Genomic DNA, 257,518 nt, shown 5'->3' with positions numbered 1-257,518 from the left:
ATCAGAACTGGTGTCACTGTCCCCGCCTTCGGACAAACTGAACATGAAGAGGAAGTCCGGGATCCACTGCAGTCCTGACTTCATCTTTATGTTTCGCTTGTATGAAGGTGTGACAGTGACGTCAGCGCTGAATGGGTGCCGGGCGTCACGTGTCACAACACCACATCACAGCCCCGGGAAGATCAAGTGCCGACACCTCGGGATTGGCACTAGCATGGGAGGTGAGTATAGACTTTATTATTTTTAGCAGGGCCGAACGTTTAGTTTAAGAAGAGGTTGTCATAGTAATGGATAACCCCTTTAATATTAAAATAATTTTCTATTTTTATTATCAGAATCATCTGAGGATAAAGGGCTTGTCTCATTTTGAAAAGTAAACTCTATGTTATTGCAGACTTGTGAATCCTTACATCGAACGCAGTACACGCTGTGAGGATTTTCCGGTGCCGGTGGCAAAACCGAGCAATCATGTGACTGCAAATATGCCAAATGCATACTTCTCGCAACATTCCGACTAGACGTGCTTGGCCTTGCTCAATACAAGTGAATTGAGTGAGATTAGGCAAATCTAGTCGTAATGTGGCAGGAAGTATACACATCATGTAGAGTGACTGTAGACATTTGTGAAAAGCCTTTAAACACTTCCAGCAGAATGCCTAAACAAAACCATAGTGCCAGCAGAGAGTCCCGCATAAACCGTGCCCACATGGAGGTCCCTGCATGGAACTGTACAATCACATAAAATAATAGCTGCCTACAACTACCATTAGGGGAACTTCCTGCATGCAGATGTATATGGTTCCTATTAATAGCAAATACATTGAAATATATAATTTCATGTAATAAATAAATTGCAAATAGATATTTCCTCTTATGACAAACTCTAGGATAGCTCTGGGACAACAGACACACAATTATCTTCTCATGTTGAAGATTCCAGGTTTAGAAACTGTAAATACAGTGGATCACATGACCTGAGGGTTTCACCTTTACCTTTCATTCAATACAAAAGTCTGATGAAATGGATGTAGTTCCTGTAACAACAGATCAACAATCCAGTGTATCTTGCTGTATGTCACGTCCTGAAAAGCGAAACCTCTTACATGCTCAAGGCAACTGCATGAATGGCAAGTCCATCATATACTGCTTATATATATATATATATACTGTACTCATTTTGAAGAAACTTATGAATTTGAGGTCCAATAAAGACTCCTACCTTTGTCTTTGCTTCATTCAACCTTGAAAATGTATCAATGAGATACTTGATTGCTTTTGTATTATATCCATTGCTTTTACAAAGTTCTTCATTAGGCCCAACTTGATGTGCAATGGTGATAATAAAATCTTCTGTGGGTCAACAAGTGCTGGATGCCGGAGAGTTTAACTCCATGGCTGAAGTGAATGTCGGAGAGACCAGTCTCTTTTATTGTAGTGATATTCTTTTGCACGACTACCCCACTCACACAGAAGGCAGCAGTGCTTTGTGTCTCCACCTGGAGACCAAGTAAGAAGACAACCACCAGTAAGTCACCACAGAGGGGCCACGAATGTTGGTCATAGTTCAGACACCTCAACAGCTGTTTCATGTTGTCATAGGTTTCTTTTATGTGAACTGCATAACCAACTGGAATTGAAGGTAGCACATTGCCATTATGGAGCAAGACGGCTTGTAGTCTTGCTTCGGACGGATCGATGAAGAGCTTCCATTAGTCTGGATTATGACTTATCTTCAGAGCTTCCATTAAACTGTTGATGTTGCATGCCACAAGATCGCCTTCCATGAAGAAGTATTGGACAAGATCTTTTTCACGGTTGGGGGACCAAAGATCCGAACATCGCCGGCAAGGAGATTCCACTGCTGTAGTCTGAAGCCAAAGAGCTCAGCCTTAGGGTACCATTACACCTAGCGATGCACCAGCGATCCCGACCAGCGATATGACGCGGTCAGGATCGCTGGTGCATCGCTAGGTGGTCGCTAGTGAGCTGCCACACAGGCAGATCTCACTAGCGACATAGCGGTGGTCGGGGATCGCTACTTAGGCCTCTTTCACACTTCAGTTTTTTACAATCAGTCACAAACCGCCAGGTTTTGAAAAAAAACGGATCCTCAATTTTCTTTTGAGGATCCGTTTTTTTCCCCATTGACTTTCATTAGTGGCGGATTGTGACGGATTGCTGTCCGTTGTATCCGGTTTTTTTGAGGATCCGCCAAAAGTTTCTGTCCGTCACCATCCTCAAAGATTTCAAAACGGAGCTTGCAACGTTTTTTTCTCTGGCGGATCCTCCAGACACTCATTTAACCCGAAATTCTTTCTGGGTGCTGGACAAAATAAAACTCTCTCTCTCTCTCTCTCCCAGCGTTTCCTTTAAATTTCCTCATTTTCAGGATCCGTCTGAAAACGGATCCTGTGGCATCCGTTCACATCAGTTGAGAACGGATCCGCTTGTCTGACTTTTTGGCGGATTTGAACTGATGCAAAAAACTGAAGTGTAAAAGAGGCCTTACCTGTCAGACGGGGCGATCCTGACGTCCTCCCGCCCGGCTCCACGTGTCACTCGTCGGCGCCACAGGAAGCCCAGCAGGAAGCGCCCAACGAGAAATGGTCCAGGACGTTCTCGCGCGATCAGCGATAACCAGCGGGGGAGCCGGTCGGAGGTAAGTATCACATGCAGCGATATCGCTAGCAATATCGCTGCAACGTCACAAAATCGGTGACTTTACAGCGATATTGCTAGCGATATTGCAGTGTGTAACGGGGGCTATACTCTTGGGCAGATCCAAATCTCTAACAAGATCATTAAGATCACCCTATGTTACAAGGTGTGGTTGGTTCAGTTGAGGTTACTAACAGAATGTCTGGGTCATGAGAGGAAGATGCTTCATGACGCCAAGTGCCCTCTTCTTCCTCACTTGACTTGACTGAAAATGTTTCTGGTGCTTGTGGAGCCGGCAGTTCTTCTGTATTTGGTACTGGACATATTGCAGATGGAATGTTGGGACACTGTAAAGTCCTCTTCTTCCATAAAACTCCAGTCTTAATGGGGGGAACCATGCAGAAGTAGCAATTGGTAGTGTGATCGGTTGGCTCTCTTCAGATCATTGACCATATATTGCCTCTTCCCATGCAACCACTGGGTAAGATGTGATGCACATCTATTGCAACATATGTGTGGAGCCCAACTCTTGTCCTAATCTCCTATTCTGCAGCCAAAATACAGGTTGTAGGCTTTCTTTATCACTGTAGGTTTGGGAGTTGGCGTTTTTTGATTGATCGCCCTAAGATGATAGAACGCTGAAGGCTCAATAGACTAGATATTGTAATAGATGAGCTACTAACCATGCAGGATGAAATAATAAAGACGCAATTTTTCTATAAGCCTGCATGAAAGGTGTTATAAGTAACTACAACCTCCTCTGGATCTTGAAAATTAGAGCCAAGCAGCAAATGTAAGCTTCATATTCGTTTTCAGCACCACAACATTAGTTAAGGTCAACTGTTTCCGTCTCTGAACCAATTTAGCAGTAGAACAATTTTATCAACCAGATCATTACAATTATGGGACATGACACTAGGACTGTGGATTATAATTTCACTGTTTTCTTCCTCTGCACAATCCAGTTTTCTGATCACTGGCGTGTCTGTGTGTATGAGCCAATGCACACACCTTCCTCCAGCATTAGTCACCTCCTCTATTCATTGCCCTTTGGATTTCTCAGACTGTAGCTCCTCCTGACACTAATATATAAAGTCCCTCTACATAAAACACAGAGAAAAATCCAGACATGGCTTCTTCCACGCTGCCAGGACTCTCCTCCCTGAGCCTCGCCGAGCTCCTGCACTGGGCAGCCTACCTGTGTGTCCTGTACCTGGTCTACAAGGTCTCCAGTCTCTTCCTCAGACAGAAGAAGCTGGAGAGAGCATTCAGTGCTTTCCCGGGTCCTAAACGTCACTGGCTGTATGGTAATGCCCATGTGGTAAGTGCCGTTACTTTAGTATTCCATTGTTTTGTTGTTGTTTTTTTAGATAGATAGATAGATAGATAGATAGATAGATAGAATATGCCATAGGGTTTAAGAGGTATTAGCAATTTTATTTAGTGTACTCAAGACTGCAAGGAGTGTGATCCACCAACCTCTTAAGAAAACTTGGCCACTTTATATCAATTACCTCCTTTCCCACAATGAAGACACCAATATGCATTTATATAGCGCCATTTATTCCATGGCACTTTACATATGAAAAGGGGAAATTTGTGTATGGATCCATCAATCATCCTTATCAGGGAATCTGTCACCCCATTTTTCGAGTATCAGCTGCCAGCACTGCCATCAGGGGCTTATCTACAGCATTCTGTAATGCTGTAGATAAGCCCCCCGATGTAACCTGAAAGATAAGAAAAATGAGTTAGATTATACTCACCAGGGGGCGGTCTGGTCTTTGTCCGATGGGTGTTGCGGACCGGCACCTCCCATCTTCTAACGGTGACGTCCTCTTCTTTGCTGCCTGTCATGGCTACTGCGCAGGCGCACTGCTCTGCAATGTTGAGGGCAGAGCAGAATACTGTAGTGCGCAGGCGCCGGACCTCTCTGAAGGAAAACAGAAAACTGTCGCTTTTTTGTATTGAGTACAAATAGGGTGTGGCCCCCTTTTCACTGAGCTGGGCAGTTCATATATAGTCCCTCCAAAGCTGGGAGTCCGGTTGGGACTCAGTGACTCTCTGCCACTATTCACACTAAGTAGGTTTTAACATTAGAGAGTGTAGTTACTGTCCCAATGGGGTACACCTTGCCGCGGTGGGACAGATTTATGCTTTTTTTTTTATAAAAAAGCAGTGTTTACTAAGTACCATATGTTAATTATTTAATGCACTTGCTTTTACTTACGGTATTTATTTTCATTAGGGTATATGCACACATTGTCTTTTCTTTGGTTTAGTTATATGATATTGCAGTGTCTGTTATATCTGTTGTACATGTTGTGACATTCAGTTGTTCCAGTTGTGCTGTGATCACTATAAATAATAATATTCATTTTTATACAGTATAGCACTAACATATTCCACAGCGCTTTACAGTTTGCACACATTATCATCACTGTCCCGAGTGGGGCTCACAATCTAAATTCCCTATCTGTATGTCTTTGGAATGTGGGAGGAAACCCACGCAAACATGGGGAGAACATACAAACTCCTTGCAGATGTTGTCCTTGGTGGGATTCGAACCCAGGACTCCAAGGCTGCAGTGCTATCCACTGAGCCACCGTGCTGCCCAATAAATGCGATGTTCTCGAGGTGAAAGAAAGCAGCACTTGCTGACACAGACACAGGTTGGCAGGCCCTGCAGTATGGAGCTTTTTATGTAACAAAAAGGCAATTGCTAAAGAGTTCAAGGTTCTTAGGATGAGAGATGGAGTGGAGTGGCGCTCTTAGGCCGGAGTCACACTGGCGAGGAATACGGGAGAGTGAGAGGCGCAAAAAGCACGCATTAGACACGGACCAATGATTTTCTATGGGGTCACTCGCACCAGGCGTATATTTCTCCTCAGTATCCTCCGCTCCGTGCCACTCGCAGCATGCTGCGATTGTCAGCGTACTACGCCCTTAGTACGCCAATGCAAGTCTATGGGTGCGCAAAAAATACGGATTACACACGGACCACACATGTGACTTGCGAGAAATACGCACCCGGTGTCTTTTAGAAACCCTGTCATAGGGCTCCATTATATGTCCATTTTGCAAGCCTGCGAGAAAATCTCTGCATACGGATGCCATACGGATTGCATACGGATGCTGACATGCGCAAAATACGCGACCACACCTTGATTACGGATGACATACGGATCACTATTTAGGGGTCTGTCATCCGTATTACGCATCTAAAATACTGACCGTATTTTGCGCAGGTTAGTGTGACTCCAGCCTTAGGGTGAGTGCACACAGTGTGGATTCATCTGCAGATTTTTCCGTTCGGATTTGCAGGTAAAATCGCAGGTAAAGTGACCTGCGGTTTACCTGCGGATTTGCCTGCGGTTTTCCTCTGCGGTTTGACACCTGGACAATGGAACAGATGTCAAACCGCTGCGGAATCCGCAGAAAGAATTGACATGCTGCGGAATTAAAACCACAGCAAATCCGAGCAGAAAAATCCACAGCATGTGCACTGTGGTTATGAAAACCCATTGAATTGCTTTGTACTGTACAATGCCTGCAGATCTGCAGCAGATCCGCAGAGGCAAATCCACTGCGGATCCGCAGCAAAATCCGCATCGTGTGCACATAGCCTTAGGCTAGAGTGCGTGTGCGTCAAGAAGGAGAACAGGGGTAGTAAGTAACTAAAGTTTAAAAGTAGCAGTTTGGATCACAGATTTGGCAGGAACTTTGATGCCCAAAGAAGTGGAGCAGAGAGGAAAGAGAGCACAACTTCAGTGATGTAAAGAGTTAGGAGTCCAAGGCGGCACATTGGCGGGTTTGTGGGAACTGGGGGCCCTAAAATGGCAAGGGAGAAGATAGTGACGGTGGCAAAGTGTAAGCTGGTCATGGAAAGGCTTGGCTTTCCAGGTCAGGGCACAGATACTGTGCTGAAAATGTGTGAACATAGAAGGAAAGATAACTTGAAATAGACAGTAAAGACACCAAACCGCATAGGTACTGTACAGCCACAGGTAGCCGCAATGCCTCAACCTCTATTAATGGCATAAGCTAAGTCAGGTAAATGCTCTCTTCAGTATATATTGTTCATCAGTTTCTCCTGTAAACTAAAGTTTATTTTTATACACTGGAGTCATTCCTTCATTGACCAAGATGTTGGTCCCTGAAGTGTAAGTGCACTAATAACATGGGGCCACCAAAGGGAAATGTCTGAAAATGATAGTAACACACACTCTGAGGAACTAACTTCACTGATGTTTGAGTCACTAGAACAGACCTTAGCCCATGTGACCCTAACATTGTGATGGTTCTCATTCCCTAACAGGCTGCTATACTAAGGTAGACTTGCAAAGTTTCCCAGAAAAAAAGGAAGACTCCTGAACTCTTGAAAAAAGTCAGTGCATTTTTCTGGCATTTTTCCAAAACATTCCCAAATCACTGGTTGTAGAAGCAGTCTTGTGCCAAGGAGTCTTGCGGGGAAGAGGATCCATGCATAGAGGAACACATTGGTGATTTTCTTGAAAACTGGACATTGCTACAGCCACGAAGCTATCTGTGACTACGTATTGCAAAATCCAGGAATGTCCCTTGAGTTTTTTCTTTGAAGCCCGGATTATAAAGGTGGAATTTTAGGGTTGGCCAGTGTAAGATGGCTGTCTCCATACCACATTTGTCAGCTATGTAGACATATCTGGTAGGACCATGCAATGACCCACGTTCTGGGTGTGTACAGAAACAGGAGGTCAGGTCACACAACTGGAGAAATTCACCTCTTATCATTTATGCCATAAATGAGCTGCTTATTATGTATAATTTAGAAAGTCAAGAAAGAGAGAAGCACAGTGATCAAACTCCAAAGTTATTTCTGCCCTATGTGTCAGTATTACTTCAGGTTTGTCTGAGGTCAAGCTTGCAGAGGTCTTATCCTGCTGATAATGTAGCTAGTATATGAAGAGAACATGAGCACAGAACCATGTGCTGTCTGCTCATCACAACCCATTGTATAAGTCTGCAGCTGTTGCTATTGCTCCAACAGAATTCCCAACCTGTATAACTTTAACTATTAAAATTGACCTTCAAAGTGTCTCATTTATAGTCACAAAGATCAAAACTATAATTCTTTACTGCAAAAAAACTGGACCCCTGTGTGGCTGCACAGGTTGCACCTGATGGACTGTCTTCTCTTCATAATGATAGGATCATCAAAGGTTATAGCTGAAATATTTCTTCTTCTTAACAGTTCAAAAGAGATGGGACTGACTTACACATTGTGAATGGCTATGCAAAACAATTTGATTGTGCTTTTCCCATGTGGCTTGGAAATTTTTTTGCCTCCCTCATTGTCTTTCATCCAGACTACGTGAAAGCTATTTTATCCAGGCAAGGTGAGGCAGAAATGCTCATTTTTTTGAATATTTGCATTTTACTCATTATTTTATCATATTACTTTGTGTATGTTATTTGCATTGGTTTATTATACTTTCTATGATGTTTTCTTTTTTTTTCATAAATCAACACTACAAGTGAAGATAAAAAAAAACTTTGCAATATACAGTTGTGCTCAAAAGTTTACATACCCCAGCAGAATTTTTGCTTTCTTGGCCTTTTTTCAGAGAATATGAATTATAACACAAAACCTTATTCTCCACTCATGGTTAGTGGTTGGTTGAAGCCATTTATTGTCAGACTACTGTGTTTTCTCTTTTTAAATCATAACGATAACTCACAACATCCAAATGTCCCTGATCAAAAGTTCACATACCCCATTTCTTAATACTATGTATTGCCCCCTCTAACATCAATGACAGCTTGAAGTCTTTTGTGGTAGTTGTGGATGAGGTTCTTTATTTTCTCAGATGATAAAGCTGCCCACTCTTCTTGGCAAAAAGCCAACAGTTCCTGTGAATTCCTAGGCTGTCTAGCATGAACTGTGCTTGAGATCTCCCCAGAGTGGCTCAATGATATTGAGGTCAGGAGACTGAGATGGCCACTTCAGAACATTCACTTTGTTCTGTTGTAGCCAATGACAGGTCGACTTGGCCTTGTGTTTTGGATCATTGTCATGTTGGAATGTCCAAGTACGTCCCATACGCAACTTCCAGGCTGATGAGTGCAAATTTGCCTCTAGTATTTGCTGATAACATGCTGCATTCATCTTTCCTTCAACTTTGACCAAGTTTCCTGTGCCTTTGTAGCTTACACATCACCAAAACATCAACAATCCACCTCCATGCTTTACAGTAGGAATGGTGTCCCTTTAATCATAGGCCTTGATGACCTCTCTTCAAATGTAACGTTTATGGTTGTGGCCAAAAAATTAAATTTTGGTCTCATCACTCTAAATGACCTTTTTCCAGAAGTTTTGAGGCTGGTCTCTGTGCTGTTTTGCATATTGTAGGCCTGATACTTTGTCGTATTTTGAGCAGTAATGGCTTTCTTCTGGCGACTCGACCATGCAGCCCATTTTTCTTCAAGTGCCTCCTTATTATGCATCTTGAAACAGCCACACCGCTAGTTTTCAGATAGTCCTGTATTTCAGCTGATGTTATTTGTGGGTTTTTCTTTGCATCCAGAACAATTTTCCTGGCAGTTGTGCACGGCATTTTTGTTGGTCTACTTGACCATGGTTTTGTTTTTACAGAGCCCCTGATTTTCCACTTGTTAATCACAGTTTGAATGCTGGTGACTGACATTATCAATTCCTTGGATATCTTTGTGTGTCTCTTTCCTGTTTTATACAGTTCAACTACCTTTTCCCAAAGATTCATTGACAATTCTTTTGCTTTCCCCATGACTCACAATCCAGAAATGTCAGTGGCTGGATGAAAGATGCAAGAGTCTGTCTGGATCCCAGAAAGTCACTCAGCTTTTATGCACACACACACTGATTATAAGCAAACAGGTCACAGGTGAGGATGTTACCTTTAGTAGCCATTCAAACAAATTTGTGTCAACTTCTGTGCATGTTATCAGGCCAAAATCACCAGAGTATGTGAACTTTTGATCAGGGTTATTTTTATGTTTTGGGTTGTCATGATTTAAAAAGAGAAAACACAGTAGTTTGACAATAAATGGCTTCACCCAACTACTAACCATGAGTGGAGATAAAGTTTTGGTGTTATCATTCATATTCTCTGAAAAAAGGCCAAGAAAGCAAAAAATTCTGCCGGGGTATGTAAACTTTTGAGCACAACTTTATCTTTCTATAAAAATACATGTCCTAATGTATCAGTCGCTGATCACTGACTTTTGAAAACTGCTCAAGTCTGTCTTTAATGAATGATAAAATAACACCTGCCACTTAAAGTCTATAGAGAGAAAAGAGAAGGGAGACAAGCACAAAAGTGTTATTCTTAGTGTACTCTCACATGACAGCTTTTTCTGAAAGTGCAAATAAACTTTTTTGTGACTTTTTCTCACTAGCGTGCGCTGTGTATTTCAAGGTACACCATAGTGCCATTAGAGTCGTAAGCCTTGTCATGTTTAGTGATTATATGTACTAAATACATATATAATTTCTTCATAGATCCAAAGGACAACTTTGCATATTACTTCATAACCCCATGGATCGGTACGTAACAAGAAATTTCAAACTGTATAATATTGAAGCAGAAATCCAAAATTCCAAAATACCACAATGTGGGGGAAAAAATGACTGTGCAGAGATGATCAGGTCGCTGTTTTCTGTGTATGGGGGTCCTTTCCCATCTCTCGGTTGAACTTTTCAACCGTATTAACTATGTAACTATAGTCTCATAAGAAAAGTCTGCAGTTTTTCTATGTGACTATAGACTGCAAAATGGTGATGCACACGCTGTCATGATTTACTGGTATTCCCTGTGAGAGCGGGAGGCCATCTGACCACATATATTGGATTAGCTCGTGACCACTAGACTCAGTCGGCTTCTTTCAATTTTCTTCTATTGAGAAAGGCATAGAAGTCTAGTTGGTAAATGACTGTAACTATGCAAATCACATACATACAATCAGATGACTGCCCACATGACATGAATCCTCCTCTCAGTGTGGTGAGTGGCAGCTGAGTTGTCCAATTCTGTGGCAGGGGCTTGCTGAGCTGTCAGTATTATGACTGACAGCTCAGTCATCCAATCTGAGACTTGGGCATCCTGAGCTGTCAGTGTGGTGAGTGATAGTCCAGTTGCCCAATTAGGGCCAGGGCCCCTTTGTCTTGATCTGCTACATTATGGGAATTCTGACCTTGCACTGTGACCTGACTACTCATTTGCCTCACCCCTCTGTTTATTGTACTCTCCTGGCTTATGACCTCAGACTCCTTGACTTCTCCACCTCACAGCTGTCCTTAAGAACTGACTAGTGTCACACCACTTGCATGGGGAGTACTTGGAAATTGTGACAGCATGAGTATTGCACACTGTTACGATTCTGCAGTCTGTCTATGGTATATTTGGATATTTTTAAATAGAATTTGTCACTTGCCATAAGTACGTAATTTTTTTCCTGGTGTAAGTGCCTCTGCTCTCCTGAACAGTTTTTCTCTTGTTTTTGAGATATAGCCCTCTCTTCTGGGCATGGTCTTCAAGAAGACTCCAAAACTGAGAAGAGTTGATGATCACAACCCACCTTGCTAAAACAAAGCTAGATTTAAATATAGAGAAAAGGTGGCCATATTTCAAGAGTGGAGAGGATCAGGAACCAAAGAAAAAATGCCAGGTTCTGGAGAACTATGGCAAGTGACAGATCCTCTTTTAACTATACACTTCAGATCTACTTAGGTCTTTGCAATCATACTTCATGTTTTTTGCTCCAGTAACAGTAAGACCTTCTGTAGTCAATATATACCGTAGGTCCCTACTTTTACCTGCCTTTTGCCTTCCTATAATTCAGGGAAAGGTTTGCTGGTGCTGTCGGGGCAGAAATGGTTCCAGCACCGTAAACTGTTAACACCGGGATTCCATTATGATGTCCTGAAGCCGTATGTCAAAGTGACTTCCAACAGTGTTAATGTCATGCTGGTAAGGAGAAGTTTCCAGGTTTAGAAACCTTCTCAGCCATTCAAAAATCCCTCTGGTGTAAAACAGCTGACCTATTTTCTGATTGCAATGACTTGAGTTAATAGTGAACTTTTCTTAGGACAAATGGGAGAAACTGGCCCCAAATAATAAACCAGTGGAGCTTTTCCATTATGTCAGTCTCATGACCTTGGACACCATCATGAAATGCGCCTTCAGTTACGAGAGCAACTGCCAGAATAACAGGTTGGTCGTTTCCAACAATTTATCTCTAAAACTACTCATATTATCAAACATGGAGAGGCATAGCATGTAGCTGCAATGGGGTCATTGGTGAGATGGTTACCAGTCCTAGTTGGTTCTTGTCCATATGCAAGTTGTTGTCAAAAACCGGCACAGGACTACCTTCTTTAGAGGACTGCACTCCAATGCAGAAGCCATGTCAGGTACTGCACTCTGTACAACATGGTTGATTACTTTCTTTTTTTAATTGCAGTGAAAATGACTATATCAACGCTGTGTATGAGCTCTCCTACCTGACAGAGCGCAGAGCCCGCATCTTTCCATATCATAATGACTTTATTTTCTACATAAGCCCACATGGATTCCGCTTCCGGAGAGCAGTGAAAACAACACATGAACACACAGGTCAGAAGAGATCATGAAATTATGCACAAGTTTTTTTTTTGTATACCTTTTTAATGGTTGTACATTTTATATTCCAATGTTAGATTTTTTTATACACCAGTCATAATCCAATAGACGAGATGATCATTGAGGTCTTTTACATATACAGAATGATAAACCAGTCGGCATACAGTGGCGTGCCAATTTTTGATACCAAGTTACGGTTAGGAGTTCACAACCGTTGACTAAAGCCATGCCCTTTCTAAATCCACATCCCTCCATGCCCAATCACCACCTCTCCACATTCTCCATTCTCTGCCTCCATGATTAAAAAATACCTCCCAGAATAGCTGTTTTTTGGGGGATTTGAGGCAAGTTTGATAAAGCGCAGGAGACTCGTTCTAGAGTCCAACGGGTCTCCCCTTATTTCAGGATTCTGCAAGATGTTTCATGAGAGTTGGCAAATATTCCATAGAGGCGGACTGTGTCCATTATGACAGCAATAATTTGATTTCTCTGGTTATTACAGAAAGAGTAATCAAATTGAGGAAAGAATCACTAAAACAGGAGAGAGAGCTTGAGAAGATCAAGCAGAAGAGACATTTGGATTTTCTGGACATTCTTTTATGTGCCAAGGTACTTATATGCTCAATATAGAAGTTACCATATATCCTCAGGGCGAGGCTATCATTCCTGTAAAAGAGATGTGTGTCTGTATTTATCAGGATGAAAATGGTCAGGGTCTATCTGATGAAGATTTGAGGGCAGAGGTTGACACATTTATGTTTGAAGGACACGATACAACGGCCAGTGGCGTCTCCTGGACATTATACTGTTTGGCTAAATACCCAGAGCACCAGGAGAAATGCCGGGAGGAGATCAGAGAGGTCCTGGGAGATCGGACTACAGTGGAGTGGTAAGATCCTAATATATAATGCCATGTATTGTTTTTTAGATTTTAATTCAACCCCATGGCAGTGCTGTGGAAGATTGCTGAGCTACTGTGCCACTATACATATGTCAAGGGGTATGTTTAGAAAATATATTCAATATAGGAAAATTTGACCCAAAACGATAACCAAACAAATATTTTAAACAATTGCAGAGATTGTAGTTCCTACAACTACTATGGCTGATTTTAGACCCCATTATAACTCCACAAGGTAATAATGTCCAGCATTGCACCTCCTCTAATGATGTGGCTTTGATAGTAATAATTTCTACCTTAACCCAGTAATAATGAAAACTTTATGCTCCCTACAGCATAAAAATTATCCAAAAATTATTATTATTATTTTGTGTGCCTTGCAAACTAATAAAGCCCCTAAAAAGTAATAAAGGTGGGCATTTTTAATATGTGGGACACAAATGGGTAATAACCCTCTTTGTGCTGTTTAGGGCAGTATAAGTGTATCATAATATTAAATATTCCATTAGTACCCCCAAAAGATAACAATTAACAATGCACAATAAAAATGCCTGCTCAGTTCCATGTGACAATAAAATTGTGCCCACTGATATTCAATAGTGACTCCTGCATCAATGACCCCTTTATAGGTTTTAGAAGCAGGGTGAGTGACACCGCTTCTATCACTGACCTCAAACAAATTGTCATCAAGGAGCGGTGATGGAAGCAATGTGAGTGACACCAGTGGTGATGTCTTGTTCTAGGCTGGGTGATAGAAGCTGTGGCTAAGTGACTACAGTGATATCTCCTGTGATGTTCCATTTGAGACTCCCCTCAAGCGAAACTTCAAACGAAGTAGAGTAAAAAAAAACAACAACACATAGAGGTATTAACCGTATATGGAAAATGGTAGGGAATTACAAAAGTCATTAGGGGTTAAAGATAGATATTTATAAGGGGCCTTATAAGTATTGGACCACCTCCTTAAAAAGCAGTTGTAGAAAGATTTCATGCTCCTCATGGGCGTCGCCTTTTTTTTACATAATTTTTAGACTGGACGTTTAACCAATATTAATTTTTTTATTACTGTTTTGTGTTTCCAGGGAAGACTTGAGTAAGCTGCCATACACCACAATGTGTATAAAGGAAAGTATGCGTCTCTACCCTCCAGTACCAGGAGTAGCTCGTGAGCTGAAAGAACCAATCACATTCTTCGATGGGCGGAGTGTACCAAAAGGTCAAACACAAAAAAAATCAAACTGATATAAACATAATAAAAATACAAAACAAAACTGAATCTGTGCCCTTCAATATGGAAGCTACAGCAGCAAGCATCCAATTTTGCCAGATCTTATGATAATATGTACATATAGGAACTATAACATATACACTGTATATGAACAATTTGTTTAGCATTTACATAATTTGATCATTTAAAAAAATAGCAAGTTTGTCGTTAAAATTGAAGAAATGGCTTTTATCTTTAGGATGTTTTATTGTAATATCTGCGAGAAATGTATTTTGAATTCTTCCTTTATCTTTTGATGTGACAGGCACCGTTGTATTTCTGAGTATGTTTTGCATGAACAGATCTCCTAGTATGTGGGAAAACCCTGAGGTAAGTGGTGGCTACAGATAGATAGTATAACTTTTGTATTATTATTATTATTATTATTATTAGAGTTGAGCGAAACGGGTCGAAAAAATTCAAAAGTCGCCGACTTTTGGCAAAGTCGGGTTTCATGAAACGAAACCCGACCCTAGGATGACGTCGGCCACGAGGTCGGCGACTTACGCGCCAAAGTCGCGTTTCAAAAGTTTGTTTTGCGCTCTTTTTCAGCCAATCAGAATCCACGGACACTGTGGGCAACGTGATGACATAGGCACGGGTCACCACCATCTTTCAGAAGGGCATGCAAGTGATTGGCTTGCTTTGGTGGGCGTCACAGGGGGTATAAAAGGGCGTGCACGCCGACCGCCATCTTACTTCTGCCGATCTTAGTATAGGGAGAGGTTGCTGCTGATTCTGTAGGGAGAGCGTTAGGCAGGGAAGAAGACAAAAAAACTGCTTCTGCTGCTAGCGATTTGGCCTGCACAACACACAAGTCACTGTGTGTGCAGTGCAAGGGGAGGCTATATTGTGGTGTATCAGTGGTGTTGGTTGTTGGGCTGCCTTTTAAGGCTTCCTGACACGCTGGCATTGCTGTTTACCCACTGCTCCACAAACTGCTTTTTTAAAAGCAATCCAATCTCCCTTATCCTCTCGTCACTTTGGTCACAGGCAGCTGTGCCATCGAGCGTGTCACATAGCGCTCAGATATCAGTGGGCCTCACACCATCCACAAGTGTCCAGTGTCCAAAAGTGTACGCAGAGATTCAAAATCTCCATTATCCTCTCGTCACTTTGGTCACAGGCAGCTGTGCCATCGAGCGTGTCACATAGCGCTCAGATATCAGTGGGCCTCACACAATCCACAAGTGTCCAGTGTCCAAAAGTGTACGCAGAGATTCAAAATCTCCATTATCCTCTCGTCACTTTGGTCACAGGCAGCTGTGCCATCGAGCGTGTCACATAGCGCTCAGATATCAGTGGGCCTCACACCATCCACAAGTGTCCAGTGTCCAAAAGTGTATGCAGAGATTCAAAATCTCCATTATCCTCTCGTCACTTTGGTCACAGGCAGCTGTGCCATCGAGCGTGTCACATAGCGCTCAGATATCAGTGGGCCTCACACCATCCACAAGTGTCCAGTGTCCAAAAGTGTACGCAGAGATTCAAAATCTCCATTATCCTCTCGTCACTTTGGTCACAGGCAGCTGTGCCATCGAGCGTGTCACATAGCGCTCAGATATCAGTGGGCCTCACACCATCCACAAGTGTCCAGTGTCCAAAAGTGTACGCAGAGATTCAAAATCTCCATTATCCTCTCGTCACTTTGGTCACAGGCAGCTGTGCCATCGAGCGTGTCACATAGCGCTCAGATATCAGTGGGCCTCACACCATCCACAAGTGTCCAGTGTCCAAAAGTGTACGCAGAGATTCAAAATCTCCATTATCCTCTCGTCACTTTGGTCACAGGCAGCTGTGCCATCGAGCGTGTCACATAGCGCTCAGATATCAGTGGGCCTCACACTATCCACAAGTGTCCAGTGTCCAAAAGTGTACGCAGAGATTCAAAATCTCCATTATCCTCTCGTCACTTTGGTCACAGGCAGCTGTGCCATCGAGCGTGTCACATAGCGCTCAGATATCAGTGGGTCTCACACCATCCACAAGTGTCCAGTGTCCAAAAGTGTATGCAGAGATTCAAAATCTCCATTATCCTCTCGTCACTTTGGTCACAGGCAGCTGTGCCATCGAGCGTGTCACATAGCGCTCAGATATCAGTGGGCCTCACACCATCCACAAGTGTCCAGTGTCCAAAAGTGTACGCAGAGATTCAAAATCTCCATTATCCTCTCGTCACTTTGGTCACAGGCAGCTGTGCCATCGAGCGTGTCACATAGCGCTCAGATATCAGTGGGCCTCACACCATCCACAAGTGTCCAGTGTCCAAAAGTGTATGCAGAGATTCAAAATCTCCATTATCCTCTCGTCACTTTGGTCACAGGCAGCTGTGCCATCGAGCGTGTCACATAGCGCTCAGATATCAGTGGGCCTCACACAATCCACAAGTGTCCAGTGTCCAAAAGTGTACGCAGAGATTCAAAATCTCCATTATCCTCTCGTCACTTTGGTCACAGGCAGCTGTGCCATCGAGCGTGTCACATAGCGCTCAGATATCAGTGGGCCTCACACAATCCACAAGTGTCCAGTGTCCAAAAGTGTACGCAGAGATTCAAAATCTCCATTATCCTCTCGTCACTTTGGTCACAGGCAGCTGTGCCATCGAGCGTGTCACATAGCGCTCAGATATCAGTGGGCCTCACACAATCCACAAGTGTCCACTGTCCACAAGTGTGTGCAGAAATTCTAAAACTCCCCTGTCCTATAGACACCTTGTACCTTGTTTTACATTACTATATAGTTTGTTGGATTTTGTCTACATTTCTACCAAAAATGAGGAAGGCTGGTGGAAGAGGCCGTGGAATTGGGCGGGGGTTGGCAGCTGGTAATGATGGTGTTGGTGGTGGATCTGATGGTAGTGGCAAGAGCAAAATAGGACTGAATGCAGGAGGTGCTGACCCTGCGTCATCGTCTGGCTACATAAGGCCTCGAACGCTTAGTTTTCTAGGAGTTGGCAAACCGCTTTTAAAGGCAGAGCATCAGGAAAAAGTTTTGTCTTACATTGCTGACTCAGCCTCCAGCTCTATCGCCTCCTCTTCTTCAGTTGTAAAAAGTAAAAGCACTGAGTCGTCATTGGAGGCTCATGTTCATGAACCACACCTTTCCTTGTGTCCTTCACCCCAACCAAGATTGAAGGATGACGCAAGCCATACTACTGATTACTCCATGGAGCTGTTTTCACATACCATGCCTGGATTATCAAGTGAAATGGTGAATTACCCAGGCCAAGATGAATCTGACATGGAGTGCACTGATGCACAGCCGCTGATGGATGATTCTGCTGGTACATTCATTCAGAGCACTACATTGTCCTCACAGTGTACAGAGCCAGATTCTGACCCTGATGAGACTCAGGTGCCCCTTCCCGCACACTATACCACCATACACGGTGACACAGAGGAAGGTGCACATGACATAGAAGAGGAGGTGATGGATGACCCAGTTGTTGACCCAGATTGGCATCCATTGGGGGAAGAGGGTGCTGCTTCCAATAGCTCAGATGAGGAGCATCCACAGCAGACATCGACATCGCAACAGCTGTTATCTGGCAGGCCCGGAGCACTCCAAAGACAGGTTCCAAACATCAAAAGAGTTGCTGGACAGCTTGTCCAGAGGGTCAAAAGATCACAGCGTGCTAGGCCGCAAAATGTCTGCCAAAGTAGGAAGAGTGCAGTGTGGCACTTTTTTGAACAAAATCCTCATGATCAGGCCAAGGTTATCTGTAAGAAGTGCGCAAAGACCTTTAGCCGAGGGAAAAATCTGAAAAATTTGAATACCAGTTGCATGCTTAGACATTTAACCAGCATGCACTTGCAAGCGTGGACACAACACCAAACCTCAAGTGCCACATGTGCAACTGATCACAACGAAGGTAGTCAGCAACGCTACATTGTTTCCCCCACTGTAAGCCCACCGGATAGCACAGCAGCAAATGTTGAGGTGTCGTTGCAAGGCCACAGCAGTCAGGGAATCCCACTGTTATATCAACGAAAGACTGATTCTAGGCCATCAGAAAGAACACCAACTCCATCACCATCATCAACCCTCTCTCAGTCCGCCCTGTCCACCGCTACTTCCACCATATGCAGCTCTCAAGTCCAGCTCACCCTCCCAGACACTATGAGTAGGTCAAGAAAGTACTCAGTCTCTCATCCGCGTACACTGGGTTTGAACGCCCACATTGCCAAACTAATCTCGTTTGAGATGATGCCCTTTCGGTTGGTGGAAAGCACAGCTTTCCGCGAACTCATGGCCTATGCAGTACCACGCTATGACCTACCCAGTCGCCACTTCTTCTCTCGCAAAGCCATCCCAGCCCTCCACCATCATGTGAAAGACCGCATTGTCCATGCACTCAAGCAGTCAGTGAGCGGAAAGGTGCACCTCACAACTGATGCATGGTCCAGTCGGCATGGCCAGGGCCGTTACGTGTCCATCACTGCGCACTGGGTTAATGTGGTGGATGCAGGGTCCACAGGGGACATCGGTGGTGGGACAGTGCTGCCTAGCCCACGGTATAGGAAACAGTTGGCTGTAGGCGTTCGACCCTCCTCCTCCTCCTCCAGAAGCGAAAGCTCGTCCACAGAGCGCAGTCGTACGAGCACTCCATCTGCAGCTGCCACTGTTGCACACGATGTGTCCCCCTATCGAGCAGCTAGTGGAAAGCGTCAGCAGGCTGTGTTGCAGATGATGTGTTTGGGCGACAGACACACCGCCGAGGTGCTGGCCGAGTACTTGAAGCGACAAACTGAGTCATGGCTGGGCAGTGTACATCTTGAGGCAGGCAAGGTAGTTAGTGATAACGGCCGTAATTTTGTGGCAGCCATAGCCCTTTCAAAACTCAGCCACATACCTTGCTTGGCTCACACCTTGAACCTGGTGGTGCAGTGCTTCCTCAAAAATTACCCGGAGTTAACAGCCCTGCTCCAGAAGGTGCGAAGACTGCGCACGCACATCCGCCAGTCGCCTGTACACTCCGTTCGTATGCAGAAGCTGCAGCGATTGCTCCACCTTCCCAACCACCGCCTCATTATCGACATTGCAACAAGGTGGAACTCCACCCTGCACATGGTGGAGCGGCTGTGCGAGCAGAGGCAGGCCATAATGCATTTGTGGGAGGATACACGGCCAGGCACTTTGAGAGCAGACATGGAGTTGACAGGTGTGCAGTGGTCGAAGCTGAAAGACCTCTGTAAAGTCCTTCAGTGTTTTGAGGAATGCACACGGCTGGTAAGCGCAGACGACGCCATCCTAAGCATGAGCATCCCACTTATGCGTCTGCTCATGCAAACTTTGACGCACCTTAAGGAGCAGGCGTCTGCAGCCAATGTTGATGAGGAGGAAGAGGAGGAGGGAATCCTTGATGACATTCAGCCATTGTCTGCTCAGGGACCTCTCCTGGACGAGGTGGAGGAAGAAGAGGAGGAGGAGGAGGAGGATGATGGGGATGATTACTTAGGGGAGGAGGATGCATCTCGTGGGGCAAGTGAAAATGTTGGCGTGACAAGGTCTGGTACAGGGTTTGTGCGTGACTGGAGGGATGTGGATTTGCCAGAAAGTGCTCCTCCACCCAGCACTCGCAGTGCATCATTGACACCGGGAACATTGGCCCACATGTCAGATTATGCCTTGCGGATCCTAAAAAGGGACCCCCGCATTGCCAAAATGATGAACGATGACGACTACTGGTTGGCCAGCATCCTGGATCCACGCTATAAAGGCAAATTACAAAACATCATGCCACAGGAGAACCTTGACCTAATATTGGCTAATAAACAAGCAACTCTGGTAAATCGGTTGCTTGAGGCATTCCCAGCACACAGCAGCGGTGATGGTTCTCACAAGAGCCGTACGGGCCGGGGGCAGCTTGGCAGAGGTGTTCGTGGTGCACACAGCAGAAGTGGCGTTGGAGACAGGGGTTTCATGACAATGTTGTGGACTGATTTTTCAAATACCGCTCACACAACTGGTAATACTGCATCGATGGAAAGTGACAGGAGACAGCAGTTGTCAACTATGGTTACAAACTACTTTTCCTCCCATATCGATGTTCTCCCACACAGGTCATTCCCCTTTGACTATTGGGCCGCTAAACTGGACACCTGGCCTGAATTGGCACAATATGCCTTACAGGAGCTCGCTTGCCCAGCTGCAAGTGTGCTATCGGAAAGAGTCTTCAGTGCAGCTGGATCAATCCTGATAGAAAAAAGGACCCGTCTGTCAACCCAAAATGTGGATGATCTAACCTTCATTAAAATGAACCACGCATGGGTTTCCAAGGATTTTGTCCCACCTTCCCCTGATGACACATAGGGTGACAGAAAAATGGCTTGCTTTGGTCCACCTCTTCCTGGTACTTCACCTATTTCGCCTTTTGCATCAGCTGAATGTCCAACATCAACATATGCCACTTTCTAAAACTCCATAACTGTGCTGCCTCCCCCCCCATGGCCGGGGTCACCACCTACCGCACGACACCGTGCGAGTGCCGTTGCCCTGGACAGGTGGGTAGGCCGACTCTTGGGCGCGGGCACTGGCACAGGGTCCCTCATAGTGCAATCAAGTGTCTCTGACGGTGGTGGTGCACACCCACCGTCAGACACACCGCTGTACTATGAGGGGCCCAGTGCCAGTACCGACGCCCACGACTGGGCCCCCCTTGCTTGGCCAGGGCCCCAGCATTTGCAATCTTTACCTCTCCCTGCTCCTCCGCTGTGTAATCTGGGCCGTCAAATCCATACTGTGCCTGACACCGTCTGAGCCTGCCTCCTGAGACATATATTTTGAATGTGTACGCTATCCATACATGTTATCCAGGGATACGGTACCCTTTCTAACCTTTGTGCAATGACGTGCAATCCATACTGGGCCTAACACCGTCTGAGCCTGCCTCATGCTGTATAGACATATATTTTGAATGTGTACGCTATCCATACATGTTATCCGGGGATACGGTACCCCTTCTAACCTTTGTGCAATGACGTGCAATCCATACTGGGCCTAACACCGTCTGAGCCTGCCTCATGCTGTATAGACATATATTTTGAATGTGTACGCTATTCATACATGTTATCCGGGGATACGGTACCCTTTCTAACCTTTGTGCAATGACGTGCAATCCATACTGGGCCTAACACCGTCTGAGCCTGCCTCATGCTGTATAGACATATATTTTGAATGTGTACGCTATCCATACATGTTATCCGGGGATACGGTACCCCTTCTAACCTTTGTGCAATGACGTGCAATCCATACTGGGCCTAACACCGTCTGAGCCTGCCTCATGCTGTATAGACATATATTTTGAATGTGTACGCTATCCATACATGTTATCCGGGGATACGGTACCCTTTCTAACCTTTGTGCAATGACGTGCAATCCATACTGGGCCTAACACCGTCTGAGCCTGCCTCATGCTGTATAGACATATATTTTGAATGTGTACGCTATCCATACATGTTATCCGGGGATACGGTACCCTTTCTAACCTTTGTGCAATGACGTGCAATCCATACTGGGCCTAACACCGTCTTAGCCTGCCTCATGCTGTATAGACATATATTTTGAATGTGTACGCTATCCATACATGTTATCCGGGGATACGGTACCCTTTCTAACCTTTGTGCAATGACGTGCAATCCATACTGGGCCTAACACCGTCTGAGCCTGCCTCATGCTGTATAGACATATATTTTGAATGTGTACGCTATCCATACATGTTATCCGGGGATACGGTACCCTTTCTAACCTTTGTGCAATGACGTGCAATCCATACTGGGCCTAACACCGTCTGAGCCTGCCTCATGCTGTATAGACATATATTTTGAATGTGTACGCTATCCATACATGTTATCCAGGGATACGGTACCCTTTCTAACCTTTGTGCAATCACGTGCAATCCATACTGGGCGTGAGAACGGCTGGCGAGCTGTTAAGCAAGCTACAGCACCTGTCCAGACAAGTACAGGGATTCCCTAGCGAGGAGACTTATTTGATTGTTTTCAATGTTGGGACAGCAATTTTTGGGGAGCACTATACTCTGGAGAATGATAGATGGGGCCCACCATACACTGGAACATTCCAAAGGTGGACATCAGACACTGGAGCAGCATTTACAGGGCCCATTATACACTAGAGCATTAGAAATGGGGCCCATTATGTTTGGAGCATTATTTGGGCCCATAAGACAGTGGAGCTTCATCCATGGGGACCAACATATACTGTAGCATTATGTGGAGCTCATCATATACTGTTTCAAACATTATATGGGACCAATGATTTTGTATGGAGAAATAGATGGGCCTCGTCATGAGATGTAAAAAGTGAGGTATTTTTCATTGTACTATACCGCTATTTCTCTGCCGTATCGGAGCATGATGAGTTGTGGTATGTGTTAAAGGGGCGCTCTTTCGCCCAGGGCACATGAAAACCTGCAGCCAGCCCTCCCCCCCCACAAATTTAGCCAAATAACCCCCATTTTTCAGTGCGTAACTTGTATTATGAAGTTAATTAAGGTTGACAAGCTTAAGTAAGAAGAATTGATGCTTTTGGCATTCAAATGGGCACTGTAGGTGTGTTTCCTCACTGCCGACTTTTATTCCCCATTGACTTACATTGGGTTTCGTGTTTCGGGACGACCCCGACTTTTCCCTATAATCGGACGATCTTGCTCGACCCGACTTTTGGAAAAGTCGGGTTTCACGAAACGAAACGCGACCCTAAAAAACCAAAAGTCGCTCAACTCTAATTATTATTACTTTCGGTATAAAGCAATTGTTTTTAGAACCTGGTTCATGAGACATCTATTTTATGATTTAGGTTTTTGATCCACTGAGGTTTTCACCTGAGAATTCATCAAATAGACATTCACATGCGTATGTTCCATTCTCAGCTGGAGCAAGGTAAGACATCTCAAAGATGTATAAATGACCCTATACCTTGACATGGAGCAATGGCTCACTTTTTGGACAATTATTAAGGCATTTACTCAATATGAGGCACAGAGCATAGCAATTACTTGATGGAGTTGAGTCACAGAGCTTGGCAGTTAAACATCAAGGTTGATGCACAAAGCTTGGCAATTAAACGCCATAGTTGAGGCACAGAGCTTAGTGGTTAAATGTCTGAGTTGAGGCACAGAGCTTAGCGGTTGCACATTAAAGTGGAGGCACAAAGCTCGGCGGTTACACATCAGAGTTGAGGCAAAGAGCTCGGTAGTTACACATCAGAGCTGAGGCACAAAGCACGGCGGTTACACATCAGAGTTGAGGCACAGAGCTTGGTTGTTACACATCAAAGTTGAGGCACAGAGTTTGATGGTTATAAATCTAAGTTGAGACACAGTGCTTGGTGGTTACATGCCAAAGTTGAGGCACAGAGCTTAGTGGTTACACATCATGGTTGAGGCTTAGAGTTTGTCAGTTACATGTCAGAGTTGAGGTACAGAGCTTGGCGATTACACTTCAGAGTTGAGGCACAGAGCTTGGCAGTTACAATCAGAGGTTACCAGCGGTAGCAGCAACTGCTTCTTAACACTGTTAATAATGTAACACACATCATACAGCTGCAGGACTTGGAACGCCGTCTTAATCAATCTCTACTGAAAACCACTTAAACCAGGGCAGTTCAGTTTGTACAGTCACAATACAAACTAAAAGCTGAAAGTGGTCTGCCATTACTTGAAATTACCAGGGCCACTTCTTTTTATGGTAAAAATAACTCAGCTCTCTTTTTCAAATTGCATAACAAATGTGAGCATCAGATTGCATGAGCTATCAGGAATACAAAAGAGAAGAGCAATGAGCAGTAGTATGACCGCTCTGGTCAGAGTCGCTATGATGAATAATTTGTATTATGGTTTAAGAGGTAGAACCCTTCGTGAGCATTGTGCATTGGGATTGGAGTTCCATGTTTCCTTTTCTACTTCTACACATGGAGCATCCACTCCAGTAAGACCAGCACTCCAGAGTAGTCTCAGCTGGCCCATCTCCAATCATGGATTCCCATAACTTTCTCTCCGATGCACCTTGGTTTGACACTGACTCATTCAGTCTCAGAAAGAGAGGAGGGGAGAGGCTCCTGCTGCAGCAGCCAGTTGTATTAAAACCAAACTCAGGACCTTAAAATGGAGGAGTCAGAGATCATGGTTGAGTTCTTGATAAATTTTAATTTTGTTATGAGACAAAGTAAGAACAAATGGCAGGGGGATACCAAAAGCGCGTGCATGATTGGTCTGAATTATTTTAATATTGCTGCTTTTTTAAAGCTGGAGGGTAGTTACCTCTTTTCCTTTAAAAGAGGCATTTTAGCAGTGGGACTTTTTCTCTTTTGCTGAAACCAAAGTTCTTATTTCCATTATTTTTACACATAACTTATTAAATAAGACGAAAAACCTTCATATTCTCTCCCCCTAGAAATTGTATCGGACAGAACTTCGCTATGAATGAAATGAAAGTTGCCGTCGCGCTGACGTTACCAAGATTCAAACTGAGTATAGACCCCAAGAATGAGCCAAAGATGATCCCTCGGCTCGTTTTACGCTCTGTGAACGGCATTCACTTGAACCTGAAGAAGATAGAAAAAGCTTCATAAAATCTGAAGACTGCAACCTCTGTGAATCTGTCATGTCTTTGCTATTTATATCGTATTGCTCCATACTACAATATTCAAACTGATAAAATCCTGTAACATCCACTGACCAGATTTCCCAATGCAACAACATGAATAACAATTACATATTTTACTGCTCTTAAATGAAAACTCCATAATATGGACTGTAAATGTTCTGCCACTACTCATCAGACCCATCAGATGATTGGAACACGACGGCACAGGGTGGCAGTATCACTCACAATTTAAGGTGGCAGTCCATCTTAAATAACCTATATTCTCTTGAGATTCAACTCCCAGACATATGTCCTGACCTTTTCCTTTAGAATTTTCTATTAAAATTCAGAATTCATTGTCCCAATTGTCTTGACCCAGTTGCGGCAAAACAGGCCGAAATCAACATGCTAAGACCACAGTGTTTCATAGATGGTATAACGTTTTTATGCTGTAGTGCAATGATATTCTTTCTCCAAACATAATGTTCCTCATTTAAGCGAAAAAGCTCAGTTTTGCCTTATTCGGTCACAAAAATTTGCTCCAGTAACTGTCTAGCTTGTGCGTGGGATTGTTAGCAAACTGCAGGCTGGCAGCAATGTTCTTTTTGGAAATCAGTGGTTTTCTTCTTGCAATCCTACAATGCACAATATTGTTGTTCAGTGTCCTCCTTATGGAGGAGTCATGATGAACATTAACATTAACTAATGTGACAGAGGCCTTTGGTTGCTTAAAGGTTACCTTGGGTTCCTTTATATCCTTACAGACTCTTTTATGTATTGTTCTTCCAGTGATCTTGGTTGGTTATTTATTCCTGAGAAAGGTAATAAAAGCCTTGAATTTCTCCCATTTGTCAACAATCTGTCTGACTGTGGATTGGTGAAGTTAAAACTTTTTAAAGATGGTTTTGTAACATTTTCCAGCTTGATGAACTGATCAACAGCTTTTCTTCTAAGGTCCTGAAAAATCTTCTTTGTCCATGCCATGATACATACCTACAAATAAGTTGTGAAGATCAGACTTCGATAGATCTCTGTTTTTTAAATAAATCATGTTACCCACTCACACCTGATTGTTATCCCATTGATTGAAAACACCAAACTCGTATTTCACCTTCAAATTATCTACTACTCTAAAGTTTCACATACTTTTTCCACTCACAGACATGTAATATTGGATCATTTTCTTAATTTTCAAAATGTCAAAGTGTAATATTTTTGAAAAGCTGATGTAATTTTAGGTCAAATTTATGCAGAAATATGGAACATTTTGAAGGATTCACTAACTAAAGCACCACTGTACATCTTTTGATATATTGTACTTCTTTTGCTATCTGTTTTCATATTCTCTTGCATATAGTTTTCAATATAATTTCTGTGTATTATTTAATTTAGCCATTGTGTGAGAATTCATTTATCTTTAACTCTTGAATCCATTACAAAACAGCTTAATTCTTTGAATTTTCTTGCGTTTTGAGTCAGTATAGGTGTACTTATAGAACAGTTTTGGTGGGATTTAAAGAAGGTGGTTGCAGAACACAAACTCAAGAATATTGGTGACCTGGAGGCTAGTTCGTGAACATTGCCAATCCATGCCAAAATAAAATGCTTCACATGAATTGTTTTGTGTTGAATTTTGGAGAAAATTACATTAGTAATGTTGAATTATTTAAAGGGGTTTTCCAGCCACAGATTATTAAAACATTGCAAAGCCTATGAGAAATAAAGAAAATTCCACTGCTATGGTCCTTTCAAAGCACAGAGTAGAGAGATTTCCTGTCTGTGCTTTGAACAGAAAGTAACCTGTTAATCAAGCCCAGCCCTTCATCCAGGAGGTGGGATTCAGCCAGCAGCTGTCAAGAAGAGTGCTCTGGATGACGATATAATTGGGATGTGCCCTGCGATCCTCCGCCAGTTACTTACTGAGGATGTGTAACGGAAAGGAGGGATAGCAGAAGCCACTAAAGCAGTGCAGACTCCACAGAGAAGAACAGCAAGCTTATGAACTAGTGGCCAAAGGGAATTGTGCTGGGTGTTCCAAACTGCTAGATTATATTACAATAAATCCATTTTATGGACCCTTATTCCCTTACAGTGCACTTAGCCCGCATGTTGCCAGAAACAGCACCTGTAACATTATTGACTGCAGGAAAGTGTCAGGATAGCATATATTCGTGGTGAAGACAAAGAAATGTTAGGACGGAGAAACTGTGTGTGCAGTCATTTATCCATCTTGAGACTATATACAATGACAGTAAGAATGCAGTGACAAGAATCTGCATAACTAATCATAGGCCAAATAGTTACAAGTCAAACTTATGTATGAGATAGCCAAGATATTTGTCTATAAAATGATGGTGGTCTCATGCTGTAGTGGATGGTGAGATATGAAGCCTGAAAGTCAAAAGTTCAAAATATTATTACCATTTTGCTGTTCACTGCAGGTGTCTCAAGATGGTGCTTTGTTGATGGAGTGGGCAGGCATTGAGGGTGGGAGTGAGTGAATTGAGGGACAGGTATAGCTTTGGCTGGTGGAAAAACCACAGTTATTGCCTCCTAGGACATATAGTCTAGGCACCGAGGGATAGTTGGCAAGAAATTCAAGTCATAAATAAAAACAGACCATCAGGATTTTATGTGATATACCAACACAAAGTAGCAAGTATTTGTGGCGTGTAAAGGAAATGGTTTTCTAATTATTTTAAAAATATCACGCTGAAAACATCATGCCCACCATCAAACATGATAGTGGCAGCATCATGCTGTTGGGTTAGAGTTCATGAGAGCTGGATGGAGCTAAATACAGTGCAGTTCTAGAGGAAAAATTGCTAAAGACTGCAAAAGACTTGAGACTGTGGTGTAGGTTCACCTTTCAGGGGGACAACAACACTAATCATACTGCCAGAGGTATAATGGATGGTTTACATCAAAGCATATTCATGTGTGTGAATGGCTCAGTCACAGTCCAGATTTAAATCCCACTGAGTATCTGTGGCAGGACTTGTAAATAGAGTTGAGCGAGTTTGTTCGGATTCGGTTCTGAATACGATAGGCATCGAATATTGTTTTTGCAATATTCATCGAGCACAGCCGACTGTCATTAGAGTCAATGGGAGTACAATTTACCGAACATGTTCAGAAGCGATCATCAAACATACATTCAGCACGAATAGGGTTCGAATATGGTACGAATATGTCATATTCAGATTCGGCGACCAAATCTGAACAAATTTGCACAACTCTACTTGGAAATTGCTGTTCACAGACGCCTCCATCCAATTTCACAGAGCCAGATCGATGTGTAAAACTGGTAGAGAGAGACCCCAAGAGACTGCAGCACTAATTGCAGTGAAAGGACATCCTACAAAGTATTGACTCAAGGGGGCTGAATACAATTGCATTTCACAATTTTCAGATTTTAATTTTTAAAATAATTAGAAAACCTTATATCATTTCCTTTACACTTTATACATATATATATTGGAAAGTCTCTTCATATTGTTCTTGTTTGATTTGTTTATTGCAAATGGCAGAAAGTTTATACGTCTTGCTAATTTGCAATTTATGATTATATGATGAAATCGAATTTATTATCAGTTGGCCCTACATAACTCTGAGCACGTGTCACTACGATATGCATTTTACTTTTACTCGTTTCTTCCTCTGCATAATCTGGTTACCAGTATACATTGGGCTTATAAGTTTACATGCCGGTGTACACACCTTCCTCATTGCATCAGTCATTGCCCTTTGCACATGTTAGACCGTAGCTCCTCCCGTCAATAATATATTTATCTCGTTGCATAGCACAGTGCCAAATCCAAAAATGACAGGTCTCCAGTCTCCTCCTGACACAGAAGAAGCTGGAGAGAGCGTTCAGTGCTTTCCCAGGTCCGAAATATCACTGGCTGTATGGCAATGCCCACAAGGTAAATGCCGTTATATTGTTTTTGCAGAAAAGTTTATTAATTTATTAAACTTTCTCATAATTAGCCATTTCATTTTTCAATGTTTTCATAATCGTTGCTGCTTATTAGTGCAAATATCTATTATTAGCAAGAAACATTTCGCATCACGTTCACTTGTCCCAGGTGCAGTTTTCGTTACCTTGTAGATTTTTGATTTCTAGATTTTAAGCAAATCTGAATACGCTGCACAATTTAAGTGAGCGTGCCGTTATTAATGCATGCACTCTCCTTGCACTTTTTAGCAATTACTGATGGCTGCAGGCTTTGTGTTGTGACTGTAATCAGATGACACAAAATAGGGTTAATAATATCGGTAGCTTGAGTAGCCTCCACTCAATGAGTCAGCCCAAGTGCCACAGAACACGAAAAAACGGTTGAACGCTTTAAAATGTAACCTTTACTCAATTCTGCATTAAAATCAGTGAATCCACAATTAGACACCTAAACTCGTATCCATATTGAGTAATTCATATACTTCAATAAATAATCAATCACAAAAATCACAACTACAGTGGCATGTAAATGTTTGGGCACCCCTGGTCAAAATTACTGTTATTGTGAACAGTTAAAGTGAACCTGTCAGCAGGATTGTGCTCAGTAAACTACAGACACTGTCAGGTTGGCGCCATTATACTGATTACAATGATACCGGTGTTGGTGAAATCTGTCTTGTAGTTGTTGTTTAATCTTTATTTTCAGTTATGAGTTAAAGATATGCTTGTGCCCTGGGGCGGGCCTGTGGGCGGGGCTTTATGTGGTGCTATGCTTACATATTCCTCCTTATGGGCTTATGACAGGTCACTTATCCTTCACTGTGAAAAATGAGGATGAATGAACTCATGGAGATCAACATCCAACACTGCAGAGACACCATCACATGTTTCTCAACGCAGTGATTCTAGAGCAATGCCCCCATCCCTTATGGGAAATATGCAAAAACATGCAAAACACAAGCCGCGGAGACACCATCACATATTTCTCAACACAAGCAATGACTAGCCAGGTCTTTCCCCGGGAAGGAACAACCACGGGAAGGGCAGTCTCCAATGAAGGAAACCACCTATGCCAAAACATGGTATCCATCCACAGACAGCTGTTTCGGGGTATTGCCCCTCATCAGTGTGGAGTAGGAAACTCACTAGTAGGAGCAATGCCTAGTAAAAGACTGTGAAAAATGAGGATGAATGAACTCATGGAGATCAACATCCAACACTGCGGAGACACCATCACATGTTTCTCAACGCAGTGATTCTAGAGCAATGCCCCCATCCCTTATGGGAAATATGCAAAAACATGCAAAACACAAGCCGCGGAGACACCATCACATGTTTCTCAACACAAGCAATGACTACCAGGTCTTTTCCCCGGGAAGGAACAACCACGGGAAGGGCAGCCTCCAATGAAGGAAACCACCTATGCCAAAACATGGTATCCATCCACAGACAGCTGTTTTGGGGTATTGCCCCTCATCAGTGTGGAGTAGGAAACTGGCTAGTAGGAGCAATGCCTAGTAGAAGACTGTGAAAAATGAGGATGAATGAACTCATGGAGATCAACATCCAACACTGCGGAGACACCATCACATGTTTCTCAACGCAGTGATTCTAGAGCAATGCCCCCATCCCTTATGGGAAATATGCAAAAACATAAGCCACGGAGACACCATCACATGTTTCTCAACGCAAGCAATGTCTAGCCAGGTCTTTCCCCGGGAAGGAACAACCACGAGAAGGGCAGTCTCCAATGAAGGAAACCACCTATGCCAAAACATGGTATCCATCCACAGACAGCTGTTTTGGGGTATTGCCCCTCATCAGTGTGGAGTAGGAAACTGGCTAGTAGGAGCAATGCCTTCACTGGCCTGCCCCCTATTTTACATACTGAATATACTATTGTCTAAAAAAAAAAACATTTATCATGCAGGCGTCGCCGGCGCTGTAGCATGATGTGATGTATAATGTACATATATTCATTTTATTACGCCATTTTGTTTTGTTGAAAAAAATGGTGGCGCCTGCACCGTAGCATCCATCGCGTTCTGGTAGATGCTACTGTTCAGATGCCGGCACCATTGTGCTAAAGAAAAAATTAGGTTCCATCGAAATGGTGCTGCCTGCACAGTAGCATCTATCAGCGATCCGACAGATGGCACTGTGCAGGTGCCATCTTAATGTAGCCATCCAATTTTTGCAGCTATCAGAATGTGATAGATGCTACTGCGAAAGCGCGGCCACTGGCACCATTTTGATTAAGATCATTTTTTTTCCACCAAAACAAAATGACTTAATAAAATCAATATATGCGTCGGCGCCCGCATGATGAATGTTTTTTGTTTTTTTTTTGCAAACAATAGTATATTTAATATGTAAAATAGGGGGCAGGACACTGAAGGATTAGTGACCTGTCATAAGCCCATAAATGTGCATACAGTATGTAAGCAGAGCACCACATAAAGCCTCGCCCACAGGCCGCCTTGAAGTGCAAGAATCGCATTAACTGAAAACTGTAAATAAAGATTAAACAACAACCACAAGACGGATTTCATCAACCAAGATATCAGTATAACGACGCCAACCTGACAGTGTCTGTGGTTTACTGAGCAAAATCCTGCTGACAGGTTCATTTGAAGCAAGTTGAAGTTGAAATGATCTATAAAAGGCCTAAAGTTAAAGATGATGCATTCTCTTTGTATTTTAGCGAAAATATATATTTTTATCTTTTAAATTTTAAAAATTACATAAAGGAAACTTGGCCAATGCAAAAGTTAGGGCAAACTGCATGGTTAGTATCTAGTAGCACCCACTGGTGCACGTATCACAGCTTGTAAATGCTTTTTGTAGGGAGAATTTTTTGATTCTTGTTTGAGGGATTTTCATCCATTCTTTCTTAGAAAATTCTTCCAGTTCTGTGAGATTCCTGGGTCGTCTTGCATCCTGTGCTATTTTGAGGTCTAGTCACAGATTTTCAATGATGTTCAGATCAAGGGACTGTGAGAGCCATTGTAAAATCTTCAGCTTGCAACTTTTGAGGTCGTTTAATGTGGATTTTGTCACTTTTTTAGGATCATTATCTATTTGTAGAATCCATCCTCTTTTCAACTTCAACTTTTTTACAGATGGTGTTATGTTTGCATCAAGAATTTGTTGAAATGTCATTGAATCCATTCTTCCATTGTTACCCTTGCCATTAGCTGCAGTACAACCCCAAATATGATTGATCCAGCTCCCATGCTTTATGGTTGGGGAAATGTTCTTTTCTTTAAATTCTGTGCCTTTTTTTCTCCACACATACCTTTGATCATTGTGGCCAAAGAGTACTATTTAACCTCATCGGTCCACAGAACTTTCTAAAATGCATCAGGCTTGTTTAGATGTTCTTTTGCATACTGCTGATGCAGAATTTTATGCTGAGGACGCAGGAGAGGTTTTCTTCGAATGCCTCTTCCATAAAGGCCATATTTTTGCAGGTGTCTCTGAACAGTAGAACAATGTACCACAACTGCAGAGGCTGCTAAATTTTTCTGAAGTTCTTTTGCCATCAAGCCTGGGTTCTGATTTGCCTCTTTTGCTTTGTGTTCAAACTTTTGCATGCCACTGTAAGTGGCATAGAGGTAAATTGGATCTTACTGCTCCTGTTGCATTGTCATCAGGTAAGGTTCCAGGGGCTTGTCATGAGTGGTCCTCCAGATGCAGGAATCGGCTCCTACCCTAACAGGAGAAAACTGTAAATCCCTATAACCTATACCTGTTTACCACCTCCTTATGAAAGGGCCTCCGAACTGGAACCTGGTTTTTATCAAAGATCCCTATGATGCCCTTATCACACAGTATGCCGTCCCAAAATGGCATATTTCTGTCCACGTGATGGTCTCATCAGGGGACACAAGATCAAACAATGAGCATAGGGTCATAAGAAAATCCGAATATGTATCTTAGGATATGTACATTCTGTATTGTGGGTATCGATATTTGTGTGTACTTGTGTCTTTATTGTTTTTAATGCAGATTTGAGTAAATGTTTAGTTTTAGAGTTACAATGGTAAAAAAACTGAAAAGAAAAGAGCGCAATAGGGTCTTACCCAAGTAGAGATTGATATAAAATCAATTCATTATACTCACCTTATACAGGAGAGATTCAGACACATAGAAGTAGGTAGTCAGCCTTTTGAGCGCACTTTTAATCCATAAACCTTTTTCTCTATAATCTAGTTTTAGAGTTTTCAGACAATGAAAGGCTACGATATTACAGCATACTTGCCAAATTTTCAGGTAAAAAGGGGAGACCTCCTAGACTCACAGAAAAGAAGGACAATTTCTCATCCTCTGAAACCTCCTGAAAACATCAAAACCAGAAAGCTTCTTGTGCTCGTGAGTCTGGGAAAGATGGGATCTCAGGTCTGGAGAAGACAGAAAAGGAACGGAGGGATGATTGTTGGGAAAACAGGTTTGGCTACAACCACAGAGCTGCTCCCGGATGCCAACCGTCTACTTAAAATAGGTGCAAAATCTGCATATCTAGAAGCAAAAATAATTTAATAATTTTGACACCAGGAGCACAAGATAACCCAGTACACCGGGCAAGCATCAGATCCTCCTTGCTGTCACATGGTGGGTGGTTGGTGACTGAACTCTCAACTAGACTCTAAGTATAACTATAGTTGCTGAAGTTTCTTGTAGCTAAAGATACCACCCATCAAGCTACTTTAATAGCAACTGGCTCAGTGAGGAATTAACTATTACCTGAGAATGATGCAATAAGTGTTGACTCACAGTAACACCGATAATAATAATAATACAAATCACTACAGCAAATAGCGCAAGTATTCCATATGACAACTGACATAAAACAACATTACAGAAATATCCAGCTCTGGCGTATTACATATTTAAAACAAAAAAAATGTTAAATGGGTGTGTGGTCTTCATAGGAAGAAGGTGAAAATTAGGTACACTAATATCATCCTAAGCCCCTTTGTGACATCATTTAATCTCAATTATCCAGAGGTCTTTTTTTCAGTAAGCCAGGAGGCATAAACTGTTATCTACATATTGACTTTTGAATTTATGTGTTTGTTCTTTGCTTGGTCAAGAAAACAAATTTTTTGTTGGTATAAGTCTGTAATATTGACTTTTAAGGTGACATCTATTGTAACATATTGTGCTTTTATCCTGGACGACAGAGATGCAGGGTAATTGAACAATGATGTTTGCTGATATGTTGATTACACTTTGTCCTGGTCAGCTAGCTTGTTGACTTGCAAACACTGACTTGCAACACTTTACAAGACAGCAGCCAAGATATCATGGCTTCATCAAGAGGGACACAGATTTGACAGTCTACAAGATGTCATCTTAGGGGCCCACAGCCCCAGCTGAAAAAATACAGATCTGCTTCACTGACTATCACTGAACCTATGGATATATTTAGGGTAGTCAGGATTTGGACTCACTGGTCACCTGAGCCCCATGGATATGTAGAGATGTTTGAAGAAGCCAGGTTGTGACCCTCCAGTCTCTGCATGGGAACTCTGCAGCTCCTTCAGGGTTACCTTTGGTCTCTATGCTACCTCTCTGATTAATGTACTCCTTGCCTGGACAGAGAGTTTTGGGTGGTGGCCCTCTCTTGTCAGGTTTCTTGTGGTACCATGTTCTTTCCATTTGATGATAATGGATTTGATGGTGCTACAGGGGTCATCAGAGATGGCGATATTTTTTAGAACCCAACCCTGACTTGTACTTCTCAACAACTTTTCCCCTGACTTGTTTGGAGATCTCCTTGGTCTTCATGATGGTGTTTCGCTAGTGGAGACTCTTGTTAATGGTGTTGCTGCCTCTGTGGCTTTTCAAAAAAGGTAAAGTATATCTACTGACAGACATGTGACAGATTGCACACAGCAGGACTTCATTCACTAAGCATGGGACTTATGAAGGTAATTGCTTGAAGCAGAAATTTTTAGGCGCTCCATAGCAAAAGGGGTGAATACATATGCCAATTTTTAGTTATTTGATCCCATAAATTTAATTTAAGCCTATATTTTTCTCATTTCACTTCACCATTTTAGTGTTGATGCATCACACACAAATCGAATTATAAAAGTGTTTAAACACAGGTTGTAATGTAACAAAATAGGTAAAAAGCCAAGGGGGTGAATACTTTTGCAAGCCACCGTAAAATGACTAATGTTGCTGAATGTTTGGATGAACAGGGGGTCAAATCACTGGAGAGATTCACCTTTACTCCAGTCTCCATACCATACACAAGCTGATTAATATGTATAGAATAGAGAAAAAAAGCAGACAGTGACCAAACTCCACAGATATCGATGCCCTTTGTTCTAGTTTTCTTCAGTTTCATTTAAGGTCATAGCCCTCAAGGTCTCATCCTGCTGATAATGTAGTCATTATATGAAGTGAATTTGAACACAGAGCTATCTGACATCTTCTCACCACACTCCTCCAACATAAGTCTGCAGATGTTGCTATTACTCCACCAGAAACTTCAACTTTTAAAAAATGAATTATATTTTTCTGATTCCAAAGATAAGTTCAATTATTGCCTTCATTGGGTCTTTAAAATAAATGACTCATCACTAACGAGAATTCAAGATCTGCGAAATTGGATGGGGGCAAAACATCAGATGGGAACGTCAATTCTGCTGCAGATTTCAGCTTTCAGCAGAATCATTCAGCGCTTATTTTTTGAGAATTAATGAATTTTCTTGTTACATACAACAAACATGGATCATATACCAGGAATAATAGTGGGACCAGCAAAGGTTTTAATTGAGATCTTTCTTCTTCTTGACAGTTAAAACAAGATGGGACTGATTTGAACATTGTGAATGGTTATGCAAAACAATTCGACTGCGCTTTCCCTATGTGGTTTGGAAGTTTTTTTGCTTCCATCGTCGCCTATCATCCAGAATATGTGAAAGCCACTCTCTCCAGGCAAGGTGAGGCACAACGCTAATTTGTTTTAAGTTTGCATTATTGAACGTTTCATACTCATTTTTGTCTGTTTTGTAATAGTTTATTAAACTTTATGTAATGTATTTTTTCCCACCAGAATCTATCATCTAATGAGTTTCTTGCCATTGTTTTTTTTTTTTTTTCAGTAACACCACCATTTTCAATCAGGGTCAGCTTGTATTTCAGGTCAGACCTGATAAAGACTGGACAGCAATATCAGACATGACACTTTTTTGAGAAAAAAAAAGCAGCTTTAACAGTACAAGTGAAAATAAACTGTGTTATATATCTTATGAAAATACGCCAATTTATCAGTCACTTTTGCTCAAATCTGTCTACAGATCTGTCTTCAGTAAAGTATGAAATTACACCTGCCTGCTAAAAGAGGCTATAGGGAAGGGAGAAAAGCTGGAAAGAGACACAAGCAGAAGTAGTGATACTCCTAATGTATACTCACATGAGAGCTGATTCTGAAAAGTCACCTGAAAGCGAAGTAAGGCTATGTTCACACAGTGCATTTAGGCAAATTTTAAGCTTTGTTTTACAGTACCAACAAAAGCTACGAGATTTCAGAAATCTCATGCACATACTTTGTTTTTTTCTTTCCTGACTGATTTGGTAAACTGCTGCATTTTTGCAAATTGCAGCATGTCATTTCTTTCAGCATTTTTTTTCAGAGTTTTTTAACCCATAGAAAGCAATGGTTAAGTGCAAAAACACAGCAAATAAGCAGCAAAAAATTCAGGTATCAAGTTTTACTGCATTGTTGGTGCAAAAACCTGAGGAAGTTGAATTTTTTTATGCATTAAACTTTATCAGCATGCACAAGAGACAAATGTACCTGACAAAATTGTAGCAAAAAAGTGCAGCAAACATGCAGCAAGACCTCAGTAAAACCTGTTTTGTGTAACCTTCTTTACTTTTAAAAAATGCAGCAAAAACGCAATTTGTGAACATAGTCTTAAAATTTCAATTTTTTTGCGACTTTTGCTCACTTTTGCTTACTAGCGTAATTCATAGAGACCCTATTTAATGCTAATCAGAGCTATAAGCCTTGCTACATCTAATTATTGCATATCCTAAATACATACACCATTTCTTTATAGATCCAAAGGACAACTTTATCTATTACTTCTTAACCTCGTGGATCGGTACGTAACACAAATTTGCAAACTGTATAATCACTAAGCAAGCTATTTCACTTCCAGACCACTGTGATTGTATTTCCAAAACTACCACAAGATTGCAGTTCTTATTTAGCCAACAGGGTGAGATCTTGATGAAGACGCCCACAGAGCAAAATTCAAGACCACACCCAATTGGCTAAAATACTCCATTTAACTATGACGAAACAATCACTGACCTTAGGGAGACCAGTCAAAGAAAACACTGCGACAGCCGACAAAGGCGCTCAATCAGTGAAATCCTAGGTGCAATGCTCCATGGGAAATACAAATATGCAAATAAAGTCCGTGGAGCCTCACTTAAGAGTCTCAAACACGGGACTAGCCAGATCTTCCTCCAGGGGAGGACCCAGCCAAGGGGTGGCTCCTTTCAGATAACACCATTACCACCATATTAAGTGGCACTTTAAGTCAATATCCAGCTCTTTACGAGTTTACAGATGTGACAAGGGAAATAAATATGGTAACGAAGAGGAAATATCTCAGGAATGCGAGAGCACAGAAGAAAAAGAAAAGCAACACTAAATTCCGGAGAAGAGCGGCATTAACAACAGTTGAAAAAAATTACATATTTATGGCAAGTGACAGGTCTTCTGCACTTTGGGTAAACTTCGGTCTTGGTACTTATTCTGCATGGCCTTTCCTCCAGTAACAGTAAGTCCAGGTCTAGTCGATATATAGGTCCTTACTTTGATCTGTCTTTTGCCTTGCTATAATACAGGAAAAGGTTTGCTGGTGCTGACAGGGTAGAAATGGTTCCTGCACCGGAAACTGTTGACACCAGGATTCCATTATGATGTCCTGAAGCCGTATGTCAAAGTGATGTCCGACAGTGTTAATGTCATGCTGGTAAGGGTTTGGAAACCTTCTTAGTCACTCAAAAATTCTTCCTTCCTATACTCTTCTTGCAATAACTTGGATTAATGCTGAATCTTAGGACAAATGGGAGAAACTGGCCCCAAATAAGAAACCAGTGGAGCTTTTCCATCATGTCAGTCTCATGACCCTGGACGCCATCATGAAATGCGCCTTCAGTTACGAGAGCAACTGCCAGAATAACAGGTTGATTCCTTCCAGCATTTTATGTCTAAAATGACACCATTTATGAAAGATGTGTATACAGGCGAAGCAAATCAAGTAGCTGCTACAGGGTCCTTAGTGAGATGGGACCCTCCCTTGGTTGGATTTATTTCATATGCAACTTGGTGTCAAAAAACCTGTGCAGGACACTCTTCTTCAGAGAACCAGCACTCCACTGCCGAAGCCAACAAGGTTGACCATGTTCTTTTTTTTGCAGTGAAAATGACTACATCAATGCTGTTTTTGAGATTTCCCACTTGGTGGAATACAGATTGTTTCTTTCCATATCATAATGACTTTATTTTCCACTTGAGCCCCCATGGATTCCGCTTCCGGAGAGCAATCGCACATGAACACACAGGTCAGAAGAGATCACAAATTATTTATAAGTATGAAAAAAATATTAGTAAAGCTTTTTAAAAATGTTTCACATTCTATATTCTCTTCTAAAAAATGTTTATGCAAGTCCAATAAGTGAGATCATTAAATTCTTTTACATATGCACAATGATAGACGAGTTAATCGTAGAACATATTTGCCAACATTTGGTGCAAGTTTTCACACCCATTACACACCTCTTCTTTCCCTGTTTTTGCCTCCCTAAATGAAGATACCACCCCACTGGAATAGTTGGTTTCTTGGAGATTTCAGACAGATATGGCAAGGTCCAGGAGACATGCTGACTCTCCTGGGTGTCTACCCTACTTCCTGGAGCCTCCAAGATTTCACAAGAATTCACAAATATGCCATAGAGATGGAAGATTCTATTAGTCTGATGTCCATGATGACAGCACTAATTTTGCTTTTCTCTCATTTCGTATAGAGAATGTAATCAAACTGAGGAAAGAATCACTAAAACTGGAGACCGAGGTAGAGAAGATCAACAGAAGAGACATTTGGATTTTCTGGACATTCTTCTATGTGCCAAGGTACTGAAATGATCCATGTATAATTTAACATAAATCCAGGGAAAAGGCTAGATGAGGTGCAGTGGGGGAAAATGCATCCATGCTCTGGAGCTTGAAGACCCTCAAAGGCTTCTCTACTACATAAGAAGATATCAGTATTACACGTAAATCGTACATAAGGAGTTTTAAGTTACGGAGCTAACCCCTAACATTGTCTGATGGACCTATAGACTGCTCTATGCATACAGGTGGATGATGGCGCAATTCTGCTCCTTTCAATTGAATGTCGCTGAGCTAACACCAGACAAAACCCATGAACACCCATGAACAAGAGCTGAGCTCTTTCCCAAAAAAAAATGCAAGACCACTTAATATTATCCAAATTCTTTCAGTAGCAGAGATGTGCCTGACTTTTTTTAAGATGAAAATGGTCAGGGTCTATCTGATGAAGATCTGCGGGCAAAGGTGGACACGTTCATGTTTGGAGGGCATGACACAACAGCCAGTGGCATCTCCTGGACATTACACTGTATGGCTAAATACCCCGAGCACCAGGAGAAATGCCGGTAGGACATCAGAGAGGTCCTGGGAGATCGCACCACAGTCGAGTGGTAGGAGTTTAATATATAATATATATATATTTTTTCTTATAATCAACAGGTCTAAACCAATGACAGTGCTGCACAAAAGCACTGAACCACGGTACCACTTTAAGTATTCCAAGGCTACATCAAGAAGATAATGTCTATGACTGTCCATGTAGGAAATTGTAAATTAATTTATAAATTTTCAAGATGTGGAGCAAAAGTGGAGTTATCACTGTTTGATACAGAAACAGTGGGTATTATTTTAAAAGAAACCTCTCTATCTCCCTCAAAAGAAGTAAAAACAATCTGTGCATAATAACAAATTCCTATTATTGTGCCAACAGTGTCTCCTGATGGCCATAAAATAAATGTTACTCACCTAATCACGACCGGCCTTAGCTAGTGTAAGTGCCATCACATAGGACTGCAGAGTGGGGTGACGCGGCATTGTCAGACTAAAGAACATTGGGCCCACCAGAGGATTTGATTCTGAGGGCCCAGCTTTCTCCCCCACTCAAGGATTGCACTATGAACTCTCCTGAAGAAGAAGCCAGGGCCCACCGGAGGATTCTCCGGTTCTCTGGTGGGCCAGTCCAACTCTGGGTGACGGCAATCATAAACGTTCCCTCCGGCCCAGCCTTTCAGTCCAGTGCTCTTCAAGTTTACCAAGACAGTTCTGGAAAATTCAACACATTTGGCAGAAATGCTCTATGGTGGCAATCCTCACTCTCTCTGTAATGCTGACTCTCCCACCCAGGAAGACTAATCTGACCATTCAGAGTTATTTCTGGCACAGATTATCTGGTTCCCTGTCCTATCTTGGTTACATTCCTTGTGTGATAATGTGTCATACAAATTGTGAATATGGCAGCTAATCATTGTTTGGAGTGGTCATAGTGCTGAGGATGTAGACAAATAAAGGTGTGAAAGCCAGGTTATAGTAATGTACAAAATTTTGCTTTACAAAATTTTAACTGTAAGGCTGGTTTCACATTTGCGTTTTTTAGCGCTGGAAAAAAACGCATATGTGCGCATGCGTTTTTTCCCCTATATTTAACATGGGTGCGCATACCTGCGCGCTTGTAAGCGCATGTATGCGATTTTCATGCGCTGCGTTTTTTTGGGGTGTGCGTTTGTATTTTCCAGACGCAGCATGTTGCATTTTTTGGCCCTGCAAAAAAGCGCATGCGCACATATGCGCACGTTTTGCGCTAAAAATGGCCATTATAGCCTATGGATGCGCATATGTGCGCACTGGCATGCTCATGTATGCGTTTTTTTGCATATGCGTTTTTTTTTTTTAACCATGGAATTTAGGGGTTTGGGTTAGAGTTAGGGTTAGTTAAGGGGGTTTAGGGTTAGGGTTAGGGTCAGGGTTAGGGTTGGGGTTTGGGTCAGGATTAGGGTTAAGTATGGTTTTGTTAAGGGTTAGGGTCAGGGTTAGGGTCAGGATTAGGGTTAAGTATGGTTTGGTTAATGGTTAGGGTCAGGGTTAGGGTTAGGGTTAGGGTCAGGGTTAGGGTTAGGGTTAGGGTCAGGGTTAGGGTTAGGGTCAGGGTTAGGGTTAAGTATGGTTTTGTTAAGGGTTAGGGTCAGGGTTAGGGTCAGGATTAGGGTTAAGTATGGTTTGGTTAAGGGTTAGGGTCAGGGTTAGGGTTAGGGTTAGGGTCAGGGTTAGGGTTAGGGTTAGGGTCAGGGTTAGGGTTAGGGTCAGGGTTAGGGTTAAGTATGGTTTTGTTAAGGGTTAGGGTCAGGGTTAGGGTCAGGATTAGGGTTAAGTATGGTTTGATTAAGGGTTAGGGTCAGGGTTAGGGTTAGGGTTAGGGTCAGGGTTAGGGTTAGGGTTATGGTCAGGGTTAGGGTTAGGGTCAGGGTTAGGGTTAAGTATGGTTTTGTTAAGGGTTAGGGTCAGGGTTAGGGTTAGGGTCAGGGTTAGGGTTAGGGTTAGGGTTAGGGTCAGGGTTAGGGTTAAGTATGGTTTTGTTAAGGGTTAGGGTCAGGGTTAGGGTCAGGATTAGGGTTAAGTATGGTTTGGTTAAGGGTTAGGGTCAGGGTTAGGGTTAGGGTTAGGGTTAGGGTTAGGGTCAGGGTTAGGGTTAGGGTTATGGTCAGGGTTAGGGTCAGGGTTAGGGTTAAGTATGGTTTTGTTAAGGGTTAGGGTCAGGGTTAGGGTTAGGGTTAGGGTCAGGGTTAGGGTTAGGGTTAGGGTTAGGGTCAGGGTTAGGGTTAGGGTTAGGGTTAGGGTCAGGGTTAGGGTTAGGGTTAGGGTCAGGGTTAGGGTTAGGGTTAGGGTTAGTTAGGGTTTAGGGTTTGGGTTAGGGTTAAGTATGATTTGGTTAAGGGTTAGGGTCAGGGTTAGGGTTAGGGTCAGGGTTAGGGTAAGGTTTAGGGTCAGGGTTAGGGTTAGTAAAGTCATGGTTTGGGTTAGTGTGAGGGGCCACCTAATGTTGGAAAAAAACGCAAACGCGGTAAAAACGCACTAAAAACGCATACAAACGCATAAAAACGCTGCGTTTTTTTCATGCATGCTCATAAAAATGCTTGAAAAAAACGCAGCAGTTGTATGCTTTTGTATGCGTTTTTTCAATGCGTTTTTTTGCGGGAAAAACGCGCTGCAAAAAAAAGCAAGTGTGAAACTAGCCTTAGTATATGAAACCTGGTAGGAGGGCTGGGTTTAAGAATTCATTGCAATTGTTTGCATTTTTTTCTGCCATAGGTTTTCCTACTAAAGTAATTGAGAAGCTCCTCATGGGCGTCACCCTTTTTTTTTACATAATTGACAGAGTAGGCATTGTATTATTATTAATTTTACTATTACCATACTTTTTAGGGAAGACTTGAGTAAACTGCCATACATCACTATGTGTATAAAGGAAAGTATGCGTCTCTACCCTCCAGTACCAGGAGTAGCTCGTGAACTGAAACAACCAATCACATTTTTTGATGGTCGGAGCTTGCCCAAAGGTGAGTAATAATGTTTTATTACATTGCAATTTTATAAACATATTAAAAAATATAATTACAAAATTAAACCAAATCCTGCACCTTACATTGAAAGGATTGTCTCACTACAGAGACAACCCCTTCAAGAGCTAGCACAGCGTAAAGGTAATTGTCATTGGTCCTACACAGCAGAAAACAACCATATTATGTATATTTTGTAACCTTTTGTTTAGAATCGACATATTATTTTTTGCATGTTTTATTCTACTATCTTATAGCATTTTTTCCTTTATCTTTTGATGTGACAGGTACACTGGTATTTCTGAGTATGTTTTGCATGAACAGATCTCCCAGTATGTGGGATAATCCTGAAGTAAGTGGAGGCTACATAGGTATTTAGCTCCATGGAATCAAATTTAATTGTTTCTGAATGTCGTTGAGCGTTAGATGTTGAATAGATAGATCGATAGATTTTCATGATAAGTTTCTGAATATGTTTTTGCATTTCTGAATATTTTTTTGTATTATGAATCAATTGTTTTTACAATACAGTTTATGTGTTGTTTCTCTTCTGATTTTAGCTTTTTGATCCACTGAGGTTTTCACTAGAGAATTCAACAAGGAAACATTCGCATATGTATGTTCAATTCTCAGCTGAAGCAAAGTAAGACATCTTGAAGATCTAAACTCTGCGCCAACTTGGTATTGCACTTGAGGATGATGCTGTGACATATGTGAGGATCAACTAGGACGGAGAGATGTTTACTCAATAAAAGGCACAAAGCTTATCAGTTACAGGTCAGAATTGAGGACTGAACTTCATAGTCACACATCACCGTTAAGGCTCAGAGCTTGGCTGTAACCCATCAGTTGAGGAGCAGAGCTTGGGAGTTATACCTCAAAGTTGAGACACAGAGCTTGATAGTTACATGTCAAAGTTAAAAACATGACTTGTCGGTTACATGTAACTGTTGGGGCACAGAACTTATTGGTTACACATCAGACTTGAGCACAGAACTTAGTGGTTACACATCAGACTTGAGCACAGAACTTAGTGGTTACACATCAGACTTGAGCACAGAACTTAGTGGTTACACATCAGACTTGAACACACAGAACTTGGTAGTTACACATCAGAGTTTAGCACGAAACCTGTCAGTTACATATCACAGTTGAGGCACAGAACTTGGTGGTTACCAGCAGTACAGAAACTGTATCTTAGCACAGTTGATAATGTAATTCACAACACATGTTTGTCAGGCTCTCTGTCACTGATAACTTATTTATACCACGGCAACTCAGCTTGTACTCACCTATGATTCAAACAATAGGCTGGAAGTGGTCTGCAAATTTCTTGCAATTTCCAAAGCCACTACTCTTCATGGAGTGTCCAGTCCACTCTAGCAGGTCAGTCAGTTCGGAGCAGTCTCAGCAGTGCTTTAACAGTCTCCAATAGAACAGCTCCCTTACAGGAAAGGCTTAGTGAGAGTCCCACAACAAAGGTTCTTCCTTAAATTATGTTTTATATCTGACTAGTACAAATATATAATAAAATGGTAAATATTGTCAATTGACAACAAAACCTTCATATTCTCTCCCCCAGGAACTGTATTGGACAGAACTTTGCTATGAATGAGATGAAAGTTGCCATCGCACTGACATTACCAAGATTCGAATTAAGTACAGACCCTGACAATGAGCCAAAGATGATCCCTCAGCTCGTCTTACGTTCTGTGAACGGCATTCACGTGAACCTAAAGAAAATAGAAAAACCTTCATAAAACCCGAAGACTTAAATACTCGTGGCCCTGTGGTGTCTGTACACTGCTACTGTTGTGTCCTTACTATAAATGTTACACTACTGTTATGAGCCACCTTAATACAGACTAAAAAATAAAACAAATAATTATGGATTGATCAGTTCTTGAAGGATGATGTGTGATTCCCCCTAAAGGAATGTAAAGGGAATTGCAAAATTAAAACAGGAATGAATTCTTATTGTGCAGCAGCTTTTGTAGGTTTGAACTTCAGTGGTCATTTAGAGGCAGAGGCGTAACACATAAGAGGTGCAATGGTTGCATGGATGTAGCATAACTGGAGAGTTCTCTGTAAGAATTTTCACATGGAAAATCCACCTTGAATTGCAGCAAATGTCACCACCTTGCTGCACATTTTCGGCAATTAAATTCACCAGAGTGTGGACTTTTAAATCTTCAGCGTGCCTGTTGCTGCTTTGGTTTTTCACAGCAAATATTTTATATGTTTCACCATAGAGGAGTGAAATCCATGTACATGGTTCCTGTCACTGCAAAACTTTATGTTCTTGGCCGAACATCTTACAGGGAAGGCGCGGGGAAATGTGGAAGCCATGTCATTGTATGGTGACAAGTGTTCAAACTCACAAGTTTGAACGGAGGGGGCGATATGTGAGGTAGTGAGGGGGATCATATACGAGAAGCGATATGTGTCCCCCAGGATGTGGATGGAGTCATATGGGTTTGTAACTAATAAGTCATGTCAGACTAACTTAATTTCCTTCTATGACGGTATCACTGATTGGGTGGATCAAGGAAATGCTGTAGATATAGTGTATCTTGACTTCAGCAAAGCATTTGACAAAGTCTCTCATACAATCCTTATTGAAAAAATGACTAAGTATGGAATGGACAAGGCAACTGTTAGGTGGATTCATAACTGGCTTAGTGATCGGACCCAAAGAGTGGTCGTAAATGGCTGCACATCCAGTTGGAAGAATGTCTCAAGTGGGGTACCACAGGGCTCTGTCCTGGGCCCTGTATTGTTCAACATCTTTATCAACGATTTAGATGAAGGAATTGAGGGTAAACTGATTAAATTTGCTGATGACACAAAGCTAGGAGGGATAGCTAATACTAGAGAAGAGAGAGAGAGGATTCAAAAAGATATAAATAAACTGGAGAAGTGGGCAGCAACTAACAGAATGGTTTTTAACAGGGAGAAATGCAAAGTACTACATCTGGGCAATAAAAATGAAAAAAGCATATATAGAATGGGAGGAATAGGGCTAAGTGACAGCACATGTGAAAAAGACTTGGGTATACTAATAGATCACAGACTGAATATGAGTCAACAGTGTGATGCAGCAGCAAAAAAGGCAAATGCAATTCTAGGATGTATTAACAGAAGCATACAGTCTAGATCACGTGAAGTCATTATTTCCCTCTACTCCTCTTTGGTCAGACCTCATCTGGAATATTGTGTCCAGTTTTGGGGACCACATTTTAAAAAAGACATCAACAAACTGGAGCAAGTTCAGAAAAGAGCGACCAGAATGGTGACCGGTCTGCAAACCCTGTCTTATGAGGAAAGGTTGCAGGATTTGGGAATGTTTAGTTTGCAAAAGAGAAGACTGAGAGGAGACTTAATAGCTGTCTACAAATATCTAAAGGGTTGTCACATTGTAGAAGGATCAACTTTATTCTCATTTGCACAAGGAAAGACTAGAAGCAATGAGATGAAACTGAATGGGAGGAGACACAGATTAGATATAAAAAAAAACTTTTTGACAGTTAGAGTGATCAATGAGTGGAACAGGCTGCCACAAGAAGTGGTGAGTTCTCCTTCAATGGAAGTCTTCAAACAGAGGCTGGACAGACATCTGACTGGGATGATTTAGCGAATCCTGCTTTGAGCAGGGGGTTGGACCAGATGGCCCAGGAGGTCCCTTCCAACTCTACAATTCTATGATTCTATGATTCTATGATATAAAACCTGCTGGAGCGCCTTGTGTTTACAGCAGAATGCCTATGATTCACAAGGCAAAATAAAAGGAAGTGTGGATTGGGTCCAAGTAGTTGACCCAGTCAGATTGTTAGGAAAACCTGACAAGGGCTTTTATTTTTAGAGGGATTTGCAGGTTTAGTAGTGGGGCGTATCCCTTTCTCCACTCCGGGTTTTGGAAGTGGCTCTATGGCCAGGATCCATTTAATCTCTCAGATTGGCCTTGGGGGTGTCAGTTTGGAGTCTGGTAAGCTGCAGAGCAGGAGGCTCTGTGCAACCCAGGTCTGTGGGAGCTAACACAGAGCCAGGGACTTCCCAGAGGCTGACGCACGCAGGCGTTACAGCTGTGCCATTGCCCAAGACAACGGGTTGGAACAAGGACTATTTGTGGAAGTGCACACTGATGATACATGATGAGGCTCTATAGTGCACAGTGAAGAGCACACTGATGATACATGATGAGGCTATATAGTGCACAGTGAAGTGCACACTGATGATACATGATGAGGCTCTATAGTGCACAGTGTGCACACTGATGATACTGTATATGATGAGGCTCTATAGTGCACAGTGAAGAGCACACTGATGATACATGATGAGGCTCTATAGTGCACAGTGAAGAGCACACTGATGATACATGATAAGGCTCTATAGTGCACAGTGAAGAGCACACTGATGATACATGATAAGGGTCTATAGTGCACAGTGAAGAGCACACTGATAATACATGATGAGGCTCTACAGTGCACAGTGAAGTGCACACTGATGATACATGATGAGGCTGTACAGTGCACAATGAAGTGCACACTGATGATACATGATGAGGCTCTACATTGCACAGTGAAGTGCACACTGATGATACATGATGAGGCTCTATAGTGCACAGTGAAGAGCACACTGATGATATATGATGAGGCTCTATAGTGCAGAGTGACGAGCACACTGATGATACATGATGAGGCTCTATAGTGCAGAGTGACGAGCACACTGATGATACATGATGAGGCTCTATAGTGCACAGTGAAGAGCACACTGATGATACATGATGAGGCTCTATAGTGCACAGTGAAGAGCACACTGATGATACATGATGAGGCTCTATAGTGCACAGTGAAGTGTACACTGATGATACATGATGAGGCTCTATAGTGCACAGTGAAGTGCACACTGATGATACATGATGAGGCTGTATAGTGCACAGTGAGTGCACTCTGATGATACATAATGAGGCTCTATAGTGCACAGTGACATGCACACTGATGATACATGATGAGCCTCTACAGTGCACAATGAAGAGCACACTGATGATACATGGTGAGGCTCTATAGTGCACAATGAAGTGCACACTGATGCTACATCATGAGGCTCTATAGTGCACAGTGTAGTGCACACTGATGATACATGATGAGGCTCTATAGTGCACAGTGAAGAGCACACTGATGATACACGATGAGGCTCTATAGTGTACAGCGAAGAGCACACTGATGATACATGATGAGGCTTTATAGTGCACAGTGAAGTGCACATTGATGATACATGAAGAGGCTCTATAGTGCATTTGATTTGAATAGGGGGAAAATGTGCAGTAGCTGACCATGGCAACTAAATAGTAGACAGAGGAGCTCTGTAAGGCAGCACTTCCAGCTGGCACCAAGAACAGCTGACTGGCAGGGGTACTAGGTGTCACACCCCTACTGACCAAACATTGCTGACCTATTCTAAGGTTAGCCAGTGTTAGTAATTTATCTGCATCTGGATTTTTTCTGCAATCGGATGCAAACGCAGGGAACTGCATCCTGATCAGGATTTGGTTGGAAATGTGAAATTCTGACTTCTGGGGAAGAGGAGAGGAGAGGGGAGAGAGACTGGTGACAGTGAAAAGAAAAAAGAAATGGGGCTCCGAGCATGCGCAGTATGAAATCTGCATGCAGATTGGATGCGGGCATCCTGATTCGGGTGCGTCTGCATTGACAATCATATGTTGTTTATTGCAACAAAACTATAGTGTGCAAAATGAATAGGGAAAATGTGAATTTGGGTGGAAAATATTTTAGCATGGGGGAGGCCCATTTGAAAGTTTCCACCGGGGCCCATAACTTTGTAGTTGCGCCACTGTTCACAAGGTACAACAATATACCCCATGTGCAGCTACCCTACTGCATCAAGTTGTAGGCTTCTTCTAGCCTTGAGCCCTTTGTCACTGCCCTAATGGACTGCAAACTATTTTGTAGTCCTTTGGACCTTCTTGTGTCAAAATCTGTCTTTTGTTTATATGCAAAAGGCAATGAAGCACATATTGTTGAAAATGTTTTACTCCTCTCAATATTGCTCTACCTTAGTTTTTTAGGCAAATTTTTACAGACCGGTTCACTTTATGTGACTGCAGACCTGTGAATCCTCAGAGTGCACCGTGCACCATTTTTGGTGACAGGAAAATGTTAACAACACCATTTATAAATATGTCACATGGTTTATTAGAACATTGCAAAATGTTCTTATTATACAATGAATAAGCATTATTTGTACAAGATGGGGCAAGTCCTATAGAAAGAGAATATATAGTTAAAATCAAAATTATTACTTGCAAAATTTACAAACTTTCTGCTATAAAACCAACTGAATTAATCAAGTCCTTCATGAAAAACATCTTTAATTAAGCCCCTATGGCTGTTATGACCTGCTGCAAACATGATGCATAGCTAGACCCCAGCTTTTGGTAGCATTCATGAGATATCATTCTTTCTAGGCAACTGCCTTCAGTTTACTAATATTAATGGATTTTTGTGCTGCCACAATCTTCTACAAAACTCACAAAAGCTTTTGTTACTTACCTGTTGTGGCTCCAGGGCTGGAATTTTCTTCCTTCCCTTATGACTGATTCACACCGAGATAGTCAGCGACCAGTTACTAACGTACCCTGGAAAATGCATTTGATATAATCAACTTAGGGCTTTCCAGGCCAGCTCAGGTAGCTGTGTGCCACCAGAGTATTCAGCATAGCATCTGGCTAGTTTTACAGGAGTTTGCCTCACCTTCCACTGGACTCTGCTCCAGGCATCTGTCTAATTATCTTCTCAACTACTTATGACTGTAATCCAGTAACCAGCTACTTCTTCTAAACTCAGTCCAACTGACCGTGATGCTATTGCATTCTCAGCTCTGCTGTGTCAAGTTACATATTTATAAACCCATATTTGCCATCAAGATACCTGATAATTTATTTAATTCAGCTATCCTGGTACTATTACACTCTAACAACTCTAATGTTCCTATGTATAACCTTACGCCTGTTGAGAAATACCAGATTGAAAATATATCGCTGCTAACCTTGTATGTAACTGTACTTCTGCTAGCAAGATACCAGTTGCTTATGCATCTCTACTGTTCCTAACTCAGCTTCATCTAGGGCTTCCAGCTTCTCTTACCCACCTACCATCTCACATACCTTGCTACCCTGTTACTTGCTCATCCACAAGACGTCCGGCAAACCCAGCTGACACGATCAGGGGGTTGACCTTTGGCCAGCACACGGCTATCACATGTGCAGGGGGGCTTATCTTAGTTATCCCACCGCTGCCAACAATGTGATGAAAACAGTAAGCTAGCCTTTCCCTAACAATTTACCGCAGGGGTTTATTTTAGTTATCCCCCTGCTGCCACAATGTGTTACAAACTGCCGGGATTTATGTATATCCCACTTTTGGTTCCACTTTGGAACTTGCAGCTCTCCGGCGCCCCCTTTGCCCTCAGGTCAGTCAGGGAACTGCACCTAGGATAATTATTCGTCGGACAGGCCACTTGTGCGCTGGCTATTAGGCACACTGCAGAGAGGGAATTATAAAGGCTCTGGCCGCAGCCAATCAGCTTATAAAGCCCTTCTGTCACTGCCAGCTAGCCCACCTAGCCCAGAGCACACTTCGCTGCCTCCAGCTTCCGATTTCTCTATCTATATTTAAATTAATAAAGGGGTACAAAACCTACCCAAATTAGTAGCGCAATTAACTTTCAGGCATGTGAAATCGTCATAGAGCAAGGAGATACGAGACTAATAATTTTATAGTTTACTCCCAAAAGATAGGCAGTGTTTACAGAAGATATAAAAAGATTTTACAATATGAGACAATTAAATTATGTACACAGCAATTACAAATAAAAAAGAGGATTAACAGAAGAAACGAGGCGCTCACCTGTTACTTAGATTATTTCAGGCAAAACCATGCTGGTGGGAGGAGACAGACATCACAATACATTGAGGGGTCTGGATGCAGCAATTTCCCAGGCTAGAATGAGGGCTGTCCTGAGTGCAGGTGACTTATACCCCTAGGCTTGTGACATCACTAAAGGGGCTGGCTTGTGACAGTCCTACCCCTGCTTTCCGAGTTACAATCTGGCTGACTAAACTATAATAATCATATCTCGCAGAGGGTACCTCGCATAGAAACGCACATAGTATCATCTTATTCAGCTTGTCGCTGGTGTTCTTTCAAAACCAAACACGAAGCATTGGGCTGCCCTGGCTGTGCAGGAATCCGCTTCTCGGATTCCGCTGAAGCTAGAATTTGGAAAAACACATGCTAAATAGTCCCGTTGAAGAATGTCCCGGATATGTAGTTTTTATGTTTCTATCGCAACCTCACATCACTTTATGACCAAATGATTAGATTCTCATTATTGTCTATGAGAAGTCCTCACATGGTGGAAAAACAAAGGGGCTCCCTGCTGAGAGGAGGGAAATCACTCACTAGTATCTCAGGTTACACTAATGTGTGTGCAGGCTGAGGGGGGGAGCAAAGGGGGGTGGACAGTGTCACAGGCTGTGAGTGAGCAGAAATTTGCAGGCATGACAGGCAAAGGGAAAAGAACAGGGGGGTGAAACCCTCACCACTGGCATAGCAGAGTTCAGTATGTGAATAGCAGATTCTGGAATGGTCTGGAAGGTGTGATAATAGGGAAAATACATTATATTTTACATTATCGTTACACCAGCTACACTGTATCATAACACTCAGTCTGTGTTATTTGTCATAATGTACATATGTTAGAGAATTCAACTCTTTAGGTGTGTCCATTACAGATTTTTTCAGGGGTTCAAGTCAGTCAACTGTGATGGCCATTCTAGAATTTTCCAGTATTTCTTCTGAAAACAAGAGTGTGTTAGAAGAGTGTGAGGTATGCTTGCTCTTATTATCTTGTTAGAAGGTTCAAAGATATCCAAGGTTCTGCTTCTTCACAGAAGGCATGATGTTTTCTCCTAGGTTTTCATGATACTTCATTGAATCTAACTTGTCCTCCACATGCTACAGGTCTCCAATGTGAAAGGAAACAATGCAGCTTCACACCATCACAATGCCACTGCTTCACTGTAAGCATCACTGAGCCACTACCATACTTCACTGTAGGCATCACTCAGTCACCACAATGCTTCACTGTAGGTATCACTGAGTCACCACCATGTTTCACTGTAGGCATCACTGAGTCACCATCATGCTTCACTGTAGGCCTCACCAAGTCATCACCAATCTTTATTCTTGGCATCACTAACCTACTGCTATGCTTCACTGTAGACATCACCTATCCACCACCATGCGTCACTGTAGGCAGGGTGTTTTTAGTATATGCTTTTTCCTCCAGACATACTGCTGGTACATAAGCGCAAAAATTACCAGTTTTGCTTTACAGGTCCACAAAACAGAATCTAAAAATTTTATGTGACTTATTTATACGGTTTTGAGCATTTTGGAACCAACTTTTCCTGTGCTTTTGGGTCAGCAGAGGACACATCTTGCAGTTTGGGCATGGAGACTTTCTATGTTTACTATGTGACTTATTGTACAAGCTGAAACCTCTGAAACCTCATCATCTGCTGCCATTAAAAATGCTATCAAATCTAGTGTTCCATTGAATTTATGAACTCCACATCTACTTGTATGTCTAGGAACATTCAATTTTCAGCAGAAATCCTGTAATATACTGGAGATGCAATCACAGTTGCACTGCATTAATCCAATAGAAATATTTGCTGAGATGTGAAGAAGGCGGTTGCTGTACGCAAACCCAAAACTATTAGTCAATAGGGATGGGCGAACCCGAACAGTAAAGTTCGGGACCCGTACTGAACATATTGTGTTCGGTCACAAGGTCCTGAACACGGGTTTCCATGGGAAACCCGTGTTACAGTTCGGGTCCAGGGCTGGCTGTTAAAAAAAGCAGAAAATTAATAATAAACATTATAATTATACTTACCTGTCCAGTGACGCGTCCTCCTGTCCCGCTGTCTCCCGGCCACATCTGCTTCTGGGGCCGCTCATTAACTTCCGACGGTATTCACTGCACTCGGCAGTCTTCGGCTTTTTCCGGCAGTGTTCGTGCGGTGACGTTTATTATTAATTTTCTGCTTTTTTCTTTTACAGCCCCCACCCCGCCCCAACCCATATCTGTAGAGTCCAAGTTCGGGGTTTGAACGCAAGTTCGCGTCATCTCCGGCCCCGAACTCGAACTTTACAAAAAAGCCGGGTGAACCCGCCGATCTTGATCATCGGGGGGTTCACCCATCACTATTAGTGAAATAATATGAACTTATCTTATGAACTTAGCCTATGAAACATGGGATAAGATTCCTCAGTGATGCTGCCAGAATATGCATCATGTGTGCAGCTAGTAATAAAAGTCATAAGTGATCTACTAGCTAAACAGCGTCTTCAGATAGGAGGAGAACTAGAACTCTAGTGCTACCTATTGGAAATAGTAATACTGAAAGTCAACATTGGCACTTTAATGAGCCTCATGACTTAGGACAACAAGCCCAACCAGACACTCCATTTTGAAGATACGTGTTTTGGGGTGTTTGTGCCTCATCAGTGTAAAGGAGGAGGTCTGATTTTCCTAGGTGAGAGACAGCGATTTGGGACTGCAATAGTCAGTAAAATTGGTGTTTTCGGTGAATTTAGAGAAACTACTTGTTATATTAGTTCTTTGAGCTATTTAAATAATTTCTGATTCTTTTGTTTATTGCAAACATCAGAAAGTTTGTACATTTTGCTAATAAACCAATATTGGTTGAATAATTTTGATTGCAATTGCAAAATAAAATCATATTTGTGAGTATGGGTTATATTTTCTTTTCTTTTTTCCTCTGCATAATCCGGTTTCCTGGATGCAGTGCTCTCAGTGTCTGTGTTTCTGTGCCGGTGTACACTCATGCGTAAGCCTCCTCCTCTATTCAGTGCCCTTTGGATATGTGAGACTGTAACTCCTCCTGGTACTATTATATATGTTCTTGAATGCATAGCAGGAAAATCCAGACATGACATCTTCCACGCTGCCAGGACTCTCCTCCCTGAGCGTCGCTGAGCTCCTGCACTGGGCAGCCTACCTGTGTGTCCTGTACCTGGTCTACAAGGTCTCCAGTCTCTTCCTGAGAAAGAAGAATCTGGAGAGCGCATTCAGTGCTTTCCCCGGTCCTAAACGTCACTGGCTGTATGGCAATGCCCATGTGGTAAGTGTTATATTTTTATTTCCAGAAAATTTCACTGCTCCCACAGATTTCACTGCTTTCACCATCTGTACTGCTGAGTAGTTGGTGAATATATTCATAATAAATGAAAACCATTAGTAGGTTTTTGGTTTCAGGATTTTAAGAAAACCACTTGAATATGCTGCCCAATTTAAGTGAGTGTGCCGTACCCCACACTTCTTACTAGCAAATCCAAAAAAGAATGGTCCGGCTCAACAAATGTATATATCTTCAAAGCTTTATTCCAAAATGTTTACAACAGTTACAGCAAATCCATAAAAAAATCAATAAACCAACGCGTTTCTGGCATCAACTGCCCTTGCTCATGGACTTGATGCCAGAAACGCGTTATTGGTATAGGTTGTTTTATGGAGTTGTTGTACTTGCTTTAAATATTTTGGATTGAAAAAACATTATTATACATTCGTTGAGAGCCAGAGAATTCTTTTAATTAACAAGACATTCCAGGACAATGTCAAGGTTTTCAGCACCGAAAACCTCTCTAGGTGAGCTGGCTATTTTCACCTTTACGAACTTCTCACAAGTGACCGATGGCTATCAACCTCAGACCCTAAAATGCGACAATATTAAAGCACACTTGACAAATTTCCTGGAAAAATAGTGGACCTCTTGGATTTTCAGAAAATCTCCTGGACCTCTCTATGATACCTTCCAAAAAATCATCAATTATAGAAGTTTTTTTGTGCCTTGGAGGCGGGAAACCAGGTTTGGATGGAACCTTTCTTTAAAAATGGAAAATGTCTATGACCAGATGCCATGGATGTCAACTTAAAATTTGGCAATCATGTATTAAAACTACTTACAGTGGGGGCAAAATCTGCATCCTTAGAGACAGCGATGAGTAAAGGGGATATCTTCTAGTCAAGTGTAAACCTCAGAATAGTTTTAAGGGGTGCGTTGTGCTTTGGAAAGAAGGGAAAGTCAAGGACAGCATCCCAAATATAAACCTCCATTTCAGTTACGACTTTTTCCTGCAACCTGGAGCAACCCTCAAGTTTTATCCCCCCGAGTGCTAAACCATAACAATATAATTTTTGGGGTGGCAATGTAAGGCGGCTAATATCCTAAATAGTCAGTTTTCGGTGTGTAATGACTGTGCAATGATCCACTTTTTGGGTGGCCCCAGTATCGGAGAGATTCACCTTTCCCTTTCATGCCATAAATAAGCTGTTACATAAAAAAAACAGAAAAAATGGGAGCGAGAGCAGACAGTGACCAAATTCCACTGACACTTATGCCCTTTGTGCCAGTGTTACTTCAGTTTTATCTGAGGTCGCGGTTCCAGAGATCTCATCCTGCTGATAACGCCGCTGTTACAGTATATGGAGTGAACGTGTTATTTCTTTATGATTCCCAAACTTATGTGGGACTTCGTTCTTAATTCTTTGGGGGGAGAAGATCTGGTCATATACGTTAATTGAGTATAATCAATCTGTCCATCAACATGTCAGACTAGCCTGTCAAGTTAGGGAGAAAGCTTGAGTAAATAAAAATGACCTTGTTGCACATGTACAAAGTGCAAATGATCTGCTTAATTTATCATGTTACGCCACACGCTTATAATTCTAGCCAAAAGCAGTTGTAATAAATGAAGCCGGATGAATCACATTTTTAACAAGCGATATTCTGTATATGTTGCATTAAGGAAACTGTGCCGAAAATTGCTCCTATGGGGTATAGTTGGCCCACTCCTACACAGGGGTCCACCCAGGTATTTACCTCTTCTCCTATGGACCAAATTTCTAATTTTGCAATTAAGCTCTTTTTTATTAGTGCATTCAATATCCATTTAGTATGAAATGTATTTCTGAAGTCATCCATTCACATGTATTATTAAATCAATATAACTGCCATACAATATTCCAGTATATACTATATATATATGTATGTATATAATCAGTTGTATATAGCAGCAGTACAGAAAAATCCAGTGACTCACACGTGACTTCTTCTGTGACTGCACATACTTTTCTCATCTATTCTGTTCTGTCTGGCTCAGACCGCCATGACACCTTCTACCAGTCATGATTGACTGCACAATTCGTAACATATACATCTTTGACTCCTTACTTCCAGCACATCCCATTTTACACTCTCTACACAAACTTCTCATCCATAGTGCCCCACATGGTAAAAAAGCCTCCTCCCCTGGTGCCCCATACAGTAATAGTACCCCTCTTTTGTGCTACACTTACTAATGGTGCTCCCAAACAGAAATAGTGCTCTCCTAAGTGCTTCACACTAGTGCCCTGGATATACCCAGTGGCGGATTAAGTGGACTATGGGCCCGGGGCTGTTCATAAAACCTGGGCCCCTGTACCCCCCTTCCCACCTGAGCGCTGCGGTACCCGTGCGGGAATTGACAGCCGTACGGACCGCAGCACTTGGTTTGCTGCGGGTCCATACGGAAAACCCGCCACCATTCCACCACGTGTGGACATGGACTAAAAAGACGTTGCACATAAGCTGTAGGCCTACGGCCAATACGCACAAAATCGCCCAACGTGATCCTGGCCATAGTGGATCCACTTTAATGTCCCCACTTTAATTTGAAGTCCCCTTACTTCATCCATTGCAGTCCCCTATCACCCACTCACTTCATCTGCAGTGCCGCTTCATCATTTGCAGCCCCTTATCCCCCCTTCCATTTTATCATGTGCAGTCCCCTTCCCCCCCAACTTCATGTGCAGCCCCACTCCCCCATCATCATGTGCAGTTAATTTTACCCCCACATCATGTGCAGTCCCCCTTACCCCCACTTCATGTGCAGTGCCCCTTACCCCCAATTCATCATGTGCAGTCCCCCTTACCCCCAATTCATCATGTGCAGTCCCACTTACCCCTTAATTCATCATGTGCAGTTCCCCTTACCCCCAATTCATCATGTGCAGTCCCTCTTACCCCCAATTCATCATGTTCAGTCCCACTTACCCCTTAATTCATCATGTGCAGTTCCCCTTACCCCCAATTCATCATGTGCAGTCCCACTTACCCCTTAATTCATCATGTGCAGTCCCACTTACCCCTTAATTCATCATGTGCAGTCCCACTTACCCCTTAATTCGTCATGTGCAGTCCCACTTACCCCTTAATTCATCATGTGCAGTCCCACTTACCCCTTAATTCATCATGTGCAGTCCCCCTTATCCCCCACTTCATCATGTGCAGCCCCACTTATCCCCCACTTCATCATGTGCAGCCCCACTCACCCCCCCTTCATCATATGCAGCCCCACTCACCCCCCCTTCATCATGTGCAGCCCCACTCACCCCCCTTCATCATGTGAAGCCCCCACTCATCCCCCTTCATCCTGTGAAGCCCCCACTCACCCCCTTCATCCTGTACAACCCCAGTCACCCCCCTTCATCATATACAGCCCCAGTCACCCCCCCGTCATCATATGCAGCCCCCAGTCACCCCCTTCATCATATACAGGCCCCAGTCACCCCCTTCATCATATACAGCCCCCAGTCACCCCCCCTTCATCATATACAGCCCCCAGTCACCCCCTTCATCATATACAGCCCCCAGTCACCCCCCCTTCATCATATACAGGCCCCAGACACCCCCCCTTCATCATATACAGGCCCCAGACACCCCCCCTTCTTCATATACAGGCCCCAGTCACCCCCCCTTCATCATATACAGGCCCCAGTCACCCCCCCTTCATTGTGTACAGCCCCCACTCACCCCCTCCCCCATTTAATTCATTTTATAAATAAAAAAAAATAAAAAAAGTTCCCCATACTTACCTCACAGCTGGCTCGCTCCCCAGCAGTGCCTCTGCTTTCAGCATCCTCCGGGACATGTCGGCGCGTGCACAATGACGTCATCGCGCCCGACATCTGACCCGGAAGTACAGCCGGAGGGAGCCGGAGCTGAGCAGCCGTCACGGTGACGGCTGTGCACAGCTCCCGGCCCCTCATAGAATGTGACGCGGGCGGCTGTCTGCTGCCGGCGGCGTCACAGCACAGGGCACGGCCGGCCCTGTACAGGTGCTGGGGGAGCAGTCCGGGGGACATTTGCCTCTCTGCCACCCGGCCCAGCCCGCCCCTGCCCCTGGGCCCCCAAAAAACCTTGGGCCCGGGGCGACCGCCCCATCCGCCCCTATTAAGATCCGCCATTGGATATACCCCATGTCTGAAACCGAGCTATGAAGCTCCAGCAGAAGTCATCCACAACTGGAAGTGACTGGAGGTCACAAGATTACGGTCTTCTTCTGTGAATGCTGGTTGGACCATCAAAGGTTTTAGCTGGTGTCTTTCTTCTTAACAGTTCAAGCGAGATGGGAAGGATATGGACATAGTGAAGGGTTATTCAAAACAATTTGACTATGCCTTCCCAATGTGGCTTGGAAATTTCTTTGCCTCCGTCATTGTCTATCATCCAGACTATGTGAAGGCCATTCTGTCCAGGCAAGGTGAGGGACAATAGTTTCTTATAAATTTTTTTTTCTTCTTGCATTAATTTTTGTATCTTTTATGTTCATTTTCATACGTTTTTTCTTCTATATGTATACAATTTATCATATAAAATAATATTTAATATATAAAATAATATTTTTCCCAGCAGATCTGCAGCTCAGGCAAAAATTAAGAGACCACTTTCAAATGTTCAGTTTGTCTGATTTTTCTCTTTATAGGTATATTTTTGAGTAAAATGTAAATTGCTCTTTTATTCTATAAACTTCTGACTACATGTCTCCAAATTTCCAAGTAATAAATTTTGTATTTTTTTTCTGACAAAGAAAAATGTTCAATGTTAAAAAACAACAAGAGTGTTTTCAGACCTCAAATAATGCAAAGAAAACAAGTTCATAATCATTTGGAAATAACAATAATAATGTTTTAACTCAGGAAGAGTCCTGAAATCAATATTTTGTGGGATTACCATAATTTTTAAAAACAGCTTTCATGCGTTTTAGCATGCTTTCCACCAGTCTTTCACACTGCTTCTGGCGCAAAAAATTAAGCAGTTCTTCTTTGTTTGATGGCTTGTGACTATCCATCATCCCCTTGATTACATTCCAGAGGTTTTCAATGAGGTTCAGGTCTGGAGATTGGGTTGCCCATGACAGGGTTTTGATGTGGTGGCCTCTTAATTTCTTCCAGAGCTGTATCAATGTCTTGCCATTGTTTGTGGAACCTTTTTTCACAAACAGTGCTTTTGTTAGTTAAGGGCTGTGTCTCGAATTGCAGCTCAGCCTTGATAAGGACTAAACTACAATCTTAGACATATTGCTTTTTTTCTATAACAAACCTACCTTACACTTTTTTGTAATTTTTTGCTCATTTACGTGCTCTGCGTACTTCAAGTTAAACCATGCAGTCCCTTTCAATATGCTAATCAGAATTATAAGCCCTGTTATGTTTAACTTCTATATATCCTTAATACTCATAACTTTTCTTTATAGATTCAAAGGACAACTTCGCCTACTACTTCCTAACCCCATGGATCGGTATGTAACATACAGTAACCTTCTCCGTGTGTAGAGAAGGGATATACGGCACTCCTGGTTGAGCGACTCTGGTGTCTAAGTAGGGTTCCATAGTTCCATAATCCGATAGTAACAATAAACCTGACAATCGGCATAGTTAGAATGTATAACAGATTTGTTTGGCAATCCACAATTAACCTTTCGGTCTATTTAGGCCTTCATCAGAGCTGATTGCCGTGTGGGATCTGTCAGAGAACAGCGCTGTCAAGCACATTGTAATAGTGTAGATTTCAGAAACTCCATAATTACTCACGTACAGTATGTGTGAATGATAATATTAAGCTTTACATTTTATGTCTATTTTATGCAATAATTCTGCATGCTCCTCACTCCAGTAACAGTAAGACTTGCTCTAATCAATATACAGGTCCCCTACTTTGACCTGTCTTTGGCCTTCATATCATTCAGGGAAAGGTTTGCTGGTGCTGTCGGGTAAGAAATGGTTCCAACACCGAAAACTGTTGACACCGGGATTCCATTATGATGTCCTGAAGCCATATGTCAAAGTGACGTCCGATAGTGTTAACGTCATGTTGGTAAGGGTTCGGAAACCTTTCCAATTTCCAAAACATGGTTCTAGTGTAAAGCAACCAACCTACTTTCTATGCAGACGACACGCAGATCTACCTATCTGGACCTGACCTCACCTCCTTACTGACCAAAATCCCACAATGTCTGTCCGCTATTTCAGCTTTCTTCTCTGCTCGCTTTCTAAAACTGAACATGGACAAAACAGAATACATAATCTTTCCCCCATCTCACTCCACCTCTCCACCAGACATATCCATCAATGTCAATGACTGCTCACTCTCACCAGTCCCGCATGTTCGGTGCTTCAGGGTGATCCTCGACACTGCCCTCTCTTTCAAGCCACATATCCAAACCCTAGCCACCTCCTGCCGTCTCAAACTCAAAAACATTTCCCGGATCCATGCATTCCTTGACCATAACACCACAAAAACAATAGTGCATGCCCTTATCATCTCCCGCCTCGACTACTGCAACCTCCTACTCTCTGGCCTCCCCTCTAGCACTCTGGCACCACTCCAATCCATCCTACATTCTGCTGCCTGACTAATCCACCTGTCTCCCCCTTATTCCCCAGCCTCTCCCCTATGCCAAGCCCTTCATTGGCTTCCTATCATCCAGAGGCTCCAGTTCAAAACCCTAACTATGATATACAGCCATCTACAACCTGTCTCCTCCCTACATCTGTGACATGGTCTCCCGCTACTTACCCACACGCAACCTTCGATCCTCCCAAGATCTCCTTCTCTACTCTCCTCTTATCTCTTCGTCCCACAACCGCATACAAGACTTCTCCCGTGCTTCCCCCATACTCTGGAATTCTCTACCTCAACACATCAGACTCTCGCCTACCATGGAAACCTTCAAAAACAACCTGAAGACCCACCTCTTCCGACAAACCTATAACCTGCAGTGATCCTCAGCCTACTGAACCGCCGCATGACCAGCTCTACTCTCTCCTAGTGTATCCTCATCCATCCCCTGTAGACTGTGAGCCCTTGCGGGCAGGAACATCTCTCCTCCTGTACTTATGTGTGTCTTGTATTGCTCATGTTTATTGTACTTGTCCATATTTGCCCCTTTTCACATGTAAAGCTCCATGGAATAAATGGCACTATAAAAATGTATAATAATAATAATAATTGCCATAACTCAGAGTAATGCTGAATCTTGTTTAGGAAAAATGGGAGAAACTGGTCCCAAATAAGAAACCAGTGGAGCTTTTCCATCACGTCAGTCTCATGACCTTGGACACCATCATGAAATGCGCCTTCAGTTACGAGAGCAACTGCCAGAACAACAGGTTGGTGGTTGCCAACAATTTATATCATGTAGCTGCTATGGGGGTCTATGGATAGAAGCAGCCCAGCTCCAGTTGGCTCAATCCCATTTGAAAGTTAGTGGCAACAGGTCTTCCCCTTCCAGAGGACTTGCAGATCCCTGCAGAAGCCACATCATAAACTGCACTATGTAAAACATGGTTAAGCAACTTTTTAAATATTTTCTTTTTTACAGTGAAAATGACTACATTAAAGCCGTGTATGAGCTCTCCTACCTGGTGGATTACAGATTTCGCTGCTTTCCATATCATAATGACTTTATTTTCTACCTGAGCCCCCATGGATTCCGCTTCCGGAAAGCTCTGAGAACAGCACATGGACACACAGGTCAGAAGAGATGATAAATTATTCACAAATATTTAAAATTTAAAAATTAAAAAAGTATAGTTTTAAAAAAAAATATATCATACATTTTATATTTATTTTTTGAAATAATGGATTTTTTTGTATACGTGTCACAATCCAATGAATCTTTTACACATACACAATGGTAGACCAGCCTGGATACTGCGGTGCACCTACCATGGAGATGCTTACTACTGTAACTTTCAATGGCAGACATCTGGAAGATGTGTACATGTGTCACATGTGAAGCAAATTTTGTCTGCAGCCATGGTTAGATATGAGCAAATCGATTTGTTGTAAATCAAAATCGAGTTAAATTTCCACAAATACGCTGATCGCAGTAAATTTGATTTGTGCGAATTGGCAAAAAACATCTGCCACAATTTTACACATTACAGAAGATTGCACGAGTCACAGACTCCACAGGTTGCCCCAATGTGCCTTCCAGCTAAGACATTACATGGTATAGCACCACCCACCAAGAGAGATTGCCATATCCTATGTCTCTGATGGTGGAAATCCACAGTTGGGATCACTTGCACATGCACCTTAAAATTCCTCTCTCTACCTCTTTCTACCTGTCTCACTCCCTCTTTTTCCCCATGTACCTCCCTCTTCCTTTCTCTTTTCCTCCCTCTCTACCTTCTTATCCCTTTTTCTTTGTTTCTCTCTCTCCCCCTCTCTCGCTCTCTCATCCTTTAACACTCTCTCTCTCCATCCTTCGCCCTCTCCTCTGCATCTCTCTCCCTCTTATGCTGTCTCTCCATCCCTCTCCTTCTCTCTATATCACTCACCCTCCCTTTCTCTTTTTCCGTCTCTCTCACTCTCCCTCCCTCACACTGGCTCTCTTTCCCTCCGTTCTCTCTCTCACTCCCTCACACTGGCTCTCTTTCCCTCTGCTCTCTCTCTCACTCCCTCACACTGGCTCTCTTTCCCTCTGTTTCTTCATCTCTCTTTCCCTCCTTCTCTCTCTCTCTCCCTCCTCTTTTTTGTCTTTTTCTTCCTTTCTCTCTCTCCTTCTCTCTCTACCTGTCTCCCTCATTTTTCCTCTCTCCTTTTCTTTCTCTTTTGCTCCCTCTCTCTATTCCCTTCTCTCTCTACCTCTCTCACTCTCTTTCTCTCTGTTTTCTCTCTCTCTAATTTCACACTATCTCAAATACTCCTAGGAGACCACAGAGGGTTATGCCTGAACCATTTTTGGAAGCAGGAACTTACAAAAAATAAAAAATAAATTATTTTGCCCGTGGACATATGTTTGTTCATACTATATAGACAGCAGTCAGACTGACGAAGGCCAAGTGTAGGCCGAAACGTCTTTTTGTAGGACAGCACATAAATAAAAAATTCACTCAAAAAGGACAATTCAGTTGAGCGCCAAGTTACTTTATTATTAGTCACTCAGAAGGTTAGACACACATTTTGAAGACAATTTTTTTTCCCAAGCCCAGTGAAATAAAATGTCAAAGGGTTCAATCATCTCTAGTACCCAATGCCGTCTCCGACGCGACACATCTCTATGCTCTTTATCCACCTCTTCATTTCCCATTTCCCACCTTTCTGAATTAAGATACCTTCTGGAATAGATGTTTTCTAGGAGGTTAGCGACAGGTTTCACAAGACCTGGGAGACTTGCTCAGATGGTTTTTTTTCCCTTTTTCCTGGAGCCTTCTAGACATTCCAAAAGAGTTGGCAGATAAACCATAGAGGACAACCATGCAACTAGTTTGGTGTTTATGGTGACAGCACTAATTTGCTTTCTCTGTTTTCATATAGAGAAAGTAATCAAAATGAGGAAAGAATCAATAAAACAGGAAACGGAGGTGGAGAAAATCAAGCAGAAGAGACATTTGGATTTTCTGGACATTCTTTTGTGTGCTAAGGTACTGAAATTATCCATTTATAGTTTACTATTTATGGAGGGAAAAAAGTAAATGGGATGCAGAGGTTGCAACCACATCCAGGCTCTGTTGTCTTAGGGGGTCCAAATGCCTTTCCGCCGCATAAGAATTTATTAGCATTATAAACAGCACATAGTAGAAATGAGGCCCTATTTTCTTAGGTCCTTGATCTCTCTTGTCAGAAACTTACTTGACAGAACCTGTCAGAAACTATTACCTCCCTTTAAAAGGTAAGCCAATTGATCCTTTTATGACCTTAAATCTCTACTCCAGCAACGAGGAAATCAAGTTTTCAAGTTGTGTCTAAAAGTGCATTGATGATGCACTTACAGCTTCTCAGCCTCATGATGTGTTCCCTGCCTAGAATCGCTGTCCTCTGGTTGATTGACAGGGTGCTTGGTCTGTTACAAGGCCACAGATCTGTCAATCATCCATGGAAGGGTGCTACTAGGTAATAAATAAAGCACGAGGATGAGAAGCTGTAAGTGCATCTTCACACCCCATCGGTTTGACTGATTCTCAGCTCTTTTATATACAGGACAGTGGATTATAGATTGCACTGGGTGGGCGGGAGGTCCTGCTGCAGATGTTGCATTGGCGATTAGAGTTTTAATTTCCGGAGATAACCAATAACATTTTTTCATTGACAAATAGACTTACATACCAGACACAACCCATGATTTAGAGTTCCTGGAGACAAAAAATGTATTCAAGGGCAACCCCATATTATCAAAATGTTTCCAGTAGCAGAGATTTTTGTCTGTGTTTAACAGGATGAAAATGGTCAGGGTCTCTCTGATGAAGATCTGCGAGCAGAAGTGGACACATTCATGTTCGAAGGACATGATACAACAGCCAGTGGGGTCTCCTGGACATTATACTGCATGGCTAAATACCCCGAGCACCAGAATAAGTGCAGGGAGGAGATCAGAGAGGTCCTGGGAGATCGGACAACAGTCGAGTGGTAAAAACCTAATATATATTACCAACCTATATATTGTTTTTTGTTATAATTAAGCCCATGGCAGTGTTCATAGAATCATAGAATAAAAAGTTGGAATGGACCTCCAGGATCATCATGTCCAATCCCCTGCTCAATGCAGGTTTCACTAAACCATGTCATACAGATCTCTGTCCAGCCTCTGTTTGAAGGCTTCCATTGATGGAGAGCTCACCACCTTTTGAGGCAGCCTGTTCCACTCGTTGATCATCCTCACTGTCAAAAAGTTTTTTCTAATAACTCCCACAATGCACTTCGACAATTTTTAATGGCAGGAATACATGAGAATTTTGCTTTAAGAGTTCTCTAATTAAGACAATAAAGTCATGATGAGAAAAAAATATTTATAAAAATATTTTTCATTTTATGAAGGTTTATACTAGAACACTGTTGAAAAGTGCACTTCCCCTTTAAATGATGTTTTGAGTCATATCTGTACCCAAGCCTTAAAGGAATTGTCCACTTGGAACTTTTTTCTTAAACTTACAATAAGTTAAAAAAAAGCAATACTTAAGTTGGTCTATCCTCCCTCGACCATCATAACTTCTGTTCTATTTCTGCCTCATCCCCAATGGTTTCTACTACCTTCTTCAGCAATGATAACCCAACATGTCACATGTGACACGTGACAAACTGCAGCCACTGCCAGTCATTGGCTGAGGTGGATCATTGCTGTGGTCAGTGATTGGCTGAGCTGTTGTGTGAATCAGTAGACAGTAAAGACCAATGGAGAACTATGAAAGCACTGGAAACATAGTGGCTAGGTATTATTGTTTCATTTTTTTTGCACTTATCGGGAGTCATTTTTGTGAGTCATAACCACTTTATAAAGTTTTTCCACAAATATCCCCAAACAGGCTCCAAACAGATCTAGACTACAAATATTGAAATGCTGAAGTCCATCAGCCAGATCTGTAGTCTCTTACTACTGGATAAGAGGTTTATCAATCTCTTACCTTCTGGGATGTCCGGCGCAGCTTCAGATTAGCCAGGCTCGCATGACGTAATCTATCAGTTACACCGTAATGATGATGTAGCACCAGCCTTGCTAATCAAAAGCCACAGCAGGAATCTGAGAAGGTAAGAGAACATCTATCCAGTCACCAAAGATTACTGACCTGGCCGATAGGACAGAGTCTTGCAAATTGATAATCCCATCTCTATTTACAAGGATTTCTTCCATAATAAGTTAACTCCCACTAAACTCAGTGAGAAGCTCCTCGTGGGCGTCACCATTATTTCACATAATTGACAGAGTATCTCTCATGCTCCTGAATTTGACCCTTTGAGCTTGTGTTCTGCAGTTGGCTTCTCTTTTCCCCAAAGCCAAAGGAGACACACCTTTTTTCTGGGTGTATTGGTTCTGCTGTTCAGGCTGTAGTCTGTCTAGCTTAACACAGGTGTTTGCCATTTCCAATCTAGCCTGTCCTATCACACTGCAGGTGCTTCTATTTAAACCCCCCTTCTACTTGTGTGCTCTGCTGGTGATAGATTCTTTTCGATGTTCTGACATTCTGTTGATGTGTAGAGCCAGTCTGTGAAGTTCCAGCTAAGGGTATTTAACTTTGCTGTTTCTTTACTACATTTTTCACCTACAGTAGCTTCTGTTTTTTCTTTGGGAAATAAGCTGTATATTTGTTAACAGTACTTGCTTTATTCTTTGGTATCTTGTTATTTTCTTTACTCACTCTGGAATCTTTCCTCTGTTCAGCCCTCTTCCCACTTGTAGGTAATTTACACTCTGCTCTGCCCTCCGGTTATTTAGGAGGAAAATGAAGCAACTCGATGGCATATTAGGCAGCTGAGGTCCGAGTTGCTATCTCCTAGTCTGAGGTTAGGGCTATCTCTGCATACGCAGGCACCACTAAGGCTGTGTAATCAGAATATCTAGTCTGTACAGGAACTGACAGACTCAGTGTCAATTTTAAGCGTATAACCTATTTTCCTGAGTGAGTTGCTACGCAGGCATAACAACAACGTCATATTAATTTTATTACTACTGGTTTATGTTTCCAGGGAAGACTTGAATAAGCTGCCATACACCACAATGTGTATAAAGGAGAGTATGCGTCTCTACCCTCCTGTACCGGGAGTAGCTCGTGAGCTGAAAGAACCAATCACATTCTTTGATGGGCGGAGTCTACCTAAAGGTCAGCGACATTTTTTTCAATAATATAATAAAAATACAAAGTAAAACTGAATCCTGCCTTTCATATTTAGGAAGATTGTCTCACAATGGGCGACTGCTTCAATATATGAGTTAATGCAGCTAAGTGCCATAGGTCTTACACCTGCAGTAAACTACCAATTATCCCTTATTGCAACATACATGAACATTTTATTAAGAATCTACATAATTCAATCACTTTTAAACATAGTAAGTTTGTCGTTGATATTGAAGAAATAACAGTTTTCATTTTTAGCATGATTTATTGTAATATCTTATAGAAATGCATTATGAATTCTTCCTTTATCTTTTGATGTGACAGGCACCATTGTATTTCTGAGTATGTTTTGCATGAACAGATCTCCCAGTATGTGGGAAAACCCAGAGGTAAGTGGTGACCACATAGACATAGGTATATACATAGGTATTTCAAGGTGAAAAAAGAAGAAATATGCAGCACTCACCAATAAAGCTGAAAAACTGTGCGTCTTTATTTCACATGAATTCCATCAACAGATATGTGGACATGCAGGACGTTAGAGGAATGCTAGGGGAGGGAGATGCCGGACAACAGCCGTTTCGATGCCGGACAACAGCCGTTTCGCGATTACTCACTTCTACGGGTCACCTGGACCCGTAGAAGCGAGTAATCGCGAAATGGCCGTTGTCCGGCACCTCACTCCCCTAGCATTCCTCTAACGTCCTGCATGTCCACATATCTGTTGATGAAATTCATGTGAAATAAAGACGCACAGTTTTTCAGCTTTATTGGTGAGTGCTGCATATTTCTTCTTTTTTCATTTCACATTGAAATATTCATGCTTTTTCATGCAAGCACCTCCGTCTTTTTTACTGAAATATATACCGCAATACTTCAGATAAATACCTCCGTCTGTTAATGTGGTGATTTGTGTGCCCTAGTTTGCCTTTTATCTGTTTGCTCTTTGCTGGGATATACATAGGTATTTAGCTGTATAGAATCATTATAATTGTATCTGTGTCTGTGTAAATGGATTATTCAAATACCTTGTCACAACTAATATAATAAGTGGTTTCTCCAAATTCAGCACCAAATGCCTCTTGTACTGACTAAATTCATCCAGTTCATGACAGGCATCTTTAGTACCGCACTTAGTAGAGCCCCTCTGGCTGTTACAACCTGCAGCTAAAAGGATGCATTAGCCAGAGACCAGTTTCTGGCAACTTTCTTAGGAAATCTTAGCCTATTCCTATTGAGCAATGGCCCCTAAACAAAGAAAAGGCTACAAAAATGTTGGAAAAGGCATTGAAGGGCAAAGGCTACAGTTTGCAGCAGGTTATAATAGCTAAAAGAGTTTAGGTGGGGGGTAGGTAATGAAGGCGTTGATTAATTCTGAGATTGCAGTTGTCAGTAAAAGTGCTGAATTTGGAAAGCTGACTTGTTATATTAGAGGTGTTCAGCTATTTATATTGTTATTGATTGATTGGCAGAACATTTGTAAATTTTTCTGTTAAACCTCATTTGCAATGAGGGGTAAATAATTTGGATTACAGCTGTATAAATTGTGAATGAATCTATTTTTTGTATTATGAAGAAATTGTTTGTGTCTATTTCATGATCTTAGGATTTTGATCCACTGAGGTTTTCACCTGACAATTCATCAAACAGACATTCACATGCGTATGTTCCATTCTCAGCTGGATCAAGGTAAGACATCTTGAAGATCTAATTAATTACTGCTACTTCGGTATCCCACTCTAGAATGGTGCATAAGTTTTAACTAGGATAGGCTCAATATGAGGCAGAGAGCTTAGCAGTTATACTTCAGAGATAAGAACAGAATTTGATAGTTACACATCAGATTTAAGACACAGAGCTTGGTGATCACACATCAAAGTTGAGTCACAGAGCTTAGTGGTTACACATCATAGTTGAGGCAAAGAGCTTGGTAGTTACGCATCAGAATTGAGGCACAGCGTTTGGTGGTTACATATCAGTGTTGAGGCACAGAGCTTGGTGGTTACCCATCATAGTTGAGGCACAGAGCGTGGTAGTTACGCATCAGAATTGAGGCACAGGGTTTGGTGGTTACATATCAGTGTTGAGGCACAGAGCTTGGTGGTTTACCCATCATAGTTGAGGCACAGATCTTGGTAGTTACACATGAATGTTGAGGCACAGAGTTTGGCGGTCACACATCAGAGTTGAGGCACAGAGCTTGATGGTTATACATCAAAGTTGACGCATGGAGCTTGGTGGTTACACATCAGAGCTGAGTCACACAGCTTGGTGGTTACATATCAGTGTTGAGGCACAGAGCTTAGCAGTTACACATCAAAGCTTAGCCACAGAGTTTAGCAGTTACACATCAGATTTGATGCAAATAAATTGGAATTACATATAAAAGATGTGGCACAGACCTGGGTGATTGCCAGCAATAGCATTAATTGTCTCTTGGCACAATTCATATTGCTATGCACAATAGGTGGTTGCAGGACTTGGCAAGCTGCTTCATGTAATCCATATGAAACAAGAAGGTTTGCCATAAACCCACCCAGAGTTCAAAGTATACAGTTCACTGGTAGTAATCTGTTATCACTTGCAATTCCCAGGGTCACATCTATGAATGGAGTGTCCACCTCAGCAGCACTTTCCATCAGAGCAGTGCCCTAATAGACAGGGCTTAGTGATGGTCCAGTGTGGGTACCCACCCTATCAATCTAGTGGATAGGCCATAAATGTATATTATTCCCTTTAATATACTAAATGGCACTTCTGTCCACATGTTGCCTGGTTCGCACTAGAGTTTGTATTTTTTCGGTGTTCATATGTGAAAACTGTAAATTTCCCATGAACCGCAGTTACTTGCCTCAACCAAAATTCTTATTTCCATTATTTTTATATATAACCAGTACAAAATATGACATAAAATAGTAAAGGTTATCACTTAAGACCAAACCCCTTATATTCTCTTCCCCCAGGAACTGCATTGGACAGAACTTCGCTATGAATGAGATGAAAGTTGCCATCGCTCTGACTTTACCGCGATTCGAACTGAGCCTAGACCCTGACAACGAGCCAAAAAAGATCCCTCAGCTCGTCTTACGTTCTGTGAACGGCATTCACTTGAACCTGAAGAAAATAGAAAATGCTTCGTAAATCCTGAAGACTTGAACCTCCGTGCCTCTGTCGTGTCTTTACTGTTCGTGTTGTACTGCTGCTATGAGCCACAAATATATTGTAAAATAAAAAATAATAATTATGGATTGGTCAGCTTGTTAAAGATGTTGTGTGATGCCCCCTAGAGGAATATAAGTGGAATAGAAGAATTAAACAGGAATGCATTCTTGTTATGTTAATTTGCACATGGAAAATCCATGGTGTATTTTAGCAGTAGTCATGTAGATGATATTTTATCAAATGTCATCTGCTTGCTCCACATTTTCAACAAGTACCGTAAATAATCCATTTGTTGCAGACTTTGAAATCTTCAGCGTGCCAATTTCTACTGTGGATTTTCACAGCAGATTTTTTTCACTTTCCATGTAAAGAGGTGAAATTCACAGAAATATAATATAAGTTATTTATGCAGAATTAGCTATAGTTTTTGCGTCAGAAAAATTCACCCTGTTGGCAGCAACTCCACCGTATCTGATTGAAGTTGTAGGCTCCTTTTGATCTTGAGTCTTTGGGCATTGCTAAAATAATAGCAAAAAGGCAGCGATGTTTACCTGCCCAGGCCTCCAAACAAATACCCTATCAGGATGCAGTAGACCCATGTAGTTAAGATGGCGGCAACACAGGTGCAAAAAATATCGATGAGACAATCACTCACAGCCTACCAATCCTATAGGGGGTGGTTGCTTGGTATGTTATTGCACAATGGAGACTTGTATGCGGCGCTGTTCACACAATGGTAATGCACAGCATCCAGGTTAACAGCCTATTAGTGAAGCCGTTCTATTAGATCAGGTGGGCTGCACAGCGCTATCCCATGTGAACAGACACTACGGTTTATAAGACCAAATGGGCCCAACTTCACCCTGAATAATAAAGTGCAAAAAAACACATAGAAAATATATGAGGTATTAGTTAATATTTTGGCCAAAATACGCAAGCTCGTAACCCACATCAAGGGTCCCCATGCTTATGAGTCCTAACACTAAACAAATAGAGCACAAAAAGAGGATTTAGAGATCCTCCAAAAATTCAAAAATAATAACAAAAAGGCAGAGATGCATACCTGCCCAGGTCTCCAAACAAATACACTATCAGGATGCAGTGGACCCATGTAGTTAAGATGGCAGCAACACAGATGCAAAAATACCGATGAGACAACTGCTCACAGCCTACCAATCCTATAGGGGGTGGTTGCTTGATGCGGGCCAATTCATGTGTACCTGTTAGCCACGGTAAGGCAATTCCCGTTACTAGGACCTAACTAATGCCAATCCTCTCTTAGACAATTTACAACTCTGTAAATCTAATGTGAATTCTCTCCTAGACTAAAGTCTAATATCTCTGTGAAGGGGTAGTGATCCTGCTGTGATTAAAAACACCTGAGGCTAAGGCAGTGCAGTTTCTAGGGAATTTTGCCAACAGGGCGAACATCGAAAAAGCGCCCCCCCCGAACATTAACATGCTGAATACTTTAGATAAACTTAGATAAATGTGTCTTAGCTTTGCATCAATCCAATCCTTGAAGGCATCAAAGTTCAAAGGCTCACTTTCCTTGACTTTGCTGCTGCAAAAAGGTCTATTGCAGCAGAATAGTCTGCTTCCTCTGCCAACTCGCTCTCGATCGATAAAATAGCCAGGGCCGATAATCTTTCTTCCGTCATTGGAGAACGCAAGTATGTTTTTATTAGCTTTAACTTGCTAAAGCTCCTTTCACAACTTGCAACAGTAATTGGAATAGTCAATAAAATTCTCATTGCAATCCATAAGTTTGGGAACAGCTCATGGGAGTGGGTATCTTGTATGTGTTGCAGAACTTCAAGGGGTGTAACACAATCTTGGCTTAGAGTAGGTTGGATATATCTTAGCTCTTCAAATAACTGCATGCCGTTTACATCACATTGCAGAGTAGCATCTTCAACAGTGAGGCTTAATATTTGCTCCAAGTTCTTACATAGACCCATAAGCTCGTCTTTTACTGGCAAATCCAGGATATTATATAGGAAACCCCAATGCTTGTTATGTAGTGACAACTGGGAAAAACAGCTCTCCAAAGATGCAGTCATGCTGTCTATCAGTGGGTAAAAGACACAGATCATATAATGCTGTTCTGGATCTGTAACAGGTTCATCTTGACTTTTGGGTCGCCCTCTCACACCCAGGGCTGTGGTGTACTCGGTACCGGGCCGGTGTCAGGGGGATGCGTGTCACAGCAGCGGTGACCCGGTCCATGGCCCTGGGTGCCCAATATCAAAGCGGTGATGTTAATGGTATAATAGTTTATTTGGATAGTTCGTGACGCCCCCCGTGGTGTTTGGCAAGTAAGATGTTGAGCCAACGCTGCATGCAGATCCACTGGGACTGATGGTGTGGTGCAGCAAAAATGGTGTAGCTCCCCACAGGTGGAGCTGTAGTCCCAGGGCAGTGTAGGTGCAATGGATGAGGAGAGGCGCAGAATGGTATAGATGTTGTTACCCAGATGTAGCGGTGCTGGAATAACTGGAGGACACCAGAGTATGCGGTTCCAAAGCTTTACTCACTGTTTGCAGTTCACACAACTGCCTGCCTCCGTACTGTGTTCTCCAGGTCAGGGCTCCAGCCAACCTCCAGGCAGGATAGGATTCTCCCTTCCACACTCCGCCAACATGTACCTTTCTGAACGACTCCTCCAATGCGCCTTTAGGTGCGAAGCACTCCAGTACTTAGTTACCCTGGAATGCCTCTCTCTAGGTGTTCCTAGTCTTTACTTGTATGACAGACAGCTGTAGCCTGCTTCAGGGACTCCTCACTGCGTCCCGGCTCTCTATTCAGTTGCTGTTGTGTCCCAAGTCTATGATGGGAGCACGGCGTTAGTGGCTCACTACTCCTCCGGTGTCTGTTGCCGGACATAAAGATCCAATCAACCTCGGGGACCGGGCCCCGGTTTTTGTGTTCTCTGGACTGGAAGGGTTCTCTATCTTTCTTCAACCCGCTTCCCACCGTCCTTCTATTCTCCTTCGTTCCGATCTGTTCTATCTTTCTTATGGAAGGTTAGGTTATCAATCTTATCAGTCTCTTTCTCTGGTCTTTCTCGTGCCAGCAGCCCAGATCACTGGGACCTGCTGCAGCACGTCCTTCAGACACCCATCTTCTCTCTTCTCTCTCCCTCAAACTACCAACCAACCTACTACCAACGCTCACTCTTCCCACTCTTTTATATCATCTCACTCCACCCGCCTCCCAGCACATCTTGTGTTACGAAGCAGGGTTCCACGAGGGGTGCTCTGCTAACCCCCAGCCTAAAGCTGTTAGGTGGCCCCACTGAACTATCCTGTGTGTGGAATGCAGGTGTGGAGTGTGGTCAGGAGTTCCCACCTTACCTGGATGGTGGGGCACTACACCTTAGGAGAAGGTGCAGTACTTCTGTGGCGACTGAAGCCTCAGGGGCGCCACACTTTCATAATCAAAAAATCTTTTCTTTTTACTTTGCCTTTTGTTGACACTAAATTGTGCTTCAATACCCAAGTCGAGAGCAATTTCTGATGCAGTTATGTTTGCAGATGTATAGCCTGAGGACCGATAGTTTTTTACAGAAGCAGTACATTTTTTCAGTATTTTGTTGCAACGAGTTAGTTCCATACCTCTAGCCTGCATTAACTTACTGACTAAATTAACCTGAAATAAAACATCATACCTAATGACTAGGGTCAAAAGGAAACTGAAGTCTTCCAACAGATGGCAAAGAGATGCAGCTTCTGATGTAAGTTTTGGATCATCAATGTTTTCTTCTACATCCATAAGAGCTTCATGAATCTCTGTATACTGGTAACGGACAGCTTTCAGACTTTCAACTCTGCATTCCCATCGTGTTGCACACACTTTCTTCAATGTAAGATGTTTCACATGGTCACTAATAATGCACCATCTTTTTGAAGAGGAAGCAAATAGTGTGTACAGTCTTTGAAGAGTGCCAAAAAGGTTCACAGACTTTACTGATGATTTGGCCGCATCTGCCACTACAAGGTTCAAGCTGTGGCAACCACATGGATTGAAAAATGCTCAAGGGTGTTGCTGTAAAACTCTTGTTTGAACGCCTTTATTAATGCCAATCATATTGGCCCCATTATCATACCCTTGACCTCTACAGTTGTCCATATCCAGACCACATTTTGATATTTCATCAAAGAGAAGATTGCTAAGTCCCTCACCCGATGTATCATTTGTAGGTCGGTATCCAATGAAATGCTCAGCAATTGATAATTTTTCTTTCGAAATATCTACAATTCTTAGAGTATATGATAGCTGCTCAATATGGCTAATATCTTGGGTGCAATCCAAAATAATTGAGAAGTATTTTGCATTCTTTACCTTTTCTAATATTGTGTTTTTCACTTGAGTGGCCATTAAATTGATAATCTCATTTTGAATAAGATTACCACAGTAATGGGTGAAGGTTTGTTGCGACTTAACTCTTGATAAGTGATCTTTCATTACTGGTTCAAATTTTGCAAGCAGTTGAATCAGACCAAGAAAGTTGCCATTATTTGATGTATTTAGTTTATTGGACGATCCACGAAAAGGTAAATTATTGCTTGCCAAAAAATTAGTTACTGCCATAATTCTTTCTAAAACATCTCTCCAGCGTTTAGTTTCTAGATTTATCTGTTTTTGCAAATGTTTGTCAATGCCTTGCTCCTTTTTTAGGTTTTCTTCTGCATGAATCCACTTCTGCCGGTTATGAATGTGGGCAGTAGAACATTCATACATTGCTAAGTACTCTCCAATATGCTGCCATATAGTAAGGCCTTCAGTTCCAAATCTGGATTTTGGGCTGGGATCAAACAACTTGCAACAAAAGCAGTAAACTTTGTCAGCAGACAAAGAATACTGTACCCATCGCCTAGCCACTTGTTCCTTAAGCACCACAGAAACTGCCACCAAACAACCCCCCAATATTACACACAAAGACAGCAGGCTAAGCACCCCAGATATTGCCACAAGTTCAACCCCCCCCATAGTACAAAAAAAAAAAAAAAAAACAGCAGGCTATGCACCACAGATATTACCACAAAATCCCCTCCCCCCCAATATAACAAACACAAACAGCAGGGGAAGCACCCCAGATATTGCCCCCAAACTCCCCCACTAATATTACACACAAAGACAGCAGGCTGAGTACCCCAGATATTGCCAGTGCCAGCCCACAACCCTCCCCCATATTGCACAAAAAAACAGCAGGCTAAGCTAAGCACCACAGATACTGCCAACAAACAACCCCCCGATATTACAAGCAAAAACATTAGGCTAAGCACCCAAGATAATGCCACAAAATACCGCAATAATTATACCTCAATCCGGGCCAGGCACGGATATAGCAGCAAAGACCCTGGATCCAAACAGCAGCGATCAGGCAGCGTCCGTCTCTCACTATCCTTCCTGTGTGAGAGCGTGGGGGCGTTCCTCGGCCAGTCGCAGAAGCAGAGGAGCTCAGGAGCAGGCAAGTGAGTTATAGGAGTGAGTGTGACATCACTTACTTACACTATCTCCGTGCACGGTGCCCTGCTGGCTGAGCATGTCACTATGAATGATTATTTTCTGCCGGCTGTTTCACTTCAGAGAGGGGGGTTATCGCGCGCCTGCCTGGACTTGTAGGGAGACAGACACAGACAGCTAGGCACTAGGCAGGCGCCCCCTGGCTTGGGTGGCGCCCCGGGCGATCGCACCCCCCCGTCCCCCCTAAAAACGGCCCTAAGGGGCGGAGTGCTCAGTCAGGCTAATGGATACAAATCTAAAAACTGCATTGTTTGTTTGATTATATATGAGTTGGCGACTCTGGGTAAGCACCTCTTCACACCTAATTCATGTTTGGATGCGGCGGTCAGTGTTTTAATTTGTATGCATTGGCCTTCTGACTGAGCATTCCGCCTCTTAGCCTCAGGCGTTTTTAATCACAGCAGGATCACTACCCCTCCACAGAGATATTAGACTTTGGTCTAGGAGAGAATTCATATTAGGTTTGCATATAGACCGTCTAAGAGAGGATTGGCATTAGTTAGGTCCTGGTAACGAGAATCACCTTATCGTGGCTACCAGGTACACATGAATTGGCCAATTTATGTGCTAAGCATTCTCAATTTTTCATATTTCTAGTGCAGTAATGCAATTCAATTTTCATATTTCATGTTTTCATGCTATAGCGCCGCAGAGTGCTGCCTTGTTTGTTTGATTGTGTATGAGTTGGTGACTCTACTTTAGGTAAGCACCTGTTCACACCCAATTCATGTTTGGATGTGACAGTCAGTTTTTTGATTTGCATCTTTGGTCTCAGGCTGCCTTCTCAGTGCTCATTTCTGCCCTTAGGTCGTCTCCCCATTGTTCATCTTAGGTCTCAGTTTGCCTCATTAGTGCTCTTCTCTGCCATCAAGCTGCCTCATCAGTGCTCCTTTCTGCTCTAAGGCCATCTCCTCAGTCTGCCTCTCTGGACTCAGGCTGCCTCCTCTGTGCCCTTCTTGGCCCTCAGACTGTCTCCCTAGTAGTCCTGTTTGGTATCAGGCTACCTCCTTAGTGCTTCTCTCTGCCCCAGGTTGTCTCCCAAGTGGTCTTGTTTGGCATCAGGCTGCCTCCTTAGTGCTCATCCTTGCCCTTAGGTCATCTCCCCAGTGGTCCTCTTTGGTCTCAGGCCACCTTCTCAGTGCTCCTTTCTGCCCTCAGTGCTCCTCTCTGCCCACAGGCCATCTCCCTAGTGGTCCTGTTTGGTCTCAGGCCACCTCCTCAGTGCTCATCTCTACCCTCAGGCCCTTTCCCCATGGTTTCAGCGACCTCGTTAACGATCTCGCTATGGGTGAAGTACCCCTTAGGCTGCCTCCTCAGTGCTCCTCTCTGTCCTCAGGCCGCCTTACAGTGCTCCTCTATGCTCTCAGGCTGTCTCCCCCAGTGGTCTTGTTTGGTCTCAGGCTACCTCCTCAGTGCTCATCTTGCCTTCAGGCTGTGTTCCCAGTGTTCCCCTTTGGACTCAGGCTTCCTCCTCAGTGCTCCGCTCTCCTCGTGCCGCCTCCTCAGTGCTCCTCTCTGCCTTCAGGCCATCTCCTCAGTGCTTCTCTTCACCCTCAGGCCACCACCTCAGTGCTCCTCTCTCCTCAGGCTCACTGTGCTGCCCGTGAGTGATATGCAGACTGCTGGTACTGAGAATACAGACTTGAGGTTGGGACATATCCTGACCTCCCAGAACAGCAGGACATCTTCCCTAATTTAGGACTGTTTTGTTGTAACTGGGAGGGTTGGGAGGTAAGCACACACCCAAAACAGAAAAATTGGCAATCCAGCAGTATCATCTACAGGCAGAGTTGGACTGCTGTGCCAAGAGCCCACCAATGATATTGATTCTGTGGGCCCATTATTCAGCTAAATACAATATTACCTGATCCTTGTTCACAAATTTGCCTTTGCTTCTGTGTCATAATAAACTAGGTAGTTTGTTGAATAAGATGCTGCCCATATTTGTAAATGTTCAATTAAGTGCACTGCTCATTTAGGGATTGTGGGAGGACCACTCATGCACAGAGGGGCCCACCGGGAGATTCACCTTTTCACCTGTATGCCAGTCAGCTCCTATCCTCAGGCAATAAATCTTATTACTAGGAAAGCCAGGACAATTTTCAAATATTTCAATTACTGTCTACAATTCACAGAATTTCCCTAAATTATTCATTAAGAAATTGAAAGCAAACATTTCTCTGTAAAGTTGATGTTCACGCTTCAACATGATTTTCTGCATTTTTTAAATAGGCTTTAAATACACGGTGGTTCAGTGGTTAGCTGGGGTCCTGGGTTCGAATCCCACCAAGGACGACATCTGCAAGGAGTTTGTATGTTCTCCCCGTGTTTGCGTGGGTTTCCTCCGGGTACTCCGGTTTCCTCCCACACTCCAAAGACATACTGATAGGGAATTTAGATTGTGAGCCCCATCAGGGACAGTGATGATAATGTGTGCAAACTGTAAAGCGCTGCGGAATATGTTAGCGCTATATAAAAAATAAAGATTATTATTATTATAAATTCCATGCTGAATAATTTTTTCATATATCTTTATAGTTGAGCTTTTCTTTCTGATACAAAACGCCAAAGCCCCTGGATAGAAATATAAAGCATATTTCTTTCTTCCTCTGCACAAGCTAGTTTCCTGGGTGTAATGATCACTGGGGTGTTTGTGTATATCAGCTGGTGCACACCTTCCTCAGGTGTAAGTCCTCCTCTAATTCATTGGCCTTTGGATTTGTGAGGCTTTAGCTCCTCCTGTCACCAATATATGTCCCTGGTTGTATAACACAGATCGAAATCCAGACATGGCTTCTTCCACGCTGCCAGGTCTCTCCTCCCTGAGCCTCGCTGAGCTCCTGCACTGGGCAGCCTACCTGTGTGTCCTGTACCTGGTCTACAAGGTCTCCAGTCTCTTCCTGAGACAGAAGAAGCTGCAGAGGGTATTTAGTTCTTTCCCGGGTCCTAAACGTCACTGGTTGTATGGCAATACCCACGAGGTAAATGCTGCTATAAATTTTTTTTTTTAGTTAATTTATACAACTTTCTCATGGAATTTGCATTTTAATTTTCCACTGTTAGTGATGTTATTTTTTATTTCTGAAAGTTGGTTAATCCTAAGGATACAGGATACTTTATAAAACTTTCTCATATAATTTGCATTTTACTTTTCATGGATTTCAAAGACTCTGCATGGAAAGTGAATGGATGGAAACTTTTATATTAAATGAAGAAAAACATTTCTAATCACCGGTGCAGATTTTGTTTCCTCGTTGACTTTTTTTGGTTTCTTGATTTTAAGCCAATGTCTGACTATACTAACCTATTTACGTCAATGTGCCGTATAGCACTCACCCCCACTCCTTATTTGTGAGTGATGGCTGTCAACCTTTCTATGAAGGCATGCTTGCCAAATTTCCTTTAAAAAAAGAGACTTCCTGCTCCTGGCCATCCCTGAAAAGTCGTCAAATTGCTTCTCAGAAGCCTCACAAAATCATTGATTTTTAGAAGGTTTCCTGTGTCATGGAGTCCCGAGAAGATGGGAAACCAAGTTTGGAGTATGTGGTGAAGGAATAAAGAGGGGGCGTTTTCGAAAAGTGTGGAGTGGCTCCGACCACAAAATTATTCGTTTCCAGTCGTATAAATTTGGCAAGTGCATATTTAGGGTACCGTAATTAAAATAAATGAAAAATCTGCAGATCTAGAAAGAATTAAAATGGATCTCTACTAATAGTTTCTAACCTTAAGGATATTAGCTTCATTGGGCTGTTCCCAGGAAGAGAAGAATATCAGGGCCAGGAGCGTCACTGTAAATCCTTTTTAAGTTATTACTTATTACTTATTGCAGAATCCATGGGTATTCCTCCCAAATCCCACAACATAACGATAGCATTTTATAGTGTTTCCCAATGCACCAGGTGTCAACTACATATACATATCTGGTGGAACCGTGCAATGACTATGGAATGTCCGCTTGTTGGACTTGTGTATAAACAGGAGGCACATGTCTGGTGAGGTTCAACATTACCTTTCATGTCATAAACAAGCCACTCACTAAGTAGAGTACAGAAAAATGGGGCAAAGAGAAGCAGACAGCGACCAAACTCCACTGATATTTACAGTTGTGGCTAAAAGTATTGACACCCCTGCAATTCTGTCAGATAATACTCAGTTTCTTCCTGAAAATGATTGCAAACACAAATTCTTTGGTATTATTATCTTTAATTAATTTGTCTTAGAAAAAACACAAAAAGAATTGTCCTAAAGCCAAATTGGATATAATTCCACACCAAACATAAAAAAGAGGGTGGACAAAAGTATTGGCACTGTTCGAAAAATCATGTGATGCTTCTCTAATTTGTGTAATTAACAGCACCTGTAACTTACCTGTGGCACCTAACAGGTGTTGGCAATAACTAAATCACACTTGCAGCCAGTTGACATGGATTAAAATTGACTCAACCTCTGTCCTGTGTCCTTGTGTGTACCACATTGAGCATGGGGAAAGTAAGAAGACCAAAGAACTGTCTGAGGACTTGAGAAACCAAATTGTGAGGAAGCATGAGCAATCTCAAGGCTACAAGTCCATCTCCAAAGACCTGAATGTTCCTGTGTCTACCGTGCGCAGTGTCATCAATAAGTTTAAAGCCCATGGCACTGTGGCTAACCTCCCTAGATGTGGATGGAAAAGAAAAATTGACAAGAGATTTCAACACAAGATTGTGCGGATGTTGGATAAAGAACCTCGACTAACATCCAAACAAGTTCAAGCTGCCCTGCAGTCCGAGGGCACAACAGTGTCAACCCGTACTATCCGTCGGCATCTGAATGAAACGGGACTGTATGGTAGGAGACCCAGGAAGACCCCACTCCTTACCTCGAGACATAAAAAAGCCAGGCTGGAGTTTGCCAAAACTTACCTGAAAAAGCTTAAAACGTTTTGGAAGAATGTTCTCTGGTCAGATGAGACAAAAGTAGAGCTTTTTGGGCAAAGGCATCAACATAGAGTTTACAGGAGAAAAAAAGAGGCATTCAAAGAAAAGAACACGGTCCCTACAGTCAAACATGGCGGAGGTTCCCTGATGTTTTAGGGTTGCTTTGCTGCCTCTGGCACTGGACTGCTTGACCGTGTGCATGGCATTATGAAGTAAGAAGACTACCAACAAATTTTGCAGCATAATGTAGGGCCCAGTATGAGAAAGCTGGGTCTCCCTCAGAGGTCATGGGTCTTCCAGCAGGACAATGACCCAAAACACACTTCAAAAAGCACTAGAAAATGGTTTGAGAGAAAGCACTGGAGACTTCTAAGGTGGCCAGCAATGAGTCCAGACCTGAATCCCATAGAACACCTGTGGAGAGATCTAAAAATGGCAGTTTGGAGAAGGCACACTTCTAATATCAGGGACCTGGAGCACTTTGCCAAAGAAGAATGGTCTAAAATTCCAGCAGAGCATTGAAAGAAACTCATTGATGGTTACCGGAAGCGGTTGGTCGCAGTTATTTTGGCTAAAGGTTGTGCAACCAAGTATTAGGTTGAGGGTGCCAATACTTTTGTCTGGCCCGTTTTTGGAGTTTTGTGTGAAATGATCAATGTTTTGCTTTTTGCTTCATTCTCTTTTGTGTTTTTTCATTTAAGACAAATTAAATGAAGATAATACCAAAGAATTTGTGTTTGCAATCATTTTCAGGAAGAAACTGAGTATTATCTGACAGAATTGCAAGGGTGTCAATACTTTTGGCCACAACTGTATGCCCTTTGTGCTAGTTTTGCTTCAGTTTTATCTGGTTCCATAGTTCTCATCCTGCTGATAGTGATTCTTTGGAGTGTACGTGCTATTTCTTTATCATTCCAAAAGTTATGTTTAATAATTATTTATTTTGTACTTCAAAATAAATATCTCATTACTAAGACGGAATCAAGATCTGCAGCAGCTGCGGTGTTAAACATTACGTGGGGGCTTCTTTTTTAACTTTTTCTGACAGATGGGATCAAAGTTGGCTATACTTTGGGCGTGGGCAATCTACGTGTCCATGGATAAATTCACTGTCCATCAACAACTCAGTGAGAAATGAACTGCTGAAATCATCCAATGATGCCACACAGTTTTTCTAAATAGATCTTGTCAGCCATTGTGAATGATCGTTTCATATATATACATACAGTTTTGGACAGGGATGGCAATTTAGAAGACCACTGTGCAGATACATGAAAAAAAAAACCCTGACCTTTGTCCGCAAATCTATTTATTCTTTAATATGACACTAAGCTGGGAAGTTTGTTTAATGAATGATTGGATGACACTTTTCTCTATAAATGTTGAATCAAGTGTGGTAGCACTGCTCATCAGCATGCCAGCAGAGCAGCAGAGGGGCCCACCGGAGGATTCCCCTCCTCCCCCATCAGCCAGTCTGAGCATGAGTACATATATGTACAGGTGCTTCTCACAAAATTAGAATATCATCAAAAATTTAATGTATTTCAGTTCTTCAATACAAAAGTGAAACTCATACATTATATGGAGTCATTACAGAGTGATCTATTTCACGTGTTTATTTCTGTTAATGTTGATGATTATGGCTTACAGCCAATGAAAACCCAAAAGTCATTGTCTCAGTAAATTAGAATACTTTATAACATCATCTTGGAAAATAATTTTAAAATCTGAAATGTTGGCCTACTGAAATGTATGATCAGTAAGTGCACCCAATACTTGGTCAGGGCTCCTTTTGCATCAATTACTGCATCAATTTGACGAGGTTTTCATTGGCTGTAAGCCGTAATCATCAACATTAACAGAAATAAACACTTGAAATAGATCACTCTGTTTGTAAAGATTCTATATACTGTATATACTTGTGTATAAGCGGAGATTTTCAGCACATTTTTTTTGTGTGCTGAACATGCCCCCCCCCCCCCCGGCTTATACACGAGTCAGACATCAATACTCACCCTCCGTTGCTGGATCTCCATCCCTGAATTTCCGTTGTCCGGGTGCCAGCAGCTTCTTCCTGTGCAGAGTGGTCACATGGTACTGCTCATTAAGGTAGTGAATATGCACGCGTCTCCACTCCCATAGGCGTGGAGCACATATTCATTACCTTAATGAGCAGTACCATGTGACCACTCTGCACAGGAAGAAAATGCCGGCCCGGGACAATGGAGAAGTAGGGAAGTGCAGAGACTACACCAGGAGGGGGGTGAGTATGACGGGGGAGCCAAGCAGAGCCGGGGGGAGCCATGCATACACGGGGGAGAATGGGGGATCCATGCATACACGGGATAGTACGGGGGGAGCCATGCATACAAGGAGGAGTACAGGGGAGCCATGCATACACGGGGGGGAGGACGTGAGCCATGCATAGAAGGGGGAGTACGGGGGAGCCATGCATACACGAGGGAGGACGGGGGAGGACGCCGAGCCACACATAGCAGGACAGGGATGAGGGGACAATGCATACCCGGCTTATACTCGAGTCAATAAGCTTACCCAGTTTTCCATGGCAAAATTAGGTGCCTCGGCTTATACTCGGGTCGGCTTACACTCAAGTATATAAGGTAATATATGAGTTTCACAGTTTGTATTGAAGAACTGAAATAAATCAACTTTTTTGCTTATATTCTAATTTTGTGAGAAGCACCTGTATGTATATATATATATATATATATATATATATATATCACCAGTCAATTGTGGCTAAAATAATACAGATACAGATTGGACAATAAGATAGCATTCTGTTTGATAATTTAACATTATCTAAAATACAATCACCAATAATTATTCTTGAGGATATTATCCAATTGCTTTTACAGAATAAAACCTAGTATTAGTAAATCAAGAATAAAATTACCAATAGTACAACCATTCAAGGGGAAATAATATCCCCACACCATGATGACTACACCATGATTTCATAATATTACCTACTGATTGAATATAAATAACCAATATTACCACCATGTATATATTATGTCATAGTCTGAATTTAAAATGTTGCAATTAGGGTAATTCACATTAGTACAATCAATAGATATTAAGTATTTAATGCATTTCTGGTTTTATCCCATCATGGGCAACTCCTGACCCGCCAACAAATGGTGCGAACTACACAATGACCATATAGTAATTTATGCCAAATCTACACAAGAGCTCTGTAGACCACATAAGTGGATACAGTACAGATACTACAGATACATGCAATGATTCACATGTCACTTCTATGATTGTAAACAATTTTCTCATCTGCTCTTTTTTAGCCCAGACCATCATGACACCTTCTTCCAGTCATGATTGGTCATTGTACAATTGGTTTAATTCCCATTCCCAGTACCCCAGATGGTAATAATGCCCTTTCGTTCTCCAAAACAGTAATAGTGTTCTGATGAGTGCTTCACATGCACATCTAACAGTCCTATTTGTGCCCCTACATAGTACTAATGCCCATTTTGTGCTCCACACACAGTATCCAACCTCTTAAGTCCTTGCACAGTAAATGTGTCATCCATTCATATATTAGTAACATCCCCTTTTGAGACCTTATTCAGTACTATTTTCCATATTTCAGCCCCCATATAATAGTAATGTCCCCTTATGACACCCCATACAGTACTATTTTTCATATTTCAACCCCCATATAATAGTATTGTCCCATTTTGAGACCCGATACAGTACTGTTTTACATATTTCAGCCCCCATATAATATTAATGTCTTCTTTTGATACCCCATACAGTACTATTTTCCATATTTCAGCCCCCATATAATAGTATTGTCCCATTTTGAGACCCGATACAGTACTGTTCTCCATATTTAAGTCCCCATATAATAATAATGTCCCCTTTTGAGATCCGATACAGTACTATTTTTATATATCAGCTCCCATATAATAGTAAGGTCCCCTTTTGAGATCTTATACAATACTATTTCCACATTTCAGCCCCCATTTAATAGTAAAGTCCCCTTTTGAGACATTATACAATTAGTGTTGAGCATTCCGATACCGCAAGTATCGGGTATCGGCCGATACTTGCTGTATCGGAATTCCGATACCGACTTCCGATATTTTTTCAATATCGGAATTCGGCATCGGAATCGGAAGTTCAGTTGATTGACGGCCTGACGTCATCATGATGCGCGGTGTGTGCGCATCATGATGCGCCGTCATTTCGGGCCTTCCGGGGGTCTCTGCCGGCCTGCCGGGGGGCTGTGCCGGCCTGCCGGGGGGCTGTGTGGACTGCCCGGGGTCTCTGCCGGCCTGCCGGGGGGCTGTGCCGGCCTGCCGGTGGTCTGTGCACCCTGTGGGGGTCTGTACCGGCCTGCCGGGGGGCTGTGCCGGCCTGCCGGGGGGCTGTGCTGATGTCCGGGGGTCTGTGCAAGCATCGTCCGATGGGACTACAAGTCCCATCGGGCGATGCCTGCTACCATGACAGTGATTGACACATTAGCCAATGATGGGACAGTAGTAGTCCCATCATCCGGCTAATGTGTTAAATGTTAAAAAAAAAAAAAAATACTACATACATACTACATGCATGCTACATACATACTACATGCTACATACATACTACATATATACTACATACATACTACATACATGCTACATACATGCTACATGCATGCTACATACATACTACATGCTACATACATACTACATGCATGCTACATACATACTACATATATACTACATGCATGCTACATACATACTACATGCTACATACATACTGCATGCTACATACATACTACATACATACTACATGCATGCTACATGCATACTACATATATACTACATGCATGCTACATACATACTACATGCTACATACATACTACATGCTACATACATACTACATATATACTACATACATACTACATACATGCTACATACATACTGCATGCTACATACATACTACATGCATGCTACATACATACTACATACATACTACATGCATGCTACATGCATGCTACATACATACTACATGCTACATACATACCACATACATACTACATACATGCTACATATATACTACATGCATGCTACATACATACTACATATATACTACATGCATGCTACATACATACTACATGCTACATACATACTGCATGCTACATACATACTACATACATACTACATACATACTACATGCATGCTACATGCATACTACATATATACTACATGCATGCTACATACATACTACATGCTACATACATACTACATGCTACATACATACTACATATATACTACATACATACTACATACATGCTACATACATACTGCATGCTACATACATACTACATGCATGCTACATACATACTACATACATACTACATGCATGCTACATGCATGCTACATACATACTACATGCTACATACATACCACATACATACTACATACATGCTACATATATACTACATGCATGCTACATACATACTACATATATACTACATGCATGCTACATACATACTACATACATACCACATATATACTACATACATACAATACATACATACAATACATACATAGACATACAGTACATATAACATAGAGTAACATACTTACCAATACTTGTCACATTGTTCCCCGAAGCCATTGTCTTTCCGGAATAAATATTAACATAACAAACCACAAAAATACTCACCCACGATCCGAAGCAGTCCACGAGTGTGTCCCACGACGATCTTGGGTAGAGAACGGCAGCATCAGATGATGCTGCCGTTCTCTACGGGCTGCAGGAATCCAATGACGGAAGGTAGGTATCCTTCCGCACTGTATTCCTCCGCCACTTAAAAAAAAAAAAGTCCCTAGTCTCACTTTATGCCATTGCTGCGTGGGAATTTCCCACGCAGCAATGGCATAAAGTGAGACTAGGGACTTTTTTTTTTTTTTAAGTGGCGGAGGAATACAGTGCGGAAGGATACCTACCTTCCGTCATTGGATTCCTGCAGCCCGTAGAGAACGGCAGCATCATCTGATGCTGCCGTTCTCTACCCAAGATCGTCGTGGGACACACTCGTGGACTGCTTCGGATCGTGGGTGAGTATTTTTGTGGTTTGTTATGTTAATATTTATTCCGGAAAGACAATGGCTTCGGGGAACAATGTGACAAGTATTGGTAAGTATGTTACTCTATGTTATATGTACTGTATGTCTATGTATGTATTGTATGAATGTATTGTATGTATGTAGTATATATGTGGTATGTATGTAGCATGTAGTATGTATGTAGTATGTATGTAGCATGCATGTAGCATGCAGTATGTATGTAGCATGCATGTAGTATATATGTAGTATGTATGTAGCATGTAGTATGTATGTAGCATGCATGTAGTATATATGTAGCATGCATGTAGTATGTATGTAGCATGCATGTAGTATGTATGTAGTATATATGTAGTATGTATGTAGCATGTAGCATGTATGTAGCATGCATGTAGTATATATGTAGCATGCATGTAGTATGTATGTAGCATGCATGTAGTATATATGTAGTATGTATGTAGCATGTAGTATGTATGTAGCATGCATGTAGTATATATGTGTTATGTATGTGGTATGTATGTAGCATGCATGTAGCATGCATGTAGTATGTATGTAGTATATATGTAGTATGTATGTAGCATGTATGTAGTATGTATGTAGCATGCATGTAGCATGCAGTATGTATGTAGCATGCATGTAGTATATATGTAGTATGTATGTAGCATGTAGTATGTAGCATGCATGTAGTATATATGTAGTATGTAGCATGTAGTATGTATGTAGCATGCATGTAGTATATATGTAGTATGTAGCATGTAGCATGCATGTAGCATGTATGTAGTATGTATGTAGTATATATGTGGTATGTATGTAGCATGCAGTATGTATGTAGCATGCATGTAGTATATATGTAGTATGTATGTTGCATGTAGTATGAATGTAGCATGTATGTAGTATGTAGTATGAATGTAGCATGTATGTAGTATGCATGTTGTATGTATGTAGCATGTAATTTTTTTTTTTTTTTTTTTTTAACATTTAACACATTAGCCGGATGATGGGACTACTACTGTCCCATCATTGGCTAATGTGTCAATCACTGTCATGGTAGCAGGCATCGCCCGATGGGACTTGTAGTCCCATCGGACGATGCCTGCACAGACCCCCGGAGCCTGCACAGCCCCCCGGCAGGCCGGCACAGCCCCCCGGCAGGCCGGCACAGCCCCCCGGAGCCTGCACAGCCCCCCGGCAGGCCGGCACAGCCCCCCGGCAGGCCGGCACAGCCCCCCGGAGCCTGCACAGACCACCGGCAGGCCGGCACAGACCACCGGAGCCTGCACAGACCCCCTGGCAGGCCGGCACAGCCCCCCGAAAGGCCCGTACAGACCCCAGAGAGGCTGTACAAGGGCAGGAAAGGGTTTTTCTTATTCCGATACCGGAAGTCCCATAGACTTGAATGGGACTTCCGGTATCGGAATCGGCGATACCGATACTTTTTTTAAAGATCGGCCGATACCATCCGATACGATACTTTGAAGTATCGGACGGTATCGCTCAACTCTATATACAATACTGTATTTCAGCCATATTTCAGCCCCCATATACCGTAATAGTAATGTCCCCTTTTGAGCCCTTATACAGTACTATTTTCCATATATCAGCCCCCATATAATAGTAATGTCCCCTTTTTGAGACCCTACACAATTAAAGGTTACTAGAGTTCACAAAATTGCAGACCATGGCGCTTGAAAATTACATTGAAATATGAAGTCTAGTTGGGTCTTCTACTCTGAGCAGTGGTTGGAATCAAAGGTTTTAGTTGAGATCTTTATTCTTCTTCTTCTTAACAGTTGAAACAAGATGGAAAAGATTTGGACCTGGTGAATGGCTATGCTAAACAATTTGACTGTGCCTTTCCCATGTGGCTTGGAAATTTCTTTGTTTCCCTTGTTGTCTATCATCCAAACTATGTAAAGGCCATTCTGTCCAGGCAAGGTGAGGAACGTTACTGTTTTATACTGTAGATATTTTTAATTTTCGTTTGCATTTTATTTGTTGTGTACCTTTCATGCTCCTTCTTGTGTGTTTTTGAACAATTTTTCAAACTTTATATACCGTAGCATTTTTCCCACTAGAAGTTATCAACTTTTTGCCATTTTTTTGTGGAACATCAACACTAAAAGGACTAAATGGTATTACGCATTTTTTTGTAACTGGGATTCTCTGTTGATCAAGGTGAACCCTAGAGCCCATTTTTATGTTAATACAAGTTGCAATGCTAAACAAATGCATTAACCTACACATCATTTCTTTATAGATCCAAAGGACAACTTTGCCTACTACTTCATAACCCCATGGATAGGTACGTCACATGACCTGAATTTTAAGGATGGTCTGCACCATTAAAACATTTTTCTCTCATATATGCTAAGGAAGTCCATACATAGATATATATATATATTTGAAGGATAACAGTGGCTATTTTTTACACTTTTTTAAGCATTACATTTTATGACTATTTTATGCAATTATTGTGCATTCTCCTCCCGCTTGTAACAGTACGACCTGCTATAGTCAATATATGTGTCCTCTATGTTGACCTCTCTTTGGCCTTTATATTATTCAGGGAAAGGTTTGCTGGTGCTGTCGGGGCAGAAATGGTTCCAACACCGGAAACTGTTGACACCGGGATTCCATTATGATGTCCTGAAGCCGTATGTCAAAGTGACGTCTGACAGTGTTAATGTCATGCTGGTAAGGAACAAAATGTCCAGATCCAGAAACCTTCTCTAATGTAAAACAGTAACTAGAAGACATGGGAGAACATCAAAACTACAGTGGGGAAAAGTTTTACCACCTACAATGAATGGAGAGGTCTGTAATTTTATTGTAGGTGCACTTCACCTGTGGGAGACAGAATCTAACGATAAAAAAGAAAAAAACAGAAAATCACATTTTATGATTTTTACATAATTAATTTGCATTTTATTGCATGAAAATACGAATTTAATACAATAGAAAAACAGAACTTAATTCTTTGTTTGCAATTACAGAGGTCAGACGTTTCCTGTAGTTCTTGACCAAGTTTGCACACACTGCAGCAGGGATTTTGGCCCCCTCCTCCATACAGATCTTCTCCAGATCTTTTAGGTTTCAAGGTTGTCTCTGGGCAGCACTGAGTTTCAGCTCCCTCTAAAGATTTTCTATTGGGTTCAGGTGTGGAGACTCGCTAGGCCACTCCAGGAACTTGAAATTCTTCTTACAAAGCCACTCCTTAGTTGCCCTGGCTGTGTGTTTCAGGTTGTTGTCATGCTGGAAGACCCAGCCACAACCCATTTCAATGCTCTTACTGAGGGAAGGAGGTTGTTGGGCAAATTCTCACGATACATGACCCCAACATCTTTCCTTCAATACAGTTATCCTGTCCCCTTTGAAGAAAAGTACCCCACAGTATGTTGTTTCCCCCACCATGCTTGACAGTTGGGATAGTGTTCTTAGGGTTGCACTCATACTTCTTCCTCCAAATACGGCGAGTTGAGTTGATACCACAACGTTGTAGTTTGGTCTCATCTAACCACATGACCTTCTCCCATGCTTCCTCTGGATCATCCAGATGGTCATTGATGAAGTTGAAAATGGCCTGGACATGTGCTGGCATGAGTGAGTTGGGGAGTTTAATCCATGAAGGTGTAGTGTGGTACTAACAATATTTGAGACTGTGGTCCCAGCTCTTTTCAGGTCATTGAACAGGTCCTCCCATTTACTTATGGGCTGATTCTTGACTGATTTCAGAATCATCCTTAACCCACGAGGCAAGATCTTGCATGGAGCCCCACAATGAGGAAGATTAACAGTCATCTTGTGTTTATTCCTTTTTCTAATAATTGTGCCAACAGTTGTTGCCTTCTCACCAAGCTGCTTGCCTATTGTCCTGTAGCCCATCCCAGCCTTGTGCAGGTCTACAATTTTGTCCCTAGTGTCCTTAGACAGCTATTTGGTCTTGGCCATGGTGGAGAGATTGGAGTACGATTGAGTGTGTGGACAGGTGTCTTTTATACAGGTAATGAGTTCAAACAGGTGCAATTAATACAGGTAATGAATGCAGAGTGGGAAGGCTTTATAAAGAAAAACTAAGAGGTCTGTTAGAGCCAGAATTCTTGCTGGTTGGTAGGTGATCAAATACTTATTTCATGCAGTACAATGCAATTTAATTACCATATATACTCGAGTATAAGCCGACCCGAGTATAAGCCGACCCCCCTAATTTTGCCACAAAAAACTGGGAAAACTTATTGACTTGAGTATAAGCCTAGGGTGGGAAATGCAGCAGCTACTGGTGAATTTAAAAAATAAAAATGGATACCAATAAAAGTAAAATTAATTGAGCCTCCATAAGATGCTCCATAGATTATGCCCCCATATGCTGCCCCATAAGAAGCTCCATAGATTATGCCCCATATGCTGCCCCCATAAGATGTTCCATAGATTATGCCCCATATGCTGCCCCCATAAGATGCTCCATAGATAATGCCCCCATATGATGCTCCATAGATTATGCCCCCATATGCTGCCCCCATAAGATGCTCCATAGATTATGCCCCAGTATGCTGCCCCTATAATATGCTCCATAGATTATGGCCCAATATGCTGCCCCTATAAGATGCTCCATTGATTATGCCCCAATATGCTGCCTCTATAAGATGCTCCATTGATTATGTCCCCCATATGCTGCCCCCATAAAATGCTCCATTGATTATGCCCCCATGTGCTGCATTGAAAAATAAAAAAATAACATACTCACCTCTCAGGCGCTGGGGGCCAGGTGCCGGTGTCACTGCTGGCACCTGAGATATTCACCTTTCCCCCGGTCCATTGCTGCTTGCTGCTGTCTGGCACATCATCTGTCAGTGAGGTTCAGACTGCAGGGGGCGCGGCGTGCACTAACCACGTCACCGTGCCCTCTGCTGTCTGAACGTCACTGACAGATGACATGCCAGACAGCAGCAAGCAGCGATGGGCCCCGGACAGGGGAATATCACTATACTTACCGGTCCTGGCGCGGTCTCTGCAGCCCCCAGCTTCTCTGCGATCTCCCTTCCTTCCTGAAAATCTCGGTTTATATTCGAGTATATACGGTATGTAAAAATCATACAATGTGATTTTCTGGATTTTATTTTTAGATTCTGTCTCTCACAGTTGTAGTATACCTATGATAAAAAATTACAGACCTCTCCATTCTTTGTAGGTGGGAAATCTGCAAAATCGGCAGCGTATCCAACACTTATTTTCCCCACTGTGCATCGAGCTGTTTTCTGATTGCAATGATTCTTGTTTAGGACAAATGGGAGAAGCTGGCACCCAAAAAGAAACCAGTGGAGCTTTTTCATCATGTCAGTCTCATGACCTTGGACACCATCATGAAATGCGCCTTCAGTTACGAGAGCAACTGCCAGAATAACAGGTTGGTTGTTTCAAACGATTCATGTCTAAAACTACACAGATTATCAAGGATGTGCTTATAGTAGAAGCAAATCAGCTATGGGATCCTTGCAGTCAAGGGGCACAAAACTTGGTTAGTTCAATCCAATTTGCTACCTGGTGGCAAAAGGATTCTCTTATCCAGAGGACCTCCACTCTGCTGCAGTGACGTTGCCAGGTTCTTCGCTCTATAAAACGTAGCTGACCACTTTCTTCTTTTTGCAGTGAAAATGACTACATCAAAGCCGTGTATGAGCTCTCCTACCTGGTGGATCACCGATCCCGCAGCTTTCCATATCATAATGACTTTATTTTCTACATGAGCCCCCATGGATTCCGCTTCCGGAGAGCAGTGAAAACAACACATGAACACACAGGTCAGAAGATATGATAAGTTATTCTTTTTATAAAACAAAATGTTAATATAAAAGAAACAAAAAAAGTTCTGCGTTCTACAATTACAAGCAAAATTATTCATCCCATTTGCAAATTACTCTGGGTTTTATAGGAACAGTTTACAAACTTTCAGCTACTTGCAATAAACCAAATGAACAAGAAGAATTTAAATTGTACAACTTCATCAAGACTTTCATCTTTGGAACTTAGTAGGGCCTCTCTGGCTGTTATCACCTGCTGCAAATGTGATGCATAGGAAGAAACCAGACACCAGGCAGACACCATCTTCTAGCAGTGTTCTTCAGGAATCCTAGCCTACTCCTCATGTTTAATGTCCTCAGGGCTTGGTTTCAGAAGAAGTCTTGGAAGATTCTGGAGCGGTGGCCAAAGTCACCTGACTTGAACTTCATAGAAAATCTTTGATGGGATATAAAGAGTTGATTGCAACACAGAAACCAAAAAATATAAGAGTCTGAAGGCCATTGACAATGAGTAATGGGTTAAGATTCCCTGTTAGGACATAACAGCCTGATGGGCTCTACTAAGTAAGCAAGACACTTGCCATGAAGGGGGTGAATATTTGTGAGACTGCAGGAGTCAGTAAAAGTGACATTTTGTGCTGAATTTGGAGGAACCACTTGTTATATTAGTTATGTTGAACCATTTTAGTTTCATTGATTTATTACAAACACCCGAAATTTTGTAAAATGTGGAAATAAGCCTAATTAGAATGGATGCGACGAGAGAAGAACAAATTGAGAGACGGGAATGAGAATCTAGTCGGAACATGAATGTAACTATGCAAAGCACTTACTTGTGGTTGCATGATCTCCCACTCGTGTTGGGTACACAGGGGAAGTGCGACAGTGTGCACATTGTACACTGTCATGATTCAACTATTCAACAACCGGCAGTCACAAAGAGTGAGTGCGGAAATTTTTCTAGAGTCCATACACCTCCACTTCACATTCCTGTCCTCCCTAAAATGAAAATACCTCCGAGAATAGCTGGTTACTAGGTTTAAGCCAGGTATGCAGAGCCTGTGAGACTCGTCCGGGGAAGTCTCCCCTTACTTCGGAAGCCTCCTGGACATTCCAAATAAGTCATAGAGAAGGACAGTGAAACTAGTTTGGTGTCCATTATGACTGCACCCTACTAATTTGCTTTCTCTGGCTTCATGCAGCAAGAGTAATCAAACTGAGGAAGGAATCGCTAAAACAGGAGAGTGAGGTCGAGAAGATCAAGAAGAAGAGACATTTGGATTTTCTAGACATTCTTTTGTGTGCCAAGGTATTGAAATGCTCCACATATCTATAATAATAAATGCCCTAAGCAGCTTCCGGTTGTAACAACTTCCGTCCAGTTGTAACCGGTGACGTCACCGCACACCTCTTTCCATGTTAACCCTCAACACACCACTCCTCCTCAACACACTCCTCCTCAACACACACACTCCTCTCACCTTTCACCATCTCCACTCACTCTTTCACTCCACATACGACCCTTTCTCTCACTCCGTCTCTCATACTCACGCCATCATCGCCGCTGATCCACGATCGCCGACATCTTCTTCCGCCGGCGCCATCCTGGATCCAGACGTCCTCCACGCCAGCGACATGGTCTTGCGGCGACGCCATTTTGGATCGGCGAAATCCCGCGATAGTCAAGATGGCGTCGCCGCAAGAACATGTCGCCGGCGTGGAGGACGTCGGGATCCAAAATGGCGTCGGCGAAATCTCGCGAGATTTCGCCGACACCATTTTGGATCCCGACGGCATCCACACCGGCGACATGTTCCTGCGACGATGCTATTTTGGATCGGCGAAATCCCGCGATACTCAAGATGGCGTCGCCGCAAGAACATGTCGCCGGCAAGGGCGATGTCGGGATCCAAAATGGCGTCGGCGAAAACTCGCGAGATATCGCCGACGCCATTTTGGATCCCGACGGCATCCACGCCGGCGACATGTTCCTGCGGCGACGCTATTTTGGATCGGCGAAATCCCGCGATACTCAAGATGGTGTCGCCGCAAGAACATGTTGCCGGCGAGGACGACGTCGGGATCCAAAATGGTGTCGGCGAAAACTCACGAGATTTCGCCGACGCCATTTTGGATCCCGACGTCATCCACGCCGGGGACATGTTCTTCCGGCGACGCCATCTTGAGTATCGCGGGATTTCACGATACTCAAGATGGCGTCGCCGCAAGAACATGTCGCCGGCGTGGACAACGTCTGGATCCAGGATGTCGCCTGCGGAAGATGTCGGGGATCGTGGAGCAGCGGCGATGACGGCGTGAGTATGAGAGACGGAGTGAGAGAAAGGGTTGTATGTGGAGTGAAAGAGTGAGTGGAGATGGAGAAAGGTGAGAGGAGTGTGTGTGTTGAGGGTTAACATGGCAAGAGGTGTGATGCTATCGCATCCTCCCGATGCGATAGCATCGGGCCATAATCTAGTAATTTACTATTTATCGAGGGAAGAAGCAGAGGTAGCAGTTGCACGCAGGACCTGGTATCTTAACTTCTTAAGTAGAAATTCAGCGGAGGGCCCGTTATCAGTTCTATAGTGCAACATTGCAAGTGAGTGGGGGTCATGTTGCATATTTCATTTTGAGACCCAGGTCCTTGGCTGAATATTATTTTAATATTACTTTAATATTAATTTATGACATTAAATTAAACAAAGCTTGTAGTTGGAGCCTGAGCAGGTCCAATAAATCCTTTTCCCCATAGTTGGGTTGGACACCCTGTTACAGAGATTGCATTGGTGCTTTAAATTATGCATATGAAAGGGGATAACCCATAGCATTGTCTGACGGACATGTAGAGACTCCTATGCTCATGGGTGGAAGGAAGTGGACGGGGCTGAACTGCAATACCAGATACAACCCACAGACAAGAGGGGAGCTGTATCTGGAAAAAAAATCTTATCCAGAACAATCTCAATATTGTCTCAACATTTCCATTAATAGAGATTAGTGTTTTTCTTTATCAGGATGAAAATGGTCAAGGTCTATCTGATGAAGATCTGCGGGCAGAGGTGGACACGTTCATGTTTGAAGGACACGATACAACGGCCAGTGGGGTCTCTTGGACATTATACTGTATGGCTAAATACCCCGAACACCAGGAGAAATGCCGAGAGGAGATCAGAGAGGTTCTTGGAGATCGGACCACAGTGGAGTGGTAAGAATACTCAATATACATTACTACAATTTTTTTTTATGGTGGAATCAACAGATCCAAGCCCAAAACTGTGCAGCAAAAAGAGCACTAAGCCGCGGTACCACTATAAATGTGGCAAGGCTAAGGGTGCACGTACATACACTGGCCAATAAAATCGGGCACTAATAGTCCTTACATTTCTGTACAACTAGCAGTCCTGATTTTAAACCCAGTGTATCCCCACATGACGATGATGCCCACAGCTGTACTCCCTTACAAGTAATAATTTGCATTGAAAATAAATAATGTCCCCTTTCATTCCCACCCCAGTTATAATTCACCATTTGTGCCCACTACACAGTAAAAACTGCAAGAATTTTTGCACCCTACAAAGTACTATTGCCCCAAAAACTTAATAAAGGAGGCAAACCATTTGCTATAATTCTTGTCACGAGAATGGTCCGAAAAGTGAAGAGATTATTGCTTTTTACAAGCAAGAAAAAGGTTACAAAAAGGTAGAAATGCATTGAATGTAACTAGTAAACATCCATCAAGTCACAGCCAAAAACCTGCAGCAGGATTGGGTGGTAGCAGACACTGAGGTTTCAGTTTGCACAGTAAGGTGCATACTAAATGCTGGAGGTCTTCAACCTGAACTCCAAGACTTCACCTCTACTGACCCAAAAGCACAAAAAGAGTTGGCTCCAATATGCTCAAAACCATAGAAATAAGCCACAGTATTAAGTGATTTTGTTCTGTGGAGCGATGAAACAAAACTATTTTTCAGGCCAATGGATCAGCGGTATTTCTGAAGGAGGAAAAATAAAGCATACGCTGAAAAGAACTGTCTATCTATAGTGAATCATGATGGAGGCTCAGTCATGCCTGTAGGGAAGCATGGTGGGGGCTCTTGGTGCTCTGGGGTCATTTTGCCTTGCCTGGCATTGGAAACCTGCAGTATGCGAAGGGCATGAAAGATTCAATCAAGTAACAGGAAATCTTAGTACTTCTGTGAAGATGAAGCCTGGGTTTCACTGGACCTTCCAACAGAACAAGGCTTGGTTTCAGAAGAAATTGTGGCAGATTCTGGAGTGGCTGTCACAGTCACCTGACTTGAACCTCGTAAAAAAATCTTTGAGATGTTTAGAAGGTGGTTGGAGCATAGAAACACAAAAATATGAGACACTAGAGGCCATTGACCATGAGTAATGGGCTATGATTCCTCAGGAATGCAGCCAGAAGCTGGTATCTGGCTATGCACCACATTTGCAGCAGGCAATAGCAGCCAGAGAGGCTTTAATAAATAAGAAATACGTTTGTCATGAAAGGGGTGAATAATTAGGACATGACCTGGGAACATTTTTCATTGAAGTTCACTACTGTTTTTAGAGACCGAAAGATAATAATAAATGACAATTCAACTTTTTGAGGCTGTGGCTATTAGCCCTAATAAATAACATGGTAGAGATAATGCTGGCACTCCCTGTGTCTAATGTTTTATGTAAGCTTATATTTATCTACCATGGTAATGGGTGTAATGAATACTGGTAACACTAAGATGATTTAGCGAATTCTGCTTTGAGCAGGGGGTTGGACCAGATGGCCCAGGAGGTCCCTTCCAACTCTACGATTCTATGATTCTAAGCCAAGAATTAGCCGGAATATTGTATCGTGGATGAGAACATGAGTGCAGTCTAGTTAGATCTATTTCATACAAATGCAGTAACACTACACACCTAATCCTTCTATACTGTGCAGATAAATGGGACCTGTAAGTTTTTGCTATCAGCTATCCCAGGCTAGCGAGAAACACTGTTTCTCAGGGGCATGAGGCTGCTGTATGGCGGCCTAATGTACTGCACAATATCAAGTACAATCGGCAAGGGTCGGATTCTTGTTGCCAGTGGTGGCCATGCATGCTTCCTTGCGCTTCAGTGGTTGGCGCATGAGGAGTGACATCACCAATACTGTTTCCTTGTGACTGGATGGTATCATTTGTGGCATACCCCATGGTGCTAAAATAAAGCCAAGGAAACCGGAGATAAAGCAATAGCTGATGATTACGGATTCTGGTGCAAAACTTTTTCGGTTTCACATCTGCAATACAGAGGTACAGTACATTCGTCAAACATAAATCGACAGCATCCGGAAGCATTCTGGACTCATGGTGTACAGTGCAGCGCTCCTTCCCCATAGGCTCTGCAACTATGTCTTTGGGATTCAGATCTTGCATATTTTGACTTGTCTTGCACTTCATACTGGGCTTGTCCTCCCTGTTTGGCCTGTTCCAGCTACCAGGCAGATCTTCATTATGTGCATTTGAGTATCACTTACAGTTGTGGCCAAAAGTATTGACACCCCTGCAATTCTGTCAGATAATACTCAGTTTCTTCCTGAAAATGATTGCAAACACAAATTCTTTGGTATTATTATCTTCAATTAATTTGTCTTAAATGAAAAAAACACAAAAGAGAATGAAGCAAAAAGCAAAACATTGATCATTTCACCCAAAACTCCAAAAATGGGCCAGACAAAAGTATTGGCACCCTCAGCCTAATACTTGGTTGCACAATCTTTAGCCAAAATAACTGCGACCAACCGCTTCCGGTAACCATCAATGAGTTTCTTACAATGCTCTGCTGGAATTTTAGACCATTCTTCTTTGGCAAAGTGCTCCAGGTCCCTGATATTAGAAGGGTGCCTTCTCCAAACTGCCATTTTTAGATCTCTCCACAGGTGTTCTATGGGATTCAGGTCTGGACTCATTGCTGGCCACCTCAGAAGTCTCCAGTGCTTTCTCTCAATGCATTTTCTAGTGCTTTTTGAAGTGTGTTTTGGGTCATTGTCCTGCTGGAAGACCCATGACCTCTGAGGGAGACCCAGCTTTCTCACACTGGGCCCTACATTATGCTGCAAAATTTGTTGGTAGTCTCCTGACTTCATAATGCCATGCACACGGTCAAGCAGTCCAGTGCCAGAGGCAGCAAAGCAACCCCAAAACATCAGGGAACCTCCGCCATGTTTGACTGTAGGGACCGTGTTCTTTTCTTTGAATGCCTCTTTTTTTCTCCTGTAAACTCTATGTTAATGCCTTTGCCCAAAAAGCTCTACTTTTGTCTCATCTGACCAGAGAACATTCTTCCAAAACGTTTTAGGCTTTTTCAGGTAAGTTTTGGCAATCTCCAGCCTGGCTTTTTTATGTCTTGGGGTAAGAAGTGGGGTCTTCCTGGGTCTCCTACCATACAGTCCCTTTTCATTCAGATGCGACGGATAGTACGGGTTGACACTGTTGTACCCTCGGACTGCAGGGCAGCTTAAACTTGTTTGGATGTTAGTCGAGGTTCTTTATCCAACATCCGCACAATCTTGCGTTGAAATCTCTTGTCAATTTTTCTTTTCCGTCCACATCTAGGGAGGTTAGCCACAGTGCCATGGGCTTTACACTTCTTAATGACACTGCGCACGGTAGACACAGGAACATTCAGGTCTTTGGAGATGGACTTGTAGCCTTGAGATTGCTCATGCTTCCTCACAATTTGGTTTCTCAAGTCCTCAGACAGTTCTTTGGTCTTCTTTCTTTTCTCCATGCTCAATGTGGTACACACAAGGACACAGGACAGAGGTTGAGTCAACTTTAATCCATGTCAACTGGCTGCAAGTGTGATTTAGTTATTGCCAACACCTGTTAGGTGCCACAGGTAAGTTACTGGTGCTGTTAATTACACAAATTAGAGAAGCATCACATGATTTTTCGAACAGTGCCAATACTTTTGTCCACCCTCTTTTTTATGTTTGGTGTGGAATTATATCCAATTTGGCTTTAGGACAATTCTTTTTGTGTTTTTTCATTTAAGACAAATTAAATGAAGATAATAATACCAAAGAATTTGTGTTTGCAATAATTTTCAGGAAGAAACTGAGTATTATCTGACAGAATTGCAGGGGTGTCAATACTTTTGGCCACAACTGTATATCCATACCCTGTGAAGACGGATACAGTTATATTTAATGGTGGAGAGCATTGTGAGGGCATCATACTTTGTGTGGGATGGAGAGCATTGTGAGGGCATCATACTGTGTGTGGGATGGAGGGTACTTAAGAAGTGTAATTTTTATTGCAGTTTGGCTGAAATTGTTTCCCTTTTTTCTTAAAAAACAGTTCTAGGAGTTTTCATGATCACAGATTTTACACGCTTTATTCTGTAACAGGTTTTCTCCCAATAAAGTCAGCGAGAAGCTTCTCGTGGGTATCGCCCTTTTTTTTAAATATTTGACAGAGTAAACATTGTAATGTTATTAATTTTATTATTGCTATTTTATGTTGCCAGGGAAGATTTGAGTAAGCTGCCATATACCACTATGTGTATAAAGGAAAGTATGCGCCTCTACCCTCCGGTACCAGGAGTAGCTCGTGAGCTGAAAGAACCAATCACATTTTTTGATGGGCGGAGTCTACTCAAAGGTCGGTCACATTTTTTTAAAATTTGAAATAGTAAAAAATTGTAAAAAAATAACATGAAATAAAACTGTGATCAGCTAATTGTCAGGGGTCCTACACCCTCTGCAAATAGCAAATAACCAACCGTGTTAAATTTCAAATATATATATATATATGCACATATATATATATATATATATATATATATATATATATATATATATATACACACACACACACACACACACAGTGGGGAAAAAAGTATTTAGTCAGCCACCAATTGGGCAAGTTCTCCCACTTATAAAGATGAGAGAGGCCTGTAATTGATATAGTAGGTAGACCACAATTATGAGAGTCAAAATGAGAAAACAAATCCAGAAAATCATCTTGTCTGATTTTGCAAGATTTATTTTTCAAATTATTGTGGAAAATAAGTATTTGGTCATTAACAAAAGTTCATCTCAATATTTTGTTATATATCCTTTGTTGGCAATGACAGAGGTCAAGCGTTTTCTGTAAGTCTTCACAAGGTTGGCACACACTGTTGGTGGTATGTTGGCCCATTCCTCCAGGAAGATCTCCTCTAAAGCAGTGATGTTTTGGGCCTGTAGCTGGGTAACACGGACTTTCAAATCCCTCCAAGGGTTTTCTATGGGGTTGAAATCTGGAGACTGGCTAAGCCACTTCAGGACGCTCATGTGCTTCTTACGAAGCTATTCCTTCGTTGCTCTGGCAGTGCTTGGGATCATTATGATGCTGAAAGACCCATCCACGTTTCATCTTCAAATGCACTTGCTGATGGAAGGAGGTTTGCACTCAAAATCTCACAATACATGGCCCCATTAATTATTTCATGTACATGGAAAAGTCATCCTGGTCCCTTTGCAGAGAAACAACCCCAAAGCATGATGTTGCCACTCCCATGCTTCACAGTAGGTATAGTGCTCTTTGGATGCAATTCAGCATTCTGTCTCCTCCAAACCCGACAAGTTTTGTATCTACCAAACTGTTCTACTTTGGTTTCATCAGACCATATGACATTCTCCCAATACTCTTCTGGATAATCCAAATGCCCTCTAGCAAAGTTCAGACGGGCCCGGACATGTACTGTCTTAAGCAGAGAGACACACCTGGCACTGCAGGATCTGAGTCCCTGGCGCAATAGTGTGTTACCGAGGGTAGCCTTTGTTACAGTGGTCCCAGCTCTATGCAGGTCATTCATGAGGTCCCCCCCGTGTGGTTCTGGGATTTTTGCTCACCGTTCTTGTGACCATTTTGACTCCATGGGGAGAGATTTTGAGTGGAGCCCCAGATGGAGGGAGATTCAGTGGTCTTGTATGTCTTCCATTTTCTTATTATTGCTCCCACAGGTGATTTCATCACACCAAGTTGCTTGCCTATTGCAGATTCAGTCTTCCCAGCCTGGTCCAGGGCTACAAATTTGTTTCTGGTGTCCTTAGACAGCTCTTTGGTCTTCACCATAGTGAAGCTTGGAGTGTGAGTGTTTGTGGACAGGTATCTTTTATACTGATAAGTTCAAACAGGTGCCATTACTACAGGTAATGAGTGGAGGACAGAGGAGCCTCTTAAAGAAGAAGTTACAGGTCTGTGAGAGCCAGAAATCTTGCATGTTTTAGGTGACCAAATACTTATTTTCCACCATAATTTGCTAAATAAATCTTGCCAAATCACACAAGGTGATTTTCTGTGTTTTCTCATTTTGACTATCACAATTGTGGTCTACCTATGATGTCAATTGCAGGCCTCTCTCATCTTTTTAAATGGGAGAACTTGCACAATTTGTGGCTGACTTAATACTTTTTTTCCCTACTGTGTGTGTGTGTGTGTATATATATATATATATATATATATATATATACACACACACACACACATACACAATTTTGGAGTAATTGATGTTAAAGGAATGATAAAGTTTTAACATGTTGTATTACAGTATATTATCTTATAATAATTTATTATAAGTTCATTCTTTATATTTTGATGTGACAGGTACTGTTGTACTTCTGAGTATATTTTGCATGAACAGATCACCCAGCATGTGGGATAATCCTGAGGTAAGTGGAGCCTAGATAGATAGACTTATAACGTACTGATTATGCATGAACACTTACCACTTTGCCTATGAGTTGTCTGTTTTATGATTTTAGGTTTTTGATCCACTGAGGTTTTCACCCGAGAATTCATCAAAGAGACATTCCCATGCGTATGTTCCATTCTCAGCTGGATCAAGGTAAGACATCTTGACAATTTAAAAAATGGACTCCCTACATTGACATTAAACTAAAACTCATATACAGTTCAATGAGAAAGGATTTTATTCAATACAAGGCATTACCGCATAGCAGTTACACATCAGAGTTGAGGCGCAGAACATCAGAACTGAGACAAAACTTGGCTATAATCTCACTTACGATTGGCACAATGACTTGCATAATATTTAATTAGAAGAGGGTTTTACTCGATATAAGCACAATATATTGTAGGCTATACGTTACGTTTAAGGCACAGATGTTGGCAGATGCACCTCTTGGTTGAGGCCCAGAGCTTGGCGGTTACACATCACAGGTGAGGCACAGAGCTTGATGGTTACACATCACAGGTGAGGCTCAGATCTTGGTGATTGCACATCTGCCACAACCAAAGTTCTTATTTTTATTATTATTCTACATAATGAGTACAAAATATAAGATAAAAGGGTAAAAATTGTCAATTAAGACCAAAACCTTTATATTCTTTCTGACAGGAACTGCATTGGACAGAACTTCGCTATGAATGAGATGAAAGTTGCCATCGCACTCACGTTACCAAGATTTGAACTGAGTCTGGACCCCGACAACGAGCCAAAGTTGATCCCTCAGCTCGTCTTACGTTCTATGAACGGCATTCACTTGAACCTGAAGAAACTAGAAGGTTCATGAATCCTGAAGACTTGAGCCTCCATGCCTCTGCTGGGTCTTTACTGTTCATGTTGTACTGCTGCAATGAGGCACAAAAATTATGTATTGTAAAATAAAGACTAATAATAATTATGCATTGCTTAGTGCCTGAAGGATGTTGTGTGATGCCCCCTAGAGGAATGTAAATGGAATAGCGGAATTAATCAGGAATGTATTCTCGCTATGGCTTCCAGCTTCATTGAGGGAGGTAGCATAGCTGTGGATTTTCTGTGAAAGATCTTGCAGCCAACATCCACAACCATGTAGATGACGTATTAACTAATTTAAGCTGCTGCAGAGATTTTCTGCAAGTAATTTCATTTGGGGTGGATTTTTACTACAAAGTATTCATGAATTAATAAAGCAGAAAAGAGGCAGAAGTACCTACCTGCCCAGGTCTCTGAAAAAATTAGGATGCAGTAGACCCATGTAGTAAATGTGGTGCCCCTGAGGCTCAGTCGCCACAGAGGTACTGCACCTCCTCCTGAGGTGTGGTGCCCCACCATCCAGGTGAGGTGGGAACTCCTAACCACGCTCCAACACTCGCACCCCACACAACATAGTAGTTCAGCAAAGCCACATTGCGGCTCCCTGCTTGGAGTGTAGCAGAGCACCTTTGGTGGCTCCCTGCTTGGAACACTAAACGTGCTGGGAGGTGGGTGGAGTTGAGAATACATAAAAGAGCGGGAAGGTTTAGAATTTCAGTCAGTTCGGGGTCAGTCTGTGAGAGGAAGCCACTCAGAGAGGAGTGAGGAAAGAAGATCCCTGAGAGAGAGGGATGGAGGAAGGAGGTGCTGCAGCAGACCTGAGTGACCTGGGTCTGCTGGCACGGGAAAGGAAAGAAGGAGAAAGACACTGAACTGAAACCTGATCTTCCATAAGAGAGAGAGATTAGAATGGGACGAAGGAGTAAAAGGGAACAGAGAACCCTGCCTAGAGGTTCTAAGCGCAAGGCCCGGGGCCCGGTCCCCGAGGTTGTATGGACACTAATGGTTCTGCAGCAGACACCGGTGGAGTAGTGGGCTGTAAATGCACTACTCCCATCTAAGACTTGGGGGCACAACAGCAACTTGGATAGTGAGCCGGGACTCAGGAGTAGGGAGTCCCCGGAGCAGGCTACAGCTGTCTGCCGTACAAGTAGAGTTCTTGGGAACATCTGTCAGGAGGAACTCCAGTGTAACTCAGTACTAGGAGATCTTCACACTTAAAGGCGCAATAAGAGAAGACGTTCAGAAAGGTACATGTTTGCGGAGCGTTGGAAGGGAGCACTCCATCTGACCTGGAGGTGTGTACTACAGACTGTGAGTAAAGCTTTGGAACTACAAGCCCTGGTGTCCTCCATTCATTCTTGCGCCAACGCATGCAGCCCGCTACATCTGGGTACCAGCTTCTACACCGCTTGTGCCTCTCCTCTTCTTCTACCTCTACACTGTCCTGGGGCTACAGCTCCCCCTGCGGGGAGCTTCACCATCTTGGCTGCAACACACCACCAGTCCCAGAGGATCTGCATGCAGCGTCGGCCTAACGTCTCACTTGCCGAGCACCACAGGTGGCGTCACGAATTATTCATTCAAACCATTACACTCCCCCATTACTTGGGCGCCCAGGGCCACGGACCGGGTCCCCGCTGCTATGACACATCCCGCTGATACCGGCCCGGTAACGAGTACCCCTCAGCCCTGGGAGGGCAACCCATAAAGATGGCGGCAACACGAGTGCAAAATATTAATAAGAAAACCACTCGTAGCCTACCAATTCATGGAGGGGGTGACTGCTTAGTATATGATTGCACAATAGAGGCTTGTACAGGGCGTTGTTCACATGCAGGTAATGCAGTGTCTGGTTTACAGCCTATTAGTGACGCCTACACTGTTAGATCAGACGGGATGCCCAGCACTATCTAAATGCATCCCATGTAGATGTGCCGCTCCGGCAGGGCCACTGCAGTCACGATACTGGTGCACGGCGGTGCCGAGTGCTGGTATGGTTCGGCCAGGGGCTTGCGCCAGTCTTTGACAATTGTGGGGGTTTTAATAAAATAATAAAATGGTTTGTGACATCAGCTGGGATGTTTGGCCTGGTATGGCCGGGCACTGATGAGGGTCTCTGGGAGTTAGGTGGTGACGGACAGTGCCAGATGATTAACCGCTTCCCAACTAGGGCTGGCTCCCAGGGGAGTTGGAGCAGGGATGGTGCAGCAGAAAATAATCAGCATTAGGCAGGGTGATGATCAGTTTGTATGTTTTACTGCAGCTCTGCGAACGGTCCCACAAGCTTCCATACAATTCACATACAGGGTATTGATCAGTCCTGCCTGCTGAGGGTTCAGTTTCTCTGCTGTGAGGTTGTGTAGCTTTCATGCTGCCAATTATACTTCTGGTAAATGACTATTTGGATCCCCAGGGGTCCAAAATAAACAGTTATTAGATCAGTGATCACTTCCAGCAACGTGAATCCTCTCAGACTACTTACTTCTTACAACAGTGTCCTTGATTCCATGCAGTTGCTGAACTCCTGGGCAATAATTTCTCTTCTGCTAGCTACATGAAGACTGAGCAGACTCACAGTTTAGCACCGACTCTAGAAGTCTCTGTTCTCCAGGGACTGGTACCCTGCCTTATGCAGCTGTCCTTGCAGAGAGCATGCTGCATCTCTCTACATGCAGGACCTCCATGCTGCTAGTAGTCCTTCTTCCTGAAAAAACTACAAACACTCCAAATCCCTCCTCTAAGAGATCTGCACACTTCCTGGATCAGGCAAAGGTGTACAATCCCTGGAAAAGAGGGGAGAGAGAGAGAGACAGAGACAGAGAGAGAGACAGAGACAGAGAGAGACAGAGAGAGAGAGACACCGGCCCCAGAAAGAATTTCGCGTTAAATGAGTGTCTGGAGGATCCGCCACAGAAAAAAACGTTGCAAGCTCCGTTTTGAAATCTTTGAGGATGGTGACGGACAGGAACTTTTGGCGGATCCACAAAAAAAACGGATGCAACGGACAGCAAGCCGTCACAATCCGCCAATACTGGAAGTCAATGGGGAAAAAAACGGATCCTCAAAAGAAAATTGCGGATCCGTTTTTTCAAAACCTGGCGGATTGTGACTGATTGTAAAAAACTGAAGTGTGAAAGAGGCCTAAGGGATCGAGTAAAATGTGTGCAATTATAACAGCAGAGAACTTAGCCCTCACCATAGCTGGCAATACAGATAAAAATATATCACACATGCAGGCATTTTGTGGCGATACATACATGGGTGCCACATGGACACCCCAGCATACAGGGCCTAACTTACTGGGCCTGGCTGAACCCTGAAAAATAAGGGCACAAAATACATATAAATATGTGAGGTATTGGTCGATATTTTGGCCAAGATATGCAAGCTCGCAACCCGCATCAAGGGTCCTCACACTTGCGAGTCCTAACACTACTTAGTAGCAAAGACACAAAAAGAGGAATAAAAATCAAGAATTAATGCAGCAGTGCTTACCTGCCCAGGTCTCCCAACGAATGCAGCAGATCTATGTAGTAAAGATGACGGCAACACAGGTGCAGAATACTAATAAGAAAACCACTCACAGTCTACTAATTCATGGAGGGGGTGGTTTGCTCAGTATATGATTGCACAAAAGAGGCATGTATATGGCGCTGTTCACATTCAGGCAATGCACAGTGTCTGGTTTACAGTCTATTAGTCATGCCCATACTATTCAATCTAGGGGGTTGCCCTGCATCCCATGTGGACACCCCAGTATACAATGCCTAACGTTCTCGGCCTGGATGCATCCTGAAAAATAAAGTGCAAAAAATATATATAAATATGTGAAATTTTGTCATGGATTTGCAGTGGAACAACTCATCCTGTGTCCAACTACCATTTTACATCTGACTTGGGCTATAGGCCCTCTGTGGCCTTGAACCCCTGAGCACTACCCTATTTGCCCAAAGGTCTAAAGGTACTGTCACACTTAGCGATGTACCAGCAATCCCAACCAGCGATATGACGCGGTCAGGATCGCTGGTGCATCGCTAAGTGGTCGCTAGTGAGCTGCCACACAGGCAGATCTCACCAGCGACATCGCAGGGGTCGAGGGTCGCTACTTACCTGTCAGACGAGGCGATCCTGCGTCCTCCCGCCCGGCTCCACGCGTCGCTCGTCGTCACAGCAGGAAGCGCCGCAGGAAGCTGACGACAAGAAACAGTCCAGGACGTTCTCACGCGATCAGCGATAACCAGCGGGGGAGCCGGTCGTAGGTAAGTATCAGACACAGAGATATCGCTATAACGTCACAAAAACCAGTGACGTTATAGAGATATTGCTAGCGATGTCGCTTAGTATGACAGGCCCTTAAAGGGAATCTGTCACCCCTTTTTTGAGATATCATATAATGATATCATTCAATTGTGTGTCACATAAGGATTCTCTTAGTACTTTTGCTTCCCCCTGACCCCGCACCTTTCATGCATAAATACCTTGTTTATATCGGTTCAGATGTATGTAAACTGCCGCGGTCCGGTCCGCTGGGCGGGGCTTATTCACCTGCTCCCCCCCTCCCTGTCTTGCTCTACACAAGAAGAAATGCGTAGAGAAAGACAGGGAGGGGGGGAGCAGTTGAATAAGCCCCGCCCAGCGGACCGGACCACGGCAGTTTACATACATCTGAACCGATATAAACAAGGTATTTATGCATGAAAGGTGCGGGGTCAGGGGGAAGCAAAAGTACTAAGAGAATCCTTATGTGACACACAATTGAATGATATCATTATATGATATCTCAAAAAAGGGGTGACAGATTTCCTTTAAGCGGAGTCAGGACAATCCGTAAGGTCAATAGTTATACCACGGAACTCACACAATTCTAAAGTATTCCAAAGTTCTACAGACTTATAAGTAACATCTGGGCATAGTGCACCAATATGTATTGCTGAAGACATCTCTCAACATAGAAGTACAATACAGAATATATTAGTAGACAGTAACTTTTCTGATGCATTTCAACCAAATATATAGTCTTATGGTCCGTTTACTTGGCAGGACAAAATGACCACCAATCAGAAAACCTTTACCGATCAGTGGTCGTTTGAAGGAAGCTCAAAGCAAATTATACGCTCAGTGCAATCTATGCAAAATCTCTAAGTGCACATATCCTGCCGTAGTTCTCGGAAGTCCTGATTACGCAGGATGAAGCCCCGCGAAAATGATGAACTTTTATGCTATGCAATAGATCATTTCACCCAATGGATGAGTATTTTGCTTGTTCATTGGGTGATCGGTAACCTGTTTACACAGCAAAATAATCGTGAAATGAGGATTTTCACAACGCTCGTTCATGATTGTGTTGCAGTGTACAGTAAATGCCTGAGCAAACATCTGGATATCCCTATGTTTTCTCTAAATGTCCCCTAAATGTCGGGATCGCTAGTGCATCGCTATGTGTAACGGTACCCTTAGTCTTAGCATTATCTGATAATATATCATGACTGCAGGTAAATACCATTAATACACTGTTTCAGCAGTTATGGGTGCAGGATTGCTTAAGAGATACTGAGGCTATTGTCTATCGATGGCACTTTTTCATTATGTCTAACGCCATAGTCATCTGTTTATTTAGATGGGTGATGCTTTATTAGTACTATTTATCCCTTTGTATGCTTATTAAGGCTGCTTAGGTATTTATGCATTTGAGTAATTGACACATACCTTTGCATACATCAATCCATTGTGGGTTATACCCCCTGTATGCTTCTTGGATAATTGGTTCCCACCATCTGGTATTCTATTTTACTGTGCTGTTATGTGTAGTTCTTTATGTGATATCATAAAATTTGTATTTTTTATATTTTTTCCAAAAATTTGATCTTTGTCCTTCATTTTGCTCTTTTTGGTATCTGATAATATACATCTAACCCATTTGTAGATACAATGCCACACACCCTGCTGTTACGTCACTATGATGGCCTCTTAGGGCTCATTCACATGTCCGTGTAATTTGGTCCAATGTCAGACCGAAATACAAGGATTGGCCACGTCTTTCCCGACCAAACTGTGATGGCTTCACGCTCGGATCAGGAGAGCCGCAGCAAGTCTTTGCATTGCGATCTGACATCGGACCAAATTGCACAGACGTGTGAACGAGCTCTTAATGATACAGTAATTTACTCTGCTACCAATGATAATCATCAAAATAATACACCATCTATAAAACCACTAAACATTTTAAAAAAGAAACATTAAATAATTTCCATAATTTAATCCCCATGAAAATCTTATGTTAATATTCACTATCCAAAAAGCTTCTCATTTTAATAGGGTTTTTTCTCCAATTATCACTTCTTTCAGGTTTATGAAACCTTTTCAATATTTTAGAAATTTAAGCTTCTTTTACACTTCCCGTGTTTTTTGTAGCCCGTTTTTGCAGGCCTTTTTTGCGGGCCGTATTGCCGTGATTTTCACGGTCTCCCACAAAAACGGGGTACCAAAAACCTTCTCGGATCGTTTTTCCCTGTTTTGACAAATTGGTGGGAAAAATACGGCGATCCACAAATACGGTGTCCCGCAAAAAAAAGCTACTGCTGTATTTGCGACACCATTGAAATCTATTTCAGCAGTGTCCGTAAGCCGTGAAAAATGTTGAGCAAGCTCAATATTTTTTCACGGCCGTATATACGGCCCTCACGGCCGTATGGTGCACGGCACTCCGTTGAATTTTTGCGGGCCGTTTTTGCAGCCCTATAGAAATCTATTGGCGCCGCAAAAACAGCCTGCAAAAACAGCCCACAAAAACACGGCAAGTGTAAAAGAAGTCTTAGGCCCCCGATTCATGAAGACCGGCGTTGTTCACGCCAATCCTGTTGCTTGGAAGACCTCGGACTATTTTCAAGCACTGACAAGAAATCACAGAATGTGCTCAAATTTTTTCAATTGAGAAGCACAAATTTCCTCTTAAAAGGAATCCGTCATCAGATTCCTGCTTCATGAGCCATGGGCAGCTTGAATCGGTCACTTGCTGCACTAGACTATGTTCACACACAGCATTTTTTTCTGCAGTCAAAACCTGCTATTGTGACATTAAGGCCGGGGTCAGACTTGCGAGTGCGATGTGAGAAACTCGCGCATCAATACCCAGCACTGCCGCCAGCACTCGGGAACGGAGTGTGCGGCTGCATAGAAATACATTCAACCACACACTTCGGTCCGAGTGCCAGGTAGTGATGCGAGAGACTTGCACTAGTTTCTCGCATTGCACATGCAAGTCTGACCCCGGCCTTAAAATGCTGCTTTCAAAATGCTCGTTTTGCAGCATTTTCGTGGCATTTTTTGCTGAGTTTTTTGGGTGCAGATTATATGTGTGTTTTGTCTACAGTAAATGTTTGATGAAGTTAGTTTTATTCGCCAAAACACTTCAAAAACTTTGCAATAAACACTAATGCATTTTTGCAGTGTTTTTTTTTTCTCACTATCTCATTGCTTTCTATCGTGGAAAAAAAATGCTAGAAAAACGCTGAAATGATTGACATGCTGCAGATTTAAAAAACGCTGCATTTCTCAAATTCAGTCAGGAAAAAAAACAAGCGCATACGTGAGATTTATTACATCTCATAGCTTTTACTGGTTCTTTAAAAAGCAGCTTTTAATTTGCAAAAAACTGCAGCAAAAAAAAACATGTTGCAAAAATGCTGCATGTGAACATAGTCTTATTGTTTTATTCTGAAATGTTGCAGAGTTACAAAATAAATGTAACTTGGATTTGGATTATTTGTCAAAATCGGTTCCTGACTCTTATCCCAGCTCCGCACCGGAAAGGTGTCTCCCTATGAATGTATATATGTAATATACCACAGCTGTAGAGAAAGACATGGCCCGCACATCTGAAAATCACACCCTGTTCTAAGGCCGCCCGCTACACAAAAATTTACAAGCGTGAACATTAGGTTCTTAGTTTAACATTCTGATCAGACTATATAAAGCCCACTGTCCTAATTTTTCCTACCCTTGAAGGTGTGGTGCGATGGGCCAAGCAATGGGGCACCAGCAAGCCGGGTGACCTGGTGTCTCACAACACCGGTGCTGCAAGGCTGAGCCCCTATATCTCCAATATCTCAAAGCCACACCGCCCCCACATTCACAGAACCACGGCAGCTACTGTTTTGAGAATTTTTGATCTGTCTCTCCTTTTTTTTTCTTTTTACTTGGACCAGCACTCCTCCCATTTGACACAGGAGTTTTCAATTACCAGGAGATAGCAAGGTGGGTGCTGCCTAATTTTGCTTTCAGTTACAGTCTGAGAAGATGTGAAAGGTGAGACATTTTTTTTTTTTTGCTCCTGTCCCGTGGTGTGTGTCCTGGAGACATGGGGACTCAGTCTTGTAGCATGGGCGATGTGAGGCATCAGGTTGCTCCCTCACTATTGGAGAGGTGGTGGTTGAGGCTTGGCACCACACCTTTAGGCTATGTGCACACGCTGCGGATTGGCCTGCGGTTTTCCCTGCGGTTTACCATCTCTACAATGGAGGAGATGGTAAACCGCAGCAGAATCCGCAGAAAAGAATTGACATGTCATTTCTTTCTGTGGATACAAAACCGCAGCTTTTCCGCAGTTAAAAATCCTCAGCATGTGCACAGCAGAATGTAAATCCCATAGGATAATGGGTCGCCCTCCCAGGGCTGTGGGGTACTCGGTACCGGGCCGGTCTCTCAGATGGGAATGTCACAGCAGCGGTGACCCGGTCTGTGGCCCTGGGCGCCAAAGTAAAAGGAAGATTGAATGGTGAAATGTAGTGGAAATGAATAGTTCGTGACGCCACCTGTGGTGTTCGGCAAGGGAGGTGTTAAGCTGACGCTGCATGAAGATCCTCTGGGACTGATGGTATGGCGCAGCAAAGATGTTATACCTCCCCACAGGTAGAGCTGTAGTCCCAAGGCAGTGTAGATGTAGAGGCCAAGGGAAGGCGTAGGTGAGGCAATGTCGAGCACCAAGATGTAGCAGTGCCAGGTGTGTTGGCGCAGGATAAAGTGGAGGACACCAGAGCATGCAGTTCCAAAGCTTTACTCACAGTCTGTTGTGCAAACAGGTGCCTGCTTCCGTGCCATGTCCTCCGGGTCAGGGACTCAGTCAACCTCCAGGCCAGATGGAATACTCCTTTCCAACACCCCGCCAACATGTGCCTTCCTGAACGTCTCCTCTATAGCGCCTTTAGATGAAGTACTCCTAGTACTGAGTTACACTGGAGTTCCTCCTGTCCGATGTTCCTATGAACTCTACTTGTACGGCAGACAGCTGTAGCCTGCTTCGGGGACTCCTTGCTAATAAGTCCCGGCTCACTATCCAGTTGCTGTTGTGCCCCCAAGTCTTGTGTGGGAATAAAGTGGTCACTACTTCTATTCCTCCGGTATCTGCTGCAGGACCATTAGTATCCATACAACTTCGGGGACCGGGCCCCGGCCTTGCGCTTAGAACTTCTAGGAAGGGTTCTCCTCTAACCCACGTCCTCTGTTCTCTTTTACTCCTCACATTCCGTACTAATCCTGTCTTTCTATGGAGAATCAGGCTTTCAGTCTATGTTGCTCTCTCTCTCTTCCTTTCCCGTGCCAGCAGACCCAGGTCACTGGGATCTGAAGCAGCACTTCCATCCATCTATCCCTCTCTCCGGGGATCTTCTTCTCTCCAGCTCTCTAATCAACTGACCTCTCATCCTAAACTCTTCCCGCTCCTTGTAATGTAAACTAACTCCACCCACCTCCCAGCACGTTTCGTGTTCCAAGCAGGGAGCCACCAGTGGGTGCTTTGCTACACTCCAAGCAGGGAGCCGCCGAAGGTGCTTTGCTACACTACTTTGTGGTGTGGGGTGCAGGTGTTGGAGCGTGGTTGGGAGTCTCCACCTTACCTGGATGGTGGGATACCACACCTCAGGAGGAGGTGCAGTACCTCTGTGGCGACTGAGCTTCAAGGGCGCCACAACAACATGCTACTGTACACTGTCTGCAGAACTGCTGCAGTTCTACTGCGGCCAAAACCGCAGCGGAACCGCAGCAAAAACCACAGCGTGTGCACATAGCCTTAGGCCAGTTTCACACATCAGTGTCTTCGGTAAGTGTGGTGACAGTTTTCTCATGTACCGGAGACACTGTCACACGTAGACCCATTCAAATTAATGGGTCTATGCACATGTCAGTGTGTTTTCACAGACCGTGTCACAGTGTGCAAAACACGCTGACATGTCCGCTTTCTCCTGGACGCACGGGCCACAAAACGGCTCGCACACATGCACACGGAGAACACACATTGATGTCCTCCGTGTGCATGGACGGCCGCCAGGGAAGTAGCGCTACTGTAAGCTCTGTTACCCGGCAGCAGGTGCTGAACGTGGCTGTCATTATTCTCCCCTGCTCTGCCGTGATCAGCGCGAGCAGAGGAGAATGAATGAAAGCTGTCTTCAGCACCTGCCGCCGGGGAACAGCGCTTACAGTAGCGTTACTTCCCCAGCTGCCTTACCAAAGTATATTTACTTTGAAACTGCAGCATTTCAGAGTATAAGGCCACTTTCACACTATCTGTATTTGGTCAGTATTTTACATCAGCCAAAACCAGGAATGAAACAATCAGAGGAAAAGTATAATAGAAACACGTCACCACTTCTGCATTTTTCATCCACTCCTGATTATGGCTTACAAATACTGGCGAAATACTGAACATATGAACGCGACCTTAGATGCAGTCGTGCAGCCAGCGTTTGATTCTTGCTGCCCTTGGTTCGTGCAGTGTGAACCTTTCCTCATAGCTGATATTCACTCTCGAACACTATTTTCTGCATTTTTATAATCGGCTCTAAATCCTGTCCTGATTAATTTCTTCACCTATTATTATAGCGGTGCATTGTCTTTTTAATAGAAAGCTCCAAAGCCCCCTACAGAGAAATATCTTTAATACACAATACCATTATGGCCGCCTGCCTTCTCACTCAGCACAATCCGGTTTCCCTCGTGCACTGATCAGTGGAATGTCTGTGTATGAGCCGGTGCTCACACCTTCCCCAGGTAATAGTCACCTCCTCTATTCATAGCCCTTAGGATATGTGAGACTGTAGCTCCTCCTGGTACTATTATATATGTTCCTGGATGTATAGCAGGAAAATCCAGACATGGCTTCTTCCACGCTGACAGGTCTTTCCTCCCTGAGCTTCCTTGAGCTCCTGCACTGGGCAGCCTACCTGTGTGTCCTGTACCTGGTCTACAAGGTCTCCAGTGTCTTCCTGACACAGAAGAAGCTGGAGAGAGCGTTCAGTGCTTTCCCGGGTCCTAAACGTCACTGGCTGTATGGCATCGCTCACAAGGTAAGTGGCGTTGGATTTCTTTCTTAAAAAGGTGATAAACCCTAATGTTAATTGACACCACTTTATCATGGGATTGGCAATTTAATTTTTCAGTTTTCAAAGTCTCTGCTTCTTCTAATTAAGTGGAAATTTTCATAACCCATAAAAAATTATTTCTAACGTTCACCTGGCAGGTGCAGCGTCTGCAAATGCTTAGGTTTTCGGTTCCTGGATGAATATGCTGACCTATTTAAAGTGTCATACTAATCATACCCCCGCAGTCCTTACTAAACCTTGTGTTGTGACTGTAATCAGACCCTAAACAGCTGTTTTCATCTTTACTTGCATCATCACTGTCCCCGGTGGGACTCAATCTAAATTCCCTATCAGTATATCTTTGACAGGTGGGAAGAAACCAGAGGAAACCCCCGTAAACACAGGGAAAACATACAAACTCCTTGCAGGTGTTGTCCTTGGTGGGATTTGAACTCAGGACCCCAGTGCTGAAAAGCAACAGTGCTGCAAAGCAACAGTGCTGCTAACCACTAAGCCACTGCGCTGCCCATACTTGGCATACTTGCCAACTATCACCTCCAAAAAAAGAGGAGACCTCTTGAACTCCCTGGAGAGTTGACAAGTCTCAAGTCATGTTGAAACCTCCAAAAATCATTGATTTTTGAAAGTTTCTTGTGCCCATGAGACTAAAGACCCCGTCTCACATAACGAGATAATTAGCAAGATCGCTGAAATGTCACCAATTTTGTGATGCAACAGTGACCTCGCCAGCGATCTAGCTACGTGTGGCACATAGCGGCGACCGGCCCCCCCGCTGGATATCACTGATCGTGCTTGAATGTCCTGGGCCATTTTTTGATCGTTGGCGTCCCGCTGGCCAGCATGCATCACTGCATTTGACGCCGACGAGTGACCTTGTTGGCGATGCAGAACTCATGGACGCAGGCGTGAGTCAGAATAGCTGCTGTGTGACAAGGTCCCAACGACCGCCGAGGTCGTTACACGGATCGCTGCATCGTTGCTGCGTCATTGAGTAGATCTGTCTGTTTGACAGCTCCCCAGCAATCATGTAGCAATGCACCAGCGATCCTGACCAGGTCGTATCGTTGTCGGGATCGCTGGTGCGTCGCTTAGTGTAATGGTACCCTTAGGAGGTGGGCACAGAGGTGTGGAGGAGGCAGATGGAGGAATGTGTCTTTGAAAAAGGGGTGTAGCTACATTCATCTTTTGGATGTCAATTGTCTAAATTTGCAAGACTCCTTAAAATAGTTGAAAAATCATATTTAGAAACCACAATTAATGGGGATTTCTACAAACAATGGATAAGTGGATCAATCTGCCGGTGTGTGTCCTATGGGAGAGATCCTCACGATCAGAAAGTTATCAATATGGCAATGGTGGTAGATGCCCCTAAGACCATCTGTGACGGACTCAGCTCCTGCTGAGCCCATTTTTTGAGTGGACCCTCTGGGTCGTGGCACCCACCCACCGAGGGCGAGCTGACCTTGTGAGAATCCACCCCCTATACAGGGAGTGTCAGGGGCAAGACCAAGGGGGTGAGCCACCACGACTGCTGGGACCAGACGGCCGGCTCAGGGGACACTAGACGAGTGTCTGACGACAAGGACGAGCAGGAAGCAAGACGAGACTAGACGTAGGTGCAAGGTATCTTCATTAGAATAACACAAGATCACATACAGAGAAAACAAGCAAAACGTGCAAGGTGCGCGCGTGGGCACGCCAAGGTCCATAACATGGTACGTGCCAGATGGCACGCCTAGGCACAGGTAATGGCATAATGGCATCGGACTCCGGACTGCTGGCAAACCGACAGGGTCCAGGGATCAGGCTGCGGACATCAGGCCGTAGTCATCTGGTTCCGGACCTCTGGCAACGGTCGGCAGGTTCCGGGCATCCGGCAGGCAAACCAGGGTTCAGGCAAGGAGGCACGACAGATATCCAAGCAGGGTGCGTGTTTAGGGAACACGCCAAGGTCCAAGGCTAGGTGCGTGTGTAGGGGACACGCCAGGGTCCAAGGCTAGGTGCGTGTGTAGGGGACACGCCAGGGTTCAAGACTAGGTGCAAGGCGCGTGTGTAGGGGACACGCCAGGGTTCAAAGCGAGGTGCGTGTGTAGGGGACACGCCAAGGTTCGCAAACGAGACAGGGTGCGTGTGTAGCCACGCCAAAGCATAGAATAAGACAGTGCGTGTAGAGACACGCCAAGGTACAAGGTACAAGACAGAGTGCGTGTAGAGACACGCCAAGGTACAAGACAGAGTGCGTGTAGAGACACGCCAAGGTACAAGACAGAGTGCGTGTAGAGACACGCCAAGGTACAAGACAGGGTGCGTGTAGAGACACGCCAGGGTTCAGAGCAGGGCTGCGTGCTAGGAGCTACGCAGGGACGCACACCTCACTGGCCAATGCACACGGCTGTAACGCCAGCACGAGGCACGACTAAGGCACAGGAGGGGGCAAAGGAACCTTCGTGCTAGGAGCCACGCCAGGTTCAGGGCAGGGTGCGTGCTAGTAGCCACGCCAGGGTTCAAGGCAGGGTGCGTGCTAGGAGCCACGCCAGGGTTCAAGGCAAGGACAAGGCAGGGAACAAGGCAAGGAATACAGGCAGAAACAGAGCCAGGTCAGAGAGAGGACAGAGTCTAGCAGCGGAGCGTAGGCAGAAGCCCAGAGCCGGGCCAAGGGAAGACCTTGGGACTAGACAAAGAAACGAGCACTAAGGAGAGGAGAAATGGTGCGTGTGCCAGGGAGCACTACAGAGCACCATAAGAGAGAGCGAAGCAGAGCAAGCAAAGACTGAGACCATAGGGAGGAACACAAAGCAAAGAATAGCAAGGCAGAGAACACAGGGAGGACTACAAGTCAAAGCATAGCAAAAACAAGACATAGCAAAACAGGCGAGGCAGAGAACACAGGAAGGACTACAAGTCAAAGCATAGCTAAGGCGAGACATAGCAAAACAGACTAAGACAAAGAACAGCAGAAGGACTACAAGGCAAAGCAAGGCAAAGACAAACATGGCACGAGAGACAACACAAGACATGGCACAAGACAAGAGGCGGAATACGAGCACGGAGCGTGTGCAGAGACGCACTACAGAGCAAAGTGCAAGGGCACAGAATAGAGGGAGCAACCCCACAGACCCAGAGCCTTGCAGGGAAGCAACACAATAATCAGGCCCTGAGCATAGGAAGAGGCGGCCTGATATAGGGCATAGCACCTCCTCCTCCAGGTCAGGACCAGGGGAGAACTTCCGGGATTCTAGACATGACGAGATGATAGCAGAACCAGACAGTGCAGGATCTTGGGAAACGTCACATGATCAGGGTTTCAGACATGACGAGATGATCACCGAACCAACCAGTGCAGGATCCTAGGAAGAACACATGATCCGGGATTCTAGACATGACGAGATGATTGCAGAACCAGACAGTGCAGGATCTTAAGAAACATCACATGATCAAGGACTCCAGACATGACGAGAAGATCACAGAAGGCAGAGCAGAAACGCAGGGATCCTGCAGCTCAGACATGAGGTGAGTCTGCACACAGCTCTAGCGAACATGCAGGACAGCAGACAAAACATGCGCATGCACATCGCTCCAGGAGTTCTTGAGACAAACAGACATGGCAGACATGGCGGACGTGACACCATCCAAGTGTTGCATATCCCAGGGTTGCTAACATACCTGGGTGAAGTACCGCGATCCCGTGTGGTGCCACTTACATCTAGAGAATCCTGTGACCAGCCCTGGAGGAACCAGAGTGATCCTGCCTCTGAAGGGAAGACCATTTCTGAAGAGTAGAGATGTGACCCGGGTGCTGGATGGCGATTGTTCTAATCTTGTTGAGCCAGAAGAGGTAACTGGATGGCAAATATCTGTTGGTCCATGTAGGTCAATAATTGGATAATATTTGGTGTATATGCTCTGTTGACAGCTGAATTATTAGTCAACATAGTGCTGGTCAGGCTATACTTTTATTCTTTTGTGTGGTTTTGCCGTTCAGACCATTTTTGCTGGAACAATGATTCTGCACCCCTAACACGGGAATGAAATCTGATGGTAATAAGAGACCATACAAGAAATATGTTCTTTCAAAGGGCTATGTTCATAGTTAGGGTATCTCTCCATGGTCAGGAATGGCAGCTCTTTGAACGCAGCGGATACACGCTCCTCTCAAAGCGCTGCCGACTTTTGTATGCGCAGTGATTCTGCATGTGGTCATGCCCTGAAGTAGGGATGGGTTTTGGAAAGCAAAAGTGAGATGTTGCTTGAAAGTTAAAGAGTAGAAAGCTCACAGGGAGGACGTGAGAAGGTAGGCTGCTGAATTTGTGTGTAAGGGGGTGGAGGTGTTGCCCACGTTCCCCCTTGAAGGTCTAATTATTCAGCAAAACTGTATGCAGTGGGTGCTTTTGTGGCAAGAGTGAGATGACCGCGGCAGGAAGTAAGCTCCTACGAGGGAAGCCTAACGGGATTGTAGGGAGTTGTCTCTGAGCTGGGTAACAGGACAGAAAAGGAAGGATAAGCGAGACAAAGAGGAAATGCCCCATGTGGTAGTCCTGAGGCATCAGTAAAGCAGAAAGCTATGTAGTGGCCATCAAACAAAAAAGTGCGGAAGACAGCGCTGCCTTTGGTCAGAACGCAATACATAAAGTGCATATGCACATATTGATTTCTAACTGTACTTTAAAATGAGACATTTAGCAAACAATTGATCAATTCTTTGAGCCACCCCGCCACGTCACGGCATTCTCATATGTGGCAGTCCTACTCTACATTTTTTATATTCGCTGTCCCATTACGGCCTCTTAAATGTATTAAAAGCAAGACTATATTAAATGCCAAATGTACAAGCGTTTCTGAATCCCTCCCATGTCGCCAGAAAGGCGAGCGCAGATAAAGGCCGACCAGGTCTGAACATAGACATTTCAGATCTGATCTCCACACTGCCAATACAGCAACCATAGATGAAGGATGAAACCGGCCCAGACACAGGTGCATAATCAAACAGAGTATGAGGGAGGGTAGGGCTGCTGTATGTGTGTACAGCAACCTAGATCAATCACAATAAAGACAGAATGGTGTGCATAACCCAGTGCGCACAGCAAAAAGTGGTGGTCAGCCACAAACCAATACCAAGTAAAAAAGGGGGGAAGATGACCGAGGCAGGAAGTAAGCTCCTACAAAGGAAGCCTAGCGGGATTGTAAGGAGTTGTCTCTGAGCTGGGTAACAGGACAGAAAAGGAAGGATAAGTGAGACGAAGATGAAATGCCCCATGTGGTAGTAGTCCTGAGGCATCAGTAAAGCAGAAAGCTAAATAGTGGCCATATTGGCATAGAAAATTCCTCTAAGCATTGACATATGTGGAAACTCGACTGGAAGCATTGGACTCTTGGTTGCTGGACTGTAGTGCCATTATTGGGGACAAGGAGGCTACCAGAATAGTGAGCTGGGCTGTGTTGAGACAGAAGAGCTAAGTGAAGGAGAAGGTGAGAGTGACACCAAGAAAGAGAAGGGATGATGTTTCATGTCAAAACAGAAATGTCCATGAAGATGAAGACCTACCATCTGCTCTACATAGTTCCTCATTATTCTTCAGTAAAAATACTTTTATTTATGAGCTGTGGTCTCCCTCACTGAACTCTCCAACACCTGACCGGCCAAAAACAACAGCACTATTTGGTCTGCAGGGGCGTATTGCCATCACAGGTAAAGTCCACACACCCAGCCAGTACCCCCATTTTCATATAACATGCCAGGGTGTGAAGCACGATTACCTCGCCCACAGCTGAGGCCCTCGCGCCACGTTACATATATGTCGGTAGAAAGTAGGCAGAGGTAGCAAACCGCTATCATAATAATGTACCACAGCTCAAAACAAAAGGTATAAATATGAGGTGGGTATTGGGTAGCAAACCAGCAATTGTAGTGAAATGTAGCTGATGGATCCCGTATATGGTTGGCAATTCTTGGCGCCCAGGACAGTGTGACAGGAGAGCAGACAGGCAAGTTCAGCTTCAGTGGTATGGAACCGGAGGTCCTGCAAGGGTGAAGTACACGTACTGCGCAAAAGGAAAGGTAGCTGGAAGAATTTCAGACTCAAGTCAACTGTGCTGCATAACTGAAATGCTTCTCCTAAGTAAAGTGTCAAAATTTTCAAACCCTTTCAATTTATTCAATATCAAGTATGAGCGCCACGTGCAGAAGTCCCCGCACTTACACACATTGCCATCTATCAATAATATTAATGGTTGTCTGTCTGAAGAAAGTTCTGCAATGGTAAGTGCACTTGGGCACACAAATCATCAAGATCCGGTGGTGGCCTCTCCTTTGCAATTATGTCCCAGATGCGTTTGATGGGAGACAAGTCCGGAGATGCTGTGGCCATGCCACCACGTTTAGGCCATGCACTCTGCTCACAGTAGCAAGAGCAACATGTGGCCTGGTGTCGTTGTGATGAAAAGCGGCTCCTGGGTCACAATGGAGAAATGTCAGCACCGCTGATTCCACAACCAAATCAATGCGCTGTTAGTGACCTGGAATGAAAACTATTATTGTTTCCAAGATTAAAGCAAGACTCATTGCTGAAGAAGATGGAGTTCCGTTTTAGACTCCATTGTCGTCTTACTCTGAACCATGATAGTCTTTGAGAGCGGTGCAGTGAGATCTTGAAGAGGCATTTATGAGGGAACTCACCGGTTCAACGCCCGAGAGACTTCATTCTGAGGACACTAACTATGGCTTTATTTTGAGTTGTTCAGCAGTGGTATGGCCATTTCTCCAAAGAATCCCAGGAGATGTTTTTCAACAGTACAATGCTAGGTCTTGTATTGCTCTAGTTGTCTCAGCTAGTGAGGTGCATTCACGAAGCCCCAGAGTATTTGTACAGCAGGCTGGAAGGCACGTGAAACCATGTGGCGCCCCTGAGGGTCCAGTCGCCACAGAGATGCTGCACCTCACCGAGAGGTGTGGTATCCCACAACCAGGTAAGGTGGAGACACCCGACCACATTCCACACCCACATCCCACACACACAAGTAGTGTAGCAGAGCACACTTTATGGCCCCTGCTTGGAATAAGAAGAGTGCTGGGAGGTGGGTGGATCGTAGATTGAGAGCGGGAGAATGATAGGAAGTTAGGTAGATTGCCTCAGAGGGAGGGAAGAAGAAGGACGTGTTTGCAGCAGCTCCAGCTAGTGGAGGCTGCTGGACAGATTGGATTATAAGAAAGCTCCCTAAAAGGAAAGAAGGTTTTTCTGGGACACGGCTGGAGCATATTCCCTGTGGGTCCCTTCCCCACGCTGACTGACATCAGGTGGAGGGAGAGACTGGTCGTAAAGGGTCACGGCCCCTAACCTAGCTAGCGTACCTCAGGGCGCTACTAGCAAGACAATAGCTTTCGTTACTTTATGGACCATCGCCCCTACCACAGTTAGTCTGACTGGAAAGGCAGCTATATAGGATCACAGAAACAGCAGGGCGTTGTCTGACAGGATTCGCAGCTGCTGGCCTGGAACGATAACTGTGAAGTGCTGGAAAGGAAGGAAGGAGTGAAAGCAGCATATTGTGTGGAGACGGCCAAGAAAGGTACATACTGACAGGGAGTGCTGGAAGGGTGTACTTCATCTTATCTGTAAGTTGTCTGGACCCCTCACCTGGAGAATGCAGCATTGAAACGGGCATCTGTGTCCACCAGACTGTGAGTAAAGCCTTGGAACTGCATGTGATTGTGTCATCTGCATTATTCCTGCGTCTTCAACTCAGCACTGCTACATCCTCCACTCCACACTACCTCACCAACTACAAACTCATCTCAACTGCCCTGGGACTACAGCTCCGCCTGTGGGGAGCTTCACTAAAGGCCCCTTTACATTTAGCGATGCACCAGCGATCCCGACCATGATATGACCCGGTCAGGATCGCTGGTGCATCGCTAAATGGTCACTAGTGAGCTGCCAAACAGGCAGATTTCACCAGCGACGCAGCGATGCAGCAGCGGTCGTTACTTACCTTTCAGACGCAGCGACCATGACGTCCTCCGCCCGCGTCCACGCGTCGCTCGTCGGCGCCAGCAGGAAGCGCCTGACGAGAAATGGACCTGCACGATCTCGCGCGATCAGCGACAGACAGCGGGGGAGCCGGTCGGAGGTAAGTATCACACATAGCAATATCGCTGCTGCGTCACAAAATCGGTGACGCTTTAGCAATATTGCTAGCGATATCGCTATGTGTAAAACCCCCTTAACTCTGCTGCATCATAACATCTCTCCCAGAGAAGCAACACTGCAGCGCTGGTCACTCTGACCAGAAACCACAGGTGGCATCATGAATTTCATACAAACTTTATTCCCATTCAATTTCACCTCTTTTCATGAACGCCTGGGACCACGGACCGGGTCACTGCCACTGTGACACGTCCCTTTCAAGACAACCGGCCTGGTACCGAGTAACCCACGGCCCCTGGGGCGCTTCAACCGCAAGGACTTGGACAACAGGCTATGCTGGATGCCAAACAAACAAGAGAAAATGGATATGTTGGAAGCCACAGGACCAGGACAGATGCAGAATAAATCACCAGGACTGGAGCAGCACACAGGTATAAGTAGAGTCCACAGCAGGTAGTAATGTCAACTGATTCTAATAACAGTTCCTGATGCATACAGCAAACGATGGGCTAGCCAGAGCATATGTGGGTCGCCCTTCCAGGGCTGTGGGGTACTCGGTACCGGGCCGGTCTCTCAGAGGGGAATGTCACAGCAGCGGTGACCCGGTCCGTGGCCCTGGGCGCCCATTTAAAAGGGATTAAGTGATGGAATAAAGTCTATGAGTGAATGATTCGTGACGCCACCTGTGGTGTTCGGCAATGAAGATGTTAAGCCGACGCTGCGGACAGATCCCCTGGGACAGATGGTGTGGTGCAGCTATGATGTTGTGGCCCTCCACAGGTAGGGCAGTAATCCCAGGGCAGTGAGGATAGGTGTTGAGGAGGAGGGTGCAGTGCCTGGCACAGGGATGAAGCAGTGCTGACGTGGTTGCAGGAAGAAGGCAAGGACACAACAGGGTGCAGTTTCTTTACCTTTACTTTGCTTGGCAAATGCAGTCCAGGGTCCAGATTACAGATGGAACAGGAGCTGGCTAGCCTGGCAGCAACTTAGGAATCTCTCCTAGGCAGATGGGTTGTGTAGTCTCCTTCTTAGCGCTTAGTTTTAGGTACTTGCAGTACTGTGTTACACTGAAGTTCCACTTGCTTATTCTCTTTAGAACTCCCTCGTATGGCAGACAGCTGTAGCCTTCCTCTTCTGGCTCACACGTCGCTGTTGTGCCTCCGAGTCTTATGTGGGTGGAGACCGGGCTCCAGATCATGCGCTATAGCTGGGAATGAGCCTGAACTCTCTGCTCAATCTCCCAGCTCTTCTCCTCACGTCCACACACGTTGCCCTCCTCACGCAAACTCCTAATTTCCTTTCCTGGCCCCCAGAGAGTAGCTCCTCCCCAGTTTTGGTTCAGAGCTCCCTCTGCTGACCTGGAATGGAACTGTGTTGTGTGTTGTAGTTAACTGCCAGAGAGATCCTTTATTGCTTCCAAGCATGACATCACACTCCCTAGGAGGAAGGTAATGCCACTGTGGCGACCATACTCCTGGGGGCGCCACATATGCAAGTTAAAGAACCCACAGCAGATTGTAACGTAGTGATAAGTCTCTAATTACAGCTCATGGTGCTATCCGCAAACAATAGGTTAACCAGCAGCAGATACAAATAATGTGATAACACTCTTAATTCCTGTTCTTGAGGCTTTTAGCAAATGATGGGTTAACCAGCTGATGTTGTGGAGCCATACGTGCTGGTTGCAAACAACCCAGGAGATTTTAGAAACAGGAAAAGCTTGATTATAGAGTCCAACCTCATGGTAGCTGAACATAGTGCTGCCTTAATAGCCAGACATGAGGGTGTCCTATTTCGGCAAGGGGATAAAGGCACCATTCTAAGTACGTGCGCATATATCAGATTGCATTTATCTTTTTTCTTTAGTCTCTTGTGGAAATTATCTCTGTTCTATTTTCAATATTGTAGTCTTTCCCTAAATGTCCGTTTGTGGCATCTGATACATGCTTCAGTTTCCTTCTTAGGCTATGTGCACACGCTGCGGTTTCAGCCAAGAGCTGCGGTTTTGGGGCAGAAACAATCCGCAGAGAAACCTGCACTGTGTGCACATAGCCTTAAAGTTGAAAGTCGTGCTGGTCTTGGGTTGCAGGGCACCTGGCCAAAAATCTTTTGCATACAGAAATGGCAGTACATTAGGAAGGAGGAATATTATGGCTGAGATCAGGATTCTGTGAATCCCTTGGGGTTTTTTTTTGGAACTCTGGATGACAATATGTGCTCACTGTTTTTTGTAAAAACAATGGAAAAAGCTGTTATTCATTAGTGGTTTTTGAAGAACCACAGCCACTATAAAGCAGGGAGAACGCTACAAACTCATCTCTACTTTATCAGAATGCTTTATAGGATTGTCTGTAGAAATACTTTATTATAAGAAAAGAACAATTTAAGAATTGCAACCATGAAAAAGGGCTAGGACACAGAAAACAGGACCAGGATCCTTCAGTGGATCTAGTCTGACACATACTTGGACTACAAAGCTACAGCAGAAGTCATCCACATTTGGAGATGACTGGAGGTCACAAGACTGCAGACTATGATGCTCTCTATAGATGGAAACTATTCATTTGTGTAGTCTGGATGGATCTTCTCCTCTGGATACTGGTTGGACTGTAGTGTCGGTGGTGGGGTGCCGAGCTGGGGGGGTGGTCCTACTTTTATACCGCGCAGAGATGACAACAGAGACATGATGGAGGCAGATTCTGGGTGCAACAGGTCCAAGTTTATTTCTTCACTTGCCGTCCGACTGACGGCACACCTCGCGGCCCTCCGTTTCCAGAGCCGCTTCTCACACCGTACACTGGAGACGTGTCTGCACACACCGTCCCCTCCTTTACTGTCGACGCTCCTGACAGTTCCGTCACTGTGGCCGCCTTAGGCCCATTAACCAACAGCGCTTCTACTGCTCAGTCGTCGTGTCACATACGGTGTCTTACACCCAGTACCTCGTCTCAACTGCGGTCCTTTCCTGTCAGGACCACCCCCCTGACGTCCTCTCTCCTCAGTCCCCCTGGTCTGGATTCTCCTCAGGTTGCACAGACTGTCGTAGTCCTCCTGTCACTTGAGCTCCCCCTGGGGACTGGAACTTTCTGGAACCCTCCCTCAGTATTTATAACTCCCCCGATTCCTTGAAACTGTCACTCTAACTGTCACCACGCCCCCCATGACCAATGGTTTCTAAAGCCCTAAGCTGCTGTAAAGTCCTTTGCTCACACTCCACCCTGCCATCTAATGGTCATCCCAAGGTACTGCACGTCCACTACACTTTCCTAGTTGTTTCCCCACTGTAATCACTGACTCCTACCTACACTGTGCAAACCTATCTTTCTCCATTCTGACACGTCCGTCCGTCCGTCAGGTCACCTTCCCTACACTCCCCCTTCCTTTGTCCATTGTCGTCCTCGACAATCGTCATCCCTGCCTTCGTCGTTCTGAATCTACACCTACATTCTGTTGTCGGACCAGAAGTTGAGCCAAACCCACTATCTGCGGGGGCCGAACCATACTGGGAGCACTATGCTCTGAGCAGCCTACTGCTACTCACCAGCGCGCACGCCACATGACAACGTCTTTCAAATTGGGCAAGGTACACCCGTATTCTCTCTACGGCGTGTATCTTTCCCCTACTCTCCCCTACTGTTACCTTTCACTATCCGGTACGCCATGATCGAGGCCACTCACCTACCAGATCATTGCCGGCGCCCGCCTTTCCTTCTTCAGGGGTGTCCGTGGTGTTGGGGACCTGACCTAGGACGGCTGTCTTTCTCACGTCTTCCAACTCATTTTCCTTCTTTCAATTACATGTCATGGTCGGCGTCCCGGTCTCCCAGACCTCAACTCTTAGATCCCTACCGGATCTCACACTTTCCTTTGGTCCCGCAGACCTTCCCTTACCCGGACATGTAGCATTTTACTTTGCATATTATACATCATACAACTTTATAATAGCACAAGTACCCCATTTTTTTATAATTTTTTTTTTTTTTTCGTTTTCTTTTGCTCATTTTAAAACCAACATATAACAACATAACATTGCATGTCTTCTTTCTCCCCCCTTCCTTGGACATGGACACTCCCTCTCTTCTAAGTATCCCCGCTCTGTCAGTCTAACAAGTAAACACAAACTATCCTGTAAGAGGAACATAGAAAAACAGACATAAAAATCACAGATAAACATTTCTTTTTTTTTTTTTAAAAGCTGACCGCGAACTGTCCTTTTGACCTGCACAACGGTGCAACGAACTCCTGACAGTTCAATCCTCCTTTCGGTGGTCAGTAGTATGGGACCCCACAACCGTGGAGCTCCCAGGATGCAAGAAGTGTCCCTTTCTGCAAGATAGTATAAACGAGCCGTCCCGGGGGTCGTGCAGCCGCCATGCCAGCCTCTCCCCTCTCATGGAGCAGGTTCCAGACTTCCTGCCCCCTGGCCCTCTTCTTCTCTATAACTCCTGCGACCCAAACAGAGGGTCCGGCATGAGCCCTGGAGTCCGGTGGGCGGGACTTAACCGAGGAAGGACGTGGATCAGAGGCGGCCGATGATTCCTGCGGCTCAACAGCCGCTGGGGCCAGGTGGCAAATGGGGACAACCGGGTCCTTGGAGGCTGGAATCACAAGGCCCACTAAGTCGGCCGCAGTCGACTTCAGCAGCGGCATAACCGCGGCCTCAGGACAGGCCGCATCCACTACTTCCAATGGAGCCGGAGTAACGGCCGGTTCCAACAACGCAGCTGCTATCAGCAGGGGGAACGCAGCAGCGTCTTCTTTGGATGACTTCCGCACTGGCGGCTCCAGGCGGGGTACCTCAGGGACTTGAGCAGGGGCCTCGCACAACTCTGCATACACCACTGGGCCCGATGTACCCAGGCCTTCCGGTGCGCAGGGGGCAGCGTGCTGCGGCGGAATGATGAGGGCCGCTGGCGGAGGCACTGGTGGTGCCGGGGGTACTCTCACCTTCCCCGGCGCTGCGGCCTCCATCACATCAATACGTGGCTTCACCCGCAGCCTCCGTCCCTCGCTCCACTGTCCCGCGGGTTTTTCCCCTAAACTCGGGGGCTCCGCTGAGAAGTCCTCTGCTGGTATTGGTGGCGGCCGTTTTCGCTGACTCCGCTCAGGCTCCGCTCCCCAGCTCAGCATCCCGCTGCTCTCCCGTGGCTCTGAGGGCGACTTCTGGCACAGCTCCATCCCCTGCCGCCACTGCCACTCTAGGCGGCCGATGCCCCGACACCTGCAGAGTCTCATACCGTCCGTTGGGCAGCACTCGAATGGCATCAGACAGCCGCAGCCAAGTTTTTCTTCTGTGCCACTCCCTCTGTGAGGTGAGGTGTCGGCAGGCCTCTCCACCATCCTGTCAGGGTCCAATATATGGAAGCGTCGATTTCCAGGCACATACTGCTTCCTTTTGGGATACGTTGGAGGGGGTCCCAGTCCATTCAACATGACTGCAAACACCCGGACCTCTCCTCTGCGCTGAAGCAACACCGCCATACTGCACAGTACCTGGTACCACCCCGGATCCTCTGCTGGCCACACAGATCCGCCACAGCGCTTCCCATTTGTATTCCACAGGTAGGTCATTTGTAATCCGCAGGTAATTGTAATCCAAACAGAGTAGTCCAAGTCCTTTTCCAGTCTTTGAGGCAGGCCTGCCGCAGAAGATGGGGTATTAGCGGCGGCGATCCTGCCGACTACGCCAAATGTAGTGTCGGTGGTGGGGTGCCGAGCTGGGGGGGTGGTCCTACTTTTATACCGCGCAGAGATGACAACAGAGACACGATGGAGGCAGATTCTGGGTGCAACAGGTCCAAGTTTATTTCTTCACTTGCCGTCCGACTGACGGCACACCTCGCGGCCCTCCGTTTCCAGAGCCGCTTCTCACACCGTACACTGGAGACGTGTCTGCACACACCGTCCCCTCCTTTACTGTCGACGCTCCTGACAGTTCCGTCACTGTGGCCGCCTTAGGCCCATTAACCAACAGCGCTTCTACTGCTCAGTCGTCGTGTCACATACGGTGTCTTACACCCAGTACCTCGTCTCAACTGCGGTCCTTTCCTGTCAGGACCACCCCCTGACGTTCTCTCTCCTCAGTCCCCCTGGTCTGGATTCTCCTCAGAGTGCACAGACTGTCATAGTCCTCCTGTCACTTGAGCTCCCCCTGGGGACTGGAACTTTCTGGAACCCTCCCTCAGTATTTATAACTCCCCCGGTTCCTTGAAACTGTCACTCTAACTGTCACCACGCCCCCCATGACCAACGGTTTCTAAAGCCCTAAGCTGCTGTAAAGTCCTTTGCTCACACTCCACCCTGCCATCTAATGGTCATCCCAAGGTACTGCACGTCCACTACACTTTCCTAGTTGTTTCCCCACTGTAATCACTGACTCCTACCTACACTGTGCAAACCTATCTTTCTCCATTCTGACACGTCCGTCCGTCAGGTCACCTTCCCTACAGGACCATCAAAAGTTTTAGCAGAAATCTTTCTTCTTAACAGTTTAAGCGAGATGGGACTGATTTGGACCTTGTGAATAGTTATGCAAAACAATTTGACTGCGCCTTCCCCCTGTGGCTTGGAAATTTCTTTGCCTTCCTCGTTGTCTATCATCCAAATTACATGAAGGCCATTTTGTCCAGACAAGGTAAGGAATAATGTCGGTTATCATTGCATTTTTATTTCTTCTATACCCTTCATGTTCTTTTTTGTACTGTATGTGTTTTGAATGATTTATTAAAGTTTCTACACTTTTTTTTTTTTTTCCTCAAGAGAATTTCTTGTAATTGTTTGTGGAACTTTGCTTTAAAAAAATGTTCTTGTATTGTAACTCGGCTCTTTGATATTGTACTGTTGTCCTTATAGACGATGCACCTTTTTTTTTTTTTTTGCATTGAGGTACTCGTTGACTTCTATTGCGCTAAATTCATAATGCTGTTCATGAGTTTGGTACAATTTAAAAGAAAAAAAGACTTTTTTCTTGTCATTAACTATATTTATGACTTTTTGAGCAAAAAGTCACATCTTTTTTCAAAATGTCATTAAAAAATGTGAGTTCTGAAAACATGCATGAACCCACTCGAGGGGAATTGGAGTAAAGTCGTGCCAAATTTGGGAATTTTTTGGTTGAAAAGTTGCAACTGATGAATCAGGCAAAAAAATCTGAAAAAAAAAATCCAGAATTGCTTAACTCTGGCTATAAAGTGTGTGTGTGGGGCGGAATAAAAAAAAAAAATGGGAGAGCACATATAAAATACAGTGTGTCCGTAAAGTAATGGTGCACTTTTGACCAGTCACAGGAAAGCAACAAAAGACGACAGAAATGTGAAATCTTCACCAAATAAAAGGAAAACCCTTCCAGTTTCTGTAGGATGATGTGGCAGCGTGTGCACATGCTCAGATGATGACGTAACACCGTGTAGACAGCGGCGCAGCCCATGCCAATCGAGATGTGGACAGTACAGAGGAAAGTTCAGTGTGTTCTCTGGCTCCCTGAATTCGAATCCGTAACCAAAGTGCTACATGAATATCGGCGCGTTTATAGCGAAGCGCCACCACATAGGAATAACATTACTCGGTGGGATAAGCAGTTGAAGGAAACCGTCAGTTTGGTGGAGAAACCATGTTCTGGTAGGCCATCAGTCAGTGACGAGTCTGTAGAGGCTATACGGGATAGCTACCTAAGGAGCCCTAAAAAATCTGCGCGTGCTCAACAATTACACCTAAGCAAGACAACAGTTCATAAGGTGTTAAAGAAACGTCTCTGTTTTACGGGGTACAAATTGCGGCTGTTGCACGCTATCAAACCGGCAGATAGACCCAAACGATGCGCGTTTGCTACTGATATGCTTCATGAGATCGACAATGATGCAAGACATTAATCACTTAAAACAGAGAATCACAGGCGTCATTCACTCTGTTACACCGGACGTCCTTACCCGTGTGTGGCAAGAACTTCACTATCATTTGGATGTGTGTAGGGCAACAAATGGAGCCCACATCGAACTGCACTGAACAGGTATGAAACTGGGAGAGTTTTTCTTTTATTTGGAGCAGATTTCACATTTCTATCGCCTTTTGTTGCTTTCCAGTGACTGGTCAAACGTGCTCCATGACTTTACGGACACACTGTAGAATAGTTAATTGGGTGCAAAATGGACAAAACTAGACAAAAAAAAAAACAGATTCAAAGGCAATGATGAATCGGGGCTAAAGGCTAAAAAAAAAAATTGTGACTTTTTGCCACTAGAATGCTCTGTGTAGTTTATAGCACCTTTTTATGTTAATCAGTGTTGTAAACCTTGCCATGTTTGATGAATATATCCTAAATCGCAATTCAATGGCCCACTTGCCGCACACGTGACTCGGATGCACCTGAGGCAGACTCCGCTCCTCATACTCGCTCATCCACTCACCCATTGCTATATAGGCTGACAATGAGCTAAGCACCCCCCTAAGCCAGTCCACACATCCACACCACACTTCTTGATGTCATCGCTGTTTTTTTAAGGTCAGCGAAACGCTTACTCTGGGTGACACACTAGTGCACAGGCAGATTTCTAGCACTCTGGCACACACAGCGTAACACAGCTCAAGATTTACTTTCCCTCTTTGAGCTTGTGGGTACATTAAGAGCAGCAAGGAACAAGATTACTTAGATTTAATTATGAAGATATATACAGTAGATGCTTATGAAAATTTAAGATGATGAATAAAAGGATATACATTAAAGCAAAATAGTACAACACAAAAATGGTTCCTGCAGAATAGAACTGCTGGAATTTTAACAGATTTACAATCCTGTGGTTGCCTCTCCTGGATCTGACCTTGGATGTCTCTGGATGCAATATTTTAAAAGGTCTCCTCCAGACCTCTCACCTCCTTCTTGTCAGGTGAGAGGTGGATGGCTAATTATGTGCAATGAAGGATAGTTTCAGGACGTGATTCTAATATGTGATGTTTTCCTATAGGAACATCCTAGAAGGATAGTATGACCGCCATGTTTCCAGGCATATTTTTACATCATATACACAACAATCATGGCTATGGTAGATAGATAATTCAGGTTCATAATATATTTCTGTGGTTTCAAAGACAAAATATTTTGGCACTTGAAACTGAATCAATTTTGTACCTGATGCCTTGGACAGCTCTTTGGTCTTGGCCATGGTGGAGAGGTTGGAGTGTGATTGATTGTGTGTGGATAGGTGTCTCTTATACAGGTAACAAGTTCAGACAGGTTCAATTACTACAGATAATGAGTGTAGAATAGGAGAGCTTCTTAAAGAAAAACTACCAGGTCTGTGAGAGCAGAATTCTCACTGGTTGGTAGGTGATCAAATACTTGTTTCATGCAATTTAATTATGTAAAAATCATACTATGTGATTTTTTTTTGGAAATTTTTTTAGATTTTGTCACTCACAGTTGACGTGTACCTATGGTAAAAATTACAGATCTTTCCAGTCTTTGTAGGTGGGAAAACTTGCAAAATCGGCAGTGTATCCAATACTTACCCACTGTATCCGTGAATTTTTTTTTAGTGAGATTATTAAAGCGATGTCATTGAAATATTGCATTTTCATTGTTCCATCCTGATGTCCCTGGTGTAGGCTGGAAATGGCCAGTGTGCATAAGGGAAATTATCTTTACCTGTTTGTTCACAAAGATCATTTTGGTCTTCCTGATACTGTCGGCTCCTAGGTAATGTGATCATCTACGTACTGACAATGAAGCTGACAATTGTACAGTGATATAGAATTTTTTTTATTCTATTACAAATACAATCCTAAATATATATCCTATTATTTTATTTACCGATATTTATTTTTTTTTACAGATCCAAAGGACAACTTTGCCTATTACTTCCTAACCTCATGGATAGGTACATAACATGACCTTGAACTTTACAGAAGGTTTTCTATATAATAATGTATTTCTCATATGTGAAAATCTATGGAGTTTCCTAAAATATCTCTGAATAATTAATATTTAAAGATAAGAAAATCTTTCGAAATTCAAAAATATCAGCTTTAGCCAAAATTTTTCCCTCAAATCAATTTGAGACAAGATGAAGGCACTGCAAAGCCGCCAACTACTAATGTTCCAAAAATGATGGCTTCTTGGAGGCAGACTCTTTCAATTCTAATGTTTATACACATGCAACGTAAACAGAATAAGCTATGGCTTTTTGGCAAGAGGTGGTGTAAAAATAATCCATTCTTTGAAAGAAGCAACAGGTTTGTTGTTTGGAAAATAAAGAAGCAATGGCTGTTTAACACGGCATCAAAAAATGTATCACTTTTTTAACAAGTTTGTCATGGCTCAGTTTGGGGACTCGATCGACTGACCTGTTGCTGCATCATAGGTTCAGCCATCTGAACTATTGCCTTTTCCATTTCCAAATGCTGATAGTTCCAAATGTCTTTATTAACTTTTCTTGGCTGGCTTCTCTCCAGGTGTTTTCTGTTTTGTTCTGCCTTATCATATTCTGGGTTCGTAGATACTCACCCTTCACTGAATTTCCTTGCTGGCTATACTTCTAGGTTGGCTTGGGTTTAGGAGTTCCAGCTCTTCATCTAAGTGGTTTACCTTGCATAGTAAACACCAGTTGAATTCCTTCAGTGAGTCTGTTTGTTTTCCTTCCCAGTTCCTCTTCCTTTCACCTCTTTAGGTTATACTTGTTCCTTTTACTTTTGGCTCTCCTCTAGCTTTCCCTCTCTACCCTTTACGAAAGTGTTTTAATTTTATCTCCCTGGGTTTTGTATCTTCCTGCACAGTTTCTTTTGTGGGAAGGGTGTTACGGCCTTCCCTCTGATTCTTCAGGAGGTATGAGAAACCCCTCAATGGCCTTTTTAGGAAGCCAGATCAGAGATTGTGTTTGCTGTTGTGTGGTTAGGAACTTTCCAGTCTGTACAGGGACCAGTTGGATGTCTGTGCAGCATCTCCTTGTCCAAGGTCTTCCCTTTTTCTGTTACATCTGAGTAAGTGTGTGTTACGTTCCTAACAGTTTTCTGCTTAGAATGTGAAAAAGCAAGGGCTTTTTGAAAAGCCATACAAAAATTATCCAATTGGGGGGGGGGGGGGGGATAAGTTTCAAATTTCTCTTATTTACCCTGTGAAGATTAAGGCTCCAGCATGAGTACATTATAAATAAAGAGCGAAATGGACAGGCAGGAGATGTGTGGCTGTCTATCGGCAGTGACACCAGCAGCAACTGTGCAGTATAAAATATGATGTACAGGCAACAAGTTGCGTAGGGCCAGTACTCTCATCCCTGGCAGTATAGTAAATGTACAGAACACAATGGCAGGCAGGAGATGTATGGCTATCTATCAGCAGTGCCAGTGACACTAGCAGAAAATGTCCAGTTGTGTAGGATCAGCACTGGAATCCTTAGCAGCAGTACAATAGAGATATAAAAAACAATGGAGAGGCTGGAGATGTGTCTACTGTAAGGGGGACGACCGGACCATGGGTACCTGCATGCCGGGTCCAGAACTGTTGAGGCTGCATCCCCTGTTCCCAGGGGAAACCTGAGTGTGCCAGACCTTCCCCTGTTGCTTGGGGGAAGGCCTAGAGAGGCAGACCTTCATGCTGAACCAGTGAGACGGGGAGAAAGTGAGGAAAAGCGCGCAAAGCAGGGGGGCTTTGGCGTGAACCAGGGGCAGCGAGCAGAGAGAGGAGTGTGGAGCCCCATCCCTCCAGAGACTACCGGCACTGCGACAGGTCCCACCACCCGCAGAGGGGCCCCAGCAGAGAGAAGGGCCAGGCATGCTGCATTAGACCTGAAGGACAGGGACTGCTGCGCTGAGGGGAGCTGTATGTCCAGCAGCAGACCAGAGAGGGAGAGGAACATGCAATGTGTGCCCGGTGACTACAGAGAGAGGTGCAGTGTGCCAGTGACTACCAGAAAGCAAGGCGCAGAACGTTCCGTGTCCATGAGTACAACAAACGTGCCGCATAAGAGTGACCGGGGACAAGACAGACACTTACACACTGACTGTGCCAGTAAATATTTGCCGAGCCACGTTGGGCTCATACAGGACTGTGGTTTGTACCCTTGTCAGACACTACAGCAGGGACCAGTGAGTGCTTCGGTCCCAGAGCATCCGTACCGCATAGGCCTGCGCCCAAGCACAGCCACCACTGACCGAGACTGTAAGGAGATTCATGCAGGGGCCACGTCGGTCTCAGACAGTGCCGTGGCCCATGCTCCTCCGGCCACATCAGTATATGGACTAGGGCTCAGCGGAAGGTACCAGAGACCGACCGCTGCCGCCAGAAGATGTGGCATTGATGCCCACAGAACCTTCCTTGAAAAGATAACATGCCAGCTGTTATCGGCGCTATCCATTTCATGGACTTAGAAATCATTGACTCTCATCAAAACTGCTGTTACTAGGACCGTTATTCTACTCACCATATCCTTTTGCCATTTACACTTAGTCCCTTGTTTAACCCTTTACCTCCCTGCGTGGAGTATTCCCCTATAAAATAAAACTCTTAACCCTTGCTTTGCTTTCTGCCTGTCACTGCATCTCCATTACCTGCTTACACTACTACCAGTCGCAGTGGCAGCAATAGCACCATATATAATGTGCTGTGTAGAACCAGTGCTACCAACTTCTGCAGCTGCGCTGTATAAATATAACATGATGAACACACAGGAGGAGGCATTGGCGGCAGCAACAGAACAGAATAGAACATAATAAACAGACAGGAAGATGCTATGGACAATCTTTTCATTAGCATCAGCTGTAGGGGAATGAATATTGGCTTTGTCTCATGCTTGACTCATTTTTTTAATGTCTTCCACACTTGTGTAGGAAGATATGGTCCAATTTGGCAGGGCAAAACCCCATTGGCACTCTTAATATCCTCTCTGACAGTACACTAGAGGTTGGTCAAGACTGTATGCGCAAAGCAACTTTGTGTCAGTTCTCACCACAGGTCCAGTGTGCTGATCCAGAAGTCCATTCAGTCATGGACATGGCAGTCCCTCCTGATTGCTATACCATGTGATAGTTGCAAAGTGTTATGGAGGTCATGTGAGCCTGTCTTTTGCCTTCCTATAATTCAGGGAAAGGTTTGTTGGTGCTGTCGGGGCAGAAATGGTTCCAACACCGAAAACTGTTGACACCGGGATTCCATTATGATGTCCTGAAGCCGTATGTCAAAGTGACGTCTGACAGTGTTAATGTCATGCTGGTAAGGAGAAATTTCCGGGTTTAGAAACCTTCTCAGTCACTCAAACATCGTTCTAAACAACCAACCTATTTTCTGATTGTAATGACTCGGATTAATGCTGAATCTTGTTTAGGACAAATGGGAGAAACTGGTCCCAAATAATAAACCAGTGGAGCTTTTCCATCACGTCAGTCTCATGGCCTTGGACACCATCATGAAATGCGCCTTCAGTTACAAGAGCAACTGCCAGAATAACAGGTTGGTTTTTGCCAACAATGTATATCTAACAATACAAGATGTGCATATCATGTAGTTACAATGGGGTCAGGAGAGAAAAGTATCCCAACCGTGGTGGTCCCATCACATTTGCAACTTGGTGGCAACAGGACTCTCCTATCAGGCAACCTGCACTCTGCTGTAAAAGTCATGTCATAAGAAAACCTATAGCTAACCAAGCACCTATAGGAGAGAGAGCAAGTGGTTCCCGTGTCCAACTTAGGAGTATTATACTACTCCAAAGAAATCAATCCGGACCACCTCTTATCAGATACTAAACTGTATAAAAAAAATCAATACAGCACTGAAAATAGTCAGAGCAACGGAAGCAAAGGAATCTGAAATGTATCATAGTGATAGGGTATCTATACAGACCCTGTGGTGATGGAACACCACAAAGCACGTTTCGCCTCGCTTGGTCATAGGGTAATGTAAATGACTTATTACTCTGACTATCTTCAGTGTGCGGTTGATTTTTCACATAAGATATTATTTAGTGGTATTGAAATATACTTTAATCTTCTGTATTAAACGTGGATAGAGCGTGTATGCAAGAAACCAAAGTCTGAATGAGGGCTAATGCTCCTCCCAATTTTGTGTACAGTGTTTATTATTCAATAATAAAGAAAAGATTTAATATGTGAACATGTCGGTTTTCCGAATTGTTTTGTGGTTTCGTAGAAGCCATGACAAGTACTGGGCTCTGTAAGATGTGTGACCACTTGCTACTTTTTGCAGTGAAAATGCCTACATCAAGGCTGTGTATGAACTCTCCTCCCTGGTGGATTATAGATCCTGCTACTTTCCATATCATAACGACTTTATCTTCAACTTGAGCCCACATGGATTCCGTTTCCGGAGAGCTCTGAAAACTGCACATGAACACACGGGTAGATCATAAATTTAAAAAAAAAAAGTAAAGCTTTTTTTTTTTTTAAATGTTGTATGTTTTATATAAAAATACTAGAATTTTTTTATAATCTCTCTCTCTCTCTCGCTCTCTCTCTCTCTCTCTCTATATATATATATATATATATATATATATATATATATATATATATATATATATATATATATATATATATATTCCAATAAAGTAGCTTATTAAAATATTTTACATATATACAATGGTAGACCAGCCTGGCCACAGTGGTATAGAAGATGCTATTTGCATTCCCACCATGGAGCATACTTGTTAACTCTCAATGACAACCATCCATAAGGAATGTAAATTTGCAAAGAGTGAGGCCCACCACTGGCGATTTTTGGGTTTGTAGTCAAACCGCACGTCTTTATGCCCATTACACACTTCTCCATTCCCCATTTCTGGACATTTTCTAGACAAGCTTACCAAGACCCAAGAAACTTGCTGACTCTTATGGCAGTGCAAGAGGTCTACACTTATTCCAAAAGTCTCCTGGACATTACAGAAGATTTGGCAAGTATGCCACAGAGGTGGACTATGCAACTAGTTTGGTGAAGTCTCCCAACAAAACAGCTATTCCGAGAATGGTCTTCATTTACTAATTTGCTTTCTCCGGTTTCCTATAGAAAGTGTAATCAAACTGAGGAAAGAATCACTAAAACGGGAGACTGAGGTTGAGAAGATCAAGCAGAAGAGACATTTGGATTTTCTGGACATTCTCTTATGTGCCAAGGTACTGAAATGTATAACTTACCATGTATCCAGAGGAGAGGTTATACAAGGGGTAGAAGTAGTTGCACCCAGACCCTAGTGTCCTAAGGGTGTCCAACGGCTTCTCTGCCACCTTTTGAAGATATTCGCATTATAAATGGCACATAGTAGTTGGGCACCTGGTTTTAGGTTCCTGATTTTCTTTTAATACTAAATTCTTAAATAAAAATCACATGCTGTAAATGGAGTTTGAGAAGGTCCATAAAACATTAGAAAAGTAGTGGTATTATAAATTGCACATGGTAGGTGGAAGGACCTATTGCAGATATTGCATTGGCAAGGTTTAAGCTATGGAGATAACCCCTAGTATTAGCGTTAATTTATAGAGGTAAACCCTAATATTGTCTGGTGGACAAATATACTGTACTATGCTTACAGATGGAAGGTGGTGGCGTTCTGCTCCTCTCAAGTGAACAAGACAGAGCTGCCATACTAAGCACCACCCATGAGCAAGAGTGAAGGAGTTTCTGGAAAAGAAATCAAATCTAAAACACCTCCCATGTTATCCAAATATTTCTAGTAACAGAGATATGTGTCTGTCTTTATCAGGATGAAAATGGTCATGGTCTATCTGATGATGATCTGCGGGCAGAGGTGGACACATTCATGTTTGAAGGACACGATACAACGGCCAGCGGGGTCTCCTGGACATTATACTGTATGGCTAAATATCCCGAGCACCAGGAGAAATGCCGGGAGGAGATCAGAGAGGTCCTGGGAGATCGGACCATGGTTGAGTGGTAAGATCCTAATATATAATAATATTTATTGGCTTTTATGTTATGATTAATAGATTAAAGCCCATGACAGTACTGCAAAAATATGTTACGAAGAACCCTCGTTTCCCAATAATTGGGCGGTGTGATCACCTTCGTTGGATGAAAAGACTTTTTTGGCTTGCTTGAAAGATCATCATCATTCTAGACAGCACATTGTCCTATGTAATAATGTGTGGGAGTGTTTAAATAATCTGTTAAATAACCAATTATCTGCTGTTTCTTAATGCCGCCTGTCGGCTGGTGCAAACCCGACCTCAAGTTAAGTTTGGCTAGGCCTAGAACAAAATGTCTATACCTGTCCACATCGGAAAATACACAAAAGATATGACCCACATGATGATCATATAATTGTAGAGAGAAACTCCTCCTGTGATGCAGTCTCTACATTTCTATACAACCAGTAGGGCTGTATGACCATAGTGTGACCCTACATGTCCATTTTGTGCCCTCTAATAATTAATATTGTCCTTTCTTCTGTCCTAACCCAATTATAATGCCCCCTTTGTGTCAAATACACGGTAAAAATTACCAAGTTTATGCACTCTACAAAGTAATATTGCCCTCTAAAAAGTAATAAAGTAAGTATTTTTTTAGTTAATGAGGCACAAAAAAGGCCAAAAAAGCCTGTGTAAAAAATAACAAAAAATGCCCATTTTTGAGCACCTCAAAAGGAATATAGTGACCTCTTATGACCAATAGTGCCCCGCAATCCTGCAAGTTCTTTCTTTATTATTATGATTTATTATTATTATACATTTTTATAGCGCCATTTATTCCATGGCGCTTTACATGTGAAAAGGGGCAAATATAGACAAGTAAAATAAACATAAGCAATACAAGACATACAAAAGTACAGAAGGAGAGAGGACCCTGCCTGCAAAGGCTCACAGTCTACAGGGATGGGTGAGGATACACTAGGAGAGGGTAGGGCTGGTCGTGCGGTGGTTTACTGGACTGAGGATCACTGCAGGTTGTAGGCTTGTCGGAAGAGGTGGGTCTTCAGGTTCTTTTTGAAGGTTTCCATGGTAGGCGAGAGTCTGATGTGTTGGGGTAGAGAGTTCCAGAGTATGGGGGAAGCACGGGAGAAATCTTGTATGTGGTTGTGGGAAGAAGAGATAAGAAGGGAGTAGAGAAGGAGATCTTGAGAGGATCGAAGGTTGCGTGTGGGTAAGTACTGGGAGACGAGGTCACAGATGTAGGGAGGATACAGGTTGTGGATGGCTTTGTATGTCATAGTTGGGGTTTTGAACTGGAGCCTCGGGATGATAGGAAGCTTTCTTTAGAGCATCCATTGCTTGTAGGTTGAAGGGTTTTCATGGCCCACTGAAATCTGCACCGCCGCCATCTGGAACTCATCTGAAGACCAGCCATAAGTTTGTTTTTTACCTATTTATTGTAATATTATGTCTCAAGTTTAATATGGAGAGTAAAAAAGAAATGCTGTTTAAAATTAAAATAAAAAAAGTCAAATCCCCCTCCCTTTTACCGTTAGAAAAACATTTATTATTTTAATACCGTGTACATAGATAGATATTCATTCTAGAAAAATAAAAAATTGTTTAATCCATATAATAAACATTATAAAGAAAAAAATATAACATGCTCAAATTGCCGTTTTTTGGTTGCTTCACCTCCCACAGGAAAAGGTAGTAAATGGTGATCAAAACATATGTACCTCCAAAATGGTACAATCAAAGGTATGATCCTAGCAAAGAGCAAACAGATGAACGGCATACTAGGGCACACAAATCACCACATTACCAGACGGAGCTATTTATCTGAAGTATTGCAGCATATAATTCAGTCAAAAAATGGAGGTGCTTGCATGAAAAAACATGAATATTTCAATGTGAAGCAAAAAAAGAAGAAATATGCAGCACTCACCGATACAACGGCCGTTTCGCGATTACTCGCTTCTACGGGTCCAGGTGTGTCTTGGACCCGTAGAAGCGAGAAATCGCGAAACGGCCGTTGTCCGGCACCTCCCTCCCCTAGCATTTCTCTAACGTCCTGCATGTCCACACATCCATTGATGGAATTTATGTGAAATAAAGACGCACAGTTTTTCAGCTGCATATTTCTTCTTTTTTCGCTTCACATTGATACAATCAAAGGTATACCTCGGTACACAAAAACAGGTCTTCAAACAGCTCAACTAAAAATATAACAAGTTATGGGTCTCAGAAAATGTTGAAACAACCCAATTAATTATTTTTTTTGCAAGGTTCAGAAATGTTGATGTTACTACAAAACCTCCACATGTTAGGCATCACCACAATCATAGTGACCTGAAGAATTGTTTTCATGTCTCATTTTTACTGCACAATAAAAGTTTATAAAAAAAAAATAGAATTTTGTGTCACTAAAGGGGTTGGCCAAAACTAAATTTTAATTTTTTAAAGCATTGATAGTTTTAGAACAATAAACTGAGGCACATTCTGCTTCCAACATGCACATAGGTCCAGTGCAGGCCACTCTAGAGGTCTGTGCCAGGTTACTAGAAGAACACGTCACTAGAGAAAATATCTAAAAAGGTTTCCATGACCACAGGTTTTACAAACATTTTTTTTTCTGTCATAGGTTTCCTCCTATTAATGTCAGTGAGAAGCTCCTCATGGGCGTGACCATTTTTACGTAATTGACAGAGTAATATTAGCAATTTTATTATTACTGTTTTGTGTTTCTAGGGAAGACTTGAGTAAGCTGCCATATACCACTATGTGTATAAAGGAGAGTATGCGTCTCTTTCCTCCTGTACCGGGAATAACTCGTGAGCTAAAAGAACCAATCACATTCTTTGATGGACGGAGCCTACCCAAAGGTCGGTTACTTTTTTTTTTTTTCAAATTGAAACCATAAAACCATAATAAATAATAAAAATACAAAATAAAATAAAATCCTGCCCTTCACATTTGATTATCTCAATACAGACTTTACTTCCACCTACATTTTCTCCCTTATTTCTGTTTATCGACCTAACCGCTTGTTACACTCCGCAAGCGACTTTCGACTAGCCTCCGCAGTAATCCATCCGTACCTCACACTCCCGGCTCCAAGACTTCTCCCGAATCGCACCAATACTCTGGAATGCTCTACCCCAAGAAATCAGGACGAACCACAACTTATACATCTGTTCAGAGCAGCCTATCATGTTCCCTAATCAAAGTCCTTTTATACATATAGCTCACACACTTTCTCTGAACATGACTCTCCATTAAACTCCACCGCACCCAAAAGCACCACACATACTGGCTGGCAACAACTTTGTGCAGCCTTTATCTATCCCCATTCCCTCAAGATGGTTGGACCATCATTTCAAATAAGTGTAGGGGAATGGACTGATACGTGGACCTGTCTAATGAAAAAGGCAAATGTAAAATGTGTAGTGTACAATGCTTTCCTGTAACTGGTATATATGTGTGGGGAGAACAGCTAGAATTAGCTAGTGACGGTGTAGTACGGCATTTTGGCCACTAGAGGGAGACACAGGACAGTGAGTAAAGTACCTAACAGCAGCTGAAGCTAGGAAACGCCAAGTCATGGGGGACTGAGAAGGGGAATTCCATAGAAGGGGAATAAAAGGAGGGAGAGTCCCAGGGAGAGTCAGACAGTCGAGGGGGGGGGGGGCCCTGACAGGACAGCTGCAAAGGACGCCTGGGGTACCGGACAGCTGGACACAGAAGAGGTAGTAAGTGTCGCAGAAGACGGACAGGCTCAACCAGGGGAAGCGCTGTGGCCGATGACTTAGACAGGCACAGTGAAAGAACCCAGAGGGCCGTCTCATAAGGAAGGAGGAGGTGACAGGTACCCTGGCCAGTGTGCAGGAGCTGTGGTATTGCTGTGGATGTCGGATAAGACACCCAATGAAGAGGACCTGATAGAACTATTATCTGCTTCTGGCTCCAGTCTTTTCACAACCGGAAGGGACCACCCCCCCCCAGTCGACCCATGATCCTACATAAGTACCTGTACTTTTTGTCTCCCCACACCTCATTGTAGATTGTAAGCTCTTAGGGTATGTTTCCACGTTCTGGATTCCGAGCGCTTTGGACGCAGCGGACACCCGCCACGCCCAAAGTGCTGCCCCCTTTTGTACACGCGGTGATTCCGCATGTGTTCATTGAATACATGTGGAATCACTGCATCCTATACATGGAACGGCGTTATTTATCTTGCGGAGACCGTGCGTCTCTGCAAAATAAATGGACATGCTGCGGTCTATAAAGACGCGCCGAATGTGTGTTTATGCTGGTGTGCCACTTGCGTCTTTGTATGCATAGTGGAGATGGGATTTCATAAAATCCCCTCCACTATGCTGTAACATCTGGACGCTGCGGCTGGACGCAGCGTCCAATCCGCAGCAAATCCTGACCATGGAAACAACATACCCTTACGATCAGGGTTGTCTGATTTTTGCTTTAATTATTGTATTATCTTTAACTGTCAGGGGTGTGTCAGAGGCTGCAGACATTCGCATTGTATCTGGGCTAGAGAAGGTCTCTGCATTTGGCTTTGCAGACACCTTCTTGACCCAGTGGCAACCTTTCTCCAGTTCTAATTGGCACACCTGGATCTGAGTGTTATAGACTCCCAGTCTGCTTCTGGGAGTTGCCGGTGATCTTTCCATTTCCTCCTGTTGAGGCTTGGAGCTATAGCAGTCGGCTGTCTTCCTCTTTGGTGTTGCTGGAGGACGTCTGTGTTAAATCTCTGAGCCTTCTCAAGATAAGTGTTCCCCTTGTTTGTCTACCCCAGCTGTCTTGAGCGGTATTGGGGATTGACAAGTGCCCAGCCTGTCCTTCCCAAGTGCCCAGCCTGCTTAGCACCAGGGTTATACAATGGAGATGGTTAGCACTCGACGGAAGAGTTGGATATACCATGCTAGTGTAAAGTAGCCAGTGGTCCTGTAGTAACAAGTTCAGTATAGAATCACTGCACTCGTAAAATATGCTTCAAGTGAATATTTATGGACCGTGATAGGTAAAGCGACAGCTGACGTTTCGGCCTGATAACGGCCTTTATCACATAGTCGCCCTTTAAATGGAGTATCAGTAATCACCGGGTAAATACTGTCACTGCTAGGCAATATTTCAAAAGGCGCAATCTGTCCAGTGTAGCTGGTAATCCGGGTTCCTAAGTAGCCGTTGTCTGGTGGTATGCTAGAGGATCATTGGTGGCGCAGTGCCCGGGCACGGCGGTGCCTGCGTCCCACACTGCGCCACCAATGATCCTCTAACAGTGACATTATTTACCCGGTGATTACTGATACTCCATTTAAAGGGCGACTATGTGATAAAGGCCGTTATCAGGCCGAAACGTCAGATGTCGCTTTACCTATCACGGTCAATAAATATTCACTTGAAGCATATTTTACGAGTACAGTGATTCTATACTGAACTTAGCACCAGGGTCAGGCAGGGATTAGGTTCCTGCTCGGCGATAGGTGCAGAACCTATATAGGGACATTTAGGGCAGACAGGGTGACTTTAGATCTGCCAAGGGGTCTCCATTCCCCGCTTCCCTAGTGTTGGATTCCATTCCCCTTATCCTTTCGTGTTGCACTTAGTCTTTCCTACACTGTGCGTGACATTAACGCTGTTACGTATGACTTGTACATGAACTGTTGAATTGTAAAGTGCTGCAGAATATGTTGGCGCTATATAAATAAAGATTATTATTCAATGTGAGAGCCAATGCAGAGATGAGCTAATTTTGTTATATTTGGGCACAAATTAACACCTTCTCGGCTGAACACTAACTATACATCCGTTTAACATATATGTGGCATGCTATAAACCTCCCGGGGAAAAAAATTACACCATCTGCAGAATAGCAGTTGGACAGACGCCTTCTACTTCTCCAAATAGATTTCCCCGCACTAAATGCATGCAGTTTTCTAAACTTAGTAATAAACCTCCTGGCATAAACCCCATAGAACATCTTTGGATGGATCTGAACAAGTCGGTTGTGGTATGTAAACAATATTCGTGTTCCGAAGGCAATTGTCTGTGACGAATAGGCTAAGGCTTCTCAGAAGCTGGTCTATGGCTTTGCATCCCATTTATAGCAGATCACAAAAGCCAAGAGGTGCTCTACTAAATACTAAAAACATTGGTCATGAAGGGGGTGAATAATTCTGAGACTGCAGTATTCAGTAAAGCCGGCATTTTGGCGAATCTATTTTTTCTGTTAGTGGTATCGACCATTTTATTGTTCTTGTTTGATTTAAACAGCAGAAAGTTTGTACATTTTTGCTAATAAATTGAAACTGCAATGGGAATTGAATAATTTTGATTGCAACTCTACCTCCTGGAGCGATGTATGGATAGGAGGGCTCCTGGGAAAATGTACCAATCTACTTGTCCCATCACTTTCTAACAATAAGAATAATAGGTTTGTTGTTGATATTGATGAAATAATCAATACAAAGACATAACTCCAAAGCAGCGCTCCAAAAAAAGTAAGATGAAAGGGGGGTTTATTGTGTCCAACGTCTCAGCTCTCCTATAACTATTTTCAAGCTTGGATGTCACAAACCACTTTTATATTAGACTGTTTTTGGAGTGCGGCTTTCAATTTTTGCCTTTCTGGCTTTTTTGTACGTTGGATGCTTGCACCAATCCATACTGGATGTATCTTACTGTGCTAGGAATATTCCTGAATAAATAATAGTTTTATATTGGCAACATGTTTTGCTGTATTATCTTATATCAATTAATCATGAATTCCTCTTTTTATCTTTTGACAGGCACCATTGTATTTCTGAGTATGTTTTGCATGAACAGATCTCCCAGTGTTTGGGATAACCCTGAAGTAAGTTGGAGGCTACATAGGTCTTTATATTTAGCTGTGTAGAATAATTGTAATGGCACCTGTATGTCATAATCGTTAGAACTGAAGAGTCTAGCTACCTAGATCTTGTAGATATATTAAGATACTGTATGTGATGTGTATGGTGTAATGTACTGACAATGGAAGAACGCAACACATTGCCAAAAAGTATGAAGAATTTGAGATTCATGATAGACCACATGGTCTTGACCATAATTTTCTTTATTTTCACTTTTCAAGATTCTATACATATTGTGAATTAACCTTATTAGTTTCTATTGTTTTCTTACTACCAGGTGTTTATGTATCTTATCATTTTAGGTTTTTGATCCACTGAGGTTTTCACCTGAGAATTCATCAAATAGACATTCACATGCGTATGTTCCATTCTCAGCTGGAGCAAGGTAAGACATCTTTGAAGATCTAACATATGCCCCCTACTTCTACATCCCACTTCAGGATGATGCTGTGACTTGCATATGGCTTAACTAGGAAGGTGTTTACCCAATATGAGGCAAAGAGATTGGCAGTTACATGTCGAAACTGAGCACAGAACCTGGTGGTTACAAATCACAGTTGAGGCACAGAGCTTGCAAGTTACTCATAAGTTTTAATTTTCCATGTGAGATGAAATAAGATTAAATGATAGTAGGGCCCCAAACATGAGTGAATAATTTAGTTTATTTTTAATACTGTTGCTTTTTAAGGAGAGTAGGTAGTTAGTTTTGGTTAAAAACTGTATTTTAAAGATATGGCTTTCTCCAAACAACCTAATTATAAAATCTTTCAGATGGCATTGAGATCGACTTCTGGATGGATTTTGCCTGATCCCTACTCGAGATTGTGTTGGGTTTTATAAGTAAAATAGTAGATTTGCCATCAGCTGCAGTTACTTGCCACAACCAAAGTTCATTTTAGCATAAGTTTTTACTATTTTATGTTATATACTAGCTGAAGAGCCCGGCGCTGCCCGGGCATAGTAACTAACTGTGGTTAGTTATAGCAAATTATAATTATCCTCCATCCCATAGTCCCGTGCCCATATACCAATCACACATCCTCCATCCCATAGGCCGTGCCCATATACACCTCATACATATCCTCCATCCCATAGTCGAGTGCCCATATACCCATCACACATCCTCCATCCCATAGTCCCGTGCCCATATACCCATCACACATATCCTCCATCCCATAGTCCCATGCTCATATACCCATCACACATCCTTCATCTCATAGTGCCATGCCCATATACCCATCATACATATCCTCCATCCCATAGTCGCGTGCCCATATACCCATCATACATATCCTCCATCCCATAGTCCAGTGCCCATATCCCCATCACACATCCTCCATCCCATAGTCCCATGCCCATATACCCATCATACATATTCACCTTCCCATAGTCGAGTGCCCATATACCCATCACACATCCATCATCTCATAGTGCCATGCCCATATACCCATCATACATATCCTCCATCCCATAGTCCAGTGCCCATATACCCATCATACATATCCTCCATCCCATAGTCCAGTGCCCATATACCCATCACACATCCTCCATCCCATAGTCAACCATTATGACATCATAATGAGGGGCGGGGCTTGATACACACACACTGTTTCCCCATTATGTAGATATGGGCATTATGACATCATAATGAGGGGCGGGGCTTGATACACACACACTTTTTCCCCATTATGTAGATAGGGGCAAAATTGTTTGGTGAATTGGAACGCACGGGGTTAAAATTTCACCTCACAACATAGCCTAGGACACTCTTGGGGTCCAGACGTGTGACTGTGCAAAATTCTGTGGCTGAAGCTGCGACGGTGCGGATGCCAATCCCGGACACACACACACACACACACACACACACACACACACACACACACACACACACACACACACACACACACACACACACACACACACACACACACACACGCTTGAGCTTTATATATTAGCTTGTACTGGTTATGTATAAAAATAATCAACTAACCTTTATATTCTCTCCCCCAGGAACTGTATCGGACAGATCTTTGCTATGAATGAGATGAAAGTTGCCATCGCACTGACGTTACAGAGATTCCAACTGAGTCTAGACCTCGACAATGAGCCAAAGAAGATTCATGAGCTCGTTTTGCGTTCTGTGAATGGAATCCACGTGAACCTGATAAAAATGGCCAAAGCTTTGTAAAACCTGAAGACTGCAACCTCCGTTATTCAGTCGTGTCTTTATTGTTCATGTTGCACTGCTGCTATTTGTCACACAAATGTGAATTGTAAAATAAATCTAATAATTATGGATTGATCAGATCCTGAAGAATTTTGTGTGATGCAGAATGATGCGCAGACGGAATTCGAAGATCAAAACCTGAATGCATTCTTGTCTGGTATTTTTAGGGTTACTTCACTGATCAATATTTGCAAAGCTATGAATCTTTGCAATATATACCATTACCTTATGTTGCTACATTCTCTAACACGATGCTGAAAGTCCTGTTTTATCTGCCTACTTCAAGCTGCTTTAGTAGCTGCTTTGAACTGCAGGTCTAGCACTAATCCTATATGATACACTATATATAAACACTCTCATTATATGAGCGATGATACACTATATACAAACACTCATCATATGAGCGTGGGGTAGGGGAGCAGAGAAGCTCACACAGTCAGTGTCTGAGAACAGATTGTTGCTAAAACTACAGTCTGTCCAAGGCATCTTTGAAAAGAGCACAAACTAGGCAGATAAACCAGCACTTTCAGCATGATTTTGGAGATGTCTCGTCGCCGTCAGACTCGGGGCCTGCTGTTCCGCCCTCAGCCACTAGGAGGCAACGAACTGTCACGCCGCCCTTGGGCTCAGGGCCTGCTGTCCAGGCCTCGGCCACCAGGAGGTGCCGGACTGAAACATCGCCGTCGAACTCGGGGCCTGCTGTTCCTGCCTCGGCCACTGGGAGGCGCCGTGGCTCGCGCCCGAGTGATGGCGGCAACAGTGAAAGGGCTTCTGCGCAGGCGTCTAGTGGATGCAGACTCCGCTCCTCTGTCAGTCATGAAGGGGTTGGTGCATCATCATCAGGTCTGGTCCTGGGGGCGGTCCTGATGACATCATCAGCCCGGGAGCCTGTGAGGGATGACCGGATCCCTCAAATACCTTGGGACTGGGCTTGCAAGCCGCCGGATATATTCTTGGTTCCCCTGCGTGCTACTTTGTGATTTACTATAGTTTACTCTGACCTCAGCCTGGATTTCTGACTATTCTATTGCCTACCGTTTTTGTACCGTTGCCTTTCTCCCGACCACTGACGCTGTCCTTGGCTTGGATCCCTGACCACTCTTCTGCCTGCTGATTCTGTACTTCTGCTATTCTCCCGGTTTGTGACCTTGGCCTGGATATTCGACTCTGCTACCGCCTGCCGTTTTTGCACCTCTACCGCCCTCCTGATTTGTGACCTTGGCCTGGACTCTCGACTCTGCCTGCCGTTTCTGTACCTCCACTGCTTGCCTGGTTCTGACTACGTTTTTGGCTCCTTCCTGCTTTTCTATTGGTGACCGTTCTGCTCTGGCGCACTGCCCCTATTTTGACAGCGCCTCCTGGGCTCTGTTGTAAATCCAGATCCCTGTATAGGGGTAAAGGGTATCGGGGTTACTCGGGGCGCTGTCTTTCTGCAGCCCAGACTTGCAGACGGATGTAACAGGAGATCAAAGGAAGCATAAACATGTTTTATTGGGATTTTATGTGATTTACCAACACTAAGTAGCAAGTATTTGTGAAGTTTAAAGAAAATGTTGCATGATTTACTAAATATTTTAAAAATATAAATCTGAAAATTATGATGTGCATTTGTATTCATCCCGTCACCTTTTAGGACCAACTTTCGTTGCAATTACTGCTGCAGTCCTTTAGAGGTCTGTATCTATAAGCTTTCCACATCTAGAGGATGACTTTTTTCCAATCCTCGTTGTCCAATAGGTCTAGCTCAGTGAGAGTGGATGGAGGCATCTATGGACCGCAATTTTCAAGTCTTGCCACTGATTCTCAATGGGATTTAGGATTGGGCTGTAACTGGGCAGGGGCTGGCTGGCACTTTTCAGCCAGGGGGGCAATCACAAGGCAGTGGCCCTCCAGTTGCGGTGCTTTTGCCCTGCTTATCTCTGGCCGCTGCATTAAAGAAGCAGAGATAACAGGCTTTAAAAACAGGGTGGTACATAGATATGGGAACAGAACAGAGCTAGCTGCATAGATATGGAAGCAGAACCAAGTTTGCTGCCTACATAGATACTGTAACAGAAGCAAGCTGACTACATAGACACAAGACCGGAACCAAGATTGGTACGTAGATAAGGAAACTAACTGAAGCTTACTACAGAGATATGGGAGTAGAACCGAGCTTACTACAGAGGTATGGGAGCCGAACCAAGCTTACTACCAAGATATGGGGGCAGAACCGAGCTTACTACTACAGAGATATGGGAGTAGAACCACGCTTACTCCAGAGATATGAGAGCAGAACCGAGCTTACTACAGAGGTATGGGAGCAGAACCGAGCTTACTACAGAGATATGGGAGCCGAACCAAGCTTACTACCAAGATATGCGGGCAGAACCGAGCTTACTACAGAGATATGGGAGCAGAATCGAGCTTACTACAGAGGTATGGGAGCAGAACTGAGCTTACTACAGAGATATGGGAGCCGAACCAAGCTTACTACCGAGATATGGGGGCAGAACCGAGCTTACTACAGAGATATAGGAGCAGAACCGAGCTTACTACAGATATATGGGAGCAGAACCGAGTTTACTATAGAGATATGGGAGCAGAACAGAACTTACTACAAAGATATGGCAGCAGAACTGAGCTTACTACGATGATATGGGAGCAGAACCAAGCTTACTACAGAAGAATAGGAGCAGAACTGAGCTTGCTACAGAGATATAGGAGCAGAACTGAGCTTACTACAGAGATATAGGAGCAGAACTGAGCTTACTACAGAGATATAGCAGCAGAACCAAGCTTACTACAGAAGTATAGGAGCAGAACGGAGCTTACTACAGAGATATGAGAGCAGAACAGAGCTTACTACAGAGATATGGGAGGAGAACCTAGCTTACTACAGAAATATAGGAGCAGAACTGAGCTTACTACAGAGATATGGGAGCAGAACAGAGCTTACTACAGAGATATGGGAGGAGAACCGAGCTTACTAAAGAGATATAGGGGCAGAAATGAGCTTACTACATAGATATAGGAGCAGAACCAAGCTTACTACAGAAGTATAGGAACAGAACGGAGCTTACTACAGAGATATGGGAGGAGAGCTGAGCCTTAAGAAAAAAATAATGGAACCTGAGTGCCCCTATCAAACCTAATAATGTCCCCATTTATAACAAATAATGTCCTCTGAGTGCCCACAAAGCTCTGAATATACAGAATGATAGCCCTACATACCACAAAACAAAATATGATGGTCCCCAAAGCCCTTTATTATACATTGAGGACCCCAGATCTCCCTATATATAGTAAAATGGCTACATAGCCCCTATATAAAATAAGATGTTCCCATTGCCCCTAAATATAGTATGATGGTCCCTAATGACCCTATATACAGCATGAAGGTCCCCCTGCCCCTATATATAGTATGAAGGTCCCCACTGCTCCCTGTATATAGTATGAAATCCCCACTGCCCCCTATGTATATACAGTTGAAACCAGAAGTTTACATCCACTATATACTGTGACGACTCCTGGAGTGGACCCTCTGGGTCGTGACACCAACCCTCCCAGGGCGAGCTGACCTAGTGAAGACCACCTCCTATACAGGGAGTGTCAGGGGCAAGCCCCAGGGGGTGAGGCACCACGACTGCTGGCACCAGGCGGCCGGCTCACAGGAGACACGAGTGGGTGAGAGTGTCTGCAGGAACGTGTAAAGTGTGGACACGGGAACACGTGGTATACAGAGACTTCGTTCGTCCGGGTGTGAGTGAAGCAGGAAGCGTGCAAGGAGCACGTCAGAGCACTGAGTCAGGCAGCAGGTGTGCCAGGAGGTGTAACAGAGTAAGAGACTGAGTACAGGATCAGAGTGTGTGCCCGGAGGCACAACTGAGTATAAGACAGAGCACGGAATCAGAGTGTGTGCCAGGAGGCACGACTGAGTATAAGACAGAGTACAGGGTAAGAGCGTGTGCCAGGAGGCACAACCGAGTATGAGACAGAGTACAGTGTCAGAGCATGTGCCAGGAGGCACAACCGAGTACGAGACAGAACACAGGGTCAGAGCGTGTGCCAGGAGGCACAACCAAGTACAAAGCAGAGTGCAGATTCAGAGCGTGTGCCAAGAGGCACAACAGAGTGCAAGGCAGAGGACCTGAGTACAGCGCACAGCCAGGCAGGGACACGCAGACCAAGCCAGGAGCACAACAATAATCAGGCACCTCCCCTAGGGGGAGGTCGTCTGATATAGCACATGACTACTACTGGTTCCGGGTCAGGACCTAGCCAGAAAGCACATGACCACTACAGGTTCCGGGTCAGGTCCTCCATTACCATAGAGAGGACCGAGCCCTATACAGCACTGACAGGAGCGCGCAAGCGCAAACGTGACATGTAGGAGGAGGCCCGGGGACGGGAGCTGCGCGTGCGCACCCTACGGGACCCCCGGAGTGACCGCAGCTCCGGAAGAGATGACGTCGGGACCGAGGTCCCGCCCCCAGGTGAGCACGGCGTGACAGTACCCCCCCCTTTACGCCCCCTCTTTCTAAAACTGTAGAGGAACTTAGACAAAATCTGGGGTGCGTGGATATTCTCCCTGGGTTCCCATGACCTCTCCTCGGGGCCAAAACCCTTCCAATCGACCAGGAACATGGTTCTCCCACTTACCTTCTTCATGGCCAAAATGTCATTCACCTCAAACTCATCCCCCAAGCCAACAGGCTGGGGTGTGTGGCCTGGAGAAGGATGAAATCGGTTAAGAACCACAGGTTTTAGGAGAGACACATGGAAGGAATTGGGAATACGGAGTGAAGGAGGCAGCTTCAATTTGTAAGCAACATCATTAATCCGCCTGAGGACCTCAAAAGGACCAATGTAACGGGGACCCAGTTTGTAAGATGGTACCTTAAGGCGGACGTATTTGGTGGAGAGCCACACCTTGTCACCAGGGAGAAATGGAGGAACGTCCAGGCGCCTCTTGTCAGCGTGTAATTTCATTCTGTCCCGTGCTTTCTCGAGAGCGGTTTTGGTCTCCTGCCATACCCTGGAGAACTCCACAGACTGAGAATCGGCAGCAGGTACCCCCGAGACAGGAAGTACCGGTAGAGGCACATTGAGATGCTGTCCAAAGACGATGAAGAAAGGAGACTTGGTAGACGATTCACTGGAGTGATTATTGTAGGCGAACTCAGCCCAAGGAAGTAGACCGACCCAGTCATTCTGATGAGCATTAGAAAAATGCCGGAGATAGGATGTAAGGATCTGGTTGGTACGTTCCACCTGCCCATTGGTTTGGGGGTGATAGGCGGAAGAGAAATCCAATGACACTTTCATGAGTCCGCATAGAGCTCTCCAGAACCGGGAGGTGAATTGGACCCCTCTATCCGACACGATGTGCTGGGGGAAGCCGTGAATCCTGAAGATATGGGAAATGAAGATCTTCGCCAAGTCAGGAGCAGAGGGTAGTCCGGGAAGAGGAATGAAGTGAGCCATCTTTGAAAATCGGTCTACAACCACCAAGACCACAGTACAACCGGAAGAACAAGGCAGATCAGTAATGAAATCCATGGCTATGTGCTGCCATGGAGCCGACGGAATGGGAAGCGGGAACAGAAGACCGGAGGGTGGTTGTCTGGGTATCTTGTTCTGGGCACAGGACGGGCAAGATGCTACAAAGTCTTTAACATCCTGGGAGAGTGAAGGCCACCAATAATGGCGAGAGATTAAGTCCAAAGTCTTTTTGACACCAACGTGGCCGGCAATCTTGGACGATTGTCCCCAATTTAGCACTCGTTTTCGGTTATTCTCAGCCACAAAGGTTCTTCCCGGAGGTAACGTGGTTAACTTGACAGGAGCCACAGTAATTACTTTGGATAAATCAATGATATGAGAGGGTTCTTCCTCTGCATCAGACAACAGGAATGATCTTGACAACGCATCCGCTCTAACGTTCTTATCGCCGGGCCGAAAATGTAGCTCAAAGTCAAAGCGGGCGAAGAATAGGGACCACCTGGCTTGCCGAGGATTGAGCCTCTGTGCGGACTGGATGTACGCCAGGTTCTTATGGTCTGTGAAGATCTTGAATGGATGTATGGCACCCTCCAGTAAGTACCTCCACTCCTCCAAGGCCAACTTAATGGCCAATAGCTCTTTGTCGCCAATGGAGTAGTTCTGCTCAGTGGAGGAAAATACTTTAGAAAAGAAGCCACAGGTGACAAAACGTCCAGAAGAGGATTTCTGCAGAAGGACTGCGCCAGCCCCAGTAGAGGATGCGTCTACCTCGAGAGTGAAAGGTCTACTAACCTCAGGTCGGTGAAGCGCCGGAGCAGCGGCGAAGGCTTGTTTCAACGACTGGAAGGCCTCTTCAGCCTCAGAGGGCCAAGCCTTTGGGTTAGCTCCCTTGCAGATAAGGGACGAGATGGGGCGAACCAACGAGGAAAAATGAGGAACGAACTGTCGGTAGTAGTTCGCAAAACCAAGGAAGCGTTGGATTGCCTTCACCCCATGGGGCTGTGGCCAATCGAGGACGGCGGACACTTTTGCCGGATCCATGCATAGACCTGATTCTGAGATAATGTACCCCAAGAATGGCAGGGACGTTTGCTCGAAGGCACATTTCTCGAGCTTGGCATAAAGGCGGTTCTCCCTCAGGCGCTGGAGGACTTGACGCACGTTCTTTCTGTGGGCGGAGAGGTCTGGAGAAAAAACAAGGATGTCATCCAGATAGACTACCACGCAGGAGTACAGCATATCCCGGAAGACGTCATTCACGAACTCCTGGAAAACCGCTGGGGCATTGCAGAGGCCGAAGGGCATGACCAAGTACTCGTAGTGACCGTCTCTGGTGTTAAAGGCGGTCTTCCACTCATCCCCGGAACGAATGCGGATCAAGTTGTAGGCCCCACGAAGATCCAGTTTGGTGAAAATTCGAGCTCCTCTAAGTCGGTCAAAGAGCTCCGGGATCAATGGCAATGGGTACTTGTTCTTGACCGTGATATTGTTCAGGCCTCGGTAGTCTATGCAAGGACGGAGGGAGCCGTCCTTCTTTTTTACAAAGAAAAATCCCGCTCCCGCGGGCGAGGAGGACTTACGGATGAAACCTCTAGCAAGGTTCTCCTGGATATAGTCAGACATAGCTTGGGTCTCAGCAGGGGATAGCGGGTATATCCTACCCCTGGGTGGCGTAGAACCAGGAATGAGGTCAATCGGACAGTCATATGGCCGATGGGGGGGCAGAGTCTCGGCCTCCTTCTTGTCGAAAACATCTGCAAAGGACCAGTAAGCCGACGGCAGACCTGTAGGTGCCGGGGATGGACCGGCAGAGTTCATCAGACGGACGGGCAACAGGCACTTCTCCTGACAGAACGGTCCCCACCGGAGTATCTCGCCCAACCGCCAGTCCAGGGTTGGCTCATGAGTCCGTAGCCAAGGGAGGCCTAGAAGAAGTGCGTGAGACATGGTGGACAAGACGAGGAAGGAGATCTTCTCCAGGTGCAGGGCTCCGATCTGCAGCTCGATCTCTACGGTGGCCTGGGTAACGGACTCCAGCACGGACGTACCATTGACCGAAACAATCGACCGAGGAGTCTCCAGGGATCTGACAGGAATCCGGTATTTTTTAACCGCCTCGAGTGTGATAAAATTCCCCTCCGCGCCAGAATCCAGGAAAGCCTCCTCAGAATAACGCTTGGCACCGAGATTCAATACGGACACGAGCAGGGGAGGAGAGGAATCACGTACACCTAGGGAGGCCTCTCCTATCAACCCTAGGCGGAGAAGTTTCCCGGCTTCTTGGAGCAGGAACGGAGGAGGGGAGAGGAGCTCCTCTCTCTGGCTAATTCACGGGCACGTTCCTGAAACCGCAGGTCGATGCGTGTCGCCAGTGAGATCAGATCCTCTAAAGAGGTGGGAGTATCCCGACCTGCCAGTACGTCTTTGATCCGACTGGACAGGCCACGCCAAAAGATCCCTACGAGAGCCTCGTTGTTCCAACCGAGTTCGGAGGCCAAGGTACGAAAACAGATGGCATACTGTCCTACCGGTAGCGTACCCTGATGGAGGTTAAAGAGGGACTCGGTGATAGAGGCCAGCCGACCCGGCTCGTCGAACACCTTGCGGAAGGTGTCCAAAAAGGTGGAAAGCCGAGAGACGAGTGGGTCATTGCGCTCCCGGAGGGGGTTCACCCATGCTAATGCCTCCCCCTCTAAGTGTGAAACAATAAAGGCAATTTGGGCGCACTCAGTGGGATAGTGCTGCGGCAAAAGCTCAAAATGTAACCGGCATTGGTTCAGAAAACCTCGACAAAACTTAGGGTCCCCGCTATATCGGGGTGGCTTGCCGAGGCGCGGTATCGGATGCGGGGCCGAGGACTGGGCAGAAACGGATTGTATGGCCGACAAACGAGACTCCATGGATTTCAAAAAGACCATAATCCTGGTCTGACTCTCCCGTAGGAACACCAGTTCCTTTTGGATGGAGGTGGTGGCACCAGCGGGGTCCATGGCCTGATTATACTGTGACGACTCCTGGAGTGGACCCTCTGGGTCGTGACACCAACCCTCCCAGGGCGAGCTGACCTAGTGAAGACCACCCCCTATACAGGGAGTGTCAGGGGCAAGCCCCAGGGGGTGAGGCACCACGACTGCTGGCACCAGGCGGCCGGCTCACAGGAGACACGAGTGGGTGAGAGTGTCTGCAGGAACGTGTAAAGTGTGGACACGGGAACACGTGGTATACAGAGACTTCGTTCGTCCGGGTGTGAGTGAAGCAGGAAGCGTGCAAGGAGCACGTCAGAGCACTGAGTCAGGCAGCAGGTGTGCCAGGAGGTGTAACAGAGTAAGAGACTGAGTACAGGATCAGAGTGTGTGCCCGGAGGCACAACTGAGTATAAGACAGAGCACGGAATCAGAGTGTGTGCCAGGAGGCACGACTGAGTATGAGACAGAGTACAGTGTCAGAGCATGTGCCAGGAGGCACAACCGAGTACGAGACAGAACACAGGGTCAGAGCGTGTGCCAGGAGGCACAACCAAGTACAAAGCAGAGTGCAGATTCAGAGCGTGTGCCAAGAGGCACAACAGAGTGCGAGGCAGAGGACCTGAGTACAGCGCACAGCCATCAGGGACACGGCAGACCAAGCCAGGAGCACAACAATAATCAGGCACCTCCCCTAGGGGGAGGTCGTCTGATATAGCACATGACTACTACTGGTTCCGGGTCAGGACCTAGCCAGAAAGCACATGACCACTACAGGTTCCGGGTCAGGTCCTCCATTACCATAGAGAGGACCGAGCCCTATACAGCACTGACAGGAGCGCGCAAGCACAAACGTGACATGTAGGAGGAGGCCCGGGGACGGGAGCTGCGCGTGCGCACCCTACGGGACCCCCGGAGTGACCACAGCTCCGGAAGAGATGACGTCGGGACCGAGGTCCCGCCCCCAGGTGAGCACGGCGTGACATATACTGTATAAAAATACAAATCTGCATGTTTTTCTCAATATCTGACATGAAATCAGAATAAACCTTTCCCGTTTTAGGCCATATGTGTCTTTATATAGTGTATGGAAACTTCTGGTTTCAACTGTATAGTATGATGGCCCCACTGCCCTGTATATATAGTATAAAGGTCCCCACTGCACCAAATAGTTTGGTGGCCCCAGTTGCCCCCGTGTATATAAAAGGATGGTTCTAGTTCCCCCATATATATAGTATGATGAAACCAGTTCCCTAATATATAAGTATGATGGTCCCACAGCCCCACATATAAAGTGTGGAGGCACCAGTTCTCCCCATATATATATAGTAAGATATCCCCAGCTCACCCCATATATATGATGACCCCCAGTTCATATATATATATGTATACACACACACACACACACATACATTATATATATATATAGAGAGAGAGAGAGTAGAATGGCTCCAGTTTCCCCATGTATATAGTAAGGTGGCCCTAGTTCTCCCATATATATAGTATGATGACCTCAGTTCCCTCATATATATAATATGATGGCCCCAGCCCCCATATATACAGTATGGTGGTCCCAGTTCCACCCCATATACATAGAAGGATGTCCCCAGCTCCCATATATACAGTAGGATGGCCCCTCAGCCCGTTCATATATAGAGTATGATGGCCGCAGTTTCTCCCCATATATACAGTATAATGGCCCCTCAGCCTGTTCATATATACAGTATGATGGCAGCAGTTTCTTCCCATATATACAGTATAATGGCCCCTCAGCCTGTTCATATATACAGTATGATGGCAGCAGTTTCTCCCCATATATACATTATATCATTACCTCATACAATCAACTCCATTCTAGTTGCTACTGTCCCGGAACTAGAGGAGCTGCTGCTGCCAGAGAGATCTCTGTGCCGGCAGCTCTGTGACTGTCTGCTGGACATCTGTGCCCCTCAGCTAAGTGTCCCCCTGGGATATATATCCCCATGTGATCTCTGTGGCCCCCCCAACTATGTGCCTCCCAGCTATGTGCCCCCTGTGACATCTATGGCCCCAGCTATGTGCCCCCCTGTGATCTATGTGACCCCAGCTATGTGACCCCCTGTGATCTGTGACCCCAGCTATGTGACCCCCTGTGATCTCTGTGACCCCCTGTGATCTCTGTGGCTCCAGCTATGTGCCCCTTTGTGATCTCTCTGGCTCCAGCTATGTGCCCCCCCGTGATCTCTCTGGTGCCAGCTATGTGCCCCCCGTGATCTCTGTGGCTCCAGCTATGTGCCCCCCCGTGACCTCTATGGCACCAGCTATGTGCCCCCCGTGATCTCTGTGGCCCCAGCTATGTGCCCACCTGTGATCTGTGGCCCCAACTATGTGCACCCCTGTGATTCCTGTGCCCCCTATGTGCCCCCCTGTGATATTTGTGCTCCCTTGTGATCTCTGTGCCCCTGTGATCTCTGTCCCCTCCAGCTATATGCCCCTCCGTGATCTCTGTGCCCTTCAGCTATGTGCCCTCCTGTGATTTCTGTGTCTCCCCGGTGATCTATGTGCCTCCCCGGCAATGCCTGTCCCCGCCAGTGCTGTATATCCCCCTTTTTTTGTTTCCTGCTCTACTTACTGTCCAAGCCAGAGACCCACTCCTGTGCATGCCCAACGATGGACGCACCTCAGCTGTTCATCTCCCCCATCTCAGGGACCTGGGTGAGTCCCAATATGGAAACTTTGTATTATGTGTGTGTACAGCCCTTGCACTATCACCTGTATACTGTATATACATTATATAGGTGATACTGGCTGCTAAATCTGTGTATACTCACAGTATCACCTATATAATGTATATACAGCAGTCTATATACATTATATAGGGGATACTGTGACTTATAAATACAATATATGGGTGATAAAATGAAAAAAGCATATACAGAATGGGAGGAATAGGGCTTAGCAACAGCACATGTGAAAAAGACTTGGGTATACTAATAGATCACAGCCTGAATATGAGTCAACAGTGTGATGCAGCAGCAAAAAAGGCAAATGCAATTCTAGGATGTATTAACAGAAGCATACAGTCTAGATCACGTGAAGTCATTATTTCCCTCTACTCCTCTTTGGTCAGACCTCATCTGGAATACTGTGTCCAGTTTTGGGCACCACATTTTAAAAAAGACATCAACAAACTGGAGCAAGTTCAGAAAAGAGCGACCAGAATGGTGACCGGTCTGCAAACCCTGTCTTATGAGGAAAGGTTGCAGGATTTGGGAATGTTTAGTTTGCAAAAGAGAAGACTGAGAGGAGACTTAATAGCTGTATACAAATATCTAAAGGGCTGTCACATTGTAGAAGGATCAACTTTATTCTCATTTGCACATGGAAAGACTAGAAGCAATGGGATGAAACTGAAGGGGAGGAGACACAGATTAGATATTAGAAAAACTTTTTGACAGTTAGAGTGATCAATGAGTGGAACAGGCTGCCATGAGAGTTGGTGAGTTCTCCTTCAATGGAAGTCTTCAAACAGAGGCTGGACAGATATCTGACTGGGATGATTTAGCGAATCCTGCTTTGAGCAGGGGGTTGGACCAGATGGCCCAGGAGGTCCCTTCCAACTCTACGATTCTATGATGACTGATACTGCAGTAGATATGTTACATAGGTGATACTGCACCTATACACACCAGTCACAGTATCACCTACAGTTGTGGCCAAAAGTATTGACACCCCTGCAATTTTGTCAGATAATACTCAGTTTCTTCCTGAAAATGATTGCAAACACAAATTCTTTGGTATTATTATCTTCATTTAATTTGTATTAAATGAAAAAACACAAAAGAGAATGAAGCAGAAAGCAAAACATTGATCATTTCACACAAAACTCCAAAAATGGGCCAGACAAAAGTATTGGCACCCTCAGCCTAATACTTGGTTGCACAACCTTTAGCCAAAATAACTGCGACCAACCGCTTCCGGTAACCATCAATGAGTTTCTTACAATGCTCTGCTGGAATTTTAGAGCATTCTTCTTTGGCAAACTGCTCCAGGTCCCTGATATTAGAAGGGTGCCTTCTCCAAACTGCCATTTTTAGATCTCTCCACAGGTGTTCTATGGGATTCAGGTCTGGACTCATTGCTGGCCACCTTAGAAGTCTCCAGTGCTTTCTCTCAAACCATTTTCTAGTGCTTTTTGAAGTGTGTTTTGGGTCATTGTCCTGCTGGAAGACCCATGATCTCTGAGGGAGACCCAGCTTTCTCACACTGGGCCCTACATTATGCTGCAAAATTTGTTGGTAGTCTTCTGACTTCATAATGCCATGCACACGGTCAAGCAGTCCAGTGCCAGAGGCAGCAAAGCAACCCCAAAACATCAGGGAACCTCCGCCATGTTTGACTGTAGGGACCGTGTTCTTTTCTTTGAATGCCTCTTTTTTTCTCCTGTAAACTCTATGTTGATGCCTTTGCCCAAAAAGCTCTACTTTTGTCTCATCTGACCAGAGAACATTCTTCCAAAACGTTTTAGGCTTTTTCAGGTAAGTTTTGGCAAACTCCAGCCTGGCTTTTTTATGTCTCGGGGTAAGAAGTGGGGTCTTCCTGGGTCTCCTACCATACAGTCCCTTTTCATTCAGACGCCGACGGATAGTACGGGTTGACACTGTTGTACCCTCGGACTGCAGGGCAGCTTCAACTTGTTTGGATGTTAGTCGAGGTTCTTTATCCAACATCCGCACAATCTTGCGTTGAAATCTCTTGTCAATTTTTCTTTTCCGTCCACATCTAGGGAGGTTAGCCAGAGTGCCATGGGCTTTAAACTTCTTGATGACACTGCGCACGGTAGACACAGGAACATTCAGGTCTTTGGAGATGGACTTGTAGCCTTGAGATTGCTCATGCTTCCTCACAATTTGGTTTCTCAATTCTTCAGACAGTTCTTTGGTCTTCTTTCTTTTCTCCATGCTCAATGTGGTACACACAAGGACACAGGACAGAGGTTGAGTCAACTTTATTCCATGTCAACTGGCTGCAAGTGTGATTTAGTTATTGCCAACACCTGTTAGGTGCCACAGGTAAGTTACAGGTGCTGTTAATTACACAAATTAGAGAAGCATCACATGATTTTTCGAACAGTGCCAATACATTTGTCCACACTCTTTTTTATGTTTGGTGTGGAATTATATCCAATTTGGCTTTAGGACAATTCTTTGTGTGTTTTTTCATTTAAGACAAATTAAATGAAGATAATAATACCAAAGAATTTGTGTTTGCAATCATTTTCAGGAAGAAACTGAGTATTATCTGACAAAATTGCAGTGGTGTCAATACTTTTGGCCACCACTGTATATGGTGCCCACAAAACTGTATGGTGGACTATGCGGTGTCCATAATACTGTATGGAGCAATATATGGGCTTGTTATTCTGTATGGAGCGCTATGTGGTGCCCACAATACTGTATGGAGGACTATGTGGTGCCCATAATACTGTATGGAGCAATATATGGGGCTTATTATTCTGTATGGAGAAATATATGGGGCTCATTATTCTGTTTGGAGGGCTATGTGGTACCCATAATACTGTATGGAGAAATATATGGGGCTCATTATACTGTATGGGGCAATATATGGGGCTCATTATTCTGTATGTAGCAATATATGGGGCATGTTCTGTATGGAGCACTATGTGTTGCCCATAATACTGTACGGAGCAATATATGGGGCTTATTATTCTGTATGGAGCAATATATGGGGCTCATTATACTGTATGGAGCAATATATGGGGTTCATTATAATGTGTGGAGGGCTATGTGCCTGTGGTGCCCATAATACTGTATGGAGCAATATATGGGGCTCATTATTCAGTATGGAGCAATATATGGGGCTCATTATACTGTATGGAGTAATATATGGGGTTCATTATAATGTGTAGGGGCTATGTGGTGCCCACAATACTGTATAGATGGCTATGTGGTGCCCATAATGTTGTATGGAGCAATATATGGTGCTCATTATTCTGTATGGGGCAATATATGGGGCTCATTATTCTGTATGGAGCAATATATGGGGCTCATTATTCTGTATGGAGCAATATATGGGGTTCATTATAATGTGTGGAGGGCTATGTGGTGCCCATAATACTGTATGGAGCAATATATGGGGCTCATTATTCGAAAGGTGGGTGGTAACAGTTGCCCTGATTGTATGGACCAGCCATAATGTTAAGTGTGTAACAGTACAGACGCGGAGGGCTAATGGATGCATAAAGCATGTGGGAACATGATGCAGGGAACCTGGTTATGGTAAAAACTTTTGGCTGTGCCACATAGGGATAGTTAGGTTAATGTGTTGAGGCGGTAGGCCAGTCTGAATAAATGAGTTTTCAGGGCACGCTTAAAATTGTGGGGATTGCGGACTAATCGTATTGACCTGGGAAGTGCATTCCAAAGAATTGGCGCAGCACGTGTATAGTCTTGGAGACGGGAGTGGGAGGTTCTGATTATTGAGGATGCTAACCTCAGGTCATTAGCAGAACGGAGGGCGCAGGTAGGATGGTATACTGAAACAAGGGAGGAGTTGTAAGGTGGTGCTGAGCCATGAAGAGCTTTGTGGGTGAGGGTAATAAGTTTGTACTGGATTCTGGAGTGGATGGGTAGCCAGTGTAATGACTGGCACAAGGTAGAGGCATCGGTGTAACGATTGGCGAGGAATATGATCCTGGCAGGAGCATTCAAGACAGATTGGAGGGGGGAGAGTTTGGTAAGAGGGAGACCGATTAGAAGAGAGTTACAATAGTCCAGACGAGAATGAATAAGAGAAACAGTAAGAGTTTTTGCGGAGTCAAAAGTAAGAAAAGGTCGAATTCTAGAAATGTTTTTGAGGTGCAGATAACAAGAGCGAGCCAGTGATCGCATGTGGGGGACAAAGGATAGCTCGGAGTCAAGCATGACCCCAAGACAGCGGGCATGTTGCTGGGGAGTAATAGTGGAACCACACACGGAAATGGCAATGTCGGGTATAGGTACATTAGTAGCGGGAGCAATGGCGGATCTTAATAGGGGCGGATGGGGCGGTCGCCCCGGGCCCATGGTTTTTTGGGGGCCCAGGGGCAGGGGCAGGGGCGGGCTGGGCCGGGTGTCAGAGAGGCAAATGCCCCCCGGGCCGCTCCCCCAGCACCTGTACAGTGCCGGCCGTGCCCTGCGCTGTGACGCCGCCAGCAGCAGACAGCCGCCCGCGTCACATTCTATGAGGCCGGGGCGGGGAGCTGTGCACGGCCGTCACCTTGACGGCTGCTCAGCTCCGGCTCCCTCCGGCTGTACTTCCGGGTCAGATGTCGGGCGTGCGCGATGACGTCATCGTGCACGCGCCGACATGTCCCGGAGGATGCTGAAAGCAGAGGCGCTGCTGGGAAGCGAGCCGGCTGTGAGGTAAGTATGGGGAACTTTTTTTTTTTATTTATAAAATGAATTAAGTGGGGGAGGGGGTGAGTGGGGGCTGTACACAATGAAGGGGGGTGACTGGGGCCTGTATATGATGATGGGGGTGACTGGGGGCTGTATATGATGAAGGGGGGTGACTGGGGGCTGTATATGATGAAGGGGGGATGAGTGGGGGCTTCACAGGATGAAGGGGGGATGAGTGGGGGCTTCACATGATGAAGGGGGGTGAGTGGGGCTACACAGGATGAAGGGGGTTGAGTGGGGTTGTACAGGATGAAGGGGGGTGACTGGGGGCTTCACAGGATGAAGGGGGGATGAGTGGGGGCTTCACATGATGAAGGGGGGATGAGTGGGGGCTTCACATGATGAAGGGGGGATGAGTGGGGGCTTCACATGATGAAGGGCGGTGAGTGGGGCTGCACATGATGAAGGGCGGTGAGTGGGGCTGCACATGATGAAGGGGGTGAGTGGGGCTGCATATGATGAAGGGGGGTGAGTGGGGCTGAACATGATGAAGTGGGGGATAAGGGGGACTGCACATGATGAATTAAGGGGTAAGTGGGACTGCACATGATGAATTAAGGGGTAAGTGGGACTGCACATGATGAATTAAGGGGTAAGTGGGACTGCACATGATGAATTGGGGGTAAGGGGGACTGCACATGATGAATTGGGGGTAAGGGGGACTGCACATGATGAAGTGGGGGTAAGGGGGACTGCACATGATGTGGGGGTAAAATTAACTGCACATGATGATGGAGGAGTGGGGCTGCACATGAAGTTGGGGGGGAAGGGGACTGCACATGATGAAATGGAAGGGGGGATAAGGGGCTGCAAATGATGAAGCGGCACTGCAGATGAAGTGAGTGGGTGATAGGGGACTGCAATGGATGAAGTAAGGGGACTTCAAATTAAAGTGGGGACATTAAAGTAGATCCCCTATGGCCAGGATCACGTTGGGCGATTTTGTGCGTATTGGCCGTAGGCCTACAGCTTATGTGCAATGTCTTTTTAGGCCATGTCCACACGTGGTGGAATGGTGGCGGGTTTTCCGTATGGACCCGCAGCAAACTCAAGTGCTGCGGTCCGTACGGCTGTCAATTCCCGCACGGGGACCGCAGAGCTCAGGTGGGAAGGGGGGTACAGGGGCCCAGGTTTTATGAACAGCCCCGGGCCCATAGTCCACTTAATCCGCCACTGAGCAGGAGGAAACACAAGGAGTTCAGTCTTTGACAGGTTCAGTTTCAGATATAGTGAGGACCTGGTGTTAGACACAGCGTTTAGACAATCGCTGTTTTTTTCTAGGAAGGCAGGCGTGATGTCAGGAGAAGAAGCATATAATTGGGTGTCATCAGCATAGAGATGGTACTGGAAACCAAATCTACTGATTGTTTGACCAATATGGGCAGTGTACAAAGAGAAGAGGGGGGGGCCTAGGACTGATCCTTGAGGAACCCCAACAGTAAAGGGAAGATGAGAGGAGGAGGAGCCAGCAAAAGATACAGTAAAGGAGCGGACAGAGAGATAGGAGGAGAACCAGGAGAGAACGGTGTCCTTGAGGCCAATGGAACAGAGCATAGTGAGGAGGAGCTGATGATCCACAGTGTCGAATGCTGCAGAGAGATCCAAGAGAATTAGCATGGAATTATGACCATTTGATTTAGCTGTTAGTAGATCATTAGAGACTTTAGTGAGGGCAGTTTCAGTGGAGTGTAAAGAGCGGAAACCGGATTGGAGAGGGTCGAGAACAGAGTTTTCTGAGAGATAGCGGATAAGACGGGAGTGGACCAGGTGTTCCAGGAGTTTAGAGATGAAGGGAAGATTAGAGACAGGTCTATAGTTAGCAGCACAGTTTTGGTCGAGGGATGGTTTTTTAAGTAGTGGATGTATGACGGCATGCTTAAATGAGGAGGGAAAGATACCAGAAGAGAGGGAGAGGTTAAATATTTTAGTTAGGTGAGGGGTGACAGCAGGGGAAAGGGGCTGGAGTAGATGTGACGGAAATGGGTCACTGGTGCAAGTGGTTGGGCGAGAAGATGCAAGGAGCCTGCTTACTTCTTCTTCTGTGACTGGTTCAAAATCAGAGAGTGAGCTAGATGCAGTGAGGGAGGGAGGACAGTGCAGGGTATGAGGTGATTGGGAGATAATTTCCTGTCGGATCTGGTCATTTTTCTTTGAAGTAATTGGCCAGATTGTCAGCTTGAAGCTTCGTGGTTGGGGCCTGTACTCTTGGGTTGAGTAGAGAATGAAAAGTGTCAAATAGACGTTTCGGGTTATTGGACAGTGAGGTGATGAGGGTGTTGAAATAGGTTTGTTTTGAGAGGTGAAGGACAGTGTTGTATGTTCGAAGCATAAACTTATAATGGATGAAATCTTCGGGTAGATTGGCTTTTCTCCATAGACGTTCGGCGCACCTGGAGCACCGATGCAGGAAACGTGTTTGCAGGGTGTGCCAGGGTTGTCGCCGTCTGTGTTGTGGTGTTCTACTTATAGGAGGTGCAAATTCATCCAGGGCAGTTTGAAGTGTTTCATTGTAATGCTTCAATGCAGAATCAGGACATGAGAGGGAGGAGATAGGGGCCAATGATGACTACAAGTTCTTCATAAGTTTCTGGGTGTTAATGGCCTGTATGTTTCTATAAGTATGGACAGTGGGGGTGACCTGAGTGGCCTGGCAGTTCTTGATAGAGAATGAAAGAAGGTTGTGGTCAGAGAGCGGGAGAGGGGAGTTTGCAAAATCATCCACTGCACAAAGCCGAGAGAAGACCAAGTCGAGGGAGTTTCCGTCTTCATGCGTTGGAGAATTAGTAAGCTGCAAAAGGCCAAACGAGGAGGTTAGAGATTAAAGGTGAGTAGCAGATGGGGAGAGGGGAAGAGCAATGGGGATGTTGAAATCGCCCATGATGAGGGTAGGGATGACACAGGAGAGAAAATGTGGAAGCCAAGTGGCAAAATGATCCAGGAACTGATGGGAGGGGCCGGGAGGACGATATACCACCGCCACTCACAAGGAGAAGGGGGTGTAGAGTCTGACGGCATGGACCTCAAAAGAAAGGAAGACAAGTGAGGGTACTTGAGGGATAACCTGAAAGGTACATTTTGGTGATAGGAGCAGACCAACGCCTCCACCTGCTCTATTGTCTCATGTAAATGGCGGGATGAAGTCTATAGGGGGTTATTTATACCCTTAGACTTCATCCCGCCATTTACATATGTACCAGGGAAATGTTGCACCTTGCTATAGGGGGCTATTTTAGCCTCACCATGCATGTATTTGTGTAGGTCCATCAAGATTTGATATTACGGGACACATAGAGGCAATTGTATGCAACCTGTTATAATCTCTATATAGACTTGACATCTTAGGTCTAAAAAGGTGGAGCATTTTGAGGAACTACATATATGCCGTTTGCCTTTATATACTATATGCTATGTATATCTGTAATATTGTTTATATAGTGTATTGCCCTATCTAGCCTTTAAACACATGTTATATGTACATCAAATCATATTATTTACTGAGTCTGCAAAAGATGTTTATTATGGTATGCTATTTATAGGCCTATAGGGTTGTTTTCAACAAGCCACTTATTCAGGAGTGTTTGCGATATTGGCTCTATTTTGAACCTAGATATATGTGTATGTCTGTATTTTTGCCTAATCCTGTTTCAGGTGATCCCCTTTTGTGGCCTATTCCTTTTCTCTCTTTTGCATATATTGCAACTTGTTTGTATAGGTCAGGTTTGGATCCCTGTTTATATGTCAGTGGTGCCCCCGAGTGGCTTCTTGAAGAGGGGGAAACAGAGCCAGCTTCAGAAACAGACCAAGACTCACGACCAAGACGATCTATCAAACCAACCATAAAGGTCATCGAAAACTATCACAGTACAAAGGATGAGTTTAATGACAACCTGGACAACCTATAGGAACGAGTCACCTCCCTCATGTCAAGCATCCAACGCCACAAAAATGATGTAGCGAGTCTACAGGACACTATAAAACGGCTAGACACGGCCCACGGAAGATACAAGAGACTATCCGCAAGGTACGTTGCCTTCCTAAAAGACTCTAATATTGATGAAGCCTCATCAGAATTAAGCAAAGTGGATTCCAAAGAAAGAGAAAGGGACGCCGCTATGCAAGACGCCAAAGATAAAGCGGAGCTCTGTATCGCTTATCTGCAAGAAGCTGGATCTCACAGGTCAGGCTCATCCAGACACTCTGCTTGGTCATACAAATCATCCTGCTCCAGAACTTCAGCCCTCAGCGACAGAATCCTAGAGGCCCGTTTAAACACAGAACGATCCAAACTAAGACGCTCCTACACAGAAAAGAAAACAGAAGCAGAGGCAGAAGCCAAGAAAGCAGAGGTCCAAGCAAAGATTCTTCAAACAGAAATGGAGGAAAAAATTGCATTAGCTGAAGTGAAAATACTTGAGCAACCAATGAATCAAAACCTCGACCCGATTTGCCTACCACCACTGGAAGAAGAGGACCCAGGTGTCCGTACCAGTGATTACGTGCAGAAACAGATCTCTGCAGCACACACCTTCTCCAGTGACGTTCAACCCACCAATCTGGAAACGTCCAAGTCAGCCCAACTTACGGTGCCAGTGTTACCCACAGCATCTGCAGAGACCCAAGACCAACACCATAATGTGTCCCCTCAGGTGCAGCAATCATCACAAGACGACCATAAGATGCACTCCAGTCCATCTCCACAGTTCAAGCCACAGTCATCGAAATCTCCAGAGGTTAAACCACAGCTCAACCCTGCAGCAACATCATTCTACCCGGGAACAATTCACCCTTCCACGCCACACAGCTTATAAGCCCGAGAGGCAACACAAGCTAACATGGTAACAAGGAGTGAAGGATCAGATATGCCCGAGTTAGCCAGGTTTATGGTGAGCAAAGATCTAATCAGCACCAGCCTCTCAAAGTTTGACGACTGTGCAGAGAACTACAGAGCCTGGAAAGCAACCTTCAAGGCCACCATTGCTGACCTCAACCTATCTGCAGAATGGGAGCTCGACCTCATGGTAAAATGGTTTGGTCCTGACTAGAGTTGAGCGATACCGTCCGATACTTCAAAGTATCGGATCGGAATGGATCGGCCGATCTTAAAAAAAAGTATCGGTATCGCCGATTCCGATACCGGAAGTCCCATTCAAGTCTATGGGACTTCCGGTATCGGAATAAGAAAAACCCTGTTTTTGCCTTGTACAGCCTCTCTGGGGTCTGTACGGGCCTTTCGGGGGGCTGTGCCGGCCTGCCAGGGGGTCTGTGCAGGCTCCGGTGGTCTGTGCCGGCCTGCCGGGGGGCTGTGCCGGCCTGCCGGTGGTCTGTGCAGGCTCCGGTGGGCTGTGCCGGCCTGCCGGTGGGCTGTGCCGGCCTGCCGGTGGTCTGTGCAGGCTCCGGGGGGCTGTGCCGGCCTGCCGGGGGGCTGTGCCGGCCTGCCGGGGCGCTGTGCAGGCTCCGGGGGGCTGTGCAGGCATCGTCCGATGGGACTACAAGTCCCATCGGGCGATGCCTGCTACCATGACAGTGATTGACACATTAGCCAATGATGGGACAGTAGTAGTCCCATCATCCGGCTAATGTGTTGAATGTAAAAAAAAAAATAAAAAAAAAAATTACATGCTACATACATGCTACATACATACAACATGCATACTACATACATGCTACATTCATACTACATACTACATACATACTACATGTAACATACATACTACATACACTCACTGGCCACTTTATTAGGTACACCTGTCCAACTGTGTGTTAAGACTTAATTTCTAATCAGCCAATCACATGGCGGCAACTCAGTGCATTTAGGCATGTAGACATGGTCAAGACAATCTCCTGCAGTTCAAACCGAGCATCAGTATGGGGAAGAAAGGTGATTTGAGTGCCTTTGAACGTGGCATGATTGTTGGTGCCAGAAGGGCTGGTCTGAGAATTTCAGAAACTGCTGATCTACTGGGATTTTCACACACAACCATCTCTAGGGTTTACAGAGAATGGTCCGAAAAAGAAAAAAAATCCAGTGAGCGGCAGTTCTGTGGCCGGAAATGCCATGTTGATGCCAGAGGTCAGAGGAGAATGGGCAGACTGGTTCGAGCTGATAGAAAGGCAACAGTGACTCAAATTGCCACCCGTTACAACCAAGGTAGGCAGAAGAGCATCTCTGAACGCACAGTGCGTCGAACTTTGAGGCAGATGGGCTACAGCAGCAGAAGACCACACTGGGTACCACTCCTTTCAGCTAAGAACAGGAAACTGAGGCTACAATTTGCACAAGCTCATCGAAATTGGACAGTAGAAGATTGGAAAAACGTTGCCTGGTCTGATGAGTCTCGATTTCTGCTGCGACATTCGGATGGTAGGGTCAGAATTTGGCGTAAACAACATGAAAGCATGGATCCATCCTGCCTTGTATCAACGGTTCAGGCTGGTGGTGGTGGTGTCATGGTGTGGGGAATTTTTTCTGGGCACTCTTTGGGCCCCTTGGTACCAATTGAGCATCGTTGCAACGCCACAGCCTACCTGAGTATTGTTGCTGACCATGTCCATCCCTTTATGACCACAATGTACCCAACATCTGATGGCTACTTTCAGCAGGATAATGTGCCATGTCATAAAGCTCGAATCATCTCAGATTGGTTTCTTGAACATGACAATGAGTTTACTGTACTCAAATGGCCTCCTCAGTCACCAGATCTCAATCCAATAGAGCATCTTTGGGATGTGGTGGAACGGGAGATTCGCATCAGGGATGTGCAGCCGACAAATCTGCGCCAACTGTGTGATGCCATCATGTCAATATGGTCCAAAATCTCTGAGGAATGCTTCCAGCACCTTGTTGAATCTCTGCCACGAAGAATTGAGGCAGTTCTGAAGGCAAAAGGGGGTCCAACCCCTTACTAGCATGGTGTACCTAATAAAGTGGCCAGTGAGTGTATATACTACATGCAACATGCATACTACATACATGCTACATTCATACTACATACATGCTACATTCATACTACATATATACTACATGCAACATACATACTACATATATACTACATGCATGCAACATACATACAACATATATACTACATGCATGCAACATGCATACTACATACTGTATATACTACATGTAACATACATACTACATATATACTACATGCATACTACATACATGCTACATACTACATGCATGCAACATGCATACTACATATATACTACATGTAACATACATACTACATATATACTACATGCATACTACATACATGCTACATACTACATGCATGCTACATACATACTACATGCATGCTACATACATACTACATACATACTACATGCATGCTACATACATACTACATGCATGCTACATACATACTACATGCTACATACATACTACATATATACTACATGCATACTACATACATGCTACATACTACATGCATGCTACATACATACTACATGCATGCTACATACATACTACATACATACTACATACATACTACATGCATGCTACATACATACTACATGCATGCTACATACATACTACATGCATGCTATATACATACTACATGCTACATACATACTACATATATACTACATGCATGCTACATACATACTACATGCTACATACATACTACATGCATGCTACATACGTACTACATGCTACATATATACTACATACATACTACATGCATGCTACATACATACTACATGCATGCTACATACATACTACATGCATGCTACATACATACTACATGCATGCTACATACAATACATTCATACAATACATACATAGACATACACGCAGCAATGGCATAAAGTGAGACTAGGGACTTTTTTTTTTAAGTGGCGGAGGAATACAGTGCGGAAGGATACCTACCTTCCGTCATTGGATTCCTGCAGCCCGTAGAGAACGGCAGCATCAGCTGATGCTGCAGTTCTCTACCCAAGATCGTCGTGGGACACACTCGTGGACTGCTTCGGATCATGGGTGAGTATTTTTGTGGTTTGTTATGTTAATATTTATTCCGTAAAAGACAATGGCTTCGGGGAACAATGTGACAAGTATTGGTAAGTATGTTACTCTATGTTATATGTACTGTATGTCTATGTATGTATTGTATGTAGCATGCATGTAGTATGTATGTAGTATATATGTGGTGTGTATGTAGCATGTAGTATGTATGTAGTATGTATGTAGTATGTATGTAGCATGCAGTATGTATGTAGCATGCATGTAGTATATATGTAGTATGTATGTAGCATGTAGTATGTATGTAGCATGCATGTAGTATGTATGTAGTATGTATGTGGTATGTATGTAGCATGTAGTATGTATGTAGCATGCATGTAGTATGTATGTAGTATGTATGTAGTATGTATGTGGTATGTATGTAGCATGCATGTAGTATGTATGTAGTATATATGTGGTATGTATGTAGCATGTAGTATGTAAGTAGCATGCATGTAGTATGTATGTAGCATGCAGTATGTATGTAGCATGCATGTAGTATATATGTAGTATGTATGTAGCATGCATGTAGTATGTATGTAGCATGCATGTAGTATGTATGTAGTATGTATGTAGTATATATATATATATATATATTTTTTTAACATTTAACACATTAGCCGGATGATGGGACTACTACTGTCCCATCATTGGCTAATGTGTCAATCACTGTCATGGTAGCAGGCATCGCCAGATGGGACTTGTAGTCCCATCGGACGATGCTTGCACAGACCCCCGGACATCAGCACAGCCCCCCGGCAGGCCGGCACAGCCCCCCGGCAGGCCGGTACAGACCCCCACAGGGTGCACAGACCACCGGCAGGCCGGCACAGCCCCCCGGCAGGCCGGTACAGACCCCGGGCAGTCCACACAGCCCCCCGGCAGGCTGGCACAGCCCCCCGGCAGGCCGGCAGAGACCCCCGGAAGGCCCGAAATGACGGCACATCATGATGCGCACACACCGCGCATCATGATGACGTCATTTCGGCTGTCAATCAACTTTGAACTTCCGATTCCGATGCCGACTTCCGATATTGAAAAAATATCGGAAGTCGGTATCGGAATTCCGATACAGCAAGTATCGGCCGATACCCGATACTTGCGGTATCGGAATGCTCAACACTAGTCCTGACTCCACAAATCATATCAAGAGTTTTCAGACCGTCTACGTGGGGCAAGCTGAAGCAGGTCTCGCTGCTGCCTGGCTGAGACTCGAAAGAACCTATGGCAGTGCTGAAGCCATAGAAAAGTCCCTATTCAAGAGACTGCAGAACGTTCCAAGCAGCGGCGGACTGGAACACCTTGGGCCCACCAGAGAAAATCATTCTTGGGGCCCACTATGTAGCTGCATAGAAAGAAATACAAGACCACCTATTATGCTGTAAAACACGCTAATATTCGGGTATAATATAAGGTAGAACATATCTTAATTATGTAGCAGGAGTTGGGGTAGCCTCCCTAATAGAATATAAATATAAAGCAGCATCCTCAAATAGTATAATGCAGCCTCCTCATAGAATATAATGCTGCCCCCCTCATAGAATATAATGCTGCCCCCCTCATAGGGTATAATGCTTCCCCCCCTCATAGGGTATAATGCTGCCCCCCCATAGAATATAATGCTGCCCCCCTCATAGGGTATAATGCTGCCCCCCTCATAGGGTATAATGCTGCCCCCCTCATAGGGTATTATAATGCTGCTCCCTCATAGGGTATAATGCTGCCCCCCTCATATAATATAATGCTGCCCCCCATAGGGGTATAATGCACTCCCTCATAGGGTATAATGCACCCCCTCATAGAATATAATGCTGCCCCCCTCGCGGGGTATAATACACCCCCTCATAGGGTATAATGCTGCCTCCCCTCATAGGGTATAATGCTGCCCCCCTCTTAGCGTATAATGCACCCCCTCATTGAATATAATGCTGCCCTCCTCACAGGGTATAATGCACCCCCTCATAGGATATAATGCTTCCCCCACTCATAGGATATAGTGCACCCCCTCATAGGGTATAATACACCCCCTCATAGTGTATAATGCTGCCCCCCCTCATAGGGTATAATGCTTTTATATAGATACGTAGATATAGATAGACATAGATAGATAGATAGATAGATAGATAGATAGATAGATAGATAGATAGATAATGGATAAATACATAGATATAGAGAGAGGTAGCTATAGATAGAAAGATAGATATAGAGATATATAGATAGATAGATAGATAGATAGATAGATAGATAGATACAGATATATATATAGATAATAGATATAGAGATAGATAGATAGATAGATAGATAGATAGATATAGATATAGACAGATATGGGATAAATAGATAGATCTATGGATAGATGGATAGATAGATATATCGATAATAGATATAGATAGATATAGATAGCTACAGATAGATAGAGATAGATAGAAATAGTCTATCTATATCTCTCTAGATCTATCTATCTCTATATCTATTTATCTCTATATCTATCTCTCTATATCAAAAATAGAGATAGATAATATAGAGATAGATATAGAGATAGATATGGAGATAGGATAGATAGAGATATAGAGATAGATAGATAGATAGATAGATAGATAGATATAGAGATAGATAGAGATATAGATAGATAGATAGATAGATAGAATAGATAGATAGATAGATATAGAGATATAGAAATAGAGATAGATAGAGAGATAGATAGATACATAGATACATAGATAGAGATAGATAGATATAGAAAGAAATATAGAGAGATAGATAGATATAGAAATAGATAGATAGATAGATAGATAGATAGATAGATATAGAGATAGATAGAGATATAGATAGATAGATAGATATAGATATATAGAGATAGAATAGATAGATAGAGATAGATATATAGATAGATAGATAGGATAGAGAGATAGAGAGATAGATAGATAGATAGATAGATATAGAGATAGATAGATAGATAGATAGATTATAGATATAGAGATAGATAGATATATAGATATATAGATATAGAGAGAAATATAGAGAGATAGAGGGATAGATATAGAGATAGATAGATAGATAGATAGATAGATACAGTAGATATAGAGATAGATAGATAGATAGATAGATAGATAGATAGATAGATAGATATAGAGATAGAGAGATAGATAGATATAGAGATAGATAGATACATAGATAGATAGATAGATAGATAGATAGATATAGACATATATAAAAAAACAAAACATAATACTCACCTCTCCTCCTCGGTCCCACACTGATCCCGGCTTCAGTGTCAGGAGCTGCCCCGTCTGCCAGACACACAGCGGGTGCGCGATGTAGTGACATCATCGCGCACCGGCTGTGAGTCAGCAGAGGGGACTGATGGGAGAGAGAGCGTCAGATGACGCTCTCTCCCATTACAATTGAGGGTGGTACCGGCCCTCACTGCCGCATAGCGGCTTACTTTGCTGTGGGGCGGGGCCCCTGGGGGAGTGGAGATGATGAAATGATATTCACTGGGAAGCAGTGAATATTCATTTCTCTTTAGCAGCGGGGACAGGGGCTCCTGGCTGCTGCTCTGCTGGCACAGGGCCACTAGCAGCTGCGTGGTGTGCCGCTATTAGCGACACACCACTGGCTGGGGGCCCCTGGAGCAGCGGGGGCCCTAGGCAACTGCAGGCCCTGTATGCCAGCAGGTGCCAGGGCCCACCGGAGAATCCTCCGGTTCTCCGGTGGGCCAGTCCGACGCTGGTTCCAAGGATCAACTTTAACCCCTTCACCCCCAAGGGTGGTTTGCACGTTCATGACCGGGCCAATTTTTACAATTCTGACCACTGTACCTTTATGAGGTCATAACTCTCGAACGCTTCCATGGATCCCGGTGATTCTGACATTGTTTTCTCGTGACATATTGTACTTCATGTTAGTGGTAAAATTTCATTCAAATAACTTGCGTTTATTTGTGAGAAAAACGGAAATTTGGCGAAAATTTTGAAAATTTCGCAATTTTCCAACTTTGAATTTTTATGCCCTTAAATCACAGAGATAAGGCACACAAAAAACTTGATAACTAACATTTCCCACATGTTTACTTTACATCAGCACAATTTTGGAACCAAAATTTTTTTTTGTTAGGAAGTTATAAGGGTTAAAAGTTGACCAGCGATTTCTCATTTTTACAACACCATTTTATTTTTAGGACCACATCACATTTGAAGCCACTTTGAGGGGTCTATATGATAGAAAATACACAAAAGTGACACCATTCTAAAAACTGCACCCCTTAAGGTGCTCAAAACCACATTCAAGAAGTTTATTAACCCTTTAGGTGCGTCACAGGAATTTTTTTGAATATTTAAAAAAAAATGAACATCTAACTTTTTTTCATAAAAAAAATACTTCAGGTTCAATTTTTTTTATTTTACCAAGGGTAACAGGAGAAATTGAACTGCAAAAGTTATTGTGCAATTTGTCCTGAGTACGCAGATACCTGATATGTGGGGGGGAACGACTGTTTCGGCGCATGGCAGAGCTCAGAATGGAAGGAGCGCCGTTTGACTTTTTCAATGCAAAATTGGCTGGAATTCAGATTGGACGCCATGTCACGTTTGGAGAGTCCCTGATGTACCTAAACAGTGGAAACCCCCTACAAGTGACCCCATTTTGGAAACTAGACCCCCCAAGGAACTTATCTAGATATGTGGTGAGAACTTTGAACCCACAAGGGCTTTACAGAAGTTTATAACGTACAGCGGTACAATTAAAAAATCATATTTTTTCCACAAAAATGATCTTTTCACCCCAATTTTTATTTTCCCAAGGGTAACAGGACCCTAAAAGTTATTGTGCAATTTGTCCTGAGTACGCTGATACCCCACATGTGGGGGTAAACCACTATTTGGGCGCATGGCAGAGCTCGGAAGGGAAGCAGCGCCATTTGACGTTTTTGGCTGGAATTGAGATCGGACACCATGTCGCGTTTGGAAAACCCCTGATGTACCAAAACAGTGGAAACCCCCCACAAATGACACCATTTTGGAAACTAGACCCCCTAAGGAACTTATCTAGATGTGTGGTGAGAACTTTGAACCCCCATGGGCTTCACAGAAGTTTATAACATAAAGCCATACAATTAAAAAATCATATTTTTTAAACAAAAATGATCTTTTCACCCTCAATTCTTATTTTTCCAAGGGTAACAGGACCCTAAAAGTTATTGTGCAATTTGTCCTGAGTACGCTGATACCCCACATGTGGGGGTAAACCACTATTTGGGCGCATGGCAGAGCTCGGAAGGGAAGCAGCGCCATTTGACGTTTTTGGCTGGAATTGAGATCGGACACCATGTCGCGTTTGGAAAACCCCTGATGTACCAAAACAGTGGAAACCCCCCACAAATGACACCATTTTGGAAACTAGACACCCTAAGGAACTTATCTAGATGTGTGGTGAGAACTTTGAACCCCCATGGGCTTCACAGAAGTTTATAACATAAAGCCATACAATTAAAAAATCATATTTTTTCCACAAAAATGATCTTTTCACCCTCAATTCTTATTTTTCCAAGGGTAACAGGACCCTAAAAGTTATTGTGCAATTTGTCCTGAGTACGCTGATACCCCACATGTGGGGGTAAACCACTATTTGGGGGCATGGCAGAGCTCGGAAGGGAAGCAGCGCCATTTGACGTTTTTGGCTGGAATTGAGATCGGACACCATGTCGCGTTTGGAAAACTCCTGATGTACCAAAACAGTGGAACCCCCCACAAATGACACCATTTTGGAAACTAGACCCCCCATGGAACTTATCTAGATGTGTGGTGAGCACTTTGACCCCCCCAGTGCTTCACAGAAGTTTACAACGCCCAGGCGTGAAAATAAAAAATTCGTATTTTTTCCACAAACATGATCTTTTAGTCACCATTTTTTTATTTTCCCAAGGGTACCAGGAGAAATTGGACCCCAAAAGTTGTTGTCCAATTTGTCCTGAGTATGCTGATACCCCATATGTGGGAGAAAACTACTGTATGGGCACACGTCGGGGCTCGGAAGGGAAGTAGTGACGTTTTGGAATGCAGACTTTGATGGAATGGTCTGCGGGTGTGATATTGCCTTTGGAGAGCCCCTAATGTACCTAAACAGTGGAAACCCCCCACAAATGACACCATTTTGTAAACTAGACCCCCCAAGGAACTTATCTAGATGTGTGGTGAGCACTTTGACCCCCCCAGTGCTTCACAGAAGTTTACAACGCCCGGGCGTGAAAATAAAAAATTCGTATTTTTTCCACAAACATGATCTTTTAGTCACCATTTTTTTATTTTCCCAAGGGTACCAGGAGAAATTGGACCCCAAAAGTTGTTTTCCAATTTGTCCTGAGTACGCTGCTACCCCATATGTGGGAGAAAACTACTGTATGGGCACACGTCAGGGCTCGGAAGGGAAGTAGTGACGTTTTGGAATGCAGACTTTGATGGAATGGTCTGCGGGTGTCATGTTGCCTTTGGAGAGCCCCTAATGTACCTAAACAGTGGAAACCCCCCACAAATGACACCATTTTGTAAACTAGACCCCCCAAGGAACTTATCTAGATGTGTGGTGAGCACTTTGACCCCCCCAGTGCTTCACAGAAGTTTACAACGCCCGGGCGTGAAAATAAAAAATTCGTATTTTTTCCACAAACATGATCTTTTAGTCACCATTTTTTTTATTTTCCCAAGGGTACCAGGAGAAATTGGACCCCAAAAGTTGTTTTCCAATTTGTCCTGAGTACGCTGCTACCCCATATGTGGGAGAAAACTACTGTATGGGCACACGTCAGGGCTCGGAAGGGAAGTAGTGACGTTTTGGAATGCAGACTTTGATGGAATGGTCTGCGGGTGTCATGTTGCCTTTGGAGAGCCCCTAATGTACCTAAACAGTGGAAACCCCCCACAAATGACACCATTTTGTAAACTAGACCCCCCAAGGAACTTATCTAGATGTGTGGTGAGCACTTTGACCCCCCCAGTGCTTCACAGAAGTTTACAACGCCCGGGCGTGAAAATAAAAAATTCGTATTTTTTCCACAAACATGATCTTTTAGTCACCATTTTTTTTATTTTCCCAAGGGTACCAGGAGAAATTGGACCCCAAAAGTTGTTGTCCAATTTGTCCTGAGTACGCTGACACCCCATATGTGGGAGAAAACTACTGTATGGACACACGTCGGGGCTCGGAAGGGAAGCAGTGACGTTTTGGAACGCAGACTTTGATGGAATGGTCTGCGGTTGTCATGTGCGTTTGGAGAGCCCCTGATGTACCTAAACTATTGAAACTCCCCACAAGTGACCCCATTTTGGACACTAGACCCCCCACGGAACTTATCTAGATGTGTGGTGAGCACTTTGAACCCCCAAGTGCTTCACAGAAGTTTATAACACTCGGACGTGAAAATAAAAAAATCATTTTTTTTCCACAAAAATGATATTTTTGCCCCCAATTTTTTATTTTCCTAAGGGTAACAGGAGAAATTGGACCCCAAAAATTGTTTTGCAATTTGTCCTGAGTAGGCTGATACCCTACATGAGGGGGTAAAACACTGTTTGGGCGCATAGCAGAGCTTGGAAGGGAAGGAGCACCATTTGACTTTTTCAACTCAGAATTGGCTGGAATTGAGATCAGACGCCATGTTGCATTTGGAGAGCCCCTGATGTGCCCAAACAGTGGAAACCCCCAATTCTAACTCCAACCCGAACCCCAACACGCCCCTAACCCTAGCCCTAACCCTAGCCCTAACCCTAGCCCTAGCCCTAACCCTAGCCCTAGCCCTAGCCCTAACCCTAACCCTAGCCCTAACCCTAACCCTAGCCCTAACCCTACCCCAACACACCCCTAGCCCTAACCCTAGCCCTAACCCTAATGGAAAAATGGAAATAAATACATTTTTTTTATTTTATTATTTTTCCCTAACTAAAGGGGTGATAACGGGGGGTTTGATTTACTATTTATGGCGGTTTTTATGTTTGGCGGCTGTCGCACGCTAAAAGACGCTTTTTATTGTAAAAATAGTTTTTGCATCACCACATATTGAGAGCTATAATTTTTCCGTATTTTGACCCACCGAGTCATGTGAGGTCTTATTTTTTGCGGGACGAGTTGACGTTTTTATTGGTACCATTTTCGGGCACGTGAAATTTTTTGATCGCTTTTTATTCCGATTTTTGGGACGCAGAATGAACAAAAACCAGCGTTTCATGAATTTCTTTTGGGGGGGGTGCGTTTACACCGTTCCGCGTGCGGTAAAATTGATAAAGCGCTTTTATTCTTCGGGTCAGTACGGTTACAGCGATACCTCATTTAGGTCATTTTTTTATGTTTTTGTCGGTTTTATGCAATGAAAACTATTTTATATAAAAAATAATTATTTTTGCATCGCTTTATTCTGCGAGTTATAACTTTTTTATTTTTTTGCTGATGATGCTGTGTGGCGGCTTGTTTTTTGCGGGACAAGATGACGTTTTCAGCGGTACCATGGATATTTATATGCGTCTTTTTGATCTCGCGTTATTGCACTTTTTGTTTGGCGGTATGATAATAAATCATTATTTTTTGCTTCGTTTTTTATTTTTATTTTTTAAGGGGTTCGCTAAAGGGGTTAACTAATGGGACAGTTTTATAGGGCAGGTCGTTACGGACGCGGCGATACCAAATATGTGTACATTTATTGTTTTTTTTTTTTATTATTTTAAAAAAATGAATTTATTGGGGAATATTTTTTTTTTTTTTTACTAATTTATTTGGCGATTTTTTTTAATTTATTTTTACACTTTTTTTTAAATTTTTTTTTACTTTATTACATAGTCCCAGGTGGGACATCACTGTCCTGTGACAGATCGCTGATCTGTCACATCACAGATCACTGTGACAGATCAGCAATCTGTCACAGGCAGTGCACAAGGCTTCCTCATGCCTGCGCTTTGCAGGCACTGAGGAAGCCAGCTTCCCCAGGCCCCCGAAGGCCCCCGTCGCCATCTTGGATTCGGGGGCCTGGAGGATAGGAGTCCCCCGCAGCAGCGCTGCACATTGCGCTGCCGTGGGGGGCTCAGGGAAGCACGGAGGGAGCCCCCTCCCTGCCGATGCTTCCCTTTAACTCCCGGTACACCGCGATCGCGTTTGATCGCGGTGTGCAAGGGGTTAATGTGTCGGGGGCGGTCCGTGACCGCCCCTGACACATAGTGCCGGGTGTCAGCTGTGATAATCAGCTGACACCCGGCCGCGATCAGCGGCGCTCACCACGTGGGCGCCGCTGATCGCGGTAGACGTACTATCCCGTCCCCGGTCATACGGGCCCGGGTACCGTGGACGGGATAGTACGTCTCATGTCAGGAAGGGGTTAAGGAAGCCCACAAGCTTCTGGACTTAAGCGACCTGCTTATGGAGCTGGAACTTGCAAAAAGAGACCCTCGTCTGTCTAGATTATGCTACCTGGACACCGCCCATGGGGTGAACGCAATCGTCTCAACGCTGCCACATAGTCTACAAGAGAAGTGGGCAGTATGCGTTTCCAGGTACAAAAGGTCACATGATGTCACCTTTCCGCCGTTCAATCAGTTCTACAAGTTTGTTGACGAACAGGCCCAAATGAGGAACGACCCTAGCCTAGACTTCCTGGAGTCTAACACTGCAGCTCCAGCAACACCGTCATCAAGGTATGAAAGCGTCTCACATAGACGCAAGGACTTGAGGAGCAGTATAAGTGTCAGAAAGACTAACCTGCCACCTTCTGCAGTAACTGCCGATAAACAGTACACTAGTCCATCGAGAGATAAGTCTTTCAATCGTGAGTGTCCCATTCACAAAAAACCACACTCATTGAACAAATGTAGTGGCTTGAGGTCCAAAACCATGCAGGAGCGCAAGAAAATCCTCAGCGAACTTGGGGAATGTTTCAAGTGCTGCGCCTCATTAGAACAAATTGCCAAGGACTGTAAATCTGCCATTAAGTGTGAAGAGTGTCATAGTGACAAACACCCATCAGCTTTGCATCCAACCTCAGCCACCAGCGATCCAGCAGTCGCAGTTACCTCTAGTCCGGCTACAAGCCATGGCGGGGAGCCACAGAATAACGCCAATTCTACCACGGCTGTCTCCTGCTCATGCTCAGAAGTATGTGGGGAGAGCCAAAGTGATAAATGCTGTGCCAGGATATGCCTAATCAGAGTTTATCCAGAAGGGCAATCAGAGAAGGCAGTAAGAATGTATGCCATCATTGACGATCAGAGCAATCGATCCCTAGCTGGACCTAAGTTCTTTGAAGCCTTTGGAATCAAGGGGCCAGCAACGCCATATACTCTGAACACTTGCTCAGGCCGCATAGAGACTAGCGGCAGGCGGGCACAAGGTTTCATTTCTTCTCCTGTTAACGGAGGCGTAGAAATACCCCTACCTACGCTAATCAAATGCGATCAAATACCCAGCCAAAGGGATGACATCCCTACCCCAGAAGCTGCGTTCCACCAACCACACCTAAGGCACCTAGTCAGCGTTATCTCACCTATGGACTCAGATGCTGAAATCCTACTTCTGCTTGGCAGAGACAATTTAAGGATACATAAGGTCCACCAATAGTGCAATGGTCCTGACTATGCCCCCTACGCACAGAGACTCGACTTGGGGTGGGTAATCATAGGAAATGTGTGCTTGGACCGAACAAGAGTCGATTCCTTTAAGACTTATGTATGCAGAGACGGACGAGCTACTTTCTGAAAACCATGCCCTCATCACTATGAGGTGAAAGAGAAGCCTCCAGATCTCATACAGCCGCTTGATGTCATTCCTTCTCCCTATGCAGACGACTTGGGAAGATCAGTGTTTCATACAATTAAGGATGACAACAAAGTAGCCCCGTCTATGAAAGACAAGGAATTTGTCAGGATAATGGACAATGAGTTCCTTAAGGATGAGACCAATCACTGGATTTTTCCCCTACTCTTCCGAGCTACCAGGGTAAAACTCCCGAACAATCGTGAACAAGCCTTGTCCAGATTCAACTCTCTCCAGCGCACACTTAGCAACAAACCGGAGATGAAAGAACACATTGTCACCTTTATGAGCAAAATATTCCGGAATAACCATGCGGAGCCAGCTCCTCCCTTAAAGGAAAATGAGTAGTGCTGGTACCTACCCTCATTCGGAGTATATCACCCACGAAACCTAAGCAAATTAGAGTTGTCTTTGATTCAAGCGCCAAACATCAAGGTGTATCTCTCAGCGATGTCTTCCTCACGGGTCCTAACCTTACAAACGACCTAGTAGGAGTGTTGATGAGGTTCCGGAAAGAGCCCATTTCCATCACCGCCGACATTGAACAGATGTTCCACTGTTTCATAGTCAGAGAGGACCATAGGAATTTCCTCAGGTTCCTGTGGTGCAAGGACAATGACCCCAGCAAAGAGATGGTGGACTATCGCATGAGGGTGCACGTATTCGGGAACCGCCCTTCCCCAGCAGTGGCAACTTATGGCCTGCGGAGAACCGCTCAAGAAGGAGAGACCGAATATGGAACAGATGCCAAAGACTTTGTAGAGAAAGACTTCTATGTAGATGATGGACTAAAATCTCTACCCACAGAAGAAGCGGCTATCGATCTACTCAAGAGGACCCAAGGTATGCTGTACCTTGTAAGCTTAGATTGCACAAAATTGCTTCAAACAGCACGGCTGTCATGAGAGCCTTTGATTCAAGTGACCACACACCAGGATTCAAGGACGTAGACCTGGGACCAGACTGTCGGCCTGTGCAGAGAAGCTTAGGCTTGAGGTGGAACCATATATGCAGTATGATAGCCCCCGGCCGTTTTCCCCCATATATGCAGTATGATGTCCCCAGTCCCCATACAGTTAGGTCCATATATATTTGGACAGAGACAACATTTTTCTAATTTTGGTTCTAGACATTATCACAATGAATTTTAAACAAAACAATTCAGATGCAGTTGAAGTTCAGACTTTCAGCTTTCATTTGAGGGTATCCACATTAAAATTGGATGAAGGGTTTAGGAGTTTCAGCTCCTTAACATGTGCCACCCTGTTTTTAAAGGGACCAAAAGTAATTGGACAGATTAAATAATTGTAAATAAAATGTTCATTTCTAGGACTTGGTTGAATATCCTTTGTTGGCAATGACTGCCTGAAGTCTTGAACTCATGGACATCACCAGACGCTGTGTTTCCTCCTTTTTGATGCTCTGCCAGGCCTTCACTGCGGTGGTTTTCAGTTGCTGTTTGTTTGTGGGCCTTTCTGTCTGAAGTTTAGTCTTTAACAAGTGAAATGCATGCTCAATTGGGTTGAGATCAGGTGACTGACTTGGCCATTCAAGAATATTCCACTTCTTTGCTTTAATAAACTCCTAGGTTGCTTTGGCTTTATGTTTTGGGTCATTGTCCATCTGTAGTATGAAACGACGACCAATCAGTTTGGCTGCATTTGGCTGGATCTGAGCACACAGTATGACTCTGAATACCTCAGAAGTAATTCGGCTGCTTCTGTCCTGTGTCACATCATCAATAAACACTAGTGACCCAGTGCCACTGGCAGCCATGCATGCCCAAGCCATCACACTGCCTCCGCCGTGTTTTACAGATGATGTGGTATGCTTTGGATCATGAGCTGTACCACGCCTTCGCCATACTTTTCTCTTTCCATCATTCTGGTAGAGGTTGATATTGGTTTCATCTGTACAAAGAATGTTCTTCCAGAACTGTGCTGGCTTTTTTAGATGTTTTTTAGCAAAGTCCAGTCTAGCCTTTTGATTCTTGATGCTTATGAGTGGCTTGCACCGTGCAGTGAATCCTCTGTATTTACTTTCATGCAGTCTTCTCTTTATGGTAGATTTGGATATTGATACGCCGACCTCCTGGAGAGTGTTGGTCACTTGGCTGGCTGTTGTGAAGGGGTTTCTCTTCACCATGAAGATTATTCTGCGATCATCCACCACTGTTGTCTTCCGTGGGTGTCCAGGTCTTTTTGCATTGATGAGTTCACCAGTTCTTTCTTTCTCAGGATGTACCAAACTGTAGATTTTGCCACTCCTAATGTTGTAGCAATTTCTTGGATGTTTTTTTTTTCTGTTTTTGCAGCTTAAGGATGGCTTGTTTCACCTGCATGGAGAGCTCCTTTGACCGCATGTTTCCTTCACAGCAAAACCTTCCAAATGCAAGCACCACACCTCAATTCAACTCCAGGCCTTTTATCTGCTTAATTGAGAATGACATAACGAAGGGATTGCCCACACCTGTCCATGAAATAGCCTTGGAGTCAATTGTCCCATTACTTTTGGTCCCTTTAAAAACAGGGTGGCACATGTTAAGGAGCTGAAACTCCTAAACCCTTCATCCAATTTTAATGTGGATACCCTCAAATGAAAGCTGAAAGTCTGAACTCCAACTGCATCTGAATTGTTTTGTTTAAAATTCATTGTGGTAATGTCTAGAACCAAAACTAGAAAAATGTTGTCTCTGTCCAAATACATATGGACCTAACTGTATATGCAGTATGATGGCCTACGTTTTCCCCATATATGCAGTATGATGTCCCCAGCCCTCATATATGCAGTATGATGGCCCCCGTTTTCCCCGATATATGCAGTATTATGTCCCTAGCCCCCATATATGCAGTATGATGGCCCCAGCCCCCATATATGCAGTATGATGACCCCCGGCCGTTTTCCCCCATATATGCAGTATGATGTCCCCAGCCCCCATATATGCAGTATGATGTCCCCAGTCCTCATATATGCAGTATGATGGCCCCCGTTTTCCCCGATATATGCAGTATGATGTCCCCAGCCCCCATATATGCAGTATCAGTGGCGTATCTAGGGGGGGGCAGCCGGGGCAGTTGCCCCGGGCGCAGCTAGCAGGGGGGCGCAGTCGGGCCGCCTAATGCAGCGGTCCGCAGTGTCCTCCCTGGCGGCTGCGTTCTGCCGCCCCCCCGGCCTGAGAGTCGGCGGTTCTCTGTGTCGGCTGTCAAGCTGACAGCCGGCGCAGAGAAGGAGCATGTGCCGGCTCCCAGGGAGCAATTGTACTGGCGTCTATACAGACGCCTGTACAATTGAAGCTCTGACCGCCGGGCCAGAGCGACGTCAGCAGCGTGATCATGTCATGTGATCACGCTGCTGACGTCACTCCCCGGCGCCCAAAGCAAACGCTGGTGGTAAGTGTGCTCCTCTGTGGAGCTGAAGAACCACCGAAGATGGGAGATGAGGGGGAGTTAATGAGTGGAGATGGGGGGGATTTGTAGAGGGGATGGCGGTTAATGTGTGGGGGTATTTAGAGTGGGGATGGGGGTTATTGAGTGGGGATGCCATGGGGTTAATGTGTGGGGGTATTTAGAGTGGGGATGGGGGTTAATGAGTGGGGATGCCATGGGGTTAATGTGTGGGGGTATTTAGAGTAGGGATGGGGGTTAATGAGTGGGGATGCCATGGGGTTAATGTGTGGGGGGATTTGGAGTGGAGATGGGGGTTAATGAGTGGGGATGCCATGGGGTTAATGTGTGGGGGTATTTAGAGTAGGGATGGGGGTTAATGAGTGGGGATGCCATGGGGTTAATGTGTGGGGGGATTTGGAGTGGAGATGGGGGTTAATGAGTGGGGATTGGGTTAATGTGTGCGGGGGTTAATGAATGGGGATGGGGATTAATGTGTGGGGGCATTAATGAGTGGGGATGGGGGTTAATGTGTGTGGGGGTTAATGAATGGGGATGGGGGTTAATGTGTGGGGGTATTTGGAGTGCAGATGGTTATTTAATGTGTGGGGGGATTTGGAGTGGTGATGGGGTTAATGAGTGGGGATTGGGTTAATGTGTGCGGGGGTTAATGAATGGGGATGGAGGTTAATGTATGGGGGCGTTAATGAGTGGGGTTGGGGTTAATGTGTGGGGGTATTTGGAGTGCTGATGGGGGTTAATGAGTGGGGATTGGGTTAATGTGTGGGGGGATTTGGAATGGGGATGGGGGTACTTAATGTATGTGGGGGATGGGGGGATTTAATGTGTGGGGAGATTTGAGGACACAAAATAAAGAGTATGTATGAGGAAACAGTATGGGGGATTGGTGCACTGCAGACAGTATGGGGAGCGAATGGGTTAATGTAAGTGGACACAGTATGGGGAGTCGGGGATATGTGTGAGCAGACAGTATAGAGAGTGAGGGGGTAAATATATGAGGAGACAGTATGGTGAACAGGGGGGATGTTAGAGGAGACAGTATGAGGAGGGAGGGGAATAGTGTGAGGGGACAGTATATTGCAGACATTTTTATTCGGGAGCATTATAATGACACTTCTATCTTTAGGGCGTCGTGTGGAGATTTGCTGCAGAAGACCGGAGAAGATGGAAGTCTACAGAGACGGCTGTGGATGAGAAAACTCATCATGGGGTCTAGAAGAAAAGGTGACTGACTGCAGAGACGACGTCATCTATAAGGTACTTGGATGTAAATGTTATTTGTGATACTGACTAATTTTCATGTTTTTATTTGTTAGGAACATTAAAGGGGTTTGTCCAGGTTTGTACGGAGCCTGCAGTCATTCTATGTGACTGCAGACAATTGAATTCTCACAGTGCTCACTGAACGCTGTTAGGATTCTCTCATGCCGGTAATTTACATCCATGCGGTCACATGCTGACTAGACATGTGTGGCCTCACTCAATGAAAATGAACGGAGCGAGGCCGGGCACGTCTAGTCGGAATGTGGCCAGAAGTATATAAATCACATACTTGTGCTGACATGACTGTATATCGGCAAGGGAGAATCCTAAATGTGTGCAGTGCATTCGTTGTGAGAATTCAGAAGCCTGCAATGTCAGGATTCAGCTCTGCAGGTTCCAGTACTCATCACATGGACACTTCACTCATGTGCGATTTTCATACTTGACAACGAGCTTCTCTTCCTGCTTCTCTCAGTTTTTTACTGAAAATTGAGAGCATTAGGAGGAGCAGCTCGTGGGTACATGGCTAAGTGTGCAAGTCGCATATGTACTTGGGGGGGCGCCGAACCGAATTCTTGCCCCGGGTGCCAGAGAGCCTAGATATGCCTCTGTGCAGTATGATGGCCCCCGTTTTCCCCCATATAAGCAGGATGATGGCCCCAACCCAACCCCATATATACAGTATGATGGACCCACAGCCCGTTAATATAAAACATAATAAAGTTTATACTCACCTTTTCCTGATTCCTGGCACCGCGCCCTCCGTGTCCTCTTCTGGCCTGTAGAGCGGCGCGAGACAATGACGTCATCGCGCCGCCTGCGAGCACAACACAGTCCGTCTCATAAGCTTACAGCCGCAGACCGCAGCTGAGACAGACAAGTGCGCGGCCGTGTCTGCTGCCGGCCACATCACAGCACAGCAGACACGGTCACACGCAGTTCACTGTGCAGGGCCATCAGGCGGCCAGCCCTGCACAGCTGCTGGGGAAGCGGCCCGGGGGGCATATGCCTCCCTGCCACCCAGCCCAGTCCGCCCCTGTAACTGGGCAATTCACACACATGAATATACTTTGATCTAAATAATCCATTGTAGCTGTGGCAGTATGTTTAGGGTTATTGTCCTCGTGGAAGGTGAACCTATGCCCCAGTCTCATTTCTTTTGCAGCCTACAAACAAGTTTTCCTCCAGGATTTCCCTGTATTTGGCTCCTTCCATCTTCCTATTAACTCTGACCAGCTCCCCTGTCCCTGCTGGAGAAGCCGCCCCACAGCATGTTGCTGCCACCACTATGTTTGATGGTGGGGATAGTGCTTTCAGGTTGATATGCAGTGTTTTGTTTTCCTCTACACATAGCGCTTTGTATTTAGCCCAAAAAGTTCTACTTTGGTCTCATCTGACCTGAGCACCTTCTTCCACATGGTCGCTGTGCCCTCTACATGGCATGTGGAAAAAGGTGCTTCTGGTCATCTAAAGACACCTGACTTTATGGACTTCACTACAGAATTAGGTAGAAGACATGCAAATCATTCTAACATTGTGAAAGCGAGGCAACATTAATCGTTTCCTTAGCAATACATTTTGACAATTTTTTTTTATGTTTTCCCCAGAAGAAATAATTGAAGTTACGTTTGTGATTTTAACACAAGCACATGCTTAAAGTAGCCATAAAACCCTATCCTTAAGGTGGATGTTCCTCTTTTAACACTATATTGCTTTAGCGCCCATATTCTGGACCAAATACAGTGCCTTGAAAAAGTACTCATACCCCGCAAACTTTTCAAAATTTTTTCACATTAAACCCGCAAATTTATATGCATTTCATTGGGATTTTATGTAATTTATCAACACTAAGTAGTAAGTATTCGTGAATTGTAAAGGGAATGATACACTTCCCTAACAAACCGGCATTCCCCACATGTATTTAGGCTGCCCAGCAGCCGTAAATCATGCAGCTGTGTCGACAGAAACTAAATCTCTGAGCAAATCCAAATACTCGGAGATCACCCGAGCATGCTGGAGAAAAACCGAGCAACGAGTATACTCGCTCATCACTAGTTCCTGGCTGTTTTCTTCCAGCTCTGCTCCAGAAAAGGTCTTTCCCTATGGTTGGTGCATGGCGCCACACCTACAAGGTTAGGGATCCACTAAGACGTGGCAGTGGGCATCATGCAGTCTGATCCGAATGGTAGACTTTGCCTCTCGGCTTTAGGTTGATGTATGAATTTTAGATGGGCTGTCCATGCCTTTCTCTACAGCTATGTTTAAAGGGAGACAGCTGTCAATCATATGGATTGGGGCTAGGCAAAGCCGCTCTTAGATCGCATTAGAGTTGCCTGTTTGTTAGGGAATCCCTGCATGTGTTGTGGCTGTCAAATAGACGCGAGACATAGTCTGGGTTACTTGAGCATAGTATTCGAGCACCCAGAAGACGCTCAGCACCTGAGCATGCTCAGATAACTCCTTATCCCATCAATACTTCTCAGCCAAGACACATAGTCCACAGCTGGCTTACCAAAGTATATCTATTGTGAAACTCTGCAACATTTCAGATCATATGGTTATATTCACACAATCAGTATTTGGTCAGTATTTTCCATTAGTATTTGTATGCCACAATCAGGAGTGGGTAATAAATACAGAAGTGGTGACGTGTTTCTATTATACTTTTCCTCTGAATGTTCCACTCCTGGTTTTGGCTTCTAATTACTGATGTAAAATACTGACCAAATACTGATAGTGTGACCTTAGCCTTAGATGCAGTCGTGCAGCCAGCGTCTGCCCTTGGTTCATGCAGTGTGAACCTTTCATTTAAAGTTGATCTTCACTCTTCAACAATATTTTCTGCATTTTTTTAAGAGGTTCTAAATCCTGTCTGGATTAATTTCTTCACCTATTATTATAGCGGTGCATTGTCTATATAATAGAAGGCTCCAAAGCCCCCTACAGAGAAATATCTTTAATACATAACAATTCCATTATGGCCGCCTGCCTTCTCACTCCGCACAATCCATTTTCCCTGGTGCACTGATCAGTGGACTGTCTGTGTATGAGCCGGTGCTCACACCTTCCCCAGGTAATAGTCACCTCCTTCATTCAGTGCCCTTTGGATATGTGAGACTGTAGCTCCTCCTGGTACTATTATATATGTTCCTGGATGTATAGCAGGAAAATCCAGACATGGCTTCTTCCACGCTGCCTGGTCTCTACTCCCTGAGCCTCGCCGAGCTCCTGCACTGGGCAGCCTACCTGTGTGTCCTGTACCTGGTCTACAAGGTCTCCAGAGTCTTCCTGACACAGAAGAAGCTGGAGAGAACACTCAGTGCTTTCCCGGGTCCTAAACGTCACTGGCTGTATGGCATCGCTCACAAGGTAAGGGTGGTTTCACACGTCCAGATAATTCCGGTACCGGAAAAACCGGTACCGGAGCTGTCCGTGTGGATACGTAGGCCATCCGTGTGCTATCCGTATGTCCGTGTGTACCGTCCGTGTGTGATCCGTGTGTCCGTGTAGTGTAAAAATTGGTTTCAATATTAACCCTATGACTCCTAAAAACGCATACGGATGGCACACGGATGGCACATGGACGCCATCTGCCACTGACGTGTGAAACTGGCCTAAGTGACGTTGGATTTCCTTCCAAAAATGGTGATTGACACAACTTTCTCATGGGATTTGCATTTTAATTTTTCTGTTTTCGAAGTCTCTGCATCTTCTCATTAAGTGGAAATTTTCATAACAGATACAAAACCATTTCTAATGTTCACTGGCAGGTGCAGCGTCTGCAAGTGTTTAGGTTTTCGGTTCCTGAATGAATCTGTTGACCTATTTAAAGTGTCACACTAATTATGTGTGAACTCCACCCCGAGGTCCTTACATATATGTGACCCCGGTGCTAGATGGCGATTGTTGAGCCGGAAGAAGTAACTGGATGGCACATATCTGTTGGTCCATGCAGGGCAATTACTGTTAGTTAATATTTGGAGTATACACTCTGCTGGCTGCATTATGCAAAAGTCAATATGGTGCTGGTTAGGGTATACTTCTATTCTTTTGTGTGGTTTTCCCGTTCTGACCATTTTTGATGGATTTTTTTCACTGGGACTGAAATCTGATGGTAATAAGAGACCATACAAGAAATATGTTCTTTAAAGGGACTGTGTTCATAGTTATATATCGGTCTTTATAAATGCAGTCGTCTCATATTCCGACTGTGTCCTAAAGGATAAGAATCCATTTACCTAATGGTCTGTTGTTGCTGTTGCGGTTGTTGTTGTTGCTGCTGTTGTTGCTTCTGCAGAGTTCTTGCCTTATAGATCCTGGTAACCATTAAAATAGGGAGCTTGGAAGTCACTCAATAAAAATGTTGCTGACGACTTAATGATATAACGTGCTAATGTGTTCTCTGTTGCCTGATACAACTGTTTATTGCATTAATAAGTCTTTTATATGTGATATTGGGGAGATTAGGGAGTGACACTGCAGACACCGGGTCAGGGAACTGCGGTAGGGATGAGTGTCGGGTCAGGGAACTGCGGTAGGGATGAGTGTCGGGTCAGGGAACTGCGGTAGGGATGAGTGTCGGGAGCAAAAGGGGTGTGTTGCTTGTAAGGTCAATAAAGTTAGAGAGTACAGAGCTCACAGGGAGGACGTGACAAGTTACAACAGTGAGAAAAAAAAAAGAAAAAAAAGCTCACCAGCGCTGTTGAATGATGCAATCTGTGCTGTTATCATCAGATGATATTCAGCTGGTAGAATCGGCACAAACAAATGAGTAGAAGGAATTTTAACATATTCATCCGTTGATAAAAAATATATATATTTTACTTTATTAGTGGTTCATTAAAATGCAAAAAGAAAAAGTAGAACGAGAAACTTACACCACGTGTAACCACTATGTATGTACCTCTGTTGAAAACAGAAGATGTAATGAACAAGTTATGTATCTGCTACCAATTCTATCTACACTCCTCAACATGGAAACAACATTTTCAAACCCTTTTAATTAATTCAATAATAATAATAATTTTATTTCTATAGCGCCGACATATTCCGCAGCACTTTACATTTCAGAGGGGATTTGTACAGACAATAGACATTACAGAATAACAATAATCACATAGATCATAACAGATACCAAGAGGAATGAGGGCCCTGCTCGCAAGCTTACAATTCAATATCTAGTATGAATGCCACGTGCAGAAGACTCCGCACTTTCATTGGCTTCTATCAATGATATTAATGGTTGTCTGCAGAATGTTCTGCAATGCTGAGTGCACTTGGGCACACAAATCATAAAGATCGCAGCTCCCTTTGCAAATGTCGACCAATTATGTCCCAGATGTGCTTGATGGTAGACAAGTCCAGAGATGCTGCGGCCATGCCAACATGTTTAGACTTCTCACAGTAGCACAAGCAACATGTGGCCTGGCACTGTTGTGATGAATGGATCACAATGGAAAAATGGCAGCACCACTGATTCCACAATCAATGTAACACCGAGCTATTAGTAACCTGGAATGAAGACTATCATTGTGTCCAAGACAAAGCGGTACCCATTGCAGAAGAAGGTGGACTTCCATTTTAGACTCTATTGCCGTATTACTGTGCGCCAGGATAGTCTTTGAGAACAGTGGAGTGAGATCATGAAGAGGCCTTTTAGCGAACACACTTATTCTACTCCTGAGAGACTTCATTCCGAGGACACTAATGATGGCATTACATCGATTTGTTCATGAAACCAGTGGGACGGCTGTTTCTCCAAAGTGTCACAGGAGACGTTCTTCAACGTTACAATGTCAGGTCTTGTATTTCACTGGTTGGCTCAGCTAGTGAGGTCCATTCATGAAGTCACTGGTCAGGGTGGACACGTGAACCCAGGATGTTGGTACAGAAGGCTGAAAGGCGTGTGGAACAGTAAGGACTTGGACAACTGGCTATGCTGGATGGCATACAAACAAGAGAAACCGGATACATTGGATGCCACAGGACCAGGAGGACAGATGCAAAATAAAACAGTTGGGGTCTGAAGCAGCACACAGATATAAGCGGAGACACAGCAGGTAGTTGTTATGATTGAGTCACCGTAGGAGGCAAAAACAGAAATGCTAGCTAAGTCCAGAAAACCAGAGAGGTTGGCAGCTATCGGATTGCAGACCCCTGATCCTATCCACAACAACTAACAGTAGCCGTGGGGGGTTCCTACGATGCCCTAGACCCCTCGATCACAGCCGGAGAATTAAATAGGCCTAAAGAAAGAAAGGGGAAATCTAAACTGCCCCAGAGCAGACCCCAAAGCAATAGGCAGCCCCCAACATATAATGACGGTGAAGCAAGATGAAAACACTAACACAGACAGAAAGATAGACTGAGCAAAGACGGGGCCCAAGCTAACTAGATAGGAAAGGACAGGAAGGCTGCTGTCTGCAATCCATGAAAAACCCTATGAAAATAAGAGCCAACAGACTGACAGTGAAAAAGGCCCTGAAGACGCTAGGCTTCAAAAAAGCTATGTCAGTACTCAGGAATATTCTGAAGACAGAGCAACCGGCAAAAGGAGATTCAGCTCACCCCAGCAGGGAATGGCAGAATCCAGAAAAGCAAGGAAAACAAAAACAAAACACAAATGCTAACAGGCAAAGCAGAAAACTTAGCTTTAGAGGAGCAGGAATCAGACTGGTGTCCTAGAAGTCCACAGAGAAATCACCCGCAGGGCAGAAGGGCGTCGGCAGCCTTATATCCAGTCCGTGACTCCACTCAGCCAGTCATCCTCATTAGGCTCAGGTGCTTGATAATCAGGCTCATTACCTTCCTTTACCAGAATAGGGAGTTCACCAGACCTCAGTGACGAAGGGGAAAATGGTCTCACAACAGTACCTCCCCCTTGAGAAGGGGTCACCGAACCCTCAACCACGCCACCAGGGCGATCAGGGTGAGCCCGATGAAAGGCACGAACCAATCTTTTGGCATGAATATCAGAGGCAGAGACCCAGGAATTATCCTCCTGACCATAACCCTTCCACCTAACCAAATACTGGAGTCTCCGTCTAGCCAGACGGGAATCCTGTGTAAGTGAACCACCTGTTGCAAAACCAGGGGCACCAACTCAGAGGAAGATGGCAACTTAGGGAGTGGTACAAGATGAACCATCTTAGAGAACCTATCACAAATCACCCAAATAACAGTCATTCTTTGAGAGACTGGCATATCAGAGATGAAATCCATTGAAATATGGGTCCATGGCCTCCTGGGGACCGGCAAAGGCATCAACAACCCACTAGAGCGAGAACAAGATTTAGACCGGGAGCAAGTCCCACAGGACTGCACAAAATTCCTGACATCATGAGACAAGGTGGGCCACCAAAAAGAGCGACTCACCAGATCTCTAGTACCAAAAATACCTGGATGACCAGCCAATGCAGAGCAATGAACTTCAGACATCACTCTCTTCTTCCACTGGTCAGGAACATACAACTTTCCACTGGGACCTCGCTCAGGTTTGTCCTCCTGGAACTCTTGCAGAGCAAGGCTCAAATTGGGCGAGATGGCAGAAAGAACTACCCCTTCGCCTAAGATGGTAGCAGGCTTGGTCACCACAGGAGAATCAGCAAAGAAACTCCTAGAGAGGGCGTCTGCCTTGACATTCTTAGTTCCAGGAAGAAAAGAGACCACAAAATCAAAACGTGTAAAAGACAAGGCCCACCTAGCCTGTCTAGGGTTCAAGCGTTTAGCCGACTCTAGGTAAATCAAATTCTTGTGGTCAGTGAGGACCACAACTTGATGTTTAGCTCCCTCCAACCAATGTCTCCACTCCTCAAATGCCCATTTCATGGCCAGCAGTTCCCGATTCCCCACATCATAGTTACATTCAGATGGAGAGAACTTTCGGGAAAAGAAAGCACAGGGATTCATTTTAGATGTTACAGGATCCTTTTGGGACAAAACAGCTCCTGCACCAATCTCAGAAGCATCCACCTCTACCTGGAACGGGAGTGAGACATCAGGTTGCCGCAAAACCGGGGCGGAGGTAAATCTTCGCTTCAGCTCCTGAAAGGAAGCAACAGCCTCCGGAGACCAATTCAACACATCAGCACCCTTCTTAGTCAGATCAGTCAATGGCTTGGCAATACTAGAAAATTTTGCTATAAATTTCAGATAAAAATTAGCAAAACCCAAAAACTTCTGGAGGGCCTTCAAAGAAGTGGGCTGAACCCAATCATAAATGGCCTGTACCTTGGCCGGGTCCATTTCAATAGTTGACGGAGACAAAATAAATCCCAAAAATGAAATCCTCTGTACTCCAAAAAGGCATTTAGATCCTTTGACATACAGGGAATTCTCCCTCAAGATCCGGAACACAGTCCGAATATGTTCCACATGAGAATCCCAATCCTTGGAGAAGATCAAAATATCATCCAGATAGATAATCAAAATTTTATCGACAAAGTCTCGAAAAATATTGTTCATGAAGCACTGGAAGACAGAAGGGGCATTAGTGAGCCCAAAAGGCATCACCAGGTACTCAAAATGTCCCTCTGGAGTATTAAACGCTGTCTTCCATTCATCCCCCTGCTTAATGCGGATAAGATTATACGCCCCCCTGAGGTCAAGCTTGGTAAACCAGCAAGCACCTCTAACTCTAGAGAATAGATCCGAAATCAGGGGTAACGGATACTGATATTTAATAGTAATTTTATTGAGGGCACGATAATCAATACAAGGCCTTAAAGAACCATCCTTTTAGGCCACAAAAAAAAAACTGGCACCTAAGGGTGAAGAGGATGGTCTAATATGACCCTTCTCCAACGCCTCCGTAATATAGGACCGCATAGCCTCGTGCTCGGGTACAGATAAATTGAAGAGCCGACCCTTGGGAAATTTACACCCCGGGCTTAGTTCAATTGCACAGTCATAACTCCTATGAGGAGGCAAGGACGCAGACTCATTCTCACTAAATACATCATAAAAGTCCGCCAAATAGTCAGGAACATCATGCGACTGCGGAGAGGTGGAAAAAAACGGAGCCTCACTAAAGGCACACCGACAACCCCAACTCACCACAGACACAGATTTCCAATCCAAAACTGGATTATGAATTTGCAACCAGGGAAACCCCAGAACAACGGCATAATGCAGACCATGCAAGACCAAAAATCTGCAATTTTCTTGATGGTCTGGGGCAACCCGCATGACCACCTGGGTCCAAAACTGAGGTTTATTTTTAGCCAAAGGAGTAGCATCAATCCCCCTCAAAGGGATAGGCATCTGCAGAGGTGTCATCGGAAATCCACAACGTTTAGCAAAATCCAAGTCCATTAGGTTTAGCGCTGCTCCCGAATCCACAAAAGCCTTGGCGGAAAATGTGGACAGGGAGCAGATCAGAGTAATTGCCAGAAGAAACTTAGGTTGAACACCACCAACAGAAAACGTGTGTGCAAAGCGTTTCTCTCGTTTAGTACAAACAGAAATAATATGCGAGGCATCTCCACAGAAAAAACACAGCTTATTACGCCTTCTGAACTCCTGACGTTGCGCCTTAGACAAAACTCTATCACATTGCATAGGTTCAGACGTCTGTTCAACCGGTGGCAACACCTCTCGTGCAATCCTGCGTTCACGTAAACGCCGATCAACCTGAATGGCTAATGACATAGAATCGTCCAGACCAGAGGGAACAGGAAATCCCACCATAGTATCTTTTACGGCTTCTGACAAACCCTTCCGAAAGAGAGCAGCCAAGGCATTATCATTCCAGGTAGTAAGGACAGCCCACTTTCGGAACTTTTGACAGTACAACTCTGCAGAATCTCGACCCTGGTTCAATGCCAACAGTGTCTTTTCAGCCTGATCAATAGCATTAGGTTCGTCATACAACAACCCCAAAGCTTGAAAGAATGCGTTCACACTAGTCAGAATAGGATCATCTGGTTTCAAAGAAAACGCCCAATCCTGGGGATCGCCACGCAGCAAAGAGATGACAATTTTAACCTGCTGCGTGGAGCTCCCTGACGAGTTAGGCTTCAAGGCAAAAAATAATTTACAATTATTTTTGAAACTCAAAAATTTAGATCGATCCCCAAAAAATACATCAGGTGTAGGGATCTTTGGTTCAACAGCATGCGAACGAGCAAGGTAGGCGGAAATTCCCCTCACTTCCGCAGCGAGCTGCTCCACACGATCAGACAATTGCTTTATCTCCATTGAGAGAAAAAAAAATTCCCCCTACGGCCTCAGAGATATAGATTAAAGAATATACACACACCTTTTTTTTTTTTTTTTTTTTTTTTAACACAATTCTTTCCTGCTATTGAGTACCCTAGGATCTGTGGTATGGTGGGTGATTCTGTTATGATTGAGTCACCGTAGGAAGCAAAAACAGAAATGCTAGCTAAGTCCAGAAAACCAGAGAGGTTGGCAGCTATCGGATTGCAGACCCCTGATCCTATCCACAACAACTAACAGTAGCCGTGGGGGGTTCCTACGATGCCCTAGACCCCTCGATCACAGCCGGAGAATTAAATAGGCCTAAAGAAAGAAAGGGGAAATCTAAACTGCCCCAGAGCAGACCCCAAAGCAATAGGCAGCCCCCAACATATAATGACGGTGAAGCAAGATGAAAACACTAACACAGACAGAAAGATAGACTGAGCAAAGACGGGGCCCAAGCTAACTAGATAGGAAAGGACAGGAAGGCTGCTGTCTGCAATCCGTGAAAAACCCTATGAAAATAAGAGCCAACAGACTGACAGTGAAAAAGGCCCTGAAGACGCTAGGCTTCAAAAAAGCTATGTCAGTACTCAGGAATATTCTGAAGACAGAGCAACTGGCAAAAGGAGATTCAGCTCACCCCAGCAGGGAATGGAAGAATCCAGAAAAGCAAGGAAAACAAAAACAAAGCACAAATGCTAACAGGCAAAGCAGAAAACTTAGCTTTAGAGGAGCAGGAATCAGACTGGTGTCCTAGAAGTCCAGAGAGAAATCACCCGCAGGGCAGAAGGGCATCGACAGCCTTATATCCAGTCCGTGACTCCACTCAGCCAGTCATCCTCATTAGGCTCAGGTGCCTGATAATCAGGCTCATTACCTTCCTTTACCAGAATAGGGAGTTCACCAGACCTCAGTGACGAAGGGAAAAATGAACTCACAACAGGTAGTAATGTGAACTGACTCTAATAACAATTCATGATGCATACAGCAAACAATGGGCTAGCCAGAGCATATGCAAGTTATAGAACCCACAGCAGATTGTAACATAGTGATAACAGTCTCTACATACAGCTCATGATGCTGGCTGCAAACAATAGGTTAAGCAGCAGATGTAAGTAATGTGAAAACACTCTAATACCTGTTCTTGAGGCTTATAGCAAATGATGGGTTAACCAGCTGGTGGTGTTCTCCATAGATGCTGGTTGCGGCAATCACAGAAATCTGATGAGATACTAGAAACTGGAAAAGCTTGATGTTAGCAGAGTCCAAACACATGGTAGCTGAACATAGGACACCCTTATGTCTGACTATTAAGGCGGTACTATCTTGGGAAGGGGTTAAAGGCACCATTCTAATTATTTGCGCATGGATCAGATTGCATTTATTGGGCTACAAAGCTTTAGCAGAAGTCATCCATATTTGGAGGTGACTGAAGGTCACAAGATTGCAGAACATGATGCTCTATATATGGAAATTTTATTAATATGTGTAGTCTGGATGGATCTTCTCCTCTGGATACTGGTTGGACCATCAAGGGTTTTAGCTGAAATCTTTCTTCTTAACAGTTTAAGCGAGATGGGACTGATTTGGACCTAATGAATAGTTTTGCAAAACGATTTGACTGCGCCTTCCCCCTGTGGCTTGGAAATTTCTTTGCCTTTCTCATTGTCTATCATCCAAATTATATGAAGGCCATTTTGTCCAGACAAGGTGAGAAATAATTCTGGTTTTCAATTTTATTGTATATTATTTTATTTATTTTTTTTTACATTTGCATTCTTTTCTATACCTTTTTCATGTTCTCTCTACTGTATGTGTTTTAATGACTTATTAAACTTTGTGCAATGATTTTTTTTTTCCACAAGAACTTCTTGTAATTGTTTGTGGAACATTTTTTTTAAAGCAATGTCTAGTATTGCAACTCAGCCCTGATAAGGACAAAATTGCAATATCAGATATGTCCCTTTTTTTCTAAAAAAAAATAAAGGCTCAGATTAATCATTTATGGGTTCTTTTCATGTCTTGAGATACTCGTTCACTTTTATTGCGCCAAATTTATAATGCGGTTCATGAATTTGGTGCAAAGTTTAAAAAAGAAAGCCTTTTTCTTGTTATTAACCATTTTTATGACTTTTGAGCAAAAAGTTGCATCTTTTTTAAAATGTCACAAAAGATATGATTTCTGAAAACATGCACAAAACCAGGGGAACTGGAGTAGAGCTGCGCCAAATTTACCAATTTTTTTTTGAAAAGTCGCAATTGATGAATTTAGCGAAAACATCTGGAGTCACGAAACTCTGCCCGTAAAGTGGGAAATCAAAAAACAAAAAGAGGAGAGCACATACAAAATACACCAAGTGCAAATAGAATAGCGTATTGGGTGCAAACAAAAAGGGCGCAAAACAGACAAAAAACTGGTTCAAAGGCAATCATGAATGGGGACTAAAACTTTTTTTTATGACTTTTTGCCACTCGAATGCTCTGTGTAGTTCATAGCACCTTTTTATGTTAATCAGTGTTATAAACCTGTCCATGTTTAATGAATATATCCTTTTCACGATTCAAGTACCCGTTGAACACGTGACTCGGATGCAAGTGTAAAGGCTGACAATGACCCCCAAAGCCAGCTCAAGATTTACTTTCCCTCTTTGAGCTTGTGGGTACATTAAGAGAAGCAAGGAACAAGCTTATTTAAACTTTAGCTTTAATTATAAAGATATATAGATGCGAAAATTTAAAAAATCAAGTAAAAGGATATACATTAATGCAAAACAGTACAACACAAAAATGGATAAAAAAAAGAAACTGGATCGGTGAGAGTTCCTGCAGAATAGAACTACTGGAATTTTAACAGATTTACAATCCTGTGGTTGCCTCTCCGGGATCTGACTTTGGGTGTCTCTGGATGCAATATTTTGAAAAGGTCTCATCTGGACCTCTCACCTCTTTCTTGACAGGTGAGAGGTGGATGGCTAATTATATGCAATGAAGGATGGTTGCAGGAAATGATTCTAATATATGTGATATTTTCCTATAGGAACATCCTAGAGGAATAGTATGACCACCATGCTTCCAGGCATATTTTTAGCAACCTATACACATGGTAGATAGATAATTCAGGTTAATATAACATTTCTGTGGTTTCAAAAGGCCAAAAATTCTGGAGCCTGAAACAGAAGCAATTATTTTCCCTGATCGCGAATATAAAGTGGAAAAAAAATAAGTATTTGATACACTGCCGATTTTTGCCAGTTTTCCTACCTACAAAGAATGGAGAGGTCTGTAATATTTATCGTAGGTACACTTCACCTGTGAGAGACAGAATCTAACTATAAAAAAAAACCTCAGAAAATCACATTGTATGATTTTTACATATTTAGTTTGCATTTTATTGCATGTAATAAGTTTTTCATACAATAGAAAAACAGAACTTAATATTTGGTACAGAATCCTTTGTTTGCAATTACAGAGGTCAGACATTTCCTGTAGTTCTTGACCAGGTTTGCACACACTGCAGCAGGGATTTTGACCCCCTCCTCCATACTGATCACTGTGCAACATTGAGTTTCGGCGCCCTCCAAAGATTTTCTATTGGGTTCAGGTCTGGAGATTGGCTAGGCCACTCCAGGACCTTGAAATGCTTCTTAAGGAGCCACTCCTTAGTTGCCCTGACTGTGTGTTTTGGGTCACTGTCATGCTGGAAGACCCAGCCACGACCCACCTTCAATGCTCTGAGGGATGGAGGTTGTTTTCACAAAATCTCACAATTCATGACCCCAAACATCCTCCCTTCAATACCGTGCAGTCATCCTGTACCCTTTGCAGGAAAGCACCCCCAAAGTGTGATGCTTCCCCCACCATGCTTTATGGTTGGGACGGTGTTCTCTGGGTTGTATTCATCTATCTTCTTCCTCCAAACATGGTGAGTGGAGTTGATACCAAAAAGTTCTATTTTGGTCTTATCTGACCACATGACCTCCTCCTTGAACATGTTCTGGCATGAGCAGGGAGACCTTATGTGCCCTACAGGATTTTAATCTATGACGGTTTAGTGTGTTACTAGCGGTAATGCTGAGACCGTGGTCCCAGCCCTCTTCAGGTCATTGACCAGGTCCTCCCATGTAGTTTTGGGCTGATTTCTAACTTTTCTCAGAATCATCCTTACCCCACAAGGCGAGATCCTGCATGGAGCCCCAAACCGAGGAAGATTGACAGTCATCTTGTGTTTCTTCCATTTTCTAATAATTGCACCAACAGTTGTTGCCTTCTCACCAAGCTGCTTGCCTATTGTCCTTTAGCCCAACCCAGAGTAGGAGGGCTTCTTAAAGAAAAACTAACAGGTCTGTGAATTATTGTTGGTAGGTAGGTGATCAAATACTTATTTCATGCAATAAAATGCAATTTATTTATTTAACAATCATACAATTTGATTTTTCTGTTTTTTATTTTTAGATTCTGTCTCTAGCAGTTGAAGTGTACCTGCGATAAACATTACAGACCTCTCCATTCTTTGTAGGTGGGAAAACGTGCAAAATCTGGGGGGTCAAATACTTTTCCCCACTTGATCCGTGGATTGTTTTAAATCAGATTATTATAGCAATGTCATTGAAATATTGCATTTTCATTGTGCCATCCTGATGTCCCTGGTATGGGCTGGAAAAGTCCAGTGTGCATAAAGGAAATTATTATTACCTGTTTGTTCAGAGAACATTTGGTCTTCTTGATACTGTTGGCTCCAAGGTAATGTGATCATCTATCTACTGACAATGAAGCTTACAATTGTACAGTGGTATAGACTTTTATTTACTCTATTACAATCTTAAATATATATATATATATATACACACTTTTTTTTATAGATCCAAAGGACAACCTTGCCTTTCACTTCCTAACCCCAATTATAGGTATGTAACATGACCTTGAACTTTTCAGAAAGTTTGCCTCATAATAATGTATTTCTCATATTTTAATAAACTTCATAGATTTTCACATATCTCTGAACAATTAATATTTAAAGGTAAAAAAATCTTTTGAAAGTCAAATTTAACAGCTTTAGCCAAATTTTTCCCCAAAAAACAATTTGAGGTAAGTTGAAGGCACTGCAAATCCTCCAATTACTAATTAATATTCCAAAAAATGTTTTTTGGAGGAAGATGCTTGCAATGCTTATGTTTATACACATGCAATGTAAATATAATAAGCCAAGGCTTTTTGGCAAGAGGTGGTGTAAAAATTATCCCTTCTTTGAAAGAAGCAACAGGTTTGTTTGGAAAATAAAGAAGCAATGGCTATTTAACAAGCCATCAAAACATTATCACTTTTTTATGCACATCAACAAGTTTTTGTCATGGCTCAGTTTGGAGATTCGATCTGCTGACATGTTGCTGCGTGGTCAGTTCCCCTGTCTGCTGAGCTGTTGCCTTTTCTTCTCTGTACAAATGCTGATGGTTCTAATTGTCTTTATAACTTATTCTTAGTTGGCTTCTCTCCAGGTGTTTTCCATTTTCCTGTTTTGGTCCACCCTATCACATTCTGGGTTCGGTTTTATATATTCATCCTTCACTGAACTTCCTTGCTGGTTATACCTCTAGGTTAGCTTGGGTTTAGGAGTTCCAGGCCTTCAGCTAAGGAGTTTAACTTGCATGGTAAACGCCAGTTGAATCCCTTCAGTGAGTCTGTTTGTTTTCCTTCCCAGTTCCTCTTTCTTTCACCTCTATAAGTTTCTGAGAGGTTATACTTGTTCCATTTACATTTGGCTCTCCTTAGTTTTCTCTCTCTACCTTCTATGAACATGTTTTAATTTTATCACCCTGGGTTTGGTATCTTCCTGCACAGTTTATTCTCCTCTTGTGGGCAGGGTGTTACAATCTTCCCTCTGATTCTTCAGGAGGTACGAGAAACCCCTCAATGGCCTCTTAGGGAGCCAGGTCAGAGATGGTGTTTGAGTTGCGCGGCTAGGGTCTTTCCAGTCTGTACAGGGACCAGCTGGGTGTGGGTGTGGCATCTCTTTGTACTAGGTCTTCCCTTTTTCTGTTACATCTGAGTGAGTGTGTGTGTGTTATGTTCATAACCGTTTTCCACTTGGAAAGTGAAAAAAGCAATGGCTTTTTGAAAAGTTATCCAAAAATTATCCACTTTTTAGGGGGATAAGTTTCAAGTTTCTCTTATTTACCTGTTCAAGTTAGAGCTCCAGCAGTACAATAGAGATATAAAACACAATGAAGTAGCCGGAGATGTGTGCCTGTCTACTGCCAGTCACAGTGGAAGCAATAGCACTGTATACAATATAATGGAAAGGCAGGACTTGTGCTGTGTAGAACCAGTACTAGGAACCTCTGCAGCAGTTGTACTGTATAAATAAAACATGATGAACACACAGGAGAGGCATTGGTGGAAGCAGCAGAACAGAATAGAACATAATAAAAGGGCAGGACTATGTTATGGACAATCTTTTCATTGGCATCAGCTGAAGGGGAATGGAGACTGACCTTTGTCTCATGCTGGATTCATTTTGTAAGGTTTTAAACACTTGCATAGGATGATATGGTCCAATTGGGCAGGACAAAATCACTTAGCATTTGACCGTACACTAGAGGCTGGTCGTATGCCCAAAGCAACATTGGGTCAGTTCTTTCCACAGGTCCAGTCTGCTGATCCAAAAGTCCATTTAGTCAGGGACATGGCGGTCCCTCCTAATTGTTATACCATGTGATAGTTGCAAGGTGTTTCGGAGGTCATATGAGTCTTCTTTGGCTAATGTAATCTTCTGCAATGTGTAAAAAAGCAGTGGCCACTCTAGGCACACAAAGCGAGTTACAAATTTTCAAATTTATCGGATGTAGCATCTTACTTAAAACTTTGAGATCAAATTTGATTTCCAGCAAATCAATTCGCTCATATGTAATAATATTGGCTATGTTTTCACCTAAATAAGCGTTACAATTTAGGTCTACTATATCTACAATTATTGTACATGCTCCTCCGTCCAGTAACACTAACTCGAAATATAGGTCCCCTACTTTGACCTGTCTTTGGCCTTCATATTATTCAGGGAAAGGTTTGTTGGTGCTGTCAGGGCATAAATGGTTCCTGCACCGGAGACTGTTGACACCGGGATTCCATTATGATGTCCTGAAGCCATATGTCAGAGTGACGTCCGACAGTGTTAATGTTATGCTGGTAAGGAGAAATTTACAGGTTTACAAACCACCACAGTCACCCAAACGTCGATTTAAACAGCCAACCTATTTTCTGATTGTAATGACTCGGGTTAATGCTGAATCTTGTTTAGGATAAATGGGAGAAACTGGTCCCAAATAAGAAACCAGTGGAGCTTTTCCATCACGTCAGTCTCATGACCCTGGACACCATCATGAAATGCGCCTTCAGTTACGAGAGCAACTGCCAGAATAACAGGTTTGGTTTTTGCCATCATTGTATATCTAACAATACAAGATGTGCTTATCATGTAGTTACTAAACAGTATAAAAAAAAGTCAATCCAGCACTGAAAATAGTCAGAGTAATGGAAGCAAAGCAGTCTGAAATGTATCGTAGTGGTAGGGTGTCTATACAGACCCTGCGGTGTTGGAACACCACAAAACACGTTTCGCCTCGCTTGATCATAGGGTAATGTCAATGACTTATTACTCTGACTATCTTCAGTGTGCGGTTGATTTTTCAAATAAAATATTATCTAGTGTTCCTTAGCATACTGATATAATTTAATCTTCTGTATTCCGCAACAATTTTGTAGTTTCCTTTGGGTTGGGTCTCATTCAGACGTCTGTTTTTTCTTTTCACATATGAGAGAAATTATCCTAATTTTATGAGTGGTTTTGATCAGCAAGATTTCATCAGTTTCATCCAAGTTTGGTTCAAGTTTCATCACTTTTTCTCAGATGAGAAATACAAAAAAAAAAGGAAACGTTTCTCTACCTTCTTCCACTTAGCTCATATGGCATTGAAGTGCTGTCCCGGTTTTTCACGGACCCATAGATGTGTATTGCTGATTTTGATCTGACTCTTGGATAAATATCGGGTGTGTCTCAGCGATTTTTAGTGGACCACTCAATCCACATAAAAACCAGAAATGCGTACAGCCCCATAGGCTGTACTGTGTAAGAGGAGTTTGTTCTATCCATGAAAAACACGGATAGAACTCGTATGAAAGAAAAGAACGTCTGAATGAGTGCTAATTCTCCCAATTTTATGTGCTGTTTTTATTATTCAATAATAAAGAAAAGATTAATTTGTGAACAGTCGGTTTTCCAAATTGTTTTGTGGCTTAGTAGAAGCCTTGACAAGTACTGGGCTCTGTAAGATGTGTGACCACTTTCTTCTTTTTGCAGTGAAAATGCCTACATCAAGGCTCTCTATGAGCTCTCTTGCATTGTGGATTATAGATCCTGCTACTTTCCATATCATAATGACTTTATTTTCAACGTGAGCCCACATGGATTCCGTTTCCGGAGAGCTCTGAAAATAGCACACAAACACACAGGTAGATCATAAATTACTCACAAGTTTTTAAAAAAAAGAAAAAATTAAGTAAAGATTTTTTTAACGTTGTAAATTTTATATTAAAATACTAGATTTTTTTATATTTAATAGTCCAATAAATTAGCTTATTATAATCTTTTACACATACAGTGCCTTGCGAAAGTATTCGGCCCCCTGGAACTTTTCAACCTTTTCCCACATATCATGCTTCAAACATAAAGATACCAAATGTAAATTTTAGGTGAAGAATCAACAACAAGTGGGACACAATTGTGAAGTTGAACGAAATTTATTGGTTATTTTAAATTTTTTTGGAAATGCAAAAACTGAAAAGTGGGGCGTGCAATATTATTCGGCCCCTTTACTGTCAGTGCAGAAAACTCACTCCAGAAGTTCTTTGTGGATCTCTGAATGATCCAATGTTGTCCTAAATGACTAATGATGATAATATAATCCAGTCATGTGTAATCAAGTCTCCATATAAATGCACCTGCTCTGTGATAGTCTCAGAGTTCTGTTTGAAGCACAGAGAGCATCATGAAGACCAAGGAACACAACAGGCAGGTCCCTGATACTGTTGTGGAGAAGTTTAAAGCCGGATTTGGATACAAAATGAATTCCAAAACTTTAAACATCCCGAGGAGCACTGTGCAAGTGATCATATTGAAATGGAAGGAGTATCATACCACTGCAAATCTACCAAGACCCGGCCGTCCCTCTAAACTTTCATCTCAAGCAAGGAGAAGACTGATCAGAGATGCAGCCAAGAGGCCCATGATCACTCTGGATGAACTGCAGAGCTCTACAGCTGAGGTGGAACACTCTGTCCATAGGACAACAATCATTCGTACACTGCAAAAATCTGGCGTTTATGGAAGAGTGGCAAGAAGAAAGCCATTTTTCAAAGATATTCATAAAAAGTGTTGCTTAAAGTTTGCAACAAGCAACCTGGGAGACACACCAAACATGTGGAAGAAGGTGCTCTGGTCAGATGAAACCAAAATCGAACTTTTTGGCAACAATGCCAAACGATATGTTTGGCGTAAAGGCAACACAGCTCATCACCCTGAACACACCATCCCCACTGTCAAACATGGTGGTGGCAGCATCATGGTTTGGGCCTGCTTTTATTCAGCAGGGACAGGGAAGATGGTTAAAATTGATGGGAAGATGGATGGAGCCAAACACAGGACCATTCTTGAAGAAAACCTGTTGGAGTCTGCAAAAGACCTGAGACTGGGGCGGAGATTTGTCTTCCAACAAGACAATGATCCCAAACATAAAGCAAAATCTACAATGGAATGGTTCAAAAATAAACGTATCCAGGTGTTAGAAATGGCCAAGTCAAAGTCCAGACCTGAATCCAATCGAGAATCTGTGGAAAGAGCTGAAAACTGCTGTTCACAAACGATCTCCATCCAACCTCACTGAGCTCGAGCTGTTTGCCAAGGAAGAATGGGCAAGAATTTCAGTCTCTCCATGTACAAAACTGATAGAGACATACCCCAAGCGACTTGCAGCTGTAATCGCAGCAAAAGGTGGCGCAAAAAAGTATTAAGTTAAAGGGGCCGAATAATATTGCACGCCCCACTTTTCAGTTTTTGTATTTCCACAAAAATTTAAAATAACCAATACATTTCGTTCAACTTCACAATTGTGTCCCACTTGTTGTTGATTCTTCACCAAACATTAACATTTGGTGTCTTTATATTAGAAGCATGATATGTGGGAAAAGGTTGAAAAGTTCCAGGGGGCCGAATACTTTCGCAAGGCACTGTATACAATGATAGACCAGCCTGGCCACAGTGGTGTAGAAGATGCTTTTTGCATTCTCACCATGGAGCATAATTTCTAAATCACTATGACAACCATCCATAAGGAATGTACATTTGGAAAGAGTGAGGCCCACCATTGATGACTTTCGGTTGTAGTCAAGCCACACGTCTTTATGCCCTTTACACACTTCTCCGCTCCCCGTTTCTGCGACTTTTTTTTAGACAAGCTTGGCAAGACCCAAGAAACATGCTGACTCTTACGGCAGTCCAAGAGGTCTACACTTATTCCAAAAGTCTCCTCGATGTTACAGGAGATTTGGCAATTATGTCACAGAGGTGGACCATGCAACTAGTTTGGTGAAATCTCCCAAAAAAAACACCTATTGCGGGAGCGGTCTTCATTTACTAATTTGCTTTCTCCGGTTTCATATAGAAAGCGTAATCAAACTTAGGAAAGAATCACTAAAACAGGAGACCGAGTTAGAGAAGATCAAGCAGAAGAGACACTTGGATTTTCTGGACATTCTCTTATGTGCTAAGGTACTGAAATGATCCATGTATAATTTACCCAGGGAGAGGTTGTACAAGGGGCAGAAGTAGTTGCACCAAGGCCCTGGTGTCCTAAGGGCGTCCAAAGGCCTTTCTGCCACCTTAAAAGAAATCAGTATTATAAATGTCACATAGTAGTTTAAAGTTCCTGATTTCCTTTTAATACTAAAATCTGAAATAAAAATCAGTTGTACTTGGAGATTGAGAAGGTCGAGAATACATAGAAAGGCACATGGTAGGTGGAGAGACCTATTGCAGATATTGCATTGGAGAGGCTTAAAGGGAATCTGTCACCCTTTTTTGATATATCATATAATGATATCATTCAATTGTGTGCCACATAAAGATTCTCTTAGTACTTTTGCTTCCCCCTGACCCCGCACCTTTCATGCATAAATACCATTTTTGTATCAGTTCAGATGCATGTAAATTCCCGTGGTCCGGTCAGATGGGCGGGGCTTATTCACCTGCTCCCCCCTCCCTGTCTTGCTCTACGCATTTCTTCTTTCTTCTTCCTGCGTTCACGTATTGTTTCAGCGCTTGCGCATTGCAAAGGCCTCTGACGCTTGCGCAGTATGCTTTGCCAAACTGTGGGCAAAGCATATAATCGTTACTGCGCATGCGCCGGTGTTTTTCCCTGCGTCTATGACCCAGAAGTCTTCATATGCATATGAAGACTTCCGAGTCATAGACGTAGGGAAAAATACCGGCGCATGCGCAGTAACGATTATATACTTTGCCCACAGTTTGGCAAAGCATACTGCGCAAGCACCGGAGGCCTTTGCAATGCGCAAGCGCTGAAACAATACGTGAACGCAAGAAGAAGAAAGAAGAAATGAGCAGAGCAAGACAGGGACGGGGGGAGCAGGCGAATAAGCCCCGCCCATCGGACCGGACCGCGGCAATTTACATACATCTGAACTGATACAAAAATGGTATTTATGCATGAAAGGTGCGGGGTCAGGGGGAAGCAAAAGTACTAAGAGAATCTTTATGTGGCACACAATTGAATGATATTATTATATGATATATCATAAAAGGGGTGACAGATTCCCTTTAAGTTACGGAGATAAACCCTAGTATTAGGGTTAGATAATAGAGGTAAACCCTAGTATTGTCTGGTGGGCAAGTATACTGTACTATGCTTACAGATGGAAGGTGGTGCCGTTCTGCTCCTCTTAAGTGAACAAGACAGAGCTGCCATACTAAGCACCACCCATGAGCAAGAGTGAAGGAGTTTCTGGAAAAGAAATCAAATCTAAAACACCTCCCATGTTATCCAAATATTTCTAGTAACAGAGATATGTGTCTGTCTTTATCAGGATGAAAATGGTCATGGTCTATCTGATGAAGATCTGCGGGCAGAGGTGAACACATTCATGTTTGCAGGACACGATACAACGGCCAGCGGCATCTCCTGGACATTATATTGCCTGGCTAAATATCCCGAGCACCAGGAGAAATGCCGGGAAGAGATCAGAGAGGTCCTGGGAGATCAGACTACAGTAGAGTGGTAAGATCCTAATATATAATATTTATTGGCTTTTATGTTATCATCAATAGAATAAAGCCAATGACAGTGCTGCAAAAAAAGCCTTATGAGGAACCCCATCACCTTCGATAGATGAAAGGATTTTTTGGTTTGCTTGAAAGATCATCATTCTCGACAGCACATTGTCCTATGCAATCAGTAAAAGTGCGTGGGCCTGTTTAAATAATCTATTAAATAACCACTTATCTGCGGTTTCTTAATGTCGGCTGGTGTAAACCCAGCCTCAGGTTGATTTGGCTTGGCCTAGAATACACTTCCAATGCCCACGTAGGTCCAGCGCAGGCCACTCCAGTGGTCTGTGGCAGCTACAAAAGCCTTGTCTGCTCCATCAGGTTACTAGAAGAACACGTCAGTAGAGAAAATATCTAAAAAGGTTTCCATGATCACAGGTTTTACAAACGTTTTTTTCTGTCGTACACTTTCTCCTATTAATGTCAGTGAGAAGCTCCTCATGGGCGTGACCATTTTTTACATGATTGACAGAGTAGACAATATCAATAGAGTAATATTAGTATTTTCTATTATTACTGTTTTGTGTTTCTAGGGAAGACTTGAATAAGCTGTCATATACCGCTATGTGCATAAAGGAGAGTATGCGTCTCTACCCTCCTGTACCGGCAATAACTCGTGAGCTGAAAGAACCAATCACATTCTTTGATGGACGGAGCCTACCGAAAGGTCGGTCACTTTTTTTTTTTTTTAATTGAAATCCTAAAACCATAATATAAAACAAAATCCTGGTCACAACAGCCAGAGGTGCTCTACTAAGTACTAAAAACACTGGTCATGAAGGGGGTGAATAATTCTGAGACTGCAGTATTCCGTAAAACTGGCATTTTGTGATGAATTTGGCAAATCTACTTTTTTTGTTAGTGGTATCGACCATTTTATATTGTTCTTGTTTGATTCAAATAGCAGAAAGTTCATAAATTTTTGCTAATAAATTGAAATTGCGATGGGGATTGAATAATTTTGATTGCAACTCTACCTCCTGAAGCGATGTATGGATAGGAGGGCTCCTGGGAATATATACCAATCTACTTGTCTCGTCACTTTCTAACAATAAGAATAATAGGTTTGTTGTTGATACTGATGAACTAAACGATACAACGACATAACTCCAAAGCAGCGCTCCAAAAAGTCAGATGAAAGGGGGGTTGATTGGATCCAAACCCAAACTTTGTGAGACAGACAGCGACGTCTCAGCTCTTCTATAGCTATTTTGAAGCTTGGATGTCACAAACTACTTCTATATTACACTGTTTTTGGAGCGTTTCTTTTCAATTTTTGTCTTTCTGGCTTTTTTGTACATTGGATGCTTGCACCGATACATACTGGATGTGCTGTTTCTGTGCTAAGAATATTTGTGAATAAATAATAGTTTGTATTGGTTCCATGTTTTGTTGCTTGCTCTTATAGCAATTAATCCCGAATTCCTCTTTTTATCTTTTGATCTGACAGGTACCCTCGTAGTAATGAGTATGTTTTGCATGAACAGATCTCCCAGTGTTTGGGATAACCCTGAAGTAAGTGGAGGCCACATATCGTAGGTATTTAGCCGTATAGAATAATTTTAATATCCCCTGTATGTCATTGGCGTTAGTATTGAAATGTCAAGCTACCTAGGTATTGTGGATATATTATATACGTGATGTGTATGGTGTAATGTACTGACTATGGAAAAATTCAAGACGTTGCCCAAAAGTTTGAAGAATTTGAAATGCACGATAGACCACATGGTTTTGACCATAATTTTCTTTATCTTGACTTCTCGTGATGAGTTTCAGGTTATCGACGATGTTCTTTTTGTATTCTACATATATTGTGAAATGAACCTTATTAGTTTCTGTTGTGTTCTTACTAGCAGGTGTTTGTGCATCTTATGATTTTAGGTTTTTGATCCACTGAGGTTTTCACCTGACAATGCATCAAATAGACATTCACATGCTTATGTTCCATTCTCAGCTGGAGCAAGGTAAGACATCTTTGAAGATCTGAAACAAAATAGAAGAGAGGAGGGGGCGCTCCTGGCGTAATACCCGGTGGTCAAATAGAGAAGGTTAGGAACAAAGTACACAAACCTGCCATGGTTATGCTGCCTGATGAAGGTGAATTCACCGCCGAAAAGCTTTGTGAGGACATAATGACCAAGTAAAGAAGTTTCTTTTCCATCCAAAACAAGTGTCTGTCTTGGTCTGAGCACCCTAATTAGCCGTACTTCTCTTTCCTTGCATCTTTGAAGCTCTAACACAGTGTTCCCCAACTCCGGTCCTCAAGAGCCACAAACAGGTCATGTTTTCAGGATTTCCTTAGTATTGCTCAGGTGTTTGAATTCTTGTCTGTTCAGGTGATACAATTATCACCTGTGCAATACTAAGGAAATCCTGAAAACATGACCTGTTGGTGGCTCTTGAGGACCGGAGTTGGGGAAGACTGATCTAATATATGCCCCCTACTTCTACATCCCACTTGAGGATGATGCTGTGACTTGCATACAGTTTAACTAGGAAGGTGTTTACTCGATATGAAGAAAAGAGCTTGGCAGTTACATGTCAGAATTGAGCACAGAGCCTGGTGGTTACACATCTCACTTGAGGCCCATAACTTGCCAGTTAAACATCACAGTTGAGGCACAGAGCTTGCCAGTTACACATCACAGTTGAGGCACAGAGCTTGCCAGTTATGGGTCGCCCCGTCCCAGGGCTGTGGGGTACTCGGTACCGGGCCGGTGTCAGGGGGATGTGTCACGGCAGCTGTGACCCGGTCCATGGCCCTGGGCACCCAAATCAATGGTGGTTTGAGATATAGATTAGGTGATAGTTCGTGACGCCACCTGTGGTGTTTGGCAAGCAAGATGTTAAGCCAACGCTGCGTGTAGATCCTCTGGGGCTGATGGTGTGTTGCAGCATAGATGGTGTAGCTCCCCACAGGTGAAGCTGTAACCGCAGGGCAGTGTATAGGCGCAGGCAGTGTGAGGAATGTTGGTACCCAGATGTAGCAGTGCTGACGGTGTTGGTGCACAAATGAATGGAAGACACCAGGGCTTGCAGTTCCAATTTTTTACTCACAGTTCGTGGTACCCACTGGTGCCCGCCTCCGTGCCGTGTCCTCCGGGGTAGAGACTCCATCAACCTCCCAGGCAAGTCAGGATTCTCCTCTCCAAGTAAGAACAAAACCGTTGGCACAACCCTGAGAATTGTAGGTGGTGCCCAAGTAGGATCCCAATCCGTGAACTAAATATATATAAACTTGGCACACACCAAAGGTTTCTGATGCAGAAAGGTGATTTTTAATTATACAACAGTACATACATACACAGACGTTTCGGTCTAGGACCTTCATCAATGTACGATATATTGTACTGTGAGATTCTTAGTGACTGGGCTTTGTGAGATAGACCAATCCTGTGAGGAGGCACATGAAGCCGTCCCACTGCGTGGTGGTTTGTGGAGTGTGGACGCAGTATGGCACTTGGGATTCGCGGCGGATACTGCGTCCACACTCCACAAACCACCACGCAGTGGGACGGCTTCATGTGCCTCCTCACAGGATTGGTCTATCTCACAAAGCCCAGTCACTAAGAATCTCACAGTACAATATATCGTACATTGATGAAGGTCCTAGACCGAAACGTCTGTGTATGTATGTACTGTTGTATAATTAAAAATCACCTTTCTGCATCAGAAACCTTTGGTGTGTGCCAAGTTTATATATATTTAGGATTCTCCTCTCCAACACCCCGCCAACATGTACCTCTCCTGAACGACTCCTCTATTGCGCCTTTTAGTGTGAAGAGCTCCAGTACCGTGGTACTCTGAAGTTCCTCCTGTCAGATGTTCCTAACAACTCTACTTGTATGACAGACAGCTGTAGCCTCTCTCGGGGACTCCCTTCTCCGGAGTCCTGGCTCTCTATTCAGTTGCTGTTGTGCCCCAAGTCTTGGATGGGAGTAATGCATTTATAGCCAACTACTCCACCGGTGTCTGCTGCAGAACCATAAGTGTTCATACAACCTCAGGGACCGGGCCCCGGCCTTGCACTGAGAACCTATAGGCAGGGTTCCTCTTCCAACCCACAACTCCTCTCTGTTCGCCTACTCCTTCATTCCGCGCTGTTCCTTCTCTCTCTTATGGACGCTTAGGCTGCAGTTCTACATCTTTCTCCTTCTGTTCCCTTCCCGTGCCAGCTGGCTTAGGTCACTGAGGCAGCTGCAGCACTCCTTCTCCTCTTCCTCTCCTAGGGAGCTCGTTCCACTAAGACCAGTCCTCAGCCTCTCCTGACTGACTGTCTTCCTCCGCCTTGACCTCCTGTCAGGCTGACGACCTGTCAGCCTGCTCTCTGACTCAGATTGATCTCCAGACTGACCTGTAATTCTAAACCTTCCCAACCTTTTATATGGATTTCAACACCACCCACCTCCCAGCACATCTCGTGTGACGAAGCAAGGACCCACGAAAGGCGCTCTGCTACCCTCTAAGCATGAAGCCGCAATGTGGTCAGTGCTGAACTATCCTGTGTGTGGGATGCAGGTGTTGGAGTGTGGAAAGGAGTTCCCAACTTACCTAGGTGGTGGGGCACTACACCTTAGGAGAAGGCGCAGTACCTCTCTGGCGACTGAGCCTCAGGGGCGCCACAGTTACACATTACAGTTGAGGCACAGAGCTTGGCAGTTAAACATCAGAGTTGAGGCAAAGAGCTTGCCAGTTACACATCACAGTTGAGGCACAGAGCTTTGAAGTTACACATCACAGTTGAGGCACAGAGCTTACCAGTTAGACATTCATTTTATCTCACATGAAAATTAAAATGTTAGTAGGGCCCCAAACATGTGTGAATAATTGAGGTTATTTTTAATACTGCTGCTTTTTAAGGAGGTTGAGTAGTTAGCATTTTTGTTGAAAATAGGATTTTAAAGATATGGCTTTCTCCAAACAACCTACGGTAATTATAAAATCTTTCAGATGGCACTGAGATCCATTTCTGCCTGGATGTTACCTGATCCCTACTCGAGATTGTGTTGGGTTTTATAAGTAAAATAGTAGATTTGCCATCAGCTGCAGTTACTTGCCACAACTAAAGTTCTTTTTAACATAATTCTTACTATTTTATGTTATATATTGTACTGGTTATGTATAAAAATAATCAATTAACCTTTATATTCTCTCCCCCAGGAACTGTATTGGACAGATCTTTGCTATGAATGAGATGAAAGTTGCCATCGCACTGACGTTACAGAGATTCCAACTGAGTCAAGATCCCGACAATGAGCCAAAGATGATTCAGGAGCTCGTTTTACGTTCTGTGAACGGCATTCACGTGAACCTGATGAAAATGGACAAAGCTTCATAAAACTTGAAGACTGCAATCTCAATTATTCAGTCATGTCTTTACTGTTCATGTTGCACTGCTGCTATTTGACACACAAATGTGAATTGTAAAATTAATCTTATAAAAATAAATCTAATAATTATGGATTGATCAGATCCTGAAGGATTTAGTGTGATGCAGAATGAGGCGCAAACGAAATTAGAAAATTAAAACGTGAATGCATTCTATTGTAGTATCCTTAGGGTTACTTCATTGAACAATCTTTGCAAAGCTATGAATCTTTGCAATATATACCATTACCTTATCTTGCTACATTCTACAACACCATACTGAATGTGCTGCTTTTTCTGCCTACTTCAAGCTGCTTTAGTAGCTGCTTTGAACGGCAGGTCTAGCACTAATCCTATAGGATACACTATAAACAAACACTCTCATTATATGAGCATGGGGTAGGGGAGCAGAGAAGCTCACACAGTGAGTGTCTGAGAATAGATTGTTGTTAAAACTACAGTCCAAGGCATCTTTGAAAAGAGCACGAGCTTGGCAGATAAACCAGCACTTTCAGCATCATTTTGGAGAAAGATGGGAAAAAATAGGGTAATGTAGTATATTACAAAGATTCATAACTTTACAAAGGCTGATCAATAGTAAATTAAATAAAGTTAAGGTAATCAAAGAGCAAAGTAATCCACACAGCAAGAACGCCTTTTGGCACAATGTGAATCTATATACCACAAATGCTACTGGCAAAGAAACCTGGACCTACGGGTGCCCGTCCAGAAATAACAGCAGTAACAGTCTATGTAAGAGAAAAAGGGGATGGCACTCACCAGTCTTCAAAACGAATGTTTATTCCAAAGATTCAAAACATCTTTGACGGGAGAAATGGTAAAGGAGTGTGAGAGCAATGATGGCCGTTTTGTGCTATTGCGCTTCTATGGGTCATGACTAGTGTTGAGCGATACCGTTCGATACCCAAAAATATCGCATCGGATGGTATCGCCCGATACGAAAAAAATATCGGGTATCGCCGATTCCGATACCGGAAGTCCCATTCAAGTCAATGGGACTTCCGGTATCGGAATTAAAAAAAGCACTTTATTTCCTTGTTGACTAATTCTACATAATTGAAAACAAAAAACAGAAAACACACTATGATGGCCACAAAGTGAACTCACCATAAAGAAGCGAACCACAAAATAATATAAAAAATAATTTTATTAACAAAATCATATACATTAAAAGGGCCACATACCCATATTTAAAAAAATAACCCAGAAAGGGGACTGCAGCATTATTTTACCGGTATAATACATAGGTAAAAAAGTCTATTGACACTGTGAGGGTACGGTCCATATCATTTCATCAAACATCAGTATATAAATAAATCCACTAATACCAAAATTGGCTATGATTATGACCGATATTATCCTTATTACAACAGTGGGCCACCCTCAGAAAGTCAACACACCTGTTTCCATATATAGACTCATATAACACATAACTAAATCCATGATGGCAGAAAAAGAGGCATAATTAATCAATGCTAGATAAATCCACAGCATTAACCCCCATACTCCGCTATATAATATATTAGTGGAGCAACACACACATTAATGACAACCGCCAATTAGGAATTTTAAATAAATAGAGACATATGGATACCTATAATGTGCTAAGTATGATCCAGCCGCTGTCCCCTGTGCCCCGACGCGCGTTTCGCCCTACTGCTTCTTCCGGGGGCCCCCGGAAGAAGCAGTAGGGCGAAACGTGCGTCGGGGCGCAGGGGACAGCAGCTGGATCATACTTAGCACATTATAGGTATCCATATGTCTCTATTTATTTAAAATCCCTAATTGGCGGTTGTCATTAATGTGTGTGTTGCTCCACTAATATATTATATAGCGGAGTATGGGAGTTAATGCTGTGGATTTATCTAGCATTGATTAATTATGCCTCTTTTTCTGCCATCATGAATTTAGTTATGTGTTATATGAGTCTATATATGGAAACAGGTGTGTTGACTTTCTGAGGGTGGCCCACTGTTGTAATAAGGATAATATCGGTCATAATCATAACCAATTTTGGTATTAGTGGATTTATTTATATACTGATGTTTGATGAAATGATATGGACCGTACCCTCACAGTGTCAATAGACTTTTTTACCTATGTATTATACCAGTAAAATAATGCTGCAGTCCCCTTTCTGGGTTATTTTTTCAAATATGGGTATGTGGCCCTTTTAATGTATATGATTTTGTTAATAAAATTATTTTTTATATTATTTTGTGGTTCGCTTCTTTATGGTGAGTTCACTTTGTGGCCATCATAGTGTGTTTTCTGATTTGATGAAGTGCCATTATTTACAATTGGACATAGTGTTTAAATAATTGAAAACAAATAAGAATCATGTAGAATGTATTGTGGGAGGTGGAGGAGACATTAAAAGCATAGTGGTTTATTCAAATCACATGGCATAGCATTAATTCCAATTTTTTTTTTCAATACGTTCAGAGTTAAAAAGATATTGACTATGTTAACCTTTTTTATGTTTTGTCAGATATGTATGTTTCACAACTTCCATGCTCTTCACCTTCTTTTGTACTTCTCCCACACTTTCTCCTTCATGATCCGCAGCAGTAGCATTTTTTTCATCAACTTTTTCTTCACCTTATTCATCTTCTTCTTCTTCTTCATCTTCTTCCCATTAATTTTTTTTTCCATTCTTCATATTCTTCTTATTCAGCTATTATTAATTTTAATATGCTATTTCTTCATCTTCTTCCTATTCTTCTTTGTCTTCATTTTCTTATGGTGACAGGCATTCCTGTAGTACTTATCTATAAAAGTTATAAGATTACACCTTACGTTCTGCCTGTCACTAAAGATTTACAACAGGATTTGTCCGCGTTCAGTTTGGCCTGCAGCAGCAGGCATTTTCCAGGGGCACCACGAGGAGGAACGGACTCACCCCCATTTACTGCTTAGTCTTCTTCTGCTTATAATTTTGATTTCTTCTATGCTGATTTTTAGTCTTATGCTTAATGTTCTTCTGCTTTCTGTTCTTCTGCTTTTGCTTCTTCTGCTTCTTGTTCTTCTGTCTTTTGTTCTGTATCTTGGTGGTTGTCTTCATGTTCTTTGTCCTCTTGGTCTTATTATTTAGGGTCATATTTCTGGTCTTCTTTGGTGTGGTCTTCAGGGTCGTCGTCATCAGGGTCGTCGTCATGGAGATCAATAAGGATTACCAAAGACAATTTCAAAAAGCTTGATCTTGGAAATGTAGCAGAAGGTACAAGAAGGCTGAGAAACTGGCGAGAACCAGCAGACAGTGCTGGCACCCGGATGGGTAGCAGAAGGAACAAGAGCCAATGGCACTACCGAGGACCAACTGATGGTGCTGGACCACGGTTACTAAGCAGAAGGTACCTGTGCTAAAAAGCACTACCAAGGACCAGCTGACGGTGCTGGACCTCGGATACCGAGATGGAGGCACCTAGGCCAAAGGCTGTGGCGAGAACTAGCAGACAGTGCTGGCACCCGGATGGGTAGCAGAAGGAACAAGAGCCAATGGCACTACCGAGGACCAACTGACGGTGCTGGACCACGGTTACTAAGCAGAAGGTACCTGTGCTAAAAAGCACTACCAAGGACCAGCTGACGGTGCTGGACCTCGGATACCGAGATGGAGGCACCTAGGCCAAAGGCTGTGGCGAGAACCAGCAGACAGTGCTGGCACCCGGATGGGTAGCAGAAGGTACCCATTCAAAGCAAAGTAGCCAGGCCGCAAGCCGGCCGCAGTTACCGAAACCCACAGTCCTACAGGGGGTCCATGTCCCATTGGCACTACGGATCCAGCCTTCAGTGCCAGTTCCCACAGCCCACATAGGAGTCACCTAAACTGCAGGCACCGTAGAGTCGGCTAACCCGGCCGCAAGACGACAGAACAACGGATGGGTGGCATAGTGACCTTGACACTACCCGGAAACAGCAGGCGTGCTGAAAACAGGCTGGGCAACAGGGAGTACCCGTGCCAAAGACACTGCCGAGAACCAGCTGACGGTGCTGGAACCCAGATGGGTAGCAAAAGCTACAAGAGCCAATGGCACTACCGAGGAACAGCTGACGGTGCTGGACCACGGTTACTAGGCAGGAGGTACCTGTGCTAGAAAGCACTACCAAGGACCAGCTGACAGTGCTGGACCTCGGATACCGAGATGGAGGCACCTAGGCCAAAGGCTGTGGCGAGAACCAGCAGACAGTGCTGGCACCCGGATGGGTAGCAGAAGGTACCCATTCAAAGCAAAGTAGCCAGGCCGCAAGCCGGCCGCAGTTACCAAAACCCACAGTCCTACAGGGGGTCCATGTCCCATTGGCACTACGGATCCAGCCTTCAGTGCCAGTTCCCGCAGCCCACATAGGAGTCACCTAAACTGCAGGCACCGTAGAGTCGGCTAACCCAGCCGCAAGACGACAGGACAACGGATTGGTGGCATAGTGACCTTGACACTACCCGGAAATAGCAGGCGTGCTGGAAACAGGCTGGGCAACAGGGAGTCCCCGTGCCAAAGACACTGCCGAGCACCAACTGGCATTGTTGGAGCCCAGGGACAATCATGGTGTAGGCCGAGGCCTACTTGGTGGTAGTTTTAGATTGTTTGTAGGCTACAACAGACTGTCAACGTGCTCCAATTAGGCATCTGTCTCCACTCTGTTTCCAGGATTTCACGTGACCACCAACACCGCCAGTTTATGCGTACAGTAGCCGTCTGCCCAATCCACACGTGTTCCTGTGTTACTGGTGTTCTGTAATGTCAGCAGATCCCCTGATGTTTGTCTGCCAATGTCTCCTGCTCTGTCCACATTCCCACCACTTGCAGTGGGAAGGTGGACAGCGCAGGAGACAGTGCCGGACACACATTGGGGGATCAGCTCACGTTACAGAACACCAGGAACACAGGAACAAGTGTGGAATGCGTGGACGGCAACTGTGAGCAGGAACTGGCGGTGTTGGAGGTCAGGGGAAATACTAGAGACAGAGGCCAAATCAGAGAATGTTTAAATCTGAAGTAGTTACAATTTGGAGGCAGCAGCACTTTGCCCTCCACACAGCAGGGGATCAGCTGACGTTGCCGAACCCCACTTTCACATGAACGAGTGTGTTTTTCTGTGTGGACAGCACTTCCGAGCACCAACTGGCGTTGTTGGAGCCCACGGACAATCATGGTGCAGGCCGAGGCCTACTAGGAGCCAGGTGTAAATCGGAGGTATTTTGACTTTGGAGGGAGCAGGACACTTTGCCCTCCACACAGCAGGGGATCAGCCGACGTTACCGACCCCCACTTTCACATGAACAAGTGTTTTTTTCTGTGTGGACAGCACTTCCGAGCAACAACTGACGATGTTGGAGCCCAGGGATAGTCATTTTGTAGGCTGAGGCCTACTTGGAGGCAGTTTAAGATAAGACATTGTTTGAATTTGGAGGAAGCAGCAGTTTGCCCTCCACACAGCAGGGGATCAGCTGACGTTACTGACCCCCACTTTCACATGAACGAGTGTGTTTTTCTGTGTGGACAGCACTTCCGAGCACCAACTAGCGTTGTTGGAACCCAGGGACAATCAGGGTGCAGGCCGAAGCCTACTAGGAGCCAGGTGTAAAGCTGAGGTATTTTGACTTTGGAGGGAGCAGGACACTTTGCCCTCCACACAGCAGGGGATCAGCTGACGTTACCGAACCCCACTTTCACATGAACGAGTGTGTTTTTCTGTGTGGACAGCACTTCCGAGCACCAACTAGCGCTGTTGGAGCCCAGGGAGAACCAGGGTGCAGGCCGAGGCCTACTTGGTGGCAGTTTTTGATTGTTTGTAGGCTACAACAGACTGTCAACGTGCTCCAATTAGGCATCTGTCTCCACTCTGTTTCCAGGATTTCACGTGACCACCAACACCGCCAGTTTATGCGTACAGCAGCCGTCTGCCCAATCCACACGTGTTCCTGGGTTACTGGGGTTCTGTAATGTCAGCAGATCCCCTGATGTGTGTCTGCCACTGTCTCCTGCTCTGTCCACCTTCCCACCGCTTGCAGTGGGAAGGTGGACAGCGCAGGAGACAGTGGCGGACACATATTGGGGGATCTGCTGATGTTACAGAACCCCAGTAACACAGGAACACGTGTGGAATGCGTGGACGGCAACTGTGAGCAGTAACTGGTGGTGTTGGAGGTCAGGGGAAATACTAGAGACAGAGTGGAGACAGAGGCCAAATCAGAGAATGTTTAAATCTGAAGTAGTTACAATTTGGAGGCAGCAGCAGTTTGCCCTCCACACAGCAGGGGATCAGCTGACGGTACTGACCCCCACTTTCACATGAACGAGTGTGTTTTTCTGTGTGGACAGCACTTCCGATCAACAACTGACGATGTTGGAGCCCAGGGATAGTCATTTTGTAGGCTGAGGCCAACTTGGAGGCAGTTTAAGATAAGACGTTGTTTGAATTTGGAGGTCAGGGGAAATACTAGAGACAGAGTGGAGACAGAGGCCAAATCAGAGAATGTTTAAATCTGAAGTAGTTACAATTTGGAGGCAGCAGCAGTTTGCCCTCCACACAGCAGGGGATCAGCTGACGTTACCGAACCCCACTTACACATGAGCGAGTGTTTTGTCTGTGCGGACAGCACTTCTGAGCACCAACTGGCGGTGTCGGAGCCCAGGGAAAATCAGGTAGTAGGCCGAGGCCTACTTGGAGCCAGGTGTAAATCTGAGGTTGTTTGACTGTGGAGGGAGCAGGACACTTTGCCATACACACAGCAGGGGATCAGCTGACGTTACCGAACCCCACTCACACATGAGCGAGTGTTTTGTCTGTGCGGACAGCACTTCTGAGCACCAACTGGCGGTGTCGGAGCCCAGGGAAAATCAGGTAGTAGGCCGAGGCCTACTTGGAGCCAGGTGTAAATCTGAGGTTGTTTGACTGTGGAGGGAGCAGGACACTTTGCCATACACACAGCAGGGGATCAGCTGACGTTACCGAACCCCACTTACACATGAGCGAGTGTTTTGTCTGTGCGGACAGCACTTCTGAGCACCAACTGGCGGTGTCGGAGCCCAGGGAAAATCAGGTAGTAGGCCGAGGCCTACTTGGAGCCAGGTGTAAATCTGAGGTTGTTTGACTGTGGAGGGAGCAGGACACTTTGCCATACACACAGCAGGGGATCAGCTGACGTTACCGAACCCCACTTACACATGAGTGAGTGTTTTGTCTGTGCGGACAGCACTTCTGAGCACCAACTGGCGGTGTCGGAGCCCAGGGAAAATCAGGTAGTAGGCCGAGGCCTACTTGGAGCCAGGTGTAAATCTGAAGTTGTATGACTGTGGACGGAGGAGGACACTTTGCCATACACACAGCAGGGGATCAGCTGACGTTACCAAACCCCACTTACACATGAGCGAGTGTTTTGTCTGTGCGGACAGCAATTCTGAGCACCAACTGGCGGTGTCGGAGCCCAGGGAAAATTAGGTAGTAGGCCAAGGCCTACTTGGTGGCAGTTTGCGATTGTTTCTAGACTTCTACTAACTGTCAATGTACTCCAATTAGGCCTCTGTCTTCACTCTGTTTCGAGTATTTCCTCTGGCTTCCAACCACGCCAGTTGCTGCTCTGAAATGCCGTCTGCACAACCCACACTTGTTCCTGTGTTACTGGGGTTCTGTAACAGCAGCTTCTCCCTAGAGGTGAGTCAGGCAATGTCTCCTGCTCTGTCCACATTTCCACTACAAGTAGTGGGAATGTAGACAAAGCAGGAGACATTGCCATGCTCACCTCTGGAGATGAGCAGATGTTACAGGACCCAGGTAACACAGGAACAAGTGTGGATTGTGCAGACGGCACTTGAGAGCAGAAACAGGTGGTGTTGTAGGCCGGAGGAAATACTCAAAACAGAGTGGAGACAGAGGGCAAATCAGAGAACATATTAAATCAGAGGTAGTCAGGAGTTGTAGGCAGCAGGAGAGTCTGCCGTACACACAGCAGGGGATCAGCTGACGTTACCGAACCCTACTTACACATGAACGAGTGTTTTGTCTGTGCGGACAGCACTTCTGAGCACCAACTGGTGGTGTCAGAGCCCAGGGAAAATCAGGTAGTAGGCCGAGGCCTACTTGGAGCCAGGTGTAAATCTGAGGTTGTTTGACTGTGGATGGAGCAGGACACTTTGCCATACACACAGCAGGGGATCAGCTGACGTTACCAAACCCCACTTACACATGAGCGAGTGTTTTGTCTGTGCGGACAGCACTTCTGAGCAACAACGGGCGTTGCTGTAGCCCAGGAAATAAAGTTCAGGTCATAGAAATATGAACACAACAGGAGACCTGGATCCTGTTGCCAGCCAATTATTTATTCTGGAAGAGGACTGGCAAATTCAGGTGAGATCCAGGCCTTGTTCATTTTCAGAAAAGTAAGCCGGTCAACATTATCGGCGGATAGTCGGGTGCGACGGTCTGTTACCACACCACCTGCAGCACTAAAGACACGTTCCGATAATACACTGGCAGCAGGGCAAGCCAGCACCTCCAATGCATACTGGCTAAGCTCTGGCCATGTATCCAGCTTAGAGACCCAATACTTGAACGGGGAAGAGCCGTCTGGGAGAACACTAACAGGGCATGACAAGTAGTCTGTCACCATCTGATGGAAACGTTGTCTCCTGCTGACTGGAGCCGTCTGTGATGGTGTAGCCGTTTGTGGCGGTCGCACAAAACTTTTCCACATTTGGGTCATACCTGCCTTGCCTTGTCCTGCGGCACTGCCTCTGCTACCTCTTTGTGCAAAGCTTCCTCCACTGCCTCTACCCACATGGCTGCTTTGAAAAGCACTACCAGCAACACTTGCGGGGGGAATGGAGAACATGATGGCCTGCACAAGTGTTTCTTGGTACTCCCGCATTTTTCGCTCCCGGTTCAACTGTGGTATGAGGCTTTGTAAGTTGTCCCGGTAGCGAGGATCTAGGAGGGTGTACACCCAATAATCAGCCGTGTGGAGAATGTTGGCGATGCGGCGGTCATTTAACAAGCACTGCAGCATGAAATCAACCATGTGCTGCAGACTGCCAACTGGACCGGAAACGCTGTCCCCAGCTTGAGGCAGCATCTTTGCCTGCTCAGCATCACCCCACCCTCGCTGTACACACTGACTACTAGAGCCTTGTGTACCTCCCTCCTCTGGAGAGATGTGTTCCTCCTCCTCCATTGACTCCTCGTCATCCTCCTCACTAAGTGTCCCTTGCCTGGGCCTTTGTGTGGAAGCACGTTGCGCAGACTTGCCAGAAGCAGATGGCATTTCTGACTGCTCATTCTCGACCTCTTCAAAAACTTCCTCACTTAGTGCTTGTAAGGTTTTTTGAAGCAGACAGTTGAGGGGGACAGTCATGCTGATTAGTGCATCATCTGCACTGGCCATCCGCGTGGAGTCATCGAAGGCACGCAAAACTTGGCAGATGTCCCTCATAGTGGCCCACTCAGTGGTGGTGAAGTGTGTCCGGCGCACAGTGCGACTTGTTTGCGCCTGATGCAGCTGGTACTCCATTACTGCTGCCTGCTGCTCACACAACCGCTCCAACATATGTAACGTTGAATTCCACCTGGTGGGGAGGTCACATATGATGCAATGTTCTGGCAGGCGGAATCGGCGTTGCAGAGATGCAATGCGCGATCTTGCCATGCTGGAACGCCGCAAGTGAGCACACTCTAGGCGAACCTTGTGCAGCAGTGCATCAAGATCCGGATAGTCCCTCAGAAAGCTCTGCACGACCAAATTGAGCACGTGTGCTAGACATGGTATGTGAGTGAGGTTGCCTAGGCCCAATAATCAGCCGTGTGGAGAATGTTGGCGATGCGGCGGTCATTTAACAAGCACTGCAGCATGAAATCAACCATGTGCTGCAGACTGCCAACTGGACCGGAAACGCTGTCCCCAGCTTGAGGCAGCATCTTTGCCTGCTCAGCATCACCCCACCCTCGCTGTACACACTGACTACTAGAGCCTTGTGTACCTCCCTCCTCTGGAGAGATGTGTTCCTCCTCCTCCATTGACTCTTCGTCATCCTCCTCACTAAGTGTCCCTTGCCTGGGCCTTTGTGTGGAAGCACGTTGCGCAGACTTGCCAGAAGCAGATGGCATTTCTGACTGCTCATTCTCGACCTCTTCAAAAACCTCCTCACTTAGTGCTTGTAAGGTTTTTTGAAGCAGACAGATGAGGGGGACAGTCATGCTGATTAGTGCATCATCTGCACTGGCCATCCGCGTGGAGTCATCGAAGGCACGCAAAACTTGGCAGATGTCCCTCATAGTGGCCCACTCAGTGGTGGTGAAGTGTGTCCGGCGCACAGTGCGACTTGTTTGCGCCTGATGCAGCTGGTACTCCATTACTGCTGCCTGCTGCTCACACAACCGCTCCAACATATGTAACGTTGAATTCCACCTGGTGGGGAGGTCACATATGATGCGATGTTCTGGCAGGCGGAATCGGCGTTGCAGAGATGCAATGCGCGATCTTGCCATGCTGGAACGCCGCAAGTGAGCACACTCTAGGCGAACCTTGTGCAGCAGTGCATCAAGATCCGGATAGTCCCTCAGAAAGCTCTGCACGACCAAATTGAGCACGTGTGCTAGACATGGTATGTGAGTGAGGTTGCCTAGGCCCAGAGCTGCCACTAGATTTCGGCCATTGTCACTCACTACCAAACCTGGCTGGAGATTCGCTGGCACAAACCACACATCGATCTCCTGCTTGATGGCATTCCAGAGCTCCTGTGCTGTGTGGCTCAGATTCCCCAAAGAAATTAATTTAAGGACGGCCTGTTGACGTTTGGCCACACCTGTGCTCATATCTGGCCTAACAGGCTCACACAGTGCTGATTCCGAGGAACTAGAGTAGGAGGAGGACTCAATATGTACAGACTGCATTCCTGCAATCCTTGGAGTTGGCAGAATACGTACAGAGCCACTCTCCAGATCTGTACCCGGCTCCACAACATTGACCCAATGGGCAGTGAGGGAAAGGTATCGTCCCTGTCCATGGCTACTGGTCCACGCATCGGTGGTCAGGTGGACCTTGCTACTGACGGCATTTAGTAGCGCATTTTTAATTTTTCCCTCCACATGCTTTTGCAGGGCAGGGACGGCTTGCCTGCTGAAATAAAAGCGGCTGGGCACATTGTATTGTGGAACTGCCAATGACATAAAGTTCCGGAAGGTGTCAGTCTCCACCAGCCTGAATGACAGCATCTCAAGGGCCAGTAGTTTGGCAATGCCGGCATTCAGAGCCAGTGCTCGAGGATGGTTTGCCGAGTATGGCCGCTTTTTCTCCCATGCCTGTGCTACCGATTGCTGGTGAGTGGCCTGGGAGTGTGCTGATGACTGCGAATGTGGTTCAGTGGGTGGAATTTCACTGGGTCTCTGGACAACAGTGGCAGTGGTTCTTACATGGCGTTCCAGTGAGGAAGCCGAACCAGCTGTGTGTGAGCTGGAGGAAGAGGCCCCAACACGAGCTGAAGAGGTGGTAGGTGCTGCTGAAGGTTGGCCTACATCTTCAGTGTGTCTGTGTAACTCCACCTCGTGCTTGGTACGCACATGTTTCCACATATTTGTGGTATTGAGGTTGCTCACATTTTTCCCTCGTTTCACTTTATGATGACACAGCTTGCATTTGACAAAGCAAATGTCATCTGCAACTGTGTCAAAAAAAGACCACGCACTGCAAGTCCTGGGAGCGCCCGTTTTGTGTTTTGGAAGAGGATTGCTCCTCACGGGTGCCAAAGTGGAGGCTACAGGCAACCAAGTCTGCCCCCGCCCTCTCCCTCCTCTTTTGGCCGTTCGGGGAATCTCTTCCTCAGAGCTGCTCCCACCACCTTCCTGTGGCTGACGCCATGATGGGTCAAGGACCTCATCATCTCCACTCCCCTCTTCAAGCACCGGCTGGTCCTGGGTTGTCTCGCCAGCACCGTACGCACCAGAAATTGGCAACTGAGTCTCATCATCATCAGATGAGCACTGAGGTGTGCTGACAATAGGCACTGGCCCACCCGCCTCTTCAGATTCAGAGGGACAAAGCAGTTGTGCATCACTGCATACTCCCTCTTCTTCACGCTCTAGAATGCTGCTTGGCTGGCCACCTCTTTCCAAGCCAACAGATTCTGAGAACATAAGTAAAGATTGAGATGGCTCCTGTCCAGGGCTCTCAGACTGCCTGGGCAATTTGGCAGGTGGTGAAGAGACAGATGGTTGCTCTTCAGTGCTCTGGCCTTGGGAGGATGCGGAAGTCATTGAAGTGGATGCGTTAGCTGCCATCCATCCGACAACGGCTTCAATTTGTTCGTCACGCAGCAGTGGGGTACGGCGAGGTCCTACAAAGCTGCGCATGAAGGACTGTTGCCTGGTAAAAGTGGGGGATGCCGGGTCACTGGTGGCCGCAGCAGACACCGAATCCCCACGTCCTTTCCCTGCTGAATCCCCCCATCCTCTCCCTGCTGAAACTCCACGGCCACGACCACGTGCCTTACTCCCTGCCTTCTTCATCTTGGTAGACTGATAAAGATAGGCAGAAAAGTAAAAAAGGGGTGGCTTAGTGTTCTTATTCCTGAACACCTGCTAACCAGTATAAGAAACACTAATTTGGCTAAGAGTGTGTGTACTACACTTTAATATGATCTAATGTGGCCTAGACAACTGTAAAGTGGAGTGTTTGGTGAACTTTATTTCCTTTTTTTTGGGGGGGGGGGGGAAAGGATGTGACCAAAGTTTGAAAGCTATAGTATCACAAACTTTTTGGAGCGATTACAATGCAGGAAGCTAACCTACAATGCAATTGATGAGGCTCCAAAAAATAGGGTGATACTAGTCTGGCTGGCCCTGAAGGACACAAGCCAGCAAAAAGGCTCCTCTATCTAATCCTATATAGTGTTTGCAACCAACCAATGACAATGGATGCGGTTGGAAGCACACTAATATAGGAGCAAAAATCTGGCTAAATTAGCTGCAAAAAAAGGACTATGTATGAGGCAGTGACGCACGCTGAGCGGACTACAGCTAGCGGTGGCTGTAGAACACACTGCAACGTCAGCTGCACTCACACACAGAGAGACCTATCAGACAGCCAAAAACAGTGCAGAGAAATGGGCTATAGCACTGAAAGGCTGCTGAAAGGCTCCGCTGTCCACTCCTTTAGTGTTTGCAACCAACGTATATGGATACGTATGGAAGCACACTATACAGGAGAAAAAAAAGCAGCAATAAAAGAAAAATGTGTATGAGGCAGAGACACACGCTGGGCGGCCTACAAGCAGACGTGCCTGCAGGAGACACTACACAGCGTGGGTCTGCACTCACACAGCCCTTGCAGACAGCTGTGAACACTGCTGCTAGGCAAAAGAAAGCTACAGTGGTGGTTTATGTAGCCTGGATAAAGCACAATATTGTTTTTAGAATCGCTATTTCTAACTGTCCCTCACAGTCTTCAACAGCAGCCTGTCCCTAACTGAATTCACAGCAGAGTGACCAGAAATGGCGGCTGCAGCGGTTTTTATAGTGCATCATGACATCATTTCAGCAGCCAATCACAGCCATGCCAGTAGTTAACATGCCTACATGCCTAACAGGATGTGCCCACACTTCTGAGGATCCCCATTGGCTGAATCAAATCGAGCGGGCTCCTAGCATTATGGGAACTTCCGATTCCGGTATTCGATATAAAAAAGTATCGGAACTAAGTATCGGAATTCCGATACAGCTAATATCGGCCGATACCCGATACTTGCGGTATCGGAATGCTCAACACTAGTCATGACCCGTAGAAGCGCAATAGCGCGAAACGGCCGTCGTCACTCTCACACTCCTTTACCCATTCTCCTGTCGAATATGAAATTTTTCTCTCTGTACCCACAAGCATCAATGTATTTTATTGGGATTTTATGTGATTTACCAACACTAAGTTGGAAGTATTTGTGAAGTTTAAAGGAAATGATGCATGATTTTCTAAATATTTTAAAAATATAAATCTGAAAATTATTATGTGCATTTGTATTCATCCCCTCCTCACCTTTTAGGACCAACTTTCACTATTATTACTAATATATTACATATTACTAATGAACTGTAACTGGGCAATTCACACATATGAATATACTTTTATCTAAACCATCCATTGCAGCTCTGGCAGTATGTTTAGGGGTATTGTCCTCCTGGAAGGTGAACCTACACCCCAGACATTTCTTTTGCAGCCTCAAACAAGTTTTCCTCCAGGATTTCCCTAAGTTTGGCTCCTTCTATCTTCCTATCAACTCTGAACAGCTTCCCTGTTCCTGCTGAAGAGAAGCCTCCCCACAGCATGTTGCTGCCACCACTATGTTTGGTGGTGGTGATGTTGTTTTCAGGTTGATATGCAGCGTTTTGTTTTCCTCCACACATAGCGCTTTGCATTTAGCCCAAAAAGTTCTACTTTGGTCTCATCTGACCTGAGCACCTTCTTCCACATGGTCGCTGTGCCCTCTACATGGCATATGGAAGAAGGTGCTCTGGTCATCTAAAGACACCTGACTTTGTGGACTTCACTACAGAATTAGGTAGAAGACATGCAAATCATTCTAACATTGTGAAAGCGAGGCAACATTAATTGTTTCCTTAAAAAAAAAATTGTCAAAATTTTTTGCTATATTTTTTCCCCAAAAGAAATAATTGAAGTTATGTTTGTGATTTTAACACAAGCACATGCTTAAAGTAGCCATAAAGCCCTATCCTTAATGTGGATGTTCCCCTTTCAACACTATTGTTTTAGCGCCAGTATTCTAGACCAATTACAGTACCTTGAAAAAGTACTCATACCCCGCAAACTTTTACATTTTTTCACATTAAACTCACAAACTTATATGCATTTTATTGGGATTGTATGTAATTTATGAACAGTAAGTATTTGTGAAGTGTAAAGGGAATGATACATGGTTTTCTAATTATTTTAAAACTATAAATCTGAATACTGTGACGTGCATTTGTATTCAGCCCTCTTTATTCAGCCCTCTTGAGGTCTATACTTGGATGAATTCTCGTCTGACTCTGCAGTTCTTCTCACGCTCTATTCTAGCCAGAAGAAATCACTAGAAGACTATTTCTGATACAGGACCTGTATCTGTAGAAATTTGGCAAGGTGGAAGGGTGCAAGAAGCACTAGGAACAAAGGGAATGTAAAAAAAAAAAAACAGTGTGAAAAGTTCACGTTCCAGGCGAGCTGGGTTAAAGTTGAACTATTGCTCATAATGAGGCGGTATCCTAGTTGTCAACTATGGACTTGAACTGTGTTTTCTAGGTATTACCCTCTGTGTACACTTCAAGAGTCAATAGGCATATGTTAGAAATCCTTCTTTGCCTTTTCCCAAGTGTATTCTAGAAATAGCTGATGGCAGACATTCTTGAGGGTGCCAGCCCATCTTGTACATGTGGCTGGTGCAGTCTTGCAATTCAACACCAAGGCGGTATAGTGGCCTGTAGACTTAGGCAAGGCCTAGAAGCCACTTTGGGGCGCAGCATGAATCATAGAATGTTAGAGTTGAAGTGACCCTCCAGGGTCATCGTGTCCCACCCTCTGCTCAATGCAGGATTCACTAAACCATCAGACCGATGTCTGTTCAGTCTCTGTTCGAAGACTTCCATTGAAGGAGAACTCACCACCTCTGGTGGCAGTCTGTTCCACTCACTGATGACCATTAGACTGTAATAGGAGTCTATGAAGCTTGCTACAACTTATCTGCTGTTCTCTTCTGAAATTTAAACTTGCCCATTGAGTACTGCCAAGCGTTGTACCTCTTGTGCAGTGATCGTAACTACTAAGCTTTGTGCCTCCCTGCAAAAAATTACTGCAGCTATAATTGCGGTTAACTTTAAATTATCTTCTTAGAAACTAATTGTAGAAATCTCACATTTAATATGAATTTCCGATAAGTTACTGAGAAGCAAATTCATATGACGACCATTGTGACTATTTCATCTTTGTCACCTTTACAAAAAAAAGCTGCCACAATTGGATAGGAAAATTACAATATTTCCATGATTAAAACGAATTATCAATGTTTTCTATTCTTCTCAGTTCCTATTTATAAATATTTGGGCAATTTTGCATTTGCAACTAAAAATCCGCCACCAGCAATAACTGCAGGAATCAAGAAAACTATGACTCTGGTTGGTTAAAACCCTAAAGCGCTGCAGTGAGTACTGACCGCGGTGCATGCCAGGTAAACGGGCTACCTTTGTTCTTTACCAGTCAACGTTGGCATCATAAATGATGAGGCCGATAGGTCAAAAACTACCACTCGAGGCATTTATATTCCTTATACTCAAGGGCAATAATAAACCGTCATAAATATATACCGTATTTTTCAGATTATAAGGCGCACTCTTTTCCCCAAAATTTTTTGGGGAAATTGCTGGTGCGTCTTGTAATGCGGATATACCTAAATGGTCGTGGTGGAGCAGGGTCCCTGGGTCGCTGCTGGAGGAGGCAAGAATGGAGAATTGCTGCAGGCCGCAGGCTGGGATGAGGGGGTGTGGGGGTGTTCCGATGTGCGCCGCTGCGGGTGTTCGATGGTGCGGTGGCTCTGCCGACATTTTGTGAAAGCCCAGAGCCCCAGCACTTACATGGTTTACTGTGCAGTGGACTCCGGGAAAATGACTGCCAGGGCATACGCAGATCGAGATCTCGACACCAAGATCTCGGGAGATGAGATCTGGGACCCTGTTTCACCACAGCCACCACCACCAGTAAGCAATAAGACGCATGGATTATAAAAAGTACCACCATTTTATTGTAAGTTTTTTCCTATTTTTCTCCTCAAAATTTGGGGTGCGTCTTATAATCTGGTGTGTCTTATAATCTGCAAAATACGGTAGTTAATATTACGGCACGTTATGGTTAAAGGAAACCTATCACTAGGTTTTCCTAATATAAACTAAGACCACTACCTTTGCTTCCTCTTTTACAGTGTTCCAGCAACCTCTATGTAAGTGGGTCGCCCTCCCAGGGCTGTGGGGTACTCGGTACCGGGCCGGTGTCAGGGGGGATGTGTCACAGCAGCGGTGACCCGGTCCGTGGCCCTGGGCGCCCAAGTCAATGGCGGATGATGTTTGCAATGTAGTTTATATGGAAAGGTCGTGACGCCACCTGTGGTGTTTGGCAAGTGAGGTGTTAGCCAACGCTGCGTGCAGATCCTCTGGGGCTGATGGTATGTTGCAGCTTAGATGGTGTAGCTCCCCACAGGTGAAGCTGTAAGCCCAGGGCAGTGTATAGGCGCAGGCGGTGTGAGGAGCGTGGGTGCCGACGCACAATTGAATGGAAGACACCAGGGCTTGTAGTTCCAAAGCTTTACTCACAGTTCATGGTACACACTGGTGCCTGCCTCCGTGCCGGGTCCTCCAGGGTAAAGACTCAATCAACCTCCTGGGCAAGTCAGGATTCTCCTCTCCAACACTCTGCCAACATGTGCCTTTCCTGAACGACTCCTCTATTGCGCCTTTTAGTGTGAATAGCCCCAGTACCGTGGTTCTATGAAGTCCTCCTGTCAGATGTTCCTAACAACTCTACTTGTATGACAGACAGCTGTAGCCTGCTTCGGGGACGCCCTTCTCCTGAATCCCGGCTCTCTATTCGTTTGCTGTTGTGTCCCAAGTCTTAGATGGGAGTAGTGCATTTACAGCCAACTACTCCACCGGTGTCTGCTGCAGAGCCATAAGTGTCCATACAACCTCGGGGACCGGGCCCCGGCCTTGCGCTGACAACCTACGGGCAGGGTTCCTCTTCCAACCCACAACTCCTCTCTGTTCTCCTACTCCATCGTTCCGCGCTGTTCCTTCTCTCTCTTATGGAAGCTTATGTTGCAGTTCTACATCTTTCTCCTTCTCTTCTCTTTCCCGTGCCAGCTGGCTCAGATCACTGAGGCAGCTGCAGCACTCCTTCTCTCCTCGGACCCGTCCTCAGACTCTCCTGACTCGCTCCTCTGGGACTCACCCCAGACTGACCTGACCTTCAATTCTAAACCTTCCCACTCTTTTAAATGGATCTCAACTCCACCCACCTCCCAGCACATCTCATGTTACGAAGCAAGGGACCACGAAAAGTGCTCTGCTACCCTCTAAGCATGAGCCGCAATGTGATCAGTGCTGAACTATCCTGTGTGTGGGATGCAGGTGTTGGAGTGCGGAAAGGAGTTCCCAACTTACCAGGATGGTGGGGCACCACACCTTAGGAGAAGGTGCAGTACCTCTGTGGCAACTGAGCCTCAGGGGCGCCACATAAGCCCCAACCCACTCTGCTTATCTCTAAAAAATACCTTTTATTATCCCCCCATACGGCGCGGTCCAGTTGAATGGGCGTCGCTGGTTTTCCTCTCTCCAACCACATTTGTTGCCTCTTTTACAGTAGTCTACCAATCTGCATATAAGTGCCCAACGCCCTCTGTATATCCCCCAAAAAACTCTATAATCCCCATCCATACGGCGCGGCCTGGTCAGATGGGCATTGCTGATCTTGCTCAGCGTTTCCTCTCTTCCCTCAATCTCCATTCTCCTGGCCTGCATCATGTAGATGACTGGTCCCATGTCATCTGGACAGCACCCCCCAATCTTGCGTGGGCGCACTGCACTCTGTCTGGCGCTCTTTGACCTCTCCCGGCGAATGCTCTTTATTTGCTTTGACTTCAGCAGGGCAGAGAGAAGTGCGCCTGCACAGGAGCATGATTGGGGGTGTGGATCACATAGGATGCGTCATCCACATGAAACTGGGCAGGAGGACAACGATTACGGGGAGAGAGACGCCAAGCAAGACTAACAACGCCCATTGTATCAGACTGCGCCTCATGAAGGGATTGTGAAAAGTATTTTGTGATATACAGAGGAGGTTGGGGCTTATGTGCAGATTGACAAACTTCTGTAAAGGCGGAGATAAATGTGGTGGCTGTAACTTATATCGGGAAAACCTGGTGACAGGATCCCTTTAAAGAAAAACTGTAAACAAAAATGATAAGAATAGCAGTAAATTATCAGTATTTGCCATAAAGGCCAATCACAGTTAATAATATAAATATTAATTATCTTTAAACTGGGAATAATTGGTATAATAAAGTCCTCCTGTCAGATGTTCCTAACAACTCTACTTGTATGACAGACAGCTGTAGCCTGCTTCGGGGACTCCCTTCTCCTGAATCCCGGCTCTCTATTCGTTTGCTGTTGTGTCCCAAGTCTTAGATGGGAGTTGTAATATCCACACGTTATGAAGAATTCAAGGTATTAAACTTTAGATATGTTTTATTCTTCGTCCTCCAGCACACAGCATAACAGTTGCATTCCCATGCTACACAGAAGTGAAAGTGAAACTTCCCTTCTCATCCCTCTTGTCTCCACCCCCCAAGTCCCATAAGTCTGGCTTGCTTAAAGAGACAGATCTAATTATTATACATTACATCATCCTTTTTTTTTTTTTTTCTATAAATAACCCATATTACTGATAAATGCAACAACATGAAAATGTCCAAAGAAATCATATGTCCGTTTTGTCTTATTTGTTCAATTCCAAAACCAGAGAAACAAAAAAAAAACAAAAAAACAAAACAAAACTGTAATTACACTTCTTCAATAAGCCTCGATGGAGCTCTTCTCTCTCGTGTAGGATAACGTCTGGGCTCATTGAGAGGGTTCATTATTGATGGACCAGCTACCTCTTGTTGGTCCTCTCCACCATCGGATACCAAATCTTCCACCAAAGAGAGCTCATTGTCATCATTCTGCGGTATGACTTTAAAATATGAAGAATTTTGCGTTATGGAGTGTCCATCTCGTTCAGCTGTGATCATGCTGCCTTTCCTTTTAGTAACATAATATTTTGCAGGACCATATACAGGTGAGGTCTTGTTGGTTGGTCTTTGACGTACCACCACGACATCCCCTCTTTTGATGGCACTTGACTGTGTCCTTCGCCTTCTGTCTGCATAACGTTTCATGGCTTGTTTGTTGGAGAAATCTGTGGATCTCACTGAGGAGTCACTCGGTCGGGGATGGCTGGTCACATCAGGGAGACGTATACGCAGGGTTCTGCTGAACATTAAATGAGCTGGAGCAGCATTAGTAGTGGAGTGTGGCGTATTGCGGTAATTACGCATGAATTTGTATAATGACTGTTTCAGTGGGATGTGCTCCAGACTCGCTGCCTTGATACGTTTCCCCAGAGTGCGCATAAAACGTTCCACAATTCCATTGGCTTGCGGCCAGCAAGATGTGATTTTCCTGTGATTGAATCCCAAGTATTCAGAAAATTGTGTAAACACATGTCCATTGAATGGAGGTCCATTGTCTGTTTTGACCACTCTTGGAATACCATATGCCGAGAAAATGTCGTCCAGCTCTGGTATAACATTATTAGCAGATGTTGAAGAGATAAATGAAATGACAGGGTATCGAGAATATTCATCAATTGTTACGAGAATGTATTGGCCATTTGGCAATGGTCCATATATATCGACTGCCACTTCCTCCCAGACAGCAGTGGGTAACGGAGACATTTGTAATGGCTCTAAGGTTGATGATGGAGTGATTAATTGACAAGTAGAACAGCGTCTAATCTTTTCTTCCACCAAGTGATCCATATTTGGGAACCACACTTTTTCTCTGAGTAACTTCTTTGTGCCAACAATTCCTAAATGACCTTCATGTGCTATCTGTATGACTAAGTTACGCAAAGTCTTAGGTACAACTAGTTTGGTACCTCGAAGAATGAGGTGTTCTTCAGTGACTGATAATTCCTCACGTACGTTTGAGAATAGTTTTAACTCTTTCAGCTCAATCTCAGAATCAGGAAATTTTTCCTTTTGAATTTCATGCCACCTTCGATTTTGGATGATTTGTATTAGGGCACAGAGTGTCTTGTCTTTTGTTGTTTCATTTATAAATTGATCAAGAGAAAGTGCTTTTGGCACGGCATGATCTGTAACAAAACGTAGGTATTCTTCAATGGAGGAATGCACAGGTATATCATCATTAGTAGGATGTCTTGAAAGATAATCAGCCGGATTGCTGTATTTTCCAGGTTTGTGAACAATGTTATAGTTGTAGTCCTGTAGACGTAGGCCCCATCGTTCAATTCGTGCAGGCATTTTAGCTCTGGGATTTCCAAAAATTGTAAGAAGTGCTTGATGATCTGTGACAATGGTGAAGGGAGCTCCATAGAGAAATAAGTGAAAGTGTTCACATCCCCAGACAACTGCCAAGCTTTCTTTTTCAGGTTGAGAATATTTCCTTTCAGTGTTTGTTAAGCTCTTACTTGCATAAGAAATGATGTGAGGATTTTGATTGTTATCCTTGTATTGCGCTAGAATGGCACCCAGTCCCACGGGACTGGCGTCCACAATCAGTTCAGTTTGAAGAGCTGGATCAAAATAAGCCATAGTGGTTGTCGAGCAGAGTTCATTTTTAATTGTTTCAAAAGAGGCCTGACAGTCTTGAGACCATTGAAAAATACAACTTTGTTTTGTAAGTTCCCGTAGTGGATTGCTGATTGTTGAAAAATTCGGAATATATCTAGCACAGTAACTTGCCATTCCAAGGAAAGAACGCACTTCACTGGCATCCTGTGGAATTGAGGCTGTTCTGATAGCTTCAACTTTCTTGGGGTCGGGTTGTACTCCTTTTGCCGAGAAGATGTGACCATAGAATTCTAATGAACCCTTGTCAAACTCGCACTTCTCTTTGTTTAAGGTGAGTCCAGCAGAAAGCAGACATTCGAAGATAGCATATAGAGCACGATTATGCTCAGCTTGAGTTTTACCAAAAACCAATATGTCATCACTGTAATTAAAGGCATTTGGGATGTGTTGAATGACACTCCTTATTGCATCCTGAAAAATTTCTGCTGCTGAGCAGACTCCAAAAGTCAATCTTTTGTATCTTCTGAGGCCCACATGGGTGGAAAATGTGGTCAAGTATCGGGACTCTGGACTCAGTTCTAATTGATGATATCCCTTATTGAGGTCGAGCTTTGAGAAGACGGTGGCTCCATATAATAAATGAATGATGTCATCAATCGTAGGTGAGATATGTCTTTCCCTCTGGATAGCGGTGTTGGGCAGGCGCATGTCAACACACAGTCTCACTTGATCAGGAGTCTTTGGTTTTGGAACTACCACAAGTGGAGAGACCCACGGAGTGGGACCAGTAACAGTTTCAATAACGTCCTCATCCATGAGCAATTGGAGTTCCTTTTCTACCTTCTGTCTCAGGTGAAATGGAATACGCCTGTGAGGCTGGGCTACTGGACGAACATTGTCATCCACATGAAGGTGTACTTGAGAGTCCTTTAGTTTTCCCAAACCACTAAATAGGGAGGGAAAGCTGTTCACCATAGTTTGTACATCCATATCCGCAGGGTCAGTTATGGTATGAATAATCTGGATGAGCCCTAGCTCCAAGGCAGTGTGATAGCTGAGAAGACATCCTCCCGATCCTTGTAATGTGTGGAAAGTGGTTTTCTGCCTGTTTTCTTTATATCTAATTTCAGCATCAAATTGTCCCATTATAGCTAGAGGTGTTTTAGATCCATAAGGAAAGATTTTAGTCTGCACTTGTTGTAAGACTGGCCTTGTTTTCAATTGTTCATATGTAGTGCCATCTATGATATCCACTGAAGCTCCTGTATCTATTGTAAAGGTAATGTCAGTGTTGCAGATTGAGAGTGTAACACAGGGAGACTGTACTGAACCAGTGACAGAGGTAGTGAACACATAGTTCTCAGTCGCAGACATTTCTTCTGTGTCCTGATTTATCACTTTTACATCTGCAGATTTTGTCATAGGCAGCGGAGGCTTGTAGTGCGCTGATTTGCAAACAGCTGCAAAATGATTCCCTTTTCCACATTTACTGCAGGTTTGTCCCATAGCTGGACATTTGTTCTGGTGGTGAGGGAAATCCTGTCCACATCTATAACATTTCTTCTGTTTCTGGGCTTGTTTGTCTGGTAAATTTTTCTGTTTGAGATTATGCACATGTAATTTATCCCCATTCTCCATTACGGTAGCCTGATGATCTGCTATTTCTATAGCACGGGCCATTTTGAGCAAATCATGTAGAGAGATATCCTGCTGCAGAGCCTTACGCCTTAGGTTATTAGACGAGCAGGTGACAATTATTTGAGTTAGGATTTCATTATCTACATCTGTAAAGGCACATCCATGTGCTAACTCTTTCAGCCGTGTGACATAAGTGTCTATGGACTCTTCTGGAAGCTGCTTGGCAATCCTGAATTTATATCTTTCATATCTGATGTTCTGTTTGGGGTTGAAGTAGCCAGTGAGAGCTTTAGTGCAGTTGCTGTATGTGTCTGTTTCTGCTGCAGGTAACGTACTGTATATGTCATAAACTCCTGTGCCTGCACAATGCAGGAGCAAAGCTCTCTTTCTTTTCTCCTCCTTTATGTCCATGGCTTCTAGGAAATTCTCAAATCTGTTTAGCCATTTTCTCCAGTTATGGGAGAGATTAATGACATCAGTCATATCAAATTGTGGGAATGTGTGCAAGTAGTCAGCCATGATAGAGTCTCTCAGTGGTGCTGGCGTGTGAAGCGGTAAAATATAGTCTGTACTCACAGCAGTAGGTGATTATATCCCATCCTCGTCGCCAGTTGTAATATCCACATGTTATGAAGAATTCAAGGTATTAAACTTTAGATATGTTTTATTCTTCGTCCTCCAGCACACAGCATAACAGTTGCATTCCCATGCTACACAGAAGTGAAAGTGAAACTTCCCTTCTCATCCCTCTTGTCTCCACCCCCCAAGTCCCATAAGTCTGGCTTGCTTAAAGAGACAGATCTAGTTATTATACATTACAGGAGTAGTGCATTTACAGCCAACTACTCCACCGGTGTCTGCTGCAGAACCATAAGTGTCCATACAACCTCGGGGACCGAGCCCCGGCCTTGTGCTGAGAACCTATAGGCAGGGTTCCTCTTCCAACCCACAACTTCTCTCTGTTCTCCTACTCCATCGTTCCGCGCTGTTCCTTCTCTCTCTTATGGAAGCTTAGGTTGCAGTTCTAAGTCTTTCTCCTTCTCTTCTCTTTCCCGTGCCTGCTGGCTCAGATCACTGAGGCAGCAGCAGCACTCCTTCTCTCCTCGGACCCTCTCCTGACTGACTGTCCTTGCTCCTCTGGGACTCACCCCAGACTGACCTGAACTTCAATTCTAAACCTGCCTACTCTTTTATATGGATATGAACTCCACCCACCTCCCAGCACATCTCGTGTTACAAAGCAAGGGACCACGAAAGGTGCTCTGCTACCCTCTAAGCAGGAGCCGCAATGTGATCAGTGCTGAACTATCCTGTGTGTGGGATGCAGTTCCCAACTTACCAGGATGGTGGGGCACCACACCTTAGGAGAAGATGCAGTACCTCTGTGGCGACTGAGCCTCAGGGGCGCCACATACCCCCCTGTTAAACACAGCACATCCGCGGGCTGCAAGATAACAAAGTAGACAGCAAAGAAACATACAAAATTTTACAATGCATAACAAACTTTTCTTATACTAATCTTCCTAGTATAGGAGGTACTCTTCTTAAACGTTACAAACAATTCTATCTAAAATTTTTAATTCTAAGTGCAATTCTCAATTCAAAGTGCTATTCTCCGTAACACATTTTTCTCTCATTTTCTTTCTTTTCTTTCTTTAGACGCAAGATGCTGACCGCAAATACCTGGTCCGTCACCTGTCTACTTTCAATTCTTTATTCACATCCTAATTCTTCTATAAAAGCCATTTCTCAGTTACTAATACTCTTATAAAACACATTACCAAATACTTTACAGTAAAACGTTCAACAGTTATTCTTGTAAGTGCTGGACACCACTCCCAGCCGGGATCTCTTGCAATGTCCTTCGAGGTAGACATCATCTTCGAAAAGTGTCCATGCAAAAACATTATCTTTGCAAAGTGTCTCTTATGTAAAACCAAGAAAGGGCACCTAAAGAGGTGCAATTATTTACAATTAAAGTTTTTGGATCACTCCAAGTTCATGATCGCTAGTTCAAAATTGAAAAACGCTGCCAATCAATGGGGCAACAAAAGTGCTACCCAAAAAAAACAAAAACATGATGAAAAATAGAACAATAGAAAAAGGCACAACTGGTGCAAACAAACCCTTATGGGTAGCGAGATTTGTAAGTTTTCTAATTGTGGTCCCCTCCTGGGGTTCTGGAAGCCACACTGGAACTGTCTTCAGATTCAAAGTAGTCGTTAACACCCTTTAAGTATTCTTCTTCCCAAGGTGTTAAGCCAGGGATCTTTGGTTTGGGCTGCCGGACTGGAGGCGATGCAAGAGTAGCCTGGTTCCTAGGATCAGGTACCTGAGCAGTCTGGGTGGCAACTGTGGATGGAGGGGCAGCAGCAGGTCGCTTTGCCTTGTACCTTTCAATAAGCTCTGCAAGAATACGGCGTACATTCAGGGCACACCACCCCCTGAGCCCCTCACGCCGGGTGAATGCCACATACTCCCCAGGCTGCAGGTCCCCGCCAGGATGTCCCTTCCTCAGATGTGACTCGACATCCCTCCGGTTAAAGAACAAGTCACTGATTCTCTTGGGGTCCGCAATAAATCCAAAACCCCTCTCCTTGTTCACATTCAGCACTTGCCCCCATCCGGCTGCATCCCGGGGGCCGTGATGACCAGCACAGGTCCTCGCCTTGTGGTCCAGATCTGGGCCCCATATCGCTAGCCGGCGCTGCTCCCTCTCCCGGTATTCAGTTGCCAGCTGTCGGATAGTGGCTCGACATCCCGCCCAGTTCTCTTCTTCCTCCCGCTCTAAGCTTGTCTTACACTGCGGCACCACTGTCAAGGAATCTGATGTTTCCCCCTGGGGACAGTCATCCTGGTCACAGACCAGGTCTAGCACGACCTGGCCAGCCGCTGCGGACGCGGTACACCCCTGGGCCTTCCCAGGTGTCGGAGTATCGGACATACCTGAGGCCTCCGGGCGGTGTGATCTCTGCTCCGATGCCGGTGGAAGCGGGTCGGTGGCAGCGGGTGGTGGCTCCGGGTCCGTGGGGGCCTTCAATGGGACCTGCGCAGCTGCGTCAGGTCCAGGCGGGAGCATGATCTCAGCTCTCGGACCCTCTGGTGCACTCAGCCGCACGGACAGCGTGGAGTTGAAAATCAGTGCTGCCAGAGGACAGTCCGGTGCAGTGGCAGCAGGTACCAGTGGAGCGGGTACCGCAGGCATAGGCCCCTTCTGGGCCCACGGCCGTCTCAGCTGATCCAAGGCCTCCTGCCTGAGCTGCAGATGGGTTGTCAGTTCAGCAATTTCGTCTTCTAGTTGCTGGCGGTTCATTCCGGAGCTCGGGTTGGAGCCATCAGCCATGGCGCCAGGGAGATCCGTTTCCCCGCTCTCCGCAGGCATCCTTCCCTTGCTCTCCAAAATGGCGTTCTGGCGTTCTCCTTCCTGCCTCGGCCCTTTTCCCGCCACTGGCTTCTTCTGCCCCTCCTTCCGGGGGCGGCGTCTTCTTCCAGCGCCTCCATACCAAGCCAGTATACAAACCCCTCGGGGGGTGGGCCATGTTGCTGTCACATAGTAGTTCAGGCAGGGGAGGCCCAATACTCTTCGCGGTCTTTTCCTAGGACCTCCCATCTCTTCACGCCCTTCTTCTTCGCGCCAGCGGCCATTTCTAATGTCCATTTTACAGTTTATTAAATCAGGTCTTCTGCACATTCTCAAAAGTTCAAAGTCCAACAAATTTCAGGCACACAGAACCCGATGGCATCGGGTCTCGTCATCCTGTTCGTGATGCCAAGTTGGGTCGCCCTCCCAGGGCTGTGGGGTACTCGGTACCGGGCCGGTGTCAGGGGGGATGTGTCACAGCAGCGGTGACCCGGTCCGTGGCCCTGGGCACCCAAGTCAATGGCGAATGATGTTTGCAATGTAGTTTATAAGGAAAGTTCATGACGCCACCTGTGGTGTTTGGCAAGTGAGGTGTTAGCCATCGCTGCGTGCAGATCCTCTGGGGCTGATGGTATGTTGCAGCTTAGATGGTGTAGCTCCCCACAGGTGAAGCTGTAAGCCCAGGGCAGTGTATAGGCGCAGGCTGAACTATCCTGTGTGTGGGATGCAGGTGTAGGAGTGCGGAAAGGAGTTCCCAACTTACCAGGATGGTGGGGCACCACACCTTAGGATTAGGTGCAGTACCTCTGTGGTGAGCCTCAGGGGCGCCACATAAGCCCCCAACCCACTCTGCTTATCTCTAAAAAATACCTTTTATTATCCCCCCATACGGCGCGGTCCAGTTGAATGGGCGTCGCTGGTCTTCCTCTCTCCAACCACATTTGTTGCTTCTTTTACAGTAGTCTACCAATCAGCATATAAGTCCCCAACGCCCTCTGTATATCCCCCAAAAAACTTTTTATAATCCCCATCCATACAGCGCGGCCTGGTCAGATGGGCATTGCTGATCTTGCTCAGCGTTTCCTCTCTTCCCTCAATCTCCATTCTCCTGGCCTGCATCATGTAGATGACTGGTCCCATGTCATCTGGACAGCACCCCCCAATCTTGCGTGGGCGCACTGCACTCTGTCTGGCGCTCTTTGACCTCTCGTGGCGAATGCTCTTTATTTGCTTTGACTTCAGCAGGGCAGAGAGAAGTGCGCCTGCGCAGGAGCATGATTGGGGGTGTGGATCACATAGGATGCGTCATCCACATGAAACTGGGCAGGAGGACAACGATTACGGGGAGAGAGACGCCAAGCAAGACTAACAACGCCGATTGTATCAGACTGCGCCTTATGAAGGGATTGTGAAAAGTATTTTGTGACATACAGAGGAGGTTGGGGCTTATGTGCAGATTGACAAACTACTGTAAAGGCGGAGATAAATGTGGTGGCTGTAACTTATATCGAGAAAACCTGGTGACAGGATCCCTTTAAAGAAAAACTGTAAACAAAAATGATAAGAATAGCAGTAAATTACCAGTATTTGCCATAAAGGCCAATCACAGTTAATAATATAAATATTAATTATTTTTAAACTGGGAATAATTGGTATAATAAAGCTTTGCTATGTATTAAAGCTAATGGTAAACTGAAAAAGAGGAAAAAACCTAATAGCGACGATTTAATAGAATTGCCAATAAACAAGCTTTAATAAAATCAGAATATATCCTGTAAATAAAAAAAAACAAGCTTTGACGGAAAGAATGCAGAGAGGCAAACAACCACCTTGTACTGAAAGTGTGACCGTTGTTTTAATTTTTAGTTCATAAATTAATAGTTCATATGAAGATAAGCAACATTGTAATATATGTTATTAGAGAGATCTGCTTCTTTCTCCTCTGGGACGCACTCATTTCATGGGTAAAATCTGAGAGATTTTGTCCATAAATTAAGAATTTTGAGAATGAACGATCAGTCCAGGAGGAGAAAGAAACAAATCTCTTTAAGTTGTAGGAGCTGATATAAGAGGTAAACATCAGCCATTCAAAAATATAAAACAAAATCAACATTTAAGACTTATATGACAACAGCATATGGTTCTTGACCAACCGAAGAACAAACAAAAAATTCGAAAGTCAACATATAGATAACAGTCTACGTCACCTGGCTTACTGAAAATAGACGTCTGGTCAATCAAGATGTATTGCAAAGTTGCTTATTCTCAAGTGTATTATTGATGAATAATTAAACAACTACTATTTTATTCAGTCTGATAATACACTATTAATCTACTCATGAACAGTTTATCGTAAATTAGAACATAAGTCGTGCTTCTTTCTTTATCTGCTTTTTGGCAGGAGTCCTGAATGGGATCGATCTCTGCCGTAGTTACCCTCTGACACAGTTCGTCCTCCTCCACCTTTTCTCCAGATATTAAGGTGAAGTCGTTATACAGCAAGATTGTAAATCAGTAATCGGGAAATGCCCTCTGACATACTGACCTGTGCACAGGCGCAACAGATTATGGATAAACAGTCTGAGATTGATTACATGTAATAAACCTCTCTATTTGCTGATATTACCAATTTCTTCTTATGTGGCGAGGACCCCATTATGGCATCAGAGCTTGATTACAGCTGCTGCACCCTGTATAACTTCAATACGAAAATTGTTGCCTGGCCCCCAAGCGATATTGTACAGATGAAAGAAAAACACATGTTAATGTCAATTTATCAAGTGCCATTTGTAATACCGATGTCCTTCACCATGGTGGAAGCTCAAGGACCCTGATCCAGCTCCTATTTTACCAACCAAAAACAGAGGGAAGTTTTAACAGTAGTAAAAAAAGACATTTTATTAAAGCAGACATTTTATTTGTTACATCATAAAATTAGTACTCATAAAGATCATAATAGTCCAAAACAGAGATGTATAGATGCAAAAAAGGTAACTGCCAACAACAGGATCACTTAAAGACAAAACTATGGGATAGAGATGTAATTACATCAAAGAAATATTCATGCAACTGGAGGTAACAAATAACTCCTTATCTTATCTTGGGCAACTGTGCACATGAGCAAAGCAAAAAAAATGGTAAATAATTATCCCAGAGAATGTAAGTGTCAATAGAATGCCAGACACAGGGATATTTGAAAGAACTGCTGTACAAGATGTATATATTCCCCTAACAGATGTCCAAAAAAATTGCACAAAAACAGCACAAAAAAAAACAGTGTTCACATGGCTCAATAAGGCTCAATAATGATAGTCATATAATAAAGAAATATGTTAAAAGTGCAAAGTGCATAATGATTTTATGTTCTTATACCATGTGGCAACACTCATCTAGAGCCCTAGGTAGAATTTTACAGGGGCTTTTAAATCTTCAGGTGGAGACAAAATAATCCAGGAGTAATGCCTAGTGACAATGATATATTAAGAGCCATAGATAAAGTGACTAAAGTTCACAGGTATATAGACAGAGAGTGTCAAATGTGCAAATAAGGACCTAATGGTCACAAAGGAGATCAATGAGTCACTCCAAACATAGCAGCTGATGGAAAGATACCTGACCTGCTGGTGGCAAAGGCTCCCCAACACGTGTGTGGGCGCTGAAATAAAATTTATTATTACCTGTGAACTTTAGTCACTTTATCTATGGCTCTTAATATAACATTGTCACTAGGCATTACTCCTGGATTATTTTGTCTCCACCTGAATATTTAAAAGCCCCTGTAAAATTCTACCTAGGGCTCTGGATGAGTGTTGCCACATGGTATAAGAACATAAAATCATTATGCACTTTGCACTTTTAACATATTTCTTTATTATATGACTATCATTATTGAGCCATGTGAACACTGTTTTTTTGTGCTGTTTTTGTGCAATTTTTTGGGACGTCTGTTAGGGGAATATATACATCTTGTACAGCAGTTCTTTCAAATAGCCCTGTGTCTGGCATTCTATTGACACTTACATTCTCTGGGATAATTATTTACCATTTTTTTTTACTTTGTTCATGTGCACAGTTTCCCAAGATAAGATAAGGAGTTACAGTATATGTTACCTCCAGTTGCATGAATATTTCTTTGATGTAATTACATCTCTATCCCATAGTTTTGTCTTTAAGTGATCCTGTTGTTGGCAGTTACCTTTTTTGCATCTATACATCTCTGTTTTGGACTATTATGATCTTTATGAGTACTAATTTTATGATGTATCAAATAAAATGTCTGTTTTAATAAAATGTCTTTTTTACTACTGTTAAAACTTCCCTCTGTTTTTGGTTGATTACAATATATAGGAAGTTATTTAGGCTATATTGTATGGTATATCCTATTTTACCAAATCACTCCCTATGGATAAGATCTTTATGTTTGCATGGTCATGTTGTACAGCTATGCTCTTGGCTGCGGGTAGAAAATTAGAGGGAATTGCACCCTTCTTCACCATAATGCATTCCCCTCATCCAATCTCTGCCCTGTCTCAGCTCTGGCACCACCATTGATTACTAGAAGTGACGTCTTAAGTTGTCCATTTCATTTGTAGGCAAAGTTGGTGAAGCATAAGGGGGTTGTCACGACCTACAAGGGTCGGACCAGTGGACGGCACAACAAACACCAACACCGGGGATGGAAAAAAGTGGAGGAAGGCCCAAACAATAGGGAACGAGGGATGGGGCACCTCCTAACACAGCCTGTGCCTATCCCTAAGCTCTCCTAACACCCTAAGCGGGTCCTTCCCCCATCGCCGTCACATGCCTAGTCCCTAGCTGTCACCTCACTACACCCTAGCTAGTGCACTGGCCAGCAAGGACGCTAGAATCACCACTGCAGATGGTGTAAACACAGGGGGTAGTGACAAGCACAAGACAGACAAAGACAGGGAATAAGGAAACTTAGCTTTCAAGCTTCTGATGCAAGATCCACACAGCAGAGGATTTGGAACCAGGACCTCAAGCAGCTGATACACGCTGACACCAGAGAGCTCCCAACTCTTCAGCTGGTCTTCAGAGAAAAACTCTATCACCAACAGTCAGCTGATGCATCATGTGGCTATTTAAAGGATGGTTGGTGTGGTCACCACTCACATCAGCTGAACAGCAACACAGCAGCTGCCAGCAAGCTGCCAGCAAGGAAACTGACATTAACACTTGCTGGCACGAAAGCAAAAAACAACGTTTAAATTAAAGCAGAGCCAGAGCTGTCACAAACCCAAAAATGAATCGTGACAGGGATACCTTGCAAAAGTCTCTTGTTCTGCAAAAGAGATGGTGTGCATACTATTCTCCCATGGAGCATTTCCCAAAAGACTCCATTCCGAACTGGACTTTTTAAGAACTAGTGCTTTCCAAAGACCAACCAAGAACAAGCCCTCCAGGTCAATAACTCCCCTCCGATGGCAAAGCTCCAGAGCTGCTCCTTCCCTTCCGTTAAACGCTGGTCTAACTGACACCTCACATGCACTAACCGCACCGTCTCACTCTTCAGCGTCAGGCTCTGATGTTGGCGCCTCTTCCACTTAGTTGACAACCAAGGAACCAGTCATTGCTTCTTTCACCTTTTGATATGCCATTGATGTGTATCGTGGGGTTGTCAGTCACAGCAACACAGAACCCGGTGGCGGGGCCTAGCTCTTGATGTGAGAAGTCGGGTGGCTGTGCTTCTCTGCCACCATTAGCCTCAATTATCCTGCACAGAGCCCGAACCAGCTAATTCCTTTACCAGGATCAGATGTCTGAAGGTCCCAGGAGTCAGGGGTGAGCTTCTGCCAGACTCAGAGAGACAGACATGGGCCGCAAAAGGCAGAAAGATGTCGGAGCCTGCAGCAGTGCCTCAGTCCAAGATGGTGCTGAGAGAGAGGAGGAGGCGGGAAGAAGAAACACAGCCTTTGCACAGAGGCTGGAAGTCTCAGCCCGGCTGAACAGGTATGTGAAGGGCATAGAGACAGATGAAGAAGGAAATGGAGAGAGTGAGAAGCACAGAGATGAGGAGGAAGAGGATGAGGAGATGCCTGTGCTGAATGCAGAGCTGGAGCAGGAGGAAGAGGGGGATGGTGACACTGTGCAGTTAGCTGAAAGTGCAGATGTAGCAGAGCCCACCCTGTGGGATGTATTCCAAGCTGTCTTATACTGCAAGACTGCCTTAACTGCTCTAACAAAGCAAGTGAATTGCCTGAAAGAAGAAATGGGAGGCATAAAAACATCTATGCAGAAAGTTACAGCCAGATTAACTGAGGTGGAGGACAGAGTTGGTGTAACAGAAGATCACTTAACCTCAGTGCAAAAGACACAACAACAGCACACTCAGAGGATCAGGGTAGTAGCCAATAAAAATGATGACATGGAGAACCGGTCACGTAGGAACAATTTGCGCATTGTGGGCATCCCTGAGAGAGCTGAGGGTGCTGACCCCACAATCTTTATTGAAACCTGGCTGCTGGACAAGTTTGGTGCTGATAACTTGTCGAGAGTGTTTGCGGTGGAGCGTGCCCATCGCGTACCCATGAGACCCCCAGTGCCGGGAGATGGACCTCGCACGATGCTAGCCAGAATCCTGAATTGCAGAGACAGGGACACTATCTTACGAAAGGCTGCAAAGTTGACAGATCTTAACCTGGAGGGCAAACGAATCGAAATATACCCGGATTACTCAGCCGAGGTGCAAAAGTTGCGACTGCGGTATGGCGAAGTGAAGAAACAGCTCCGCTCTTTGCATTTGAAATACTCTACAATTTATCCTGCTAAATTAAGAGTGGAAGCTTTTGGAAAGGTCATTTTTTTCCCGTCACCGGTTGAGGCTGCTTCGTGGTTGGAGCGCAACCGGAGCAAATTGAGAGAAGATAATGGCAATATGACCACATGACCCTGCTAGACTGATCACTGGACAGGGTTGTGGCGCTGCTTTACTCTGCGAAATAGGAGCGCAGAGGAGGGGGAGAACTCCCCACTGGGATCTACGTATTATGGATAATTGTTTGACTAATGGTTCGGGACTATGCATACTGTTGACAATATGGCGGAGAGGCTGCCAATGATGGAGGAGGACACGACGCATGTTGAAGTGCGGAATACTGAGAAGTTGCTCAGGTTCTTTGAGCTCCCACTCTCACGTTGGGGAGAGAGTGACAAGTGCAAAAGGGGAAGGGTGGGGGGAGGGGAAGCGGAGAGGGATGGGGGGAGGTGGGTGGGGTGGATTTGTAGGGAGATGGGGGTTTTCATGCTGTTTGACCGGGTATGATTGGGACCACAATGTAATGATGTTACTTGATGATGATGGATTGTTCTTTCAAATGCACAATGAGTAACCGTACTGTTCGGATGTTAAGTTGGAATGTACGTGGTATATCTGATAAGGTTAAGAGGGCGGCTGTTCTGAATCATATCAAATCCTGTGAACCTATGATCGCGTGCTTGCAGGAGACACATCTCACTAGAGACACTATGCACTGGTTGTCAAGAGCCTGGATGCTAAAGACATATCATTCTACTTATTCCTCGTACTCCAGGGGGGTGTCAGTCCTAATACACAAAAACACACATTATGAAGAGCTGGAAGTGCATGTAGACAGTGAAGGGCAGTATGTATGGATTGCTTGCAGATTGTTCGGACACAAAATGATTTTAGTGGCTTTATATATCCCTCCACCTTACTCTAAAAAGAAACTACAAGCAGTACTGGAACTGACGGGCAGATGGGGGGAGACTCCATTGTTGATTATGGGAGATGTTAATAACACTATGAATGATTTTTGGGATAAAGTACGACCGGCAGGTACGGAAGCTGGACAGGACAGAATGACTGCCTTTGGCAAGTATGTAGGGGAACTTGGGCTGGTAGATCTGTGGAGAGTACGAAATGAGGGTAAGAGGACTTTTTCATGTCATTCGGCAACACATGGAACACTGTCGAGGATAGACCTGGCTTTGGGGGATACCGCTATGGACGGGATGGTGGGGGAGGTGGAATACCTACAGAGGACTCTCTCGGATCATGGTCCTATGGTGGTCACGCTTCTGGTGAGATCTGCTCGGGGTCAGAGGGGGGGTTGGCGTCTACACCCGACGTGGCTTATAGTGGTGGACATGGGTGGCATAACCAAAGAGCTAGAGCACTTCTTCCAAATGAACGAAGGGAGTACTGAGGCCACAACGGTATGGGATGCCATGAAGGCATTTATGAGGGGACTTTTTATAAGTGAGATTGCGAGGTGTAAGACCAAAACTAAATTGGCAGATCAACAAATAAAGGATGACCTGACAAGAGCGGAGGCAGACATGATTTTGGCGCCAACGAGTGAAGCTCACAATAGACTAAAATTGGCTCAGGAGGCAGTTGATAAACTGCACATGATGCAAGCTGAGAGGAAAAGGGCATTTCAGCAAGCTCAATTCTTTGAAGAAGGAGAGAGAGTAGGTCACTTGTTGGCGGTGATATCTGCGGCACAAAGGGAGTCTTCCAGGGTGTATAAACTGAGAGATCAAACAGGGGCAACTCTGACAGACACAAAGGACATACTGGAGGTCTTCAAGGCATATTACATGGCACTGTACACTTCGAGAGCACGGGACACAGAGGGGGATGTGGAGAAATTTTTGAAGGCATTTCACTACCTAAATTGTCTGAGGAAGATAGGTTGAGGTTGGAAGAACCTGTGAGTGTGAAGGAGGTGGAATGTGCAATACTGTCTATGCCCAATAACAAATCACCGGGAGCTGATGGTCTACCTGGGGAGGTGTACAGGGAGTTATTGGAACTGCTGGCTCCGAAATTGAAATCTGTGTTTGATGAGGCTTTAGTGACGGGGGCACTGCCGAGATCAATGGAGGAAGCAGTGATAGTGGTTCTGCCGAAGGAGGGAAAAGATCCCATGGATGCGGAGTCGTACAGGCCCATTTCGTTGTTGACAACGGATGTCAAAATACTCGCTAAGATCCTGGCCACCCGGCTCACCGGGGTTGCGCATACCATTATACACGAGGACCAGTCGGGCTTTATGCCTAACCGCTCCACGGCTGTTAACTTAAGAAGATTATTTCTTAATATGCAACTGCCTGCTGATAATGGTGGCAGGAGAATAGTGATGTCATTGGATGCTAGGAAAGCATTTGATAGCGTGGAATGGCAATACTTATGGAAAATCATGGAACTGATGGGATTCGGCCCCGCGTTCATGGCCTGGGTGAAGTTATTGTACTCATCCCCAAAGGCGGTAGTTAAGGTGAATGGAGAACAGTCCGGGATGTTTGACTTGCATAGGGGCACAAGGCAGGGGTGTCCGCTGTCCCCGCTATTGTTCGCGGTGGCAGTGGAGCCCCTGGCGGCCAAGATTAGAGCTGAGAGGGGAGTGGTCGGATTTATATTTGGGAAGCTGGAAGAAAAAATATCATTGTATGCCGACGACATCCTGTTGTTTTTGGAAAGTGCAGGAGAGACACTGGGGTGCGCGATGGATGTAATTAAACAATTTGGGAGCATTTCGGGACTGGAGATAAATTGGCACAAGTCTTATGTCATGGCTGTGGATAGAGCAATAGAAGCGGAGGAGATAGATGAGAGGGGGAAACAACTCCAGCTAGTTTCACAGTTTAAATACCTAGGGATATGGGTAGCTCTTCCACTGTCCCGATTCACGGATCTGAATTTGGTTCCTCTGCTAGAGAAATTTAAAGGGAAAATAGGTGCATGGTGCAAATTGGCTTTAACGGTAACGGGTAGAACTAACCTGATTAAGATGGTCCTTATGTCACAACTAATGTACGTTTTGCACAATTCGCCGATATGGCTACCAAAAAAACGGTTTCGGGGCATTGATTCTATCTTCAGATCCTTGATATGGGGCAAGAAGCAGGCACGGATTAAATTTGGAACTCTGCAAAAAGGAAAGGAAGAGGGAGGACTGGCCGCACCAAATCCATGGGTCTATTTCTTGGCAGTACAGGGCCAGCATGTCAGGGGATGGAGAGAGCTCGATTGTGGAGGAGCAGCTCACCGGGTGCTGGTACATGTGATGGGGAGACGCCCACTTATCCAGGGTCTAGAGGATGGTACCTTTAAGAAACTGGGAGCACCATATCCTACCATAGGCATGATTCAGAAGGTATGGGACACCATTAAAAGGATCAGAGGGGTGGATGAGCTGACTAGGTACTCACCGGTGTGGGACAATGAGCATCTGCCGGAACTTAATAAGCTGCGTCAAATGGGCAATTGGAAGGCGAAAGGAGTAAGATATGTGTGCCAGCTGCAGAGTGGAACGGACCTGAAGACCTTTGAGACATTGAGAGAGGAATTTGATTTGCCTTCGGTATGGGGGTTTCAATACTATATGCTTCAACATGCTTGGAGGGCACAGTGTAGATTGGGAGCCATGACGGTTCAGGGCGACATTGTACTAGAATTTGTGTGTATGAAAGGAGGGACGAGGGGAGTTATATCGAGCATATATCATGATCTACTACACTCCTATCTGGGGGACAATCACCTCACTGCAAAGAGTAAATGGGAGAGGGAGGTGGGTACCCTCACAACAGAACAATGGGAGACTATTCTTGAATATGTCCCGAAGATCTCTCTAAGCGAGCAGGCACGGCTCTCCCAATTATATGTAATACATAGAACATACAAAACACCGCTGGTCCTATTCAAGGCGGGCTTGAGGGGAGACTCTAGCTGCCCTAGATGTGGCACAGACCAGGCCGGACTGTTACATATGTTATGGTCGTGTCCGCGGCTGGTGGCATACTGGCTGGTCGTTATCAACAAAATTGAGAGAGCTTATGCATGTACGCTCGACAGGAATCCAGTGCTGTGTGTTTTGGGGGAGGTGGATGGGATACCTGTCTCAGAACATTACAAAGTGGCAATAGCGAGGTTGCTGTATGTGGCACGCAAACTAATAGCACGAAAATGGAAGGATTCGGAACCCCCCACTAGGAGGGAATTTATTGCTCAGACACGTACGGTAATGCATTTAGAGGAAAGCATTTACAGGCGAAGGCATGGTGAAAGCACTTTCGAAAAAATATGGTCCGCCTGGATGGCGGTATTGGGGGAGGGGGGGATGGCTTTGATTGTATTACTAAAAGATATGTGAATTGTTACATGTATATTGATATCCACTGTTTATTGTTTAAAATCTTTTGAAACCTAAATAAAAATAACTGGTTTAAAAAAAAAAAACACAGAACCCGAAGGTGCATAATCCTCTCATAATATATCATCACGCACAATATGTACAATAAATGTATACATTATATTTTTGTTGCTGATGCAATGGAAGAATAAAGCAGCCATTCCAGCTATCTCTAAAATAAAAATATGCAGCTTTTTATCTTAAGGGGTAGTGGAACCTTTACTCTGCTATCACACATTCCTCAGACTTTCATCCACTCCTCTATTGATTGTCCTGTCCTTTGGATTTGCTCCTCCTCACACTAATATATATGTCCCTGGATGCATGGAATAGAGTCAAATCCAGACATGGCTTCTTCCACGCTGCCAGGTCTCTCCTCCCTGAGCCTCGCTGATCTCTTGCACTGGGCAGCCTACCTGTGTGTCCTGTACCAGGTCTTCAAGGTCTCCAGTCTCTTTCTGAGAAAGAAGAAGCTGGAGGGAGCATACAGCGTCTTCCCTGGTCCTAAATGTCACTCGTTGTATGGTAATGCCGCTCATTTGGGTTGGATTTTAATGTTCTGCTTTTTTTTTTCTGGTGCTCAAAAATACAGATTTGTAACCAAGTTTGGGCGCCTTATTGTTTGCTCACCATGATAACGGCTTGTGTAAAGAATACTTCTACTTTTGACCCTCCGGCACATTGGGCGGTACTATTCCTGTACCACTCCGGGAAAGTATTGTGCATGGATCCAAGATTAATTAAATGGCATGATGCTCTACTCGTCTGGTTGGGCGGCAACAGCAACTGGTGCCTTGCTGGAAGGACAGATGCCACAAAACCCTAGGCATTTTCAAAGTGCTCAGCTATCCCAGTTGATTCTAGACCCAGACCCAAAGAGAATAATTGGAGTAGCAGTCCCCCCTAATCATTGACGGGTCATTTCAATTGCCCCATTCTAAAAAATAAAAAATCAGTGGGGGGTCCCACCTATCCTTTGGAAATGTGATAATTTTCAATGATGGGAATAATCCTTTAATGACGTCTGGGCCATTTAACCCTTTTATCATTGTGGTCAGTGGCATGGCATGATCAAAAGGGATTCCCCAAATGAGACTGGGGAACCTCATTGCAGTAGTGACCATCAGCAGTCCAGTCAAGGTGAAGCTAGGATAATGTACAAGCGTACAGAAGTATGGACATACTTTATAATGATAAGTTGCAAAATAGCAGCCGCTTCATAGAATTTTCGAACAAAAAAATAAATAAAAATATATTATATTGTGCATAAATTACATTTAAAAAATCTCCTATTAGGTATTCACACAGTTGTAATCACCAGAGAAGTTTAGTGCAGCATGAAAAAAACAAGAAGAAAAATGCAAGTTTTTCTTTATTGCTGCCCCCCCCCCAAAAAAAAAAGTTTATCCATTAGGCAACAATATATTGCATCCCAATCCCCCAAATACTGCATCTAAAAACTAAATTTATTATAAAAAAGGCAAAAAAAAAAAAAACCAGCCTATGTGACCTGTTAGATCACTTTTGGTAATGCCATAGGTAAAGAGTGGGGTTCTGTTAGTCTAAAGATTCGTGAGTGCCCAATGCTTTTTATTCATAAGACCTAGTGGTATAAATTAAGAGCTGCCTATCATTTTCATAAAGTTTTCTATATTATAGGGGCTGCAAAGTGCTGCTGATCTGACCAGTGGGGGTTCGGGTCCTGAGATTTCCACCGATTGCTGAAAACACTGCTCTGAAAGGTGCAACCTCCTGTGGGAGCGCATGCACAGAGCAGTGTTGGGGCTCGATGATAAGTCTATGGATCCAAACATGCCTTTCGTGTAAGGACCCATAAACGTACTTCTGAGCCCGAACACTCCGCTGTGCATGCGCTCGTGCAGGAGTTGCGCCCTTCGGAGCATAGATCAGTGGGGGTCTCAGGACCCGAAACCACATGGATTTAGCAGGACTATACAGCCAATATAATTTGGAAAACATTTTTGCAAATGACAGGTAGCCTTTTAGGGTTGGGACCGGTACGCTGCCTATCAGGCATGCTGCGGTTGTAGGTTGTGCATATTGGGCAATGACAGTAGAGCATCACCTTTACCTCGCATGCCATAAAAATGCTACTTTCTCTGTCTCTAATCAAAACACAGTAATAAAAAAGGGATCAAACTCTAGAGCAGTGGGTAACGGGCTGGTAATTAGTCCCTGCATTTTGATAGGACGGTGAACCTTGTCCACTACTTTGGACCTTCCTTACCGTTTGTAGAATTTTATGCTCTTTGTGTGAGTTTTACGTTGCTTGGAAACCTTGGTTTTAAGCGAGGTCACGGATCCAAAGCTCTTATTCTACTGATAGCGTAGGTGTTACACGACATCACTGATTGACGTGAACTCGTTATCGATTTCTAATTTAGTAAAGTCAAGTTCTTGTTTAATCATTGTCTACACTGGGGGAAAAGTTTTCAAAATAAAATATCTCATTGCTAAAATCGGGATGAAGATCCATTTGAGCCCCTAAGCAAAACACTGAAGGGGAACTTCATTTTTCAATTGTATATAAATAAGGATAGTGGAAAATATTTTAAAATATTCTTTTCTCCCTTCCCTCCTATTTTCTTCCCTGTTTCTTCAAAAGATCAAAATGGTTTAATCACCAAATTCCACCAAATGTATTCTAGACCATCAGACAGTGCGGTTTCCACTTTTGCCAGCCGATATCCCCAAGTTTTTTTTTCAACTTTCTGTGCACATTTCTTTTTTTATGGACAATGTTTTATACATTAGGATATAATTAGTAATTAATTTTATCCAATGGGTTAAATGGTATTGATGACCCATCCTATCCTTGGGGTAGGTGATCAGTATATCAGATTGGCGGGGATCTGACAATGGTCACCCAAACATTTAAAAGAAAATTGCCGTCTAGTGTCCCTTTTAGGGTCACAAAATATCCGTCCATGATAATATAGCAAAGAACTGCATTCAAAAGTCTGGTCTTGATGGACATTCCGCGCAGAATTCTGATGGGACAAGTAAAAGTTTTAGATGAGATCTTCCTCTTTCTTAACAGTTCAAAAGAGATGGAAAAGATTTGGACATTATAAATGAATATCCAAAACAATTTGACTATGCCTTCCTCATGTGGATGGGGAATTTCAGAGTTTCTCTCATGGTTTATCACCCAGAATACATCAAGGCCATTCTGTCCAGAAAAGGACAGGAAACACAATCAATTTATCATTTTGTTCTATATCATGTTTCCAATTGACTTTGCTTTGTATGGTTTATGTTGTTTTTCTCATGTTTTTTTTTTGCGTTATCAAACTCTCCCAATCTTGTAATTATTTACACCAGATGATGTCCAGTGGCCGTACCCTTATCTGCAGCTCAGCCCTTCATTCCTTATTTCTTCGCTCATACTAGTCCATTGAAATGATTTTGTAACTATTTCCTTGTTTTATTTTAATTATTTAAATTTGTCTGTCTTGTAATGTATCATGAATATTTCTTAAAATGTACAAACTATTGCCTTATAGACCCAAAGGACATCTTTGCTTTTTCCTTCATAACCCCATGGGTTGGTAAGTAACATTTGAAAATTGTTCTACATCTAACCAGGCTTTCAGATTCACACGTTTGTGGCTCTGGAAGCCCCAAAAAATTGGATTTGAATGAAAGCCCCAACTTAGCTATTCATCATAACGAGGAACTTTTGTGGTCTATGTGGCCTTTCAAACCAGCAGTGTTCATCTTTTTAGGAGGACACAAAAAGCGTGGTAGACCATGCTGGAATGAAAGCCAGATGGAGCACAAAAATGACTGCTGAAAGAGACCTCTAGCTATTAGGGACTACTGAAGCCATGGATGAGGCATAAAGAGCTCTGGAGTAAACTACAGAAGGGGACTGATGGGAAAATGCTTCAAATTGTAAAGGAAACGTCCATAGGACTTTGTACCCGCTATCTCTTGTATATATTCCTTTCCAAATCTTCGTTCAGTAATGAGCCTATTTTTGAATGGTGGTCTCCCTCATTGAACAGTGAAACATCTGGTCCTGGCAAACCAGCAACAATGGTTACATGCGACCTGCACGGGCATAGCGCCCTCACAGCACAAGTCCACACACCCAGCCAGGACTCCCACTTTCATATGAGTGCCTTGCCCACGGATACGACTCACGCCACATTACATACATACCATAGGAGCCATGCAACTGCTATGGGGACCTTGGACAGAGGAGGTCCAGACCTAGTTGCTCCCGTCCCATAGTGCGAACCTGCACATTACTTCATCTTATTTTATTTAATGACCTTCGTCTCGATCGCGAGCCATGGCGACTTTATGGATGAACGATCTGTAGGAACATCTTGTGCAAACCTAGACAGGTCCCCAGGGTAGTCTCCGCTGTTAGCATCAAGCCATCAGGCGGAGATAGTGAAGCCAGCACTGATTGGGCGCTGAGCATCATGTGTCATTACACCGCATCAAAGCTCCGTGACCGTGAGTACCGACACCGCTGGAACAGAGCCGGCACAGGAGGTGAGTATAGGTTTGTTTATCTTATCAGGACCAAACATTTAGATTAAGAAGGGGTTGTCCTAGTAGTGTGTATTGCAGACCAGCTGGTAGTCGTGGCAACAAGCTGTAGTGTTCCCACACCCTGGCACCCCACAGATGAAATATAATGTCCCTTATGCTGCATGTGTAGCGTGCACAACAGTACACTCACATTTACAGTCAGAGTCCCCTCGGATTCTGTCACACTGGCTCCGCTTCCACGAGCTCCACAAACCAATTCAGAGACAATGTCCTTTTTCAACAGTTCAACTTTACTTAGTAGAAGGGTATCCATCACAAATGCAGCATAGTGTACACAGAGTGGCATCTCTCAAGCTTTCCCTGCCTTCCCGGCACCTTCTCTTCCTTCTGGCAATCCCTGCCTTGCTTATGGCAATCCCTGCTTCACTTCTGGTAATCCCTGCCTCGCTTCCGGACAATCTCTGTCCCGACCGAGCCTTTAGGCCCACCAGTTTTCTGCCATTCCCCTGGTCCGGCTTCGAGTTATAGGGTAACGGGCTCACCAACTCAGCTGCCCCCTAGTCCCTGCCATAAGCTTTAGATACCAATCGCAATTGTTCTGTCTAAACTGGTGACCACCTGCAGGACACCCAGCCTGGGGCCCCTTCCTGCCTTAGCAGTTGTTTCCCCATGGCTAGCAGACTGTCTCTCTTCACTGCTGCATCCTGACTAACCACTGACCAGGAAGTGCCTCCCTATATCTCACTGTTCTATGAGGCACCACTCT

At 44.3% G+C, this 257,518-nt stretch overlaps 5 protein-coding genes and 1 pseudogene across 8 annotated transcripts; all 6 read left to right on the top strand.

Annotated features, from left to right (window-relative positions):
- The first annotated feature begins 3,717 nt into the window (after positions 1-3,717).
- LOC141048619 (cytochrome P450 4B1-like) lies at positions 3,718-26,684 on the top strand. Its single transcript, XM_073544386.1, has 12 exons — positions 3,718-3,979; positions 7,892-8,036; positions 10,178-10,222; positions 11,518-11,645; positions 11,764-11,888; positions 12,139-12,290; positions 12,799-12,905; positions 12,995-13,185; positions 14,280-14,413; positions 14,730-14,794; positions 23,282-23,364; positions 24,877-26,684. Exons 1-12 carry the CDS (start codon positions 3,788-3,790, stop codon positions 25,052-25,054), a joined length of 1,545 nt encoding a protein of 514 aa, XP_073400487.1. The 5' UTR covers positions 3,718-3,787; the 3' UTR covers positions 25,055-26,684.
- A 1,574-nt stretch (positions 26,685-28,258) lies between these two features.
- Positions 28,259-44,614, top strand: LOC141048868 (cytochrome P450 4B1-like; annotated as a pseudogene).
- A 9,048-nt stretch (positions 44,615-53,662) lies between these two features.
- Positions 53,663-70,015, top strand: LOC141048618 (cytochrome P450 4B1-like). The gene is made up of 12 exons (XM_073544385.1): positions 53,663-53,957; positions 58,272-58,416; positions 59,410-59,454; positions 59,902-60,029; positions 61,200-61,324; positions 61,537-61,688; positions 63,480-63,586; positions 64,378-64,568; positions 66,621-66,754; positions 67,094-67,158; positions 68,376-68,458; positions 69,733-70,015. The coding sequence occupies exons 1-12, from the start codon at positions 53,766-53,768 to the stop codon at positions 69,908-69,910; spliced, it is 1,545 nt and encodes a 514-aa protein (XP_073400486.1). The 5' UTR covers positions 53,663-53,765; the 3' UTR covers positions 69,911-70,015.
- An 8,207-nt stretch (positions 70,016-78,222) lies between these two features.
- Positions 78,223-102,944, top strand: LOC141048617 (cytochrome P450 4B1-like). The gene is made up of 12 exons (XM_073544384.1): positions 78,223-78,441; positions 88,265-88,409; positions 88,732-88,776; positions 89,041-89,168; positions 91,751-91,875; positions 92,118-92,269; positions 93,472-93,578; positions 95,284-95,474; positions 99,782-99,915; positions 101,905-101,969; positions 102,063-102,145; positions 102,659-102,944. The coding sequence occupies exons 1-12, from the start codon at positions 78,250-78,252 to the stop codon at positions 102,831-102,833; spliced, it is 1,542 nt and encodes a 513-aa protein (XP_073400485.1). The 5' UTR covers positions 78,223-78,249; the 3' UTR covers positions 102,834-102,944.
- A 7,891-nt stretch (positions 102,945-110,835) lies between these two features.
- LOC141048616 (cytochrome P450 4B1-like) lies at positions 110,836-147,428 on the top strand. 3 transcript variants are annotated; one of them, XM_073544381.1, is made up of 14 exons: positions 110,836-111,094; positions 113,736-113,881; positions 114,008-114,177; positions 128,844-128,988; positions 132,179-132,223; positions 135,422-135,549; positions 135,662-135,786; positions 136,543-136,694; positions 137,356-137,462; positions 138,050-138,240; positions 140,967-141,100; positions 145,025-145,089; positions 145,429-145,511; positions 147,137-147,428. In XM_073544381.1, the coding sequence occupies exons 2-14, from the start codon at positions 113,845-113,847 to the stop codon at positions 147,312-147,314; spliced, it is 1,560 nt and encodes a 519-aa protein (XP_073400482.1). In that variant the 5' UTR covers positions 110,836-111,094; positions 113,736-113,844; the 3' UTR covers positions 147,315-147,428. The 3 variants fall into 3 exon arrangements, with proteins under 3 accessions (XP_073400482.1, XP_073400483.1, XP_073400481.1); XM_073544382.1 differs by lacking the exon at positions 110,836-111,094 and adding an exon at positions 111,116-111,145; XM_073544380.1 differs by lacking the exon at positions 110,836-111,094 and adding an exon at positions 111,127-111,145 and having other exon boundaries at positions 113,971-114,177.
- Positions 147,429-156,573: 9,145 nt separating this feature from the next.
- On the top strand, positions 156,574-214,756 carry LOC141048615 (cytochrome P450 4B1-like). Of its 2 annotated transcripts, none has more exons than XM_073544379.1 (12): positions 156,574-156,768; positions 198,462-198,606; positions 201,756-201,800; positions 203,948-204,075; positions 204,188-204,312; positions 205,247-205,398; positions 207,606-207,712; positions 209,044-209,234; positions 209,818-209,951; positions 210,735-210,799; positions 211,166-211,248; positions 214,445-214,756. In XM_073544379.1, the coding sequence occupies exons 1-12, from the start codon at positions 156,739-156,741 to the stop codon at positions 214,620-214,622; spliced, it is 1,383 nt and encodes a 460-aa protein (XP_073400480.1). In that variant the 5' UTR covers positions 156,574-156,738; the 3' UTR covers positions 214,623-214,756. The 2 variants fall into 2 exon arrangements, with proteins under 2 accessions (XP_073400480.1, XP_073400479.1); XM_073544378.1 differs by lacking the exon at positions 156,574-156,768 and adding an exon at positions 189,809-190,062.
- The last annotated feature ends 42,762 nt before the right edge of the window (positions 214,757-257,518 follow it).

Source organism: Dendrobates tinctorius, unplaced genomic scaffold, assembly GCF_039654945.1.
Source record: "Dendrobates tinctorius isolate UK_male_01 unplaced genomic scaffold, ASM3965494v1 ptg000138l, whole genome shotgun sequence".
Lineage (NCBI taxonomy): Eukaryota > Metazoa > Chordata > Amphibia > Anura > Dendrobatidae > Dendrobates > Dendrobates tinctorius.
Note: the sequence above shows the minus strand (reverse complement) of the source record. Positions and strands in the feature narration are given on the sequence as shown.

Bases quoted from the DNA above. Each gene is read 5' to 3' on its own strand.
- LOC141048615 (XM_073544378.1), top strand. From the start codon at position 189,871: ATGGCTTCTTCCACGCTGCCTGGTCTCTACTCCCTGAGCCTCGCCGAG. The intron at 198,607-201,755 runs GTGAGAAATAAT...TTTTTTTTATAG, and splicing joins GGCCATTTTGTCCAGACAAG to ATCCAAAGGACAACCTTGCC. The intron at 201,801-203,947 runs GTATGTAACATG...CATATTATTCAG, and splicing joins CTTCCTAACCCCAATTATAG to GGAAAGGTTTGTTGGTGCTG.
- LOC141048618 (XM_073544385.1), top strand. From the start codon at position 53,766: ATGACATCTTCCACGCTGCCAGGACTCTCCTCCCTGAGCGTCGCTGAG. The intron at 59,455-59,901 runs GTATGTAACATA...CATATCATTCAG, and splicing joins CTTCCTAACCCCATGGATCG to GGAAAGGTTTGCTGGTGCTG. The intron at 61,325-61,536 runs GTTGGTGGTTGC...TCTTTTTTACAG, and splicing joins AGCAACTGCCAGAACAACAG to TGAAAATGACTACATTAAAG.
- LOC141048617 (XM_073544384.1), top strand. From the start codon at position 78,250: ATGGCTTCTTCCACGCTGCCAGGTCTCTCCTCCCTGAGCCTCGCTGAG. The intron at 95,475-99,781 runs GTAAGAATACTC...TTATGTTGCCAG, and splicing joins GATCGGACCACAGTGGAGTG to GGAAGATTTGAGTAAGCTGC. The intron at 99,916-101,904 runs GTCGGTCACATT...TTGATGTGACAG, and splicing joins TGGGCGGAGTCTACTCAAAG to GTACTGTTGTACTTCTGAGT.
- LOC141048619 (XM_073544386.1), top strand. From the start codon at position 3,788: ATGGCTTCTTCCACGCTGCCAGGACTCTCCTCCCTGAGCCTCGCCGAG. The intron at 10,223-11,517 runs GTACGTAACAAG...CCTATAATTCAG, and splicing joins CTTCATAACCCCATGGATCG to GGAAAGGTTTGCTGGTGCTG. The intron at 14,414-14,729 runs GTCAAACACAAA...TTGATGTGACAG, and splicing joins TGGGCGGAGTGTACCAAAAG to GCACCGTTGTATTTCTGAGT.
- LOC141048616 (XM_073544380.1), top strand. From the start codon at position 113,855: ATGAGCCGGTGCTCACACCTTCCCCAG. The intron at 128,989-132,178 runs GTAAGGAATAAT...TTTTTTTTACAG, and splicing joins GGCCATTTTGTCCAGACAAG to ATCCAAAGGACAACTTTGCC. The intron at 136,695-137,355 runs GTAGATCATAAA...GGTTTCCTATAG, and splicing joins AACTGCACATGAACACACGG to AAAGTGTAATCAAACTGAGG.